Here is a 286,969-nt window from a genome sequence, read left to right as displayed (position 1 = left end):
TTAGTAATGATATTTATTTCAGCATTCTTCTTGGGTTGGTTTTTGTTTGTTTGTAGTGGCCGCTAAGCACTGGATCCGGGAAGTCTGGAAGGAAGCCTCTCCTGCCTATGAAGAAACCTGGGGCCACTGACTCTCATGACTCCAACTTTTTCAGAGAAACAGGTGTGTCCACTATCTTGAACTGAAAGATGCACTAGCCAGGTACTGCTATGTTAATGTGCTAACTTTTCTTCCAAGCCATTCTGCCTGACTGCACACAGCCAGAGCCAAGATCTCTACTGTTGTCTCCTTGACTCAGGACACAGGTGTTAACTATGGTGGTTCTGCAGTGAGAACGGGTGGTCAAGACCCTTAAATGCTGTGTGGGGCAAACGTGCTGCTGGGAATCTATGGTCTGCCCCCTTTTAATGGCTCTGAGAGGAAAATACTTCCCCTAGTACCCCAAATAAATGAGTAAAATACATCACACACTAGACCTTACCCAGACCCTTTATCCAGAGGTTTTTATTGATTTTGGAAACTTTGCATAATGCACCTTGATCACATTCACTTTCCAGCCCTCCCAGACCCACCCCTCCCCCTTATGACCTCCCACAACACAAGAAGGAAAAAAATAGAAAAGTTAATGCCAAGTCCATAATCATTGGAGCATGTTCCATTTCTTTTTTTCTTTTTTCTCGAGACAGGGTTTCTCTGTGTAGCCTTGGCTGTCCTGGACTTACTTTGTAGACCAGGCTGGTCTGGAACTCACAGCGATCCACCTGCCTCTGCCTCCCGAGTGCTGGGATTACAGGAGTGTGCCACCATGCCTGGCACTAGTGTTCCTTGTCAAGCTCTGGTTTTCCTTTGAGGCAAGGTCTTTCTCTGAACCTGCAGCTGGTCTGGGAACCAGCATTAATCTTGTCTCTGAGGTATCCCCATGGGGCTAAAATTTCAGGAACACACGAAAAAGACTGCTGGCTTTGTTACTGGGTGTTGGGATCTGAACTCAGGTTATGTACTCATGGCAGGTAAATCTTAACCACTGAGCCGTCTCTCACCGCCACCTGGCTGAGGAGATAATTTCTTTAAAGACAAAGAGATTCCTGCAAGCTGTCTTAAAAGAAAGTTCATGAGGCTGGCCAGTGGTGGTGCACACCTTTAATTCCAGCACTTGGGAGGCAGAGGCAGGTAAGCCTCTGTGAGTTTGAGTCCAGCCTGATTTTACAGGGAAAATTCCAGGAGAGCCATGGCTACGTATTTAAAAAAAATAAAAATAAAAAAACAAAAAACAAAAAACAACAACAACAACAACAAAAGAACAAAAAAATACAATTCATGAGGTGGGTTGAGAAGATACCTCACATGCCACCCAAGGTTTTCTAGGCCTAGGCCCAAATGCTGGAAATAGAAAACTGACTCCGAAAAGTCATCACTGATCTAAACTCAGACCCAATGCAATAAATTAAAATGCAATTTAAAATGTAAACTTCTTGAGACATGGGGGTTGCCATCTACATGACATGAAAGGTCTGGTCACCGTTAGGGGTTGCCATTTGCATGCCACCAAAGGTTGGGTCAGCATTGGGAGTTACCGTCTGCATGCCACCAAAGGTTGGGTCAGCATTGGGGGCTACCGTCTGCATGCCACTGAAGGTCGGGTCAGCTTTGGGAGTTGACGTCTGCATGCCACGCAAGGTTGGGTCAGTGTTGGGAGTTGCTGTCTGCATGCCACAGAAGGTCGGGTCAGCGTTGGGGGTTGACATCCGCATGCCACGGAAGGTCGGGTCAACATTGGGGGTTGACATCTGCATGCCACGCAAGGTCGGGTCAGTGTTGGGGGTTGCCATCCGCATGCCACGGAAGGTCGGGTCAGCATTGGGGGTTGACATCCGCATGCCACGAAAGGTCGGGTCAGCGTTGGGGGTTGTCATCTGCATGCCACGGAAGGTCGGGTCAGCGTTGGGGGTTGTCATCTGCATGCCACGGAAGGTCGGGTCAGCGTTGGGGGTTGCTATCTGCATGCCACGGAAGGTCGGGTCAGCGTTGGGGGTTGACATCTGCATGCCATGGAAGGTTGGGTCAGCGTTGGGGGTTGCCATCTGCATGCCATAGAAGGTCGGGTCAGCGTTGGGGGTTGCCATCTGCATGCCATGGAAGGTCGGGTCAGCGTTGGGGGTTGCCATCTGCATGCCATGGAAGGTTGGGTCAGCGTTGGGGGTTGCCATTTGCATGCCATAGAAGGTTGGGTCAGCATTGGGGGTTGCCATCTGCATGCCACACAAAGTTGGGTCAGCGTTGGGGGTTGCCATCTGCATGCCACGAAAGGTTGGGTCAGCATTGGGAGTTGTCATCTTCATGCCACAGAAGGTTGGATCACTTCTGGGGGTTGCTGTCTGGCCTTCAGAGAAGGCCATGTTACCATCTAGCATTGACATTTGACCCCCATAGAGAGTCTGGTTATGATCATAGGATGTCATCTGTTTCGCATAGTAGGTGTAGTCAACACTGTGGGCTGTCATCTGACTTCTATAGTCCACTTGGTTACCATGGCGGGGCATTGTCTGACCCTCATGGAAGGTCTGGTCATCATTGGGGTTTGTCATTTGACCACCATAGAGAGTTTGGTTGCCATAGAGGGATGCCATCTGACTCCCATAGAGAGTCTGGTTGGTGTCAGGTGGTATGGTCTGACCTGCAGATATGATCAGGTCCCCACTGAGATTTGTCATCTGACTTCCATAGAAAGGCTGGCTACCACTGGAGAATGTCATTTGACCCTTATCATAGGTCTGACCACCACTGAGAGTTTTCATCTTCTTTCTGTAGACATTCTGGTCACCATAAGTTGTCACCTGATGCCTATAGATGGTCTGGTGACTACGGGCAGTTCTCTTCTGACTTCCACTGGCTTTCTGATCACCATAGGCTGTCACCTGATGTTTATAGATGGTCTGGTCACCACCAGCACTTCTCATCTGACTCCCACTGGCTTTCTGGTCACCATAGGTTGTCACCTGATGCCTATAGATGGTCTGGTGACTACGGGCAGTTCTCTTCTGACTTCCACTGGCTTTCTGGTCACCATAGGTTGTCACCTGATGTCTATAGATGGTCTGGGCATCACTGGCAGTTCTCTTCTGACTCCCACTGGCTTTCTGGTCACCATAAGTTGTCAGTTGATGCCTATAGATGGTCTGGTGACTACCGGCAGTTCTCATCTGACTTCCACTGGCTTTCTGGTCACCGTAGGTTGTCACCTGATGTCTATAGATGGTCTGGTCACCACCAGTTGTCACCTGATCTCTACAGATGGTCTGGTCACCACCGGTTGTCACCTGATCTCTATAGATGGTCTGGTCACCACCGGTTGTCACCTGATCTCTATAGATGGTCTGGTCACCACCGGTTGTCACCTGATCTCTATAGATGGTCTGGTCACCACCGGTTGTCACCTGATCTCTATAGATGGTCTGGTCACCACCGGTTGTCACCTGATCTCTATAGATGGTCTGGTCACCACCGGTTGTCACCTGATCTCTATAGATGGTCTGGTCACCACCAGTTGTCACCTGATCTCTATAGATGGTCTGGTCACCGTAGGTTGTCACCTGATGTCTATAGATGGTCTGGTCACCACCAGTTGTCACCTGATCTCTACAGATGGTCTGGTCACTACCGGTTGTCACCTGATCTCTATAGATGGTCTGGTCACTACCAGTTGTCACCTGATCTCCATAGATGGTCTGGTCACTACCAGTTGTCACCTGATCTCCATAGATGGTCTGGTCACTACCAGTTGTCACCTGATCTCCATAGATGGTCTGGTCACTACCAGTTGTCACCTGATCTCCATAGATGGTCTGGTCACCACCGATTGTCACCTGATCACTACAGATGGTCTGTTCACCACTGGCAGTTCTCATCTGACTGCCACTGCTGTTCTGGTCACTATGGAGGTGGTAAGTATGGTCAATGCTGGAGGCCGAGTCACCCCCAGAAGTGTTTCGACTGTCCTCACTTGAGGTTTTGTCATCACTGGAGCTCATCTCCTGGCCTTCTAGAGGTGTTGCTAGCTGATTACCACAGGGGGTGTTTATCTGGCTGCCTTCATTGGAGACTATCACCTTGCTTTCCATGACTGTTGTCTTCTGGCAATCAGGGAGTAATGGCTCGGCGCTATCATTGTCACCTGTCAGCTGAGAGCTTGCTGTAGATGTCACCTGATCCGCAGGCATAGCTTCTTGGTTTATGAGAACAGCCCCAGCTGGCTCTGCAAGGGCCGTGTACTGGTCTTTTTCAGGATATGTTGTTAACTCATAAGTAAGAATTCTTCGCAGGATAGAGCGTTCAGAGGACACTTGGGGACAGCAGGAACGCCTGGCTCTGGGCTGACTTGCCATGGCTGTCCTTTACAGGGTCAGAGAGAGTTACAAAGGCTTGAGGCTAAGCTGGTGCTGGCAGCTGGTCCTTATATGGCAGGAAGATGGGGAAACTCAAGTTCTTCAGATGTTTGGGGATGGAGGAAAGCTTTTTCTTTTTTTTAAACTAGATTTTGAGTTGTGAGAACCTAAAAAGAAAAATTAGGAGGTCAATGAATTCTAGCTTAAATTCCAATCCTTTTTCTTTCTTCTTCTTTTTCTTCTCTTCTTCTTCTTGGCTTTTCAAGCCAAGGTTTCTTTGTTACACAGAGCCTTGGCTCTCCTGCACTCTCTTTGTAGACCATGCCTGCCTCTGCCCACCCAATCCTGGGATTAAAGGCGTGTGCCATCACACCTGGCTAAATCCCAATCCTTACACCATCCCCATCCCTGCTGATGGCCTGCTAATCCCTCCCACAATCTCTACCTAGTGACTCACTCACTTCTGGGCCTCCCCAGGCATTTCAGTAGAGACCCGGCTAAATGAATAAATCAACTTTTGAGGGATGTAACATTTCTACAGTGGCCCCAGGTGTCATGGATAACACTGTTTGCAAGAGAAAACAGCCACATAAAGAGCTATAAATGCATGGAGAGACTGGGAACATGACAAAACAACATGCTTCTTTAGTTACCACTTGGGGACCTATAAGGAAAGGGACTCAGAGATGGTGAAGAAGGAAACAAGATTAGAGCAGAGCTCATAGGAAAGTCAGCAGGAATAAGCATGGAATGTTTGAAAAGATCAGCAAATTTGGTGAACCTATAGATAAATGAAAATGGAGGGAGGATGATGGCAGGATGGCTCAGTGGGTAGGTGCTGTAGGTCACATCTGAGACCCGCACGGAGGAAGGAGAAAACCTATTCTTGCACGTTGTCCTATAACCCACACTTGCACTGTGGCACATGTCTGCATTCGTGAAACACACCACACCCCATGGTATGGCAAGCGCATCATTTCAGATACTTTGGGGTTTTTATTTTTGGTTTTGGTTTTTTGAGATAGGGTTTTCTCTGTGTAGCCCAGGCTGTCTTGGACTCTCTTTGTAGACCAGGCCTTGAACTCACAGAGATCCGCTGCTTCATCCCAGCTACTTGGAAGGTTAAAGCAGAAGGATTACAGGCTCACATCTGCTTGTGTACTTAATAAAAAAAGGCCAGAGAGATGGATCATCAGTTCAGAAAACCTTCCAAGGATCCAAGTTCAACTCCCAACCTCCATATGACTGCTGACTACTGTCTGTATGACTCCAGTTCGAGAGGCTCTGATGCCCTATTTGGGCCTCTGCAGGTGCTGCGTCCATTTGGCTCTCTGAAATGATGGCAGACAAAATACACAAATAAAATAGAAAGGAAAACATATTCTTTAAAAAAAAACTACCATAGGACTGGAGAGATGGGTCAACCATTAAAGGCTAGCCTGACAATCAAAAATAAAAAAGATTGTGTTCCAGCCAGGTGGTGGTGGCACACACCTTTAATCCCAGCACCGGGAGAGTGGGCAGAGGCAGGTGGATCACTGAGTTGGAGGCCAGCCTGGTCTACAAAGTCCAGGACAGTCAAGCTACACAGAGAAACCCTGTCTTAAAAAACCAAAACCAAAAACATTGTGTTCCAGCCTGGCCTGGTCTACAGAAAAACTATATAACAACAACAGCAATAATAAATTGTATTTGAAAATAGATCCCCAGTGTATGGATTCATTGCATTCCCTAGTAAGGCAGTGCTTGTTCCTGGAAACAGAAGTGGGATGTGGCTGGGTGAGAAAGCAGCTGGAACAGATGCCTGGTTTCCAGTGTTTGGCTAAAAACATGCCTGACTCAATCACAGCAAGAGAGAAAGAGAAAGAGAGAGACACACACAGAGACACAGACAGACAGACACAGAGAGAAAGAGAGAGAGAGACAGAGAGAGACATTCGGACGGGAGGGGAGACATTCGGATGGACAGAAGGGGAGACATTCGGATGGACGGAAGGGGAGAGGCGGACGGGGGTGGGGGAGATGGAGAGAGAGATGGAGAGATGGAGAAAGAAAGTGACAAGGAGAGTGGATGGACGGGGAGAGAGAGCATTTAGTTGTCCCTTGCTGGAGACAGCAGCATGATGATCAGATCATCAAAGGCCACATGTGGCTCTGGGGCCATCATGAGGTTCGCAGAGACACCTCAGGCATTGTAGTCTGTGTACACACCAAACTTGGAAAACAAGCATGCAAGTGGGAGACCCAGGCAACTGCCCTCCTCACATTGTACTGTGGCTCCACTGATGACCCCGCCCTTCCTTGGAAGAAGCAGCAGATAGGAATTCATTATCACACAGAACTAGACAGGAATCCATCAGTTAAGCTACAAAAGTGCCTGAAAAACAAACCTGTCTGAGCACTTGGACTAAGTTACCAGCACTTTCAGTTCCCACGGGACTTAAATCTTCCTGAAAAGCTCCTAATTTTAGCAGCATTTTCCCCTGATTGATAAGGACACAGAGTTTGCTCAGCCATTCTGTTGATCCAAAGAGAGTAAGTGAGAAGCAGAATCCAGAATTGACATGTGTCCCCCTAATTCCCTGCACTTCAGAGGAAGCAGGGGTCAGAAGGGCAAGGCTAGCTTGATTTGGCCCCGTCTCAGAAAGAAAACAGCAAGAAGTAGATGCAGGTCTCCTGAGTTGCATTCCAGACTATAACTCAGTAGCTTTAACATGGTGTAATCTCTTCCTGAGACTCCAGGACTTGCAAAGCCGAGGAAGGCGGGTATTAAATTTGAGGCTTTCCTAGACTAAATAGTTAGAAAACCCTGTCTAAAACAAAACAAAACAAAACAAAGAGACAAAAATTAAACAGCAATTTATTGAATGATGCCTTTTCTTTTTTGAAGTAAAATCTTACTGGGGGAAGAAAACACTATTAAAGGTCTAAAAAGTTGTCTTAGAACTCAGGGCTGGAGAGATGGCTCAGAGATTAAGAGCACTGTTTGCTCTTCCAAAGGTCCTGACTTCAATTCCCAGCAACCACATGGTGGCTCACAACCATCTATAATGTGAGCTGATGCCCTCTTCTGGTGGGCAGGCACACACGTGCCTGTATAAGTAATAAAATCTTAAAAAAAGAAAGAACTAGAACATTAGCTACTTGTTCAAGCTGGCCTCAGGGCCCTTCTGACAGGTTGAGAGAGAACATAGAAGGATGCTGAGTCAGGAATCAGCAAAGGACGGATATCTGCATAGCCTGCCATCCCTATACCAACTTAGGTAAGACTGGCAGGATTAGGTCCTGTGGGAGTGCTGCAATATAGAAGTGTGGCAAGCATTCATGCATGGCTTCTTTTAAACTGGGGATCTGTATACAATTCCTCCATGACTTGTGGTAGATGGCAGTGGCATTGTTTTTAAAAATATTTGTGCAAGGCGGTAGTGGCACACCCTTTAATCCCAACACTCAGGAATCAGAGGCAGATGGATCTCTGTGACAGCGAGGCCATCCTGGTCTACAAGAGAGTTCCAGGACAGCCAGGGCTATGCAGACAAACGACAAACAAGTGTGTAAAAGATTTGCAAATGCTACTTTACAAAGCAATCTGTCCTTTGCTATTAAGTTTTTTTTTTCTTGGATTTTCTATCTTTTTATTTTCTTTTTTTAAATAATTTTATAATTTTATTCATATTACATCTGGATTGTTAGCCCTTCCCCTGTTTCCTCCCATTCTTCCCTCCCTCCCACTTCCCTGCTATTAAGTTTTAAGTATTTTCAAAAAGAACTTTCCCACAATTCAAGTTTAGTTCTATAACGAATTCAACACCTTAAACTGGGCCTGATGGTGCACGCCTTTAATCCCAGCACTCAGGAGGCAGAGGCAGGTGGATGCCTGCGTTTGGGGCCAGCCTGGTCTACAAAGTGAGTTTAGGACAGCCAAGGCTACACAGAGAAACCCTGTCTAGAAAAAAACAAAAAACAAAAAACCAAACAAAGTCAACATTTTAATTTCTAGAGATCATTGAATCATCATCCAGGATTATTCTTATAACTCTCACTCAGGAAGCAACCACTTTTTAGAAATGAACTTTTAAAAAGATGTGTTGATTAATCTTATGTATGTGAGTGCTCTACCTGCATGTACACCCGGAAGAAGAGTCAGTGCTTTTAACGCTGAGCCATCTTTTCAACCCTTTTTTAAAAGTTTTTTTGTTTTTGTTTTTCAAGACACTTTCTCTGTGTAGCCTTGGCTGTTCTGGACTTGCTTTCTTATCAGGCTGGCCTTGAACTAACAGAGATTCTCCTGCCTCTGCCTCGTTAAGTGCTGGGATTACAGACTTGTGCCACAATGTCTGGCTTAACTTTTTTTATTAGCATATATTTGATGTACAAAAATGGTTTCATTATGACATTTTCCTCATTTTTTCCCCCAAGACAGGGTTTCTCTGTGTAGCCTTGGCTGTCCTGGACTCCCTTTGTAGACCAGGCTGGCCTTAAACTCACAGCGACCTGCCTGCCTCTGCCTCCCGAGTGCTGGGATTAAAGGCGTGCACCACCACGCCCTGGACTCCAATCAAATATTAAAAAAAAAAACTTTCAAACTGGGCGTGCTGGCACACACCTTTAATCCCAGCACACAGGAGGCAGAGGTAGGAGGATCTCTGAGTTCGAAGCCAGCCTGGTCTACAAAGCAAGTCCAGGACAGACAAGATAACACAGAGAAACCCTGTCTAGAAAAAAAAAACCAAACAAACAAAAAAGAAAGCTTTTATTTCCAGCGAAATAAATAAATAGCCAGGTGGTGGTGGAGCACCTCGTTAATTCTAGCACTCAGATGCTATCAAAGGGGATCCCTGATTTTGAGGCCAGCTGATCTCCAGAGCTAGTACAGGATAGACAGGGCCTCAGAGAAACTGTCTTGATTAAAATGCAAAACAAGACAAAAACAAATATAAATCTTAAAAGACTATGTTTAAAAAATAAATAGCTGGGGGCTGGGGATTTAGCTCAGTGGCAGAGAGCATGCCCAGCAAGCACAAGGCCCTGGGTTTGGTCCTCAGTTCTGGAAAAAAAATAGCTGGGTGGCGGTGACACATGCCTTCACTTCTAGTACTCAGGGGGCAGAGGCAGGAAGATCCATATAGGTTCAGAGGGCCAGCCTGGACTGCAAAGTGTGTTCCAGGACAGCTAGGGTGACACTGTGAACCTCTCTTGAAAAACCAAAATCACAACAACAACAATAAGAGATGTTGGGGAGAGCAGCTCAGGGTAGAGCATTGCGTACATACAGGACGGACTACACACACCAGCACTTCCAACACGCCTGGGAGGCTGCGGGTGCAGACACAGCTCATGGGCACAGCCCTTCCCTCCCTGGAAACCTGGATCCAATCTCCAGCACACACAAGAGAGGCCAAGAGCCCCAACCATTTCCCTGAAGAGATACCTAAGAATGGATAACATGCAAGCACAAAGGCTAGCCTGCTCTACATAGCGAATTCCATGACAGGCAGGGCTACCTGACAAAACCAACAAAAGCCAAATGTTTTATTAATTTACTATTGCTGCTGCTGCTACTATTGTTTTGTTTTGTTTTTTTGAGACATGTGCCACTGCTCTGGAGTGTTGAGATTAAAGGCATGTGGCACCACACCCGGCTTTATTATTTTCTTTTTTTTCTTATTGGTTTTTTGAGACAGAGTTTCTCTGTGTAGCCTTGGCTGTCCTGGATTCACTTTGTAGACCAGGGATCGAACTCACAGCGATCCACCCACCTCTGCTTCCCAAGTGCTGGGGTTAAAGGCGTGCACCACCACAGCCCGGCATTTTAAAGTGATTTATTATTTTGAGAAGGGGCCCTGGCTGCTCTGAAATTCCGTATGTAGACCTGGCTTGCCTGAAACCAGACATCAGTCTGCCTCTGTCTCAAGTGCTGGGACTTGTATTGTGCGCCCCAAACTCTAATCCTGGCATCTGACTCACTCATCAGCCCTGGCTTTCAACACACCCTGGTAGCCCGCTTGAGGGTTGAACTAGGACCGCATCTCGGAAAGGCAGCGGTGAGGAGGCATACCAAGGTCTCCTCACAGGTTGCTTGCGTTCCTCTGGTGGAAGGCACGCCCTGGTGCTCAGCAAATGTGCCCCTATGTAATAATACCTCTTCAGATACTTGTGCCTTACTGTACCCCATTAAGCTGATGCTCCCCTGTCCCTTCCCAAACTTGCTAGCAACCCTCCCCAATGAGATTCGAACCATAGACTCACCAAAGCAGATCCAGAAAGTACACTCCTGGACTGTGACCACCAGCTGAAATGATCAAGGGGGACTCCGAGAAACACACAAGGAGAACAAGCGCTGGCTTTGCATTTTATGTTGCTTTGTTGACCACGCCCGTTGGGGGAGGAGCCTCCTGTAGCGAATGTCGACCTATCAAGGGGCTGGGATCACGAGATTATTGGATTTTCTAGCAAGGCGCCTTAGAGCAGTGGTTTTGAACTTGTGGGTCACGACCTATATGAGAGTTGAATGACTTTTCATCATTTACCCTTATCTGATATACTACATATCAGATATTTACAAGTCATAAAAGTAGCAAAGAGGATAGTAATGAGGTTGCAACAAAAATAATCTTATGTATGGCGATCACCACAAGATGAGAGATTGTACTAAAGGACTGCCTCATAGTGGGCAGGTAGCACAGGGCTGTAATCCCAGCGCTGGGGGAGGCAGAAGCAGGTGGACCTCTTCAAGTTTAAGACCAGCCTGGTCTACAAAGTAAGTCCAGGACAGCCAAGGCTACACAGAGAAACCTTGTCTCATAAACCAAAACAAGAACAACAACAAAAACAAACAAGCAAACAAACAAACAAACAAACAAAAATCCTGGTATTAGGAAGACTGAGAAACACTGCCTTGGGTTCTGTTCCCACAATTTCACTGGGTGCAGCTGTGTGGGGGCCTGTCCCGTCAGTCTCTTGTGGGTTTTATTGTGGTCATCTGGCCATGTGAAAGTTGAGAACGACAGCCCCAAAGAAGGACATATTGTGACGGGCGTGGTGGTGCACGCCTTTAATCCCAGCACTTGGGAGGCAGAGGCAGGTGGATCGCTGTGAGTTCGAGGCCAGCCTGGTCTACAAATCGAGTTCAGGACAGCCAAGGCTACACAGAGAAAGCTTGTTTCGAAAAAACAAACAAACAAACAAACAAGACAAAATAAAGAATGACATATTGAGTCTGCATTTGAAGCAAACGACTGTGCTCTCATGGGTTGAATCTTTAATAAATAGCTGGATTTCTAGCTTTGTATCAGCTACCGAAATATGAAGATTTCATCTTATTGATAGTTGGAAAATATAATCAAAAGTGATTTCTGGTCAGAAACACGGAGAATTCTGTCAGGTCACTTCAGCGATAATGCAGATTCTTGGTTGTTTATGAATAGATTTGCTTTTGTTTTGTTTTTGTTTGTTTGTCTTTGTTTTTGTCCCCCACACCTTAGACCTTTTCTTTTTGGAGTCCTTACTGCCCTGGATCTGTAGAAGATGCTGGCTTTAAACTCAAGAGAAACACACCTGTCTCTGTTCCTCATCCTGCCACCATCCAGCGATAGAATTATCTAAACCTCAGTTAGTTCTAGTCTTTCTTTCTTGCTTGCTTTTTTTTTTTTTTTTTCTGAGACAGGGTCTTTCTGTGTAGCCTTGGCTGTCCTGGACTCACTTTGTAGACCAGGCTGGTCTCAAACTCACAGCAATCTGCCTGCCTCTGCCTCCTGAGTGCTGGGATTGAAGGCGTAACCACCACGCCTGGCCTTTTAAAAAATTATTTTATTTTATTTATTTATTTTATGTGTTTCTTGTGTTGGTCAACCCCTCTCTTTCCTTACCTATCTGGTTTGTTCTAGCCAGAACCAAGGGGTTTCTCCCTTCAGTTCAGCCACATTGTCTTCACATATTTAGTTGTCCGTTAGGTGCACAAATGTTTAGAAATATTTTAGCTGCTTCTTCTTCTTCTTCTTCTTCTTCTTCTTCTTCTTCTTCTTCTTCTTCTTCTTCTTCTTTTTTTTGAGACAGGGTTTCTTGGTGTAGTCTTGACTGTCCTGGACTCGCTTTGTAGACTAGGCTGGCCTCAAAGTCACTCTGCCTCTCTCCCCCCACCCCACCCTCCAGTGCTGGGTTTACAGGTGTGCCCCCACCGAGCTCTGCATCTGTTTTAGCTTCTTTCATATAATGGTTCATATCATCTTCAGGGCTGGAGAGATGGCTCCCGTAGCTAAAAGCACTGGCTTCTTGTTATGAGGACCCGGACTGGATTCCCAGAGCCACATAGTGAGTGCTTTGTCCCTCTAACTCCAATCCCAGGGTATCCAACACCCTCTTCTGCCCTCTGGCATGTTCAGACATGCTGGCAAAACACCCATAACAATGAAATTAAAATTAATAAAACTCAGGCAGGGCATGGTGGCCCTCACACTCCAGAGGCAGGAGCAGGCAGACGAATGTTAGTTCAAGGCCAGCCTGGTCTACAAAGTGAGTCTAGAACAGTCAAGGCAACACAGAGAAACCTTGTCTTGAAAAACAACAATAATGACAACAAAATTAATAAACCCATTCAATTTTAGACTAGAGAGTTTATCCCTTTTACATCTTAAAGTTACTGAAAAGAAGGAAGGTAATTCTACCATTTGGGTTGGTTTTGTTTTTGAGACAGTGTCTCTCTGGGCTGGCCTGGATTTGAGATCCCCTGGCTTCACCTCCTGAATTCTGGAATTATAGGCCCAGGACATCAGGCCCAAGGCGGTCATCTCATTAACCTTAACCTAAAATATGGCCACAATCTATTAGGCAACAGTAAACCACTTCCCTGAAGATCAACGGGCTCCAGATAGAGATAAGAAATCAGACTATCTGAAAGTGTTGCAGGCAGGAAGGGCCCCTCCCTGGAACAGAGATTTCAGAGAGCCTCTTGACAGCTGAGGGCTGTGCCTCCAGGGCAATCCATGCAGATAAGAAACAAAACAAACAAACAAAATAGCTCAGGCACATCTTTAAATGAGCAGAGAGAAACTGTACTGCAAGTTTCCCTGGCTTGGCAGAGAAACACCTGTGGCCTTTGAGTTACTTTTGGTGGGCTCAGGATCTTCCTCATCTACTAGGCTGACAGCCCTGCCAGGGATGGCCTCAGTTTCACCTCGCTCAACACCATTCCATTCTTCCGGTGCCCTGTAAACTTAGGCTTCTATGAACAAGAGGGAAGTAGAATTGCTTTAGGACCCAACAGATGAAGAGAACTTAGATTTCAGAGCTCAGCTCCGGGATCTAGCTGGAGCTCTAGCTCCGGACACTCCTGCTGGCTTTGGAAGAAGCCTGAATGAAGACTTGAGGGCCTGGCCCCCAGCGGGCTAACTCATCAGGAAGGGGTAGCTGCAGCTGTGCTGTACAAGGAATTGCTTTGTTGGCACCCCACAACCCTCCAAGAAGAGCTTTTGCACTCTGCCACTTCTCAGGGGTGTAATTGCGCCCCCCCCCCACATTTAAACCTGTTTCTTTTAAATCCCACATGGCAGCCTGTTTTAAGCTGTTTTCCATTTAACCTTGGTTTTTTGTTTTTGTTTTTTCAAGACAGGGTTTCTCTATGTAGCTTTGGCTGTCCTGGACTTGCTTTGTAGACGAGGCTGGCCTTGAACTCACAGTGATTCGCCTGCCTCTGCCTCCCGAGTTCCCATTTAACATTGTTAAGCCTCCAGTGAGTCAAACCATGAAGTCATCCACTCTACAGAGGCCTATTGATTTGATTTTACTGAACTGATACATAATTGGCTACACAAACACACACATACACACACACATATTTAGAGACAGGGTTTCTCTGTGTGTAATAATCCTGGTTGTTCTGGACTCACTTTGTAATCCAAGCTGGCCTCTGACTCACAAAGATCTGCCTGCCTCTGCCTCCAGAATGCTAGGCTTAAAGGCGTGGGCCACCACGCCCTACTTATAATTTTAAGATACAGGGCCCCATCATTGATCCAACCAAAATGATGATTAAAGGTCCAGCCAGAGCTGATAGAAGAGTAGTTAGTCAGAGGGATCTAAAGAATCGGGACTGAGGCCGGGTGTGGTGGCCCACACCTGTAATCTCAGAAACTCCGGTGGCAGAGAAAGGGGGATCTCTGAATTTGAGGCTGTAATGTTCAAGTCGTGAAACCCCCAAAGACCACCAGGAATCATCCAGAGGCAAATCACACAGGGTCTCATTTATTAGTCAAGCTCAGAGCCTGGACTGTCAGCCCCCTCATGAGGAGGGAAGATGGAAGCCCCTACTGCTAAGGGAACGAGGTTTTTAAATAAAAAAACATGTAGGGGGGCTAGGGGTCCTAAGCCATTTCTAAGCCTTCTTGTTATGTGATAGATCAGAGGGATATAGGAAAGTTGTCCTTTAAGATGATTGGCTGGGGGACCAGGGCTAAGCGAGGGGACCAGAGTCAGACCTAAGGGGGGAATTTTTCATTTGTTCTGGTCACTGTGACCTGTAGCTCTGATTGGTTGGCCCCAGGTGCAAGCTCCTAGGAACAGTTACTAGCTGTGTGTTTGTGGCTCTCCCTGGAGACTTGGAGGGGGGTGTCAAGTTCTCAGGTCTTGGAAAACACAGCATGACATTGGTTTGGTCTCTACAAGGCTGACCTGGTCTACAGAGTAAGTTTCAGGACAACCAAGGTTATATAAAGCAACCCTGTCTCAAAACAAAACAAAACAAAGCAAAACAAAAAAACAAAACAAAAAAACCTGAACCAAACCCACCAACCAACAACGAAAGCAACAACAAAAACCAAACAGAAATGAAAACCTTTAATGTATCTAGGTCCTGATCAGCTTGCCCACCTAGTTTGGGCAGCATCAGAAGAGGCCCATTTAGTCATCTCAGGGCCCAGCAGTACTTCTGCTGTCCAGAGAAATAAAGCAGCAAAGTGGAATGACGGGCACCATGATGGGAGGAAGTGCCTAAATGAATGGTTTTGGGATACTGGACATATTCCAACCCCTTAGAAGTCCTCTGATGTTAATTTGGGCTGCCCCCAGTCAGAGAGCTTGCTAGTCAGTGAGCTGAGAGTCTGACTAGTTCCTATCCCTGTGTGGGGTGGGGTGGGGAGGGGGTGTCTAAAGATAACTACCAACCCTGGCACAAGTGAATGACCTTAAGTCCAATCTTATGAAGACCATAGAGGTCTTTAAAGAGGGAATGGCTTAATCCCTTATAGAAAAACAGGGAAACACAATAAAACTGACGAAGGAAATGAATAAAACTGTTCAAGACCTGAAAATTGAAATAGAAGCAATAAGGAGAGCACAAACTGAGGAAATCCTGCAAGTGGAAAACCTAGGGAAGAGAACAGGGTCTACAGATACAAGCATCACCAACAGAAGACAAGAGATAGAAGAGAAAAATATCAGGTGTAGAAGATACTATAGAGGAAATTGATACACCAGTCAAAGAAAATGTTAAGTCTAAAAAAAATTCCTGACACCAAATATGCGGGAAATCTAGGATACTAGGAAAAAAACCAACCTAGGAATAATAGGAATGAGGTAAAGATGGTGGTAAAGTTCAACCCAAGCTTAAAAGGTTCCAAACCTGTGACCAAGACAGCAACATCTGAGAATAAGGACGAGCAGTCTAATTAGGAAGAGGCAGCAGGAGTATAAAATAGGCCGTATTGGTGTGGGCATGGTGAGCCGTGCTTGTAGTCCCAGAACTCAGTGGGTAGAGACAGAAGAATCAAAGTTTGAGGGCAGCCTGAGCTATATGTGACTCTTAAAGACTTGCAAAATGGCCTTGTGGATAAGAGTACCTAACCATGCAAGTGTGACAGCTTGAACTCAATCCCTGTGGAACCCACGGTGGAAAGAAAAAAAGTTTCAAAGGTTTCCCTCTGACCTCCTCTTGTATGTTATGGCTTGCATACACACACACACACACACACGCTCACACACACACAAACACACACAATACAATTAGTGGCTATAGCCCTAGCTGGCATGGAACTTGCTATGTAGGTTAGGCTGACCTCTAATAAGAGATCTGACTGCCTCTGCCTTCCCAAGTGCTGGGATTATAGGCTTGCACCACAGGGCCAGGCTCTGGGTTGCCTTTTTTTTTTTTGAGACAGGGTTTCTCTGGGTAGCCTTGGCTGTCCTGGACTTGCATTATAGACCAGGCTGGCCTCGAACATGAATCTACCTGCCTCTGCCTCCTAAGGGCTGAGATTGAAGGCCTGTGCCACTACTGCCCAGCTCGGTTGCCATTTTTAAAAGGCGTTTTTTTTTTTTTAGGGCCGGAGAGTATTTCAACAAGTTACTTGCTGCCAAACCTGGTGGCCTGAGTTTAATCTCTGGAGCCCAAATGGTAGAAAGACACACATAACTAAAAGTTTTATAGAATATTTAAAATAGAAATTAAAAGATCACATCAAAAAACAAAACAAAACAAAAAAAGAGGCGGGCGTGGTGGTGCACACCTTTAATCCTAGCAGTTGGGAGGCAGAGGCAGGTGGATCGATGTGAGTTCAGGGTCAACCTGGTCTACAAAGTGAGTCTAGGACAGCTAAGGCTACACAGAGAGACCCTGTCTCAAAGAAGAGGAGGAGGAGGAGGAGGAGGAGGAAGAAGAAGGTGGTGGTGAAGAGTCCCAGCTCCAAGGACCAGAAAATATTTTCAACAAAATCATAGAAGAAAACTTCCCAACCTAAAGAAACAGGTGTCTATAAGCATACAAGGATATCCAAAATAAGCGAATCATTAAATCTACAGAATAAAGAAAGAATATTAAAATCTATAAAGGAAAAAGGCCAAGTAACTTACAAAGACAGACCTATCAGAATTACACTCGACTTCTCAACAGTTTCTAAAAGCTAGGAGGGACTGGACAGATGTCTTGCAGCCTCTAAGAGGCTCTAGTGAGAGGTTTCCTCCTTTCTGCCTCATTTGGCTTCTGTGGAGGAAGAACGCTGGAGATCACACATCTTTGTCCCTCACTAAACCCTGTGACAGCAAATCCAGGGCCATTGTCCTGGGTGCCCATCTCCACCCCTGATTCCATGACACAGGGTGAAGGCATTTTATAGATGGTCATTTTTTTTATACTTACAATCCAGTGTATTATTTCATGTTTTAAATAGAATGCTAAAATAATGCCATCTTGGCTGTGGGGTGGTGGTGGCCCATGCCTTTGATCCCAGCACTTGCCGGCAGAGGCAGGTGGATCTCTGAGTTCGAGGCCAGCGTGGTCTATATAGAGTGAGTTCCAGGACAACCAGGGCTACACACACACACACACACACACACACACACACACACACACACACACAAAACCTGTAACAAAAAAAAAAAAGCCATTTTGTTCCCCAAAAGACTCAGGACACAGGTGTAACTAGGGTGGTTCTGCAGTGAGGACGGGTGGTCAAGACCCTCATATGGTACATGGCGCAGGTGTGGTGCTGGGAATCTGTGGTCTGTTCCCTTTTAATGGTTCTGACTGGAAAATACTTCCCCTAGTAGCCCAAATAAATGAGTAAAATACATAACACACTGGGCCTTACACAGACCCTTTCTCCAAATAATTTTATTGCTTTTGGAAACTTTACATAATGCACCCTGATCACATTCACTTTCCAGTCCTCCCAGACCCACCCCTCCCCCTTATAAGTCCCCACCCACCAAATAAAGAAGAAAAAAAAAAAGAAAAGCTAATACCATTTTGTGTTGTTCTTAACCTCAGTGGAGCATGGTCAAACCCTCAGGTGCCAGTCCCTGAAAGAAAACTGGGTCTTTCCCCACCATCAGCATTCATAATACAATTATTTTCTTTTTTCCTTTTTTTTTTTGTTTTTTTGTTTTTTGTTTTTTGTTTTTTCTTTTCATTGCTTTTATGTTTCATTTCATTTTATTTTATTTACTTTTTGGTTTTTTTTGAGGCAGGGTTTGTCTATGTAGTCTTGGCTGTCCTGGACTCACTTTGTAGACCAGGTTGGCCTCGAACTCACAGCGACCCGCCTGCCTCTGCCTCCCAAGCACTGGGATTAAAGGCATGCGCCACCCCAGCTGCATATTAAATGTCTTGTTGATTTTTTGCTGGTTTTGGTTTTTCCTTTTTTAAAAGATTGATTTATTATGTATATAGTGTTTTACCTGTATACCTGCACACCAGAGGATCTCACTATAGGTGGTTGTGAGCCACCATGTGGTTGCTGGGAATTGGACTCAGGTGCTTTGGAAGAGCACCTAGTGTTCTTAACCTCTAAGCCATCTCTCCAGCCCCCCCCCCCCTTTTTTTCTGTCAAGACAGGGTTTCTCTGTATAGCCTTAGCTATCTTGAACTCATTTTATAAACCAGGCTGGCCTCGAACTCACAGTGATCGCCCTGCCTCTGCCTCCAGAGTCTAGAACTACAGGTGTCCACTACCAAACCTGGCTCATATCACAATTTTTTGTTTTTTGTTTTGTGGGGTTTTGTTTGGGGGAGGCGTTGGGGTTTTGTTTGGTTGGTTGATTTTTTCTTGCTTTTGCTTAGGAGGTAATTTCTTTAAGTACAAAGAGAGATTCATACAAGCTGTCTTAAGGAAAGTTGATGGGAACTGGAGAGATGGCTCAGAGGTGAAGAGCACCAGCTGTTCTTCTAAAGGTCCTGAGTTCAATTCCCAGCAACCACCAGGTGGATCACAACCATTTATAATGAGATTGGGTGCCCTCTTCCAGTGGGCAGGTGTACATGCAGGTGAAACACTGTATACATGATGAATAAATTTTTTTTACAAAAGGAAAATTCATGAGGCTGGGCAGTGGTGATGCACACCCTGTAATCCCAACACTAGGGAAGCAGACATAGGTGAGCCTCTATGAGGTTGAGGCGTGTTTGGTCTTACAACAGAGAAAATTCCAGGAGAGTCATGGCTACATAAAAAGAATTAAAAATAAAAATAAAAAAAGAGAATTCATGAGATGGGTTGGATAGATAGCTCAGGAAGTAAAGAACACATGCCACCCAAGGTTTTCTACCTCTAGGGACAAACCCTGGAAATAGAAAACCGACTCCCAAAAGTGACCACTGACCTAAACTCAGGCCCACATGCAATAGTTTAAAATGCAATTTAAAGTGTAAACTTCTTGAGACATGTTGGTGAAGGGAACAGAGATTATTGCTAGTGTGAATCATGGTGTGTTTCCCCTTTGAGACAGGCCCTTACTATACACACCAGGCTGGCCTCACACTTAGACAGCCTCCTACTACCTCAGTGCTCAGTTTAAAGGTGTTTCACAAAGGCACCTGGTTTTCAGAGAAGTCTATAATGTCTTCACAGCAGTATGTGCTGGCAGCGTTCCTGGAGTTGAGTGTCACAGGCCTGTGACCCTAAGGATATTCAGAGAGCCTTCATATTCCTCAGGGTTAGGAGGACATGGACTCCAAGTGTCCACCATTCCTTGCAGACTGAGGATGGGTCACTGCGCAGGCTTCCTTACGGACGGACCGGCGCCAGTGCTGGGTGGAAGGGACCTGTGCACTCTCTGATGCTGCGTTAGGTGGTCTGCTCTTGCAAAGGTCTTGGAGCAGATGTCACACTCGAAGGGCCGCAGCTCAGTGTGTATTATCAGGTGCCGGTTGAGCTCATCGGAGCGGTAGAATTTCGCAGTGCAACCGGGCTCCCTGCATACATAGGGTTTCTCTCCTGGACCGGATGGAAAGAGATGCTTGTTACACTCCAGGGAAGGTGGGGCGGGATCCTGACAGCATTCAGAGACAGCATTAACCAAGATGGAGAGAGAAGAGAGTGAGGTATCAAAGGGAAGAGCTGGAGAGAGTAGAGGAACACGATGAAGGAAAGGAAGAAAGAAAGCAGCAAAAGAGGAGGGAACAAAGGGGTCAACAGGGAGGACAATGACACAATCAGAGAGGAGGAGGAGGGCCAAGAAGATGATGGTCCCCACAGAGGTAGAATGAACATTCTCTGAGCCTTACACAGGCCAACAGTCCTAGGCCCTTGGGGCTCAGGTGGGAGGACTTCTTGAAATTGAGTGTCCAAATCCAGTAGGGTCACTGGGATGAGACCTCATCTTTCTGAGGGAGGGGTGACCCAGGAATCTCCTCAAGGGACCAAATTAATCCTTCAGTTATCCCATCCTGCGGTACAAGGGACACCGCAGAACACTGTATTCCAGTCTGACGCTGGCCTAGGACCTGGGTCATCAGTGAAGCCCCTTCATCCACCTTCAAACTGGCCACCTTCCCCAGGGTCTCCTGGGGTCTCAGGGTCCAGCAATTCTCTGAAATAACCTCAAAGCTGTATAAAGGCAGACCTGCAGCCTCTTCCTGCCCACCCCGCCAACAGACAGACCTTCACTCACCAGTGTGTGTGCGAAAATGGCCGAGGAGATGGGACGATCTTGAGCAAGACCGGTCACAGCTCCTGTGAGAGCAGATGTAGCGATTCCGTTTCTTCTTCAGCTGATGGGTCGGGGTGCTGAGGTTTCCATTCTCATCTGGGGGACTACCCGGAAGCGAAGGAGAGCTTGAAGAGCATTCTGGAGGTTGTCCCTGGGGCAAACGGGAATATTGAGAGCGAAATAATATATTATGAGGGGATATCTGTTGAAACATAGGTGACCTCTTCTTGCGTGTATTATAGGTCTGGCAACCACTGGGGTTTGCCATCTGCATGCCACCGAAGGTCGTGTCAGCATTGGGGGTTGCCATCTGCATGCCACCGAAGGTCGGGTCGCCATTTGGGGTTGCCATCTCCATGCCAGCGAAGGACTGGTCACCATTGGGAATTGCCATCTGCATGTCACCGAAGGTCGGGTCACCATTGGGAATTGCCATCTGCATGTCACCGAAGGTCGGGTCACCATTGGGGGTTGCCATCTGCATGCCACCAAAGGTCACGTCAGCATTGGGGGTTGCCATCTGCATGTCACCGAAGGTCGGGTCACCATTGGGGGTTGCCATCTGCATGCCACAAAAGGTCGCGTCAGCATTGGGGGTTGCCATCTGCATGCCACCGAAGGTCGGGTCACCATTCGGGGTTGCCATCTGCATGCCACCAAAGGTTCGGTCACCATTGGGAATTGCTATCTGCATGTCACTGAAGGTCAGGTCACCATTGGGGGTTGCCATCTGCATGCCACTGAAGGTTCGGTCACCATTGGGGGTTGCCATCTGCATGCCACCGAAGGTCGGGTCGCCATTGGGGCTTGCCATCTGCATGCCACTGAAGGTTCGGTCACCATTGGGAATTGCTATCTGCATGCCACCGAAGGTCGGGTCACCATTGGGGCTTGCCACCTGCATGCTACTGAAGGTCTGGTCATCGTTGGGGTTTTTCATCTGCATGCCACCGAATGTTAGGTCAGAATTGGGGGTTGCCATCTGCATGTCACTGAGGGTCAGGTCACCATTGGGTATTGCCATCTGCCTGCTGCTAAAAGCAAGGTCATCCTTTGGTGTTTCTATCTGCGTTCCATGGAAGGTTTGTTCACCGTTTAGGGCTGCCATATGCATAGCATGGAAGGTTGCATCACCATTGGGAGTTGCCATCATCTGCCTGACAGAGAAGGCCTGGTCACCATTGGAGGTTGCCATCATTTGCATGCCACAGAAGGTTGGATCACCATTGGACATTTCCATCATCTGCGTGCCACAAAAGTTCGGGTCACCATTGGAGGTTTCCATCATCTGGGTGCCACGGATGGTCGGTTCACCATTGTTGGTTGCCATCATCTGCGTGCCAGGGAAGGTCAGGTAACCGTTGGGGCTTTCCAGAATCTGGATGCCTCCCAATCTTGGGTAACCATTGTGGGTCGCCATCATCTGTGGGTAACTGTTGGGGGTTGTTGTGTGGCCTTCAAAAAAGGCCATGTTACTATCTAGCATTGATATTTGATCCCCATAGAGAGTCTGGTTACCATTATGGGATGTCATCTGGTTCCCATAGTAGGTGTGGTCATCACTGTCGGCTGTCATCTGACTTCTATAGTCCACTTGGTTACCAAGGGGGGGCATTGTCTGACCCTCATGGAAGGTCTGGTCATCATTGGGGCTTGTCATTTGACCACCATAGAGAGTTTGGTTGCCATAGAGGGATGCCATCTGACTCCCATAGAGAGTCTGGTTGATGTCAGGTGGTATGGTCTGACCTGCAGAAATGATCAGGTCCCCATTGGGACTTGTCATCTGACTTCCATAGAAAGGCTGGCTACCACTGGAGAATGTCATTTGACCCTTATCATAGGTCTGACCACCACTGAGAGTTTTCATCTTCTCTCTGTAGACATTCTGGTCACCGTACTTTGTCACCTGATGTCTATAGATAGTCTGGTCACCACCAGCACTTCTCATCTGACTTCCACTGACATTTTGGTCACCATAGGTTGTCACCTGATGTCTATAGATGGTCTGGTCACCACCAGCACTTCTCATCTGACTTCCACTGACATTTTGGTCACCATAGGTTGTCACCTGATGTCTATAGATGGTCTGGTCACCACCAGCACTTCTCATCTGACTTCCACTGACATTTTGGTCACCATAGGTTGTCACCTGATGTCTATAGATGGTCTGGTCACCACCAGCACTTCTCATCTGACTCCCACTGACATTCTGGTCACTATGGAGGGTCATCTTCTGATGCCAGTGGTAAGTCTGGTCAACCCTGGAGGCCGAGTCACCCCAGGAAGTGTTTGGTCTGCCCTCACATGAGGTTTTGTCATCACTGGAGCTCATCTCCTGGCCTTCTAGAGGTGTTGCTAGCTGATTACCACAGGGGGTGTTTATCTGGCTGCCTTCATTGGAGACTGTCACCTTGCTTTCCATGACTGTTGTCTTCTGGCAATCAGGGAGTAATGGCTCGGCGCTATCATTGTCACCTGTCAGCTGAGAGCTTGCTGTAGATGTCACCTGATCCGCAGGCATAGCTTCTTGGTGTATGAGAACAGCCCCAGCTGGCTCTGCAAGGGATGTGTCATGGGCTCTTTCAGGATATGTTGTTAACTCATAACTAAAGATGCTGTGTTGGATAGAACATTCCGAGGTCACCTTGGGAGAGCAGGAAGCCATGGCTTTGGGATGAGTTGGGATGGCTGTCCTTTTCAGGGCCAGGGAGAGTGACAAAGGCTTGAGGCCAAGCTGGAGCTGGCCGCTGGTCCTTATATGGCAGGAGATGGGGAAGCTCAAGTTCTTCAGATGTTTGGGGATGGGGTAAAGCTCTTTTCTGAAACTAGATTTTGAGTCGTGAGAACCTAAAAAGAAAAATTAAGAAGTCATTGAATGCTAGCTTAAATCCCAATCCTTTTCTCTTTTTTTCCTTTCTTTTTTTTCTTTTTGGTTTTTCAATCAAAGTGGCTGGAACACTTAAAGAAATGTTCAACATCCTTAGTCATCAGAGAAATGCAAATCAAAACAACTCTGAGATTTCATCTTACACCCATCAGAATAGCTAAGATCAAAAATTCAAGTGGCGCCACATACTGGCAAGGATGTGGGGAAAGAGGAACACTCCTCCATTGCTGGTGAGAATGCAGCCACTTTGGAAATCTGTCTGGCGCTATCTCAGAAATCTGGGAATAAGACGTCCTCAAGATGCAGCTATTCCACTCCTTGGAATATACCCAGAAGATGCTCCAGCACACAATAGGGACATATGCTCATCCATTTTCATAGCAGCCTTATTCACAGCCATAACCTGGAAACAGCTTAAGTGTCTCTCAGTAGAAGAATGGATAAAAACAAGCAATTTCCAAAATTTGTGGACAAATGGATGGAACTAGAAATGATCATAATGAGTGAGCTAACCCAGAAGCAGAGAGACTCAAATGGTATATACTCAGTTATAACTGGACACTAGCTAAGGGGCAGGTCTCATGAAAGTCTTCACTTACTAGGAAAGTGGGATAGAGGTGACGACATCCTATTGGGACTCTAGGTGAGAAAAATATAGGAGATAGGGAAGTAGATGGATCCAGAGGGTCCTAGAAGCCTACAAGAAGAACACTATGATGGGTGGATCTGGGCCCAGGGCTTTTGCTAGCTCTAAGTCACCAAGCAAGGACAATATGTGCAGTCATCATCAAACCCCTAGCCAGACCTAGCCAAGGGACAGAACACAGTTAAGTGGAGACTGGGGACTGACTTTCACAGGAACTCTGGTGCCCCATATTTGGCCATATCTCCTTGATGGGGAGGCCCGATGACACTCGGAGGAAGGATAGCGCACTACCAAGAAGAGACTTGATACCCTAGCATCATATTCAGAGGGAGGAGGTCCCCCTCAGTCACAGTCATAGGAAAGGGGAATGGGGTGAAAGCGGGAGGGAGGGAGGAATGGGAGGAGGCATGGGATGAGATAGCAAATGAGATGCAATATGAATTATTTTATTTTTCAATTAAAATGTGTTTAAATGAAAAAGGAAAAGATCAGCAAATTTGGTGAACTTATAGATAAATGAAAATGGAGGGAGCATGCTGGAGAGATGGCTCAGAGGTTAAGAACACTGCCTGTTCTTCCAAAGGTTCTGAGTTCAATTCCCAGCAACCACATGGTGGCTCACAACCATCTATAATGAGATCTGGTACCCTCTTCTGGCCTGCGGGTATACATGGGGGCAGAGTACTGTATAAATAATAAATAAATAAAATATTAAAAAGAAATGAAAATGGAGGGAGGATGATGGCAGGTTGGCTCAATGGGTAGGTGCTATAGGCCAAACCTGAGACCCAATGGAGAAAGGACAGAACCTGTTCCTGTAGTTGTCCTGTATCCCTCACACTTGCACTGTGGCACATGCAGGCCACCCGGCATGGCAAGCCCCAATTCCAGAAACTTGGGGATTTCTTGTGTGTTTGCCTGTTTTTGTTTCTTCAAGCATAAGGTTTCTCTGTATACCCTTGCCTGTCCTGGAACTCTGTTTGTAGACCAGGCTAAACTTAAACTCACAGAGATCCACCTGCCTCTGCCTCCCAGAGTGCTGGGATCACAGGCATGTATCACAGCGTCCAGCTGAACTTTTCATATTAACATATATTCAATTTACAAAAACGGTTTTGTTATGACATTTTCACTCATGTTTATGATGCACTCCAATCAAATGTTAAAAACAAGCTGGGCGTGGTGGTGCACGCCTTTAATCCCAGCACTTGGGAGGTAGAGGCAGGTGGATTGCTGTGAGTTCGAGGCCAAGCCTGGTCTACAGAGCCAGTCCAGGAAAGCCAAGGCTACACAGAGAGACCCTGTGTCTAAAAACAAAAAACAAACAGACAAAAAATGTTTAAGTTGGGCATGGTGGCACACACCTTTAATCCCATCATTTGGGAGGCAGATACATGGGGATTTCTCTTTCTTCAAAGCCAGCCTGGTCTACAAAGCGAGTCCAGGACAGCCAAGATAATACAGAGAAACCCTGGCTAGAAAAAATAAAAACAAACAGCAATTTTTTAAAATTCCCAGCAATGTAAATACATAAATAACTAGCCAGGTCATGGTGCAGCATACCGTTAATTCCAGCACTCAGATGCAATGGAAGGATTCTCTGATTTTGAGGCCAGCCTGGTCTCCATAGCTAGGTCCAGGACAGACAAGGCCACAGAGATACCCTAACTTCATTAAATAGAAAACAAAACTGAATAGAAATAGAAAATAGAATAAAAAATTAAATAAAATACAAAAAAACTAAAAATAATTTTTTAAAAAAAGGATTGTTTTTAAAAATAAATAGCTGTGTGTTGGGGATTTAGCTCAGTGTTAGAGAGCATGCCCAGCAAGCACAAGGCACTAGGTTCTCTGAAAAAAAAAATAAGTAAATAAATAAATAAGAAATAAGTAAATAGCTGGATGGTGGTGATGCCTGCCTTTAGTCCTAGTACTCAGGGCACAGAGGCAGGGAGATCTATGTGAGTTCGAGCCCAGCCTGGACTGCAAAGTGTGTTCCAGGACAGCTCGGGTGACACTGTGAACCTCTCTTGAAAAACCAAAATCACAACAACAACAATAAGAGATGTTGGGGAGAGCAGCTCAGGGTAGAGCATTGCGTACATACAGGACGGACTACACACACCAGCACTTCCAACACGCCTGGGAGGCTGCGGGTGCAGACACAGCTCATGGGCACAGCCCTTCCCTCCCTGGAAACCTGGATCCAATCTCCAGCACACACAAGAGAGGCCAAGAGCCCCAACCATTTCCCTGAAGAGATACGTACGAATGGATAACATGCAAGCACAAAGGCCCCCTATCAATTTAGGAAAAGGAAATTCGAGGGATCACACAGTTATTGAGATGGTTGTTATTTATGTAACGAAAACAAGCCTCGTCAGCTAATAATGAGTGTTGTTGAGCTATAGAGAAAGGACTACGCAGAAAAACTCTCTTTTGAAGTAAAATAAAAAACTATCCAAAATCAAATCAAAACAAAAACAAAAAAATCCCCACCATATATATTCCAAAGCAATAGATGTTTAGGGGGCGGGGCAAGGTTGTGCACGCCTTTAATCCCAGCACTAGCAAGGAGGAGGCAAGTGGATTGCTGTGAGTTCAAGGCCAGCCTGGTCTACAAAGTGAGTCCAGGACAGCCAAAGCTACACAGAGAAACCTTGTCTCGAAAAACCAAATGAATGAATAAACAAACAAACAAACCAACCAACCTTTAGGGGACGAGAGAGATGGCTCAACTGTTAGGAGCAGAGCACTTGATTCTTTCTCTTCCAGAGGACCTGATCCTAATACTCATATTTTGCGTGTGGGATAGGGAGGGGGCTCATAAAAAAGTCAAGCTCTGATAGAAGGGCACGGTGCCACATGCCTGTAATCCCAGCGCTGCGGGACACAGAGGCAGGCAAAGCTCTGTGACTATCAGGCTAGCCTGGTCTCTACAGTGAGTTCCAGGACAGCCAGGGCTACCTCACGAAAAAACAACAAAAGCCAAATATTTTGTTTTACTTTATTCTATATTTTGAGACATGTGACCCGGCACCAGAGTGCTGGGATTAAAGGCGTGTGGCATCCCACCTGGCTTTATTATTTTAAAATTCTTTTCTTATTTTAGGACGGGCTCTGGCTAGCCTGAAACTCCCGTATATAGACCTGGCTTGCCTTGAAATTAGAGATCTGTCTGCCTCTGTCTCAAGTGCTGGGACTTGTATTGTGCGCCCCAAACTCTAATCCTGGCATCTGACTCACTCATCAGCCCTGGCTTTCAACACACCCTTGTAGCCCGCTTGAGGGTTGAACTAGGACCGCATCTCGGAAAGGCAGCGGTGAGGAGGCATACCAAGGTCTCCTCACAGGTTGCGTTCCTCTTTGTGGAAGGCATGCCCTGGCGCTCAGCAAATGGGCCCCTACATAATAGAACCTCTTCAGATACTTGGGCCTTACTGCGCCCCATTAGTCCGACGCTCCCCATCCCTTCCCAAACTTGCTAGCATTAACTTCGAGCCCAGGCTGGCGACCCTCCCCAGTAAGATTCGAACCATAGACTCACCGAAGCAGATCCAGAAAGTAGACTCCTGGACTGTGACCACCAGCTGAGATGATCAAGGTGGACTTCGAGAAACCCATAAGCAGAACAAGCGCTGGCCTTGCATTTTATGGTGCCTTGTTGACCACGCCCACTGGGGGAGGGGCCTCCAGCAGGGAATGTTCTCCTAGCCAGGGGCTGTGACCACGGGATTATTGGATTTTCTATTATTGGATTTTCTAGCAGGGGGCTGGGACCACGGGATTATTGGATTTTCTAGCAAGGCGCTTTAAGGGGGTGAACACGGAAATACTGGATTATCTATCAAGGCGCCTTAGGTTTTCAACCGGAGGGTCGCGACCTATGTGGGGGTTGAATGACCTTTCACCGTTTTCCCATACGACATATCAGATATTTAAATTACAATTCATAACATTAGCAAGGATTATAGTTATGAAGTCACAACAAAAATGATCTTATGGTTTGCGATCAGGACAACATCAGAGATTGTATTAAAGGGTTGCCTCATAGTCGGGTGGGTAGCACGTGGATATACTCCCAGCGCTGGGGGAGCCAGAAGTAGGTGGACTTTTTCAAATTCGAGACCAGTCTGGTCTACAAAGGGAGTCCAGGAAAGCCAAGGCTACACAGAGAGACCCTGTTTCGAAAAACCAAAAAGAAATACAGTAAAACGCCGGGCGTTGTTTGTGGAGGCCTTTAATCCCAGCACTCGGGAGGCAGAGGCAGGGGCAGCTGGATTGCTGTGAGTTGGAGGCCGGCCTAGTCTACAAAGCAAGTCTAGGACAGCCAAGGCTACACAGAGAGACCCTGTCCCGAAAATCAAAAACAAAAACAAACAAACAAACCCCTGGTATTAGGAAGACTGAGAACCACTCCCCTGGGTTCTGTTCCCACAATTTCACTGGGTGCAGCTGTGTGGGGGCCTGTCCTGTCAGTCTCTTGTGGGTTTTATCGTGGTCATCTGGCCATGTGAAAGTTGAGAATGACAGCCACAAAGGATGACCTATTGAGTCTGCATTTGAAGCAAAGGACTGTGCTCTCATGGGTTGAATCTTTAATAATTAGCTGGATTTGTAGCTTTGTAACAGCTACTGAAATATGGAGATGCCAACTTGTTGATAGTGGGAAAATATAATCAAAAGTGATTTCTGGTCAGAAACACTGAGAATTCTGTCAGGTCACTTCAGTGATAATGCAGATGCTTGGTTGTTTGTAAATAGATTTGCTTTTGTTTTGTTTTTGGTTGGTTTGTTTGGCTGGTTACACCCTCCCCCCCCCCCCCTCATCTCCCTCCACCTGGAGAGTTTCTTTTTTGGAGTTCTTACTGCCCTGGAATTTAGCTCTGTAGAAGAGTCTGGCCTCAAACTCAAGAGATTCACCTGCCTCTGTTCCTGGCCCCATCATCACCCTGCAATAAAATTATCTAAACGTCAGTTAGTCCTGTCTCTTGTGTAGGCCAAACTTCTCTTTCCTTACCTATCTGGTTTGTTCTAGCCAGGACTGAGGGGCAAATGTCTCCAACTACTATCTTAGACTTGTCAGCTCCTCCCTTCAGTTCGGCCAGGCTGCCCTCATATATTTAGTTATCTGTTAGGTTCATAAATATTTAGAACCACTGTTGCTTCTTCTTCTCTTCCTCCTCCTCCCCCCTCCTCCTCCTCCACCTCAGCTTGGTTTTTCAAGACAAGGTTTCTTGGTGTAGCCTTGGCTGTCCTGGACTCACTTCCTACACCAGGCTGGCCTAAAACCCCCGGAGATCTGCCTGCCTCTGCCTCCTCGAGCGCTGGGTTTACAGGCGTGTCCCTGCCGTGCTCTGCATCTGTTTTAGCTTTTTTTCCTATAACGGTTCATATCATCTTCAGGGCTGGAGAGATGGCTCCCGTAGCTAAAAGCACTGGCTTCTTGTTATGAGGACCCGGACTGGATTCCCAGAGCCACATAGTGAGTGCTTTGTCCCTCTCTAACTCCAATCCCAGGGTATCCAACACCTTCTTCTGCCCTCTGGCATGTTCAGACATGCTGGCAAAACACTCATAAATGTAGAATTTAAATTAATTAAACCCATGCACTTGACTTCTGATTTTGGAGTAGAGAGTTTAACCCTTTTACAGCTTAAAGTATTTGCTATAAAGAAGCAAGGGTATTCTACCGTTTGCTACTTTTGCTGTGTGCCTATGGCTTCTCTTTCCACGCTCCTCTTTCCATTTGTGTTCACTTGGCTTTTGTGATGAAAGAGTGTAATCCCATGTATCTCTCTGAACCACACACACACTATACACTTTCTTTGTTTATTTGTATAAATATTTTCCTTGGGCAATTACACTTGACATCTTAGTGTTGTAGCGTCTCCAGTGGCCCTCCCTATCAGTGTTTGGTTGTAGATGCTACAAAATTGCACTTTAATGCATCCTGTGTACAAAATCATGGGTTTCTCATCTTTGATGAACAAGAGACTGATTGCATGGGTCTTGGTTACAGATCAAATCTTGAACCCCCTGGCTTGCTCCATCCCCCTCTCCTCCCCCCTCCTCCTTCCTGGGTTTTGGGGGCTACACTCAGTGCTGCTCCAGCTTCCTAAGGAGCTAGCCCGCCACTGGGTTGCACCCTCAGCCCTCGGGCTGGGCTTCGTTGTTAGTGTTCATTATCTAGGATGAGCCAAAGGTTACTGTCTGCAGCTCTTGTGATTGCTTTGTTGGAATTGTTCACAGTGGCAGGGATGGAGCTCAGATTTCATCCTTGCCCAGGGTGGGTTCCTTTCCTCCAGCCTTTGCAGGTCTGCGCAGACCACCCTCCCACTTTGTAATTTCTTACTTAATTGTGTTGTGTAGCGGTCTTTCTTTATTCTGATTACTTTTGTTTCTATTTTACAAGTCATCAGTTTATTGTAAAAGCGGGGGGCGGGGAGGACATGGGAATTATGTACATGGTGAAATAGCTTTTCCACAAGTGGTTTCTCTGTGTAGCCTTGGCTGTCCTGAAACTCACTCTGTAAACCAGGCTGGCTTCACAGAGATGCATCTGTTTCCATCTCGCAAGTGCTTGGATTGAAGATGTGTGCCACCACACAGTGCTGGGCACTGAAACTAATCACTATGTGCTGCATTGAACCCAGTCCCCAAATCCTGTTCTAAGAGCCTGGTCCCCAGCATTTAAGTAAATAACTGTATTTGGAGATGAGTTCTTTACCGAAGTTACCACTTAGTTTTCTAATTTTTCATTTTTGACTGACCCCAGGCACAGCCATCACTCTGGATGCAGAGGCAGACAGATCTCTGTGAGTTCGAGGCCAGCCTGGGCTACAAAAAAGAAAGAAAGAAAAAAAGCTGGGCGTGGTGGTGCACGCCTTTAATCCCAGCACTCAGGAGGCAGAGCCAAGTGGATCACTGTAAATTCAAGGCCAGCCTGGGCTTCAAAGAAAGTCCAGGACAGCAAAGGATACACAGAGAAACCCTGTCTCGAAAAACCCACCCTGACCACCGCCGCCACCACCACCACCACCACCACCAACGAGAGAGAGAGAGAGAGAGAGAGAGAGAGAGAGAGAGAGAGAGAGAGAGAGAGAGAGAGAGAGAGAGAAAGAGAGAAAATCCAGCCTTGTTAACCCTGCCAATGACTGGACTGCTGGGGCCATCTTCTGGGACCCGTTAGTTACACTTGTAAACAAGCCACATTCTCTTGAGGCATCTCCTTAATGTGTTTGGTGGCGGTGTCTAAACAAATGGCAATATAAGCAAGCACCTTTCAGTTTCAGCTTTCTGTGGGCAACGGGGAGAGATGAGTTAAGTACCAAACACAAGTCCTCAACTTGAGCAGGAATATTCGAGATGACATGCTGTCCCGTTGAGTGTTTCTGTTGAACGTGAATGTCACCCCCCTTTCTGAGAGTAGATCTTTCCTATCCGAACCCCTCCCCGGCGGGAGGAGGGACGCTATTTAGAAAGGTAAGATTCAAACAGAAAAGAGTGAGCCAATTGTCCACAGACCTAAGGCCGGCCCTGGAAGTGGGAGTTTGGAAGGAGCGCCACCTCGTGGTCGAATTCCGGAATACAATAAATTTCTCGGTCTGAAAATCTTGGCATACCCTCAACAAAACCTAGTGGAAAATCTACTTGTGGACACTCTTGGCGTGTATTAGGGGGGCATATTAAGCGAAGGAGCCGTCTGGGTTTGATATAATGCCATTAGCAATTACTTTCATGCACACAGGCCCCAGGTCTTGAGTGTATGATGCCTGGAAACGTAGTATGCCAGTTGCTGGCTTCTCTAGATTTTTCTCTAGCTGGTATAAAGAAAGAAATAAGTTGCCCTGATGTCCAGACTGTCAAGGACCGCTTTCCCTCTTCCTTCTCTCACCGAAGCACCGGCCCTGTGGGATTTGTTTTCTGATTGGTATCAGCTGGAAAACCAACAGTTGCCCTGTTTTCATGCTAAGGCGTGAGCTTTATCTAAAACTACGCACTGGTTCTGGACTCATGGAGTTTCCTGTAAGAAAAGAGAAAGATTCAGATAGCAGGAGATGATTTAAAAAAAACAAAAAAGGAGACAGCATTTTAATAGCAGAAGTCTTTGTCTGTGATCTTTGGAAAAAACGCCCCTAGCTAGGTAGGATGCCTCGGCTACAGAAAAACGTTTTCTGGTCAAATGTATCTCAAAGTCTCCAGAAGTTCTTGGAAGTTTAGAGGAGCCGGTTTGAGCTGTGAGCTTTGGGCCCAAGGCTCAAGACCTTGAAGTTTTGCTGCAGTGTGGGTGGACAGAGCTCGGGACCTTTTGCTAGCTCCGAAGGTTTAGAGGGCTCAGTCTCTGAGTTGTAGAACATGAAATGTATGGATGTCCTCTATTAATGGATCACAAAAAAACGTTCTGTGGCTGGGAATGTAGGGCAGTTAGGGGTGCGCTTAACCTCAGAGGTGGAGGGCTTAGACAAGTTCAAGGTCATCCCGGAAACATAGCTCAAAGACAGTTTAGGCTATGTGAGACTTTGTCTCAAAAGGAGGAAAAAAAAAAAAGCTTGCTTTCTTTATTTGGAGAAAATAAATTTAAGCAACATGCATCAAGCTTTGTTGTTAGGTCTCAGGCGAGCAGAGACTATTAGGATGGTTTGAATGAGAGATGTCTCTAAGGGCGCCGGCACTGGAACTCCTGGCCCCCCGATGGTGGTGCTGTTTTGGGGTCTTGTAGCCTTACTGGAAGAAGAAGTATGTCATTTGGGACCTTGCCTACTTCCAGTTCGCTCTACCTCAGACTTCTTGTTGAAGATATGACCTCCTCTCCCTGTTTCCCTCTCAGGCCACTGTGCCTACGTGCTGCCCTACCGCCCCAGCACGAGGACACCGTAAGACCAAACAAACTCTTCCTTGGCCTTCAAGCTTGGCAGCAAACGCCCTTAATCCCCTGCAAGCCATGGCTTCCCAGGATTACGGGCTACAGTAATTGGAACAATTTTAGAGTAGTCATTCCACTAATAGTTTTCAAAAATTTGTTGGAAGGACCCTGCTGTTGGAGGTTGCAGTCCCCCCAGTCAGGACAGCCATTCTGAGCTCTGCCTTAGGTGCAGGACTCCCTCTCCCCAGCAGGGCCTCCAGCTCTCTGCCTGACTCCATTGGAGAGAGTCTTTAGACAGAGGTGCCCCTAACCACATTTGATATCTGGCCCTTGACACAGCTCCCTGCTTGCTCTCCCCTCCCTGCGCCTGTGGGATAATTAGGTGCTGTGTTCCTGTTCATGTGATAGGAACATGCTGCCAAATACAAAGCAAGCCTCCTTAAAGTGCCTGGTTTCAGTCAATTGTGTACACCTATGCTCGGAACACCCCCCCCCCCCCACTCCCCAAGGGCTATATAGCCTTTGTTCTCCCCATTAAAGTTGAACTAGTTCCTGGAGTGGCTCCCGGAGTGTTTGATCTTCGTTGAGCTTACGGCCTGCCCTGCCCTGCCCTGTGTCTCGTCTTCTGCCCCTCTTGCCTCTGCAGGCTGGTGGCCAACAGCCCCCCTCCCCCTGACCCCAGGGAAGAGGAGAATCACACAGTTTGATCTTTTGGTTTGTTCTGCTCGGAGTGGTCGGGTACAGAGCTTTTGACAGCAGAAGGTTTGAGGATCCAGGAAGGACCTGACGCTCACCTGGACTCTCTGTCAGTAGACATCTTTTAGATATTCATTTTCCTTTTCCAAGTGTGGTGGGCTTTTGATTGGTTTTTGTTTTTCTGTTCATTTGACACAAACTGGGATCATCTGGAAAGAGCTTCAGCTGAGGAATTGCTGCCATGGGAGCGGCCTGCAGGCAAGTGTGTGGAACATTTCCTTGATCAATGTGGGAGGGCCTAGCCCACCTTAGGCAGTGCCACCTCCAGGTGGGAGGGTTCCCACTTCCCACAGTGGTCAACTACAGCTGGGATGTGTAAGCCAAATAAAACCTTTTCTTTCTCAAGTTGTTTCTGGCCAGTGTCTTATCAAAGCTGTAGAAAGTGAATTAGAACACCTCGCACACCTGGGGGCTAAGGCCTGTCTCAGCTGACAGCGGTAGCATCTATCCAATCCGGTTCATTTTTGGATCCAGTCTACTCTGGAACGCAGCTCAGCCTAAAACATAGATCCCATGGGCTTGGGACCTGGAAGCCAAACTTATCCACGGCTTTAGTCATTTAGTGGGTGTCCTGCTTGGCTGTGGGCAAGAAGACCAAAGATCCACTGGAAATGGCTGCAGTTCTGCTGTGGACCCCACATCTATCAGCCACCTGCAAAGGAAAAAAAAAACATATAGACAAATTACTTTTAACACTTGAACACAGAAAAATAAGGGATTGGGCAGGGGAACCAGGGCAGACACAGAAAGACTCCTGTTGGTGATAATGGCTGGAAAACATTTGCAGATGGAAAGTCAGCATCAGTGGTGGGTATCATAGGCATGAGAAGCAGGGACAACAGTGCGTCATAAGTTTTTATAAATATATATTTATAAATATATTTATATATATTTTTTGAAACAGTGTTTCTCAAGCTAGGTGGTGGTGGCACACGCCTTTAATTCCCAGCACTCGGGAGGCAAAGGCAGGCAGATCTCTGTGAGTTTGAAGCCAGCCTGATCTACAAAGAGAGCCCAGGACAGCCAGGACGACAAGAGAAACCCTGTCTCAAAAAACAAAACAAAACAAAACAAAAACCAACCAACAAAACAAACCAACCAACTGAGCAACAACAACAACGATGATGACAACAACAACAAAACAGAAACAGGGTTTCTCTGTGTAGCATTGGCTGTCCTAGACTCACTTTGTAGACCAGGCCTGCGACCCCGCTCGCCCCCCACTTTTTTTTAAGACAGGATTTTCCTCAGTCATCCAGGATAGTTTCATTCTTTTGAGCTCAAGCAATTTTCCTATCTCAGCTTTCTGGAAGTCTGTACAGAGTGCTATCTGTTTTACAGGTTAGCATCCACGTGGGTTGCACATGACCTGGGTATCTCACAGATTTGTTTCTTTGAGGGCAAGTGCCCCCAGAAACCAGAATAAGGATCATGCCCCTTGCACCCCCAGAGTTACACGTGCTTGTGAGCTTCCTGATGTGTGTGCTAGGGAAAGAGTCCGGCCCTGTGGATAGCAGGAAGTGGTCTTAACCCCTGAGCATCTCTCTGGGCCTGTCTTTTGTACTCTCCTGGAGTCCAGGTGCAACTTCCTGAAGCACAGACAAGTCTGGGGCTCCAAAGGACACTATTGACAGGGTAAAGGAAGTCCTGCCTGGAAATTTCAAATGGCTGTTCTTGTAGCCATAGCTGTACTGAGTTAAAGTTAGTGTCAATACCAAACTGCAACATCCCAGAGCAAATGCCCTAAAGCTTCCATATGTAATTTGCCTTTGCTAGTCAAATAAGAAATGACTGGGTGTCACTGAGTGGTTAGTGGTGCACACCTTTATTCCTAGCGCTTGGGAGGCAGAGGCAGGGGGATCTCCTGAGTTCCAGGCCCACCTGGTCTACAGTGCTTGTCCTAGAACAGTCAGTACTGCACAAAGAAACCCTGTCTCAAAAAAAAAAAAAAAAAAAAAACCTGAGAGGCGAGGGGGGGGGGAGAAGAGGAGGAAGGGGAAGAAAAGAAGGTAGGAAGGAAGGAAAGAAGGAAGGAAGGAAGGAAAAAAAAAAGAAAGAACTGGGTACCAGCCAGGTGTAGTGGTGCGTGCCTCTGTGGATCTCTGTGGATCTCTGTGAGTTCGAGGCCAGCTTGGTCTACATAGTGAGTTCCAGAACAGCTAAGGCTACATAGTGAGACCCTGTCTTGAAAACAACATCAACAACACCCTTCTCCCTAAAGAGAAAGAGAAGGGGACGGCGATGGCTGGGTAGAGGACTTCCCTGCACTAGATGAAGTCCTGTGCTCAATCTCTAGCCGTGCAAAAAGGGGAAAAGGATATTACTTTATGCCTCTATGTTTTCTTCCACCTGCCTCTATTGATTTAAAAGAAGAGAAGGGCCACCTTTAATCCCGGCACTCAGGAGGCAGAGGCAGGCGGGTCTCTGAATTTGAGGCCAGCCTAGACTACAGAGTGAGTTCCAGGACAGCCAAGGCTACATAGAGAAACCGTTTCAAAAAAACAATAGATACTGGGGGGGGGGGGGGGGAGGAGAGTGATAGGGAGAGAAAGATGGCTCAGCAGTTAAGAGTGCTTCCAGCTCTTGCAAGAGAGCCAGGTTCTGTTCCCAGCCTCCACCTGAAACTCCAGCTCCCAGTGACTGTGAGCTCTCTTTCCTGCCTCTAAGATCCCCTGTACACATTCAGAACACACAAACTCATGCAGGCACATGCACAAACATATAAAAATAATACATCTTTTAAAAAAGATAACGGAGGGAGGGGCAGGAGAGGAGGCTCAGCAATTTCACAGCACGTGTTGCTTCTGCAGAGGGTCCAGGCAGGTTTGATGTTCAACACCCATAGCACAGCTTACAACACCTGTAACTCCAGTTTCAGGGCATCTGACACCCTCTTCTTTTTTCGAGACACGGTTTCTCTGTGTAGCCTTGGCTGTCCTGGACTCACCTTGTAGACCAGGCTGGCCTCGAACTCACAGCAACCTTCCTGCCTCAGCCTCCCACTACCGTCTGGCTGACACCCTCTCCTAAGTCTCCTTAAGCAACAGGCACTTAAATAGTGCACAGACATATGTGCAAACAGAACACCCCCACACACGGATAGAGTAACAGGACAGAAAGAGTGGCTTCTTAGAGGGCCTGTGGGATAGTAAGACGTGTGTGTCTGGTTTTTGTCTTGAGTTTCTTTGTCCCTAGATTCAGAACTTCTCCAAACCATTGAATCTATGAGTGATAGCATCAGAGACAAATTTCATTATTTTAAAAAAGCTTCTTAAGCTGGGTGGTGGTGTCTGTATGTCTTTAATCCTGGCACTGGGAGGCTGGGGAAGGCAGACCTCTGTAAGTTTGAGACCATCGTGGTCTATACAGCAAGTTCCATCCAGGACAACTAGGGGTATACAGAGAAACCTTGTCTCAAAATGAACAAACAGGCTTCTGTTTATCTCTCCCTTCCTTCCTTCCTTCCTTCCTTCCTTCCTTCCTTCCTTCCTTGCTCCCAGAGAGTGTCCCATATATAGCCCAGGCTGGCATTGAACTCACTATAATTCTGAAGCTGCCTTTCAACTCCTGAGCCCCCTGCCTCTGCCTCCCAAGTGCCGGGCCTACAGACCTGCTACTCCTGCCCTTTCTATCATTTATAACCACCCAATAAGCAGAGGAGAAGTGTTTCCCTGAGTTTTATGAGCCATTTAAACACGTTATTAAACCCAAGGAGGGAACTGTGGGGACCCTTGACTAGATTTGGTTGGTGGCAAGTGCAGAGGGTGCTCTGAAGTGGGCACAGTCTGGGCAGACTGAGCACTTCGCTGAGTCTGTGCTCTGCCCAGGTAGTTCATATCAGAACTGGGTTGCAGGGTACCCAGTTAGTGTTCAGAAAACTAGAGAACTGACTGTTTGAATAAAAAGCCTACACATCGGTGTCTGAGGTATTGTGAGTAAAAATGGTCTGGAGAGCCCGTTGGGGACTGTCCTGTGTTGGGGCTTGGATCCCATAAAACTGCCACATAACAATTTACCCTTCTCACGGGAAGCATACGGAATTAACAGACTGTGACAATGGGCTTTTATTTTTTTCCACAATATTTTAACTTTTATCTGTTAAGAGGCTTCCAAGACCAAAGAGAGCAAGTCCAGGAAAGTAATTTATATAAAATTTTATTTTATCTGACACTTGATCTTTAAAGTCCAATGACTTCAAACGAGAAGATATATAAGGGAAGCCATACAATTTTATTATGGAAAATCGCAAACATATCAGACCTGGAGGGAAGGGAACGCTAAGTCTCCTGACCCTGTCACAGGTTCAACAGCTGGTCAGCATTCTGTTGCTCTGACTTACATGCTTTCTCTCTACTACTACATTTTACAGTTTTACTAGAGATTTTTGCTTTGTGGGGTTTTTTTTGTTTTGTTTTGTTTTGTTGTTGTGTTTGTTTTTTTGGGTTTTTTTTTTTGTTGTTGTTGTTGTTTTTTGAGACAGGGTTTCTCTGTGAAGCCTTGACTGTCCTGGACTCTCTTTGTAGACCAGGCTGGCCTTGAACTCACAGTGATCCTCCTGCCTCTGCCTCCTGAGTGCTGGGATTAAAGGCATGTGCCACCACGCCCAGTTTTTTGTTTTGTTTTTGAGACAGGGTCTCATTGTATACCTCTGGATATCCTGAAACTTGCTATGTAGATCAAGCTGGTCTTGAATTCATAAAGATCCACCTGTCTCTGAACCTGTGATTAAAGGTGCTTTTGCTAGAGCTGGGTGTGGTGGTGCACGCCTTTAATCCCAGCACTTGGAAGGCAGAGGCAGGCGGATTACTGTGAGTTCAAGGCCAGGCTGGTCTGCAAAGGAAATCCAGGACAGCCAGGGCTGTTACACAGAGAAACTCTGTTTTGAAAAACAACAAAAGTCCAAACAAACAAACAAATAAAGGTGTGTGCTATCACATCTGGAAAAAATGTACCTATTTATGGTGTATGTGATGTCTTGTACCTGTGTACTTTGTATAATGTTTAAATTATCTTAGGCATCCATTTCCTCACATGTTTTTTCATTCCTTTTTCAGACTGACCGGTTCATCTTTGTTTTTGTTTTTTGTTTTTTCAAGACAGGGTTTCTTTTGTAGTCCTGGCTGCCCTGGATTTGCTTTGTAGACCAGGCTGGCCTCCAACTCACACAGATCCACCTGCCTCTGCCTCCCAAGTGCCAGGATTAAAGACATGCACCACCACACCTGGCAAGTTCATCTTTCTATTGAACACGCTAGCAATATAGATTTGGCAATGAAAAACAAAACCAAAGTCTATACCATCAGCGGATTCCGTGGGCTCTCTCCTTTTGCCTCTGTTTCTCAGCTGGGCAGCAGTGGGGCTAGGGCACGGCTGTCCGATTTCATGACTGCAGCCCATGGCACAGGTCCACCAGTGCCCATGCTACCAATGAGGCTTCCAATGTTGACATTGGCCAGGGCTTTGCAAACAAGCAGGCCAAAGGCTCACCGCTGACACCAGCTGCTCTAATGAGGGCACTGGCCTGTCCTCTGCGAGGGTCACCCCATCACTGCTTAGGATGAGGGTTCAGTATGTGCAGGCAAACAAGGAGTCCTCAGAAGAACTGAACACTGCGGTGGCGTTTTCCCAGGAAAAGCCATTTGTCATTCCTTTATAGAGGAAAACATGTTCAGAACCGTTATTCATTTTTGCCAGCCAGGCAGTGTGATGCACACCTTTAACTCCAGCACTGGGGAGGCAGAGTACGTGGGTCTCTGAGAGGCCAACCTGGTCTATAGAACAAGTTCCAGGACAGTCAGGGCTACACAGAGAAACCCTGTCTTGAAAAACCTAATAAAGCCAGGTGTGTTGGCACACGCCTTTAATCCCAGAACTCGGGAGGCAGAGGCAGGAGGATGGATGTGAGTTCAAGGCCAGCCTGGTCTACAAACAGAGTCCAGGACAGCCAGAGCTGTTACACAGAAAAACCCTGTCTTGGAAGGAAGGAAGGAAGGAAGGAAGGAAGAAAGAAAGAAAGAAAGAAAGACCTAATAAAATAAAATAAGAAAGAAAGCTTACCTTCAGTCTGAGGATAGGGGCAGTGTAAGCAGCATTTGGTTAGCTCTTGGTAATGGTCTTAACAAGGAAGAAGAAATAGCAAGGGGGCAGGGGATGTGGCTCAGTTGGTAGAGTGCATGAAGCTCGGGTTTTTTGCCAAGCCTTGTGTAACACCTCCTCCATGGTGGTGTCATCCTTTCCTCACAGAGTAAGTGGGGGGGCCAGTTTAGTCTACAGAAGACCCTGTCTCAGAGAAGAGAAAGACCCATGAGATCCATCTTTGGTGAGAGATCGCCATTTCCACCTCATTCTGTGGTATGAAATGGAGCAGTCTGGTTTGTGAGGGAGATGGATCTGGTCCTGGCACATGCCAGAATAGAGCTTTCCGGAGGATAGTTCGCCAGCAAATTCTTGATTGCATTTTTACATAAATAATTTTCAAGGGATAGTAACGGTTCCTGCTTCCTTTAAAGATATTTAATAGCAGTTGACTTTAATGTTTAACATGATGGGGCCAGGCATGGTGGTGCACGCCTGTAATCCCAGCTCTGGGGAGGCAGAGGCTGGCGGATCACTGTGAGTTCGAGGTCAGCCTGGTTTACAAAGTGAGTCCAGGATGGCCAAGGCTACACAGAGAAACCTTGTCTCTAAAAAAAAAAAAAAAAAAATGTTTAACATGATGCCTCCTTTGAACTTCTGAAAGAAAAAAAAATCTCTCTAGCCCACCATCATCTCAGTTCACTCAGGACTTATACCAGAAATGGTTTTTTGTGTTTTCTCTGCTGCTACATAATACGATTATGTAGCTTTCAATTTTATTTTATCAGTGTGATTAATTATATTGATGGGTTTCCTAATACTGAACTCTCCTTAAGGATCTGACATAAATTCCCTTTTTAGGTTTGTTCTTAGGCACTTAATAGTTTTTGTTGCTATTGTGAATAGAATCTTATTTCCCATTACATTTTCTAATTGGCTATTGCTGGTATATAGGAAAGTTATTGATTTTTGTGCATTGATCTTGTATGTAGTCACCTTGTTGAATTCTCTTATTAGTGGTAATAGTTTGTCGATTGATTTTTCTTAGGCTTTTCTATGCAGGGGAAAGTATCACCTGTGAGAGCTGAAAGCACAGCTTCCCTCCTGGGTGACGCCTGTGCCTCTTCCAGTCCTCTTCTCTGATGGAATGACTGGAACACCTGGCGCCATTTTGACTGTAGGGGTGGTCGGGGCCAGTCCTGCCCGGTCTCTAACTGCCGCTGCACTGCTCTTGTTTTACCAGCACTGTGGTCTTCTCACTGTCTTATGAAAAACAACAGCTGTTCCTTTTCTGGCTTTTTCGGGAGAGTTCTTTTCTATTATGTCATCACTGGGAGCTGAGTTTATCAAGACGGTCATTTTATGTTGAATTTATTCAATAAATTAAGTTGACACGTGTCTTTTATGTGTGTGTAATGTGGTACTGGGGACCCAAGGCAATGCCCATCCTAGGCGAGCGCTCTACCACTAAGCTATATACACTGAGCTATATGCACGAGGTATATCTTTTAATTTAAAAAGTATTTATTTCGTGTGTGTGTGTGTGTTTTATCATGTAGCTCAAGCATGTCTGGAACTCAGTCTCCTGAGTTCTAGGATTATTGGTGTGAGCCACTGCATCAGGCTCTGATTTGTGTGTGTTTGTGTGTGTTTGTGTGTGTGTGTGTGTGTGTGTGTGTGTGTGTGTGTATGTGTGTGTGTGTGTGTGTGTGTGTTTAACCAGGCTGGCTTCAAACTCACAGAGATCTCCCTGCCTCTGCCTCCTGAGTGCTGGGATTAAAGGCTTGCACCACCATGCCCAGGCAGTTGTTCTGTTTTTGATTTTTTAAAAAAAGATTTATTTATTTATTAGTTATATAGGATTCTGTCTGTATGTTTGCCTGTACACCAGAAGAGGGCACCAGATCTCATTGTAGATGGTTGTGGGTCAACATGTGGTTGCTGGGAATTGAACTCAGGACCTTTGGAAGAAGAACAGTGCTTGTGACCTCTGAGCCACCTCTCAAGCCCAACCAGTTCTTTTAATACACTCTTTATTATTTTTAAAATTTTATTTATTTTATGTGTATCAATGATCTATCTGCATGTACACCTGCAGGCCAGAAGAGGGCACCAGATCTCATTATAGATGGTTGTGAGCCACCATGTGGTTGCTGGGAATTGAACCCAGGACCTCTGCAAGAACAGTCAGTACTCTTGACCTCTGAGGCATCTCTCCGGCCTTATACTGCTTATTTTATTTGTTCATATTTTACTTAGGCTTTTTGCTTCATGGTTTGAATTGATTTATGGATATTTTTCCTCTTACTGTTACAGTCTGGCTTTGGTTTCAAGATATGTTGGGAGAATGTTTTGAGTGGCTTTCTATCTCTTCTTATTTTCTTAAAAACAGCTAACACAATATGAGAGCCTTATGTTCTTCCAAGGTTCTCTTCTCTTTCCTAATCTCTGATATTGACATTGTGTGTGCTACTTTCCTAGGTGGAAATGAGGGCACTTTTTTTGTGGTTTAGGATGTGAGTGTATGGTACATGTGGGCAGTGCCCTCAGAGGCCAGAAGAGGGCATCAGATCCCCTGGAATCCCAGTTAGAGGCTGTCTTGAGCTGCTTGAAGTAGATGCTAGGAACCAACCTTCAGCCCTCTGTAACAGCAGCAAGTGCTCTTAGCCAATGAGGCAGCCCCGCTTATTTATTTGTTTATTTATTTATTTGTTCCTCCCTCCCCAGTTTCTCTGTTTGTCTTTCTGTCTTCTGTCTGTCTTTCTGTTTCATTTCTTGAGATGAAGTTAAACTCTGTGGACCACTCCGGCCTGAAACTTACTGGGTAGTCCAGGATGGCTTCAACTTTATGGTGGTCCTCCTGCCTCCTGCTGTCCTGAAGTTCACTATGTAGACCAGGCTGTCCTTGAAGTTACAGAGATCCATCTGTCTCTGTCCCCAAATAGCTGGGTTTAAAGGCATTTGCCACCATGCCCAGCCCAAGTTACCGATAGTTGTAAGCCACTATATGGATGCTGGGAACAGAACCCAGGTCCTTGACCAGGAGGTGGTGGCACATACCTTTCATACCAGCATTTGAGAGGCAAAAGCAGGCAGATTTCTATGAGTTTGAGGCCAGCCTGGTCTACAGATCAAGTTCCAGGACATCAAAGATTACACAGAGAAACCCTGGTTTGAAAATTAAGGAAAGAAAGAAAACAAGACAAAATAAAATAAAAAACCAAAACCAACCAACCAACCAAACAAACAAACCCAGGACCTGGAAGAGCAGCAAGTGCTCCTAACTACCCAGTCTTCTCTCCAGTCCTTGCTTACTGTTTATATCTTTTGATGAATACTAGCCATCATCTTCATCAGGATATATTCACGAGTGTACAGGATATACGCAGGAGTAGAGTTGTCGTGACAGGAAGTCTCTGCATGTTTGAATTTAGTAGACAGGATCAAACGATGTGTCTAGGTGGCTGTACATATTTAACTCCCACCAGCGATGTGCTGGAGCTCTGCTGCTCTACATCCACCCCAAGATTTACTATTGTCTATCATTTGACTTTTAGCCACCCTTGGGGGGGGGGGCAAGGGAGGGGATACCAACTACAGCTATTGGGGTCAAGAGTAAATAGACTGCCAGACAGTGGTGGCACACAACTTTAATTGGGAGGCAGAGGCAGGCGGATCTCTGAGTTCAAGGCCAGCCTGGTCTACAAAGTGAGCTCCAGGGGTGTGCTGTTAATCACCAAAGGAAGCCAGGACAGGAACTCAGACAGAGTAGGATTTTGGAGCTGATGCAGGGGCCATGGGAGCCATGGAAGAGTGCTGCTTACTGGCTTTCTTCCCCTGGCTTGCTCAGTCAGCTTTCTTGTACTACCCAGGACCACCATCCCAGGGATGGAACCACTACAACTGGGCTGGACCCTTCTGCATTGATATTTAATTGAGACAATGCCTTACATCTGGATCTTACAGAGGCATTGTCTCAATTAAGGTTCCTTCTTTTCAGCTACCTCTCGTATGTCAGGTTGACTGCATAATGTGTGACACACACACGCATACGCGCGCGCGCGCGCGCGCGCACACACACACACACACACACACACACACACACACACACACACACACACACACTCTACTGGCCACAATTCACTTTAGGAGAGTCCTAAATTAAATAAAGAAGCTAAAAGCTTGGTCTGGTGGCTCATGCCTCTAATCCTATCACTCGAGAGGCAGGAGGGTTGCTATGAGTTAAGATGCTGCTCTGGGCTACACAGTAAAGCACAGTGGGGAAAGAAACGGACAGGGACGGGGAAGCAGATTGTCGGAGAGGCAGAGATACAACGACTCACTGTCTGACTCTCTTGACAGCTGGAGAAGCTAGTTTAGCTCCGCCCTGAAAGCTTAGCACGGTGGCGATGCACGTAATGAGCAGAGGCAATTTCCATCATTAATCCAGTTAATTAAGAAAAAAAATAATGTCCCAGACACTGTGTTAATGCTTTGCATGGGTTATTGGTATTTCATTTAAACAGGAAGCATTTTCATTTTGTAAACCAAGAAGTAGTTTTTTTGTAGTAGTTTTTGTGAAAGGGAATTTCCAATGTTACAGAGGTCTCTTTGGGCTTTCTTTTCATTGTCCGGGATACAACAGAGCGAGATAGAAGGCAAAAGTCAGAAAGAAGCAGCGCACCACCACGCGCGCATTCCCGGGAACAGCACAGCAGCGACTCCGCGAGCCCAGTGGCTTTCAAAACACTAGGTTACCAGCCGGCTCCTTTTTGGCCACCCACCGACCGGAAGTGTTTCTGACGGTCGCGTTTCTACAACGCACAGCCGGAAGTTTCTGTCCTTGGGTTTACAGAGATACATAAAAACTGATGTGCGGGTTGCACCTGCCCCACTCAGGTGTGGATCCCGGGGTCTGGTGAAGCGGGGAGGACGGTGAGATCGTAAGGGACACCAACGCGGGAAGGCGGAGAACACAAGCAGAACCCAGACCCGGTTTGGACCTTTCTCCTCACGGCCCGCCTCTTCCCCTGACCCAGCTTGGAGCTTGAGTGGCGGGGGACCCCGCCCCCGCCTGACGGTAACAGTCTCTCTGCAGGTACTGACTCTTGACCTCGGGGGTGCTCCCTCATCTCTCAGGCGTGATGGCTACGGGCGCGGATGTACGGGACATTCTGGAGCTCGGGGGTCCAGAGGGAGATGCCTCTTCAGGGACCATCAGCAAGAAGGATATTATCAACCCCGATAAGGTAGCAGGGACATTTGAGGGCGTTGAAGTAAGGGTGAAGGCGTTAGGGAATGAATGGGGAAGGTGACATCAGAAGAGAGATGGTGGAAGAGATAATTCCACCATCATAAAATGCATGGTAAAAGAGCCACAATGGAACAAAAAGTGTGCCATCCTTAATGTGGTGCAGGAGATAGGGCACTGGGAGGTGGTGGGGACCAAGAGATGAGGGAACCAAGGGGGTGTGACACTTGAAAGTTGTTGAGAAGAGAGATCAAGACATTATGGCAGCCTTGAGGCGGGAGGAGGCTTTTCTTCTCTGATGGGTCAGGGCACTATTCCGTTGAGGTGAGGGGGAGGGGGGAGCGGAACGACTTGCTGGAACAGGGTAGAGATTCTCCTGTGAGTGAGCCACTGTGACTTTATGGCAGCATTCATTTGCTCAGAGATGGTGCTGGCTAAAAAATGTTGAGGTAAGAGTAGGTCTAGGCTGTCCCTTCTTCCCTGTGGCTTTCTTTCCAGAAAAAGTCAAAGAAGTCCTCAGAGACACTGACCTTCAAGAGGCCTGAGGGCATGCACCGGGAGGTCTATGCATTGCTTTACTCTGACAAAAAGCAAGTATTGGAGTCCCAAGTCCCCTGAGTAGGACCCTAGCTTGCCCCGCATATCCCTGCCTCCCTGTTTTTCTTCCACTTCTTTTCCCAGCCTGTATCCCCAGCCAGGGCTCCTTCTGCAGGGCAGCTCAGTGTGTTGCCCCAGTACCTGACTTCCTTATTCGGGGTGGACTGAGCTTCTTGGGCCTAAGCGGTTCTTCACACACCCGAGTCTAACCTTTCACCTCCGTTACCTCCACCGACAGGGATGCACCCCCATTACTACCCAGTGACACTGGTCAGGGGTATCGCACAGTGAAGGCTAAATTGGGGTCCAAGAAGGTTCGGCCTTGGAAGTGGATGCCTTTTACCAACCCAGCCCGAAAGGATGGCGCCATGTTTTTCCACTGGCGACGAGCAGCGGAGGAGGGCAAGGACTACCCTTTTGCCAGGTTCAACAAGGTGAGCTGCCGACAGACACAAGCCACTTGTACGAAGTTGTCAGGCTCCCGGAAGTTGGCTCCAGGATGTGCTCAGTGCCAGCCGCAGCTGCCTACTCAGTTCTAGGTCAGGTGCCGTGGACCTCTTCCGTCCTTCCCTGGGTCTGCTGTTGGCCCTTCAGGTGTTGCTGCTCCTCAGAGCTGTGTCCTGCATACCTTTCTCTTCTCCTCATTTGGCCCTTTAGCCTTAGTTACTCCCTACAGGCCAGTGCCCCCATCCCAGAAGCTCTGGTTTACTAACAGCCCTTCCTGAGTCTCCCAGGGGTGGCTCACATCAGTGGTACCTTCAAGCAGAGCTCGTAATCCTTCCTCTATTCCTACTCAGTGACAGGGACCGTTCTACATGGTTGTCTGTATCTCAAACTTGGGACTTATTGGCTTAGTCCTTTCTCTTAGCTGTCAACAATAGGACGGAGAAGAGGAAGAGGATGGCACAAATGTAAAGGAATGAATCGAATTCTTTCAGATGTGTGCTGCAATATGTGATAAGGCTAGAATTTGAATGGACATGACATGAGATAAACAGTGCATTTATAGGTGTAGGAGAGACCTTTTTATTAGTTATTTAGTATGTGTACTTGCACGTGTCAGCAGATCAGAGGACAACCTGTGAGAGCTCTTTCTCTCTAACCACATGGGCCCTAGGGATCAAACTCAGGTTGTCTGCCCTTCTGAGCCGCCTTGCCAGCCCCAAGGGCTCTCTGGGAAGGTGGTATTTAAACTAGACCTTGTGATGTGTCTAATCATTGAGACTGAGTTCTGCCAATTTTATGTCTATTTACCAATCAAATCTCTGCCTGTGCTGTTCATCCTTTTTGCTAGCACCCTAAACCTAAACCAAGATCAGGTTTTTTTGTTTGTTTGTTTTGTTTTTTTTTTTTAGTCTAGATTATGGAGCCTTATTGAAAGCAAGACCTTTTCCAGTCTCCTGTAGCCATTGAAAGGAAGAGCTAGAGTAGGCTAGGCTTGGCTAGCCCACGACTAAGGCACTGTGCAGTGTGGCTCAGAACAGTGTAGAATTAGAGCTTAAAACAACCAGGGGCTCAAACTCGGGCTCTTCTCAGCCCGATGTATCTCGTTGTGCCTGGACGCCCTCTCTTGGATGGCTTACAGGCTTTCTTAGACTGAGCATAGCCAAGTATGACTCTATGACCCCATGCCAAACCAGAGTTTCCTCCATCCCACCATCATTCCTGGGACTCTCAGGCCCAGTTGATGGAGAAGCTAGAGACAAGAGGTTGATAAGGGTTAGTGAAGACGAGCGGGGAGGGCTTGGGCGAGACAGACATGCTAAGATAAAAGAACACTCACTTTGTATTTAGTAGTTACTGCTCCAGCGTGTTGAAACCTAAACATTGAGAACAAAAATAAATCAAAGTGTCTGTCCTTAAAAACAAAAGTGTCATGCTGAGAGAGGACTATGGACACAATTGCAGTGTGGTAGGAGAAAAGCTATTCAGAGGGCTGGAAGATTATGGAAGTTTCCATGATGATGTTATTAGGTGGTGCAGTGATTTTTTTTTTTTTTTCCTCTCTTCATGCACACGGAACACAGTGAAGAAAAATATAAAAAGAATTTAAGGGCCCAGCGGCTCCTGCAGCTAGGCCTATGGCCAAGTTTGATCCCTGGGTCCCAAATGGTGGAAGGAGAGAACACTCTGAAATGTTGTCCTCTGACCTCCAGATACACTCTCCCTACACACCCAAAACCAAAGCGTCATTTAAGAGTTAAAGAGAATTTGAAAGGTTCATGTGTTGGATGCTCTGGGTGTTCCCATACTGCTAAAGCCTGAAGCGCTCTGGAGGGTGATGATGGGGGAGCTGTGGCTCAGTCGGTCAACAGTGAGCATGCCAGGGTAGCCCCTGGCAACCAGGCTTTGCTCTCCTCCCTTTGAGGAACCACCTACAGATTTTAAAGTAGACTCCTGTCAGCATTAGAAGAGTTTTGGAAAGGTCTGGACGATTACAGGGTCAAGAGTGAACTTGGAGTTCAGTCGCTTCCTGTTCTTCCTCTCCAGTTTGCTCCTCTGGAGCGGGTCTCTCAGTGACTCTGGCTCTGCTCTTGCTCAGGCAGTGAGCCCAGGAGTCACCAATGGTGGCACCCTCCTTGGCCCTTCATGCCCAATCCCAGGATTCCCCGTTTCTCCAGCCTCTGGGCCTGCACCTTTGCTGCTGCTTTAGTCTGGGCTTATGGCTTCTCACCTCCACCACTGCTGCAGTGGCTGTTTAGTTCCCTACTCTTCTCACTCCAGCACCTTCTCTGCTGTCAGGCATCTTAGATCAGAAACAGGACCTTAGTTTATGTGTATGAGTGTTTTGTCTGTATGTGTCTGCACCACATGGGCACAGCGCCCAGGGAGGCCAGAAGAGGAAGTTGGACCCACTGGACCTGTTAATGGTTGTGAGCCGTCATGTGGGTGCTGGGGGATGGAACCTAAGTCTAGAAACAGGACTTTTAATCGCTTTAAAAGTAGCCATATTGGTTCTTGTCACGCTTGGGTGAATTCTAAGCTCCCAGAAGGGTGCACTCCCTGTAGCAGCTGGCTCTACTGCTTCCTTCAGGCTCCCCTCAGCTGTTCCCACCTGGTTCAGGAGCCAGGCCTACACATTAAGGTCTTTTATCTCATGTCCCACGTGTCTTGTCCCCTCTATCTTCCCTCACTATTCACTTCTATTTAACCTTAAGATGCAGCTTGGTATGGTGGTGCACACTTGTAGTCCGAGCACTTGGGAGGTGGAGGCAGGAGGATCAGGAGTTCAGGATCAACCTCAGGCATGGACTGTCAGGGCCAGTCTGGGCTACAAAAACAAAAACAGCACAGGGCTCGAGAGCTGACTCAGTGATTAAGAGTGCTTAGCGCTCTTCAGAACTGGAGCTTGGTTCTCAGGAGCCAGAGCGGCCAGCCCACGGCCACCTCAGGCTCCAGCTTCTTCTGAACACACACACACACACACACACACACACACACACACACACAAACACACACACAAACAACAGCAAAACAAAGTAAAAAATATTGGCTTGATTTACCTTTGCTCTGAGCAGCTCTGTACCCAGTGTTACTTGTTATACCCTCGTTATGTGTATCATCAAACTTACCACATAGTACCAGATTTTTTTCCAGTTGGATTGTTGGCCTTTAGAGGTGACCCATGTCAGCACTGTGTCCCCAGCATAAACTTAGCAGGCTCATGATAAGTATTTGTTGAATGAATGAATTGATTGTCTTCTTGAATTGATTTGAGAATAAGATTGGACTGAAGTTTGGAGCATTTTAAAATTAAATGAAATTATGTGCTTGTGGTGGCGCATGCCTGCAGAGGCAGGCAGATCTCTGTGAGTTGGAGTCCAGCCTGGTCTACAGAGTGAGTTCTAGTTCAGCCACAACTGTGCAGTGAGAACCTGTCTGATGCTCCCGCTCTCTCCCCACCTCCCCCCCCCCCCCCCACGTTAGTAGGAGGGACATGCAGCTAAGTGTGGGACACCAGAGAAATTCTCACCAGAGATGATGCCTAAGAGGTCAAAAGGCTGAGAATGTTCTGTTGTAGAAGAAATATAGAATTAAGAATAAAGTTGAGTGCTGGAGACATGGCTCAGTGGTGAAGAGCACTGGCTGCTCTTCCAGAGGATCCAGGTTCAATTCCCAGCGCCCATATGACAGCTTACAACTGTCTGTAACTCCAATCCCAGGGGATCCGAGGCTCTCATACAGATATACATGCAGGCAAAACACTAATGTACATAAAGTAAAAATAAGCTATTTTAAAAAAAGAATAAAGTCAAGGGAAAGAGGTTGGTGTGTTCCAGTCATTTAGGCTGGAGTTTGGGTCTTCAAGGGCTTAGTGGCTGCAGGAGGCCAGGCCACAGCTTCTTTAATGTGCAGTGGCTCTATAGTGTGCTGAGCCCTAACAGTGTGAAATGAACTGGTTAAGCCTTGCACTTGAGTTTATGAGTTATCTAGAAGGCACTTATCTTAGAGGTTGATCTAGAACAATTCTTTCCCTAGGAGCTGGCAAAATCTTTTTCTCTTTGTAGCCCAGCGGAGACTAGGATCTAGGATTTTAAGAGAACACAATGAACGTTTATATTACATTAATGTGCACACAGTTGTGACATATCAAAGTGCTTCTCTGTTTCCGTTCTTACTGTAGAGCAGTTTGTGTTGGTCTGCCCGTGACTAGCATGGTACACACCTTGTCTGCAGATGGACAGTTGATTGGAAGAGAACTGAAGGCAGGCCTGAGTGGGAAGGTGGCTTTGTTTCTCTAATGTAGGCCAGTGAGAGTGCTGTGCTCGTCTGAATGGGTTGTAGCCATGGAGCTAGATGGGGATTCTGGAGATAAAGCCACACACTCAGTAAAATGTATGAATTAGAAGACGCTTCCCAATGCCAGGTGTGGTGGTGCATGCCTGTAATCCCAGTACTTGGGAGACTGAGGCAGGAGGACTGCTGTGAGTTAGAGCCAGTCTGGCCTCCACAGAGTATTGGCTGCCTAGGCCACTTACCAAGGCTGAGTCAACAACAAAACAAAACAAACAAACAAACAAAAAAATAGACCAACCAACCAAGACTCTGACGCTGGCTGTGGTGACAGTGGCTGACGTCTGGATTGGAGATGTTTGATGAAGAGGGATGAATGCAGTATCGAGCATGGTAAGGTTGGCGATGTGTGACCTCTGGTAGGAAGTGCCCAAGAGGCAGCTGGGAAGAGCCTGCTGTGCTTTTTAATTCATGAGAAGCTTCCTGTTCTAGCCTAGCACTGACACCTTCCTGTATCTCTGACCTATTGCCCAGCTTGTGGTGATGATAAGGACTCTGAGAGAGACCTAGGGTAGGAGGAGGTATGTGGGCCAGGAGAGGAAGGGGCCTTGGCAGTAGGATTCTCTGGATGCCCCACTTTGAAGAGCTCTGACATTCGCAAGTCCCACTGTTACCACTGGGTGGCAGTAGTACTTCAGACAAGAGGTGCATGGCCTAGGGGCTCTGGGCCTTTCTCAGTCTGATGGGTTTGTGACTCCAGAATGGACCCTTGGGTGCCATAGAAGTACTTACCAGTCAGGCAGGAGCATGTGGCCCATTCCCAAAGATGGTAAGTTGTCCTGAAGTGAATCAGGCAGGTCACTGACCCAGAGCCTTATAGGGAGGGACCTCTGGCCAATCATACTGACTCTTTCCTTCCTACAAGCTGCCCCTGCAGGGGTAGAGGGGTTGGTAATTAACAGGAAGGGTTGTAATCACATGGATAGCCTGCTTGGATGTATAACAAAGGAGTGCAGTCCCCATGTCTTTGTGCTTGTAGACAGTACAGGTGCCTGTGTACTCAGAGCAGGAGTACCAGCTCTACCTTCATGATGATGCCTGGACTAAGGCGGAGACTGACCACCTCTTTGACCTCAGCCGCCGGTTTGATCTGCGCTTTGTAGTCATTCATGATCGGTACGACCACCAGCAGTTCAAGGTGAGCTGATGTGCATTTGCGTGAGTGCCCAACCCTCGAACCATCCCTTCCACGTGCTCCTTACTGTTTGCGCCCATGTGTCTTGATCCTCAGAAGCGCTCTGTGGAGGACCTAAAGGAGAGGTACTACCACATCTGTGCCAAGCTTGCCAACGTGAGGGCTGTGCCAGGCACAGATCTCAAAATACCAGTGTTTGATGCCGGGCATGAGAGACGGCGGAAGGAGCAGCTGGAGCGGCTTTACAATCGGACCCCAGAGCAGGTCGCACACCACCTCTTTCTTCCCTTTGCCTCCCCACCCTCTGTGCTCAGCTCCCTCCCCCAGGCCCCTCCACCTTCAGCCCTTTCCCTCAGTCCCCCTGTCTTCCCTCCCCTGCAGCCTCCTTCCCTCTGGTTCCCTCATAGGTAACCTAGTGTCCCTTCAGCCCCTTGGCAACCCTGTTTTGCTTTCATAGGTGGCAGAGGAGGAGTATCTGCTGCAGGAGCTGCGTAAGATCGAGGCCCGGAAAAAGGAACGGGAGAAACGCAGCCAAGACCTGCAGAAGCTGATCACAGCAGCAGACACCACTGCTGAGCAGCGGCGCACAGAACGCAAGGCCCCCAAGAAGAAGCTACCCCAGAAGAAGGAGGCTGAGAAGCCGGTATGGAGGCGGATCCAGCAAGTTCAGGGTGGGGAGGGATCCTCTGGCACAAGGTCCCCACTTCAGTGGGCATTTTGAGAGTACCCTAAGCCACTGGGTCGTTGGGCCACCCCTTGTGACACCTAAGGCTCTATAACTCGTCCCTCAGGCTGTTCCTGAGACTGCAGGCATCAAGTTTCCAGATTTTAAGTCAGCAGGTGTCACACTACGGAGCCAGCGGGTGAGTTATGGCGTTCAGGGCTTGGGCCCTTGGTTCCAAACGGCCTGCTTGTACTGCTGCTGAATCTAGAGCAATGGGAGGCCGGCTACGGAGAGTGGCCTTGTCAGGCCCTCGCGGCAAGGCCAAGCTGGGGTTGTCTTTCCTGTTTTCCACCTCTCAGCTAGTTCCATGTTCAACCCAGCTACTGCCAGAGGTTATGATGTGCCTTGTTGCCTTTAACCCCCTCCCCTCCTCCTAAGTCTCATCCCTAGGGGTGGAGAACTTAGCTGACTTTGACTTGGTCACTGCAGATGAAGCTGCCTAGCTCTGTGGGTCAGAAGAAGATCAAGGCGCTGGAGCAGATGCTGCTGGAACTTGGTGTGGGTGAGTGATGCTGAGTCCCATGGCATACCTCCCTCTCCCAGGGGCTATGCAAGGGGAAGAGTTCATGCTGCAGGCCTTCAACTAGTCTGGCTTCACCCTGTCTGCAGAGCTGAGCCCTACCCCCACAGAAGAGCTGGTGCATATGTTCAACGAGCTGCGGAGTGACCTGGTGTTACTCTACGAGCTCAAGCAGGCCTGTGCCAACTGTGAATATGAGCTCCAGATGCTGCGGCACCGGCATGAGGCCCTGGCTCGGGCAGGCGTGCTGGGCCCTGCCACACCAGCAGTGGGACCAGCCCCAGCCTCTGCTGAGCCAGCAGGGGCTGAATCTGGACTTGGTCTTGACCCCACCAAGGACACTATCATTGATGTAGTGGGTGCGCCCCTGACACCTAATTCGGTAAGAGCCTGGACAGGCTTATGGGGAGCATGCCCTGGCTCTGCAGGAGAACGCTTATGTTTACAGACCCCACTCCCTCCAGTGCCTTCAAGGGAATGAATGGTTGCTACTGGGAGGGGAGAGGCTGACGATGGCAGTGGGTTGACTATTGGGCCTCTTCTCTGAAAATGACAGACAATAAGCCTTGAGTCAGACCTCAGAGGCCACTAACCTCAACACTTTCTGTCTCTTCAGCGGAAACGACGGGAATCTGCCTCCAGCTCATCTTCTGTGAAGAAAGCCAAGAAACCATGAGGGGCTGTCAGGGTTGGTGGGATGGTGTAAATAGAGCTGTGAAGTAGGACTGGGCTGACTTTATTTCCTTAGCTCTTCATATCCTTGGCTGGGATGACAGGCTGATAGATCGATCGCTACAGTGAGTCCCTGAAGGCTTGCTTGTAACGCCCACATTCAGGCCCTTAGCCACCTTTTTGTTGCCTAGACCTTGAACATCTGTGGTTTTCTACTTAAGATGGCCTTGCACACAGCAGGGGCCTCAGATACCAGCAGCTTTGGCAGGTCCTTGTGCTCCAGCAGTCCCCCTCCCAGCCTGTGCATCTTTAGTGAAGGCATCACTGCCCACGTGCTGATGGCTTTGTATGGAGATGAAGCCTGGAGCATCAGCATAGCGACAGCCTTACACATAAGGATGGCTCTACACACACTAGGACCTTGTTTCCCCAACTTTATTCAGTGGCACGTTCACAGCAGGGATGGGGGTAGACACAAGGTGGGGCCTGATCTGTCCTGGAGCCCTGGGGGCACCACACACCATGCACTATGGATGGGAGGGAGCACAGGGGGGGCTTGGTGGCCCCAGCAGAGGCCTGTGTACCAGGGAGAAGGCAGTGAGTACCTGGGTTCCCCCTAGCCCAGGCCCATAATGGCAGGGGCTAATACTGGGCTGAGACTGAGGAGTGGGAGTGGGGTGGGGCACAAAGTGTCTGCTCCAGAGGAGCCAAGTGGCCAAGCCCTCACACAGGGCACAAGCCCATAGGGCAGCTGGGGGACACTCTGGGCGCAGAGCTGTGCCACTCTCCCTTTTCCCTCTAGCGAGGAAGAGGAGGGAGGATTCTGATTTGGGCCAAGTAGCTACCCGGTCCTGCCCCATCCCGTCCTCTGCCAATCAGAAGGGCTTTGATGTCTGCTTGAAGATGAAGCCTCGGTACGCCAGTGTCTTCATGATGTTGGCAATGTTCTTGCAGTCATCTAGAGGGAAGAGAAGAAAGACATTTAGACAGGGCCAGATTCAGGAGCCCAGGCCTGAGGAAGAGGACATCTCTGGCCTTCATGGGTTGGGCTGGGTAATTCTGGGCCTGCAGGAAGCCTGGACTCTATGCTTCTCAGTCCCATAATTCATGCTGGAAATTGGCCGCTGTGTCCCATCCCAGCCCCAGCGGTGATGTATGGGCGCCGTCGCAGTAAGAAAAAGGCAGAGTAAATGTGTAATTTCTCCCTTGACGGCCCCTGGCCGCTGGGCGATCCTTCTTGTTGCTGCGGCGTGGGGACGGCCTGTCCGCCACACTCCGTCTTCCCGCCACCCGCCTTGATGTCTCCATTTCATTACTGTGCGGCCATTTATCACACCCACGGCCAGGGTGACTTTGTCGGCACTTGTGCGTATGGGGGAACTGGGAACCAGGCCATACTCAACTGGTGACAACGTACAAGACTTGGCATGGCTGTGCCAGAACCCTAGGAAACACCTGTCCTGTATACCTGTCCCATGTCGCTTCAGACAGGCCGGGGAAGGCACTGGTTTATGTGCTATCAGCCCTACCAGACACCTGCATCCTGCCTCCATCCCAGTAGGCTGGCAGCTGGTCACCCTTTTGGGATCTTGTCTCTGCTCCAATGCCAGGTTGAATCACCTGTTTGTGTCAGACCGTATCAGTCTCTGTGGTACTGGCCCCTGAGAAACTCCATGCTATAAGCTATCGAGGTAGCCTGGAGGCTGCAGGGACTCGGGGGACTTGGCCAGGGCAGGACTTGCTCCACCACTAGATTCAAGAAGGGCAGCTGTTAGGAGCTTGTCCTACCAGAGCAGCAGTTCTCTCAGCCTTTCACCGGGGTCACATCATATCCTGTATACTCAATATTTACATTACAATTCATAAGGAGCAACTTACTAACTATGGTTGGGGCAACCACAACATGAACTGTATTGAAGGGTTGCAGTATTAGGAAGGTTGAGAGCCATTACACTAGAGGAAGCTTAGCACAGAAAGTGCCCATCTTCCTGGTTTTTTTGTTCAGCTTCCCAGAGCAGTCGCCAACTGTCTCCTACCTCCCTTCCTTGTCCGTGGGCCCTAGCTTCATTTCATGGATGCTGCGATGCAGAAGTACCACACAGTGATGGCATAATCAAGTGAGGGGTGGTGAGGTCAGGAGGCCTCAGAATCTTTTCCTTCCATCGAGCCTCCATGCTTGCCCTCATCAAGACCTTGACCTAGGAAAGGGGACCCCTGTACCCCCAGAGCTAAGACAAAGTCTCATTAGCCAAGGGTCTAGGGCAAGCCAATCATATGAGATCCTATCTTAGAAGTGTTCAGTACATATGTACCTACAATGGGCAGAGGTGTGGGGAATTGATACTGTTTCTCCAGGGACTCAGGAAACCAAGAGGGCTGCTCTGAGGCAGAATGGGGAGAAGACAGATGGGTGGGTAGTGGCGGCCATGGCAACTCCAGACATGACCCATCCCCGTGGTTTATGGGCCGGACACGCGTCCCGCTCAGCTGAGGCCCTGTCATTTGTCTCCCTTAGTGGGTATGCCAGTGCTGTGGGGGTAGAGGGAGGGTATGACAGGAGGAGCTAGGCAGTTGACAGGAATACACCTGGGGAGTTGTGGGGCCAGATGCAGTGATGGCATTGCTGGGGGAGGGGGTGACCTGGCATAGAGGGATAGTCTTCCCAAATAAACCTAGCCCTGTCAGGGCACCTCAAATCCTTCCTGTCGCCAGCACTCTGGAGACCATGGCTGTTGTGCATATTAAGAATAAGTCCCCTCGTTATCTGCAATTACCCAGCGGCCACACACCTCATTTCTTCTAGCAGAAAAGAAAATTAGTTTTCTATTGACTTCATTTGGCTCCTCCCTTACTGCTGGACAAATCACTCAATCTGCCTCCCCTAGCCTAAGTCAATGTCCTCGCCTAGACCCTAGGCCACAGTGAGCAAGTGCTGATTGACCTGTGCCAGGACGTGCCTGCACACCTCAGTCTTGCTCTCTTCCATGCCACACATGGCACAACTCCACCCAAATCATGAGCTCTGGCTGCTCCTCGAGGCTGCCCTCCCCAGTCAGGACCTTCCTCTCCAGTCCCACAACAAACTCAAATCTTCAAATAGTTCTCTCCAGATAAACAGAATCAAAACACCCCCAATACTGAATATTCCCCCCAAGTTTTGTCTTCTTCCTCATGCATTCTTGACGTCAGCATATGGCATTGTATGTAAATCACTCAAAACTCCCAAGAGGTCAACATCTCGCACTGGCCCGATCTAACCAGGTGTGAAACCTGTTTCCTCGGGCTGTAATTCAGTGGTTCTCAACCTGTGGGTCATGACCACAGGAAACCACCTATTTCTGAGGGTCTTAGGGACTGATACAGTCTTTAGTAGCAAACTTACAGTATGAGGTAGCAATGGCATAGACTTGTGGCTCTGGGGAAGGGGGAGGTCACCACAACATAAGGAACTGTATTAAAGAGCTGCAGCACTAGGAAGGCTGAGAACCACTGCTAACCAAATGCTTCCATTCCCCACAAGCCTGTGAGCCCACACCCAGTAATTCTGCTTAGATTAAAATAGTCCAGCCTGTTCCTTAGCACCACCCTCTTACAGCCAACATGATCTTTTCCCCCACAAATCTGATCATGTCCTTCCCTCTTTAATCCCTTCAGTGGTTCGTTCTACCTTCTATTTAAAGTTTTTGTGGTTGAGTCCTGGTGGTCCGGAACTCAGACATCTGTTTGTTTCTGCCTCTCAGTAAAGTCTGTACATACACACACATGCATTTTAACTGTGTGTGTATGGAGATCATAGGACAATTGTGGAGAGTGGTTCTCTCCTTCTGAGTGGGTCCCAGGCATCAAGGCAGGCACAGTTACACGCACACACTGAATCACCTTGCTCAGCCTGTATTCCCCCCCTTTCCTCTGAATGGTTCTGGGACCTAAACCTAAGGTGGCGTACATGCAAGGTAACCACTCTAGCACTATGCTGTATCCTCAGCCCCACCCCACCCCACCCCCAGACAGGGTCTCAAACTTAACTATAGATGAGGGTAACTTTAACCTTCAACTCCTGGTTCTCCTGCTTCTACCTTGAGTGCTATGGTTACAGGTTATGTGTCACCATGCAAAGCTATCAACCCCTTTTTTACTTTTTGAGACAAGGTCTCATTAAGTCAACAAGGGAGGTTTGAACTCACTGAGTTACCTAGGCAGTTCTTGCATCACAGACTTCCTGCTTCAGCTTTCGCTGTAGCTGGGACTACAGGTCAGTGTGACCAGGCTGACAGATCTTTAATGTAACTCAGTCTTGGCTAAACTCGATCTCTGCTGCTCCTGGCCTCACCCCTCTAACCTGCCCCAAATTTCTGCACTACGATCTTAAGGAGCGCTTACCATTTTCTGAAGATGTCAAAGCATGCTCTGGAGTCAAGAGAACCCATTCCAGTCGGAATTTCTGCAGATACTGTATTGTGTGAATATTTGGCAGGTGCTTCACTTCTCTAGGCCCCAGGTTCCCCACTAGGGGTGAGAAGAGCCACACCGTCACAATCAGCACTGAACAAGGTGCTACCACTTGCATCTTTGTGTAGCCAGCATGCTGGGCATCGGGATGACCCAATGGTGAGAAAGTGTGTGATAAAAGTGTGCATGGCTTAGATGACAGACTGGTTGATACACATGATGAAACTAATTGTCCTTCAGCACAGACTCATTTTTGAACCTGTTTACAGGAGATCCCCAGGTCTAATTTGTGGTGATTGGCTTACTATTATGGTGACCCAAAGGGATGATGAGCCTTTCCCCAGATCAGCTTGCAAGTTGGCAGTTACAGACTGCAAGGTTGGGGCTCTTTCCCCAACAAGAGACATTTTTGTTGTGGCTTTAATTACATTTATTTACTTGTGTATAGATAGGTGATCAGAGGACAACTTGCGGGGCGGGGGGTGTCATTTCTCTCCTTCCACCATGTGGGTTCCTGGGGTAGGGAAGGGTGAAACAGACTTGAGCTCTGAGACCATTTGGGTTAGTTGGCAGCTTTGCCATTTTAGCATCTGTTCAGAGCTAATCCGACCAGTTCAAGGGTGCTATGACATGGACAGTAGGTGCTGGGTGGTGTCCATAATGGAGGCCTCTTTGCCTTCAAGTTCTAGAAAGCTAGCCACATAAGCTTGACAACTTTTTCTTTTTGGAAGAACATTAATAGTCTTAGAAATACTTTTATATTGACAAGACTAGACTGGAAGGGTGACAGCTACATAAGCTATCCCCCAGAGGGCATGAGCAGGGCAAGCAAGGAAAGCTAAGTCTGTTAGGTATCTCCAGAGTCAACAGAGCTGCGTGGGAAAGCTGCTGCTGCTGCTGCTGGGATGGCGGCTGAGTTCTCTCGGACACAGAAAGAACCCACCCAAGCCGGCACTGCACACTTGTTAGTTATATTGGTCTGGGAACAAGAATAGAGGATAGGAAGTGAGTCCCAGGACAGGTGATTGCAACGAGCCAGGAAGACCTTCATGAGGAAGGGGTCCAAGAAACCTTGGAAAGTAAGCGCTTACTTCCTTCAGCAAGTGCAAACCTGTTCTGTGTGCCAGGTGTGCATGGGCCACACTGGGTCTGAGGTCGCCCAAGACTAGCTCCCTGTTCTTGCAGAGCTCAGAGACAGCCCCATTAGAGGTGCAGTCTATGAAAAACGGAGGCATGGAAAACTATCTGCCTCATTCTGAAGCTCAGGAACAGACTCCCAGAAGAACAAAGCTCTGCAGAGTTTGGAGGGAGCTAGCGCAGAAAGTTAAGATTACGGTGAAGAGGCACACAACGGGAAGTGATCTGTGGGGTGTCAATACTAATTTCATCAAGTGACTGAGGCCATGACAAGGTATGAATAGGTGGTCAAGACAGCAGTGACTGACTAAAGGAAACCAAGGAACCCAAATGCCAACCTAAGGAGTTCAAGATTCCGGTAGCACTGTGGAGAGACTAATACATTTAAGGAATAGAATGACAAGACCAGATCTGGGTTCCAAAATTGTCATCGTAAAATGTGAGGACAGGACTGAGGGCAGAATCATCACTGAGCAGATTAAACTATGGCTCACACCTGAAAGGCTGACCCCACAGCTCGGCTTGTGGTGGGGGTATGTTGACAGTGAAGACAAGACTAGAGGCAAGAGAGAGTTTAAGAAATTAAATTTTAAGCCAGGCATGGTGGCACACACCTTTAATCCCAGTACTTGAGAGGCACAGACAGTCGGATCTCTGTGAGTTCAAGGCCAGCCTGGTCTACAAAGTAAGTCAGGACAGCCAAGGCTACACAGAGAAACCCTGTCTCAAAAAGCCCAAAATCAAACCAAACAAAAAGCCAGGAGTGCTAGTCTATGTCTGCAATTCTAATATTAGAGAAGCAGAGATGGGAGGACCCTCAGGCTGGCTGGCCCACCAGTCTAGCTGAATTAGGAGAGTTTGGGGTTCAGTGAGAGACCCTGCCTCAAACAACAGGGTGGAGAATGATACCCAATATCAAGCTCACATGTGTATATCACCTCCTACAAAAACCCACAAAAAACTTATCCTATATTTTCAACTATATTTATTTTATCATCATTTATTATTATTACGATGCTCAATTTTTAAGATTTATTTTATGTATATGGGTGTGTTGCTTTCATGTATGTCTGTGTACCACAGATACACAGTGCCTGTTGGAGGCCAGAAGACAATGTTAGATTCCTTGAAGTTGAAGTTACAGTCAGTTTGGGGTGCTGGGAACTAAACCTGGCTTCTCTGGAAGAGCAGCTGTGCCTTTTAAGAGCTCAGCCATCTCTCCAGCCCATTATTTGGATTTTTGAGACAGGGTGTCACTATGTAGACCAAGCTGGTCTTGTACTCATAGAGATCTGCCTGCCTCTACCTTCTGAGTTCTGGGATTAAAGGTGTGCAGCACCATTCCTGCTTTAGCTGTATTTTCTACTTCGCTGTTTTATCTGAAATTAAATTTTTGTATATGGTAAGAAAGAGCTCTAGGGGCTGGAGAGATGGCTCAGAAGTTAAGAACACTGCCTGCTCTTCCGGAGCTCCTGAGTTCAATTCCCAGCAACCACATGGTGGCTCACAACCATCTACAATGTGATCTGATGCCCTCTTCTGGCCTGCAGGTGTACACACAGGCAGAGTACTGTATACATAATAATAAATACATCTTAAAAAAAAAAAAAGGAAATAGCTCTAACTTTAATATTTTCTGATGCAGAACTCACTGATCAACATGGACCAAACTGTTCTCTCTTTCTGTAATGAAATGACACCTCTATCATCATATCTGCAGTATTGTTGGAACCAGTAAAAAGAACAAACCTAGAATGACTGAGGGAGACGTAGTGATTCCAGGACAGCCAGAGGTACATACTGAGGCCTTGTCTCGGAGAAGAAAGGAAAAAGAAGCCTGTGTCAAACTTCTGACATTATTAATGAGGCTAAGAGGTAGTGTGGTTAAAGGAGCCTGCAGACGATCTCAATGCCCACCACGGCAGCCTCAGTCTCCTGTCTTCATCCTGCCTAGCAATCTCTCCGGGGACTGGGAAGGGATGGAGCCTGTGCCTATGGAGCAGAGGCCAGCAAAGCTGGGGTGGCACGGATGGGTGGGGGAAAGAAGCCGAAAGGAGTAGGATCTGTGCTTAACAAAGAGGAGACCACAAGAACTCTGAGCGCCTAAGTCTTAGAATCTCACTGACCTTGTGCACATATCTACCTGGATACCCAGCAGCAATCGTGTCCTGAGCAAAAGTGCTGTGGGTTACCTAGGCCAATCTGAAAGGACTGCCAGACTAAGTGCTGTCCCAACCCAACACGGTCCACGCACTAGAAAACACTTATCTCAAGTTCAGATTTGACTGTTCCTCTGTATTTTGAGACAGGACCTCTCTATATAGTCCTAGCTGTCCTGGAACTCTCTCTGTAGGCCAGGCTGGCCTCAGGCCCACAGAGCTCCTCCCGCCTTTGGCTCCTGAGTGCCAGGATTAAAGGCGTGCACCACCATGCCTGGCTGTTCCACATTCTTATTCATGAAGTTTGGTGACTCTATGATGGGGCCAGCAGCACAGTGTCCAACATCATAAGATAGCTCATGGGGGCTAAACAGTGATTTTGAATTTAAACAGCAGAAAACTCTATGTATTCTGAGATTCTGAGTTTGGTCCAAACTCAACTACTTATAACTGAACTTAAGCAAGTTTCTGAACTTTTCTGTGTCTTTGGTTTTTTCTCTATAATGGAAAGAATAATTATAGCAACTACTTCTTGTAAAGGATTATTTAAAAGGTGGAATGAATTATCTGTGAATATTTTAAAATGTCTGTTAGTTATCAGTTATTCCAATATTGTTATTCTAAAATTAACATTCCATACTCATCTGTATCCCTTGGATCAGCCTTGGCCCAGTCTCCTGGCCCTGGCCCCATTCGTGGCCACCTTGGCCCACATGACACTCTTTCCAGACGTACACTCCCTCTCTCCCCACTTAGTACTTACAGCTTCTAACCCTCCCCTAGACAGGGTCCTTACAGCCTCAACTCTAAAGTGACTCCTCCTTCCGGCCCCTCCCTCTATCACCCTCCACCCAACAGAGGTGCCTGGAGGTGCCACAGGGCTGATGGTGAAGGATGATGGTGGGTCTACAATAAGGGGAAAAGGCAATTTCATCTTGATTAGCAGGCGATTTCTCTCTCTGTAATAAGCGTGCTCCAAATAATTAGCGTGTTTTACGTAATAATGAAATTACAGAAATGCAGTCCACTTATTCAAACAACTCACCATTACCATATTTTTAAATATTAGACTTAATTAGAGTTTATCACTTCAGAGAAGTATGCGGACTGAAGATGTTTTTAAAAAAATCCTCATAAAGTGTTTATTAAGCGCTGGTAAAGCTAGGATAATGATGTGTTTGGAAATTAAGGCAATCAAACACTTACCGCCGCTCCTGGAGGCCGGGCATGGAAATGAGGCCATTACACGCCCATTACCCGCCAGCTCACAGCCACTTGGGGGGTGAGGGGAGGATGTGCCTGGCCGAGAGGGCATGGTGCCCGGAAATGCCTCTGCCAACCGCCCAGAGATGCCTGACCAGTAAGCACAGCATTAGCCCCTCAGTTACTTACACCACATTTGGCTGTCATGAGCCCAGCTCAGACTTGGCCAAGCCAAATGACTGGATTGATCCCAAATGCCAAAGGAGACAGCTCTGGACTGACCAACTCTGATCCAGACGCCCAGGCCTGGCAGGACACGTCAGCTCCATTCACACCCAATGCAGAATGGGGACAGAAGCCAGGTCAGGCAGCCAGAGAGGTCCAAGTGAGGAGGTAGGGCTGGATCCCACTTGCTGGCTCCAGTCTCTGCTGAGGAAGTGGCAGGCCTCATCCAAGTCTAGGCCTCACAAGAAGGGGTCACTGGAGTGGCAGGAGGACGCTGAGGAACTGAGTTTGTAGCTAAAGAGGACAACCTTTTGAAAACAGGGCCCCGGTCAGGGAAAGCAAGGGCAGAGGTGGTAGGGGAGTGGGGCTGTAGGCTTCAGCCCCCATTTGTCCCAGTGAATAACTAATTCCAGAATTTATAGTGCTGGGTTTTTGTTCTGTGGCCATTTATATCTGTGAGGGGAGGAAATGAAGAGGCAGCACGGACGCCACATCTTTCTGTGTTATTGCTTGTCTGCCATTTGCAAATCATTATTAATTGTGGGCCCTGGTGGCAGGACGGGTGGGGGCCTGGCTGGGTACATCCACATAGCTCTTCATCAAGGACCCCAGCCGCTGCCCCAGAGAGCCAATTACCCCACCCTGATTGGGATCAGATAAAGAGGGAATTTTTACAAATTAGGGAATAAATAGAATTTCCACACAGGGCGCGGGCAGGACCTGAGAGGCTATAATGAAAAACCATCCGTCACCATCAGCATGGCCTGGGCATGGAGCCCCAGCACTCCCTCCCTGTGGGTCCTCCCTGACGTTCAGGGACCTGAGCAGGCAAGTCTGAGAACACCCTAGCCCTCCTAGGGCCTGCAGGAAAGAATTCCCTGGAGGTGGGAGATACCGTATGCTGGAGGGGATACCATACACTGGAAAGGCCCAGGCCTTGGCTCAGGTACTATCACTTTCTCTCTGCTTGCCTACCCTCATGGTTTCGGGAAGGAGACCTACAGTCCCAAGAAAGACTAAAGTTGGGAACTACAGGGCCAAGAATACATCCATGCCCCCACAGCCACGGCAGCCCTAGGGCAGAGCCCCAGCCCAGCCCCCTGGACCACTCAGCCTGGGCTCCCATTAGTGCTCCTCCCCTTGGATCATTAAATATGTATATCTTATTACACGCCTTGTTAGAGTATTGAGCTCTATTGACTGATGATAAATCCTGAGCCTCGTCCTGGCCGTAAATTTATCTGGAGATGATGAAGACTCAATAATCTAGTCAGGCAGATAATATCATCGGGCCTTAAAAAAGATCATTACATTATATGTCAGAATTAAAAGTGAAATACGCTGTAGTAACAGGGCGCTGCTCCGGCCATTACCACAGATGCCCGCCTCCCCAGGTCGTTCACAGCCCAGGTGGAAGGGCTGAGCCACCAGGGACTGCTACAGCTAAAAGTGGCAGAGCACAGAGATAACCCATGGCCAAACCTGAGGTCAGAAGGAAAGAGCTGGCTGTCCAGAACAGTTGGACAGATCTAACGCACACAACGAAGGCCCTATCCCTGAGGATGGATCCGTCATTTGGGGCCTTCGGTCGCTCTTAACAAGAGAATGTCAGCATATCCTCACTTCAAGCGTAGCCTCGAAGGCCCAGGGCAGATCCTTCCCAAAACGGAGGCCCTGGGATACTGAGAAGTCAGGCTACTCACACTGCCCTAGACAGAGGGCCTGGAGTTCCAGGTCCAGCCATGTGTCAACAGCCTAGCTGGGGCCTCCTTGTGAGGAAGTACTGTCAATCCACCTCGGGCCGTTTCCTTCCTCAGTGGCCTGCTGCCCAGCTTCCATCCTGATCCAAGACAATGTGCTGTCAGTCTCTCACCTTAGAATATTTCTATTGTCCCTCTTTGCTACCCATTTCTATATTAATAAATTTGACCTTTGAAGTATCCCACTGTTCTCTCCTTTGACATAAGTCAGACCTCCCTAGACTAACCACAATGTATACATTTTCTTTCACTTAACTGGAACCATTTGCACTCCTACCCTCTCCGTGTGCATCATCTTCCTGCACCTCTGGCCTATGCATCACCGTGCCATCCTAGCAGAGTCCATTGCTCCCTAATGTGGCAGGGCCAATAGTACCCGACTAGAGCTAATTTTGGTGAACCTATGACCCTTGCCAGTCACTAGGTTTGAGATGGGCAAGTGTTCTGGCTTCTGAAACACAGAAACAAAGAGAAGCATGAAACATCTTTGCATTCTGCTAGATGTTTCCCTATCTGCACATACTGTCTGGGACTGCAGAGGCCTACAGGGGCTTTAGCTGTGGCGCCATGCTGACTATCTAACAGAAAAATGGAAACATTTCTGCATCTTTGAGGACAGTCTGGGAGGCTGGATCAGTCAGCCTGACAATCACCTCACCTCTAGGTTCCTTTCATTATATGATAAATGCCCCTTATTACTAAATATGTTTTAGAACAGATAGCCCATAGCCTATCTTTTTCTTGTAGCCGAACGCATACAGCCATAGTTAGTCTTCACTGTCAACTTGACTGGATTTGGGATGGCCTAAAAGACACACCTCTGAGCATACAGTGCTTCTTGAGAAGTTTAACTAAAAGGGAAGGCCTGCCCTGAATGTGGACGGCACCATCCCATGGGGTCCCTTACTGAGTAAGAAGGGAAAGAGAGAATGCCACTTAAGCACTAGCACCCGTTCCTCCTTCCCGGCCAAAGATGCAGCTGACCAGCTGCCTGGTGATCTTGTCACCATGTGTTCCCTGCTATGAGGATATTATCCTCAAACTGTGAACCAAAATAAATGTTTCTTTCCTGCCAGGTATGGTGGCATTTGGGAGGCTGAGGCAGGAGAGCTGCTGTGGTTTCAGGCGAGTCTGAGCTAGAGACACCCTGCCTCTCAGAACACTAAGGGAAACAACAAGCTTGACTCGGGCAGTTCTTTACCATAGCAATGAGAAAAGTAACCAATACACTAAGTGATATGAAGTATAAAGGCAGGAAGACAATGGCAGAGGCAGGGGAAAGACACTGCTACGCCAGGCTGGCAACCCTTATGTGCTCTTGAAACATCTAATCAGATTGCTTCTTACTGCATCTTAGGCTATAGGACATGCTACTAAAAGCGGCTAAAGGTGTCTAGCTTTGCATGAAACCCTTGCGGGACTACAGGGTAAGAAAGTAAAAGTAACTGAGAGACACTTCTGGTGTGCAGTGTCAGTTGACCAGAAGCTCCCTGGCTCCACAGCCTACTGAGACTCAGGCTTCCAGTGCTTTCTGCTCTACTGTCCCCAGGCTAGAGCTCTACCCCACTGTGTTCCAGACAGGAGGAGGATGGGGAAAGACAAGTACAACATGCTGCCCTGAATGGCTTCCCTTTGAGTGTCATTCTGGGAGTTCCCACAGACTCTATTTCCTTTTATTTTCTGAGCAGAGCTCAAGAGACATGGCCATGACCAACAGAATCAAAAATTAAGAGGGAAGACTTCAGCAGGCTTGGTGGCACAGGTCTTGGGAGACTGAGTGTTCAAAGTGAGATCCCGTCTCAGACAGACAGAGTCTAAAACACAGCCAAACCAAGTACATGTTGATGCACTAATTTCAGAAGGTTCTAAGTGGTTTGAGGATAAAGGGGGAATTGACACTGCATGTGTACCAGGTACTTTCGGTCCTGGCAACATAACAGACACCTACCTTTAGAATAGGTCCATCATGGTCCATTATGTAAGACTTTTTCTTGTCAATCTCCTCAGCTCTGCCTTCCCCCCCTTCTCTGGTTATCCTGGCCTGAAAGAACCTAAGCTGCTTCTCTAGGCCTGCATCTTGGGTGTGTGTGGAGAAAACCACAATCTTACGGACTAGTGTCACCATGAGCGCCTCACCAGTCCTTGGCTACATAAGCTGCCCAGTGTGAGTGCTTCCCTTTAGCCCTCAGCCCAACAAGTTCCCACCCTCCCCACAAATCTCAATCTACCAGTCTAGTACTCCAGCTCCCATTCCCAAACGGGCAGACACTTCATCCGTTTGCATTTGTCACAAGAGGGAACCAATCTGCTATCCCTTCTGAAGCTGACTTGTCTAACTCACCTAGGATCTAGAGTCTAAGCCAGCACACACACATTCCAGAGGCCTGATCTCTGTGCCTTTACCCATGGATACAGCCCTGGTGCTCCCCAGCCCTGACTCATTCATCCAGCCTCCCACCTAGGAGCCAGCCTCCACTTAATTAATGCCTCTCCCAGATGGCCGATAACATACTCTGGTCCCTTTCAGAGATAGACCTCTCAGACTCTTTTTTTTTTTTTTTTTTTTTTTTTTTTTTTTGGTTTTTCGAGACAGGGTTTCTCTGTGTAGCCTTGGCCATCCTGGACTCACTTTGTAGACCAGGCTGGCCTCGAACTCACAGCGATCCGCCTGCCTCTGCCTCCCGAGTGCTGGGATTAAAGGCGTGCGCCACCACGCCCGGCTTAACCTCTCAGACTCTTGATGCTTAAGGTCTCCTTTCCTTGTCTCCCACCTTAAAGCTTATTTTACTGGAGCTGTCTTCTTTAATAACCAGGGTCACCTCACAGGGGCGGGGCTTCTCCTCTTCCTCCTCCCTTTTTTTCCCCCCCGAGACTGGGTTTCTCTGTGTAGCTTTAGTTGTCCTGGACTCACTTTGTAGACCAGGCTGGCCTCGAACTCACAGGGATCCACCTGCCTCTGCCTCCCGAGTGCTGGGATTAAAGGCATGCGCCACCACCGCCTGGCTGGGGTTTCTTAAATTTGAGTTAAATGTTTATTTTTTTATGTGGTTTTGCCTGTATGTCTATACACCACTGTGTGCCTGGTGCCTGTGGAAGCCAGAGAGGGCACTGGATCTCATGAGCCTGGAGTTATAAGAGGTTGTGCACCATCCTGTGGATTCTAAGAATTGAACCTGGGTCCTCTGAAAGAGCAACCAGTGCTTTCACTGATGTGCTGTCTCCCCAGGCCTTTGGGTCTGACCCATGCTCACTCTCTGCTTTGGCGTTGGTGGCATTGCTACTTCTTCCCATGCCATTCTACTGGCTCCTTGAACACTTGCTCTTCTGCACACTCCTCCTTCCATGTCTCTCCTTAAGCAGAGCTGTCTACCCTGCCCACCCTTGGGGCCCGAGGTGTCTATTTCCCAGTGACCTCTAGGTCTATATTCTTACTACCAATGCCTCATCTAGGTAAAAGCAAAAGCACTGCCATCCTTTCTACAATGGTGTACTTTAAACCACGATTCTAGTCATTTTACTCCATCCCTTCAATGATCCTGGAGTAGAAAAGGGAAATAACGGAAACTGTGGTCACACTGAAATAGGTGTTTTTAGTTAACAGGGCCAATGCTAATTTTGCTACTGTTGACATCTATACTATGATGAAAGATGTTAGCAGGAGTTAAGCTAGGTAAGTGACATATAGACACTTGGCCTGCAAGGAGCCTGGGGATGTAGCTAGGTGGAGTGCTTGCCTACCATACATTGAGGATCTAGGTTCAACCTACAGCATGGAATAAACCAGGTGTGGTGGCACACATCTAAAATACCAGTCCATGTGAGGTGCAAGTAGGAAGATCCGAATTCAAGGCTTCTTTGGCTACACAGCGAGTTCCATAGCTAGCCAAGGCTACATAGTGAGATCCTGTATTTAAAAAAAAAAAAAAAAAAGCCGGGCGTAGTGGCGCACGCCTTTAATCCCAGCACTCGGGAGGCAGAGGCAGGTGGATCGCTGTGAGTTCTAGGCCAGCGTGGTCTACAAAGTGAGTCCAGGATGGCCAAGGCTACACAGAGAAACCCTGTCTCAAAAAAAAAAAAAAAAAAAAAATCAAAAGGGGCTGGAGAGATGGCTCAGCGGTTAAGAGCACTGACTGCTCTTCCAGAGGTCCTGACTTCAATTCCCAGCAACCACATGGTGGCTCCCAACCATCTATTACGTGATCTAATGTGCACTGTATACATAATAAATAAATCTTTTTCAAAAAGGGAAGAAAAGAAAAAAGAAAGTAAGTAAGTAGGAATGAAGGTCAGAGATAGGTGTGGTGGCGCAGACCTTTACTCCCAGCACTAGGGAGGCAGAGGCAGGGATCTCTGTGATTTCGAGGCCAGTAGTCTGGTCTACAGACCAAGCTCTAGGACAGCCAGGAAGGGTTCTCTAGCGAAACCCCGTCACATCCTCCTCCCCAGCGTACTCCCAGCCCCCTGCCCAGTACAAGAATAAAGGTCAGGCATGATGCTGCACAGCTCTCAGTCAGCATTTGGGACGTGGAAGGAAGTCATACATTCAAAAAATGGGCTATACGAAACCTTGACAGCAACTACCACTTCCTCGGGGTTGTTGGCTCCCCTTGCTATTCCCAGGAAAGCATCTAAACTCCTTTACAAAGTTTTGGGGGTCTAGCCCTGTTTTTTCCTCTGGCCTCATATCTCTCTTCCTTTCTCATGTGGTACAGCCCTTTTCTTTCTTTCTTTCTTTCCTTTCTTTAAGATTTCTTTCTTTCTTTATTACATATACAGTGCTCTGCCTGCATGTACACCTGCAGGCCAGAAGAGGGCACCAGATCTCATTATAGATGGCTGTGAGCGTCCATGTGGTTGCTGGGAATTGAACTCAGAACTTTGGGAAGAATATTCAGTGCTCTTAACCTCTGAGCCATCTCTCCAGCCCGGGACAGCCCTTTTCAAACGCTCTTTTTTGTCTAGACGCCATATCAGCACTCTTCTCGTGCCCTGGGACCCAGGCTGGCTCAGTTCCCTATGGGTTACCGTACCTTGCCCCATGTCTGTGTGTTCCCACAATTACCTAACTCATGACTGCTGATACCTCCTGCTAGACAATATGCCACGTGAGGGGTTATTTATACAGAGGCCCCCAGGAAAGATGTACAGAGTTCAAAGAAGTGGGGGGGGGGGGGGGAAGCACAAGCCCAAGATCACAGAAGAATGTTCTCCAGCCTGACACCTTCCACAGACAGCCTCTACACGCCAAGGCTCTGAGTATCAGTCACGGTCCTTGTGTCCAGCTTCTAAAGGGCTGGAGGTGTCTGCTTTTCCCTGCCTCCGTTCCCTCCTAGCACCTTGGTTTCCCCAAGACTACACCAAGAGACTACCTGGAAGGATCTCATTAGCAGAGTGGGAGTGTTGGTGCTGGGCTTCCCAGTCCTAGGTGGTGATGCCCTGGAGAACAGCTCAGCTGTGCCTAGGGACTCTGGGGAGGGGCGCTGGCCTCCCTAAGCCCAGTCCCACCTGGTAAATATTTTATCCTCAAGCTGCTCAGCTAATCCTTATTAATTTCAATACGCTGCCTTGCCTGGCTCAGCTCCCAATGCATTATTTATCCCCTTTGTTTGTTTGTCGCTAACAGGTGGGCCCCAGTGGAGGTGCGGACTGGGGACAAGCCCACTCCATCACAGTGTGGCTGTGAATTAATCATGAGGACTAATGGGAATCACCTCAGCTCCAGGCACTTCCCTAGCCACCTCTGCTTGTGCTGGCACCCAGGGGTGGGCCAGGGCCCTTTCAATTCCATTTACCTCAATTCAAAACAGCACATTTTATTTATTATCTGCCTACCCTTGTCAGGCACTGTGCTATGCTTTGGAGATACAAGATGAAAAGACACAAGTTCTTGCCCTCAGGGAACTTATGGTCTAGTGGGGAGAGAGATCTCAAACAACTTCTGAGCCTGCGACTTCTCATTTAATGGTGATTAAATGCTGTAAAGAGGCAGTGCAGGGCATGGTGGGAAAGTACATAGTGGAGAAGGGGGAATCTGGCCAAGGCTAGGTGCTATGGAAGGCTTCCCTTGAGGAAGTAAACCCAAACAGAGTCCCAAAGGATGACCTGAAGTCAATTAAGCAAAGGGGGTGGGATGTAGAGCTGAGGAAAATAAAGCATAACTAGGAAAAAAAAAAATCACTGAGGTGAAGTAGCCAGTGGTAGGAGAGGGTCTGGAGTGTGGAGGTGAGGAGGGTTAGCAGGTACCCCGAGCGCAGTGTGGAGGCTTTCCTGTGAGGACAATCAGCCTGCATCCTGCTGGATCACAAGAGCAATCCCAACCACAGCATTTTCACTACGAACACCCTGATATTAACACACATTCACAACTCCCGGCCTGATTTCAACAGCTTGATCCCGGACTTTGCACTAATGGCCTCTTAAAGTTGTCTGTGGTGTGAGGCCCACTCCTCCAATGGCTTTGATGCTCTGCCTGCTGCTGCTTGTGCACCCTGGAGGCAGCAGTTGGGATCACTAAACTTCAGTTGTGTTCATATCAGGGAACACAGGTGAGCACTTGCCTGGTCCTTATGTGCCCCTGTCAGCTCCTTGATGGCTGGGATTCACAGTGCTTCCTCCCCTCAGCAAGCCTGAGAGTGGGGTGTCACTGTCAAGCCCCAGGAGGAAAGCCGCAGTTCTGATGGCAAGAATGACTTGCCCAGGACTACTCAACCTGGAAAGAACAAGCCTCAACCAAAATGGGTTAACATTTCCCTAGGGATTGCCCTTGATGACCAAGGGCCCTAGTTTTGAGAACAATGCTGAAAGCCCCTGGCTTATGAAGCAAGCACAGCTCTCGGAACGCATGGGCTGCACTGTGCACACGCTCAGGGTTTGTAATTCTATTCAAAGTGGCCACTTGGAAAATCCATATGTCTCCAGGCTCCCCGTACATCATGGTGTCAAGTCATGGAGCAGAGGCATCCATCAGCGGCTCCTGAACGCCATGCATGGCCTGTGTACCACACTCCTGATCCCACCCTGTACTCCTCAAATCTCACCGCTCTGGCTTACCCCGACCTGTCCAAAGGTGGCTTGGCCCTCCTTTGCCACCTCCAGATTCAGCCTGTGGCTACCTCACCCCAGCTGCTGAGGCTTCCTTTGCTCTGCTCCACCTGTCTCTGCGCTCTCAGAGCTAGGCAGCCAGCTTGGAGGCAGCTTCGATAACTTGCTAACGTGCTGCCCATGCTGTTCTTAAAAATTTATGACTGTGCAACATGAAAACTCCGGCTGAGGAACCGTCATTAGCAGAGCTGCCTCCTCCCCCACCAGAGCTGCCCTCGTAAATTGAGATTTATGGCTGTGGCAGGCAGGGTGGGGGCTTGTACAACTGTGAGAATGCTGTGGAGGAGATGGGGGAGAGACCAACGAGGCAGCGGTGGGGCCCTGGGCTCCCCCCTGCGGCAGCTCCAGCTCACCACAGGCTGCAGGGATGACACTTCCAAGGCAGGTCTGGCCAGAGGTGTCAGCACAGTACAGATGCTGGATTCTGCTCAGCAGTGGACGGGGATGCCAATACTAGCCTCCTCTGGCAGGTGTGCAGGACCAGATCCTGAGGTTCCAGGTGCTAAGCACTGGCTCCTTAGTAGGATTAAGGAGGACAGGAAGGCCAAATCTAGTGGGGAGCACAATCCTTCCCGGGGTCACCTTGAGTCAGCGTCTCTAGCTGGGACTGTGTAGCTCAACAGAGCAGTGGTTCTCAACCATCTAATTCTGCCACTCCCTAATACAGTTCCTCATGTTGTGGTGACCTAGCCATAAAATCATTTTCATTGCTACTTCATAACTGTAATATTGCTGTTATGAATCATAATGTAAATATTTGATATGCATGATCTCTGATATCCAACCCCTGTAAAAAGGTCATTTGACCCCACCCCCACACACAGGGGGTTGCGACCCACAGGCTGAGAGCCACTGCACTAGAGACCTGGAGGGAGGCAAACTGGATATGAGGGAGCTTCCCTTTGCCCCACTTCTTGGTAAGAAGCACAGGGAGAGACTGAAGGCATGTGTGTGCACAGGGCGGGCCTCACTCACACAGCCTCCTCACCCAGGACAGACTGGGGCTGAAGAGCGATGATGCCACTGTGCCCACCCCCAACTCTAGGCCCTTTGTTGGCTCCCCTCCACTTACTCCCCTGCTCACTTAGCCCTGTCAGCCAGACCATTATGAAATTGGGGTTTCATTTACAGACTAATTAAACATTACAGCTTGTTCACAATTACAACGCGGGGATGAGGGAGTAACTAATTACGGAAGAAATGAGCTAACATTTATCTCTGCTCCCACCCTCCCTTTCTCCACTGGCCCCCACAATCTGGCTTTCTCTCTATGGTCAGTACCAGCTACATTTATTTCCTATGACTAAGGAACTGAAAAGGCCTGGTTACCTCTTCCCCTCAAATCCAACTGCTGTTCCCAATTACCCTGGGCGTGGGACTTGGCTCCTAGCACTCTGTGCAAGATAGGCCCTGTGGGTATGACTAAGGTACGCTCGGAGCTTGTGATGGCATGTGTATGGCTGTGACATCTGGGGTGAAGGAGGCTCTGCTCGGACTGCCAAGATGATTGTACTATTGGACTGTATTTGTTGTTTTCTTACACAGGAGGGTTTTGGAGTGACTGTTTAGAGATGTGTGTGACCATGTATGTGCATAGGTGAACCGTGTTCTCACCCTCAGCCCCAGGACAGGACAGAAATAACTAAGTGGCTGTAGGTGGTGATGGGCAGAAGCTGGCCCAGGACATGGCCCTAACAGTCTAGAGCCCACTTCCCACTGGGCAGCCTCATTCACTCTCCTAACTCAGAAGTGGGGGAGAGGCGGGGCCTCTCTACTCCAGGGCTCCCAGGGCCTAGGCTTGGCCTCTGGACATATTCTCCCCGTAAGGTCCAAGGAGCCTCCTGGGGGTTACAGTGCCCCCTGTGGGCAGGAGTCCTGGGGTCCTGCAGGCCTGACACAGGGTTTAATATAGTAACAGCGAGTATAAGCGTTTCCATCCTTCCTGCCTTTGGGCAGAAGAAGAAAGGAAAGAGGAGGGAGAGGAGGGAGTGAAGGGAGCCGGCTGAAGGGAGGCTTTGAGGCCTCAGAACTCACATCAAACAGCCGGATCTGGGCCTAATTGTCTGACCCCTGCCCCTGCCTTCAATCAGCTCTGCAGCTCCTGCCCGCCCCTTGCCTAACTAGCAGCCATGTTCTCCTCATTAGGACAAGTTCCCCTTGCACACATGTCCTCGGACATGTCCCCAGCACTCCCAGCTCCAACCCTGCCTGGTGGGAGGGTACAGCAGGGACCCAATTTTGGATTGCCTCTGTGACAGCTATACCCTAGCTGGCCCAAGCTGCATCGGCCCCTGTCCTTAGCTATAGGGCCTAGTACCACGTGTTATGACAGGCCTTCTGGGCTGGCTCAGCTGCTGGGTACATTCTATCCTCTGTGTGTCCTTGCACTAGTCCCACTGTCTCAGAAACACAGTCCCCATGGACAGGATCTAAATGGTGTTTATCCCCTTAGGCTGGAATGGAGAGATCAGCTTTGGCATGGGGGTCAGAGCCTAGGCCTGAGGCTACGTGCACGGCCTGCCCACTGGCCATGATGGTTCATTCAGTGGACCGAGCCGTGGTGACATATGCAGTGTTGGAGATGGGTGGTGCTCAACTTCTATCGGGGAGATCTGGGTTTAAATCTAGTGCTCTTGTTTTCTTGTTAGGCAGCCTGGGGTGAGCAACCACCTTTCTGAGATTCAGTTTCCTTACAAGTGTGCCTGCACCAGGGCGCCCAGCTAATGCAAGGCCGGAAGCACCTAGGTTGCAGCCTAAAGGTGGAGGCAGGGATGTCGCAGCTCTAAGGCGAGGGACAGAGCCCCAGCAATGCTTTATGGTCCCAAGTCAGGAGGTACGGGGTTGTCACCTAAGTACCTAAGGGCTGGAGGAGGCAGCCGCAACCCCCCTGAAGGCAGGCTGTGTAAGATGCCCTTGAGATTCATTCAGGACTTAGAGAACGGCTAGGCGGCTCTGGGCCCGACATTGTCTCTCACCTTAAACCAGTGGTAATGACTTGCAAATATTGATGAAAAAAACGCAAACTACAGAGATTGTGTTTTTCAGGAAGTGAAGGTGGGGAGAGGGGATAAGGAGGAAAATAAACTGCAATGAAGTCCAGTTATCTCCCATCTGTAGCTGTTCCTAATCCCCTAGCCCAAAGGAATCCAATGCAGCCCCTTATCTGCCCTGTCAATCACTCAATCACCGCCCAGTGCTTGGTGGGCACCACACACTCACACACACATGCTCTCGCAAATACAGGCACTCCACTGACTCTTGCTCCAACATTCCCGCCCACCCCCAGCCCATTACTCTTCTGAGTAGGAGCAGCAAGCACGCACAGGTCCTGCCAGATGGATGCAATTTGCATAATATCAGCGGTGAAGGCTGCAAGATCACCAGGGGTCAGGGCGCTGACATCCCCGCACAGTCTATCTGCAAGTGCTAATTTGGCCAGCATTGATCTGTCTTTCTGATTTCTTTGTCATTTACGTCTGCGATGGTCTGACAGGAGATACAGAGAGAGACAAGGGGAGGCCAAGCCAGCCTGGGGCTATGAAGGAAGGGAACAAAGATTGTACTGTCACTGCATCACCCACATGAACACAGACCAGAACCTTTCTCTATCCCAACTTACCCATCCATCCATCCATCCATCCATCCATCCACTTTTCTATCTGGGACTGTCACCAAAGACCATAGTCTGAAGCAGTGGTGAGAACCAGTTCCAACCACACACATCCCTAGGGGCCCCGAGGGGGTCTTGCTCACGCCCAGGGGTACCCAGGCAGGAAGTGGAGACCCTGTTGGCACCTGGCTAATTATCCCTTCAGGCCACCTACTTTCTGGATCTTCCCTTTCTCAGGGGCACACCAGAAAGGAGATGGCAGGGAAAGCATGGGGAAAGACACTCTAGTTCGGTTTCACTCTGATCAAACCCAAACAGAAATGGTGGCAGCAGTGAGACAGGCCGAGGACAAATGAGAAGAGGGGCGGCAGAATCGGCAGGGGCCTGCTACCAATACCTCATGGCCCTTAGGTCAGCTTTTGCTGATTCTAAAACCTCAGCCAGAAAGCCATGTGTCATGTCGGGTCTACATACTGCCTGCAGACTCCTCAGCCAGAGGCCTTGCATTTTTCCCTGTTTTGTGAGGGGCTCAGAATAGGGAGAAGAACATGGCTAGGCCAGACATCATGGCGGACAGGGAGGCAAAGACTGTAGCTCTGGAAAGCAAGAGTCCTCTGCAGAGAGAATATGGTCACTGCTAAGAGATGCAGAGGGATTTAAGCATTTCCAGGGGGTGCAACACCCCTCCCCCATCTTAGCCCCTCCCTCTTTCCCGTCCTACCGTGGAGGAGCAGGGTGATCAGAAGGAACTCCCTGCTGGGCAAGAGGAGGGGCTGGTGTCCCTGTGTGCTAATCCGGGGCGAGGTCTTCAGAGAGACCCGGGAAACTTCAAGGAGGGGAAGCCAAAGCTGTACTGCAGCTGAGCTCATTAGCCAGCACCCCCTTCCCCAGGAGGAGGAGGGCGGGAGGCCCAGTGAGCCTGGCAGCAGAGAAAAGGCTGTCACTGTCCTTTCTTCCTTTTGGTACAAGCGTCTCCCTGAGCCTACAATTCTCCTGCAGTGACACCTCTCACGGGCACTAATGAGATCCATGCCACAGAGCTAATGCATTGTGACTGGACTCTGATAGACACCCACTCATGTGGGGGAGACCACAGGCTAGTACTTCCTCCCACAGAGGGGGTACGTCCCCAGCTTTAGCCCACCCCACCACCACTTACCAGCCCAGCTCTTGCCAAACTGCTAGGCAGCAAGCTCCTGAGAGTCCATTTGGTCTCCATGAGCCTCAGTGGGACCCTCTCCTCAGTCTCAGAGCAGAGGGGCTAAGACCCCAGAGCAGGACCACCCAGCTGGGTATCACAGGCAGTTGCAGTTATTCTCCTTGACAGCTGAAACCTGCAGTCTGTGGGCTCTTGTCACAGTGGCAGATTTGACTGATATCTGCTGTGCAGATTTTAGAAAGGAAAGAAGGGAAGGAACCCAGGCTCTGCTGCAGGGCCCAGTGTGGAGGACTCAGGTGTAGTTTGATTTTTTTTTTTTTTAATGGTGCTAGAGACTGAACCCAGGGCTTTGCTCTTGCTGTCAAGTAAAGTCAAGCTCTACCACAGGGCTGCATCCCCAGCCTAAAGGAGATGCCCAGTTATTGCCTACAACAAATAATGTCAGGATAATCTTCTGTATATTCTGGAAGATGGGCAGGATCCCCTGGGCCAAGAGGGAGAGAGCAAACTGCATAGGAAGAACTTTCAGGGCTAGAGGAGGCCAGAGGTCAGCAGGTACAGTGCCCTGGCTTCAGGGCAAAGTGTTTTTTAACAGGGCTGATGGACAGCAGAGCCTGCCTTTCTTTTTTCAGCTGTTGCTGCCCAAGCTTTGTACAAGCCTATTAGGTTCACAGGATCTTAAGGAGAACAGGGAGAGTGAGCACAAAGGCTAGCCCGAGGAGTTGGGCCAGTGGGCCATGGTGCTTCCTCTCAAGCAAAGCAATCGCAAAGTTGGACACTACAAAGGCGCAGCACTTGCAGGGCACAGGTGGGCTGTGCACCTGGGGGTTATTTAGTTCTTGTGGCTGCAGGTCCTTAAGTCGTTCAGCTGAGCTTCAGTTCCTCCGTCTCTAAGGACGGAAAGGTGAAGCCTACCCTCCCTCACAAGACTGATAGGAAAATTAGTTTATATAAAACAATAGGAACACTCTGCTGACCCTCTGATAAAATGAAAGAAAGGCAGACAACAGTAGCTGGGAGGCTGTCCTGCCTTGAAGACAAGCTAAATGAGGTTGCTGACAGAGCCACACAGCCTTGGAAGTTGGCAGATCTGCATTTAGTAGCTCTGCCACTGAAGCCCTAACTTGTACACCAGGCTCCCAAGGCCAAACCACCCACTCCCTGCTAACACGTCTTGCTCACAAGCAACCAAAAGCCTTCCTGCCCAGTGCTCCAATATCCCTGGACCCTCCTTAGCCATTCCTCAACTGTCACCCCCTTCAGTCTCCAATGCCAAGCTCAGAATTCTACATGAAACTTCTTGGGTACCAGGTGCCACGCCATCTACACCAATTCACTGTAAGCCCTGCCATAATTCTTGACACTCAGTAGTTGCAAGGTAAGCAGCTAATGGATGAAAGGAAGTTGAGCCTGGCTCCTTGCCCCCATTTTCAGTGCTGCCCTGGCTCTCAATTACCTTTTTGTGCCTTTCTTTTGGCCTCTCTGCCCTGTAGACTCTTTATCAGACTTCTCCAAACAAACCGGCAGACCACTCTCAAAGCTCAAATCAGACCTGTTCCAAACACTGCCATGGCTCCCCTCAAACACCTCAAGATACACAACTTAAGTGGCCTTCATCCCACGGCCTATCTCCCTGTCACCCCACTCCTCCGGCAAGCTTGCCTCCTTGCACTCTGAGCACCTCCACATCATCCATGTCACACCCCCACAGCATTGTGGAAGAGCCAATCAGAGCCTGGGGATGGCTAAGTGGTGGGATCTGCACAGTTCTTGTGTAGCATCATCAATGCTGCTTCATCCCCCACCCAACAATATACACACCACTCCCTACCCCAGCCTGGCAGCTCCTCACACAGTTAATTAGCACCATGTCACTGAGGACCAGCCTGAGTGGCCAGTGACAGGAGCTGACCCCTGACCCCAGGGCTGGGAAGCAGTCCACATCAAACTCTTACAGCGCGACCCTTTTAGCACGCACAGTAACTCAGGGCACCGCCAGCTGAAGCTCATTAAAGCTGTCTCTTTGGTGCGAGGGCCATTAACCTCACTGCTCAAAACCCACGCCTCCCCTCCCTGCCTCTCCCAGCCCAATTAATGCCCTCCATCCTCCCTCCCTTCCAAGCACCCTTACCCACACCTCATAGCTAGCCAGGAGTTGGCAGGGCTGCCCTCTTCATTCAGACTGCAGGGACCAAGTGCCAAGAAGGGCCAGTGCCCTGGCAGCCTCTGCCACTGGCAAAACCATAGAGAGGGAACTCCCTGAACACCTACCTACCTTGGGAGGGGCCAAACACAAGCCTCTCCCTAGGCTACTCACTGGCCCTTCCCACTGCCCCATGAGCAGCCTGGCAGCACTGCCTGAGGTCTCAGGATTCTGCACAGTAAAGCTAGAACTATTTCTGGCTTCACTGTTACTCAGAGCCGTGAGCTGCCTCCTGGGGTCTGAAGGTGAGATGTTCTTCTTTAGAGGAGAGGGCACCTCAGGAGTCCTAACCCAGGAGAGCCGACAAGGGAGGTGTCACTGAGCCTCAAGAGGCAACAAAGATTAGCAAGAGAAAGTTGTTCTTCTCACAAATATAACCTAGTGTAGACATACAGAAGCAGGACACTTAGCTCAGGCTGTGTACCATAGGCCACCATCGGATTCCATTGCTGCTGGCCCTCTTTCTGTGAGTGGATGCAAGCCTTTCCAAAGGTCCTAGTCTCCTTAGCCTCTCCCTTTTCCATCATTCTCCCAGTGATTCGTTTACTCACCAGCTTTTCATCCATCTATCTACAAGTTGTTATTGAGCAACTACTGAGAGCTAGCTTGGTGCAGCACAGGCTGCTGCGCCGATTCTTTCATTTCCTGACATCCCCTCTGAGCCGCCTTTTAAGCAGCACCCAAGGCCCTGCTCCTCGCCATTACCTCTAGGCCAGGCCTAGGAGAGTACTTGCTGATGTCTAAACTTGTCTTCTCAATGTGCTGGGCTCTTTGAGGTATTCAGGCTTTCTTTGTACACACTTCCCCCGCTTAAATGCTACTCCTTTGTTTTTCTACCTAGAAAATTTATTTATCCTTTAAGGATCTCAACTCAAGTGTTTTCCCTAGTAAAGTTCCTGCTCAACCCTCAAGATTTATCACCTGGTTGGGTTTGTTGTCTCCTCTAGGCTGCATGGAAGCCTTCTATGGGAAAGAGCAGCAGTTATAGCAGGACACCCTGAGAGGCCAGGCATTCTCTGCCCTGGACCCCAGGAATGATAGAGGGCATCCCAGAAGTCACTGCGATGTGGCTGAAGGAGAAGCTACCCTGGCCGTTGAGAACAGGGACACTTCCCTAGCGGCAATCCAGACGTCTCTACCATAACAGTTGAGCACCTGGCTGGCAAGCACCCATTCCAGGCTCTATCCCTCCTCACCATGCTCAGCGCCCCCTGGGCACCGAGAGGTGTGGAATGGGCAAAGGAGCTAATTTTTAGCAAGTGGCTGGGACCTTGCAGCATTCTGACGACTCCCTTTACCACTTTACTGATGATACCTCGTTAAAAGTAATCAAGTTCTAATAAGGTCGTAATGCCACCAGCACCACCCTGGCTCCATCCCCTACAACAATGCCTACAGCTGGTCATTTGTGTTCCCTGGAAGCATCTGCACACATACACACACAATAAGAGACACAGAAAAAAGCCTTTCTTCTGACACACACACACACACACAGGCTGGTGGCTGTTTCCATAATCAGACACATGCCCTCAAATAAACATGGTGTATTGTTAGTCATACACCCTCTTCTAACAGGCATGCACAAAGACAGACACCTTATACTCAGACACACAGACATACGGGCAAGCTGTCACACACAGACAGACATGATACTCACACACATATTCACACTGACATTATCAGAAGCTTACAGAGCTGCCAACTCTATGGAATTACGGCCAGTCCAGTTTCTCCCAAACCGAAACCCCCGAGTGTTACCCCACCTGTTACCCCAAGTGGCCCCTCCCAACCCAGGCACACTGCTCAGTGGAGGCTGCTGCTCCTGCGGGGGAGTCAATACCCTGTGGACGAAGTCATCGGTCAGAAGGACCTAGACTAATTAAAAGCTGGTGAGGTTTAAATAATTCATCTCCTTAACTCCCATTGATCGTCCAGTTTAGTGGCCACAGACTTGAAACAATATTAAACAGCCTCCTCCAGCTCCACAGGGGGGTGGGTAGGCTGACATGTGCCCACATCCCCAAAGACACTGCCCATCAGGGATGCAAGCAATGGGGACAGGGGACAGTGCTTTGAATCTAAGGCCACCTGTGACTCACCCAGAACCTATGTTCCAGTCTCCTCTGAAATGTTTCTAATTGCCCCAATCCATCATGTCCTCACTCTGCCCTCACTCTGCCCTCCCTACCCCCCTCCCTCCAGCCAATGACCTGCCATAGGGTTGGGTACTGAGTGGGCCATGGACACCCTCGGTTTGCAGGCAGGGGACTGACCGATGCCGCTGTGGGGCCGGCCTATGTGCTGCAGGCTGAGGCCCTTGTTCATGTCTAGCAGTCCGTTCTTGGGCCAGCAGCCCATGGCGAAGCTGTAAGCCTGGAAGACAGGAGGGAAGAGCGGTTAGCAGAGGCCCTGACTGCTGAGCAAACCCCACTGACTAAGTCTCCCCCAAGTCCCTACTTCTCCCTCAGGGGCTTGTAATGCCACCTCGTCCCCTCACCACGTTCCCTTTCCACCAAGGCTCTCTCCCATCAACAAGAAAGACCTCTTCTAGCAGGGTGGTGGTGGTGCATGCCTTTAATCCCAGCACTTGGGAGGCAGAGCCAGTCTGGTCTACAAAGTGAGTCCAGGACAGTCAAGGCTACACAGAGAGACCTTGTCTGGAAAAACAAAAACAAAAAAGTAAGGCCCCTTCTTTCTTCTGGGCTTTCCCCTGCAGCACCTGCCATCCTCACGGGGTGCCCTTTGTCAGGGCACCCCTTCACCATGCACCCCTCCACAGATTCCCATCCTAGAGCACCACAGACGTGCAGTGCTCCTTCCCATGGTATTAGTGGTCACAAAGACTGGTCTCAGGTAGGACCCAGGACATCAAGGTCTCCAAATTTCACTCCACAGACAGGAAAAATGAAACAGGCACTGGCCAATGGCATGCCTATGGTCACACTGCTTTTGATCCTGCAAAGGCAAGGTTGTGAAAGGCGGTAAGTGCTCTGTGAGAGCTCAATGAAGAGGGGTAAGGTCACCAGGTCAACTCAAGCATCAGTGAGGGAAATACAGGGTGTGTGTGTGTGTGTGTGTGTGTGTGTGTGTGTGTGTGTGTGTGTGTGTGTGTGTGTGTGTGTGTGTGTGTGTGTGTGTGTGTGTGTGTGTGTGTGTGTGTGTTCTGTTGAAGGTCAAGTGCTCACTTATGCATATTCAAAGCGGCCACCCATTGATCTGTACTTAATTGTTTTCCTGGGGTTGGGGAAGGAAGTGCTGGGGGCATCGATCTGCTCAGGCCCCCAGCAGCTCCATTGCCCCCTCCACTCTCTATCACACCATCTGGCCTCCAGCGATCTCCATCTGTGGGGAACACATGGCAGGACAGGACTTGCCTTCCCTAACTGGGGACAGGACCAGCAGCTTCTCTCCTTGGCATCACAGGCCTAATGTCACAGATGAGGAAACTGAGGCCCAGAAGAAAGTGACTTTGCCCTACATGGGTTAGACCACTACAATGCGGCTAGGGAGGTGGGGTGCATTTCTTCCTCCTTAGTCTGCTACGAAAGTCCTGGGATTCTGCCAGTAAATCTAATGTCAAATTAAACAGTCACCTATCCTTTCACTTCAAAAGTCCCTAAACACCAAGCTGACCCTCTTCTGATGGCAGGAAGGTGATGGCATGTGGGACAGTGGCAATGGAGATGAAACTTGGGTGAGTTGGGGCTGATGGAACCAAATCCCTGCCAGCCATGCTTAGATAAGCATTGCAGTGCCCATCTACTTCTGGGCCCAGCACACACACACAGAGAGGAAAAGGCCCAGCAAAGGGCCAGAAACAAGGGATGTGAGGGAGGGAGCGAGGGAGGGAGGGAGGGAGGGAGTGTGTGTGTGTGTGTGTGTGTGTGTGTGTGTGTGTGTGTGTGTGTGTGTGTGTGTGTGTGTGTTGGGGGAGGGGAGAGTCTATGCAGGGCCCAGAGGCTAGGCAGGCAGAAGGACAGTTGCTTTCCTTTCCAGCTTCAGGAACCTAACCCACAGGCACCGGGAGACTAGGAGCAAAGGCAATTTAAAACTCAGTACTTTCCAAAGCCATTCTCCTTAACCATGGAGGACCAGCTTTAGCTTGACTCCAGCCAAGCCTCCTCAACCTTCTCCCAGGTCACAGATATAGCCACTAATCAGAGGCTGAGTGTGGGACTCAGGGATGGGGTTGGGAGACAGCACACTGGCAGAGCCTGGATGTGAGCAACAAGGGGCCACATGCAGCAGAGGATGCAGACAGATAGGGGACGATAGGGGACGTAGCCAGTAGGTGGGCACAGCTGGGGGACTGCTGAGTATGGCCAGCAGAGGCTGGAGCGCAGTGGGCCAGAGAGCAGTGGCGGCTGCCTTTCAAGTACTTTAAAATCACTTACAAAGGCCGGATTAAACGATCAGAAATTCCATTTAATAGGACAAATAAAGAAATAACAATCTACTCTATCAGCCTGGAGAAGGCGAGCTGGATGGGTTTTTTTCCCCCTTGAAAAAGGAAAAAGGGAAGGAAGGGGGAAAAAGAAGGATAATGTGTGTTTACTCAAGCAAAGAAAAAAATATTTAAGTGATGTCGGGGAGAAGATTGCAGTAACTAGTGAAGAATAACATCGTCTACTTTGCTGTCAAATCACACCCGAATTTCAGTAATAGATTCTCGGCTGACACTCAATTCAATTCGAAGGTGATCCTGCTTTATCCCAGCCCATCAAATATTAAACACTTGCATTAGCAGGTGCTGCCGCTTCCCGGCTTAAAGCAGCGGGCGGCAGGGCTGTGGCGGCCCCTCTGCTTGTGGCTTGGGGACAGGGCATCTCAACGTTATCTGCACGTTACCCCGAGAGCCTTATCGCAGCTAAGCGGGAAGACCACTTCAGATAACATTAGAAGCTTGCCCCATACGTCACCATGATTAGATTATTACTGTAATTATGACTCCCCAAGATCTCCACAGGCTAGGATGTGTAGAAGGGGGACGGAGGGCAGCAAAGACCAGGAGGGCCAGGCTGGACCAGGGCAAGCTGGAGCCCAGGCGGGAGAGAAGTGGCAGGCAAGGTGCAGCCTAGTGCCGCCTGACAGATGCCTTTCAGGAAGGGCAGTGTAGCTTGTCAGAGCAAGGGTGAGATGAATTGGCGTCTCCACTGTGGCTGTGGTGTCATGCTGCACAGTTTCATATTCCTAGATAAGGCATGATAACCAACTGCTGCTGAGACCCAGCCTCATCCAGCACTTCCTCAGGGGGTGTGGGCCAGGAGGAGGGGTGGCATGTGCACACGGGTCTGCCAAGCTCCTAATAAGAGGGATTTAATTTTTACAAATGCTGCTTCCAGCGGGGCCTTAACATACCAGCCAAAGTCCAAAATGATATTAAAAACGGTTAATTAAAACTGCTCTCCTTCAGCCTGGGATCCCTCCTGCTGCTGAGAACACTGGCACATCTCTCCCAAAGCTTAACCTTCTGACATAGCCACTGGCCTCACAGAAGCAGCCTAGGCCCACTACCTCAAATCCTTCTCCTCCGACCCAAACCAAACCAAACCAAACCAAGACCCTGTCATCTTGGGTAGCTATCAGGCACAGCTAGCAGTCACGGTCACAGACAACCCAGAGACACAAGGCCCTAACAGCACTGCAATTTACGTTCCCGTCACCACGTAGCCTGGAGCTCGCAGGCTGCCCCTCTGCCCCTGGGCCCACAGCATGGTACTCCCTTTGGAAGCCTCCCATCTCCAGCAATGTACATCAGGGAGTGGCTCGACTCTGTATGTGCTCACCCACACGCCTCAGTCCCTCCCTCTGGCAAGGGACTGCTATCCTGCCATCCTCCTAATGAGAACACATCCTTACCGTACACAACCTTAGAGCTCTTCCAGGAGACCTGCTTAGGGCAAGGCATACAAGTTACAGTGCGAGGACTCTGGCTGTAAAGTCAAGGCTGTCACCTGGCAATCAATCAGAGCAGGAGGCTGAGCCTGTGTGGGGCTAGAGGGGGCTAGGAAAGCCACCCGGAAGAGTGATAGTAGAAGGCCTGACCTGAGTAGAGCCAACAGGGAGCACTTCAGTCCAGGGAGAAGATGCAGCCAAGACAAAGGTCAATGGCACGAGTGAGTTGAGACTTCCTCTTCTTGCTCCCTTCCTTTCAACCTGTGGGGGAAAGGGCGGGGCCAAGTGCTGCCTAATACTGCTTAGTGTGAAACAGGAATCTGCTTCGAGAGCTCTCTCTCGGCCCTTGCACCTGAGCTGTTTCAAATTCTCTGCTTCCTCATGGCACCTCTGTCAGCCCTCAAGGCCCCTGCCAGCCTGGCTGTGCAGCTAGTGCCTGACTCCTGGGGCGGCGGTGGAGGCCACGGAAGGATGACTGCTCAAGAGAGGGAGGTGACTTCTAAGGATGGTAGCCTCTAAGATCTGTCCATGACAGGCACTCAAATGCTGAGCCAGGAGGACAGGTGGAGCTGGATTGAAAGATGCTGTATCCACTGAACCAACCCACCCTACCCTGTCAGGCAGGCACGCACACTCCCTTCCCCTGGGCCACTGTAATTTCCATGCGCAGGGAAGCAGGTGCCGAGCTGCTCCCGGCTGGCTTTCCCCTCTTGTGGCTCTGCCCGCCTTGGCTGCTGCCCCATTAGCTTAGTGGCCAGCCATCTGCGACGGGCCTGCTGCACAGCCCTGCTGTAGGCGCAGCGGGTGGCCCCCTGTGTAACAGGGAGCTTTGCCATTAGCGCCTTTAATATTCTGACACCTCAGCACAGCCTGCTATTACATGCAAACGCTGATCGCCCTGTGAAATTACATTGCTGGGCCCGCGAAATGGAATCGTGTATAATCAGCCTCCTCCATGCACTGTCAGTCCCATCACAAACACGGCGCCCGGCGGCTTACGGGGGCTTAGCAGCTGCGACAAGTGTATTGGGTTTAATAGATGAAGTAGCCCTCAACGGCAGCAGCATCAGATTCTTCAAAGAGGGAAGAAGAGGTATCAACAGCTGCTCTGGTGTCCCTGCCCACCCATACACTACCTGAGAGGGGGTGGACAGGGTAGGAAGGGGGCTGGGTAAAAGGCTAGAACCTAGCTCAGACTGCAGCAAAAGTAGACTACTTAGTAACTTCCAGCATACCATGTGCCAACATAGCCAGTCCCCTGCTGACAAGGAGAGGAGCAGGCCTTTAGACTTGTCACCCTGCATACCCAAGACAGGAAAGTCATTTCTCAAGACTGGAGACCAACACTCAGCCAGGCCACAAGTAAATGAAGACTGGGTATGCCATGTGCACGTAGGGCGTATCCAGCAGCCCATGCCTTGCAGGAAGGTAGTGCATTCAGCTCAGGTGTCAGACAAATCTGCACTGGACTCCCGGGTCTGCAAGTTAGCACTGTAACCTTGAGTGACTTAGTAAATTTTTCTGAACCACAGTTATCTGTACTATGAAAAGAGATGATGACACTTTTTCTGGATATACCTGTGGTATCAGCACCCAAGTTATGCACCACCTTTAAGAACACTACTCTCGGGCTGGAGAGATAGATGGCTCAGAGGTTAAGAGCACAACCGATTGCTCTTCCAAAGATCCTGAGTTTAATTCCCAGCAACCCCGTGGTGGCTCACAACCATCTATAATGTGACCTGATGCCCTCTTCTGGCCTGTAGGGATACATGCAGGCAGAGCACTGTATATGTAATAAGTAACTCTTTAAACAAAACAAAAACAAAACAAAACAAAAAAAGACTCTACTCTCTCCTTTCACAGGTTCAGCCTAACACCAACTGTGGGAAACTGTTTTCTGAAGGTGGCCACATCATCTCCTGTCCCGTCATCAAAAGTTTATGTCTCCTCCCGTTCCTTGGAAACAGGAAGGGTTTTTGTGACTATTTCTACAGTACTACAGAAATAGTGTCTGGGCTACTTGTCCAGGCCCCGAGATGCTATCAAGTAATGAGACAATCCCAGGACAGTTAAATCAAGTAGTAAGACTGTCCTAGGACAGCCAATAAGTGAAGATGTTCAAAATAACCCTTAGAGAGGCCACACAGAGGAGCTGGGAGATCGGCTAAGAGGGGACAGGCCAGCTAGCCCCCAGCTGCTCCAGTCTCACAGTGTGCCAGATCCTGCTAGGTTGGATCATAGCTGCACGAGAACTGTGTTTTCAAGTAACTGAACTTCCCACAATCTGCTGTTGGGATCCTCACATTTGAGGATGATCCCAAGTGGGGTATTAACTGGAAATTCAGTATCTACTCTTCTCTGGACATACACTGCAGGTATTTTCAAGACTAGTTCTAGACAATTTCTCTCCCTGTGGGACTTTATTCCAAATGAGTACCACGATGGGCAACTTCAGTATCTATAGAAAAATACAGTATAAAAAGTTTACCTCTCAACTTACTGACTCCTGCTTCTCACGAATGCCTTTCTTTAAGGAGCTATTTCTGCCCCCCACCCCCCCCCCCCATCCAGAGCCTGGGCCTCATCATCACCAAGCTGCTTCCTTTCTGAACTCTCATCTTGATGGATTCCCCCGACCTCAGACACAGATAACTTGTAATCTCTCTCTCCCCGCTCCCCCGCCCGCCCCGCCTGCTTTCGGCTCCATTCCACCCATAGTCTGTCCATTCCTTCTGGTCTCACTCTTGTTTCTAGTAGGCATGGATCCTTCAGTCTATTACTCCAATTACCCATTTCCCAGTCGTCAGCTTTCCTAACCACTGTCTGAGTCCTAACCCTCTTTGAAGGACAATAGCTCCCATCCCATAGAAGGGCTGTGAGGATTAAGCGAGTGAGGATATAGTACAGGGGTTTAAATGATAACCATCTTCTTAAAAACTATGCTTTTTTTAAGCTCCCATTTATTCCACACTCCTATTCATCTACAGCCCATCTGTTAACAACCAAACTTCTCAAAGTTGTTTCCCCTCACTTCCACTTACCTCCCCACCAACCCCAAACGCCTTGCAATTGCTTTCTATTGCTTCATGTCACTTAGCTCCTGCTAAGGTCAACAAGCCTTGACTTGCCTATGAATAGCTAGCTGTCTTCAGCATCCTGTAGCCTACTCCATCTTTGAAAGCCTTCTTTCCAAGTTTTCTTTGACATTCGGCTCTCTCAGCTTCTGTACCTCTGCCATGGTCCCCATGCTCCAGCACGGGTGTCCTCCACAGCGGCCACTAGCATGTGACACACTCTGTTCTCCAGCTTCTCTTACTTGGCACCACTCTCCTTCAGTGATTTCCTCAGCTCCTTTGTCTTCTACCTCTACCCTCCATTTGTATTTCTTATTGCCACCTAAATGCCAAGCATACACACTGCTTACATAGCCTTTCCACGTGGACTTCACATATGTACTTGATTCTCAGAAAATTTAGAACCCGGCCAACATCTATCCAAACTGCTCCTTCTCCTGGGATTGCCGGAACCCAGCGTAGGCCACTACTGCCACCCAAACTGGCAGGCTAAGCCAGAGATGTACGAGTCAGCCTGGATCCCGTCATCTTCTTCACTGCCGTCCAGCCCTGTGACTGTTGTTTCATGTCTCGTGCTTACTCAAGCAAGGGTAAGCACCAACCTGGGGTGCCCTCTGCCTTCGCCTGCTATTTCTATTTCAGCACGCAGCTCAAAAGTGCCTCCCTGTAGGTAGTCCTTCCTGACTCATACTGACCCTGAATCCACCCACAGTCTCAACACCACCTGTGACTTTCCATTTCTTTATGGCAAATCCACTGGAGCCACCTCAGAGCAGAAGGGGAGGGGGGAGGAGAAGAAAAGGGGGAGGGTACAGTCTGTGTGTGCAGGAGGCTGCAACTCTCACCTACCCAGTGTCCTTCAAGAACCATCTCTCTTAACCCAGTAGCATGGCAACCCTTCAGCCATTCATAGAACTGTGTGAAAACAACTCCTGCTTCCTCTCCTTCCCTGAGCTCTTCAGCTATGGGGAGCTCCGTTTCACTCACTAGGCCCAGCAGAAACTTGGCCAGAATGCCTACACCAGCAATAGGATGGGCTCTTGCGTCAGGCAACAGGAGTTCAACGTTCCCAGGCCCAGCTGGGATGTTCTCTCTGGCTACCAGCATCTGCCAGGGCCTTGCAGCTGCCTCCACCTCTGCCAATCAACAGAACTTAAGTAGAATAATTAGCTTCTCCATGTACTTAACCTTACACAGCCTACATCACAACAGCTGCCTCTCGTGTGCCAGGACATCATCACAGCAAAGGCAGGGGTTGTACCAAAGGTCTACATTCCACAGTACTTGGTACTGGGGTCCAAGGATGGCAAGACAGCGGCCAACTCAGTTAGATACCATTAGAGTCCTCAGTACTTTCAGGTGGAATAACTTGCTGAGTCAGAGGCGACTTGGGGACACCAAGGTTTACAGGAAGGAAACAAGATAAGATGCTCTTGAGCTGCCTGGGCCCTGCAGAGGAAGCCAGCCTGTCCAGAGCTGTCTGTGCACTGTCATTGTCTAAGGCAATAAGTCAGCAGGAGCCACCTGCCTGGAGTGAGAGCTACATTGTGAGTTTTCTTTGTTTTCATTACAATTTCCTCTCTCACTGTTTCTTTTTTAGCCAGCCCTTTCCTCCCTGGGGTGCTGGGGATTGAATGAAACACCACCCCCGGCTCCAATAAGTGTATTTCAATTACATCTGTCACTGTATAACGATATAATGATATATCATGTGATATTAAATCCATGGTAATCATATCAGGGATTTTTTTTAATCGTGCACTAATCACATTATTACATCTCTATAATTAACAACAGGAGGTATGGAAATCCAGTTAAGGCAGTAGGCTCAATGTAGTTCCCCCCCACCCCCCATCTTAGTTACCTCCAGATTAGGGCCAGATTAGGACAGGGACTGCAGGGCATTAACAAGCGGAGCCAGTCTTCACCTCCCAGTGCCCATGCCATGCGCAGAGCCTTCAGTGTCCAGTGCTGACAGTGATAATCCAGACTGAGATCAGGGTGTCCAGTTTGTAGCTGCTCAGGAAAGAGGCCACAAAGCTCAGCTAAGCTTCTAGACCCTCTACCTGAGCCTGCAGCATCAAAGCATCACTGTGGTACCTTTCCGTCAAGTCAGCAAGGCCCTCTAAGGCGCCTGTAAGGCTCAAGGCAAGTCTCTGCCTCCCACACTACAATTCCTCCTGCTACTGTTGAGCACACTCCCCTCTGACCTGGCCTCTGACAGCTCTGATATCGCTGCGTCTTTGTCTCTTGGTCACATCGCCCTGATGACAGCAGAACAAACCCAACTCTTCCCATAGCCATTCCTTCTCTGCTCTTTCTCTGAAGAATGGCCCCTCATGCTATACGACAAGTGGGGTTTTGATGACCACTGGATTGTTCTCACGTCCCCTCAACAGTCTAAGTTTTCCGTCTGCTCACCCAAGTCCAGATGGGGAGAGGAAGGGCTGGAGACTGAGCTTGAACTGTGTCAAATGACCGACTCTGTCTTTCCCACCCCCTCTCCTGATACTGAGCTGCTAAGGCTAATCCCCTCAGAGGTGTCAGAACCAGTCTGCAAAGCAGAATTCTGTGTTTCAAGTCCAAAGCTTTGAACCTCGCATGTAACTAGTCCTCAGTGAGGGGCAGGCATTTTGCTAAGTTTGACTCTCAGAAGTTGGACAAGCCTGAAGATAAAAGAGAAAAATCGTGTCCTTTTTCCTAATAAAAAGGAGACACTAATAGCAGTCAGCACTTAGGCAAAGCACTTTAAGTTTTTAAAGTGCTTTCCAAATTAAAATATAACCCTTTACTGAGCACGCGCCACCACCATCTGTCCACCCTTTACACACAACACACACACCTTCACTTCTTCTTCCCTAGAAAAACAGGGGGGCTGCAAAACATTGGTCCCAGATCCTCCTCTCTCCTGTCTGGATTGCTCATTTAGTGGTTTTTCGTTTGGTTGATTTTAGCAAATTCTGGGTACGATGCCCTGCACTGGAGATATCCAAGTCCAGCGGACCAGGCCAGTGCCCTCAAAGAGTTGTGAGCCAAAAGGCAGGACATGAACACACTTGCAAAACAGCATAGTGATGGCCAACATCCTCCAACAACTTTGGTGACGAAGTGAAGCCTGGAAAGACATCACAGAGAAGACTCCAGATGGCCTTCACTGTGATGTACTAGGGGACACCCTATGGGGGAAGAGCTTGTTCGCTCTAATGTGAGACAACAAAGTCCCAAGAAAGTGGCTGTGGTTGGTAAGACTGCTCAGGAAGAATGGACCCTGTGGAGTCAGATGAGGCTTCAGAGTTGGCACCACAAGACCCTTCTCTCCGACATGTGCATAATGGTGCACACATGTATCTCCTCAGTGATCAGAAGGGCAAGAGAACCCTCTGCTACACACTACACAAGACCTTGTGTAAAAGGTAAAGGATATGCATCAAGATGAGTCATTGCTACCAAGATGATGAAATGAATTTGATCCCCAAGACCCAAAAAGTGGAAAGGGAGAGAGGAGTCCCCAAAGCTCTGCTCTATCTCTACAGGTGTGCCACGACATGTGCCTACCCCTCTGCAATAAATAAATAACATTTTTTTTCTAAAGCTAAAGACTAAAAGCCACAGAGGAGCAGAGAGAAGAGAGAGGCTCCTGCGTCCAGCCACTCAAGAGGATGGAGAGTCTAGGCCAGTGCAGCAAGGTAGCAAGGCAGGCTCAGAAATAACAAGCAACAAGCACGAGGGCACAGAGTGGTCTGGGGAGGAGCCCACCTCAACCCTCCCAGCAGCACTTTTGCTCATCACACACCATATGCAGTGTGGTACATGTCAGACCAACCAGTCTGCCTTGTCACTTCTTGATCTCTAACTGCTATTTCAGAGGCAGGACAGAGGCTCTGTCTATAGGCCCCAGAAGCAGGTAGGCACTGCTCCAGTCTGAAGTCTAGGGTCCCCTTCCCTCTGCCCACAGTCTGAGAACTCCACAGGCCTCCACTTGAAAAGGGTGCTAAAAGCAATGATGTCTCCAAGTGCAATGGGAGATATTTGTGTCTGCTTTACCCTTGGCTTTTTGCTCCGGTTCAGGTAGGAGCGGGGTGGGCTGGCTGGCAGATCTGAGAGCGTGGCACGCCCCAGCGGGCAGGGCGCACAGCGCGGAGGAAGGCGAGAGTCAGTCTGGAGTGCTCCCCATTTATCAAGCTCACGCAGGCCGCCAGCCGAGCGAGTCTTTCTATCATTACACCTCTCAAAATCCGATTCATACCACTAATCCTGCCTTCATTCTCCCAGATTAATAACATCTCTTTCAACCTTCACAGTGTGATAAATAGACAAAGAGAGAACAAAAGGAGAGACAGAAGAGAGAGAAAGAGCTGGAGCAAGTCCCCATAATAGAGAGAGCCGAGAAAGAGGAGAGGGAAAAAAGGAGAGAGAGCGTGAGCAGGCAGCGGCTAGAGACTGCAGCTACCTCAGAGAGCCGCTCTGAGGAGAGCTGGCGGCTGCGCCCCGCTATGCTCTGCTCTATGCCCAAAGAGAAAGAAAGGCTTGTTAACAGCTCCTTCCTGCCTGCACTTTTGTTCAGATTCTTTCCTTTCCTTCCAATCCTGCTTTAGGTCAAATTCCAGTGAAAACGAGTCTCCTGGCTTCCTGGTCTCCTCCTAGCCCCCCTATCCCACCCCCCATGAGGCCTAGAGAACCAGCCTCGCCCTTCCAGAAGGCTGAGGACGGCTGCATGATGAGCCAGGAGTGGCTCTGGTAAGGGGAGAGCAAGCTTGCCCAAAGTTCCACATGGGCTGTTCCCGTAGTCCAAACCTGAGCCTTTCCCCACTATCGGCATAACGAGAAAGGGTCAAGAACGGGGAGGCCCGGCGTCTAACCCTTAGGTCACTGTCCTACACATCTGGCAGCGGCCCAGCCCCCAGTAGATGGTGAATGTAGATGGCCCTCGAGCTTGCTAAAGTCTAAGTATGGCCACACCTCCAAATCACGGCAGAGAAGTGCATCAGGGACAATGGATACACTGGGCCCCAGTCCTGTGATATAATCTATCTCTGTCCCTTCTTCTCTACCTGGAAACTTACCCACACATGTCTCCATAGCATACTCCCTCCGCTCTGCACAGAACCCGCTGGAGGGTCCTCCCCTGGATGCCACTCAAGTTCTTCAAGAATAATCCAGTCACTTCCTCTTATGGGCTCTGGAGGGCAACAACGTTTCATCACCCTATAGTGACTGTTTCTCTCACTCAGGGATGAAGTAGAAGGGAATTGTCTCAATTCCTCTATTTCCATGTCCAAGTTGCCCTAAGCACTTCCATTCTTTCCTTGCTTTGCCCAAACTAGCCCTAGTCCCCCCTGGCTTCAGCGCCCTCTGGACTGCACAGTCTTCCTAGGCTGCTAGAGCAGAGGCACAGCACAGCAGGGAGTTCCGTGGCACTGTGCACCCACTGCCTTCTTCACAGCCCATCAGGCTTGGATTAGGCTGCAGCTCCTTACATCACGGCAGCTCTCAGCACACTCATGACAAGTCAGGGGTAGAGCAGGGGTGGTGCATCAGAATGGAGGTCTGGCCCTGCTCTGCCCAACCCAACCTTGTAGAGCCTTCTAGAACACTCGAGGCATCTCTGAGTCCAGAGCGCAGGTAGTAGCCAAGAGTGCCCTGAGGCAGACTGTAGACAGCTGGTGGTTGGTGTACTTAGAAAACACCTGTTCACAGAACAACACAGGGATTTGTTGCAGACATTTCCCCAAGCCTTTCCAAAAGCAAGCTCCCTCTTCCTTCTCCCTGATCCTGTCACTCAAACAGAACTCTCCTTTAGGGCCTAGATGGCTGCTGCCCACACGCACCCCTGCACCTCTAGCGCCAATTCTCCAGTTTCCCCAGTTACACCTTCACTTGAAATAACTTGAACACTCAGAAGAAAAAAAGAAAACAAACACCCTCCCCCCCCACCCCCAGTTTTTCAGGACCCAGGAAGAAACGTTGACATGGAGATCCCTCCACAAAAACTCTAGGTGTTCCACTGGCCTTCCTGACACCTCAAAGGGCTCTCCACACTTCTTTCCTGCCAGGCCCTGGGTCAGACATTGCAATTGGAAGTGTCAAGATGACGGGGACTGATGTTCGTCCACGGGACCAAGTACCCCAGGGAGCTTGGAAGAAGGATCTGAGGAGACGCAGCAAGGAGGAAAGACTATGTGGTCCTGGTGATGGGGACGAGTCCTCTCTACAGCCAACTTAGGCTACTAGTGTCCTGGCTCTTAAGGCAGTAGGTCCAACCAGCCAGACAAGCCCATACTTTCCTCAACTCCAAGGTCTTGGCATAGTTCTAGAGACGGGGCCGCAGGCCTTTTCTCTTCTCTGAGTGACTGAACTCTGTCACCTGCCTGTGTTTAAAGTACTCATCTGAGTGCTCCATCTGTGTTTAAAGCACAAGTAACTGAGTGGCTCCTCTGAGCTTGGAACAGTGCTCTGTTCTGTGTAGGCCCATCTCTGACAGGTGGACAGGCCAAGGCTCTAAGAAAGAAAAATCACTTCAGTTCCTTTACTCTCTGGCTCTATTGCCAATCCGCCTAACACACACTCCTGCCCCCGCCCGCGAGCCCGGGTCCTCTAGGCTTCTTTGGTAAGTCATCCTTCCAAGGTAAGTCATCTAGGTCTGAAGGATGAGCCTTATCTCCCAAAGGGGAGACTCCAGGACAGGATCTGGTGTCAGCATGAGACGGGGGGCCTCTGGGAGATGAGAAACCAAGCCAAAGCAGTACTTCTTCCTTGCTCCCCAAGCCTCTCATTCTAGAGCTCACTCCCCCAGGCAGCCAGTGACACAGAGCAGGAAAGGAGAAGTTGGGTCCTAATATGTGAAAAGCTCCAGCAAAGCAAAATCATTTACTCTTTGGTGCGACTGCTCAGCACAGCTAATAAATCTTGCATGAGCAGGGCCAATTCTAATTTCCTAATATGAAAAGGCATTTGGATTGAGAGAGAGGGGGAGATAAAAGTGATTGAATCTCCAATAGTCCAGGTTACTGACAAGAAACATCCTGCTCAGCCTGAGAGAAGGACAGCAGCGCCCGCCTGCTGCACACACCCATCTGTTCTGCCCCCGCTTGGCGTGATACATCTCAGTCTCTTCTATTGACAGGACGTGGCTTTAAACACAGTTACACAAGTTATCATTTCTGCCTTCTGATCAATCTGAATTTTCAGGACAATTACCCTCTTAATCAATGATTGCTATCAGCAGCCCCGCGCCTGGACGGATTTCTCAGCAAGGTAATCATGCCGCCAGGCTGGACGGCGCGTGCATAGGCAATGAAGCTCCGGGTGGGGTCTCCTCCGTCTTTCATGAGCCCCCATATCCCGGCATCACTGGCAGCATGAGGACAAGGACGGCAAAGTGTGAAGGCCACTTCAAGGAGCGGTAGGAGTAGGAGGAAGGGGAGGGGCCCAGCCACTCAGCTTTCTAAACCATCTGATTATGGAATAAACCTATTAAAACCTTAGATTTACTGCCCACCACCCTGATACATCTCCACATGCCCTCCTGCCATCATTCATACCTCCTAATTAGCCTAATAAAGCCCCATTCTAATTATAGGCTCAAACTATTAGGGTGAGTAAGTACAGAGAGATGGGGGAGGGAATGTTGGCTTTACTAATCCGGCCTGCACTGGTACTTACTGTTTGGGATGGCCAGGGCCCCCTCTTCTCCTTGAAAACCTGAACATTTGGAGCAGTCATAAAGTAAGCTGGCCTTGAGCCAGAAGGCTACCCAACTCAACACTGTCCTTCCCGAGTTTTCCCAGAGATCCAACCCTCTGCGCATGAAACAATCCAGGGCCCCTCAGAAGAGGGAAGAAGAGGGAGAGAAGCGGCAGCCGTATCCGCCACACTGGGGACAACCCAGAGATGTTCTCACGTCACCTATTGTTGGACAAGAGACCAACAGTACAATGAAAATTCCTTTTAGTCTAAGCCACTGAGGAGTGAATCTGAGCTCCAGCCTGGGCTCATGTACCATTATACAATTTGCTATTGCACTCGGAGGGTAGAAGAGAATTAAAAAGCATTATTTTTCTTTTTCCCAAGTGATTACAGAAATATGTCACCATGCTCTGGTATGCTTGTTTTTATTCATTGACATTTACTAAGTGCTACCCATGAGAAAAGTGAAGAGGATACAGTAGAGATGATGCAGATGTGATTTCTACTCTCATGGACCTCACAACACACACACACACAGAGAGAGAGAGAGAGAGAGAGAGAGAGAGACAGACAGACAGACAGACAGACACAGAGACAGAGACAGAGAGACAGAGAGAAGAGACAGAGAGACAGAGAAAGTAACAAAGTCAACTTGTACACAAATATTCATGGCAAAATTATTTATAGCAGCCAAAAGCTAGGAAAGACCTACATGTCCAATAATGAATGAATGAAGAAAATGTAGGCTACTGTAATGGCATGGGACTGGAATCTAAGGATGCAGAAGGGTGAGGCAGGAGGATAACTACAAATTTGGTTTACATAATGGTTTCCAGGCTAGCCTGGGCTATAGATAGAGAATCTGCCTTAGAATAAGTAAATAAGGCGTGGAGAGATGGCTCAGCAGCTAAGAGCACTTGCTGTTCTTGCAGAAGACCTGAGTGTGGTTCCCAGCACCCACATCAGGTATCTTGTAACCACCAGTGACTCTAGTTGCAGGGGATATATGACACCTTCATCTGGCCTCTCTGGGCACCACACAGACATGGTGCACATACAGACAAGCAAACACATATACATAAGGAAAAAAAGGAAGGAAGGAAGAAAGGAAGGAAGAAAGGAAGGAAGGAAGGAAGGAAGGAAGGGAGGGAGGGAGGGAGGAAGGAAATAAGGCAATAAGAAGGGAGGGAGGGAGAGCAGGACGGAAAATGCAGGATATCTATACAATGGAATATATTATTTCCAGTTTAAAAAAATAAGAGGACTGATTGGTGTATTGTAAAACTTGCATGAACCTTGAAAATTATAAGTGAAAACAAGCTCATCATGCAAGGCCACATATACAAATCTTGTAGAACAAGCAAATCCACAGAGGATGGAAAGTCAACTAGGTTTGCTCAAGGATGGGATGTCTGGGCAGGGATGGTGACAGCTAGTAGAGTTTTGTTGTTGTTGTTGTTTTTAAGGAGGACAAAAATAATCTCAATTTAGGTGTATAGTAATTGGCCATACAACCCTGCAAGGACACTAAGATACAAATTATATATCTTAAATGGATGAATATAGTATATGAGTTATAGCTCAATAAAGCTACTTTTTAAAATGTATACCAGCGGTTAAGAGCATTGGCTGCTCTGCCAGAGGACCCAGGGTCTTAGTGGATAAACAAGAATTTACTGGGCAGGTGTGCAGCAAAGGCCTTTCCAGGCAAATGGAACAAGCATAAACTTAAGGCTTGGACACACATGACACAGGCACTGCTGTTATAGGTGGAAGCAAACTGGAGGGTCTTCAAGGTCAGGCAAGAGGACTTACACTGCCATCAGTAGAAGTCAAGATATCTGAAGTTAAAAAGATAGTACAAAAGTCTAGGGTACAGATGGTTCATGCATCAGAAACAGCATGTCAGAGTTGGGGGGCATTGTTTGGGGGGGGGGTCACAATACCCAGGGTTTAAATATTTAGGTTTACTTTCCCTAGGATAAACATATTTTCCCCTTTTCTGTATATGTGGCATGTGTATGTGTATATGCATGTTTGTGTGTCTAAACATGTATGTGGATATATTTCATGTTTGCATGTACGTAGAAGCTGCCCAACGTTGACACTGAGGTTTCTTATTAAGGCAGTCTTGAAGTCACATGAAGAGCTAACTAACATGAAGAGGTCTCTGGCCAGCCTCCTCTGGGAATACAGGGGAACCACCAGGCCCACACAACATCTACATGAACTCCAATCTTCAGCTTGTGCAGCAAGCGCTTTAACCATTGGCCAGTCCTCTAGAACACAGCCTTAATAACTAGCAAAGGCCTGGATGTTGTCTATTCCACTTATATTTCCTCCGTGCTTGGAGTGCCTAACCAGTAGCTGCTCAACAGTATGAATGAATGAGTGACCAACATAGACTCAACAATAGGAATGTATCAATGACTACACTCAACTCAACCTCATTGATAGACATACATACCAGACACCATCCACAGACCCTTGTACTCTAGTTCTACGGCATGAGCTCTTCAAGGCCGGTTCCCTGTTTGGGCTCTGACCTCTGGCCTCTGACCTCACATAGGTTGCTTGGCACAGGACTGATATATCTAATTACTTCCTTTTTCAGCTCTACAAGGTTTCCTTAAGCCTCAAGCCAAAAGGCATCTCTGTTGCTAGCAGAAGGAAGGCAGCTGAAGCTGTAGGGACAAAAGGCTTCAGGAGAGTAAAAGAGGCACAATCTTTGCCTTAAAGCAAGCCATGTGTTGTAGGACACAAACACACAGTCTGAGTCATTGTCCAAAGCCTCTTCTCAGCCTCTGCGGAATGCCCTGCACCAAAGGCAGCAGGCCTACACAGAGGAAGGAGACCAGCCGAGGGGAAGTAGAAACTAAGCTGCAAGACTTGCAGGTGGGTGGGGAGGGGAAGATCGGGTCTTATTTCCTGAGCAGTCTGTCCCCATTTGAGACCTGCCATTTCTGTATCTCTGTTCTGGTCAGTACAGTCCTTCAGAGCTTGGCATGTAGGGGCTCCTCAGTCTCCCAACCCCCAATTCCTATAGGGCCTCCTCCTCCCTTTCCTCATCCCTCCCTTTTCTTCCTGCAGAGCTTCCCTGGAGCCATAAAAATAAAATAAAACACAAACACCCACAGTCCAGGAGGAGGGCCTCAGACAGATAATGGGCATTTTATATCTTTTTATGACACTCCCCATAGGCAGCTCAGCAATCACAGTGCAATAAAGGCAGGCATGCAGCTTGCATAGTTAAACAACTGCCGGGTAATTAGGCACAGCAAACACACCACTGGGGAGGCCTCAGGCCTGCTCTGGGATTTGCCTGCAGCCTGCCTGCCTGCTTACAAGCAAGTAGGTGCCAAGGCCAGGGCTAACACCAAGAGTGGTCATGGTGCTAGAGACAGCCCACTAAAAGCTACTGTCTGCACACCGGGGCACTCACAGGTGCCCGTGCACACTCATAGGCATACTTGCTCATTCCCAGCAGTGCCATTCCTTTTTTCCAAATAGGGTAGCCTACGGTCTCAAGACTTTAAGGCCTTTGAAGAAATCATAGCATGCAATAGCAGGGACCAGTACAACAGGGCGGCTCTTAGGGTCTGTGAACAGGCAGACAGGCTGACAGAGACCTTCTGCCTCTTGTAAAACTGGCTCAGTGAAGAACCTCATTAAACATAAATTAGTTGTAAAAAGAAACAAAAAGGGAATAAATTGGTTGTTAAAAACACAGGCATGTGTGCATACCTTCTACCTCTGTACTCATCACTCCTCTCTCTCTCTCTCTCTCTCTCTCTCTCTCTCTCTCTCTCTCTCTCTCTCTCTCTCACACACACACACACACACACACACACACACACACACACACACCATTTGCCTAGGGCCCCATTCCTCTTTCCTTTTAGACCAAGTGCTCTGTACAGGTAAAGGCAGGTCTGATCTACCTCTGAGTCCTGATGCCTGACACACATGGATTCAGAGGTCTTAGTGGCTAATAGATGCCTACAAAAATAGATGTAGGCCACCTGTTACCCAAGGCTTAGGTCCAACCAAGTCAGAAGTCCTCGCAGAGATGGGAGTGCCAAGGTACCCAGTCACACACATAAACACCTGACCCTGTTGTAGGGACTCGGCCTATGCACCCAGAAATGACAGGGAGCTGAAGTCTAGAGAATGGGACAGAACACTTGAAGACAAGGAAAGCCAAGGTGGCACCTCCACGAGTCATTTGGGTCAGCTCATGTAAAGCCAGTCTCCCCTCAAGCTACCTGCCAGAAGGCCATGAGTGTGACCACACAGCCACCAACTTTCTAGGTCTCTACCTGGCCACCACTCAGCATCTAACAAGACAATCAACGCAAGGGACCAAAGGCCAGAGGTAGGCCTAACATCTCTGCATGGAGAGCACCGAGAGCCCTGTCTCTGTCCTTTCCATCCTTCAAAGAATCCAGGTGACAACTTGGTGACAGCTTCTTCTAGCCCATATTTTCCTGCTCATGTGCAAACGAATGGCTCTCTGCTCCACCAACAGCCACCTCCAACCCTGGCAGGTGCCACCATCTAGCCAAACCAGTACTCCACCCACGGCCACCTCCAACCCTGCCAGGTGCCGTCATCTACCCAAACTCTGCTCCACCCACGGCCACCTCCAACCCTGCCAGGCGCTGTCATCAGTTGGGCCCCAGCTCTTGCAGACATCTGGCTGCAGCCTGCCTCGCCTGAAGCAGTCCCAACATCACAAAGCAGGAGGCAGTCCAGGAGGGGAACCAGAAGGCCTTCCTTCTCTCACCTGCCTTGTGCTGGCTCATTTATATCAACACAGCATAAGCTACAGTCACTGGAGAGGAGGGATCCTCAACTGAGAAAGTGTCTTTATAGGCTCCAGCTGTAGGCAAGCCTGTGAGACCTTTTCCTAATTAGTGATTGATGGGGGAGGGCCCAGCCCAATGTGGGAGGTACCATCCCTGGGCTGGTGGTCCTGGGTTCTGTAAGGAAGCAGGCTGAGCAGCCAGTAAGCAGCACCTCTCCATGGTCCCTGCATCAGCTCCTGCCCCCAGATTCCTGCCCTATGTGAGTTCTTTCAGTGATGAATAGTGACTTGCAAGTATATGCAAAGTACACCCTTTCCTGCCCAACCTGCTTTTGGTCATGGTGTTTAGCATGTAACCCTAAGTTAGTCATTCCTGTATCTCTCTGCTGTAGCAAAAGGAGGAACTTAAGACGCCATGAAGACATACCCACACTGGCAAGGGTAGAAGACACCACCACCCACCACCCACCAGCTAAGGAAGCCAAAGCCTCCAGAGCATGTGACCAACACCAGAGATGGGCATTATTTTTCTACATCCAGGTCTCACCCAGGCTTCTTAGTATTGCACCATGCTGCCCTCTAGAGACAAGGGCCTCATCTGCCCACCTGGAGCCGGACCATAAATCCCACACATCTTTGTGGGGCATGAGCACACCTCAGAATACACACAGATGTAGATATGGGGGGGCATGCTTTTCTAAACACAGACACACACAGGTATACATGGGCACACCCTCTTACACACAAAGATTCCCATTAAACAAGCATCACTCTGCAGAGACTGGAATGCAAGGCCAATCCCTGCCCTTCCCCTAAGCACTGACTTTTACTGACTGTTTAACCAGGGGTGGCTGCTGTGTGTTTGTCTCCAGCTTAACCTAGCTCAGACAGCAGAGTTGCCTTCGGGTGGTATCTGCTGCTGGGCAAGTGGCAAGAGGGAAACTGTGAAAGGAAGGGACTCATATTTTCCTGGTCTTGTGGCCTTGGGCAGCTTCTTAACCTGAGTTTCAACTTTGGCACCACAACATAGGGACAAGCCCTTCCTTGCTAAGTAGCTGTGAGGATCGTGTATGCTGTATGTTGAGCAGCCAGCACCGAGGCTGGCACCAACTGCGGCCAGTGCATTAGTGCTCCATCGTTGCCGACACTGACAGACATGCTCAAGCCTGTCTTAGCAGGGTGACCTGCAGGAGGACAGTGTGGCAGACAGGAGGCGGGATTGTGTCTCCTGAAATTCCAGCCTTGAGTTTTGTACAACGCCTCCCAGTTTTCAGGGACCAGAGAAGCAACAAAGTAAAGGAAGGAAAAACAAAAACCAAAGCTGAGGAGAAGGCAGAGAGATTGAGTTCCTCATCAAGACGAGCAGAAGAGCAGCAATCTCAGCAGCAGGCGCCTGCAGCCATGCCCCACCTCTCCCAGACAGTCCTCCTTCCTTAGTAAGGAGGTCCAGCATGTCTCCTGAGATTCCCCACTGCCCCTCGGTCTATGAGAGTAGATCAGATTCAATCTGGCCCCTTTCTTCATGTGGCTCAGGCTCTCTCACAGTGATGGACTAGGGCACAGGAACTAACCGAGACACAAGGACTCGGGCTATGCTGGGCTCCGGTAACTGGCCCTAAAGGCTAGAATACAAAGTCTATGTCAGAAAGGCCCCCAAGTGATCAGGCAGAACTTCCCACTCTGTGCTCCAGAACAAACCCATGCTGGACTAAAGGACACAAGGAAAGAGTCCACTGTGGGACCAAGACTAGGAGCCTACCCTCAGTGGACAGGAAACAGACTAAGCGGCAGGCAGGAGATGCAGACAGGCCCAGAGGTGGGCCTGGTGTGACCTGCCACAGTTCTCTGTGGCAAGAATTCTGAGGTGAGGTCCACTGCAGAGGACACAGGAGATAGACTCCTGCCTCCCTAAGCTGACTCCCTCTCTCACTCTCCCCTTGTGACCACACCCATTGAAGATGCAGAACAAGGCAGCACTCAGCAGTTGGTATGACAAGCCGCCCACCCACACAGGTGTGGCATCCTCCTAAGAGCTTCACCCACATGCTGGAATGGACTCCGCTAACTCTAACCCCCATGTTGGAGGGGTACAGCCCTCTCCCCAGAAGTCTTGATGCCCACCACTACGTCTCAGAGCAGGGGGCCTCTTCCACACACTGCTACCCTGGCCCATGGGCCCTCTCTCCCCTTGCATGGACACAAACACGGTGGTTTCCCACAACTACTGCCCTTGCTCCATATTCTCTGCCCTTTCTTGGTGAGAAGTACACATGACAAGTCCACACGTGTAGCTTAAAATCACCGTTATAGTCCCTTGATCCAGTAGGCAGGCTTACAACCCCACAGGCCTGGAAGCCCCTCCCTCTGCCCCCTGAAAATAGACTCACCTTCAGAACTCATGCCAGGAGCCTCCTTGCTAAGACCTCCCCTGACTTAGCCTCTCACTACCTAACCCCCAATAAAAATAACTCCTCCTGCCTTTGCTCTGGGGACAGCAAAGCTGTCTAGGAGCACGGCCCGGGAGTGTACAGCCTTCACTCCAGTGCCTGCTGCACCACCCGATGCTGCTGGCTATGGAAGGAATATGAGCACTCAGTGCTTCCAGTTCCTCCTTTCCCTGCAGGGCAGCTGGGGACCCAAGGAGCTCACACTAAGTAGTCAGAGCCACATCCGGTTTTGTTAATTACTATCTCCACTCAACAAATATGGAAAGCTAGGTTCAGAAAAGGTTGAGGGTCCTGTCCTTATAAAGGCGATGGAGTTAACAAGTGCCTATGTTGCATGTAACTCTAGTCTAATGAAAGCCAGGCCTGAGACAGCAGGCTGTTCCTCCATGTAAGCTAAGGGTGGCACAGTGCAAGGGACAGTGCTGAGCCCATCTTTCCAAGGATGGACTTCCATGTGGACTCCTACTGCATACCTGTACACTTGGCTCCTCGACCTCTTTTCCTTGGAGCCAGCTCATCTCTTTTGGGTGAACCAAGTACAGAGGCAACTCAGGGAGGCTCTGCCTCATCCTCAGGTCAACTCTATGACGATACTAAATTTTTATTTTAGCATGGATACCGGACACGAGCCAGGCATTTTCTACTGGTCTGGGAAGAGATCTGCTCCGGCTCATAAGGCTGGCTGGCAGTGACATAGAGCCCTGTCTGACCCACCAGGCTCCAAAGCTCTTCCTAGCATGATTGTTTGTCTCTGGCTTGTGAGCTAAACACCTACATCCCTAAAATCCAGCATATGCAGCACATGAGGACAAGTCTCACAGAGACAGCCAGCCTGACTCAAAGCAACCCAAGTCCTCTCCATTTTGTTTGCATACTGGATTTCTTTATCAACATATTTTGTGAGTGCTGTGCCCCAAGGCCTGCTGGGAAACCAATGTCTGTGATGCTTTCAGACATCCCCGAGACACCGTGCATTCTGCCTGCCTCACAGTTCTCCACTCGGCTACAAATCATAGTAGAGAAGTGTCTTTTGCAAGTAGCAACTGTCCAAAGGTGGTCCTGTTCCCACCATGCCTCGAGTCCCACAGATGCTCAGGCCAGCGCCTAAAGCAAGGAGGACTACAGAAAGATGGAGGTGAGTGTCTGTCTGTCTTTACCACTAAGCCCTCCTTGTCCACCTGTCTAAGATACACACCTAACCCAGGAGTTACCTCCTCCTGGCTGTCTGTAGGAAGATGCTTAATTTCTCTAGGCCAGTTTGCTTGGCAAAATCAGACAGATATCTGTGTACAGCAGCCTGACTCACTGTAGAGTCAGTTAATACTTGCCAGTGCCTACTGTTAGGGACCAGGGCTGGGTATTGAAAACAGAGACCTATGGCCTCACAGGCTGGTAGGAAACACAAATGTGCAAGTATACGATACAGTTAGTGTGACAGATTCTTTCCTACTAGAGGAAGGTATATGTGTGTGGGGGGGTGGCTACATAAAAGGGTTTTGAAGGATGAACAGGAGTTTTCTAAATACACTAAAAGAGGAAAATAAAATGTAAGGGAACAGCATAAGAAACAGGTGAAAAACTGTGTATATCTGAAAAGCAGTGAGAAGTTTGCTGTTATGGGAAGGAAAGGAGTCTGGACATCAGGATGTCCTCTATGAGACATCAATGGGCTCTATCATCCAGGATCTTCTATATAGCTCAAGAGAAAGACTGGGCACAGCCTCCACAGCTACCCTCTTGGCTCCAGTGCTCTTCCTGTCAGAGAGAGCACCCTGCGACTATAGTTTCCTATGCCTTTGATTTAAGAGTTCCTCTCCTGGCCCTGACAGTAAGGCATTTCTGTCCCACAGATTATAACTCACTCTGGGCTATTATTCAGCTCCCCAGCCCTGGCCCTGCTGCAGTTAGTCCAAACATAATATCCTTCATGCATATATTATCTGTCTCCCTATTATCTGGAATCATTTCGGAATTAAATTTCAGTCCTGCAATATTGGCTTCAGGAGCGGCGCGCTTTATGGGCTAGTCAAAGGTTAGAATACCAATCAAAATAACAGTGCCGATGCAGCGAGACATTTTAATATTCCAAAACCCGGTAATTGTAAAAGGACATAATATTTTTTCCCTGATTACCCCAAAGGCAACACATGTTAACAAGGCGAGGGAAGGAGTGAAAGGAATTTCAGAGTTCAGACAGCTGTAAGACATATTTAAAGGAAAAGCCCAGGCTGGGCGCTACACCATGGGGGCAGGGAAGTGAGAAGAAAGGAGGCATTCCCCATGGCTTAGGTGCTGTCCCAGGTACACACAGTGCAGAGTGGGCTGAGAGGAAAGATCTCAGAAGCTGGAGGCCTGAGGCCTGGGTTCTAGTTTCCACCCACAGGTCAGTAACCTCCTGCTCGAAGCAGCCCAGGCATACCTGTGACAGGCCCTGGCCACCCTCCACGTCTGTGCTCTACCATGCCCTCATGCCCACCTGCATCCTGCTCTTCAAAGATGACCAGAGGTCTTGAGTCTCCAATCCAGATTATATACTGCCTGTGGGCAGCAAACCGCTTCTGGATGATGCCAAAGACCTGGGCCACAATACCCACCTGCTTCTGACCATAGTGCTCAAGAGTCTGCCATTACTGAAAGCTCCCCTCTCTGCAGGGCTCCTAGACAGTCACTTTTCTTCTCACTTGAGGTTTGGTCTTGTTTCATCCAAATGAGTTTCTTAAGAGTCCAAGCAGAAGGGCTCTGCACTGGAGCCACTCGGCCCCCTTCTACAAGGGGTCCAAATAGCAACCTGATGAGCAGACTTCTGGATCACTCCTGGCTGCTGGCTTCCCCGCTGGCTCAGCCACTTTCTGAAGCACTGTGACCTGCTGACCTGCCGATGGCCCCCAGCAAAGAACTTCATTAAGGCCGAGAATTTATTCCTCCATAAGCCCTTAATTTATTACTGCACTGATTGGGACTCTGAATGCTCCAAGGTCAGGAAAAGTCACACTTAATCGTAGATTCCAATGATCCCCTCAGCAGTTTTTCCTGCTATCCCCTCCCAGAGATTGGGGGAGACATAATGTTTCTTGGAGAGACCCCAAAAGCTTTCTCCTCTTCCTCTCCACAATCCCTCGGATGTCTGGCCCTAGGTTCACCCTTTCAGAGCACACAGAAAGCACAGCAGGGCATGGAGCACTGTGGCAGCAGGGCAGTAGAACTACAGAATATACCCTGCTTTTATCTGACTTTTCAATTCTAGGCCCCTAGCCCCCAGCTGCTGGGCAGGACTGGATAGTCAGCCTGCTTGATCAACTCAGATTTCTCCTAAGGCTGCCTCTTACTTTCCCAAAGCCTACCCAGGCAGACTGTGGCATGAGAGGGAATTCCCAACAGTTATGAGTATGTGTACACAAAGCTGCACAGCTTGGTCTGCATATACGTGAAGTGTTTATATATGTGTAGGCATGCACTTATACACCCATTTGTACCTATGCGTCATGCATATGCATTGGGAAAAGCTCATCTTCTGTATTCATGTCTATATTCACACATCTTTCTGAATGTGTCTCAACCAACCTTTCTGCTTCACAAGCCCTGGTTTATTCTGGTTTTTCAAGACAGGGTTTCTCTGTATAGCCTTCTGTCTTGGACTCACTTTGTAGACCAGGCTAGCCTCGAACTCACAGAGAGCCACCTGCCTTAGAACAACGTTTTTTCTAGTCAGCCGTAGCCACCACTTCTGTGGCTGTACTTTAGACATTGCCAATATCCCATTTTTTAAAATCATTAGTTCAAACATCCTACTTTAAAAAAAAAAAAAAAGTCAGTGTCTCATGTAGCCTAGGCTAGCCTCAAAGTTGCTATGGATTCAAGGGGTCAAGGATGACTTCCAGCTCCTGGTCCTCCTTACTCTATCTCCCCAGCACTGAAGCTGCTGACGCCCCTTGCCGGGCTTGGCTGTTTTACACTAGCGCTAGGGATCTCTGTGCTTGTGTGACACACTTACCGACTGAGCCACCTCCCCAGTCCTCGTTTATTTTTCTGAGATAGAGTCTCACTTTATAGTCCAAGATAACCTGGAACTTGCAATGATCCTCCTGCCTCACCCTCCTGAGGTTGGGACTACAGGTAGCAGCCACTTCACCTGGCTAGACATCCCACTGTTCACGCTGCCACCTGGCACACTCGGCTGTGCCTACTGCAGCTGTTTCTCATTTCAGCAGGACTCAGCTGCTTTGTCTATATCCAGCAGAGCCCTCCTCTTCTCAGTATCCATCTTAGATCGCAGCCTATTTTGTCAACTGCTGTCCTGAGAGTATCTTTTAACCCCCTGTTTTATCCTAACTACTTACATAAGTCCCCTCCTCCATACCCACACCAGGCTGCTGAGCTCTGCTAAGGGTGGTTCTGTTACTAACTAATGCCATTGATCAGACTGGACCCTCAACGCTGCTAGGACTCCTTCTGTCCTCAAGTCGGCTCCTGTAGCTACTCACAAAAAGATGGCAATCCTCTCCTGCCTTCTGTGAGCCCTTCCACCCGTCCCTATTAGTTGCCAGCAAACAGTTTACCTACTTGTGTCACGGGGAAAAACAAAAGCCATCAAGCCATCAGACAGTGCGCTGGCTGGTTTTGTTTGTCAGCTTGACACAAACCTAGACATCATGGAGAAGAGGGGCTCTGAATTGAGAACTGCCTCTGTAAGGCTGGCCTGCAGCAAGGCTGTGGGACACTGTCCTGACTAAAGATTAATATGGGAGGGCCCAGGCCCTGGGGACAGTGGTGTGTGGTCTGAGGAACAGAAGAAACCGAGCCGAGCAAGCCATTCGAACAAATGAGTAAGCAGTGTTCCTCCGTGCTCTCTGCTTCAGTTCCTGCCTTGGCGTCTCTCAGTGAGCTGTGGCTGGGATATGGAAGCCAGATAAAGACCTTCTTCCCCCAAGTTTGCTCTCATGGTCATCATCATCACAGGCACCGAAATCAAACCAGGGCAGGGACTGGCACCGGGACCATGGGGCACTGCTGTGACACACTGGACTATGTTGTCTGTGGGAAGACTGTAGAAAGGCTTTGGAACTTTGGGTCAGAAAAGCTACTGAGCGTTCACTGACCTGTTGTGTGGGGGCCTGAGAAGGATGTGAGAACAGTGCTGAGAAGGAGCCTTACCTTGTTTCACAGGGAATTCAGAAAGCTCTTCAGAGACTTTAATGGGACTGCTCATGTGATACTAAAACCATTATCTTATTTGTCTTTTCATTGTTAAATGTATTCACTATTTGTGTTTGTACACATGTGCATATGGGGCAGCACGAGAGCAATGTTCAGTCGTTGGTTCTCCCTTCCCCCTGTGGGGCCTGGGGAGCAAACTCAGGTCATTAGGCTTTGCCAAAGGTGCCTAAACCACTGGGCTATCTCACCAGCCCTGCTCATGAGATATTATGAATCGAGTGTATGTAGTTCTGGTCATCAGGGCTAAAGAGTCAGCTATGGTGAACAACAGCCAAGCATCACTGAGGCAAAGTCTTCTCAGAGAAGCCAGGTGTGGTGGCACATACTGTTAATCCTAGAACTAGGGAGGCAGAGACAGTGAGGCCAGCCTGGTCTAGAAAGGGAGTCCAGGCCAATCAGGGCTACCAAGTCCAAACCAACCAAGGCTACACAGAGAGACCCTGTCTCAAAAAACAAAACCTTCTGAGAGTATTTCCTCAGGATTAGCACACAAAAGCTGTGGTCCAGAGAGGCCAAGGCTGGCAGGCAAATTTGGCAACGTTTAAAAGTCTCCCATATTTCACTTATAGCTGGTCTTTGCTACTTTGTGGGTTCTTCTTTTTCCCACCCTTTATTTCCCCTCTATTCCTCTTCCCCTTTTCACCCCCTAACACTAGACAGGAGCAAAACAAGACAGATGGGAGAGAGGAATTAGGAAAATCCCTGAATCTAATCTCTTTCTTTTTGTTTCTTCTTTGGCCTCAGCTACTTGCAAACTGCAACCAACCTCCCTAAACGACCACCAGCCACCAGCCCTCCTTCTCTGGGCCCTCGAATTTATGTACCCTCTGAAAAGTTCCCAGAATTCCAAATGTCATATAATCGTAGTAACTATCTGCAGCTGGCAAAACCATGACTCTGCTAGAGCACCAGGCAAATCATCGTCAACTGTTGCCATATCCCCACGCCTGGGATTAAAACGAAAACACACTCTTAAAATATTTCGGTGTTTTTTAAAGAAACTAAAATTCCAAAATTGTCACTAAGCGACTGGTTTGGGAACATGGAAGCTGAAGAACTGAAGGGGTCATGAAGCACAGCTGAGGTTTGCACTGTGTGGCAGGGTTGGAGACCCCGAAAAGGTCTCTACCTGCAGTAGAGACCCCAGCATATTGAGATGCCGAAGCTGTGGGATGAACAGCAAATACAGGTGTGCAGAGGAGCCAGCCTGAGGCCACCAGAAAAGCTGTGTGTGCTATGGACGACAGAGACAGAATCATGGCACGGCAAGGCCCCCCAAGAATCCCGACATCATGAGTCCTGGATACAAACAGATACAGAATTGTTTACACTATTGGAGTTTGGTTTTGTTTTTATTGTGGCTGTGACCTGGTTCTTCCTTTTTGGAGTAAGAAAGATGTGACTTACTTTATATTTTATAGGAGCACACAGTTAAAGAGACGTTGGAGTTTTAAAGAAGCTGTGGACACTTTAAAGAGACAACTTTTAAAGCGTTGAATTTTTAAAGACTGCAACTTTGTTGTTGTTGTTTGGGTTTTTGGAGACAGAGTTTCTCTGTGTAGCCTTGGCTGTCCTGAACTCACAAGAGATCTGCCTGCCTCTGCCTCCCTGAGTGATGAATTACAGGTGGGTGCCACTGAGCCTGGCTAAGACTGGGACTTTTGAAAGTTAGAATGTGCTTTATATCATGGTATTGATATTACTATGAGATCTTGGGGATGAACAAGAAAGGAAGGGTTGTGTCTTAGTAAGTAATGTGTTTCTGTCACAAGCTGACAAGGGAACAATTATGCTGGTTAGTTTTTGTCAACTTGATATGTGAACTGAAAAACTGCCTCCATAAAGCAGGCCAGCAGGCAAGTCTGTGGGACATTTTCTTGATTAAAGATTAACATGGGAGGGCCCAGGCCACAAGGGGCAGTACCATCCTGAGCAGGTGGCTCTGGAGTGGATAAGAAAGCGATGAAGCAAGCTAAAAGGAACATGCCAATAAGCAGTGTTCCTCCATGGCCACGGCCCCAGCTCTCCACCACAGTTTCCTGTGGTGGCTTCCCTCAGCGGACTGTGACTCCGGATGTGTGAGCCAAATAAACACTTTCCTTCCCCAAGGTGCTTTTGGTCTTCTGTTTTTTGTTTGTTTTGTTTTTTGTTGTTTTTGTTTTGTTTTGTTTTGTTTGAGACAGGGTTTCTTTGTGCAGTCCTAGCTGTCTTGGAACTAGCCCTGTAGATCAGGCTGGCTTCGAACTCACAGAAATCCCCCTGCCTCTTGCCTCCCAAGTGCTGGGATTAAAAGTGTGTGCCACCACCGCCTGGCCCCAAGTTGCTTTTGATTGCTGTTCTATTGCTGTGAAGAGACATCATGAGCAAAGCAACTCCTCTAAAAGAACGTTTTTAATTGGGGGCTTGTTTACAGTTTTAGAGTACAGCATATCATCATTATGGCAGGAAGCATGGACGCAGGCCAGTGTGCCGCTGGGGAAGTAGCTGAGAGCTACATCCTGGTCTGCAGACTGAGAGAAGCTGACACGCAGCCTGGCTTCTTTGGGCTTTTGAAGCCTCAAAACCCACTCCAGGGACACACTTCCTCCAGTAAGGCCACACCTCCTAACCCTCCTCAAGCAGCGCCACTCCCCAATGACTAAGTATTCAAACACATGAGCCTATGTCGGTCATTCTTATTTGAACCGCCACAGTCATGGTCTTTATCACAGCAACACACAGCAAACTGAGCCAGATGAAAACTACTCCAGCTTGCCGTCACCAACCAGCAAGCCTGTGACATGGATCTGCACCCATCTTTTCTCTTCCTCCTGTCAGAATGAAGTAGGGAAGGGTCTTCTTTCTCCTCTCTCTTTCTCAGAGGCACCCCTAATGATTCCTTCTCTTCCCTTCACCTTCAGCCTGGCTGGCCTTCTCCAAATAACGCCTTCCACCTCAAATCCGACCTCAGCCCAGTAATGGCCATGTCACATCTCCTGCCTGTTCTCTGTTCCTCATAATGAAATCTCTGAAAATATTAAAATTTCCCTTACCTCCTTGTTTTCTTATTTATGCCCAAACCACTTGTTTCATCTCCATCCTTTCTTTGTACTCACAAGTTCCTAGTACCATCAGTAGGGTTCAAGTCTGATATATATGCTCACCTCAGGACTACATCTCTCTTTCTCTCTCTCTCTGGTGCCACCCTCAGGGCTCCTCTGTCTGTACCGTGAAGACTTGGGTGGAACTACCCTCCCTTCTAGGTTTGCCATGTACTGCTGTAAAGGCATTATCACTCTGTGTTCAAGAGGGTTGTGAGGATCAGACAATGGAGTACAGGAGCCAGAGCCAAGCATCTGGCCCATAGCTGCTCAATACAAGCACGATAAAACTTGTTGGTGCTGGAGGACGGCCCAGTGGTTATAAGCACTGGCTGCTTTTCCAGAGACCCAGGTCTGATTCTCAGCGGCCACATGGCAGCTCACAACTACCTATCTATAACACCAATTCCAGGGGATCTGAGGCCCCCTTCTGGCCTCTGTGGGAACTGCCACAGATGGTATACACATACACATGAAGGCTAAACACCCATACACATAAAAGTTCATTGTGATAAAGGTTTAAAAATTTATTTCAAGCTGGGCGGTGGTGGCACACGCCCTTAATTCCAGCACTTGGGAGGCAGAGGCAGGTGGATCTCTGTGAGTTCGAGGCCAGCCTGGTCTACAATGCGAGTCCAGGAGAGCCAAGGCTACACAGAGAGACCTTGTCTCGAAACCCCCCCCAAATTATTTCAAATAAAACATGAAATTATTTAACCAATTAATATGTCCAAATACCACTTTCAACATGATAGTATAAAAATTATGAGATATTTTGGGTTTTTTTTTTTTTAGACTAAATCTGATGGGTAAATTAATTATGTACATCACATCTAAGGTAGGAAGCAAAATGTCAGAAAAAATGTTTTAGATTTTGTAAAATTAACAGTTTAAAATGCCGCATATCTAACTTAAGTGGTTTTAAACATATTCAAAAGTTCCTCAATGAAGTTTTAATTCAAATTGATTAAAACCTGATACAAATTAAGAATCATTTCCCAATCATACTAGATATATTCCAAGTGATCTACTGCCACAGATGCCAGCGGGAACTCTAATGAGCAGCAAAGATGCTAATGGCTGAATGTCTGTCCTTCCCAAGCTCCATGTTAAGATTTAACTGCTACTGTAACAGTACTGAGAGGCGAGGCCTGTAGGAGCCTATTAGGGCATGGGAACCGCCCACATGAATGGATCCATGTCATTCTTTCAAAAGGGTCCTGGTTCAACAGCGGAGTTGGACTCCCTTGCCCTTTCCCCCTCCTGTCATGTGAATGAAGCCTTCCCATGATGCAGCAAGAAGGTCCTTACCAGATGAGGCTTCTGGAGCTCCACTGTCCCAGCCTCCACTAGAACTGTGAGCCAAATAAACTTTTATTGCTTACAACTTACCAAGTCTGTAGTACTCTGTCAAAGCAGCAGAAAATGGACTAAGACAATGGGTCTAAAACATGATATGGAATCAATAAACAGCAACACTTCTATTAGAGAACACAGCTGCTGACTTCATTTTCTACCTATGCACTGAGGTGTCTCAGTGCTCGGCTTTGTCTTTCTTTTTCTCACCCCACATACTCTTCTTCGGCAACACAACGCACTTCCACAGGTTCACTTGCAATAACATGTCCGAATCAGTATCTCTTTCCAGACCTCGGCCTTCAGCCCTAGACTTACACTCAACTACCTCTTCCACAGAGCCACAAGAATTGCTCAAAGACATCTGCATTTAACAGCCCCACATTAACTCTTTTTTTCTCTTTAAATCTTAAGTGTCTCCTTCTACCAGCACAGAGAATTCATTCTAATTTTCCTAGGTGCTCTATCATAATCTCTAGGGTCATAATGACCTCTTCTTTCACCCCTAACTCTTAACAACCAATCACCATTTCCTGTCTGTTACACGCTTATATCACCACAACACTCACTTTCAAAGAACAAATTTGTCCCAATGTATTAATAATTTAGCACAATGCCCGTTTTACATGTGTCTGTTATTTTCTCCCAAATGATATACTAGACATGCCATATGCAGTAGTATGTACCTCTAATCCCAGCACTGGAGAAGTGGAGGTAGGAGAATTCCAAGGGCTATGGCAGCCTGGGCTACACAGCAAGGTTCTGATTCACAAAGAGAGTGGGGATAAAGGAAGCTAAGCTTCGCTGAACAGAGAACTCTGTCAGATCATATGAAAAGCATGCACGCCTATCTACCACATCTAACAGCTGCTAGGATCGTCATCCGTGTCACAGTCACATCCTTGTGGGTACAGTTTCTGATTTGATTTCAGACATTTTTTTACCCCGCCACTTCACAATAATTCACCAACTATGGCCCTTCTTATATCCATTTCTACATGGAAACTTTAGATTTTTCTATCCAAAGTAAATGCTATATTTATTATAGTATTTATGTATTTCTTATCATTTAACGACGAGAGTATAGCATCAATTCAAGTAGATGTCTATCTTTCTTTGCTGTGCTATTATGGAGTTTCTGTGTGCTGCACTCCCTAGGTCATTTCTACGGCATGACTTTCCTTACTGTAAGAGATTTTGTTGTTTTGGTTTGGTTTTTTGAGACAACGTCTAACTCTGTAACCCAGATTGGTCTTTAACTCTGTTGCTTAGGCTGGCCTTGAATTAAAGGCAATTCTCCTGTCTCAGCCTTCCAGGGCCTGGATGGCCACGTGCAATTAGTATAGAGATCTAAAACTGAGCCCACCATTCAACATTCTACAACCTATCCCAGGCTCTGCTTTCCACAGCTCACCATCTAAACCAAGCAACTACCATGTTCCAATTGGACTATGGCGACAGTGCTTCCCATCCCCGCCCTCTATGGGCCTCTCAAGATCTAACTGTGTCATTAGAAGAATCATTAGAAGAGGGTCAAAACTGGCATTCAGGAAACAAAGGCCTGAGAGGCTGTGAGCTCAGCAACGCTACCCAATGATTTGTCCCACCTACAAACAGCAAATGCAACCCATTTACAAAAGCCAGTGGCTGCTCTCTTACAGTTTTTAATAAGAGGCCACAGAATCCTTTTTAAAACACAAATGAGGTGGACAGGGTGGCTCCTGTCTATAATCCAACGCTGTTGAGGCTAAGGCTAGAAGAATGTCAAAAAGTCCAAGGCCAGCTAGGCTATAACAAAAGACTCTCACAAAACAAAACAAAAATCAAATGAGATCACTGTTTCTTTTAATATCCTTTTAGTAGCTCCTCTTCATCCTAAACATAATGGCCAAAATCAAAACCTGGTCTACAAGCTCCGGCCTCGCCTTCCCATGCCACTTTACTCTTCTCATCATCCCTATGCCTTGGCAGCCATTCACTCAGGAAATGGCAAGGAAGTCCCTCTGTGCTGTGAGCCATCCAAGGTGATGGGGACCGAACAATGAACAGAGGCAAACTCTGCCTTGCTGGTTTTTATGAAGATGCCAGGCTTCTCCTCACCTCAGGGCCTCATCATGTGCTGCTTCCGAAGCTTGGCCAATTCCTCCTTCAGACTATAATTCAGATATCCTTCCTCAGACTCTACCTCAATAAATCCAGTTCTTTAATATATGGTCCACAACTCTGAGCTGCTCTGAACATGTTACTGAGTAGAAGTGAAATGATCTATAACAGTCACCTTTTCTGTTATACTCCCGGGGCTAACACAGCACCTGGCAGACAGAAGGTCCTCCAGAATGTGCGCTTACGGATGAGATGCGTATGCTATAGCAAGTATTTCTGAAGATGACTATGTTTATGTGAAAACACACACGCACGCACGCACGCGCACACACACACGCACACACGCACGCACACACACACAATCTCATGCACGCATGCATGTATATTCCCTACTCCTTAGTAACCTCTCTAACCTCCAGAGAGACCTGGGAGAAAGTTGACAGCTCAGTAAAAATGTAACATCATCCAACAACACCCTAAATGTCAGTCTTTTGCCACTCTGCTACAGGGGAAGTAGGTAGAGGGAGGCAATACCAAAACATGGCTGTTGAAAAGTTACACTTTTCTGAGGCAACCCACAGTTTCTGAAGAGGAGAGGAGAACTGAAGACAGTATTTCATTTCTTCTCACATTTGAGGCCTCAGTGTGAGGGCGCTGAGTTCCTACCTAGTCTCCCACATACTCACACCTGGAACGCAAGGTAGCTGGGGCTGGAGAGAAAGGATTCAGACCTCTTGTTTTTCCCAGGCCTGCTTGGACTGTCTCTCAAAAGAGGAAAACACAAGGTAAGCTGGGAATACAGCCCTCAGTTTCCCTTTCTACCCACTCCTTTCCATATCTTGACAGTACAGTGGAGAACTAACTGGAGAGGCTCAAGGTGGCCTGAAGCACCAAGGTGACCCTAGTGTTACCGTATGGGTCAGCTGCTCTCCTGCCCTTCTGCCTAGGAACCTAAAGGCAGAGAGCTATCACACACCAAAAAGTCTAGTGAACTTCACAGAGTAATTGTTCATGGTCAGTGCCTGCCTCGCCTGGCCGGGCCTTCACATTGCATTTGTTGAGGCCGGCAGGCGCCTCAGATGAGCTCTGACAGCTGGCACACTGTTTTCCTGGACAGCATGTCTATCTACACAGGCAGGGTAGCTCCACCCAGGAGGGTCTCTAGGAAGCTAGTTCTCAGTGAGGAGGTCAGCAAGTATACACACTGTGAATCTAGCTGACCCCAGTCTAACCCCTGAGGACACAGGCAAGAAGCAGCTCTGTCTCTGGGCTCCAGGGGAACACACCCGGAAGTAACAGCATGGACTTATTTCCAATTGAGTTAATTGATATCCCAAGTCCAGGGAGCGTCACAGCAAAGGAAGGTCAGCCACAGTGATGTCGGAACCACATCTCTAAGGACAGGGAACATACCTGATGATGGTGACAAGGAGGATGACAGCAGACCAAGGCTCAAAGGTAGGACGGAGCCCAGTCTCCTCAGTCAAAGGTGAGAAGCAGTGTTGTCAGAGTGCAAAGGATGCACACCAGGGGAAAGCAAGACAATGCATGGGCCCGAGTCCACGATCTCTCAGTGGAACGAACACTTACAGAACTAGTCCCCCACTATCTTACATGCTTAGTTCTGGCCACACACACCCCCCACCCCCGCAAAGCAGATCACGCTTTCTGCCTCCAAGGCAGTCTCCTTGCTGCATTCCCGCTTCCTTGGTTACCCAGTGTGAGAACCCAATCCTCACAGTACCTAGTGTGACCCCTCAATAGCCTCTCTTTTCTAAGCCTTAGGAGCCTCGATCCTGGCCCTGGTGTGGGTCCCTCCTTCCAGATTCCTAGGAGTCACTAAGCTGACTAGTAGCATCAAGTAGACCCTGAGGCTACTCTAGAACAATTTTTCTCTGTCAGAATGACACATGGGCATCATTCTCAAGTGGCCTAGAACAAGGAGCCAAGAAGCCACCCCTACATTATTTGTGCCAGAGAAGGCTGGTTTTCTGGGTAACTCATTCTCTGTCAGGGAACTACCCTAGCTATGCAGGGTCCTTTTGAGGCCCATGACCCCAGGCTAAATCCCTAGGTCTACAATGCTGTGTGAGTGCCCAGATCCTCCATAGTGCTTCCACTTCCAGCTTCCACTGTCCTCCCCTACACAAGTAAGGTCTGCTAGGGCCTGGGGAGACGAAAGCCATCTTAGGCAAACCCCTCTTCCTAACTAGAAGTATAGAGACCACACTCATGAGTAAGTGAGTGAGTGTAAGTGAGTGTGTGTGTGTGTGTGTCTGTGTGTATGTGTGTGTGTGTGTGTGTGTGTAAAGAATGCCTTCCCAAAGGCTTGATTAGGACCATATTTCTCCTAGTGACAACACAGCTCAGCCCAGATTCAAAAAAACAAAACAAAACAAAACAAAAAACCAAAACCCTTTACCTGGGACTTGTATATATGTTGGGAAGACACCAACAGGACTCCACCCAGTAGCCCGCCCTGCCCCCATCAAGCAGCTCCTCATTCCCAGAAATACCCATGGCTCAGTACAAGTTACCCAGAGAAGAGAAAGTAGGGAACTGAGAAAAGAAACAAAAAGAAAGATATGAGAGTTGGGGGAGTAGGTGTCTGAAGCACAGGAGAACCAAGCCCTGGGTGGAGCCCACACGGTACCTTCTTCAGATTAATCCACTGCTTGAAGTAATGTGCCACTGGCAAGCCTAGGTAATGGCACTGGCCTGGAAGCCTACAAGAAAGAGAAGAGAGAACAAGTTGGAAACACACATGTCAAGTGTGGAATCTTAAGCTACAAAGAAAAAAAAGTCTAGAGAACAGCGAGACCACAGGTCCCAACACATCAGCAGGGGTCCCCACCTAAGGAAAATACCCACCTCCAGTGCCATGGAGACGGGACTTAGAACCATTCCTCAGAACCAAATATGAGTTTCAAGAGATATCACACAGGGGGACGGCGAGATGGCTCAGAGGTTAAGAGCACTGACTATTCTTCCAGAGGACCTGGTTTCAATTCCCAGCACCCACACGGCAACTCACAACTGTCTATACCTCCAATATCTGACAGCCTCACACAGACATACATGCAGGCAAAACATCAATGCACATAAAATAAATTATTTTTTTAAGAGAAATATCACACAGAATAACATCAGCTGCTACTATTTCCTAATTTATAAATTCTGTTTTGTTTTTGTTTTTGTTTTTCTGAGACAAGATTTCTCTGTTTAACAGCCTTGGCTGTCCTGGACTCACTTTGTAGACCAGGCTGGCCTTGAACTCAGAGACCCATCTGCCTCTGCCTCCTGAGTGCACCACTGCACCTGACTCTATAAACTGTATTTTTAACATGTTAAGGTCCTTACATACATCTTCCCTCAAACTTATCCTGTGAGGTAGGTACTGTTGTTTGTGGTGGTTTCTCTGATGCCCCAGGGGTGTGTGTTTTAAATTTACTTTTTATTTTATATGTATGAGTGTTTTGGTTCCAAATATGTCTGTGCATCATCTGTGTGCCTGGCGCCCTCAGAGGTCAGAAGAGAACATCAGATCCCCTGAAAATGGAGTTACAGACAGTTGTGAGCTGCCATGTGGATGCTAGTAATTAAACCTGGGTCCTCTGCAAGAGCAGCATGTGTGCTTCACCGCCGAGACATCTCGCTACCCTCATTTGTTTGTTTGCTGGCTGCTTGTTTGAGATGGGATCTCACTCTCTGGCCCTGGCTAGCCCGGAACTCACTATGTAGCTCATAGAGCTTCAAACTCAGAGACCTGCCTGCCCCTGCTCAGAGCTGGGATTAAGGGCATATGCCACCACACCTAGCTCTTGCGGGTTTCTCTTGTTTGTTTTGTTTTCTTTTTGAGATAGGGTCCCATGTAGCCCTCCTGACTCCACCTCCCAAATACTGGAATTAGAATACACTTAGTTTCAGTGCTGGAGAACAAACCCCGAGTGCCAGGCATTGGAGGTAAGGACTATACCAACGGAACTACATGAACATAGTGAGTTCAAGGACAGCCAGGGCTAAATAATGAAGGGACCATGTCTCAAACAAACAAAGAAAGAACAGAAATTACAGAGAACCAGACTTCCACCTTGTTCTTGCAGAACCTTGCTAAGATCCAAAAGCTCAGGAAGTTTCCCGCCTGCTACCCTTCTCCAGGCCACAGGTCCTTGTAGCTCCATGGTTCCGAAGAAGACAATCCTCCACGACTCAAGACTCTCAACTCACCACCCACCCCTCTGCATGAGATGCAGCACCTGAGGTCGCACGTGCCCTTTGATCCCTCCTCCTATTACTTGTGGTCAGCTAACTTCTGGAAGCACGTGTCCCTCTTCGGTAACACAGAGAGCTTGTTTTTAAGCTTAAAAGCAAGTTTATTAGTGTCGAATGTCACAGAGTGGCCAATTAAGATGAGAGGTAAGAAAACGCAATGGACGTCATATACGAGGTCCCAAGTAATCTTGGTGAGTGGGGTGCTAACGTTGGTAGGCCAGGTAAGGCCAGGCAGAGGGACGGCCACTGAGACAGTGCAGTGGAGAGCCCAAGTACCAACTGCTTCTCTTAGAAACTCTGGCTGTGAGAATTCAGTTGAATGACACCTCAGGACAACCTCAGGAAGCTGAAGGGAAACACAGCCTTCCTTCATCACCCTTCAAACACTTGACAGGACATTGACTTGTGAGTCTCAGAGAGTAAACTAAGCACTCACTTTTACAGGTGCATGTCTTTCTCTTTTCTTTTCTCTTGAAACAGGGCCGCTCTACACAGCCTTGGCTGTCCTGGAACTCACTCTGTAGACCAGGCTGGCCTCTGCATCCTGAGTGCTGGGATTAAAGGTGTGTGCCATCACCCCAGCTATGATGTTTTTGAGTGGCAGGTTCCTTTCAAACAGATGGCGCAGCCACATTACCGATAACTAGGCAGCTTCCTGGAAGAGAATTCTGGCTTTGATATCAAGAGAATGAAGGAGTATTCAGAGATGGTATGCCCACACAGGCCAAGAACCAAAACCATGAAGCCATCAAACAAGGCTTCGAAGGGAAAGAGGTGGCCTGAGCAGCTAGGATGGAGTCACCTGAGAAGCAAACTGTAATTGGGCTATTTGAGTCATATTATTTCCTTCTTTTTCTTTGATGTTCCTTAACCTTTGTGTCTTAGAAAATGATTACTAAGATCACTATTTCAGAAAAATCATGCTGAGGTCTGGGTGTGAAGAATTAAGAAGAATACAGGGGGCCTGGCCAGGAAGGGGCAGACAGCCCTTGTCTTATTTTGCTGTGGCCAACCTCAGCCACCTCCTGATGACCTCAGTTGATACAGGCCAGGAGTCTTGTGGACTCTAGCTAGCTCTGGAGAAAAAGGGATCCCCTTTTCTATGCAATCTCAGTAGTACATGACAACCTTAGACATCACCCCCAGTTAGGAAGAGTCTAGCTCGGGGGGAATCTTGCCTGCTCCTCTCAAAGGATTATCTATAGCACAGGAGCCACAGTGACAGCGGCCAGGAAGAAAGATGTCTAGCCAGGCACTCATACTTGAACATGGCCCAGAAGCCATCCTGATTGCCTCTCTGTATTCAATAGCTGACTAAGGATGGAGGGAGAGACACTGATCTTATGCAGGAGCTCTATGTATGAAACTTGCAGATCCAAGGAGAGGAACAGGGTTGCTAAATGCTCCTCTGAATGGTCCAGCCCCGCGACTCCAAGCATTTGCAGCACAAATACAACATGGCCCAAGCTCATCTTCATGTGAGACAGAGCCAAGTGTTACAACTTGAACTCCCAGGCATCTCATGGGAAGATAGCCATCACATAATCCTACCTCAGCCTAGAGAGCACATGGTGGGTTAGAGTGGTCACCATCCCCTACACAAAGGAGAAGACAGAGTCAGTGAAGAAAAAGGATTTGCTCAATCATGCAACAAGCCAAGAATATAACTAGAAATGGACTCTGGGGCTTCTCAAAACCCAGTGCCAATTGTACATATTCAACTAGAGACCCTGACCCATCCCTGAGAAGGCAAAGCTAGGATGCTGCTAGTGGTGGGTAGGATGGAGGTCACTGCTCAAGGTCACATCTTTACTCAATATTCTTAGGAGTCTAAGGCCTGTGGGTACCAGTAGATACATGGTTCTGCTAATTTGGCAAAGAAAAGGGCAAAAGTTCCTGGCACAAAGGGTCCAAATGCTAAACTGATCCTACAGAAAAGAGCCACTGGCAGTGGGCCCTGAACTAGCCTGCGGGCATAAACGTGCAGGCAAGTTTATAGTGCCCAGGTCTCCATGCAGCTGGATTCACTGGGCACAAAACTCTCCAACTGCCCAAACATCATCTGGTCATGCTTATTACTGTTGCCCAATGAAATTTTATGCACCAAGTCCACAGGTGTGATTTCCCCTTCTTTATGAGGGGTCTGAATGACATCACTGATGGCCAATAGAAAAGACCCAATTATGTCCAGGCCATAAAAAGGAATGGGATCTCTCCTCCACCACCACCACCACCAAATCAAAACTTCCTTCAGTTTCATGAATACAAGGGGCCCCTTTTAAGGACACCCTCACCCCCACACATGCACACCAGCCCTGCCTGTGGGCTCTCAGGCAAGGTACATGACCACTCTTCAAATGCTTTGGGCCTAGAGCCAGAAGGGCCCTACCTTGGCATTTATCATTGTCTTACTCTTGTCACACTGGCCCTTCAAGTCACCAGAACAGAACTCCACCCTATCCTCAGAGTTTGCCAGGCTCCGTGCTTCTGATCAGGGCAACTTAGACAACATGGGGCGCCTTTTAAGTTTCCTGCTGGTCCTTAAATAACTGAATGAGAGCTTCTTCTTGGAAAGAAGAGAACAATACGGGATAGGGCTGTAAGAAAATGTCTCTCCCCACCAACAGACAACAAAGCAAAGGGAGCCCCACTTTCCCCACCCCAGCCCTCATTCAGGCCTACCACCTGCAACTGAGCTGCTCTGGCTTGGCCCAGACAGCCTTGATAGCAAACAGGTGTGGCTAGCTTGGCGCCAGCCAAAGCAGGGGAGTAGCTCATTAAGGGAGCCCCCACACCCCACCCCTCACTAATGGGCATGGCCAAGGTGGAACCATTGTAGGAGCTCAGCTTTGAAGATTAGGTGAACAGAGCATGGGGGACCACTGCTAGGTTTGAGTCGAGGAGACCACAGAGGTTCGACAGACTGGCAGGCAGATATCAAAAGGCAGGTCCAGCAAGAGAGCAGGCACCTGAGCTGGAAAAGGTTGTGGACACTATTTCTTAAAGGCTTTCCTCTCTTCAAATTTTAACCAATAAATCCACCTTGGGAGTGTGATTAAAGAGGAGGGGGGCAGCAGGCTGAAGTCAGCATCTACTCCTTTCTGCCTCACAGGAAAGGCCATGGCACCTGGATCTTAGATGACTTGGACTGTCAGTCGTAGTGGCCAAGAGCACTGACATGTGTACTCACCACTCAGCTGCAGAAACCATTGCATTCCAGTGACATGTACACAAGGAATGTCTCAAAGTCATCAGCCAACCATGAAGGCACAGAGGCCCAGCTATGGAAAGGAGTGGAACAGGAGAAGCCAGAGAAAAGACCCTGCAAAGGGAGGCCTTTGAGGTACATGCAGCTTGTTTCCATGAAGCTTCCTCATTTGCCCATCCCAACACACACACTCTCAGAGTGTTATCACCAGTGGTCCTACATACAGAACTGCGACAATGCCCTATGCTTCTGTTAGTGAAGAGGCTGAGCCTCAGGAAGAACACCACACCCCTGGAGCCCAGTCCAGTGTGCCACCTAGTCAGAATGCCACAGTCTGTCTGCATCTAGCATATGTCAGCCACACCAACCTGGGCAGCACTTAGATGAGGACATGGCTCTTTGTCTCCCCTGCTTCCATTCCCCACCCAGAGGAGATAAACAGAGCTCGAGTGATGAACAGCCCGCCTTTCACGATCACTTTTCCTCAAGTTGAGGAGAGTGGCTAGTGATGGATGGGCTGGAATTTGGTTATCAGGAAGGGCTGTCAGCCAGAGGTGCCTATCTCCTCCCCCACTACGCAGGGCATCATTACACTGTGGCATAGAGGTAAAATATGACCAAGGGGAGGGAAGGAAGAGAAAGGGAAGGCTGGGCTTACACACGGAGCAAATTGAGCAACAATGAGAGCAGGCACAAGGCTGGAACGTTAGTTATCTGCCTGTGACACCTTTTATCTCTGCACAAATTGGTCCTTCCTCCCCCACTGCATCCTCTTATACAAACAGAGGCAGACACAATGTGTCACCACTGCAATAGCAGAGCAATTTAACCCGAATTAGTAAGGGGGTCAAGCTAGGAAATAGGGGTTTCTCATTTCAACAGGTTCCTTGTCTCAACTCTGAACCACCACATCATAGGGAGGAGGGCGGAGGAAAAGCAGACTCATAATTGAATTCACTCACTTGGCCGCTGCTGATGTATAAAAAATTAACGTCCAAGCCTCGGGCTTCTCAAACCTAGTTGTCCTCCTCCTCCCTTGTGTGATACGCCAAGTCAGAAGACAACAAGGGCCTGCCCCACCAGCTTAGCACTCAGGGCTCAGACTCAGCAAGAACAGGGGACAAGGAAACGGCATCCTAGAAGCCGGAAAGACAGGCTGCAAAGAGTGCTGGATATAGGACTACACATGCTGGTGATATCACAAGTGGTCCTCACAGCTCAAGAAGAAACTTAAAGAGCCAGGCATGGAGATTAAAGGCACACACCTTTAATCTCTGCACAGAACTCAGGTGTATCTCTGAGTTCAAGATCAATCTGATCTACAGAGTTCCAGGACAACCAAAAGCTACACAGGGCTATGCTGTTTGTTGAAAAACAAACAAACAAAATATCAAACAACAACAAAAGAATACACTTATGTCTATAGACTTCCCACCACCCTCCGACAGAAGGTATATAGTGTATTTTATGAGTAATCCCTCTTTGACAGATAGACCAGTGTATTGTGTCTGGGATGGCTGCACTGTTGACATGACAAGACTTGATGAGGCAAGAGAGGAGCCTGGACTGTTCCCCGATGGCCTCCACCATGGTGGGACCTGGGGCTAGGAAGGCCTTAAATGAGTAGGTTCTGCAGCATGCTTGTACCCACCCGATCCTGCTCTATGGCTGTACAGCACTAGTCTGCAACTTGATCAAGTGGCCATAGTCCTTGAGCAAGCAACATCACCTCTCTCACCTCCTACTCTGACAATTAAAGGAGCCAGTCAAAGAAAACAAACTTTGAACCAGGGGATCAGAGGAGAATTTTGGCTAGAAGACGAGCAGACATTGAACCTGCAACGGTCTTTGTAGATGCTTCTGGCCCAGATAAGGTTAGTAAGGAAAGATATGAGAAAAGTGAGCTGAGGGGAAACAGCAAAAGGGAACCTTGGACTGAGGGGAGGAGCTATGGGTAGAGGAGGAACTGAGGGACATCCCCCCCCCCCCCCCCCCAGACACACAGCTTCATGAGCACTGTTGAGACCCAACATGCTCACATTAGAAGCTACTCAGACTCGGCCGCTACATTCACAGGCTCCCAGGTTCATCTGGAAGATAACCATAGCACTATCACAGGAGTCTAGAAGCAAATCCTGAGGAAGGGCCTCCTTGTTCCTGGTAATGAAGAGCCACAATGCTGTAGCACTTACAGAGACTCGGCTTCAATTCCCTGTTCAACAAGCAAGTGCACTGTCCCTCGGCTGCTCTCTGCCTGCCCACAGCCCCTGGAGAAGAAACTGCCGACTTACTGGCCCACTTTGCCCCACACTTGCTCCCACCCTCTGGGACATCTGCAGGTTACAATTCCAACCACAAGCTTCAGAAAGATGATACACTTGCTAGAGCCTGCAAAGGGTCAGGAGAGAGCTCTGTTTGAAACACCAGCACGACAGCTGGCTCCTTGTCTGTCTCCTCCTCCCCAACCCCCTCCCCAAACTTGTCATGGTACAACAAGTCTATAAGCAGCCCATCAGATTTAAATATCAGTGTGCGGGAAGCGGCAGCACGAGACGGTGAGGAGCGGAAGCAGACAGTGAGCAGCTCTGCCGCCACTGCTGTCAGAGAACACTAATGAATCTCACCAGCAGCAGCCGTGCTCCAGCTGAGTGGTGGGCTAAGGTGAAGGCGGGGGGGGGGGGGGGGGGGGGGGCGGGTTCTTGGGAGAACTCTGTCAATACTAAAACATCTCTTCCCAAAGCCTTGGTGATAGATGTTACTGAGGAACTTCAAGGGGAAGGGAGCCGGTGCAGATCCTGATGCCCTCTAAAGCAGGGGCATGCATGTGTGAGGCTGGAGGGAGCCAGCTGGGCCCTACTAGATGGGTGACCTCTGGCATTCCTCACACCTTGCTTTACCACCAGCACCCAGGCTTATCTCAGAGGCCCTGGGCTGCTCAACTGGGAGGAAGGGAAAGGAAGAGCCCAGGCACCAAAAGGCAGCTTGCTGAGTCTTCCTGCCCAAGTCACTGCCCATCCCACTCCACAGCCACCATAGCTAACTTCACAGGGAGGCCCCAAGGCAACATGTTACAGACCAGGAAAAGATGGGGTGACGAAGGCCTTGTACCTGTTCGACAGGAAGTACTTCCCACAGATGTCAAGGGACACAGATGATGTTTACCGTTTCCAGAGGAGGTTGTGAATGAGACTTTGCCAAGATCCTCAGCAACAGATCCACAAATTGAACCCAGGTCTCTTCACTGCCTCCGGTGTATCCTCCACAGCCAGACCCTGCCCTTCTCACTCTTCCCCACTGGCATACATGCTTCTCTGGCATGACACAGTCCACAGCTGCCACACAGCACTAGGCTGGGCTCCAGGCCAGGGTGAACCCAGCCAGGAAGAGAAAGCTGTAGGACTGAGCCAGGCCATCACCTGGGAGTCGCCACAGCTCAGAGGACATGGAAGCAACAGAAGCCGTCCCTCGGGTGCCCTCTGCACAACTCTGATCAAAAGTGTCTGATCTGGCAGCGACCTGCTGTGTAGGGGGCAGATGACATTTAATTTCCTCTCGGTTTCCCTACAGTACAGACGAAAGTCACCTGCGTCTGGGTCTGGCAGCACAGCTGGAACTGTTCCCAGACATGCTGCACGGGAGAGTTCCCAAACAGAACCAGAATGCAGGCAGTGCACTGGGAAGCCCTGAGGCCAGGCCACTAGTCCTCCCAAAGAAAGCCAACCTCAGCTCCCTAGAGCCAAACCATTACGTAAAGACTAAAGGAGCTGTGTGTAGAGTATTTCCCATTCCTGGCTTTTTAAAAAAGACGAATTTATTATTTTATGTGTATGAGTGTTTGGCCTGCTTCTATGTATATGCACCACATGAATGTAGCACCTAGTGCCTGAGGAAGCCAGAAGGGAGCACTGGATGCCCTGGAACTGGACTTACAGATGGCATTGAGCCACCATGTGGGGGCTAGGAATTGAACTGAACCCAGGTCCTCCAGAAGAGCAGACAGTGCTCTTAACCAGTAAGACATCTCTCCAGCCTCAGTAATTTATATTTTTTAATGGGTATGGGTGCTCTGCTTGCATGTATGTGTCAGATACACTAGGACTGGAGTTACAGAAGGCTGTAAGCCACCATGTGGGTTCTGGGAATCAAAACTGAATCTACTGGGGGGAATAGCAGTGCTCTTAGCTGCTGAGCCAGCTCTGCAGCTCTTTCAGCTCCCAGCTTTCACAGCCCATCAACTGACATCTCTACTCCCATTTCTTCCCCCTCGGAACCCATAAGAAGCATATACGTGCCACGAACACCCTGTGGAAATGTGTAGCAAGCACATCTCTAGTGCTATGAATGTCCTGACGTCCTATCACTTGTACCTCCTGGTTCCTGTCTAAGCAAACAGTAAGATAAGTACCTCTCCAGTGTCTGTCTCATGGCACAGTGCTCACCTAGGGGCAAGTGCTGGAACTGCTACCAAGACCTGCACAGAGCTCCTCGCCACATAGACTATTAGGAAGCAGGGTAGAGGAAGGAGGCTGAGCACCAGATAAGCAGCTTACAGGGTACTTTGGCCAATGGTTTGGCTAATGGCCTATTTTATTTTTGGATAAAGAAACCGAAAGCTAACAGTTTAAGCTGTTTCCAAGATACTGGACACATCCTAGCAGTTTCCACCTGGCCTGTGGCCATCTTGACCCTGTGCCGGGACTGTGTTTGTATGCCCTACAATGCCCCCTGGAGGCTCTGCAGAGAGGCATCCTCCAGGTCCTCCGGATCTGGGATACAGTCCAGCCTCTGCTCCCACCTAAGTGCACAAGGACACAGCTGCTGCCTTTAACCTCTGGCTGGTCCCTCCGCCCTGCTTACAGGTCTCCTGATGCTTTCAAGATGTGCAAGCACTCAGCTGGTACAGAGCACTAGAAGAAGGCTAACGGGCTTTAAGCTGGTTCTAGGAAGTTCGAGGTCTAGGGGTTTCAGGAGAGAGATCAGGCTACTTCATGGACTAGGGAAGAATAGGGCTGTGCCCCCCAGCTGCAACCAGTACATCTCAACTTAATATTCTGGTTTGTTAAAAAAAAAAAGTTTTCCATTAAAAGTTTCTGCCCATTCTGGCCACCTACAGTGCTTCTCACTGTGCTTGTCTGTCTGCTTTACTGTGTCTTCATTCTACCTTGCCCTGTGATTAGTTCTGATCGCCTGGTGCTCCCCACATGCCCCAGCACACTACTTACTTGGCCCAGAGTAGGTCTCAATAGGCTGGTTCCAGGCCTCGCTGACTGCCTGTGTCTTCACTTAACACCTTCCATGGCAGTTTCCTGCAGAATTCCTTAGTGGAAGAAACTGACATTTATAGGAAAGTCCTGGTGGACCTGGCTGACACGTGCCACTCTTACGTCAACAAATGGGGCACATCTGCTACTATGATCAATCATCTAAAATTGACACCCAAAGAATCCAACAGACTAAATGCAGCATATTACCAGAGGAAATGCCACCCCCTAGATATTTCCAAATCCCATACGTGAGTATGTGGGGACACAGAATAGTGTCCCTGTCAAGAGTCTGTCCCCTGGCCAGGCAGCCTCGAAAGGAGTCATGAGTCTTGTGGTTCTGGTTACAGAACTGAAAATGGGTGAAGGTTCTTGGTGCCAACCACCAAGCACACTACCTGAAAGCCCTCCAGCCAGGGTGGCAAGGGGTAGAGGGGGAAGCCAGGGATGGTGGCCTTCTGGCTAAAGCCACTTGTTAACAGGCCCTGGATTCCTTTATCTCTAGGGAAAAGAAGGTAGCACCGAGCACTGCCCCCTCCCATGCCTCCCAGCAGGGCCAGGGAGGACAGCCATTAGTGTGTACCTCAGCAGACAATGGGGAGGAGAAGTCTCCAGAGCAAAGGACAACTGCAGCAATTAGAATGCAGGGAGGTTCAGAAGCTATTTAACTGGGTGACCCCTGAGGTCGCTGCATCTGACTCCCATCCCTGGATAAATATTGTATGAGAGGGAGGGGGCGAGCAAGAGAGCCAAGGAGGAGGGGGAGGAAGGGGGGAAGAGGAGGAGGGAAGGAGGAGGAGGAGGAGGCGAGCAGCTCTTCCTTCCCCTCCTCTCCCACCCGTGTGCTGCCTCCAGCCACACACAACAGGAACATTATTTACAGCCCTGACAGTCAGAGCAATCACTCTGCTAACCAAGAGGGAATGAACAAAGTCGACTTACCAAAAATTGACTATGGCAATTGAAGAAGAAACCAGAGCTGGTGGGGGGAAGGGAGGTGAGCTAACACAGACACAAGGCTGCCCTCGCCCTCCGAGTCCTGCGGAAGTAGGTACTGCCACCCTTAGAGCCCAAAGCATGGCAGTGAAGCAGGTCTTGACCAGCAGAGTGAGTCAGAGAAACGAGGCGTCCTTTCACCACTTACCACTACACAGGCGCCCTTGGCAAAGACAGAGGCCTGGCTACCTGCCCAGAGGATTCCAGATCAGCCACACGCCACCTGCGGACCCAGCTGGCCCTTAGCTGACCTAACAGGCAAAGGCCAAGAACATGGAAGTAAGATACAGGAGACAGCGGCCAGGGTGGGGGAGGACGGGGAGCCTTGCGAGCAGGCTGCTCTCGGCCCCTTTGCTGTTCCTGCAGTCCTGCTCTAATGCACCCTGACATGCCTCTGAAGACAGAGAGCTGTTTGCAGTCAGCAGCGTGATTTGTTAGTAATTATTTCCATGGTGTCACATTGCTGTCACTCTGTTAACAAAGAGACAGGCTGCCTCAGGCTGCCTGCAAGAAAGCATCGCAGAGAAAAAGGCCTGCCAGGCTCCCGAGATTCTCTGGCAGGCTGGCTTTCTTCCCCAAACCAACATTCTCACAGGCTTTGGAAGAACCAGTTTTACAGAACTATCAAGTCTGAGCTGTATCACCCTTTAGCCAGGGACCCTGAGAACTTATCCTACCCACTCACAGCCGTCCTTTCCAAACCTCTACAAAGCTAAGCCCCAGAGTCCACAAATCATTCAGGCACAGGCCACCATGCCAACTGAAACATGAGGCTCCCTGGCCTTCAACTCCCAAACTCCCAGGCTCCTGGCCTCTCCTGCCTCATAGCTGTGTCTGCAGGTGCTCTTAGAAGCCTGACAAAAGAAACCTCACTCAGACCAACTCAGATACAGCCAGCCTTTCAGCACGGTGAGGTAGGGAAGAACAGAATGGCTGAGAATCTTCCCTTTACAAATTCACCAATTACATTCAGGAGCAAAGCTGCTCAGGAGCCACACCCTTTTAGCCTCCATGAACCAGAGCCTCTGACCTGCCTTTCCTAGGGCCTGGGTCAGCACCTGCGGGGGAGAACTGGCACCTTGCTTCAGTACAGAGTGTTGTCTCCATTACCCTGGCTGAGAATTAGAGGAACAGACTGACAAGCACTGACAAAACAGAGGTCACTCACCTGTGCAGGCAAGGGAAGGGGAAGGGGAATTCTTTCCTCTCACAGAGGGGAATCAAGCTTCAGGATAGTGGAAGGGAAACACCAATACTGAGAAACGCAATGCTGCAGAGTAGTAGCAGAGGTGGTGGCAGCAGCTAATGTCACCTCTCGCCTCATAAACAGGAAAGGAAGAGGGCCACAAGACCCAGAGAAGCCCTGTCAAAGCCATGGTCACCATGCTCAGAAGAACCTGGACAGGACCCAGAGTTCTTTGGCATGAGAGTCTAAATGGCAGAGGGTGCGTGCAAACTCGGTGAAGGCAGGCTGCCTGAGAAGGCCTTATCTTTGGTTTACTACAGTGACCGCGAGTCCTCCACCAGCGCTGGGCACAGCGGGTACCGAACTCCTGTGCTGAAAGAAGACATCAATAAGCCATAATGCCTCAAAATCTTCTTCCATTTGCTACCTGGACCTCAGAAAGAAGGGAGACCAGTGTGGGTTCCAGAATAGAGAAGGCAGGCTGCCAGGCTAAGGAATTGAAATGGGCGTGAAAGGATGAGAGGAGCTGAGACAAGTTGATAGGCTTGTTGCTATTTCTATGTCAACATAAACATGCATGCACTCATTCAGCAAACTACGCTGAATACCTAAAGAAAGTTGATGTTCCAACAAAAAGAACATAAGAGGGAGGTACATCAAAACAATGAAATACTAAACGACAACAAAAAGGACAAACTGACCTATACAACCACCCGAATTAATCTGTCATTACATGGTGCAAAATATATCAAACACAGAAGAATGCATTTTGGCCAGGCAGTGGTGGCACATGCCTTTAATCCCAAGAGGCAAAGGTAGGTGGCTCTCTCAGTACAAGGTCAGCCTGGTCTACAGAACAAGTTCCAGGACAGCCAGGGCTACACAGAGAATCCCTGTCTTGAAAAAAAAAAAAATAGAAACAAAAACAAAACATACAAACCAGAGGAGTACATTCTGTGTGACTTAAATTTCTATGAGGGTCAAGAATAGGTGAGCCGGGCGGTGGTGGCACACGCCTTTAATCCCAGCAGAGGCAGGCGGATTGCTGTGAGTTCGAGGCCAGCCTGGTCTACAAAGTGAGTCTAGGACAGCCAAGGCTACACAGAGAAACCCTGTCTCAAAAAAGAAAAACAAAAATGAAAAAAAGAATAGGTGAAACTAACCACAAGTAATGAAGTCAAAACAACGGTCAACTGACAGGAGGAGGCACGGCTGACCAGGCCCTGCTGAGGTGATGGAAGAGAGCCTTGATTGGGGCAATGGTGACACAGGTGTATACTTCTATACAAACGTATCATGTTTTAAATGGCGCGTTTATATTTACATACTTTACAATACCTGTTTTATGGCTTGATTTGGTGGTAGGGGTATACCAGGCATTGAACCCAGGTTTTCAGGCATGCTAAGCAAGCAATCTTTTTTAGCTCTTTATTTTGACTCGAAGGTTCACTAAGTTGCTCAGGTAGGTCTTGAACTGCTCTGCAGCCCACCCAGGTAAGCCTTGACCTTCTGATTTCCCTACCTTAATCCTCTGTAGCTGGGACCACAGGCCTCGGCTGCAGAGCCGGTGAGCTCATATCATGTTTGTCTATTTAAGACCAGAAACAAAACTTGGCATTCAAGAGTCACAAAAATAATAGTCAAGGCCTTAGAAAAGAAGAGTGTCAGCTTTAAAATACTGCACACAAATAAAGTAAGTATTAACGTTGGTTTCCAGGAGCACTGGTAGCTCTACTCAGGAGACAAGCTCCCCCAGCCTTCACTCTGACAGAAAACATATAGGCTTTCGGAAATGTCAAGACTCAAGAAGATTAAAATGTTCCACACACTGAGGACCAGGGCACATATCTTGGCCTAGGGGTGGTAGCTGGGAGGGAGGTTGCAATCCATGTCAGGTGAGCTCAAGGGGGACAGACAGGGAAACTACACGGTTCAGCTACGCCCCAGACAGTTTGAAGCGCTCTGCCACTGAGAAGCCAGACTTCCAGAGTCTGCTCTGGAGCTACAGACACAGGACCCAATTTGCCTTCCTGACAATCCAGGCACACAGACTGGCTGGGCTAGCCCAACTCTGCACTAAGAGGAAGGTCTCAGGGGACCCAAGCCTGCTGCCAGCAAAGACAAGGTGCTGAGACATACACAGATGGTCATGGGGAGCTTTTGGGCTAGAATCTGCTTCTAGACCACTTTTAAATAGTAAACAACTCTTCAATCACCAGTTCTGCAGCAGGCCAATGGCATTGCTACTGCTTTCAATATCTTTATCTTTATTCAGTTTAACTGGGTAAAACTTCAATTGGGGGTTGCTGCTGTCACTACTGTGAATTAAAGGCCCCACGCCTTCCCAGGGGTGAGAAGATGAGGCTGCCAATGGAGCTTCACTGTCTCTCCACGCAGAAGGACCCAGAAAGGAGCAGCAGAGGCTCTGACACAGGACACAGCTTCTCCTCCAGGGCCCCTCCACTCATGAAGTCCTTCCAAGACAGACTACTACCACAGTGAACGCTCCAAGGAAGGCAGCAGGGTAAGAGGCCTGCTAACCTGCAGCTGTAGGACCTCATGAAGAGCAAAAGGAGCAAAGGCTAGCAACCAGGAGCTGCTCTGGCTGCATTTCAGAAATGGACAATCCCTTTAATGCTGGTTCTAGGCCCAGACCCACAGGAGGGGCCTTCAGATGTTTCTGAGTAGGCCAGCTCCAAAGGCATCTGTGCTTACAGGCGCACAGGGGCGGGCAGGCGGGGGTTGGGGGGGCAGCAGCAGGAAAGCACCCCTCACTCCTCCATGCCCAAGAACTCTCAGCCCAAGGAGCTGTCAGGCTAACGAGGCTACCCCACCACCACTCCATCTGAGCGTGGCAGGCTGCAGCGCACGACTGGCTTCAGGTGGCTCTTCTTTAATTAATGGCATCCCAGACTCTGCAGGGAGCTTCACCCCACAATGAATGGCCCTCTCTCATTAGAGGCGAGCCTGCCATGATGTATTCAGGGTGAGGGCCAGGATTCATTTCCCTGTCTGTGGGTTGGGGATGGGAGGGAGGAAGAGGCAGCAGGGAGATTTATATCGAGTGACTTGGATTAGCTGCAGCTGAAACATGACCCCATCAACTCAAGCTGCCTTCTTGGGGCTAACCCAATGCACCTCTGATGCCGAGAGTGCTCTAGGGAAACGGAAGGGAGGGCAGAAGGTCTGGTTGCCATTCTCTCTGAGCTCAGACTCCAACTCAAAGGTCCAGAATTCCTATACAACCCCGGGAACATCCTCTCCCCTACCCCCACACATCTCATGTGCCCGGGACTTGGGACAACTGTTCCCATCAAGAGCCCTGTCGTGACTGGGAGGCTGACCCACTACCCCCCTATGTAAAGGGTGGAGGCTCTATTCTATGGCTTTCAGATAGCTCTTCTGACTTCTGTGGTAAGCAACACACAGATCCCTTACCGCAGAAAAACGGTCTACAACATGGCTTGCCGCTTAACTGTTGTCTGGATAGGACCCAGGTGTATTGTACCACAAGGCATCTCAGACATCAGACCAACTGGCACTAGAAAAAGACAGACATGACTCTGTCACAAAAACATGCCAATAGCTGTCATCTCACTATGGTGATCCACTGGGCTGAATCCCATTTCCAGTGTGGGAAGAGCCTGGAAAACTCAGTTCTCAGCAAGCATCTTTCGTTACCTGCTGAGCCAACTTACTGGCCCAGCAATTCTATTCTCCCACCTTCCACCTCTCCCTGGTACCATCTTAGAGGACCACAGAAGACTAAGTGATGAAACTGGGCCCTCTGGCAAAAGGGAAAAACTTGGACTCTGAGATGTTCCTGTGTACAGATTTGCCGTACACTTAACAAGAAGGCCACATTGAATTCCACTTGCTACTTTCTACCTGGTAGGATCTAGAAGTAAGGTGACTGAGGCCGCACAACACCCAGCCCTGTCCACTGCTTACAAAGATCCCAACACAGTGTTCAGTCCTGCTTGTGCAGAGAAACAGCACACTTCCAAACTCATGTTCATTTCCCTGTAAGCCCTCAGAGTGCCAGTTCACTAAGTGTGCTAGAAGATGGGCCTTCACATGCCCCCGTGAGCTAGTCCAGCAGCTGCTTCTGCAGGCCTGCTGTAACCCTAGGAGAGCCAGGGCAGGTGTCTGTCCATCATCTGCGCATGTATGTACTCAGGGCCCGTCAGCCGTGCTTCTCCCTGGTCCATGAAGGGAGTATTCATATACCCTTGCTCCCTACTCAGAAAGAGATGTAACTCAGTTCCGCTTTGCTAAGCCCTATTTGGCAATGTGTCTAAACACATGCAAACTTAATTAGTTCAGGAGGGGAGCCCAAGCGCTTGCAGTGACAGATAAAAGTAACAGGGAATGAGACAAGTCAGGACTGGCAGGGAGTTCTTACTCCGGCCCGTTCCCCCAGCAGGCTGCTAATCAAAGGTGATGCAGCTCGGAGCTGGGGACTAACTGGCGCTCTCTTGGACAAGGAGTAAGGCTCATAAGCTCAGGGGCACAATGAGATGCCCTGTGTGCTCCCAAACATAAATGTAAGACTGAGGTGTCCAAAATGGTACTGGCTATAGGCTCCTTATAACAAACACAAGAAGCCAGGTGGCATGACAAGGTAACAGCTCAGGCTCTGGCCCTCAGAACAAACAACAGACAAGGAAGATGGGTGTTCCCACCAGATCACACAGTGTAGATCATAAAAATGAGGACTGAAACAGATGGTCAATGGCCACGGTCCAACATATGGTGCTAGAGGCAGAAGCCAAAGGTTCAAATCCCTGTTCCACCAACAATAGGCTGTATGTTCTTGACAGATTCCTTATCTCTCTGAGCCTTAGCTTCTCAACTTATTTTTTTAATTTTTAAGTGTTACAAAAAGAACTATATCAGGACCATAAGATGGCTGAGCAAGTAAAGGCTCTTGTTGTCTTGCCTTACTAAGTTCAATTTTCAAGATCCTCATCACATAAAGGAAAGAACCAACTCCCAAGTTTTCTCGAAACTCTGATCTCCTAGCTTCATGGCACCACACACACACACACACCCCATATACACACCTCAAATTTAACTTTTTAAAAAAATACCTTAATTGGTAGGACAGGACTGTAGTAAGATTTAAATGACTGTGTAAGCAGCACAAGAGGTTGTGGTATGTAGTAAGAGCTTCATAAGCAATGGCTATGTTTCCTCTCTGCTTTTAAGTCTTTCAGGAGCCCCAGCCTCAGTCCCAGAGGCACAAATTTCTCAGGCAGAAAACTTCTCATGTGCCCAGGAACAAGCTCCTTCTCCCTGGCCCAGACCCACCCAACACTCAGCACTCTTCTGGAACAGGAATTCTGTAGGGCCACTCAACTGTTCTACATTTAGCAAACTATTGTGCCTAGTTGGTGTAGTTCAGTAACCAACTGTGTGCTTAGCATATGTGAGGTCTTAGTCCCCAGCACCCCCCAGTTCTAAGTATTTACCAAACAACCACTACACATCAAGCTTTGTCTGAGGATTACAATAGTGATCACAAGCTAGGGAAAGAAATAGCAGCTGCAGTAAAATTCCATGAAGGAGTAACTAAAAAAGCTCCAGGGACATGACAGTGGGAGGGCACAGTGCTGACGGAAAGAAGAGCCTTGGCAGTGCCTACAGAATACACTTGACCTTGAGGGTAAGGGTGCCTTGACAGGATGAAGCAGGAGTCAGAGCCTAGCAGAGCAGATCACCCAGAAAACTCCTGGGAAGTGTGGCCACCAGGATTTGGAGATTAACTCGTGTGGGGAGGAAAGCAAGGGCAGAGCTCTCCCAGGCCTGTGGAGGTACAGGAGGCATCTGAGTACAAGGCTGGGCATTCAAGCAGCTGATGGAGCAGACGTCTTGCCTCCAGCAGGATCATGTTGGTTGTAATTTCTCTTAGAAAAAAGACAGAGACCTCTGCACACAAAGAGGTGAAGCTCTAGCAAAAGACAAGATCACTCTGTTGAGAGCAAGACTGAAGGAAAATGAAAGATAGAACAGGGATCAAGGCAACACCAGTATTTTAGATACACCGACACTGTGGAGCACACCTCTAACCGCAGCACTTGGGAGGCAAAGGCAGGCAAATAGATCTCTGTAAGTTTAAGACCAGCCTAGTCGTCATAGTAATTTCTAGAACAGCCAGAGCTATGTAGACAAACCCTATCTCAAAAACAAAAACACCAACATTTAGGAAAAACTAAGGAAAGAGTAAATTGCGAAAGTGACTAAGATGGAGGAGTGAAGATTCAGAAGACACCAAGTTACAGATTGTTTCAAGATGATGATGTCATTAGCTTACTGATGAGCCTAGAGGAGCCAGCCTGACCCACAGCCAGCACCCCTCACCCACAGTGCTCTCCAGGTGCTGGTCTGTCGCTGTATCACTTCTCTCCAGGTACCAGCAGTCTTACTCTTCAACTTGACCACAGCCCAGTGCACACTCCCCACACCAGCAGTGAGCAGAGTCCCTCTGATCTTCAGACTTTCTTAATGCTCCAGAGCTTCAGGTCCACTCCTGCAGAGCTCAGGAACGGAGCACAGGACTGACACCCACCCCAAAAGTCATGGAAAGAACTGAAGACCAATGCCAGCCCTACCCTTAATGGGGCGGGAAAGCTTCCATGAGAGTCCCCTAAGCCAACTCTGCATAGGCTCCAGCCCCTCTTGCACCCATGACAGTGCTTATCCAAAAGGGCCTCTTTGCCAATTGTACTGAGGGTCTGTGCCTCCCTCCCACCAGTGTCACCCCTAGTCTTGCCTCCCTCGTTTGCTCCCTCCTTAGACCAAAAGCCCACCCAGGCAGCGTCTAGTGTACTTCTCAGATACACACTGTTCAGTGGGTAGGCCTGGAGCTCCAGACCGAAGTCTAGAAATCAAGTTCTTCAAATGGTCACCTGTGCAGGTCTCGTTCCTCACCATCCACAACCCTACCTGCCCAACATCTCAAGGATGAACACTCCCCAACAAGCTGAGCAGAGAAACAAGAAACCCCTAGGGAGCTTCAACAAACAATGGAAAAGAAGAGGAAAGGCCTGCTGAGGAGGAGCGGGGAGCTCACCAAACCCTATTAAGTATCTTTTCTATAAAAGTATAGAACAAAGCTGGAGAGATGGCTCAGTGGTTAAGAACTATCTGTTCTTTGAGAGGTCCAATTCCCAGCAACCACATGGTGGCTCACAACCATCCATTCTGGGATCTGATGCCCTCTTCTGGCCTGCAGGTGTACATGCAGGCAGAGCACTGTATATGTAATAATAAATAAATCTTTAAAAAAAAAAAAAGTACAGAAGACTATTAAAACCGGGTGGTGGTGGCGCATGCCTTTAATCCCAGCCCTTGGGAGGCTGTATTCAAGGCCACCCCGGTCTACAGAGTGAGTTCCAAGACACCCAGGGCTACACAGAGAAAACTTAACCCAAAAAACAAAACAAACAAAAACAAAAAACCAAACAATGAAGAAGAAGAAGAAGAGGAGGAGGAGGAAAAGGAGGAAGATGATAAAATCCATAACCACTAAACTAAAACTCACTGTAATAACACCTGTGGCTATAGCCTCAAGCCCTACAAACCCAGAACATCAGCTCATCTACTTCTGAAGAAAGATGGACACAGAACGATTTTGTCAGAACAGGAGCAGATTTCTGTGCCTCGCTGGGATTTGTGCTGCCACTTCAGGTCCCATTTTTCAGTGCTGCACTAATCAGGGCTTCTCCAACAACAGTGATGTGAGGCAGCTTTGGGGCTGGAGTAACAACAGCAAGGAGCAGCCGTGGCTCCCGAAACCAGAGTGCGAAATGAAAACATTTGCTGAATTCCTTAGACTTAGTTAAATCTGGAATTGGATGTCAAGATACGAAGTCAGCCACATACTAACAAGTTATGAGTGTCAACTTAACACCCCCTTGTCAGGCTCGGCAGCAGCCTCTGCCAGGCACAAAGTACGAGGTGGCTCTACTGAGAGCCTCTGACAGCCACTAGCTACCAAGGATCCAGAACACCAGTAAGCAGTGCAGTCACGCCACACTACTTACCTTTTCTCTCTGGCTGCTTTTATTTTGTTACACATCTAATTAAGAGCTTTCCCAGCAGTTCTGTGGAGTATTGCTTCTCAAAGGCAGTCACAAGCCCTCCTCCCCCACTGCTACGCAGCAGCAGCTGTCTCTGGCACACCCTTCTCCAGAGCCCCCTGACTTCCTCACCAAACTCTCATCAGCTCAAACTGTTAAGTGTCAGGATTCCTTTCTGTTTGGTTGAGTCTTTACCTCTGTGAGCCCCAAAGTATTCTGCTGTGTTTGATTTGTTTGCTGTTTATAAAAGGGATACATCGCCTCCTACCAGAGACAGTGGTTAGAATCAAATGACATATACACTTGGATTCTGCAACCCAATCCAGGCGCTGTTGCTTGTGAAGACACTGAATGGCAGCACCAGCACAGGCCAGAAGAGGCTTGACCAGTGAGTACAGGACCCTCTAAAAGCACCTCTCCATCTCATGAGGCAACTTCAAACTGAGGGGGCTCAGCAACATGGTCTCTGGTCCCACGCACATCAAGTTCTCTGATGAATGCATGTGCACACAATTCATCAGGGACAACAGAAGGTTCAGGAGCACTGAGAGGATGAAGACACCTGCAAGGAAAACACTGGAAGAGCAGGAGCCCTGGAGAGGCTTCCTGGAGGAACTGGGCCCCTGGGCCAAGTCAAAGCATCTTCCATTCGGGCTATGTGAGCCCCAGAATCTGTTATCAGCCAGAAACTACTGAATGGTTTCTCCTGGGCTGTAAAGCCCCTACACAAGACTCTCTAGGCTTCAAAGCTACAACACAGGATACACAAATGAAACAGCCTTCCTGGGCTAGGATGTAGCTCAGACGGTAGCATGCTTACCTAGCATGCACAAAGTTAAGTCGCCAGCACCACATATACCAGCGGTGGTGAAACACACCTGTAATCCCAGTACTTGATCGTACTAGGATTATGGTGGAGGCAAGAGGATCGGTAGTCATCATATACAGTGAGTTCAAGGCCAGCCCGAGTTAGTAATATATACATGGCCCTGTCTCAAGAAACAAAAAAACAAAAAAAGGAGTATCCTTACCCTCTCACCTTCTCTACTGAAACTTGTGATTCCTGTCTGCTTCCAGACTTCCAGACCCAGCCCATAAAGTTCTCCTGCCCTGTGGGATGACAGAGACCCCCTGGAGCTAGTGTGTGCACACAGCTTAAAGGGTAGAGCATGTGAGCACTGTGTGTCTGAGTGCTCTGGAGATCATTCTTCCTAACTCCCCCACAGAGCTGAAGTCCAAGAGCAGGCCTAACACCTGACTAGGGTATAAAATACATACAAGGAACCCTGGTGAGACGCTGTTACCTGATCTGATAGAAATAGCCACTGCAGTCACTACAACTCATCCTCACCAACACACACACACACACACACACACACACACACACACACACACACACACACACACACGGGGGGGGGGGGCGTGAAGAGGAAGAGGGGGGAGAGAGAGAAGGGGGGATGCTTGCTGCTGCTTCAGTCACAAAGAACACAGTGGTATCGATTCTATCACTTTCTCAGCAAACAGCGCTCCCACCCCTTTAGTCCCCGGGGGCTGTCTGAAGCCAGGTATCCATGAGGACAGAAAAGAAGCACAAGTGTCAACCCAGCAAAGGAACCTGTTCTGTCTTCCATAACCAGACAGGATCGGAAGACAAAGGAGAAGAAGTAGAGAGGTACAGAGGAGGGTGACTTGGGCAGCTTCCCAGAAGTAGCCCCCTCTCATCAGACACCGGGCTCTCAGCTGATTACCAGGGTCTTGCATACCAGAGAAAGGACCCTGGAACCAATTGCTGAGTCTGAATCCTGGCTGTGTAGCCGCGGGAAAGTTATTTAACTTCTCTGTACAATAATTTCTTTAGTTATAAAATAGAAATAAGAACAGTACCTACTTCAAAGGATCAGTGAATGAGCGCTTGCTTCAGAGCACTTCAAATAGTAAATACGATGTATTCTGTTTAAAACATTTTTTTTTCCTTCAAGACCTTTTTTTAACGCCTTCCTTCTGGGTCAGTAACACTCAGGGCAGCAGGGAGAAGAGCCGCTGTGAGCAGCAGGACGTGTCAAAGGCAAGAAGGTTCAACAACAACAGTTGGGGCTCCTAGTTTGTCCCTGCCCTGTTCCAGAGACACCTGGAAGCCACTGCTCCCAGCCTTTCTCTAACCCTGGTGGCCTCAAAGACCCAGGGACCCCTGCTGCCCAGCAGGCTTGAACATTTAAGCCCTAAAAGGCAAAGCCTGTTCCCTTAGATACCAAGCCCTGCAGCAAAGACGCCCTCCATATACTCACATGACTTTCAAGTCCCAATCTCCGCAGGTGACAAAAATTGACTTGACGTTTGGATCTAAGAGGCCTTCCTTCGCCATCCACTCATCGACCCTCTGTAAAGTACACAAGAACAGATGAGATTGTCCTTTTCCCTGAGCCTATGAACAGCCTAACAGTGACACAATTGTAACCAGAGCAGGAGGACTCTCATCCAGCATGCTCCGCTGTGCTCTGCACGCCCAGCCTTGGCTCCAGACTACAGAGGTTCTTGAAGGATGATCCCTTTGGGAAGACACCACAGCTCCTCTACCTGTTGCTGTGTGTGCCCGTGATCCCTTTTCTGACTTGACTGACTCGTCCCTTGGCTGTCACACAAAGACATAGCCCAACACAGACACAGGCGACCCCAGGCCCTAAGAACAGGGCAGCAGGAAGCCATGAGCAGGACCTTACCTGTAGCCTTGTTCATACCTGTGCTTTTTCACACTTAGAGTAAGTACTTCCTAACTGTGTTTATGAACTTAGTTACTAATTGAGTGACAATGAAGCCCATTTCCCTTGAGAGGAGACCCTCCCAGCAGTGAGGCAATGCTGCCTGCTCTAGTTGCTGAAAGCTTAGGAACAGGCTCCATGCTGCGTTCCTCCTTTTCCAGCAGAGTATTTGGAGGATGAGCCAAGTGCTCCTCGGGGAAGAGCCCATTCCCAAGCATCCCTAGTTCTTCCCACCCTGCCTCCAGCTGGCTTTACTGTTTGCACTTACACTGGAGTACAAACACGAGCATCGGCATATAACAGGAGAATTATCATAAAGAATTCATGAAGCGCTGCCTATTTTCCAGAAGATCTCGGGCACAGAGAGGGAGTGCAGCCAATCATACCATGGCTTCCACTTGCAGGGAGGATTATTTTTTAAGTCTCTATCATACAGTAGTTAGAAACATGGAATTGAAAGTAAGACACATCCAGGTTCCAACCCTTGGATCTTCCTTATCCCGGCTACACTGTTCGCTGGAAGTCATTTAAAAGTCATTTAACACCACAGAACCTCAGTTTTCTTCATGAAATGGCTCAGCTACAATGGAGGAGAGAAAGGGGGATGAAGAAGTGACTGGACTGCTGCAGGACCAACGGGAAAGAACACTCATGGCAACAGCAGGCATGATGTAATGACTGTGTTAACGTGGCTGTCAATTCAAGTCTGTCTTCCTAGCAGACTGTAAGAATGCAGGGCTTCTGCTTCATTCACCATCCTGAGCCAGTGTTCTAGTCAGTACAATGTGTTGCCAGGCATGATGGCACACACCTGTAGTCCCAGAAGTTGGGAAAGCTGGGAGTTGAGGATCACAAGTTTGAGGCCAATCTGAGCTACACAGACAGTTCAAAACCAGCCTGCCCTGAAGCAATAAATACCTGATGACCAAAAACATTAACAGATGCAAGTTTGCTGAGAACAAAGTATACAGTGTAGAAAAGACTGGAGGTCCAGTTAGAGCAGACTGCAGAAGGGCCATGTGCTTAGCAATGCTGGAGGGCACATGTGGGCTCCAGGGAAGAATATCCCAGCTAGTAGGTGTAGCTATCTTCCTGGCACTTCTGAGATGCTAGGTGTATCTACCAATATGACCAAGGACGCCTTCTATCTAGTTTCACAGGAGGCCAGTAACTAGAATGTGAGCGTTGTTCCCTTGGTACACACTGTGTAGACCACCCAGTCTGTATCTATGCCTTAGGATCTTCCCTAGCCCAGGACCCTCCTAAGCAGTGAGGTTGGGTACCCCACTGCTGAATGCTGTCTCTATCAGCTCTCTGGCTTAATCCCTCATGCACATGTACACACACACACACACACACACACACACACCATCACATCTTTACCCAAGATCACCTAAAGAAAAGACAGGCTTCATTCAAGAGACAAGAGAAGACCAACCCAGCGCTTCTTAAATCCATGAAGACTTGCTTTAGCTGACTGGCTCTGTATATTCAAGTAAGTGTCCCACGTGGTGGGATTCCCAACACCCCAACTCACAATGGGAAAGAGAGCAGGACAGAATAGGCCTGTCAGAAGGACTCCGCCAACATGACCCAAGAGACATATAACACTCCATGTGTGGCAGTAACTTAGTGAGCATCTTTCACTGTGAGCCTGCCCAGACACTCAGGCCTGACTTCCCCTGTCCTGCCTACATGAAGAAGGGCAATAGGACAACTCCACAGACAACTCCAATCTGTCAGGCAGCCCTTCCCATCACTGGCAGTGTAGCGAGCCCAGCCTGAGCTCTACTCAGAATATACGGGGCAAGCAAGCACCTTGCTGGCTGCCTTGGTTAGAAGAAGATTTTAGTTCTGTAGCTGCTCAGGACTAAGAGGATTGGTATGGTATCCTTGTCCTCCAGAAACTACTCAGACTGATGCTGGGGACCTCCCCCTCACTGGCAAAGTACCAAAAGTGGACAACATTCAGAACATTCTAAGCACCCAACTCCAGGGCTGTCCTGGGCTTGCCGGGAAGGTGTCTTGAGAATCCCTTCAACTCTGACCATTATTCTAATGACCCTGGTTTGGAGCTGACCCAGAACAAGCATTCTGTCAGGTCCCTAGCAACAGATGTTCCTGGGAAATGCTGTCAGTCCTCTATCCTCCTGTAGAGCAAGGCTGCTGGAGGCTGCTGCTGGCAAGGAGCAACCATCCTGAGGGGCTCCCTCAGTCCTCGTCGCATTGAACTACCTCTCAAAAGGGCAGTAGGACATGGAAGCAAACAGAACTTACCTTACCACATGTAGTCTACTGCAAGTGCCCTCACCAAGGCCACAACTGAGCGGACATGCCGGTACCTCTACACTCCAGGGACAGAGCACTCACTGCCACCGAGGTGAGCAAAGCCTACCTCTCAGACCTGTTCTATCCTGATGGGTTCAGGATGGCCATTCAGGCCATGACTTCCCCCCAGGGGGCAGGATTCACGAGTCAAGGGAGATGTCTCCCTTTTGATACCACAACTCCACTTCTTTGCTGTCCACCTCCTGAACACTGATAAGGTCCAAGCTTCGGATTTATGAGGCTTAAAAACAAATAAAGCACCTAATGAAATCTGCAGGCTTGTTCTTGTCTGCCCTCCTCCACAGAGCAGCACTGGCAAGGAACCATTTTCCTCAGAAAACCCTGAGGCTGGAGGGTGGAGGGGGGGGAAGGGAGGGTGGAGGGAGGGAGGGTGAGGGGGGGAGGGGGGGGGTGGAGAGGGGTGGAGGGCTAGAGGGGTGGGAGGTGGGGGGGATGGAGGAAGGGTGGAGGGGTGGGGGTAGAGGGGTGGAGAGGTAGAGGGGTGGTGGAGGAAGGGTGGAGGGGTGGAGGGTGGAGGGGTGAAGGGGTGGGAGGTGGGGGGACGGAGGGGTGGAGGGGGCAGAGGGGTGGAGGGGGATAGGCTGAGACCAAGCACAGCCTCTTCCTCATTCCCTCTAGCCAGAGCACAGGAAGCAGCGTCTTAACCTTTCCCAGTTCCCTGAGGAGAATATCCAAGAAGTGTGGTCTCTGCCAAGAGTTCTACAGTCTTTAATTTGATTCCCTCACATAGGCAATTGTTGTAATTATTCTGATTAGGAGTCATTACCCAGTGCAGCCTCTGCACCCGACAGGCACATCGCATCCAGCGGCAAGCTGCAGTGGGGCAGCAGCCTGACTGCAGCTCCTGGAGGAGCTGAGAGCAAACAAAAGCCATCGATGGGGAGTTCTGGGTGAGTTAATGAAGTGCTCACATGCCACAAGGAGCCAACACCAAAGCTAAACAAAAACACCTCAAGTCCCTGGGGCTGACCTCAAAAGGTTGCAGAGCACCTCCCCTGCCCCAACCCAGCCAGCACAGGGCCACAAGCCAGGTAAGGAGGGGTGAGGGGCTCTGCCTGACTCCTGGCAGCACTTGGACATCTTGTCAGTAACCCTGACGGGAACAGCTGGAGATGACAGATCAATGGTTCAATACTCTCAACAGCATGTCACTGATGTGACAGCAAATGTTATTCTAATCAAGCCATAATCATAGTCAAATTATACGGCTACATTCTCAGGAGGGGAGGGAAAGAAAGGCAGCAGGAAGAGGTCAGGGGTCAGGAATTAAAGGTCATTCAACCTACCTCCAGCACTTGCTGCAGGCTTGGTTGGCCGTCCACCATGGCTTGAATGATCCCCGTGAGCTGTAAGGAAAGAAAAACAGCCTTTGGACAGAAAGCCAAGGTGCAAAGGACTCATGTTGGACAGTCCATTCCGTTTCCTCAAGTCCTCCTTCCAGTGTGAGGGCTCGGGCCTCACTGCTTCAAGCTCAGAACCCAGTCAGGAGCTTGGGAACCATGTCCTAGGACCCTGTACGAACAACCCCAGCAGCCACCTTGCCTGAACTGGACCTGCACACACATGCTGGCAACACAGCAGGCTCCATGCTTGTTTAAACTTTGATGCAGGAAATATTTTTCTTTTAATCTTTACATGTCTTTTTGTATTCGACAGGCTCAGTTAGTTGCCACAAATTATTCTTGAGGCATATTAGACTCCAGCTTTCCAGAAGTTCCTGCAGAGCCTGTTGAGTGCGTGCTCCAGCTGGGCACACTTGGTTTTGACGAGCCACTATCCCTCTAGCACTTCCCCACTTACACTGTGAAGGAGATGTATGGACACAGCCACTCGATTTTCTAGTACAGAATGTTTTTATATTAATCTGTGTTTTAATTGGGTGACACAGGGAAACTCCTCAGAAATCTGCACACCTCAGTCCTCCACACAGCCTAGCCAAGCCAGAAGGCCACCTATGAGCAAAGGGGAGACAGAGACCAAACAAAAGGCCTATGTATAGACTCTGGCCTAAAGACTGGCTCACAGGCATAGGCTCTGCCCAGGTCAGGCCTACTTTTAAGCAAACTTGCTGCTTTGCTTTTTTTTTATTTTTAAAGTAAAAAATATGTCTCAAGCACAGAGTAGGCAGAGACTTCCTACCAGTAGCTGCATCCTGAGGTCCTGCCCTGGACACCAGCTAGAAATCGCAACGCTGTCCTGTCGCTGGCTAGTCTCACAAAGTGTAGTATGTTGGCTGGCTTGGAAACCACTTTTTGTTGAAGTGGGGGAAGGAGTCTAAAACTCCAATTAAACTATAATTACATTTAATGAATAACAAACACCCAACTCACAGAGAGTGCCGGCCCTGAGAGAGAAGGCTATTCTCTTATGGTGGCTTACATGGAATGGTAATACACACCTTTTAGGGAAGAAATTTTCATTTTAAGAATGCTGAGTTCCTCTAGGTGGGTTTCTGTAGTTCATCAAGTCATTATTAGGTGGTATTTTAAGGAAGTGTAAGGACACAGCCACTCTATTTTATATTCCAGAAACTGTTTTTATATTAATCTGTATTTTAATTGGGTAACAGCTGCTGCCTACAGACTTCCCATGGTCTAAAAGGAAAATAAATTAGAAAGATTAACTACACTGTTGTTTTTGCGAAGCTTTAACCCACAGCATGCCCACCCGGCTGGCACCTCCACACCCTTTCCTTGCTTGGAAGACCAAAGAACTGCCCAGCAGAGGGAGGGCCTGAGTCAAGGAGAAACACAACCCTGGTCCCCTGCTACAGCATGAGGGAGGGTGAGGCTCGCTGCATGGAGGGAAGCTGTAATCTGAGAACAGAGTGCTCCTCCTGTACTTGCACCTAGCACCTACTGTGCGCCAGAAGCAGGGCCTGCACAGGAACATTAAAGCCCTGCCTTCTTGGAATTCAACCTCTTCACCACAGTGCCCTCCTACGCCCAGCGCAGCTAGCACCCAGAGCTACCCAAGCTCAGAGCTGCACCCAGAGTAGCAGGTGTAAGGCCCACAGGGACCGGGAGTCAGGGTAGACTCTCACTCTCAACTCTGGACCCACCTTCTAGAAGTCAGACCGATAGACAGGCACTACAGCTGCTCACCTCGGCTTCCTTCCTCCCTGGCACATTCTTCCAAGGCGAGGGGTAGGTAAGGTCAGGCTGTGGTAGGAAAGGCCCACAGGCACTCCCACTTCTTGGAAAGCTCCAGGGTCCAAGTATCAGTCTGCATCTAGTATGAGTCCTAGGGCAAGGCCAGGCCCACTTCTTTGGCTCCCATCCCCAGGTAATTTAGTTAAAGCTAACACTGAATGAAAGGTTTCAGAAAGCTACATGTGCAGACAAGGGCACAGAGCAAGCCTCTCCCCTTCTCTCACCAGGACTCAGCTCAGCACCCATGAACCCATCGGCCCCGGGAAAAATCACAAGTAGGTAAAAAACATGACACCTGTAGTTTAGCAGCACAGCACTTGCTTAGCACACTCAAGGCCCTCAGTTCAATCTTTAGAGACACACACACACACAACACACACACACACACACACACACACACACACACACACACACACACACACACACGACACGCCTAGCATGGAAGTAACTGTGCTCGATGAGCTTCCTAGATGCAAGCACTCCACTGGTGGTCAGCCAGTGTGGCTCAGCACTGAGCTCCCGGTGGATTAAAGTCAGCCTCAGACAAAGGCTTCGACAATAGTTCAACTAGACATGGCCTTCTCTGCCGTTGAGGGCGTTCTTGTGGGGACGGATTTATCACCTCTCACCAGTACTGCCAGTGTGCACTGGCTGAAGAGGGCCAAGACTGAGAAAGTCATTCCCTGTACTTGATACACTACCAGGCTGTAAGTGGTGAGGGAGACACAACTGTATAAAACTAACTGGGAAGTTCTGTCTTAGGCCTAACTTACATCCTTCTTGCTGTAGTTTTAAGCCCATCCCACTTAATGTTTGCAAAAGGCTTTCATATCCTCACAATGGAGGTACTAGAGCAAAGCCAAGTGTTTGTTAAGCTGAGAACCAGGGCTCACAGGCTAACTGGGGCTCAGAAGCCTTAACTACTTATGGCAGGAGGAAGAATTAATGTGTGCTCTCTGGCTTCTTTCACTGAGGGATTACAGATTAACTCCCACTTCTCCAGACTCAGAAACCACAGGAGGGGACTTCTGACCTGACTGATAACACTGCTGCTTCCCAATGCCCCCTACCTACACAAGGGCTTTGTTCAGGGATGAGCTGGCTTCATCAGAAACAGCAGCAACTCCAGGAAGCAGCCAGAAAACTCAGTGCCAACAGCATGTCAGTGGCCGGGCGGTCTTCTTTCACAGTTTATCTCCAACACAATCGTATTCTGACACCAAGACGGTTTGTTGATTACATAAGCACTTGTCTCTGGTGTACAATCTGATAATCAGGCCCACTCTTTCTCCTCACACAAAGAGGCCAATAAATCTCACCCTTTATAAGTACAGGTGCAAGACAAAGCCCTTTACTGGCGTTTAGCAAAACGGGTATTTCTGTTTTTTTTTTCTTCTTCTTCTTCTTCACAGACAACAACAAAAGACTGTATATGGCCATGGACCGCAGGAGCCCAGTTGCTGGCGCACAAGCTCACAGGCTGGGGCAGACGCTAGAAGACACAGGAGAGGAGCATCCATGCCCTGTCAGGATGAGTGGCAGTGAACTCAGGCATGCCTCACAAGTCAGCATGAGCGTCTGTGGGACTGCAGACCTGCTCAGGCCGCGCCTTCTCTCTGTGGGCCAGCACTGTACAAGCATGCGCTCACACACACATGCACATCTACAGGTTAAAGGTTTCATTTGGGTGTTTTTTGACTTATGTTTTTTGAGACAAGGTCTCATTACATAGTCCCAGGCCTTGGTATTACAGCCTTGGACTCAGTAGGTTAATCCAGGCTGGCCTCCAATTCCCAGCCTCTGGTCTCAGTATCTCAGGATTTCAGGCAGGAGTCATCATGCTGAGTTGTGTGCTTGTTTCAGGCAGCCTCATGTGGTGCAGGCTGGTACAGAACTCCACATCCTCCTGTTTCTGACTCAAGAGTGCTAAAGTTATAGGCACCTGCCACTGCACCTGAGCATACTTAGGCTCTTAAGAAACTGCTCTGCTAGAGGAGCTCCTTGGTCTAATCTAGAGGTGTGAGACCACTGCTCACACATTTACTAATGAGTGAGTCTATGAGTAGGTCAGTTCCACTGCTATCCCTTTAAAAGTGGCTCCTGCCAGGGCAGGTGGAGCCTCTCCCTGTGCCTACACTTCTTTTCAAGACCTAGTTACAGCTGGTGTGGAGCCAGGGCAACACTGAGGTAATGTGATGTTTTCCAAAGAGACTTTACTCACTCAAAAGGACAAGTGTGAGGCCAGCAAGATGGCTCATGCAATAAGGGCACTTACCACCAAGCCTAAGGACCTGAGTTCAGTCTCTGGGAAGTACTGATTCCCATAAGCTGTCCTCTGTCCAACATGCATCACAGCAAACAGATTTTTTTTTCCCCTTAAAGGCCAAGTCAACAGTATAGTAGCTTTGGAGGAGACACAGATACCTCCTTGGCAATAGCCCCTTGTTTTATGGAGTGCACATGGTACTAGACCCTCATAGAAGGGAGTCAGAAATGGACCAGGTCTAGTTTCAGCACTCTGAGAACAGAGTAGCAAAACAGATAAACCACCAAAGTGTAAACTACCAATGGCTGTGATCTGGGGTAAGCACAACCCAGGCTGTGCACCACGGATGGCTGCAGCCCTATGCAAACTCAGAGCACAAGCAAGCCTGGGCACACTGCAGCAGGTGGGGCCGCGGAGTCGGGAGTTTGAAGGGTACAGAGTTCTCACAACCTGATCTTTGTCTTCGGAACAGCTGTGCCCCATGATCCCAACATAGGCTCCCACTCACACCGCCCTCCAATTATGGATGGTCTTGGGTGAAACTGCCAAGCAGAAAATACACGGTATCCCTGTAGTCTCACAGAGCTGCATCAGCCACTCTGTGCTGGAGGGTGCTGCGGGGTGCCTCCCAACCCCACTCTGTGCTGGAGGGTGCTGCGGGGTGCCTCCCAACCCCACTCTGTGCTGGAGGGTGCTGGAGGGGTGCCTCCCAACCCCACTCTGTGCTGGAGGGTGCTGGAGGGGTACCTCCCAATCCCACTCTGTGCTGGAGGGTGCTGCGGGTGCCTCCCACATCATTTGTTCCCCAAAGCTAAGCTAACCAGGCTGGCCAGGTTAGTACCTAGATGGGAAGAGAATAAGGCATGGCTTCCAGGCCACTGGGATCTTAGGTGGTGGCTAGTGTAAGCTTCCACTGGTAACTTTCCAAGAGGGGGCAAAGGGTAAACTGGCCACTTACTCTGGTAGGAGAGGCAGTTTCCAGGGGAAAGAGGGGAAATGAAAGACAGCTTCCACATCGTGAGTTTGAACGAAAGGCTTAGGAGAGTGCACACCTGGGCAGATGGGTATCTGCCATAAAGGTCCAACTGGGCCAGATGGCAAACACTGGCTATGAGTTCAGGAACAGCTCTGGAGCCCCCATCTGGGCTCATCAGCCTCAGTGCTGGCTGAACCACCCACTGCACATAGCAGGCCCTTCCCCAGCCTGTTCCACAACAACAACAAAAATGTTTGGGGTTCTTCAAGTACTTCTTTCCCTTACACGTCACTTATGTGTAGAAAGTAGGTCCACATGTGTGGGCAAAGGCTCAAGATATCTCAGCTCCATGTTAATGTTTTCTGTCATCTCTGCTGCCCTGCATGCCTTACCAGTGATTCTACCACAAATGCATGGCAGGGGCAGCTACAGGAAAGCAGACAAAGAAGGGTTCTCTACACTACTCTGAGAGTCGGCACTCTCAAGACCTCCCCGCCTGCCCCAGTAGCTCTTCTAAACCTCAGGCAATCACAAGTATTCCAGATCTGTTTTCACAGTCTGTACAATGGGGTCAGTGCTAATCTGTAGACAAGGGAGCCAAGTGCAATATGAGCCTAGATAAGGACACTGCAGCCTTGACAGCCTGTCTTCTCTGTCCTTGGTGGGAGAGTCATGCTTTACTTTGCAGGGAAAAGCATCAGCAACATTTTAGGAAGCTAAGAAATCATGAGCATAACAATTCCTTCTAAGTGCCTGAAATCCTCACCGCCTGCCAACAGGCCCGATTGAAAACGGAGCTGGAAAGATCCTGAGTCCCAGAAGCTCCATATACTTCTAGATTAACTCCAAGTGTCCAGTTGCCAGGAATGTTGGGGACAAGAAGGAAAAGGAAAAGAAAAGGGAAATGTTGGGAAATCTGGGACAAATTGTACTACTGCTGTCCCTGGGGACAAGTACTAAAGCAGACACAGATTAAAGTCAAATGAAAAGCCATTGCTGGGCTCCTAACTTAACCACTCTCGGGCCCAGCGTTCCCTGAGTGGCCTGCACGATCCAACAATGCCACCGCCGTCTCCCAAGAGCCTTACCTCTGTACAGAAGGGGGTGAGCTGTGGGTGGACTACAGGCTGGACATACATGTGAAAGGTAGACTCGATCTCCATGGTCCGGCCATTCAGCTTCAGGATGGGGAACTCAATGATTTCCTGGAATGCCAAAGAAACAGTGAGTGGCCGTGGCTCGCTCTCTGTGCCAGCCCAAACCCAAGGCTAGAAGAAGTGATGTCAGCATTTATAACCCTGCTGCTCACACTGCTGAAGGCCCCATTGTTTTGGGAGAGGAAGGCAGTGGTGCACTCTGTCTGCCTGTTTCCCTCACAGAGAGGCCCAGTGACTTGAGCCTCCAAGAGAAAGAAAGGCCTTCCCTCTCTTGCCCAGGCTACTCTGTCCTGGAATGTCTGGATCTCCAGGTAAGCAAGCAGCCATCAGCTGCTTCCTTGTATGAAACTTAAACACTGACAGAGGAGGGAAGCAGTCTCCACTAGTTTTTGTGAGAAAAAAAAAAAAAAACATAACAAACAAACCCCCAAAATAAAGCCAAAGGGGATACCAGAGAGAAGAAGAAAACAGAACACAAGTTAATAGAGGCCAGTGCCTCCCACCTCTCCTCCAAGCACTGCACACTCCCCTTTGCCTGTCCCTACCCGCCCAACCGCTTAGCAAGCCCTTCCCAGTCTGCTGGAAGGTAATGGAAGAGGAAGAGGAGGAGTGACAATTTGTTTGGTGTCTCTAAGATTAATTTGTCTCCGTTATTTAATAGAGATGCACAGCACCAAGGTCCTGGTGTGCAAACAGGCTTGCAGGATGCTGGCTGTGCAGCACGCCTCATACATCGTTCTTGGAAAGGGAGGGATGCACCAGAGGGGGGAGAGGGCAAGAGAGAGCACGCGCACCAGAGAGAAGAGGGAAACCAAGGGGAGAGAATAAAAAAATATATTGCTTTTTAATATTCAAAAACAGTTTGCAAAATTTAATCAAAGCAGAGGAAAAGCTAACATTTTTACCACTTTGACATTTTTATTAGCGCTTTCATAAATTTTTAAAACATGAATGGAATTAGTTTACAACACCCACACACACACAAAAAAACTGCCCTGAAAACATCTGGAAGAGACAAATAGGAAATAATAAAAAAATAAATAAAAGCAAAATCTTCCAAGTAAAATTAGCATGTGAAAAAAACCTCCACTGCAGAGACAAAAAGGGAGCTTAGCCCACACAAGGGCCCCAACAGTCAGCTCCAGGAGTATGCCAACCCTCATTTTAGAGAACATTCTCCTAGCTTCATCAAAACCAAAGCAGAGACAGGCTAGAGAAGCAATGCAGAAACCATTACTGCTGACTACTCCTGACCCCACTCAGGGGAATCAGTGGGTGGAAAAACACAAAGTTCTCATGTCCCAAGGGTGACAACTGCCATCCTTGTCAAATATATCCACTAATATTATGGACTTTTTTTTTTTTTTTAAGTATTTCAATCCAAAGCATGACAGTATGGCTGAAAAACAAACCAAGGCAGTTAGACTTCTTATCAGAGAAATGTAAATGCTCGGCTGCCTGGTACCCTGGGGCCAGTGGTTCTCAACCTTCCTAATGTGCGACTCTTTAACACAGTTCCTCATTTTGACCCCCAACCATGAAATTATTTTCATTGCTGCTTCACAGCTGTAATTTTGCTACTGTACGAGTCGCAGTATGAATATCTGATATGCAGGGTGTCTGATACTCGACCCCTGTGAAAGGGTTGTTCAATCAGACCCATGAGCCCTAGACTGATGCCCAAAGAAGATGGAAAAGATGATGGGAGCTTACCTGGTCCCCCCGGGCTGATCCCAGAGCTGAAGAAGCTGAAGGGACTTATTACCAGACACAGGAGGGGCAAAACAGCTGCAAGGCAAGGACAAGAAGGCCTAGACTGCTGCCTAGGCCAACTGACAGACACCCCTCCAACTGGCTAGGCCTTTGTTCCCACAGAGGACTGCAAAGCAGGCCAAGCAGAGGGAGCCTTGCTACAGAAAACTACGTTGAGCACCCTCACATATACCACACACACACTGCTTTTCCTAAACAGCCACATACCCATAGTTCTCAAGAGTCAGCTCTGAGCAGCTCATGAGTCAGATCCCCGTAGGACCCCTAAATTTGTAGTAAAGCCTTCTTCTCTTACTAAGTAGAAGAAATACTTCCCCCGACAGAAAGAGCCACAGCCTGGTCAGTTTGGCTGCCCTGGTGTCCAAGGAAACAAATAAAGCTCGCTCCTCTCTAACAATGTTAGCTAGACCCGCAATGAGATTTAACCTGTGACACAACTGTACTTTTCATTTAAACTTTCATTTGGAAAGAAGCAGTGTTTGGAGACCTGCAGTTTGTCCTGCTAATAAAGACAAGTGTTAGGACCTTTAAGGATGCCATTCATCTTTGGCTTTTATTAAATTCAATTTTCTTAAGCCTGTGATACATTATGAAATTAGGAGTTGACATTCCTCTGGAAACAAAAATATCTATCAAACATAAATAGGGGGGAAACCTCTATTACCAAGAATGTATGGCTTAAAGTTGAGCTCTTTCCACTTTTTTTTAAAGCACACGGTTTGTTTTAGATATCTGAAATGCTATTACAGATCTGGAATTTCATTAGTATTATAAAACAGTATGTGCTTTGGCTCTTGCTCTCATCAGAACTGAGTCCGCTTTCTCAGCAGGCTCTGAGAACTCAGCCTTGGGCCTCCCACTGAAGCTCAGCAGTCGCCCTCCTGCTGCTGGGCCTTCACTCACAGGGACACCCTCCCAAGACCTGACTCAGCTCCATCGAAAAAGAAAGCAAGCAACCCCCTGATATGCCTAAACCCAAGGCTCAGCACATATGAGGTCAGCCTGTCAGCCAGGCCTACTCCTCAAAAGTTAAGAGCCAGATACACAGTATGGCTCATCTTGGACTCTGTCCTTAGCAGCATCAAGAGCTGTGGCAACGTGACTGCATGTGACCTATTCTTCTGAACCACTGAGATGCAAAGAGGAACCTGTGACAACAGACTCTTTTCATGAATCTTCAAAACAAAAAACAAAAAATTGTTTAAAGTGGAGCTGGAGATACGAGTCAGCTGCTAGAAGCATGCACTGCTTTCGCAGAAACCTGAGTTCACCAGTTCACCGATGGATCTTTCTTTCATTCCCGTACTGTCCAGCAAACCCTGCATGCAGTCCTGGCCCCACAGCCGAGCCCTGGAGAGGAGCGCTACGCTGCCCCAAACAGCAGGTGTGCCTGAGCCATGACAAACGTCTTTACTGATAATGGTCAAAGACACTAGCCCATGCTACAGGTAGATGGTATCAATTCCAACCCAAAGATGTGTGAAGATGTACCTAAGTGCTAGCTTCTAGCTCTAGTCGCTCCTGGATCATGACAGCATCATCCCTGCCCCTCTTCCTTTTCCTTTGCCCCATTTTATTATTCCCCCCAAAAGAAGAGGGTTGTTCAGTCTTTCTTTCAGGGTCAGATGAGTGCTCTTGTTCCAGAGGAAGAACACCAGTCTCTATTTCTAAGCCCCCTTTCAGGCTCCAAGGAATTGCTCCATAATTCCTTTATCTTCCTATGCCACTCACATGCAATTAAACTACTAAGGGGGCTACTGTGCTAGAGAGAGTGGGATTTAAGAGATAAGTCACTTGGGCCTTGGAGAAACTCTTGAACTAGTCAGGAAGTAGAAATGACAACTCAGGCTATTGTCCTTTCCCATTTATGCTCTTATTTTATGTTTACTAATCCTGGGGGGAGGGGGGAGTCACATGGTCAGCACCATCATCTGATCATAAACCAACACTGCTAAGCAGGCAGTTCAAGCACAGGCACAGCAGTGAGACCTGGCCCTTTTTTCCAGCATGCTCAAGAGTCTGGGGAAAGGAGCGACAAGAGATGGTCTCGGGCACTCTCTGCCACGTGCAGAATGAATCATCCTACTCCCCTCCAATTCGTGTTTCCTGTGTGGTAGATACTCTGCTAAGTACTAACAAAAAATGACTGCAGTCCTCTAAACAATGTATTAGGTGGGGATCATTACTGCTGCTATTTTGCAATAAATTAAGTTCCAAAGATGCTATGGTCACTATCAACAATGCTGCTACTAAAGGATGGAGCTTGGGTCTAAAAGGGGAGGGAAAAAAGAGACAAGTTGGACTGGCTATTCTGTAGGGAACTCAGAACACCACTCAAACCGCAATGCAGCATGCGTGGACGGCCCAGGCAGGAAGTCCTGGAGGAATGTTCCTAAAGAGCTTCCTCCATGCTGTATCAAGTAGATGGCACCAGGCTGAGGTCAGGAAGGGAGGAACCGGAGCCTTCAGTCTGCATCTCTGCCATCCGGTCCTCTTTTTTTCAACTTCTGTTGTGAGCAGATAGGAAGGAGCTGACAAGTTGAAGAGACAGAGCCAGTATCTGTCAACCAGAAAACACTGTGTTTTCTGGATTTTTCACAGGATTGGGAGGTACCTAGATGACAAGGCAGGTGGGGGTGCCAGATTCAAGGCCAGACACAGAGCACTCCAAAGCAAAGTCTACTGGATTCATCCATTCTTGTATCTCTAAATGGTTTCCTTCCTTAACTGCTACCAAACACTTAACCCCAGATTTGCCCAAACTGTCTAGTTTGCCTGGAACCAGAGATCTCTAGAACACAGTACTGTCAGCGCCAAAACTGGAACAGGTAGTTACCCAACACCACTCAGTTGTCCAAGGACAGATAAAATATTACCGATAGTCTGAGGATGGTGGTTAGGAATTGGCCATAATTGACAACTAAGGACAAAAACCTCATATTTTGGATTTTCAAAGTATACAAGACTCTAAACCTGCTGCATTTATTTACTATCTATTTCTTTGTTTCTTTCTTTCTTTCTATCTGTCCCTCTCTGTCTGTCTCTGTCTCTTTCTCTTCCCTAAAGACAGGGTCTCTCTGTGTTAGCCTTGGCTGTCTTGGACTCGCTTTGTAGACCAAGCTGGTCTCACACAGCGATCCACCTGCCTTTGCCTCCAACAAGTGCTGGGATTAAAGGCGTGCACCACCCCCACCCCCCAGCCTGCTATATCTCGGTAAAATGCCAGCTGCAATTTTTCCCCTGAAGGAAAACAAGAAAAAAGCACCAAGCAAATATTCACTTGTTTTTACCTACTAAAGTGAGGTGGAACACAGGTTTTAAGACCATCTGATTTAAAACTGATCAACTAAAGGCCCCAATGGGTTCCTTGATGAACTTAGCACAAAACTGCAATGGCGGTTCAAATGGAAGTTCATACCCACTATCAAAGATTACAAGATTTGTTTTTAGGGTATGAAAACTTCTTCAGCTAAATTATCTGTAGAGATCAGGTTACACAGTGGCAAGGGCTCAGCTAAGCACTGGCACTGGTGGCAACGGTTAACACAGCAGTAGTCTAGCCCATCTTCCCAACGCACAGCCTTCTCTGTCTCAGCTGATGTTTCTGTGGTCCTAGCTGAAATAAGGGACGAAGATCATTTTCATGCCTTGGCCAAGTTAATCTGAGGACAAACAGGCATTCCCTCCACTTAGAGATAGTAACAAGGAATCCCTTCCTTCTTATCCCTCTACTGAGGGGTTTGCTAAAAATCGAGAGGCAACCTAACCACAAATGACAAACATGTGAGATTTATCCAAATGCCTAGATCTGGATTCAGTCTGATACAGAGGTAACCCGTTCTCAGAGGGGAGAAAAGAAGCCTCCTGGTCATCCGCGAGAGGGCTGGGAGGAGTGAGGCCACACCGGGCATCATTTGCTGAACAGTTTCTTTGGGGGGGCATTTTATGCACAAGGAGCTTATTTCTTAAACAAACACTCGTGGTTTTGATTTACACCACAGCCTGCTCCTAAATAATTTATGGCGGGTTAAATTTATTGCCGAGCCCTGGCTGGCTGCAAATTCGAATTGCCAAATAATTAGATTTTAGGGCAAAGCTTATAAATTACCCGTCGATTTGTCCGGACTTGTTTGTCAGTTGCTTTGTGCTTCGGGTCATCTTTGGCATTTGGCTGTTTGGGTTTTAATTGCTGATTTACACTTTGACAGATGAGAGCTGATGCACGAAGTTTCAGGACAAGGAAGGGTAAAAAAACAAAACAAAACAAAAACCCCAGAGCTTTAAAAGGCTGATTTTTCACCTTCATGTTCCCCTCCACTCATCTCCACACACGCCCCCCAAGCCATTAAAATGTAGAAACAAGGCTCAATGTAGAAATTGCTATTCTTTAAGAAGTAGGGATACAGTTATAATTTACCTTTACTAAAATCTGAAATTAAAAAAAAAAAAGAACCCACATATCAGTAAGCGAAAGAGATCAAGTGTTAAAAAACTCTATCCTCACCCTGGAGTACACACACCTATGCCTCTCTACATGTGTGCACAACTCAGTTTGAATATTTTTACATACTCCACATAACTTCAAGTATCAGTGCTTTGTGAAGCTAACCGTTAGTGCAGCAAAGAACTCAGTCATTTCTTTGTGTGTGTGTGTGTGTGTGTGTGTGTGTGTGTGTGTGTGTGTGTGTGTGTATGTGTGTGTGTTGTAATAATCATGTGATTAATAAAAACAAGTCTTGGGCTATGTAAAAGAGGAGTTCCTCAGAGGTAGTTTTAAATTTGTCACAGCAGTAGACCAGGGTGACAATCACCATCTACCACTCTGGTGGAGGGGGTAGGCGGGGGCAGCAAATCTCTCCAGGTAGCCCCCTGCCTCTATCTACTACTGGGACAAGAAGACTGCACAAAACCAGAGCAGTAAGGCTGGCCTGCATCACCTGCTGGAGTCCAACAGCTTCTACACAGGCCCGGGGCAGAGGAACCTGGGACTAACTCTGCTAAGTGCTGACATGCACAGCTGTTACATGAGAGGCACTGTCCAGAGCATTGGTGTGGACTGTTAGCTCAGTGGAGCCTCCCACAAGTCCTATACAGCAGAACTGTGCTTTGCCAATAGGCCCTGAAGCACAAGGGATGTTACGTCACTGAGCCAAGGTCACCCTGTTCATAGGTGGTAGAGACAGAACTCCACTCCAGACAGTCCAGCTCTGCAGCTATGCTCTCTTGCCCCTGGTCAGAACGGCCTCTGTCCCCGTTCCCTTCACTCTGGAGGCCCAGGGTCCTTTAGGGCTTAGACACATGCAGCCAAATCCTGTTCAGTTAGTCTCCTGACAAACTGGGGGAAAGTAGTGTAACTTACTCAAATTTACAAGATATATCAGAGTTTTGTTACACTAAGACTCATTTTTCCCCCAATCAATTACAGGCTGCCCTGAAGACGTACTAGCTGGGGATTTAGAAATGAAGGGTAACGGGTGAGCCGGGCAGAGCCAAGACCACTCAGGCAATTAGGTAGGAGCCCAGAGAAGCTGGCTGGGCTTCCGGACGCTGTGCTAAGTAATCCCATCTACAGCCCCAGGCACCACTGGTATCTGCCTAGAAGCTTCATCTCTAAGGTGTAGCCTATGGGCTCCCTGCTCTCCAGCCACAGGTGACAGTGTGGCAGCTGTGCTAGCACGACAGACGCAAAAGCTTAGACAACTAGCAAGCAGCATGCAGACACCCTGCCCACCATGCCCGAAGTCCTTTCTCCCTGATGCCGGAGGTGATGCTGCAATCCCCCTAAGCTGGCAGAAATCACTCCCTGTCTTATGGATGAAAAAGCAGACAGCATTCCCATTGCTTGAGAACTTGTTATAAGTGCAAATTCCTGGGCTAGTAATGTAGCTTAGTGGTGGAGCACTCACTCACCTAGCCGAGCCTCTGCATTCAAACTCTAGCACTACAAACAAGCAAAAATCACCAAGAGCACTTCACTGTGCCTTGTAGAGTCAGTTTCCTAACCAACAACAGAATGCTTTCCTCCGTCTTGCTTTGTTAAGAGTTGTGGGCTTTTTCTGTTATTTCTTTATGGGGAACAAAATTATTTAGATTAGTGATTTTTGACCCCAACCATAAAATTATTTTCATTGCTACTTCATAACTGTAATTTTGCTACCATTGTGAATTGTAATGTAAATATCTGTGTTTTCTAATGGTCTTTAGGTGACCCCTGTGAAAGGGTCTTTCGACCCCCAAAGGGATCATGACCCACAGGTTGAGAACTGCTGATTTAGAGAAACATAGCAAATTTCTAGCTTTTACCACAGATGCTGTGAGCCCACAGCCCTGGTGTTGGGGCCAGCCACCCTGGCTTTAAGCAGCCACCCAGCTGATTCTGACACACACTGCAGTTTGAAACCCTCTGGTCCAAACTGTAGAGATGCTCCTCAGAGTCAAGTATCTGAGGTCTTGTCAAACCTCCAAGCTGCTTAGCGCTGTGTGGGCTGACACTCCATTTCTAACAAGCCCACAGATGGCGTGGATGCTGTGGGTCTCAGGTCACTAGTCACGCAACTTTCCCAGTGAAAGACCTCGCCCAAACGGCACATGTGCTTGCCTCTACCCTATCCATCCCTCTCAGCTCACCAGTCGGCTTTCCAATGCTGCTGGCACTCGGGAGAAATACCTGAACTACAGAGGGACAAGATCAACTCAGAGCTCTAGGTCTTATAATGACTTGGGGGAGTAGAAGTCCCACTTTGTCACCAGTTATCACTACTAGCTACCTCCTTTAGATTAATGTCAAACAGTGCCTCAAATATATGTCAGGGACAGCCACCTACCTTACCTGTAGCTGTTGTCCTTGTTTGTTCTTGATGTGGATCTTTAACTCAGCGTCCCCATTTATGACACCTAAGATTGTATACTCTGTTCCGTACCAAATCACTTAGCACGACAACTCCCAGGGAGCTAGAATCCAATGGAGTTGGGAGCTATGAAAGAGCACAGTTCTCAGGCTTGTGTCTTACCCAGCACACATGAGGGCTCTAGCACCTAAGCTCTCTCCATGTCTACCATCAACAAGCTAACCCAGCCTACTAACACCTACCTTAGGTAATGTACTTTCAGAACCATGGAACATCTTTCTTTCATTCCCATGGACTGTAGCTGCCCATTCTGTTCGCCCTTTCATTCAATAATACATTGTTAACTTCCACCTCTGATTTACTGACTTCACTTTCAATCTCCCCATGCACACTACATTATGGACTTTTTTGGTTTTTATTTTTGTGTTGTTTTTGTTATTTCTGAGATAGGGTCCACTATATAGTCCTTGCTGTTCTGAGATACTAAGTAGACCAGGCTGGCCTTAAACTCACAGAGATCCGCCTGCCTCTGCCTCCTGAGTACTGGAATTAAAGGTGTGTGCCACTATGTCCAGCTTGCACTATGGACTCTTTACCTGTAGTTTTCCAAACAAGCACTCCTGCCACAGTTTAGCCCTCAGGTAAGCTCGGCTGGGATGGGCTCCCCAGGACTAGACAGTGGCCACAGCCCCCAGAGGAAAAGCAGAGGCACTCATGTTCTGCTAACCAAAGCCTGGCTTCCGTCCCGCTGCCCAACTGTGTCATCTGGGATAGCAGACCATGCAAGGCTGCTCTACTTCACTACCAAAGATCCCAGGATGTTTGTCTCTCCCTGCAGAGGCTCCTTTCTGACTCTCTCATGGCCTGCTCGCCACTCTGCTGGAGGCTGCCAGCCTTGGGGGAAGGGAGCCACTAATGTCAATCTAGGAGCTCTCATCATGGGCTTTTAGGCTATGGCCCAATTTTTACAGCTAGAGCTCAGAACTCATCACATAAATGTAACACTGCGGGGGCAGGCTTTTTAGTATTGTGAACACCCAGGATAAGAGGATAAAAAATAATCATCTCAATGGCATCTTAATCAAAATGATGCAGAATCCTTTTCCCCAACAAGACACGGGGAAGAGAGAATTTCCTAATTTCAGTTTCCTCATGTCAAATGACTGAGATGAGTCTGAAGAAGAAATGTAATCGATACAGGGGAGAGGAAAAACATGACAGGATGGAGCAGGGAAACAAAAACCCTGTACACTCCCCCTGAGCACCCCCAGCTGACACCCTGACCCGACCCTTTCCCTTGTGCTTGCCAGTCTTCTAATTCCCCCAGCTCCTCTTCGTGAACCCTTTCACACTCCTCTCAATGCTAACCAGCCAGGCAGCCATATTTCTACCTGAGGGGTCTAGCCCTCCCTGCCTGTTTAAGGTGTGCTCTAGCAGATCCAAATCCAAAGTCCTAGTCCTTGAAGTGATGTACTCTAAGGTGGCCTGCTGCTCCCTTGAGATCCAGCATTCCACCCAACTGCCACCTTCAGTGACAGCTGACGTGCCAGCACGGCCTCCCTGACAGTGCCGCAGGGCCTCAGCTCTTGAGCTCTGACCCTCTCACCATCAGTCCTTTGCTGACTTAGTCCATTTTGTCACATCCAACAAAAACTCTTAATTTTTCCCACTTTGACCTTCCTGGTTCAAATTCCTAAGCCTCTTTCAGACTTTGTACTCTTACGCACGAGCATGTAGCAGGAACCTTCTAACGCGAATGTGAGAAATATGTAAGTGATAGAAATAACCCAACTAACTCACTGTGAACTATCCATCACCTGCTCTCACTCATTTTCAACATTCTGAAAAATTAGCCTAAGATCTAGGCTTTCCCCTCTCCCAGAACTAAGCCTATTTCCTCTGTTAAAACCCTTTGGGTTTTGTTTTTTGCTTTTTTGGGGGTGGGGGGTGGGGTTGGTCTGTTTGGTGTTTTGTTTTGTTTTGTTTTGTTTTTTAAGTCCCTGTTGTAACAGTAATGAGGCCTCAGGCCTATGTGGCCCTTTGGGTCTTCTAAATTTCTCATAGTAAAAAGCCTGTTTGCCCCTCCTGCACACTGGGGAGCATGCAGCCGGCCCATCGGCTATCCCCACTGCACCATGCTCTCCTGCAGTGATGGGGTACTGCCTGCTGGTGGCCATACACACCCGTTCTCCTGGACTCAGCTCCTTGAGGGTAAGGACTAGTTCTTACTGGCTTTTATTCCAGCAGTTGCTAGGCAAAGATCAAAAGAGGCTTGCTGTTGCCTCCAAGGTGGTTCCTCCCCATTCCTTTGCTGACTTAGCTGGTTTTGTCCCGTCCAACAAAAACCCTAAAAGGCGGCTCAGTGTCACTGTGACTTTATAGACCCTGGTTTCTTTCCCTATGTTGTCAATGCTCCTATTCTTTGGAGCTCTTCCCTACCACCTAACTTAGCCCAGTGCCTAACAAATCTGCATTCCAACAGCTGTCTCAGCCCTGGGGAGACCACCAGGATAATAAGAGGCTAGGGGGGATGCTTCCTGATTCGCACTAAATTATGTGGTGATTTTGTTACCAATGACCCAGCACTCCCCAAGGAAAATTCCTGGTTCCACCCCCAGGCAACTTCACAGCTTAACTACACATCATGGCAGCTTAAAGGTATAAACCCTGGGGAAGGTGGAGAAGCAATCTGAATAGAGCAAATAAACCCACGTCCATCTTGTCTCTGCTATGCTAACCACACAAGGCAGCACCCCCATGCATCAGTGCTTCATTCCTGAAATGTATATTTTACTTCTACATCGCTATGTCTGCTCTAAAGAAAAAGGGGCCCTTGGCTTTCCCATGGAGTTACAGCACAGCCAAGACACAGTGCAGCTTGTCCCCTTCAGGGAGCACGCGTGAGGAGCCACAAGGAGTCAGGATGAGGCACGTCTCTATAGGGGACCACAAGGAAACAACAGCCTGATTGGGGTGAGGGGAGGGCAAGCAGTGATAAAAGGACAAAAGGGTCTAGTGGGCCACACCATTCCCCCTACAATTACTGGCCACCAATAGTGGAATTCATCTATAGTGACCCTGGAAAAGGAGATGCGTTAAAGCAGAAATATAACTGAAAAGAAAGGCAATAATTGGTCTGATGGGCAGAGAAGAAAATTATTCTAGGAGTCAGGAGCCGATGCAAGAACACTTACAGCTCACAGAGTCGTCCTAACTCAGCCCCCTCAAGCATTTTGTGCTCTGCTTATGGTGTTAACTTTAATGTCTTAACATATAACACCATCCACACTAACACAAAATACTACACATGCCAGATGAGGCTGAGTTACAGTTGCTGGGGGAAGTATAACTTTGAATTTCCTGATTTTGGTGCATTTAATCTCAACCATAATGTTACATTAACGCCGGTTTTGCATTTCATTTCCCAGTTTAGAATAGCATCAGCGTCTTCGCCTGTTTATACAGAAAAAAAAAGTACAGGCTGACTGCGGCTGAAGACAGAGGGAACATAATCCTAACAACTGAGTCCTGCTAAAAAAGTGGGGCCTAGTCCCTCCCACTTGGAGAAGCAGCAAACTAATAGGAAGGGAGGGGAAAGATGGTTCTTTCCTACAGGGTACTTTCATTTCAACCACTTAGAGACTGCAGGAGCCAAAAAACAGAAAACAAGAAAGCAATGATGAAGCAAAGAGCAATACTTGGGGGGTGGGGGGCTGTCTTTTAGCCTTCAAGGGACAAGAAAGGTAATCAATAGTTTGATTTATTTTGATTTATAGTGATCTTTACCAATTTCTATAAACTTTTCCAAAACATCTCTTTCACAAAAGACCATGGTGCCAGTTTTAGGTCATACTGAAACCCTTCAAATGCCTTTCTTCTGTATTAATCATAGTCCTCAGTCACCATCAACCCTGTCCCCACCCTGCCCTCCAAAATTAACCCAACATCTGTACACTTTTCTACAGAAGAGAAACTCCTTTAGTCACAATTTTAACTTAAATGCAGATGGAATCTCTCCAAGGTGCGTGGGGGGGGGGGGGGGGGGAGGCCAGACAACTGGGCAAAGGCCAAACACTAGAAAACCTCAACAAGCCCAAGGTCACTGTCCCCAACAGTATGGGAGACAATAAATACGGACAAGGGACAGTAGGCAGGACTGCTTTGAAGCAGAGAGAGAAAGACTGCCCAGAGACCACTGATGAGGCAGCAGCCCGGACTTCAGCCTCCCAGACAGAGCGGAAGCACCCCTCCTGCCCAAGCCTCCCAGACAGCTGAGGTTACTTCCTCCTCCCCACAGCTGTGGCCTGTACCTCATTCTCCTCACTTACATTGGCTTTGGTCTCCTCTGAACACTGAGGTGGTGAGAGAACTTGCCCCGAGGTTAAAGATGCACAATTAAAGAGCCACCAAAGCTTTCAGGCTGCTCTCTGGGCCCCAGGGTCACAACAACCATCACATGCACATCCACACCAAATGAGCAAAGCAAACTCCTGCTACTGAGGACAAAGGAGCCACCGTTCCCTTAAACCAGATGAAAATCTACTTCTGTCTCAAAACACAATTCCTAAGACGAGAAAGGAACCACCATTCTGAAACTCAGAGCCTCTAAAATACTTTAAATCACCTAAATTAACATTTAAGAGAAAAAAATGTTTTCAATGGAAAAAAAGTCTCATGTTTAATAAATACTTATCATGTTAATCTGAATAGAAACACGTTAAATAAAATGAGTACAGAAAACCTAATACTGGCAAACCAACCACTCCAGCTTTACTTAGCTGAACAAAATACTAAAATAAACAGCAAAAAAATGATGACAAACGGGGAATGCCAGATGCTTTACTGTGTTTATAACCAATATTGTTACACACCAAAGTACAACAGAGCATACACCTGTTAGTTCCTCATAGAGGCATTCCTTTAAGATAGTCTCAACAAGCTGACTCAGAGACTTTCGAAAATGAGAGACAGATGAGAGAAACAAACTGCACACCAAGCCTCCAAACAACAGGCCTTTCCTGGACCAAAACCTGTTCCTGCCTCACACACCTACAAGGTATGGCATGCTCTAAATTTCAGAGTCTAAAAGAGCCCGAAGTGAGCTATGCAGAGACATTGGGTGCTGAAAGCAAAAGAGCCCATGGGGCGGTGCTGGCTCTTCGCCCAGCCCCAGCCCCAGGCCCAGGCCCAGGCCCAGGCCCAGCCCCGGGACACACAGGCTTCCATCTAAGGCTTGTCACGCAGCAGCCACCTCCCGCTCTAAGGCATGTTACAGGGTCATGATTCTGCCGCTCCTCCTGAAGGTCCTTCTCCTACTATCTCATCTTCCCTGCTTCCACCTCAGTCTGTGCAGTGATTGGCCACTGTTAAGACAGAGAGCAAGATACTACCACATTTAAGACGAACAAGAAACTAGTGGCCAAAATTATCTTTCATTTCTTTTCTTTCTTATTAGGTTTGCTTTGTGCCTGGTGTCACTTTTGTTCCACCACCACAAGCTTTTCCAGGTTCCTCACTTCCCCTGCTAACTGGAGTTCCTGGCAGCGGGGGCTCGGATGCGAACCTGACCTACGACCATCACACACCTGGGTCTGAAAACTTCTCTCATCCATTCTCCACGTTCCCTCTGAATTCTATCAGGATCTTGGTACTCAGGAGCCTTTAAGATTCTCCTTCCCCCGTAAGGGGTGGTGCTTTACTGACAGGTCTTGGGGTGGTCTAGGGATAGTCCTGTTGATGGGAGCCTCGCAGAGGCTAAATGAAGTTGAGATGCATTACATTTGTCATTTTCCCTAGATCCACTCAAATCCACCACTGTGTCACAGGGAGAAGCTGGGTTGATCTGACAGGATTTGCTCTTCTTTACAAACCCATGTAAGTTATTACTCAGGGTCCCACACTCTTCTAGCTGTTTGCTGATTGATTATGTGATGACCGGGTCAAGTATCTTGTCTGGAATCACAGTGAACTAACAGGTCTGTAATTTCCAAGATCATTTGTACTCTCCTCTTAAAGACAAGCAAGACAGCAAATGCCTCTCTCCAAGTTCTCCAAAGTAACAGCTACTGCTTAGCTGGCGACCCACCCTAAGAGCCCCGGGAACCCCACCACCAGGGTCCACTGATCCTCGTAAACAGCATCAGTTCTAACTCAGTGTGGGTCATGAGAAACCTTGGTGCCTACCTAAGTCTGGGAAACAAGTCAGTAATATAGATGATTTAAATCCCTGCTGTGTAATATCTGTGTAACAATAGACAGACAGACAGACAGACAGACAGACCCTTGAAAGAGCAGCAAACTGAGCTATAAGTCAGGTCCCACCTTCAAGAAGTCTGGCAAGATCTTCCTCAGGACAGGCGGACAGAGCTATGTAAGCAGGGACCGTGCAATCCAAGTGGAAAGCTAAGGAGTGCACACATGTAAGCATGTCCCAGGGAGCAGTGCGGGCTAGGAGGGACTGTCAGGCAATTATGGAGCGTCAGGGAGACAAAGGTGGGGCATGCACAACAGAGGGTCTTAGATTTAGAGTCATGCCCCATGAGGGCTTACTCAGGCACTGAAACTTAATCTGTCAGGGAAATAATACGGAGACTTAGGATGTGGATCCTGGTTCTCAACTCAGAGATTCCACAACTGGAATTCCCATCCAATCACTCATCTCCCCGCACTGGCAGGTGCAGAAGGCAGAAAGCAAGTATAACTTGGACAGCTCCCAAGAAACACTCCCTTCTATCTAAAGTGTCTTCCCTTGGGGCTCTGTCCTTGTCTAGCAGGTCTGATTCCAACACCCCAGAGGCAAGCCTCTACTTTACCAGAGAACAAGAAAGAGGAAATGAAAAGCAGGGTGGTACTGGACAGGTAAAAACAGCCCGCATTCTATAGATACAGCCCTCTAGGAAAAGCTGACCATAAGAAATGAAGACAATGTATATTTTCGTGGTCCCCAGTGGTCCCCTGCCTCCTAACTCCCAATGGTGAGGTCTTCTCCCCTCTGGCCTCCTAATCAAAGCTACTCTCACCAAAGCAATAGGTCTGCATATTCCACTGGGCGTGGTGGCACATGCCTTTAATCCCAGCACTTGGGAGGCAGAGGCAGGCGGATCACTGTGAGTTCGAGGCCAGCCTAGTCTACAAAGTGAGTCCAGGACAGCCAAGGCTACACAGAGAAACCCTGTCTCAAAAAAAAAAAAATAATAATAATAATAGGTCTGCATATTCCAAAACTACTCACTAACCTACACCTTGCAGGAGTTGCCATCCCAGAGCCACATACACCTGAGTCTCCACACTACAGTGAACTACCACGCTGGCTTCCAACCACTCCCTCACACATCCAGCACAGGCACTTCTCTGCTCCTAACCCAAGATTGCTAGAAACACTGCTGTAGGCTCAATTATTTTTTTATCAGTTATATTTTATTATTAAAACATAAAGAGTCTTTGTATAGTGGTAACTAAGGAAGAAAAGCAAAGAAAGCCTCCTTTCCAACAGACTAGCAGGGGCATCTGTAGATTACCTAATGCTACGGAACAAGCTATACTCAGCCAATTATAGGCACATACCTGTAATCCTACACTCTGTAGGCTGAGACACAAGGGTGACAAGTTTGTAGCCAGCTGGGCTACTAAGTGAGTTCAAGGGCACCCTGGCCAATACAATGAGATACTTTATAAAGGAAAAACAAAAAGTATCCCAAAATATGTGACTTGAAGCATTAAGAATCAACTGTTCTCTGTCACAGTTTGTGAGTCAGGAAGGTAGGGGTACTGGCTGTCCTAGGGTCTCTCCTGGGCTGAAGGCAGATATCTACTAGGGCTATGGTCAGCAGAAGGCCTGGCTAAGGATAGCAAGGTCACTTCAAGACAGCTCCCTAGCATGACTGGTAAACGAATGTCAGCTGGTGGATTCCAGGCTCAGTTTCTATACATGTGTGTCTCTGTGCAGTTTGTCCTCGCAGTGTGGTAGCTGGCTTCTGCCAGAGCAAAGAGGCCAGAGGAGCCAAGTGGACTGTAGTGCTTCTTCTACTATAGCCTGTGACCTTAGTCACACACTGTCTCCTCTACTACACTCTACAGATGAGACACGGTTATCTATCAGTCAGTGTGGAAGTGGTAACACCAGGAGGTTAAGGTCACCCTGGGAGCTGACCACCACAGCACTTCTTCAAAACACACATAACAACGTCAGGAGAAAGGACAACAGAACCCAAAGGAAAGGGAAAGGCTGGGCAAGAAATATTTTGATTCCCAAAAGCTAAGACTAAGGAGAATATCCAGTTTGCAGTTCTGCCTTGCCCTAGCACACTTGTAACCAACCTGCCTTGGAAGGAAGCTTTTCAAACAGTTACTAAAAGCCAGAAGATATGAGAAAACTCCAGGTCCCAAGAAGCAAGACTCTCCTCCCTCCCTCTTGCCCACCCAAACGTTTCTGAAGCAATGATACAACAGTTACCTGAGGATGAATCTGTGGCTTGTCGCATGTGGCCTCAAAGTCCAGCACTAAAAAGTAGTGATACCTCTGGGGAGGAAAGGGCACCATTGCCGCCATTGACGCGCCAAAGCCGTGGGCCGCCAGCTTTCTGGTAGATATGGAGCAGAACTCCGGAACACCACAGGGAGAGAACAAGTGGGAGCCCAGCACTTTCCTTGCTCTTGAAAGTAAATACGAAGAAAATCGAGCTGCTCCAGTCTGTAAAGGTGCTAGCATTGAGCATCCAGAGGCATCTAAAACTTAGGGGAGGAAAGTTAAAAGAAAAAGAAAACAACACAACAACAAAACAAAAACAGAGAGCCTGGGTTACTTCCCTCCCACTGTTGCCTGGTTCTATCCAGTCTTCAGGAACATCCATGGAACCTGAGCCACTCCCCACAGTTTCCAGGCCTTTTTTCTAAATCATGGTTTTCGTTGCTAAAGTTTAAGACCCCAACACCAGCACCTACAGGGTTATTACTACAGCTCTGTCTTCCAGAAAGCAACACACAAAACTAGCCCCATTTGAAAATGGAGCACTAGCTCAAAAGCAGCAGAGAGGACTTCCAGTCACCTCTCAGGTGGCAATAGTTCATTCTGAAGCAAAGGATTCCCAAAGCAATTTGAGGTGACCAACTAACTGCAGTATCGGGCAGGTCCAAGTGACTCACTTGCCTGGCCGCTCTTCAGCTCTTACGCGTCACTGGCAATGGCTCACCTGCCTGTGACCTGACAGCTCCACATACCCGCTGCCTTCTCTCAGCAAGAAGGCATGAAAACCAACAAAATCAATCCCAGGGAATTTTGTTCCTCGCTTTCTGATGGTTCCCAATCCACCCTGGTAAGCAGCGCCCTGGGGAGCGAGGGAGCACAGCTGGCAACAGCCTCAGGCCTCCTTGATTGCTGCCGTGGGCCTCACTCTCTCCTGAGGCTCTGGACGACTTTAAATAGGAAGGAGAAAGAGAAAACCCAGATGTGGCAGTAATGGGAGTATTTCTAAAAGTCTAGTAAAGTTTTCTAAGGGAACATGTGCAAAGAAAAAAAAAAAAACTGAATCATTTTTCCTTTACATTTTCCCTTTAAATTCACACAATATCTGCTCTCCTCTGAGGGCTAACTAAATATAAAAAATCAAAGCCTAAGTTTTACTCACAAATAACCCAATCTGAGAGAAAGGGAAACAAGGCAGAGATGTAGAAACGTGTCCTTCCTCACGTTAGACCCAACACTCAAATTTCATTCAACTTTACTTCTCAAACAAGAAATCTTAGCATTTAATACACAAATTGCCATCAGTTTATTCTTTCTAATGTCACATTCTAACAGAGCCAAAGGCTTGACTCTGACACAAGTAGACACTGCCTCCCCATGCAGGGTAGAAGGACAGTGCCCTCTGAAATGTGGCACACACTCAGGAAAATGAGGTCACTATCACCTGAACAGAAGAGCACAACACCAAGTGTGACTTCCTCCCCTTCCTTCTCTCGTGACACACAGTAAAGCGACAATCACTTGCCTGCATGTCTATTAGGATACGTACTAGTGTGGAGCCTACATTTCTTTATTGAAACATGAAATATCATGGAGATTTCGTGAAGGCTGAAATGGATCCTACACAAGCACAGCACTTGTTTTTATCATTGCTTTGCAGCCTCTCCCATAACTCCCAGCCCAGGAAAACAGAGGCAAGCTTGAGTTTCACTATGTAATCTCTTGGAAAGGAAAAAGGACCAATGTCCCTTTGAAAGCCAGAATCCCAAAATAAGCCCATTCTATCACCCATTCCTCAACAGTACCAGGAAAACTTCAGCAGCAGGATGATAATGGCTCCATTACCCATTCTAGTTTAGATGCAAAGTCTTCTGGACCCTCTTCTGACCAACTGACCCAGGTAAAAAGACTTCTGAAACACTTGATGTGTCCACATTATACATAATATATAAATCAACTAGACTCTGTCTGCCAAATACTACAGGCAACTGCCTTGCCTAACAAGGACTTCCAGTCTGTGTTCTAACTTCAGCACTTACTGGCCATGGCACCATGGGCGTGCTCTGTTCTTCAATTCCCTGCCTACACAGTGACAATAACAATATCATCTACTTCTAAAGTGAGGATGGAATAGGAAGTGCAAGAGCAGTGTCTAGCACATAATGGCTCAGAAAGAATGAGCTTACTATCAGTACCACAACTATGAAACTGGCTCTTCACTCAGTTAACAACACTTACAAAGTTGTCTCCTGCATCCCTCTGATTCTCTAGGCCTCCCAAAGGGCACAGTATACTTTGCCTATCTCGTCCGCTGGACAACACACTGATAGCGACAGGGCCTCCTTGCTTACAGGCTGTTCTCTCACCTGATTCCATACAAATCAAGAAGAACCACTTGAAACAAATCTTAAGAATAGAATCAGGGACTGGAGAGACAGCTCAGCATCTGAGTACAGGCACCTGAGTTTGATTCCCAGCATCTATATGGTAGCTCACAACCATCTGTAGCTCCAGTCCCAGGGGACTGGATGCCCTCTTCTGGCTTCTGTGGACACTGCATGCACATCGTGCACAGATATACATGCAGGCAAGCAAAACACTCATCTATGTAAAAATAATAAAATAGAATTAGGAGGTCAGGCCTCCACATGTCAACACTAACTGGGTTCCATACTGCCCTCCTAACAACCAAATTCAGATCAAGTCAAAGGACAGTGGTTAATGCTTCATCTTCCCTTTGTAAAAACTTCAAGGCTAAATCCATTAAATACAGTTAAAAAAAAAAACAAAAGAAAATTTCTCTATCACTTGGAGTCGAGTAAAACAGAGGCCTCTCGATGAAAGCTGAGAGCCCAGGCAGGTGAGAAGGGTACCCATGCAGAGGTGGCAGGATATACTGTATCATGTCAGAGCCTAGGGCAGGCACAGAGGACATTCATGCCAAAAGGAACTCAATAAAATTCATGGACAAGATAAAAAAAGGTATTCCTGAGGGAGGGGTAAAGAGCCAGTAACAACAGAATAGTTACATATAAAAAGGATGAGCAATGTGTATATATTAAGGATAACAGCTCACTACTAAAAAAAATAAAATTAAAATAAAACCTGTGTTGTTGTTCTTAGGAGTTGGCAGTAAGAATCATGATTTCTGGTAAAGATGTGGTGGATATAGATACATAAATATAGATATGAATAAAAGTATGATTACACCGAGAGAGAAAGAGAGAAAGAGAGAGAGAGAGAGAGACTCTAGCACTGACCACACCTAGCACACAACGCTCCCAAATACCACTATTCTCCTTGGAGAAATGGCAAGAAAATTACAAGATGGGCCTAAGATGTCCTGCAAGAAAGGAAGGGAATGCTCAAAGAATAATAGAAACAAATCAAAGGGACTCAAAAGCCACCTTGAAGGGACTCCTGCTGGTCAAAAAAGATGATGGTGGGTTATGATGCAATGAATAAGCTTGGAACCATGAATCCATAAAGATTTAATAAATACACTAAAACCTATGGAGGGATAAAACACGGTTTCAATGTATTTCTTCACAGAACTCTTATTAGTTACTACAAGAAGTAATTTTATGATAGAAAAGATGAGCAGACATCATCTTACACAACTGGTTAAGAATAAACACCATTAAGGCAGGCAGTGGTGGCGCACGCCTTTAATCCCAGCACTTGGGAGGCAGAGGCAGGCGGATCTCTGAGAGTTCAAGGCCAGCCTGGTCTAAAAAGTAAGTCCAAGACAGCCAAGGCTACACAGAGAAACCATGTCTAAAATAAACAAACAAACAAACAAACACCATTGCTAAAAGTGGTGGCACGTGTCTTTAATCCCAGCACTCTGGGAAGCTGAGACAGTAATATAAGCCCAACCTGGTGTACAGAGTGAGCTCCAGGTCAGCCAGAGCTACATGGTGAGACCTTGCTCCTCTCCTCCAAAAAAACAAAACAAACAAACAAAAAAGCATCAATAATGGGATAAATCAAAAGCACATGCCACTTGACAGGCTGTAATGAGAACAGAGGCTTATTTGTGACATTACTGCGGAGGAGGCATGGTGTGAGGCTACCTGTAAGGAAGTGTCAGACAAACCCTAACAGAGGAGCAATCTACACAATAACCAGCCTACCATCTCCAAAAGTATCTAAGTCATCAGCGTCAAGGAAAATTTACTGAGGAAAGTCTAAAGGAGACTACAGACTTGATAAGTAAATGCAAGCACAGTTACCAACCATCTCCTTTTGCTAGGAAGAACATTCCTCAGACAATTAACAAAACTTGAATGGGATTTGTGGACTAGATAGAGGTTAACATATCCATGTTAATTATCTCATTTTGATAGTTATAGCATAGTTAGGTAAGAAAGGTCCTGCTTATAGAAAATACACATCAAGTACCCTTAATAATGGAACATTAGTTCAGGACCTTAATCCTCAAATGGTTCAGAAAAGAAATTTTTGTACTAAACTTCTGATTTTTATGTAAATTTGGGTTGTTTCAAATTTTTAATAATACTCTTAAAAATCCAGGTGTAAGGCTGAGAGTATAGCTCTGCGATAGGGTACTTGCCTACCATGCAGGAGGCCCTGAGTTCAATCCCCAGCACTGTAAGTTAAATAAATAAAATCCATGTGTAATGTAGTTTTAAAACCAAAACAGAGCATTGGAAAGAGATCTTCTCACAGTGCCTACAGAAGGCAGGCCGCATGACCTCCTCTAGCAGCAAGGCCGAAGGGGCGGAGGACAGCCCTCACTGCATCACATCTCAGCCCTTAATGCCACTGAGTCCCCACTGGAAAAGGCACCACTCGGTGCCCTTTAACTGCCTCGCCGGCCTTACACAGCCCTCTCAGAAACACCCCCATATTTCCTGGAATGGCACCCCGCCTGCTCTTGCATCTGCTAGCAGCGTGGGGATTTCTTTTCCACTGATATCTTTATACTTTAGTCACAGTGTGCAGAATTTAAGTCTACAGCTCCAACATCAACTCGGACTTGGGCATCTGGTTGAGGGAAAGGACTCAATTTATGATTCTCTTTATTTCTGAATAACATTTTTTCTTATCAGAGGCCAAGATTCAGTCACATTTATTCTCAAACATCTTTTCCCTATAGCAAATTAAAAACAAGTAAGCCCGCTATAGCAAAAGAAAAAATTAATGACTTTCATCTCAAAATGAAGGGATCAGCTCCCCAATGGGGACAGGGAGGGGTAAATAGGGACTGCCCTGAGGCCAGCCCGATGTGGAGAAACAGGCCTGTGCCTCGGCCCCTGGAGGATGGCCTCTGTGCAGAGTGTTTACACAACAGACACCGATGGTTCCTCTGCAGCCATTACTGTCTATCAGGTAAATAACACATGTGCCAAGACACACATTTAATGAGGGAAATAATATGCCTTTATAAAAAGACTCAATCTGTATTTACCTGAGAGACCAAAGAAGCACCAAATCACCAGATTAGTGGAACCACAGAGGAGTCGTTCTGGTGTCTTGGGTAAATAGACATTTTATAGCCTCCATTACTGCAAAGGGAAGGGAGGGAGGGAGGGGTCATCCTTCAACATGCACATACACTGGCTGGGGGAGCTTCAGAGACAGGACAAGCTGAGGAGCCCACCAGGAAACATGTGCTCTCCTGACACTCCACCTCCCCAGCCACACAGACTTGAGAGCTCTGGGGGCAAACAGGTCAATGCCATCTCTGGACCCAATGCACACCATTAAAAACCAGACTGGGAGGCAGGACTATGTTCCAAAGAAACTCAAAGGTACTGGAGGCAGGAACTGAGTCTAACTGACTCCAGAACCTGGACTACCAAGGTTTAGCTTCCCAGTCCCGGGAACAGACCCTTGTCCTAGGATGATTTAGCAATTATACTCAAATACCTAAGACACCTGTCTGGAACTTATTTGGTCTCAGGTTTTCACTTAGGCAGCTAAAAATAGTCCGAGAAAAATGTAAGTAAACTGTATGCCTTCAAAAGTCTTCCTATTCAACTGAATGACACATCTTTACTGCAAGGGCACTTCTGTGAAAAATCACAGTCAAGAAGGAAGAAAACTTAAGTGGCAAACTCAGGCCAGCTAGCCAGGGAGAAACCCAGGAAGAGGAAAGGAATACTCAAGAGTCACTAGACAAGAAAGAGAAACAGCCAGGCATGATGGTACAGACCTTTCATCTCAGCACACAGGAGGTAGAGGCAGGCTGATCTCTGTGAGCGGGAGGTCAGCCAGGGCTACATGGTGAGACTCTGTCTCACACAAAGAAAAGAACGGAGGAAGGGAGGGAAGACAAGAGAGGAAAAGAAATAACAGAACCCAAGGCTCCAGCTCCAGCACCACTGCTCACTCCAGTGCAAGAAGCAGGCCTCACACTCAGCTCCAAGCTTCTCTGCACCACAGAAGAGACAAGAGCCCAAGCACTCTGGCTAGGTTGCTAAAGGCTACACATGACAAGCCTGAAGTTCCTGGCAACCTCAACACGTGCCCAGAGTGGGAAGGAAGCAGCAGGAAGTCTGCTGAGGGGCCTGGTCTCAATGGAACACTCTCTTCTCCACACCCATCTCTGCCTCGGCCTATGGCCACAGCTGTTGCTGCCTCCAGACAGGGCTAGCAGAGCTCTCTGACATCAGAAATAGCTGTTGACCTCAAACCACAGTGCTGAAGTCACCAAAAGCTATCAGGAACACAAATTCTGATGATATCAATTAGGCCATCTCCAAGGCAACACAAGAGGCGAGTCTTTAGGATCTGCCTGCTGTTTACTAAACTATGCCCACTCGCAAACTCCTTCTAGAGGCCAAAGCTGAGTGATGTCTCTTCACAAAGCCCTGCAGACAGATGCCCAGCGACGGCCAAGCTTCTTTCCTATACAACATGCGTCAAGCTAGAGATGAGGAAGTTTGGCCATCCTCAAAGTACTCCCTACCCCTGCAGAGACATATCCACAACAGTGGCATCCAACTTCCATTCTAGATCGTAAGCTAGGGCTGAAGTGGAGTCAGGACAGCACAGTTATAAAAATACTGGTATAAGAGCCGGCCATGGTGGCGCACGCCTTTAATCCCAGCACTTGGGAGGCAGAGGCAGGGGGATCTCTGTGACTTTGAGGCTAGCCTGGTCTACAAAAGGAGTCCAGGACTGCCAACGCTACACAAAGAACCCTATCTCAAAAAAACCAACCAAACAAAAAACAACTGGTATTAGACAAACCTACATTCAAGCCCTAACTCTATTACACATTCTTGGTACTAATACTGTATCTTTGGAAGTTCAAGTCAACCACCCAGTGTATATAGTAGTGTTTTACACAGTAGTACATGCTCGATAAAGGGCAGTTACTATTGTCAACACATAAGAAAGAAGGAAAAATGCCATTTTCAAAAACCTATTGTAGGCCAGGCACTGTGCTGGTAAATTACATATGTTGCCTCATTTAATCCTCTAACAATCAAGCAAAATAACAACCATACTCTTTGTCTTACACATGAGAAAACTGAGGCTGCTGACACTCAGTTCTTTGTGGGTTCTACGTCTCTCTTCCATGTTCAATCGCTCTTACCTCCCTATTTGACTAATTTCACTATTTTACAGGACTAATAATTCATATTAACTTCAATTCTTCTTTTGAGGTATGGTGTGACTTTTAACCAAAAATAACAACCTTAAGCAATAATGAAATCTAAGCCATTCAAATGTGATATATATACATATACATAGAGACAGACAGACAGAGACAGAGAGACACAGAGAGAGAGACAGAGAAAGAGAGACAGACAGAGAGACAGAGAGATCTTAGGTTGTTTTGTTTGTTTGTTTTTCTGAGACAGGGTTTCTCTGTGTAGCCTTGGCTGTCCTGGTCTGGCTTTGTAGACCAGGCTGGCCTTGAACTCACAGCGATCCACGTGCCTCTGCCTCCCGAGTGCTGGGATTACAGGCATTTGCCACCTCACCTGGCTGAGATGTTTGTTTTTAAAAACACACCTTAAGCTTAAGCACAAAGCAGCAAGCGAGCACCATGGGTTAAAAGAACTGTAGTATGGTACGCAGACCTCAAAGCCTCTTCTCAAACACTTGGGAGGCAGAGGCAGGGGGATCTCTGTGACTTTGAGGCTAGCCTGGTCTACAAAAGGAGTCCAGGACTGCCAACACTACACAGAGAATCCTATCTCAAAAAACCAACCAAACAAACAAAAAACAACTGCCAAATGTGTGACTCTTCCTACCTTACAGAGTGAGAGACTCCAAGGAGGTAGAGGCACAGTCTGCTCTTGCTCAAAGCCCCAACTGTGCCACTTCCTTATACACATCTGGGCCTTGGCAAATGCTGCTCCCTCTATGTTGGAAAAGCACTGCCATTTTTCACCAGCAAATTAACACTTTCTCTAAAACCTGGCTAGATCTCACCCTTTTTGTAGATTTCTCTGATACTCCATGATAAAGTTTTATGGCTTCCATGTGGCACAGTTTATTCTAACTTCATGGCTTTTCTCTTCTCACACTACAGTGACACATTAAATATCTGTCTCTTCTGCTACTAACAATTTTCAAAGACTTAGTGAGGATGGATGGAGGGCAGCAACAGAGGCATCCATATGCAGGGAAAAAGAGGCATCCATGTGTGCATAAAAAGTCTATCTTGTAACTATTTTCTTGACAGACACTTTCTTGCAATTTTAAATTTCACACAGCTCAAAAGAGGAGCATAGAGTTTTAATCTAAATGGCACATGAGTTTTAGAAACCTGAGAAACACAGAGTTGGTTTCTTAAAAGCAACAACTATATTTTATTCATTTCTTTACTCCCAGCACAGAACCAGGCACAATTAAGAAGGTAGACTTGCTAAATAAATTAATGTGCACAAAGCCATGACGGCAGCTACTCTAGAAGTAGAATGTGCTAGAACAGAGAAGCCAAGCACACCAAACAAAGCTAGCTAGCTTCTTTCTATCCCTTTCTGCCCTTCCAATAGTCAAGCATTCTGAGAGACAGACAGACAGACAGACACAGACACAGACAGAGAGGGAGAAAGAGAGAGTGTGTGAGTGGATATTGCCTTGGTGCAGGAATACTATTAAAAGGATTAATTTAGGGACCAGTGTTTGGACTGTCACATCCAATCACTGCACACAGATCTACAGCTTCCCAACTCAGGCTCATGCAAAAAGGAATCAATGGCAAGGACACAGAGGGTCTGAACAGGCATACTAATGGCCCCCTAAGGTGCCAGCGGCCAGCTTTGACACTCCCATAAATTATCTGCCTTTTGATTTTACCTGTAGCTGTGGGGCACAAGGCACAATTTTGAACATATCAAAGCAATCCCTCCTAACCCACGGTCCCCCAAGGAATGTCCCCCAAAGGAGGAAGAAGCTAAAAACAACAACCCAAAGGGAATCTGCTTCCCAATAGGTCTGGTCCTCAAAATCATCAATTAAAATCCAACAGAACCAAACAGACAAGGCAAGATCCAAACGAAGTCAAGCAAACATGGACAGGGCATGCATCACACTGTACAATGACTGCAGCTCTCACTCAAGGGAAGAGAAGCCACAACAGTCAACTAGCACAATTCCGTCTGGAGGCAAGTCTAGCTTTAACAGTACCTTACACTATGACTGTTGGGCAATTCAACCTTCCGCAGGCCCAGTTTCCTCACTGGTAACCAAAGTGGACCATATGTCCCACTTCCCAGAGTGGGAGGAAAAAGTGGAAGCACTTTACAGAAATGGAGGGCCAAGAATGTGACAACACTAATAAATGACCCCCAAGGAATCAGGGTAGCAACTTGGGTCTTCTGTACTAGGAAGCTGCTTACTCCACTCACTTTGCTGACAGTGTGGGAACTATGGGACACTTATTATGTGCACATTTTCCACAGTGAAAAACTGTGCCTTGGTTTAGTTGTAACTGCCTCCTATAGGCCAGCTAAGCTTTGACCGTGGGGACACAATGAAAACTGCGGACTCAAAGCTTATGAAGCCAAAATTGATATCACCCAACTACTTCCTGCTTTTGTGCAGAATATTAGTAGTGGCACCCATCTTTAATCCTGGCACTTGGAAGGCAAAGGCAGACCTCTAGGAGTTTTGAGGCTAGACTGGTCGACATAGAATTCCAGACCAGCCACAGTGAGAACCTGTCTAAAAATTAAACAACTACAACAAAACACACGGCTAAGAGCTTTATCTACATGATTAAAGCCTTCAAACAATGCTATTAAATCTCGCTATCTCCATTTTAGACAGCAAAGTGAAGCCCGGAGAAGTCAGTCACTTGTCCAAGGTCACAGAAACACCACTCAGGGTCAGAAATCTCTAGGCTTCCCTCTATCACAATAAGTACCCTGGGGCTCATAGGAGAGGAAGAGGAAAAGGGCAGTGCAGGATTCTGAGTGCTAAACTTTTCACACTCAGCAAACAACTTTACTGGGCCCTCTGCCTGAGGCACACCATCACACCTGACCTGGCCCACTTTCTAAAATCAGCCGTGGGTTATCAGTCTGCTACAAGCAACGAAAGAAGAGAACAAGTAGGACACAGAGAATGAGGACCACTGCCTAGAAAGCTTAGGACAAGGGCCAGAGCCCTTCAAGGGCTCCAGTTGGTCCATACTTCAGTCAGCAGTTGCCAAAACATTTTTTTTTTCAAGACAGGATCTCTCTGTGTTAGCCTTGGCTGTCCTAGAGTCGTTTTGTAGACCAGGCTGGCCTCAAATTCACAGCGATCCGCCTGCCTCCCGAGTGCTGGGATTAAAGGTGTATGCTGCCATGCCCGGCTCCCAACACATTTTAATTTGTTGCATCCTGACTCTCTCTTCCCGTATCTTTTGCTCCTTAATCTGCTTTCCACACTGATATCAAAACAAGCTTTCTACAACACAAACCTCCTAATTATAATCTTCATTTTTTTCCTTTTCCTTTCTGTTTTGCTATGTAGCACAGGCTGGCCCTGAATTAGTGATTCGCCTGCCCTAGCCTCCCAGTTACAGGATATGCCGCCTCCCTGAACTGCTTACAATCTTTTAATGTCTTCTTACTGTTCTGCTCGAGAAACGGGCAAACTATGGTCCATGAGCCAACTCCAGAGGCCACCTGCTTTTACAAATACATTTTTTTTTTCCAGAGCTGAGGACCGAACCCAGGGCCTTGCGCTTCCTAGGCAAGCACTCTACCACTGAGATAATCCCCAACCCCTGCAAATACATGTTTACTTGGACACAGTCATGTTCACCTTCACACCATCCACAGCTGCTTCGATGCTCACTGCAGGCTGTACAGTTGTAAAGGAGTCACAAAGCCGAAGTATCTACTCTTGTCCTTCCTAGAAAAGCTTGCTAGCCTTCAGTCTGCTCACTCTCCACCCATCTACTCCCACCCCGCATGTGGCCAGAGTTTCTATTTACCTTTCCTGTTTCAAGGAGCCGGGCGTGGTGGTGCACACGCCTGTAATCCCAGCCCTCAGGAGGCAGAGGCAGGCAGATAGTTCTAAGTTCAAGGCCAGCCTGGTCTACAAAGTGAGTCCAGGATAGCCAAGGCTAACACAGAGAACCCTGTCTCGGGGAAAAAAAAAAAGAAAGAAAGAAAACCTTTTCTGCTTCCTTTCCCATCTGCCATTTAAGCATACTGAACTTCCTCAAACTCAACAAGGTGCCGATACTTGGTCCCTCATGCTTATTTAATTCTAGGTAAGGGGGTTGATACCCCTGAGAAGCCACCTCAGAGTCTACAAGTTCACGTTAAGGACACCTCTATTACTACTGGGTGAATCATAATTGTTGCATTCCTGTTGGTCCCTCCTGTGGATCTTAAAGCTCTGGATATCATGAGCAATGCTGTTTTCCACTATAATCCCAGCAACTAGCAAAGTGTCTGGGCCTTAGTGATTCAACGAGCCACTCCCAAATCCCCGAATGTCAATCAGCAAAAGTCCACGTTTGTAGTTAGTCCAGGTGGAAGTCGGTGGAGACTAACCATTCACTCAAAGGTGACACACAACTCAAATTAAGCCCAAATCCCAAAGGTTTTGGTCAAATGTATCACAAGAGTCACATGAGAGATGGTCTTACAGTTGAATTAAGAGGAATATTTCTCAGACTAGAGCACTTTTCCAGCTCGACTCAATTATCCTAAAGGTAAGGTACTAACTTGTGAGGTGTCCATTAACAAAATCATGGCTTGGCATGGTAGCCCATGCTTACAATCCCTGTTACGAGGAAAGCCGGGTGTAGGAGGAATGCAAGTCAGAGGCCAGTCTGGTCAATTTAGTTAAGATCAAATATAAGTCAAAGAAAGAAAGAAAGACCGACCAAAAGGGAATACTGTTCTGTGGCAGTGTGCTTGCCTACCATGTTGCAAAGTCCTGCGTTCATTCCCCAGCACTGATGAGGACAAAAGCAAGTCATCACAGAACTGGAAGAGTCTCTATCACTCACCTCCAAGTCTGATGCTAGAGCTTTTGGTCAATTTCGGTTTCGCTAAGTTTGAGCACATGGTACCTTACCAGAAGCTATGGGAAAACGCATTCTGTACCAGCCCCCAACCCATACCCACCAAACCCAAACAGCCAGACACCAAGTGTGATCAAGCCCCCAACCCATACCCACCAAACCCAAACAGCCAGACACCAAGTGTGATCATTCAGCAGGATTCTCACCTCTTCGCACTTCGAAGATGCCAAGACTGGCAGCTGGAGCTGCTGAAGGGTCTGTGAGAGCTGGAAAGCCCCAGTGCTGTGGACAAATACACATCTCTGCAACAGGCATGTTTCAATTCAAAGGTTTAAATCCCCAATAAGGGCTACCCTTAAACTCATAAATTTAAACTCTGGAATATAGCTATCTCTGTGGAAAGACAATGGCCTACAGACCTTTCAGATGCTATTAACTGATATATGCGTGTGTGAATTATGGATTTCATGTTCTCCAGTATGTCATTCTCCCTAAGGAAGTTTATCTTCTAGAAATAACAAATATTTATATCTGAACATCATCTAAGAAAGATGATCATGCCAGGCGTGGTGGCGCACGCCTTTAGTCCCAGCAGTTGGGAGGCGGAGGCAGGTGGATTGCTGTGGGTTCGAGCCAGCCTGGTTTACAAATCAAGTCTAGGACAGCCAAGGCTACTGAGAAACCCTGTCTCAAAAAGAAAAAGGAAAAGAAAAGAAAAGAAAAAAAGAAAGAAAGAAAAGAAAAGAAAGAAAGATGATCATGAGGCAGTGGCTCACTGGATAATTTCAGAATCCTATCAGAAAAGGCCACAAGGCTTGCAATATTCAAAACTTAGGAACTGGGCTGAGCCAAGACTGAAGAGAAAGGTTCCCTGCCACAAACCTACAGGCAGTAACTGGAATGTAAACACAGACCAGGAAAGACTTTTACAATACAATACTTCCAAGTCTGTCTCAAATTCTAAGAAAGTCAAGCTGGCCAAACCTCAAGTCAACGCATCAAGGCAGCTAGGCAAGGGCAGCATGTGCAGAAGAGGCCAGCCAGGGCCACACACCAAGACCATCTAAAACTAAAAATTCTTAAAAATAAATAAAATAATCTTAAAAAGCATCAAGGAACTATCTATCATATTTATCACCTAATTCAGATAGTCTAAAGGACCAGAAATCACAGACATGATCTTGTAAGCTAGTGAAGCCTTGTGCACAAACATCTACAATTAGAACCAACATAATCCTGTCTGCCTTTCCACTCATTTAAAACTTTATTCTATCCTGATCCCTCTGGGAACAGGCCACTTCCCAATGTATCCCACCACGAAGTAAACTTTTCAAAATAAGATGGAATAAAACACTTTTATTTGAAAATTTCAAGCTGAAGGGAGCGCTCTCAGGCAAGCTCTATGACCTAGCTGATTATTTACAGGATCTTTGGGCAGGAATTGTTAATGAGCTTTCAATTTGGAGTGCTTAAGTTGCCAAAGTGCTCTGAGCTCCAGTGAAGCACCACAGAATCCATAAAGGAAACCTTATCAATCATTTCCCGGCAGCTCCCTTCCCCCACTCAGCACCTGCCGACAGGCAGCCAAGTAGGTTTCTAACCAAGATCACAGGCGCGCACATTAGTGGAGTCACACTCCGACTCACTGTTTATAAATTGGCTTTTAAGTGGTAGGGGATTCAAGTATAATATACTTAAGACCCAAGAATGAGCCCACTAAAACAAGGTATGCTGTGTATGATAGAGTCGCAATAAAGCTGAATTTGATGAAGCCAGTTTCTGGTACAAACTGTACAGTCAAAAATCATTCAGCCAATCACAACCTACTATCGTTAAATAGATTATAGTCTTTAGCCAATGGGATTCATGTTTTTGCTGCCCTTACACTGGGAAACTGATGAAAAGCACTAGCAAATGCATGCCGTAGAAAAGAGGGACCCCATACCCAACATCTTCTGGGTCAACAGCAAGCAGGTGACATTTTGTAAGAATTAAACCTAAGTCATGCTTTCTTTGGTTTAAGAAAACACCTGTTGCTGGGCCACTTACAATAAAGGCATACAACAAGCTAAGGCTAAGACCCTTTCTCCACTCTGTCTGCCATCATTATTACCCACAGCTTGTGACTTACAAGAAGGTAAAGTGCTAGTGTGTGTGTGTGTGTGTGTGTGTGTGTGCGCGTGCGCGCGCGCTGGAATGTGGAGGGAGTCATCTATATATCTAATTCCTTAAACTCTTTCTATTTCCTCTGGTCAAAGCCCTCTTCTCTTCTCCAGCAATCTCAAATCAGGCCCTTTCATCAACTCACCCAAATCTTGTCTTGCAAAGCACAGCTCCCCCACTGCCCCCCAGAACCCCCCCAACCCAGAGTTAGAACATGCATCCAGGGTGAACACACAGACCAGTATCCCAGCCTGCCTAAAGTGTGCGCGCCACGACCCACACCCTGCATGCATTAACCAGGGCCCAAGCTGGGGGGCCCTCTCAATCTCACCCACCCCAGGGTGTTGCCCCCAGCTCGGGCCCATCCAGGTCCAGGGAAGAGTAAGGGGAGGGGCAGGGGGCCAGGAGACCAGCCCTCCTTCCCAGGGCCGCCCCCGCCCCCCGTCAGCTGCCGGAGAGGCTGTCGCCATGGCAACGCCCCCTCCTCCGGGCCAGCGCGGCAGGCTCTCTCCAGGTGCAGGCCCCGACGTCTCCCTCGGCCTCAGCAGGCTCTCAGGGCAGTGGACGGCAGCGGGCACAGCCCGCGCCGCCTGCGGCGCTGGCCAGGCAAAAGCAGGGCCAGCTCCGCCCGCTGCCCACAGCCCGTTCCAGGCCGCCTCAACAGCGGCAGCCAGCACCACGAGTCCACAACACACCGACTCACCTCCGCGCACTCTGACCCCGACCGACGCGGTGGACGGGCGGGAGCAGTAGCCAACCGCCGAGCCCGCTGCAGCCCCCTTTGGCCAATGAGCTGAAATGAGGCGGGGCTTCTTCTCCCCAAATGCTCTCTCTCCCGCCGACATGCGCGCTAAGGTGTGTCAAGATGGTGACCATTGGCGCTGGGCCTTGTGGGACTTGTAGTTTGGAGGAGACACGTATTCAGAAGAGAAGGGGAGGGTCACTTCTAAACAGTGAAAGGGATTTTCTTAAAAATAAATAAATGATAATAATAATAATAATAAAATAAATCGAAAGCTTCGCCAGGCCTACAATGACTCAGGTGCTCTTTTTCCCACCTTCACTGTAGGCACCCGGTGAGTATGGGCTTAGGAGACGTTCTCTCTAGGGGACACCTGTGATTCATTCAAATAATCATTTGCTTTCTGACGCGGGCCTGAAGGAGATCTGGAAAAAAGGGAGGCGAATTTGGCTAAGAAGAAAATGCTTAGATTTCTGAAAGGCCTCTCTAAGGAAGAAGCTAATGGCTTGTTGAGGCCCTTAGAGGAAATGTCAGGGTTAAAAAGGATTCTGTCACAGCTGTAAGGGGGCCTTCCAAGGTCTCTCCAGACAGCTGGGGAGAACCCACACCTAAAGCGGTGGATGAGTGCCTCCATCTTAGCCATGCTTCTCTGAGAAGTCATGGATACCACGTTATGAAACGAGAAGCCTCAGTCTTAAGCCATTGATGATTTTGACAGCCTCTCAAGTCAGTCAGCTCCGTCTCAGGAGCCATGGTCAGTTACCAAGCTCCTCTGTCTGCCACCTGCTCTTTTCGCTTAAGACAGCTGATGACAGTTCTGGACCCTGCCACCTCTGAAATCTTAACATAATGGTTCCTGCCTGCACTGGAAATGCCTGTAATCCCGATATCACAGAATGTCTTCTTTAATCTCATTCACATAATGGGTTAGGTGGTTCCACTGTGAACCTACAGAACTGATCGTAGATAGCGCTTTACAATTGTCTTGACTCCTTGCCATCTCTCTCCCGGGAATTTAAACCCGTTTAAGATAGGTATTACTTCCATATTGTTCATGCTGCCCTGGCTATACCCACAGTGCTGTGTCTGGCATGGAGCAGCTTTGCAATAAAATGTTAGTGACAAATGAAGGAATAAACAGCAGCAGAGACCGATACCACTCACCCCAAAGTCAGGAAAAGTGGCTACCCCAATTCTTGGAGCTGAGACTGGGCCTTCTTCCTCCTGCTGTTACATAAACATTCTCCTAGGGTTGGCCCATTAGGCAACACGTACCTATAATTCAGTACTGGGCATTGTCTGTTGCTGATGATTAAATGGTAACACATACAAAACCTGTATCCCCAAGGAGCTTTTCTATTGGAGAGGAAATGGGGAAAGATGGACAATGAAAAATTAATATAAAAATTAAGTACAACAAATGAGAGGCCATAAGATGGTGTCTTCTTTTGCATTTCAATTGCTGTGACAAAAACACCATGACCAGAAAGCAACTTGGGGTCGAAAGAGTTTATTTTGCTTATGCTTACATATCACAGCCCACCACTGAAGGAAGTCAAGGCAGAAACTCAAGGAAGGAACCTGGAAACAGGAACTGAGGCAGAGGCTACTGGCTTGCTCTTTTAAAGCTTGCTCAGCCTGCTTTTTATTTTGTTTTGCTTTGTTTTGATTTTTCAAGATAGGGTTTCTCTGCAAAGCCTTGACTACCCTGAACTCTCTTTGTAGACCAGGCTGGCCTCGAACTCATAGCAATCCACCTGCCTCTGCCTCCCAAGTACTAGGATTAAAGGCATGTGCCACCATGCCTGGCTCTCAGCCTGCTTTTTTTTTTTTTTTTTCCAGCCTGCTTTTTAATAGCACCCAGGCCCACTAGTCCACAGGTGGTACCACTCACAGTGAGTTAGGCACTCCTATGCCAATCAAGAAAATGCCCCACAGGCCTTTCCTGTGGCCTTGCCTGTCTCTGGCCTGTGCCCAAAACAAAGAAAACTTTCCTTGGCTATAAGAATAAAGCAAGGAGAGAGTTCAGTGGGTTTCTGGGTATCTTGTGGCACTTGTCACCACCAAACCTGACAACCTGAGTTCAATCCATCAAGATCCACATGACTGTAGGAGAGCAGAGTTCATAAGGTGTCTTCCGACTTCCACAGGCACACCCACATGCATCACTCACACACACACACACACACACACATACACACACACACACACAGATGTAAGTAAATTAAAAAATTTTTTTTCAAGAAGAATGACATAAACAAGGCCAGGTGTGGTGGTAGTTCAAGCATTAATCTCAGCACATAAGAGACTGAGGCAGAGGAATCTTGAATTCAAGGCCAGCCTGGACTCCATGGTAAGTTCCAAGCCACCTAGGGAACAGACTGAGACACTATATCAAAAGAAAGGTTAGAGCCTCTTCAGATGTGGTGGCCCACACCTTTACTCTTAGCACTTAGGAGGCAGAGGCAGCCTGATCTCTGTGAGCTTGAGGCCAGCCCAGGCTAAATAGAAAGTTCCAGGCTAGTCAAAGCTACATAGTGAGACCCCATCTTTTAAAAAAAAAAAAAAAAAAAAAAAGGCACTCACCAGTTTAGCAGACAAAAATGTAAGAAGGAAAACTAAGTCTCAAAATTTAAAAAAAAAATCAAAAAGAGAAATGAGACATATGAAGGTAGAGAAATGGGAGGAGGGAGAGAGAGATTGTTTTAAGATCCAGCAGAAACACCGCCCTCAGTAAAGGCTTCCATGTGTCCTTCGATTTCCACCCAGAGTGCACTCTTTGCTTTGTGGTCCTCCAGGACTCAAATGTACAGCTTCCCAGACAGCTATGAGCTCTTTGAACAACGACCATAAAAACATATTTAAATAACAGAGCACAGTAAGAACTCCATATATAGTTAGTGTTTTGCAAAGCTGCTCAGGCCAGCCGTTGGCTCTCTCAAGCCTTGGTTCTTTGGTACGGCTCTAGAGCAGGACTTCTTAACCCTTTTCCACTCATGACCCCTTTCCACTGGAGAAATTTTTATATCACCTTGGGTATCTAGGTATACAGCCATGCCTGGTGGTGCAAACTTGGAATTCCAGTTCTGTGGAAGTCAGGAGAATTGAAAGTACAAGGCTTGTCTAGGCTACAGAGCTAGTTCAAGGCCAGCCTGGACTTTGTCTCAAAATAAAAAAGTAATAAGAGGGCTCAATGATAAATCACTTGCCTAGGTTGTGTGAGGCCTGAAATTCAACCTCTAATGCTGAAAAACTAAAATAAAAATAAATGTACAAATCAACATTTGTTGATAATAAAACCATACAAAATTTATTTTTAAAATAAGTTTTAGGTATACATATAATTTTGCCATTTGTTAAGAACAAAAACTACTTTCTAGGCTGGGCGCGGTGGCACACATCTTTAATCCCAGCACTTGAGAAGCAGAGGCAGGCAGATCTCTGTGAATTCTAGGCCTAGTCTACATAGTGAGTTCCAGGATAGCCAGGACTCTTTATAGAGTCCCTGTCTCAAGAAACAAACAAACAAACAAACAAACAAACAAACAAAAAACTCAAAAAACAAAGACAAACAAAACAAAAACGCAACTTGTTACGCAAAGAATTAAATATTAGCTGAAGAATTGATAGTTACAAAACAGAGCATCTTCAGTAGTTTTCGGTTGATCAACATGCTGATTTTATAATTGTCAATACCGTGAAATCCTTTTTGCATAAATACGTAGCACAAAATGGCAGAGAGATGTTGTTCTAGCTAGTTCTCTATCGCTGTGATAAACACCATCACCGAAAGGAACTTGGGGAGGAAAGAGTTTATTTGGTTTACATGTCCCAATCACAGTCCATCCTAAAGGGAACTCAGTGCAGAAACCTGGAAGCAGGGGCCATGGGGCCAAGGGGCCGTGGGGCTGTGGGGGCCGTGGGGCCGTGGGGGCCGTGGGGCTGTGGGGGCCGTGGGGCCGTGGGGGCCATGGGGCTGTGGGGCTGTGGGGGCCGTGGGGGCCGTGGGGCCGTGGGACCATGGGGGCCGTGGGGCCGTGGGACCGTGGGGGCCGTGGGGCCGTGAGACCGTGGGGGCCGTGGGGCCGTGGGGGCCATGGAGGAGCACTGCTTACTGACCTGTTTCCCATGGCTTACTCAGCCACTTTCTCATTAATCTAGGACCTGACCTGGGTAGCACTGCTAACACTGGGCTGGGCCCTCCCATGTCAATCATAATCAAGGAAGTGCCCAAAGATTTTCCCACAGGCCATCTGCCGGAGGTATCTTCTCAATGGCAGTTCCTCAGTTGAGAATGATGCTAGCTTGTGTCAAGTCAACAGAAACACCAAGCAGGACATGTATCTCGCACCATTTCAGAGATCACTGAAAATTCATTTAGTGATTTTAAAATATACATATAAAACTCAAGTCAGCCACGCCTAATCCAAAGACAGAACTTATAGGGTAGAGAATGATGGTAGGAAAATAGTAAAAGTTTTTTGTTTTTTGTTTTTTGAGACAGGGTTTCTCTGTGTTGCCCTTCTGTCCTGAAACTCACTATGTAGACCAGGCTAGCCTGGAACTCACTGAGGTCCTCCTGCCTCTGCCTCCCGAGTGCTGGGATTAAAGGCGTGCACCACCACTGCCCAGCAGATGTTTTCCCATAATTAAAGCATTATGTCTCTCTAAGAGCAGCGTGCTCTGCATGTACAGTAAGAACACTGCAGTTCATAACATTTGACAGTCTTGAATCTGAGCTGGGCTGTTTTGCACACCATTCGTTGGTGTTTCATGGTGTGAGTGCAAGCACAGTGTAACACTGTACATTGTGTGTTTAAGGCCAAGGCTGTAGTGAAGTCCTATGACACAACATGGGTGAGCACGTCCAGAAACACCTCAGACTCTTTACAGACTTGGTTTGGAATTAATTTTCTGGACATTTTACATTCAGTAATGCTTTGGTCTTGCCATTTTGAGTGTGTACCCCCCACACCCAGCAATCTGTTATATTACCCCCATTTGGGTTCATAACTCACAGTTTAAGAATCTGGGTGCTGCCGGGTGCGGTGGCGCACGCCTTTAATCCCAGCACTCGGGAGGCAGAGGCAGACAGATCCCTGTGAGTTCGAAGCCAGCCTGGTCTACAAAATGAGTTCAGGATAGCCAAGGCTACACAGAGAAACCCTGTCTCAAAAAACAAAAAAGAAAAAGAAAAAAAAAAAAAAAAAAAGAATCTGGGCCCTAGGGCTGAAGAAATGGCTTGGTAGATAAGAGTATTGGTTGTTATTTTAGAGGACTCAGGTTTGATTCCCAGCACCCATATGGCAGCTCACAGCAATCTATAGCTTTGGTTCCAGGAAAACTGCTCCCTTCAGGCCTCCTCAGACACTGCATACAAATGGTGTGCAGACATGCAGACAGGCAAAACACCCATGTGCATTTAAAAGAAGAAGAGGGGCTGGAGAGATGGCTCAGTGGTTGAGAGCACTGGCTGCTCTTCCAGAGGTCCTGAGTTCAATTCCCGGCAACCATGTGGTGAGTCACAACCACCTATACTGGAATCTGATGCTCTTTCTGGTGTGCAGGTGTGCATGCAGATAGAGCACTCGTACACAATAAATAAATAAAATATTAAAAAGAAGAAGAGGAGGAGGGAGAGGAGGAGAAGGAGGCAGCAGCAGTGGCGGCAGCAGCTGGGCCCCAGAAAATAGAGCAGATCCTGTGAGTAAGCTTATATGCTTAAACTTAACTGGGACATCTAAGTCCAGGGAAGAAAGAGTAAAGGAGAAACAAGTGAGGCAGGAAAGGAGAGGATGAAAATACAAACCAAGTTGGCCAGGGTAGCAAATAAAAGTTTCTCTTGGCAGATTCGATCCCAGATGGGCTACATAGAGTGATCACATTAGAAACAGAGAGAAAAGGCTGGGTGTGGTGGCACACACGCCTTAAATCCTAACACCTGGGAGGCAGAGGCAGGCAGATCTCTGAGTTCGAGGCCAGCCTGGTCTACAGAGCAAGGTGCAGGACAGCCAAGGCTATACAGAGAAACCCTGTTGAAGGAAGCAAGGAAGAAGGAAGGAAGGGAGGACAGAAAGAAGGAAGGAAAAAGAAAGATCTCACGCCACAGAAAGCAGCTGCTCAGAGATGAATATCTGTTTTAAAGCCTCTGTTTACATAATCCCTGGGTTCACTGCAACCGCAACACAGTGGACACAGTCAAACCCTAAGTCTCACTCCCGAAGGAGGGTAAAGCAGACAGATGAGGTGACAAAAGTGGCATGTGGATTATCTAATAACAAGTGGCCCAATCCCTGGGTTGAGGTTTAGATGGGGTGGCAGAGGAACTGAGTCATGCACCTCCTGCACAGTCTCCTGGCTTCTGAGTTAACGGACTAAAGTGACCAGTGAAAACAAGATCCTGTTTCCGGGTGTGGGAGTCTGGCGGTGACGTTCAGAAATGGCACCTCGCAAGGGGAAGGAAAAGAAGGAAGAACAAGTCATCAGCCTTGGACCCCAAATGGCTGAAGGAGAGAACATATTTGGTGTCTGTCACATCTTTGCATCCTTCAACGATACCTTTGTCCATGTTACCGATCTTTCTGGCAAGGAAACCATCTGCCAAGCGACTAGTGGAATGAAGGTAAGGGCTGACAGAGATGAGTCCTCTCCATATGCAGCCGTGTTGGCTGCCCAGGATGTGGCCCAGAGGTGCAAGGAGCTGGGCATCACTGCCCTACACATCAAACTCCAGGCCACAGGACCAAGACTCCTGGACCTGGAGCCCAGTCAGCCCTCAGAGCTCTTGCTCGCTCAGGGATGAAGATTGGGTGGGTTGAGGATGTCACTCCCATCCCCTCTGACAGCACTCGAAGGAAGGGAGGTCGTTGTGGTCGGCGTCTGTGAACAGGACTTCTCAAGTTATTTTCTGTTAATAAATGGCTTTGTATAAGCTAAAAAAGAAAAAGAAAAAAGAAAGAAAGAAAGAAAAGAAAAGAAAACAAGATCCCAAGACAGGACCAGGCAGCCACCAAGGGGAAAAAACAACAAAGTGACTACTGTCAAAGCTGGGGCCTTGTGTGGCTGTTGCCTCCAGGCTGGCTGTGATGGGTGACTTCTTGAGTCAGAGCTGCTGGGATCACCTGGCCAATGCACTCCCAAGACTTTGTTCCTTAGTATTCCTACTCGGAGGGTTGAGGAGGCTTCCCAGGGCTGTGTGAGCAGTTAGCAATTGCTGAAAAGAGGCCAGTCTGGCTGTGTGGCAGCCCATAAGTTGCCCAAGGGGTACTAGAAGTGATATGGTTGTTACCCAAGTTGGGGTGGGGTATTTGGTGAGGCAGCTGCCCAAAGCGTCCATATTACTCCAAGTTAGCCTCTCGTTCATGCTCTTGTGTATAACCCCAATAAGCTCACAGGTGCATCAAGCAGGACTTGGAGTTGTTTCCTTGATGTGTCATTCCCCTCTGTGTATAGGATGAACCGAAATAGACTCTCCAGGAAAAGTCACACAATAGACTTTAACCAATCATTAAAAGGGCAGAGAATGCTGGACACCCCCCCCCCCGCCCCCAGCTTCGCATAGCTAGGAGAACCCAGGCCAGAGGCTGGAAAAACCACCACCATCCAGTCCCTATAATCTGCACAGGACAGCATGGTACACTTATAAGGACTGTGGGTTCCAGAGAGCCAGAGTTTGAGCCCGGGCTGTGGCTATGACCTTATACAAATCAAATACCTCTCCAGGTTTCCGTAGTTTCCTCTCCAGAGTGGAGCTAGCACCAATGACTGTTGTCAGAATTAAATCCAAGACGCCCAGAGCATGGGCCAAAGTGTCCAGTAAATGGTGGCTGTTGTTACTTCTCCTGCTCTGCCACCACTTTCCCAACTCCTTTCCCCCCTCTGACTGCAGCACCCCTACCTCTTCCTCACCACTCCCCATCTTCTACAGGATCGTCACTGGGGCCTGAACCTGGCTGTTCCCTCTTCTTCCTGCTCGCCCCAGGCTTGCTCCCCATGAGCCTGTGCCATTCATCTCCCTGGTGACCTGAGTATGAACTGAGAGATGGATGTGGGGCTGGTGCAGGCCAGGGTGGTAATGCGCTCCCTTATCTCTGTGCCCCTCACCAGGGCCCAGTTAATTTTCTCTTTGATTTTAATATAGATTTATTGAAAGTTTCAGTTATCAAAACAAACTGTAGCAGCAAATTGGTGTTCTTTGCCGGCCTACAAGTGCCTATAAAGCTGCCATGCTTGGGGACGAATGGCGCTCTCCAGGAGGTCAGTCATGGCAACAGGATGTCCCTGGGGGCGCACACACGGCAGTTTAATATTTTTCTTATTAGCCTTTTTCTTCTTGGCTGTCGAAGCCTCCCCCTTTTAAATGGGAACCCAAATGGAACCAGCCACCTGCCCGGGGAGACGCTCTTCCCTGAACTGCCCCACTCTCCGTGTTCCCTCTGCCTCAGCCTCCTCCTCGGGACTCCTCTCTTATCCCTCCCCTTCCCCACTGACTGGGGAAAGTCATGATGCCATACTCCACAGATGCGGCTCACAGACGTCATGCCTCACAGTCCTGCCCCGCCTATCCTTTGCCAATAGTCAGAAGCAGGGGACCCAAACACCCTCCAGATCTAGTACTCTAGGGGGGTGGTGGAAGGGAAAGAGCAAAGTTCAAAAGCAAACGAGACACTTTCGGAAAGGACTCCTGCCCTGCCAACATCTACCGGACTAAACAGAAACAAAAAGGAAACGAAGGAGCTGGAGAAACGGTTCAGCCAATAAAATGCTCAGTGTGTAAGCGTGAGGACCCATGCGCCAATTGCCAGCACCCACTCAAGAAGCCGGGTTTGGTGGTACACTGTAAGCCTAGAGCCGAGGAGGCAGAGGCAGGAGGGTTGCTGGGGCTCGCTGGTCAGCTAATCCAGTCAAGTTGATGAGCTCCAGGTTCTATGAGAGATCCAGTCTCTAAAAATACAGTGGAGATGCAATTGAGGAAGACACCAGCGTTGACCTTCACATGAACGTGTCTGCACAGCCACACATAACCGCTGACACGCACACACAGGGTGATAGATTCTCAGAAGGGAAGTGGGCAGGTTCTGATGTCAGCACAACGATCACGTGATTTCATTCTAACTTACGCACTGCCCGTTCAACATGACCTCTCCTCTCCATCCCAGTTTGATTTTTGATTCTCGATCCATCTCTAAGGAGCAACTTGACTTTTCCTACCTCCACTGACTTACACCATAGCTCAAACCACTAGGCTATGGAATCAGTTCTGTTCCAGAGCTGGGTCTTCATGGCCCCTTCTCGGTTTGTGACACTAAGTTCCATACCACATTGCAATTCCCAGTGTTCCTTCCTTCCTTCCTTCCCTCCTTCCCTCCTTCCTTCCTTCCCTTTCTTGTTTTGTTTTGTTGTGACAGGGTTTCTCTGTGTAGCCTTGACAGTCCTGGACTCACTTTGTAGACCAGGCTGTCCTCGAACTCACAGCAATCCACCTGCCTCTCCCTCCCCAAGTGCTGAGATTACAGGCGTGCGCCACCACAACCAGCTCTTCCCTCATCCTTAAACAGCATCTGGCAGCAGCCAGGGCCACTGCCCTTCCTCAGAACCATGACTGTGACTGAGGATCCTGGGCACTACATCTCTGCAGGCTTGAATCCTGGCTCCAGTGCTTATCAGTTCTGGGCCTTGGAGAACCTCTTTATGGGTTCATGGTACCTTGTGTTCCTATGTCCTCTTGTCTAAGTGTCTCTCTGAAATAAATGACTTGCCTGGGTGACTTGCTCCTGCATATTCTGTGACCCTCAAGGAGACCGACTGTGTGGTAGTCTGTGAGTATACAGTTGATGTCTAGGTAAGGACAGGCTCTTTGAGCCTGCTTCCTCAGCCATAAGCTGGATACAATGCCTGCATCTCCAATAGAGTGAAGAAGCACCTCTCACAGCGCCAACCAGCACAGACTAGGGACTCAGTGACTGAAACAGCCATCGTCTGCTTTGCCTTGACCTTGGTCATCAGCCACCTACACTTCTGCTTTTCCTTCATTCTGTCTCAGCTTCAAGTTCAACTCTCTTCAGCTGCCTACTGGGGCACTGATCACTGATCACACACTGCTGTTCACTCTGACCTCTTTAGTGTGGCCCTAACGTCCCCCCTCCTCCAAGCCACCCTCCCTTGTCTTTTCAAACTCATTCATGAATGGCTGGCTGCCTCCTAGTGCCTCTGCCCAGTTCCTTGGCCTGCCTCGTAGTTTGCCTTCAGTGAAGATGTTCCCAGGCCTGCCATCCATGCTACCTGGCTGTGCAGTGGGTTAGGTTAATTCTGGGCTTCCAGCTTCCTGGAGAAATACCAATCCCTGACGAGGTCCTCCCACCTCAAAACCTCCATTGTGCCCATCAGCCAGAGTTACTGATACCAATGATATCTGTCACCTGGAGTGCCACTGATACCTATCCCCCGGGGTGCCACCGATATCTGTCACCTAGGGTGACACTGATATCTGTCACCAAGGGTGACATTGACATCTATCACCTAGGGTGCCACTGATGTCTGTCACCTAGCCTTGAACTCTTGTGCTTGGTGTGCTCAGTCTCTGTGCGGCCACGAGGCCATGGCACTATCCTGGAGAGTGGAAGAACGGCTCCCTCCACTTTCCACCCAGCCAGGGCGACACGATACCCACAGCAATGTTGTTGGAGCTTCTTCTACCTATTTCAGTGCTTTTTCTTCTCAGTGTGCACGTCTGCTACCCACAGCCTAGCCAGAATAGGATGACTTTACTCAAGAGTCATCTACTGAACCCGAGGCATGATCCTCCTTCCACCCACACGCCCCATTCCAGAACCAGCTCACTCTGCCCAGCTCCTCTGTTGTCTGTCTTCTTTCTGTCTTTCAAGCTGCGCTGGCCCTTCGGTAACACAGTGTCCCTCGGGCTGTCACCCACCCTATGGCAGCCATGATGGAATACATCTGATCCAGTTACAGGTGTGCTCCACATTGTCACATTTGATCTTCACAAGGCAAGCCTCAAGAGACAGAGCAAATTATAGACCCCATGTAAATAGATTCAAATAGACATTTGGGCCGGGAGACGTTGCCCAGCCCTCCCCGCTGGATACAGCTCGGCAAGTATGAACTCCAAGCTCACTGAGCCCCTCGCTGCATCATGCAGCCCTTCGGAGGGCAGTGAATACATCCTCCTGCTGCTACCCACCCCCCACCCCCACCCCTGCCCTCCCAGACTAGTGGGGCGTCATCCTCGCCCTGGGCCCTCTGTGATTTCAAAGCTCCTCCTGTTCAGTCCTCTATAGTCGGATTTACCTGAGCTTCCAGCCTGCTTTCTTTTCGGGTCTCCCTTCAGTGCTAGGAATTAAATCCTGGCTGTCGCTCATGCCAGCCGGGCACTGGGCCACTGAACTGTGGCCCTCTTGTTACTTTTTCTGCATTTTGAGACAGGGCCTGACTAAGCTACCTAAACTAGCCTTGAACTCTGTCTGTCTGTCTATAACTAGAGAGGCACTGAGCTTGTGATGCTCCTGCCTCAGCATTTTGAGTAGGGGATTATAGTCCCATGCGACCATGCTGGTTCCTCATTATTTCTTTTGATGTCTCCTCTAGCTGAAGGACTAGCTATTGTTTGTTTATGAAGGCACTTTGCGTGCTGGGCCTCCAAGCCTTCGGCGGCAGTGGTCCCTCCGCTAGGGGTGCTTTTCCCATCCAGGGAGCCTGCCAGTCCCACTCTGCAGCGCCCACCACTCCACAGGCCAGGAGCTTTCTCAGCAGCAGTGAGATCACAGGAAGGACTTTAGGAGGACACCCTAAGGCGCTTCCTCTAGGGACTCCAGCAATTTTTCAAGCTCCAACAATATTTTTTTAAAAATCTACTTTGTGTGAGGCTCTTTGAAAGCAGGACAAGGACATGCGCAGTAGACACAGCTCCTGCCTCCACAAAGCTCAACTGTAGCGAGGGAAACATAAGTCACTGTCACAGCGAGGGTTCACAGACGAGGCCCCTAATGCAGCCTGGAGAGGCTTTTCAGGGAAGATAGAGTCTAAGCCAGTCCTAAGAGTTGAGTAGAAACTTCCCAGAGCAATGAGAGGGAAGATAAGAGGGAAGAGGCTGAGGCCTTCTAAGCAAAGAAAAGAACGCAAGCTACAAGTGTAGCCGAGCATACCTGGAATCCCAGCACTTGGGAGGCTGAGGCAGAAGGATCACAAGTTCAAGGCCAGCCTGGGCAACACAGCAAGTCCAAGGACAGTCTCTACAACTTAATGGGACCCTAACTCAAACTGAAAAATTTAAAGGTCTGGTGATGCCAGTCAGTTAATCTGGAACAGCAAGCCAGAGCATTTGATCCACACAGTCGACGCCCCAGCTTCAATGCCCAGGGCTGCAAAACATCATGACTTAAAAGCCAGGCTTGGAGCCCGGCAGTGGTGGCGCATGCCTTTAATCCCAGCACTCAGGAGGCAGAGGCAGGCGGGTTGCTGTGAGTTCTAGGCCAGCCTGGCCTACAAAGCGAGTCCAGGACAGCCAAGGCTACCTGTCTCAAACAACAACAACAAAAATAATAATAATAATAAAGCCAGGCTTGGTGGTACACACTGCTAAGCCCAGTATGTGTGAGGCCAGCTTAAGCTCCAAACATAGTGAGTTCTGGCCAGCTTGGACTACAGAGTGAGGCCAAAAAACTAACAAATAAAACAGCATAAGCAAAGGCATTAGACAAAAATATGGCCAATGTGGAGTAGAATGTGGCAGAGCAAGTGGTGACAGAGGACTCGAACTCCGTAGGCAAGAGTTAGACACCGTAGAGTCTTATAAAGCCTTCTTTGTAAGTTTGGGTTTTTTTAGTTTTTTGTTTGGTTGGCTGGTTGGTTGATTGGTTGGTTTTGGTTTTTTGAGACAGGGTTTCTCTGTGTAGCCATGGCTGTCCTGGACTCACCTTGTAAACCAGGCTGGCCTCAAACTCACAGCGATCCGCCTGCCTCTGCCTCCCAAGTTCTGGGATTAAAGGCGTGCACCACCACGTCTGGCTTCTTTGTAAGTTTTTAAACCTTGAGTTAGAGCTTTACAATATGAGCCAAGCTGGTCTTTAGCTCCTGACTCCTACAGTCAGCCTCCCTGGATCTGGGACATAAACTGCTCTTAAAGTTTTTGGGTTTGCTCTTAAGGGTGATTGCCCTGGAGGGCCAAAAGCCAGGTGATAATGAGGTTGGTTGGTCATTCACTCCAACTGCCTTCTTTAGATGCAAATTTTGGATCAGTCTCAAGTTGATGCTGGTGCTCCTCAGCCCACACCTGGAGGAGCAGGCAGCGGCTCTCACCCTGCCTAATGCTAGGACCCTTTAATACAATTCCTCAAGATATGGTGAGCCCCAACCATATATATATATATATATATATATATATATATATATATATATATATATATATATATATATATTTTGTTGCTACTTCATAACTGTAATTTTGCTACTGTTATGAATCGTGATGTAAATATTTGATGTGCAGGATATCAGTTATGCAACCCCTGTGGGTCAGTTTGACACCCCAAGGGGTTGCGACCCACAGGCTGAGAGCCGCTACACTAGAGACCTGGAGGGAGGCAAAGTGGTATGAGGGAGCTTCCCTGTGCTCCCCACTCCGTGGTGAGGAGCACAGGGAGAGACTGAAGGCATGTGTGTGCACAGGGCGGGCCTCACTCACACAGCCTCCTCACACATGCTTTGCATGGTGCTGTGTTTCTGGTCCATTTTTCCTGCCTGTGTCCGCTCACGGCAGCAGGCATGGCACCTTTTCCTGTCTGTATTAGTCTGGTTGGAGGCTGCTGTGGCGCTTCGGTTTTATTCAGCATCTCGATCTTATAAGCCATTTATTAAATTCTGACCTCCAGGAAAGTGCCAGGTGAGGGCCCCTGCCTAAGAATGTTCGGTGTCATCTCACAAGGTGCAGCTTCTCCTGGGCTGCCCTCTGCCAGGCCTGTCATAAACATGCTAAATGAGGCCTGTCTCAGCCAGGCTCCCTGGGGCTCAAAGGCCTCTGCAGTCCTATCTAGAGATGAGCCTGCTTATCCCTAACTGTTGTCTCTAACCTCTAAATCAATCCCTGACACAAAGCCTCAGTCTTCCCCTACCCTCCTCCCAACGCCAGGCTAGGCAGTGAGCTGTGACAGCATCATGAGCACAGGTTCTGAAATCACACCACCTAGGTTCAGAGCCCACCTCCATGACTTACTAGTGGGGTCACCTTGGGCAAGTGGCTTCACTTCTCTGACCTTCAGTTTTCTCATCTGGAACTTGGCCATTGTCTTGGGCCTAATTTTGTTCTGGTTTGGTTCGGTTTCCATTTTTTGAGACAGGGTTTCTCTGTGTAGTCTTGGCTGCCTTGGACTCACTTTGTAGACCAGCCTGGCCTTGAACTCACAGAGATCTACCTGCCTCTGCCTCCCTGAGTGCTGGGATTATGGACATGTGCCACCACGCCCAGCTTGTCTTGGGCCTGTTTTGAGGACTGAATATGACCATGCATACATTACTTTTGTCTTATTTTAATTTGATTTAACTTAGTTATTTCTTGAGATTGGCTGAGACCATATGTTCTACCAAACCCTACTTGCTGACAGTATTAAACACTCTTTGGGACATCTGAACACTTGATTATTATTATTATCTGTTGTTGTTTGTCTGTTTGTTTGTGACAGAGTCTCACTCTATAATCCCGAATGGCCTGAAACTTGCTATGTAGACAAGGTTGGCCTCCAATTTACCGAGATCTGCCTGGCTCTGCCTCCTGAGTGCTGGGATTAAAGGCGTGCACCACCACTCTTGGCTATACATTGGTTTTATGAATAGGAAAATCTGTGAATACCAAAACCCTTGGAAACCATACTTAAGCCAAATGTACTGTCATCCCTTATGCAACCTCTATATATCTTACTTGATTTGTCCCTTCCCTGACACCTGGGAGGCAACACGAAGCTGGAGACGCTCAATAGAGGAACCTGCTGGAAGAGGCAACAGTCAGGGAATGGGTAGGGAGCAATCTTCCAGGGCTGAGACTCAGTGGGGGAGGGTGATGTTTTCCCCCACCCCCACCTTAACCTCACCCCAGTGTGTCCCCTCTGCCCAGGGTCACCCAGGCTGCCCCTCCTTCCGGCTGCCGTAAGAGGCAACTTCAATCATTCATCTTAATGTCTCTATTAAGCAGGGTTATGACCAGGACGAGACAAGAAACAAGGTCTTTTAGTGTAAAAACACGGCTCCGAGGGCTCAGCCCCAAGGGACTCCTCCCTAGCTTGCTGCTTACACCAGGGCTACTGCTCACAGGAGGGGACCGGGGCGGGGAGCAGATTGGGCAGGATGGTTCTGCCCTGTGTTCCCTCTCTTCTCTTTTCCTCCAAACCTTATAAGGTTCATTAGCATTCATTTCTGGTGAGAAGAGCGGAGGCTTTGCATCTTGTAATGGCTGTGGGGTCCTTGAAGCCGTCTCTGTGTTAGGCTGGCAACCAGACTGAGCGTCCCTGAGCTCATCACACTGGCAACGTGTACGCAGGTACAACCATGTCATCTTGTGCCCGCACTCCATGGGGCTTCATCGAGCAAGCATCTACTCAGAACAGCAGCGGTAAGAAGAGTCCCTCTGCTGAGCCTCACCTTCCAGGCTTGGTGTAATCCAAGCATAAGCAAAGCCAGACCTGGCCTCTAAGGCAGTAACCGCTGGTGCAGAGGCCTGAGCTGATACTCACCTGTATCCCTACAGGATGCAGTCTGTGGGTGGCAACAGGGAAAGTCCCCTCACCTGGAGACCCAGACTCAAATGCAACAACTCAGAACACATCAGGAAGGCAGCAAAGTGAGTCATGGACACAGGCTTGCTCTTCAGAGGCACAGAAAGGGTGCCAAGATAACTGCCCTTACAGGTCAGTAATGCCACCACTACATAGACCTTTAACTAGTGGTTTACAAGAATAGGACATGGGACCCCAGGGGACTAATACTGAAGGTCACTCAACAGTGTGGGGCTCATGGTTACTAATCCCTAGGTCACTTCTATTCCCACTGTGTAGCTGCTTTCTTAAGGGTCCTGGCTTTTCCCCTGTTTCAAGAGTCATCCTAGTGGCCGGGCGAGATGGTCCATGCCAGAAGTTCCTAACACTTGGCAAGAAGCTAAGGCCATAGGATCGTGAGAACAAGGCTAGCAGGACCACACAGCAAAACCCTGTCTCAAAACCAAACCCAGAGCTTTTCCTCATCATAACACCTGGGGACAGCTGGCATGGAAGCCAGGGAAAATGGGGTTCACACCCTGGGGGTCCTCCTTCTAGGTAAAATGACCTTAGGCAAATCATTGCTGTTTCCCCCAGGCCTCGGTTTCCCTGAGGTTTTAAAGGACACGTCAGCTCAGTGTTAAGACTGCAAACACACTGGGAGGAGGAGAGAACTTGGGCAGGAAGTGTCTAGGCCAAGACTGTATGTGACATTCTCTGCTACTGTCTCTGCAGGCTGTGAATGGAGCCTGAGAGCAGGGGGACGTGGGACAGGGTGAGGGAGGTAGGTGGGGTCCAGAACTGCTGAGGGCAGCACAAAGTCAGAGTGAGTTAGCACTGGTCCCAGGGGCTGTGTGAGCAAAGCAGGCTTTTACATAGATAGCCAGGGACAAAAAAAAAAAAAAAAAAAAAAAGCAAGGAAGTTGCCCCATTAATAAATAAGAAGGCAGAAAATTAATGACATTTTGAAAATGGCTGAGCTACTGAACTTGTTTCTTTAAATCTGTCTTTAACAAGAATAATAAAAAGAAGAGATTTGGCCAATTAAGAGGTAATGGAGACATTGTAGAAATAGTACCTGACAAAAACACACAGGGGGGCTGGTTGCTGAATGACCCTCCCATGGCCTTGACCTCCTCACGATGGAAGAAGGGTGCTTGCCAAAGGGAAGAGGCTCCCAGTCCGAGGCAGCACAGGATCATCCTGGCCCTGGGAATGGGTAGGGATGAAATAAGGGGGAAGAGCAAATTCCAAACAGTGCCTGGTGCCTAACTAGTGTGTGTGTGAAGTCAGAGAACAGCCTGCTTCTCTCCTTCCATCATGTGGATCATAAGGATTAAACTCAGGTCATCAAATTGGGTGGTGGTGGCACATGCCATTAATCCCAGCACTTGGGAGGAGACAAGAGGCGAACAGATCCCCGAGTTCCAGGACAGCCAAGGCTACACAGAGAAACCCTGTCTAAACAAACAAACAACAACAACAACAACAAAAACTCAGGTCATCAAGGTTGCTAGCAGATAAAGCAAACCCCTTACCTGCTGAGCCATCTTGCTGGCCCATGGCAGATGCTTTTCAGAGTGTTTTTGTGAACCAGATAGTGTTCTGTTGCCGACCTTGTCTCTGATGAAGGCTGAGTATAAAGGTGAAGAATAGGAGTATAAAAGCAGTAGAAACCGGGCGTGGTGGTGCACACCTGTAATCCCAGTATTCGGGGGTGTTGGGGGGTGAGAGGGTACATAGGCAGGTGGATCTCTGTGAGTTCGAGGCCAGCCTGGTCTAGCAAGCAAGTCCAGGACAGGCAAGGCTACACAGAGAAACCCTGTCTTGAAAAACAAAAAGCACTAAAACATGAGCAAAGGTGACAGACAGGGGCCACAAGATGATAGGGAAACAGCAAGAAACCTGCTTGGAACGTCAAAAAGATTCAACCTCAAAAAAAAAAAAAAAAAAAAAGATTCAACCTCTATTTGATGTTGTCCCTTCTAGAGACTTACGCTTGGGGTGGGGTAAGAAGAGAACAGGCAAGGAGACAGGACTGAGAAAGAGAAAGAAGAGGACCAATCTTGGGTTTAGGGAAGAGGAAAATAAGGAAGAAAAAAAAATGCAAAGAAAAGACAACGAGGCGATCTTCAGGTAGGAGTTAGAAATGATCAGGAGCGGAAGATGGGAGGGAGAGGGCCATGTGCAAAGCCCCATGAAAACCCGCACTGCTGACCACCCTGGCCTAGCTCTGACACACTATGGAGGCCCAGGAGACCCAAAAGCCTTGGGGAGGTTGTGAAGAACACAAGGGAGCAAGAATATGGATCCAGTTGAGGCCTAGCCCTGTACCCACTTACACACACCCGCTGACCTGCTGGCCAGCTAGGAAGGAACTCTGTACTCTGTTAGCCTTTCTCACTCTTTCCCAGACCTAGTGCTGTCTCTGGGCTAGCCCACTGTGAGGGAAAGCCAAGGCCCACAGCCTGCCAGGGTCAAAGGGGACTGGCTCAGGCAGCTTATCAGCTCTAGGCAGTGTCATCCAATCTGGTTCCAGTATTCAATCCAAAGTGGTTGAGCCATGTTAACACTGATGGTCTAGGGGTGGGGGGTGGGGGTTGAGGTTGAGGGGCAGGGATTGGGGGGGGGGGCGGGGCAGGAGAGGGAAAGGGCAGCCAATGATGAACAGGGGCAGCCAGAGTCTTAGTTAGAGGGGATATGGAGAGGAGAGCTGCTGCAGGGACTAGCCTGGGCTCTGATTTATCATCTTCAGAGCTGATCTGAGTGAGAGGGGTTAAGTAGAGAGTTAATGAAATCTGCAGATGCTGCTAAATGGGAAAGAGCTGGGAGCTCCGAGACTGGAGGGAATACCAGACAGGTGGCAGGTGGCAGGTGGCAAGTGGCAGGTGGCAGGTGGCAAGTGGCAGGTGGCAGGTGGCAGGTGACAGGTGACAGGTGGCAGGTGACAGGTGGCAGGTGGCAGGTGACAGGTGGCAGGTGACAGGTGGCAAGTGGCAGGTGACAGGTGACAGGTGGCAGGTGGCAGGTGGCACACTGAAGAAGCAGAGCTCATACCCATGCATGGAGCTCCTGTACTCCAGGAGAGGGGAAATCCAGTTTGGGCAAGCAGGGAAAAGACTGAGTTTCTAGCTCACAGAGGACATCCCTGGTCACACCTCCCAGTCCCTTACTCTAGTCTCCAGGGGCTCCCTCAACCTCTAGGCAGCCCCTGAACGCCAAAGACAAGGAGAAAAGGAGACCAGTCCCTCTTCTGGACTCTTCTCTCCCAGACTGAGGGGCCAAAGAAGTAACTACAGTTCCCTGGGATAAGTGCTGCGGAGCAACACAAAGGCAGGAGCAATTAGTTCTGACAGGGAAGGGCAGGGGAGGTCAGCGTGACATTAAAGCGAGGCTTGAAAAATAAGGATGTTTGCAGGCAGAAGAGGAGAAGCGGGGACTCTGGATAGAAGGAGGAGCATGTGCCAAGGCTAGGGAAGGCTCAAAGGAAGAGGAGGGAGGCGGAGCAAACCTGGGCAGCAGGAGACACAGAAGGGCAGACGGATGGATGGACAGACAGACGGACGGAAGGATGGATGGATGATGGATGGATGGATGAGCAGACTGACAGATATTTGTTCCAGGGAGAGAGTGGGTAAATAGAAACCAGGCAAAAGCCAGAGGCCAGCAGAGGCAGTGGGCACAGGTCCACAGAGCATGGGAGGCGCAGGGTGGGGGAGGGAGGCTCCAAATCCTGACCAAGGGCTGCCTCTGCTTACCCACTGTGTCCTCTGCCTCCAGCATCACTAGCTCAGGGCTCAATGAGAGGGCTGCCGTAAGAGTGAAGGAACATTCCTGGACTGGGCTGTATCTGACACTTGGTCTGGCACACAGTAGGTGCTTCCAAGTTGCAAATGATTGATCTTTCCAGGACGAGCTGAAAGCTGTAGGCCAGTGCTAGAGAAATGGTTCAGTGGGTTGTGGCGCCTGCCTCAGAATCTTGAAGACCTGACGAGAGCTCACAGTGGAAGGAGAGAACTCACTCCTTGAAAGGTGTCATCTGACCTCCACAGGTGCGCTGTGGCACAGGCAGTGCCACACAACAACAACAATAAATGTAATTTAATCTAAAAAATAATAATAAATCCCAAGCCATAGCCAACTTACTCATGACTGGAGTGGGCATAGACCCTAGATGAAAACCTGCAACTGTCACTGTTTTAAACCAATATAATTTCTAATCTAGTCTAAATATGAGTCCTCATACCCACAGACAGATGTAGCTCTCACTTTTCACCATAGCAGCTTCTTTTTGTAGCACCACCACAGAGATCCACAAGGTATTAAAAGGCAAAGGCCACGGGGCACCCAACCCTAACTGCTACAGCTATGTGACACCTAGGTTAAGACTCAGGGGGCCCCGAGGAAGAACAAGCAAAAACATCGTAGGAGCCAGAGGACCAGGATGCCTGCTGCTAAATAGTGTCTTCTAGACTGGGAAGGTGCACCCACGAAATCTCAACAGCATGGCTGCTTAAATAGGACCCGGTTAAGGACGACACCAGGTGACATGCCACAGCTGAGAGGTGCAATTTCCAAAGCCAGCTCTTGGAGGAAAGGCTACAGGCACTCAATGGTTGCTGAGGGAGGGAGACACTCCCCCCCCCCCACACACACACACAGTTTACTCAGTCCCAAGTGGTCAGTCCTGAGTATACATAGGTGTGACACTAAATGAGTTCAGTTACACGTATACACACATATGGATACATACATCCTGCATAGCAGCAATAATCATTATAGAAGAGGTCATGAATGTGAGAGGATGAACATGGACGGAGCTCATCGGGGAAAGGAAGGGGTGGAAATGATGCGAATATATGTATGAATTCTCCAAACTTTTTTTTTTTTAATCCAAAAGAATCCTAAGACCAAGGACCTGATGACCACAGCTCCACATGTAGCTAGGGACTGACCAGCAAGAGGTCAATGTGTGAGCGCCACTTAGTAAGTATAAACTTGGGCTCATGAGGTGGAAAGCGATCAGGGTGCCACTGAGACGGCAGGGACCGGAGACCTCTGAGAAGGGAAAGCTGACACACGGCCTGATATCGCAGGACCAGACAATCCATACCTCCACCCAGACCCCATGAGGGGCAGCTCTTGAAAGCCAAGAAGGAAGGAAGCTGTTTGCGGCTTAGAGTCCAACGGCCGCCATAGCACCTTAGCCTTCTTCCGGGTCTCAAAGCTGTTCTGGGCTAGACATACACACACGTCTCTATGAAAGGCAAGTTCCCTCTTACAGGGAAAGCCTCCCTACGGTAAGATGTAAGGGTAAAATGTGTCTCTGTCAACTTCATATTTAGCGAATGCTATATTGATTGAAGAATGCCCTGACACACCTTAGCTTAGGACAACATTCCACAGCCAAGAAAGTCTCCTCTACTCCCTGACCAGACAGAACTGTCTCCTCACTCCAAGTCCTGGAAAGCCCTGGCGTGAAGAAAATACATAACGGTGTGGTTCTTCAAGGCAGACCGTCCCAGGATTCAGTCTTGTGTGTCATACTTAACCAGCTCCGCACTCCTCGGGCTGTCAGCTCCCCTCCCTCTGTACTGTCTCCTTCTGTAAGATGGGTACAGTAGTAATTCCTACTTAATAGCTCAGTGGATTAAATCAATAACACGTGTAAAAAGATTACAGCAGTGCCTGGTACACAGTAACTGCTATGCAGATTGAAACGGATTTAATAAAATTAGCATAGAAAGCATATTAAGTCTCTTGTCTCCGCTGTGTTCCTTCAAACCTGTGCCTTCCCTGCTCCTGCAGTTTTTAAATATTTATTTACTTTACCTGTATGAGTGTTTGGCTCATTCATATGCACGTCTGGTGCCTGAGGAGGTCAGAAGAAGGCATAAGATCACCTGGACTGGGAGGTATGCATGCTTGTGAGATGCCATGTTGGAGCTGGAAAGCAAACCCAGGACCTCTCTGCAAGAACGTGTGCTCTTAACCATGGAGTCATCTTCCCAGGCCACTACACAACTTTTGGGTTTTGGGTTGTTTGTTGTTGTTGTTTTGGTTTTGTTTGTTGCTTGGTTGGTTGGTTGGTTTGGTTTTTTGTTTTTGTTTTTGTTTTGGTGGGTTTTTGTTTTATTTTGGTTTGGAGTTTTGAGATAGGGTTTCTTTGTGTAGCCTTGGCTGTCCTGGACTTGCTTTGTAGACCAGGCTGGCCTCGAACTCACAGCGATCTGCCTGCCTCTGCCTCCCGAGTGCTGGGATTAAAGGCGTGCGCCACCACGCCCGGCTCACCTCAGGATTTTTTAAAGCCAGATTCTCTACTTATTTACACACACACACACACACACACACACACACATGTATGTGTTCGGTGAGAGCTTGAGGGCACCATGTTGCACATGTGGAGGTCAGTCAGTTTATGTCTTCTACCATGTGGGTCCCAGGGATTGAACTCAGGTCAGCAGGCTTCAAGGCAGAACACCTTTACCTGCGGAGCCATGTCACCAGCCTTTAAGGTAGATTCTTTTTTTTTTTTTTTTTTTTTTTTAGATTTATTTATTTATTTATACAGTATTCTGCCTGAATGTGTGCCTACACACCAGACAAGGGCACCAGATCACGTTATAGATGGTTGTGAGCCACCATGTGGTTGCTGGGAATTGAATCCAGGACCTTTGAAAGAACTGATAGTCCTTTTAACCTCTGAGCCAACTCTCCAGCCCCAAGGTAAAGTCATTAAATTTGCTCTTTAATGAAAAATGGAGCTCTTTGACCATGTCAGAACACAGTAGGAGTGGGCAGGCCCAGTAACATCCGTCTTGAGATGGGGGAGATGCTGAAGAGATGAGCAGGCCGAATTAGAGCGCGAAGCAAGCTGTAGGGAAGGCATGCCAAGTCCCTGTGTTATCTGCAATGGTGGGACCGGCGCCCCTTCTCTGCTCACACATAGGATATGTGGAGACATTCCTTATGGTCAGGAGAAAGGGCAAAAGCCCTCCTTCGGCTCTTGGCTGGGCTGACTGTGGATAGCACGTAGAGGGAGGGTCTAAGCAGATCACTCACCCTCTGCTTCGTGTGCTTAGAATATACACAGACCAAGAGCAGTGGTTGGCAACTGCGCTAACAAGGCCTTCAGGGTAGTGACAGGTGAATGGATCGATGAACATGAGCACAAAATATGAAGGTCTCCATAAACCATGTTAACACCCATGAGACAGCAGTCAGTATGGAAGAGGCACTAGAGCGCCAGGCAGACAAAACAAGTCATCCAGTCAACACTAACTATGAACACATAGGCGAAGCAACCACAATGGTAGGGACTGGCTGGATGGAAGGAAGTTACTCAGGGGGGCATATCTGCACAGGTTTCATTGCTCAGGGTTGATTGCACTTCTGCAAGATGTTGTGTCGGTCAGTAACACAGGCCAGGGTAGCATCGTGCTCTTGGAAGGCAGGTAGATTGTTTAGGGCTCTACCAATTCTGGAAGGAATAGAAACTTACACTGATAGGAACAGACGTGTCCTAGTAATGGGGTCGCCCTTCCCTCCTAAGGAGTTAGCACCATTGATTGGAGGCTCACACAGAGTATTTGATCCACCAATGGGCCTGGTCAGCAAAGGAGAAGCAAGAGTGAGGCCACGTCATGGGACTCATTGATTAGATCACACACTCTCACACCAGGAACTGCCAGCCTAAGAGAACAATAGATGGCCCGGGCAGGCACAACTGAGACACTAGAGAGGAGGTGACATTTTATGAGAATGGGCCGCCACGTTCTTGGCTATGAGTTCTTAACTGAAAGCTGTTTTTTCCCTTAGGTTATATGCAGCATTGTCCAGGGGGTGAGGTGTCAAAGATGCCTCAGTGAGAAGATGACATGTGAGAAAAGTCTTGGTGAGAGAGTCAAACAACCGAATGTCTGGAGATATTACAGGAGAGGGGCGTAAGAAGAACACAGATCGAAGGCAGGAGCCAGTCAGTGTGTTCCAACATCCAGCCAGGAGAAACAAGACAGGGAAGACACAGACAAGAACTGAAACCAGAGAGTGAAGGGTCAGGTTACAGAGGACACTGAGGCCCATTTGAAGGATCTCAGCTTTTGCTTTGAGTAAAGTAATAATGTAATTTGGGTCTGAAATGCGCCCCCCCCAAACCACAGCACTAGAATTATTACGTGTTTGAACACGTGGTCTTCAGCTGGTAGTACTGTTTTGGAAAGTGGCAGAACCTTTAGAGGGGGGCCCTAGCTGGAATAAGTGGGTCACTGTGGGACATGGCATTGAAAGGTAGAGCCAGACTCGGCTTCAGGCCTGGTCTTCTCACTTCTTGGTCTGCTGAGATGGAATAAACTATGCCCCAAGTCTCTTCCACCATGGACAGAGCCAGCCACCATGCCTTCTTGGTCTCTTTAAACTGTAGGCCCAAATAAATCTTGCCCTGCTTAATTTGTTTTCTGTTAGGTATTTTGTTAAAGTGACGAAGAAAGAAATGAATACAAATAATGACTTTTCTCACCTCTTGACTCTCTGGTGCTTCCTCTCGCCCTAGAATACTGTCCCCTGTGATTGCTGTAGCTCTGTCTTTGTTCCCCACCTTATTGTTAGCACTCTGTGGATACACTGTGATACTTTTGACACTAGGAGATCATTGCAAAGAGTCAGATGAAAAATAAGGAAGTCAGGGCATTTGGCCAGACTTCACGCAGACCACAACAAACGTTTAAGACTGAACGTTGCTGAGGATACAGTTCAGTTGGTGCTATTGTTGTTGGTGTTCTTCCTCCTCCTCCTCCTCTTCCTCCTCCTCTTCCTCCTCCTCTTCCTCTTCCTCTTCCTCCTCCTTTTTTCCAAGACAGGGTTTCTCTGTGTAGCTATGGTTATCCTGAACCTCACTCTGTAGACCAAGCTGGCCTTGACCTCAGAGATCCACCTGCCTCTATTTCCTGAGTACTAAGGTGTGTGCTACCATGCCTGGCTATAGTCCAGTTCTTTAAAGTAGGTGCTTTCCTGGCTGCCTTTCCTGTGTTTCTGCATTATAACATAATAACAGCATTCTGTCCTTTTTCTTTCTTTCTTTCTTTCTTTCTTTCTTTCTTTCTTTCTTTCTTTCTTTCTTTCTTTTCTTTCTTTCTTTTTCTTTCTTTCTTTCTTTCTTTCTTTTTCTTTTCTTTTTTCTTGTTTTTCTTTCGTTTTTGTTTTGTTTTTGTTTTTGTTTTTGTTTTTAGTTTTTTGAGACAGGGTTTCTCTGTGCAGCCTTGACTGTCCTGAACTTGTTTTGTAGACCAGGCTGGACTCGAACTTACAGTGATCTGCCTGCCGCTGCCTCCCAAGTGTTGTCCTTGTTTCTTAAAGTTTTGTTTATATTTATATAATGTGTGTGTTTGCCCTGCCTGCATGTATGTACACCATGTATGTCTGGTGCCTGCAGAGACCAAAGGTCTGGAAGTGGAGTTATAGATCGTTGTGGGCCATCATGCAGGTGCTGGAAACTGAACCCAGGTCCTCTGCCAAAGCAAGAAGTGCTCTTACTCACAAAGCCATCTCTCCAGTCTCTGTCCTTGCCATAGAATATGCCATCGAACACTTTCATGGACCCTTGGGTGAGCCAAAAGATCAGCTGACTTTGGATCAAGTCAGGTGCCCATCCTTGATCCAGTACCCAGGGTGGTAGAGTCACTGGATACTACACCCAGTTATCTATGCATACGAAAGCACTCAGGCCCCTTCTCTCAGCAGGGAGCTGTAGTCATTGCAATTACTCAGGGCCTAATAGATTCCTCTTTAGTACAGTTTAGTACAGTGATTGGCAAATGGGAAATATCAATAAATCAATCAATCTTGTCTAAAGCACGGAGCCTGGCCCAGGGTGGACATGGTGGTTATTTTGGGAGAGGAAGCCATTGCACTCAGCAGCACAGCGCAGAAGGAAGCAGGGTGCAGCAGTGGCTGGGCATGCTGATCCGTGCATTTGGCTGCCCAAGTTCAAGTCCCAGCTCTGCTACGTAGCGACCATATGACCCCGAGGCAAGCTATTTACCTACAGGACTTAGTTCCAACATACATAAAATGAGGCCCTGAGTAACCCAGTGCCTGAAGGATGGCAGGGATATTAAACAGGGTAACAGACATAAAGGGCTTTCCATCCACAGTGATGCCCCAACAGATAAGCAATGCTGTTGCTGTCACTCTGTGACACTCAATGATGAGTAGAAAGCTGACATTGCTCTGGGAGACACAAGCCATGTGTTACCTCAACTGAGTGAAGCATGGTCCCACTGGGCAGTAAACTTCTTAACTGTACACTAATTCAGAGCCTAGTGGAATCATGGTCAGCCAGCTTGATCTGCTGTCAAAAGATTGGCGGCTTTGGGTCTCAGGTCAGGAGCCCTTCCCTGTGATCCAGCTGGCTGTGGCCAGGGTGATCCCACCAGATGACAAGAAGCCTGGAGTTTATGGTTCATCCAGGCAACTACTGCTGGCTTCAGTAGGAAAAAAAAAAAAAAAACCCAAGGAGGACAATATATTGAAAACCTCTCTGAACGAGCGATAAACATGTTAGTTATTGGACAATCTGGATGCTATTCCTTCCATCTCCTGAGGTGAAGGGCTGTCCAGACAGAGTGAGAAAGAGATAGACAGGCAGGCAGACAGACAGAAGGACACACACACAGTGTAAGAGAAGGAGGGAGGGAGGGAGAAAGGAAGGGATGGAGAACATCAATCATAACCAAGGGTTCTGTAAGGTACATTCCTCAGTGTGTACCGCAGCCAATCAATTTATCCGGCACAGAGAAGCCATCTGGTCACCACCTCTAAGCACCCAAGAGCTAGAAGTGGAGATGGAGACAGATGTCCACGCGTTTGTGTGGCTGCAGACAGGTAAAAAGTTGAGGGACTCAGTCAGGGCAGAGCCTAACCCTGCCTCCTTGAGCCTCCCTCTAGGCCAGTGGACAGCCCGTGACCACGGGCGCGTGGAAGGTGATGCTTTCCTCCGACACCTGCTTAAAAGGAAGAGTTCCCAGCGAAGAAGATGACGGAACAGTTTGGAGAGGTTACGTTGGCTTTGGGGGTGCCTTGAGGAGGCAAGGGGATGACAGGCAAGGAGAAGGAACAGAGAGGACAGAGGGACCCTCGGCGGACAGGACAAAGAGCAAGGACAGCGCCATGGTATTCTGTGCTGTGGGCAGGAGCCTGGACAGCTTTCCCTTGATGCTTTCTGGGATGTGATGGCTCAGCTTCTGAGTCGGGTCCTTCCCTCCACTCCCAAGGTGCTCTCTTCTCCAAAGCCTTCCAGCTGGCTTGGTGATCTCAGGAAAGCACGTGGCAGCACCCAGCTCCCTTGCTTTACCCTCTTGGTATAGTTGGAAACACTCTTGCCGAAGGAAATACTTGGATCCCCGAGACCAGTTCTCTCTTGGCTACTCACAGGACTGTGAATTTCCTTGGAGGAAAACGGTAGTGTCTCAGGCACCACCAGGGGGCACCAGGACCTGTAGGCACCAGGGGCCAAGGAGGAGGAAACCCTTCCAGCCTCTGGTCTAGGTGGAGGTCTAGGGCTGAGCCTCCAGCAGCAGCTCTCTCAAGCAAAGCCTTGGTGCCACAGAGAGGGAGACCATATTGCTGGCTTATCTAATGAGAAATGAGATGCCTGGGCCAAAGAGCCCTATTTCTGTCCAGCCCTACACTACCTGCCATAAAATTAAATGATCACAATGAGCACATTAATTACCTGACACGAATGCTTTAACATAACAAAATTATTAGCCATTCTAGATTTAGTGTTTGTACAGCACTCTATATTTGTAAGGGCATTGCAATAACTTACCCTGCTGAGGGCGCATTTCGGGCCCTGAATGACATCCAGAAGGGTTTCTTCTGGCCAGCCAGCTGTCTGGCCCCTGCCACAGCTGGCTCTCCCCAACCCCCACCTCTTCTCGCACGCACTGACTGCTTTTCTTCTGCTCCAGCTGCCGCCTAGAATCCCCCTCATAGAAGACTTTCATCTGCTCGTGAATCCCTTATCTCTCAGAGAGCCACGGGTCCAGGTCATCTACCTGCAAGGATTCAAGGATGCTGGGGGCGGGGTTGAGGGTTGATCTTGGGGCTCATCAAGTCCCTGTCCACTCCTGCCATCTGCGGCTCCAGGTACGAATGTATTATGGGCAGAACCATAACAGACATCCTATGTCTGGGACCCAGTGCTGCTCAGAAAGATGCTGTGTTCTGCAGAAGGTTTGCTGTTCCCACAGCGGAGCGAGGGCCGGGGCCCTTGACGAGCATGGCATTGATGAGTCTCGCCACTGTGCAGATTCCATTCCAGACTGGATGGGGTAGGATAGGCGACCTCACTAGTAAAACATGTTGCAGTTGGCTTGGATGTGAAATCTGCTTCCCGGGCAGAGAGATCAAAAGCTCAAGTTGATGGATGTCTGTGTACCCAGCTCTCCTTGCTTGCTTTCATCTTCCTTCCACGAAGAGGAGTAAACATCCAGCTGGTGAGCACTGCAGGTGTTCCCTTGAGGAGTACGAAGAAATATCATTGAAAGCAGACAGGACCACCAAGGAAGGTGTCCACGGGGATCCCAAGGGTCTTGAGGAGGATCAAAATGAAGGGCATTTGAAGCAACAAGTTCAGCGTTTCTGTGTAAGGAAGGTCTTTAGGGGAGAAGCAATTTGGCTGAAAGGCAGCTGGGGAGAAGACAGTATTTGTATAGCCTGTAGGACACAGATCAGTAAGGTTCCCTAACGCGCTCGCAGACAAGCTGTACCACAAGCGAGCAAGTGTCACTTGTCTGTGTCAAGTTGATTACCATGCCTAATGTGGTGGTGGCGAAGAGCAGAGCTCTGGGGGAGGACTGCCTGGCTTCAAATTCTACTTCACCGTCAACCAGGTGGCCTTCCACAGGTGCCTCAGACTGTCTTCAGACAAAGATGAACATCTCATGGCTCAGTTTCCCCACTTATATATATAAGATATGAAAATGATAGTATCTGCCTCTCTGGCTTGCTATTTTAAATTAATTGGGGAGGGAGGTGGTCTGAAAGTAGGGGTTACATTTTTGTGCCCACCTTGGGGATTTGGGAGTAAATTTCCAAAGTATTGAAAGAGAGGAAGGCAGAGAGATGGAATCAAGCTTTATTTGGGCTAAGAGTGGAGTATTTAGTTTGGCGTTGAGATTTCTGGACAAGTTCAAACAATTCTATCTCAGAAGGGGTCACGGAAGGAAAAGGTTGACTTCAAAGTCTTCAAAGACCCTGAATCTTTTTTGTTTCGTTTTGTTTTTTGAGACGGAGTCTCTCTGTGGAGCCTTGGATGTCCTGGACTCACTTTGTAGACCAGGCTGGCCTCGAACTCACAGCTATCCGCCTGCCTCTGCCTCCCCAGTGCTGGGATTAAAGGCGTGCACCGCCATTGCCTGGCTAAGACCCTGAGTCTTAACTAGATGTGGTAGAACACACCAGGGAGGCAGATGCAGGAGACTCAGGAGTTCAAGGCCGTCAGCTACATTAGTGAGTTCTGTGCCAGCATGGGCTACAGGACACCTCATCTTAAGGCACATGGCAGAATGACCCTCAGCCATTTGGCTTGCCGGGACACAGAGATGGGGGCTACACTCCTTGGAGTCCTTAGTTAAATCATCAGCCCTTTAGGGTGGTGGGGCCTGCCTCCTCTCACCCTCCTGCCTGACATCTCCTAGATGCTCTGTGTGATAGCCATACCAGTGAAGGAGACAACCAGGTTCTTGGCCCTGACCTGATGGGCAATAGTGTGGCCATGTGTGAGGCATGTGAGGAAATCTAGTCCTACTTGGGTCTGTGTTGGACCTAGGACCACAGGCTTCCACTTCAGTGACTTTTCTGAAACAAGAACAAGCCCATTTGAGATTCTCTTTCTCTCTTTTTGGCTGCCAACAGGAAAAAAAAAAAAAAAAAAAAAAAAAAGGAATGAGCAGGCTTGAGTTCCAGGGCCTAAAAACAGACAGATGGTACTGTGCCACCACACTCAGAGCGGGTTCATTGACCACGCCATGGGTGGTGCTTCATATTGCTGTGATAAATACCACGGACAAAAACATCCTGGGGAGAAGAGGAGTTTATTTGCCTTATATGCTCTGATCATAATCCACTAGAGGGAAGCTAAGGCAGGAACTCAAGCAGGGTAGGAACCTGGAGGCAGGACCTGATGCAGAGGCCATGGAGGGGAGCTGCTGACCAGCTTGTCCCCCATTTCCCCATGGCTTGCTCAGCCCACTTGCTTGCTTTCTTTTTCTTTTCTTTTCTTTATTTTATTTTATTATTTTATTATTTTATTTTTTGGTTTTTCGAGACAGGCTTTCTCTGTGTAGCCTTGGCTGTCCTGGACTCGCTTTGTAGACCCAGCTAGCTTCGAACTTACAGTGATCTGCCTGCCTCTGCCTCCCGAGGACTGGGATTAAAGGTATGCATCACCACGCCTGGCTCAGCCAACTTTCTTTTCTTTTCTTCTTTTGTTTTTTTTTGTTTTGTTTTGTTTTGTTTTTTTGAGACAGGGTTTCTCAGCCATAACAGCTCTGGCTGTCCTGGACTCACTTTGTAGACCAGGCTGGTCTCGAACTCACAGAGCTCCACCCACCTGTGCCTCCCAGGTGCTGGGATTAATTAAGCTGGGCCACCACGCCCAGCTTCAGCCCGCTTTCTTTTATACTACCCAGGTCCACCAGGCCAAGGATGGCACTACTGCAGTGGGCTAGGCCTTCCCCGGTGCATTCTTAATCAAGGATATACCCCGCACACATACTTGTCTATATTGCTGGTGGAGACATTTTGTTAATTGAGGCCCCTCTTCCCAGATAACTCCAGCTTGTGTCAATTTAAAAAAAAAGGAAAAAAGAAAAGAAACACAAACAATAACAGAAACCAACTAGGATAACTTGTCCAGGCAGGGATGAACGTGCTTCTCCCTCAGAACAGCGCCTTAGGAAGACCCTGAATTAAGAAGACTGACACCATCTGAAGCAATCCTGCAGGCCAGGTGTCCTCCAAAGAGGATTCTTTAGGCAAGAAAAGGAAGTCTTAGCTAGAACTACAATTTACAAGCATTCCTAATGTAAAAGAAGACGAAGTCGGGTTTTGCCAGCTAATATACACGTTGACACAAGCACCCTCGCTTAGCGAGTCATTCAGTTGCCTGTCACGGTAGAGATAATGTACTCTCAAGGGAGCCGGAGATGCAGAGAAATGCAGGTTTTCCCAATCAAGTTTCCTTATCTGTTAAAATAAATAGACAAGAGGCAGACTGACAGGAGGAAACACATGTCTGCATAGGTAACGCAAGAAACTTAAAGAGGGTCAGATGTTTGCAGCTTTATTTACTTATTTATAGTATTTTTTTAATTAAACATTTTTTTATTTTTTACGTATATATTTATATCATTACTTATATATACAATAAACTACCTATAGCAAGACATAAGCATGACATAATCAGGAATTATATAAATGTTATGTTATTAGTGTTTTGGCTATTTGTATTTGACAGCCTTGAAGAAAATACTTTTCCTATCTTGGTGCGCCTAAAATTCCGAATAAAAATCAATATCTATGATATCTCATCATTATCAATGTAAAACATCTATCTAGACCTGAAAACATCTTAACCCACTAAACAACTAAGCTTAATTGTAAAACTAAGTAGTTTCTGCTTCACAGATATGTCTGTCAGATATATTGGGCCAGAAGGCTGAATGAAGATGATGCTCCAACATTACAGAGAGTTTTGAGTGACTGTTTCAGGCAGCAAACTGTCTCCGTCATCTTCTCATTTGGGAAGCTGCTCACCTGCACTCTTGGTACACTCAGGCAATCACTTGTATTCCTTCTCAAGCCTCTGATGGGGTTGAAGGCCAGATAGTTTAGTGTTTGCAGCTTTAAATACACTCTTCACAGTGGAGAGGCAAGGAAGAAGCCGAAAGGAGAGAGCAGGTGAGAGAGTGAGTCCAGAAATCAGATGATGCTGTGGGATGAAGCTCCTTCGGGCTTTGGTTTCCAGGCTCTTCCCCTGCGATGTAAGTGACAGGGCCATTACGCTATGCTCAGTTGGTGGAGCTGGTCTTTAGGAAGGTAAGGGGACTTCTGAGACAGCTGCTTCCTGATGATGCTCAAGTCCTTTCCACTAGGGGTCTAAGGGAGCATATTTTGGAGGATTTTTCTTTCAGAGCTCTCAAAGGCCTCAACGCCATAGGGGTTAATGACATTGCTGTCCACCTGTGCCCGGGGGTGTGGTTTACTGATGGCTAAATGCTGCAGCTAAATAAATAAAGATAAATAAATAAATAGTATCAAAGTGAACAAACAAACAAATGTAATAGTTATCTCAACTCCTAGGAGCCCTTGGTAGATAAGCAGACCCAAACAACTACAGGGCCATCAGATCTAATAGAAGCCAGCAACCTTTCTGAATTATTTTTATTTATTTATTTATTTATTTTTAAGCAGGGTTTCTCTGTGTGGCCTTGGCTGTCCTAGAATTTGCTCTGAAGACCAGGGAGGCCTCAAACTCACAGAGATTGGCCTCTCAAGTGCTGGGATTAAATGCATGCACCACCACCACCTGGCTTCTTTCTGAAATTATTTGGATCCTTTTCCCCTAGCTGGGCTGCCTTATCAGGCCTCAGTGGGAGAGGATGCACTTAGTCCTGCTGCAACTTGAGGTGCCAGGGTGAGTAGATACCCCTTTGGGAGCCTCCCCGTCTCTGAGAAGGGGAAAATGAGAAAAAGGGGTGTGAGGGTGGGATTGGGAGGAGAGAAGGGAGGGGGCTAGAATCAGGCTGTAAAGACATTAAATAAACAAACAAACAAACAAATAAATGAGAAAAAAAGAGTATTGGCCAATGGACATCTCATGCAAGAAATAACTTACGTGCTTTCTGTAAAAAGTGGGGAGGGGCTTGGTGGCACAAGCCTTTAATCCTAGCACTTAAGGCAGAGGTGGGCGAATCTCTGTAAGTTTGAAGCTAGCCTAAGTTATAGCAAGTTTTAGGCCAGCCAGCCATGGCTGTGAGATCTGGTCTCAAAAAATAAGTCAATAAATAAAATATTAAAATATTGATTTAGACACATTATAATGACTCTTCCCATGAATATATTGTACCTTAAGTTATTAACTGATTATGGCAATGTATAAATACAGCTGCATGTATAGGAATTATGTGTATTATTTTAACTAGTAGGCGTGTGTGGTGAAGAAATTTGAAGACCATTATTGGACCTTATCTGTGGCTCAAGCTTTGTCATCATGAAAATAAAAATAACTACTATTGTTCAGAAAAATGATATAACCAGTTTTATTTCTCTCTCTTTACTTCTACCTTTGAGACAAAGTCTCACATAGCCCAGGCTGGCCTCCAACGCGATATGTAGCTGAGGACAGCTTTGAACTCCAGAGTACTGAGATTACAGGCATGTGACACTGTGCCTGGATCATGTCTCAGAAACTGTGTTATGCTCTTCGATGTCTGGGCTGTCACTTTCTGCCCCTGAAAACTTTCTGAGCCTTGCTTTGCTTGCCTGTGGATCAGCATGGAGTCGTCATCAGGATTATAGTACAGCATGGACTCTCAATAAGGATATTGTTGCCAAGGAAAATACTGCTAAGCCAAGTGAAGAACGTTGGTAAATCAACGTTTTGTCTCCCCAAATTTAAGTCCCTGAAAGTACCAATCCGCTTGAAAAGCATTATGCGGACTCAAATAGACCACTTAGCGTTCACCTGACACATGCCCGCCCTGGGTGATGATGCACACTGCAGACCGAGAGATCAGTTACAGATCCAGAGCGCAGAGTTGGCCTTGCCGAGATGACGGTGGCTGCTCCCTGCCTCGTCTCTCTGTCTGTCTCCTCGCTGTCCATTCCTGGGCTCCGGCTCCCCTGGCATGTGATAGACAATGGTTCCTCCTCATCCCCTTTATCACTCAGTCCTAAAAGCCTTCAGTGGATCCCTTGTGCCATCCGTTTTCCCTGCGCTATGCACCGTCACATATGATTCAGTTCTGTGTTATTTTCCCAGATGAAACTACTGTAATTGTTGGGCATCACTCAGCAATCCAGACGTCCTTGAGAGATTTTGCCTTCCTCAGCAGGTGATGAGAGGAGCTCCAAGTTTCCTGAGCCCTTGGGAGTTGCCCTTTGGTTTGAGGTAATGACGTAGCTAAGGAAAGGACGCTGCCGCAAGATCTATAGTGCAACAAGGTAGCGAGATCTATAGTGCAACTTGGAATAGCGAGTAGGTGAGACATAACCCTGAGCCGGCTGCATCCTGCCCGGGGGAGAAAGGCACTAGAAATGAAGACCATGATGTTTCCGTCACTGTTGCTTTTTTGTTGTTGTTGTTGTTGTTGTTTTGTTTTGTTTTTTAAGACAGGGTTTCTCTGTGTAGCCCTGAGTGTCCTGGACTCACTTTGTAGACCAAGCTGGCCTCGAACTCACAGCGATCCACCTGCCTCTGCCTCCCGAGTGCTGGGATTTAAAGGCGTGCGCCACCACGCCTGGCCCCACGCCCGGCCCCAGTCACTAGTCTTAAGGACACTTACTTCCTCTGGACAATGAGATGTCCTATCACATGTAGGTTACGTGTATCTAGTTTACACACCAGCTGTCTTCTCATTTTAGATAAGAAATGGTCTCCTTTTTAAAATTGCTAATATTGGAAACTCTATGTGTGAGAGTACTGGTTTGCTCATCTCTTATTTTTCATTTGGGTTTTTCTTCTTCTTTTAAAGATTTATTTTATTTAGTGCATATGACTTCTTTATCTGCAGAAGAGGGCATCAGATCTCATTATAAATGGTTGGGAGCCACCATGTGGTTGCTGGGAATTGAACTCAGGACCTCTGGAAGAGGAGGTGGTGCTCCTAACCACTGAGCCATCTCTCCAGCTAATCTCTTATTTTTCATTTTTAAAGATCTAGCTATTTTATGTGCATGAGTGCTTTGCCTGCATATATGTGTGTGCACCGCCTCCATGTCTGGTGTCTATGGAGGCCAGATCTCCTGCAGTTACAGATGGTTGTGAGCTATCGACTGGGTGCTGGGACTCAAACCTGGGCCCTCTGCAAGAGCAATAGTTGCTTTTTGTTTCTCAAGATTTATTTATTTATTTTATGTATATGGGCACACTGTCTTCACACACACGAGAAGAGGGCACCAGATGTCATTATACATGGTTGTGAGCCATGGTTGCTGGGAATTGAACTCAGGTCCTCTGGAAGAACAGCCAGTCCTTTTAACCACTGAGCCATCTCTCCAGCCCCTGCAACAGGTGCTCTTAACTGCTCAGCCAACTCTCCAGTGCCTGACCAGTTTGCTAATCTTATTTTATAGGTATCTGTATCCTGAGGGTGTCTTTGATAAGGTCTCAAATATTCTGGTCAACAACAACAAAAAAACTGTCTGCATTATGACTTGCATCTTCATTTTATATCCTCTGGTGTTCTGTTTTGCACTTTGTTGTCTGAGAGTCTGATCATCTGATTGTGTTTAATTTTTATTTATGTGTATGTGTGTACCTGGGTGTGCAGGTATTGGTGGAAGACAGAAGAAGGTATCAGATTGCTTGGCACTGAAGGTACAGGTGACTGTGGCCTGCTCAACACAGGTACTCCTAACTGTTGAGCCATCTCTCCAGCCCCTACCCCAGCCCCATCATCTAAATTTTATAATCTTGGTTTATAGGATTCTGGTCATGAAAAAGGTAGTGAAAAGATAGAGTCGTGCAGTAAAAGGAAATATGGAATAGTATGATTTAAATCTCGTGGTTGAAATGGTGTTTTTTGTTTGTTTGTTTGTTTGGAGTTTTTTTGGTTTTTGTTTTTTGAGACAGGGTTTCTCTGTGTAGCCTTGGCTGTCCTAGACTCCCTCTGTAGACCAGGCTGGCCCTGAACTCAGGGCAATCCACCTGCCACTGCCTCCCAAGTACTGGCATTAAAGCCATGTGCCACCACGCCCAGCCAAATGCTCCTCTTTGAAAGTACGATCTAAAATCTAAAACTTTAGCAAAACAAATTTAAAATTAAAGTATAGTTAAAACAAAACAAAACAAAAAATAAACAAAAATTGAAGGACATGACAGAATGAAGTGACAGACTTGCAATGTCTGTACCGATTAAAGGATTAATACTTACAAATATCAGAATAACTCAATAGTGTATAAGGAAGTAATAACCATCATATCATGATCAAAGCATAGGAAATAGGAAAGTCACAGACAGCATGCCCAGTATTAACATTGCCAACAAGCATTTGAAAGTGTACCTGTGTTCACCTTTAACTAAGGAAATGAAGTTACACTTTCCTTAGGGCTAAGACAGGTATGTATGTATGTATGAATGTATGTATGTGAATGTCCAGATTTGGGCTGGTAATCCTAGTACTCCAGGAGCTAAATCAGAAGGAGCAGGAATTCAAATCCAGCCTAAGGTACATGGCAATCCAGACTTACCTGGGAGCTGGGGTACTCGATAGGACCTTGCCTCACCAAACAACCACCCCCTCCCCGCCTCACCACCCACCCCCTCACCACAGAAATGAAGCGCCAGCAGCTGAGTGACTTATAAAAGACAAAACTTCTTCCTCCCAGCCTGGGAGGCTGAGCTCAGGGTGTGAAGTTGGTGGGGTTTGGTGAGGATCTGTGTACAGAGAGCAGAGTGGCTGCCACCTGTGCTGCAGACATGGGGTCTCGTTCTGTGCTTGCTTGGTGGAGAGCTAAGGTCTCTTTTCTAAGTGGCTTAATTAGCTCCCAAAGGTCACTGTTGAACCTCCTAATGATAACCAGTTGAGAGTTTGATTTCAACATGCGATGGGTGGCAGAGGAGGAGCCAGGGACATCTGATCTGTAACATGAAGCTACGCCACAGCTAGTTAGCCACAGAACGCTAATGCAGTTGATACGGAGCACCCGCCAGCTCAGCTTCCTTTGGAGAACATTTACAAGCATTTACCCAAATGTGGCCCTTGCTACTGGACTTGGAGGACAATTGGGCCGAGAATAAGATTCTTCCCTGCAGAACCTTGAAGTCACTGCGCTATTGCATTTCTGATGTTGAATGCCCCCGTAGGTCCTTGGCCCCACTCCTCTCTAAACTGGTTTGATTTTTTCTGAAGTACCCCTCCAGGGGAGGGATCATACACCCCCCCCCCATTGAGACAGAGTTTCTCTATGTAGCCTTGGCTGTCCTGGACTCACTTTGTAGCCCAGGCTGGCCTCTAATTCACAGAGATTACATGCCTCTGCCTTCCTGAATGCTGGGATTAATAGAGTGCACCACCACACCCGGCTGATCATATACTTTTGAATTTTTAAACTCTTGCTTACATATTTGGGAATGTCTTCTTTGGCTTGTATGTATGTGCAGTTGACATCTTTTTTTTTTTTTTAAGTTTTTTTTATTTTCATGAGCATCAATGTTCTGCCTGTATATATGTCTGTGAGGGGACCAGATCCCTTGGAACTGGAGTTACAGGCAGTTGTGAGCTGCCATGTGGGTGCTGGGAATTGAACCAGGGTCCTCTGGAAGAGCAGCCAGTGCTTCTTACCACTGAGCTTCTCTGAGGCTCTGTGGTTGACATCTTAATCAGATATAGTGTTCTTGACTTAGTATTGTCAGAAGACTGTTTTTGTTTTCCTGTGTTAACAGGGTTAGTAGCTATATAAATACAAATTACCAAAACAACCCTGGTGGGGGTTTTAAAAAAAGTGATCTGATGCTTAAAAAAAAAAAGAGATTAAGTTTTAATATTTGTAATTATGTGTGTGTTGTTATGTGCACATAAATACAGGTGCTCGCAGATGGAGGCGTGGGATCCTCCTGGAGCCAACTTTTACCTTTACCATATATATATTCAGGCTACTAGTATGTTAAAGGTTTCTAGTCTACTTTCAAACTGCAGCTTTTAGGTGGACACATGCCCCCCAGCCCTTGTGTGTACCTTAGCAAGGGCACCCTGCTCTGGTGACTATGTCACAGCATCTCACTGGAGGCCTCCTCTAAAGGGGTACTTTGCATCTTCAGAGCACCTGCCGCCAGAGTATTTTATTTCTTCATTTACTTGTTTAGTAGCTTTCTGATTCTTAGAACGGAGGCTGTATAAGAGAAGGGACCACATCTTGGGCTCCTTCATTTTCTTTTATTTCTGGCATCAATAACAGGCTTGTGGGGCTAGAGACGGCCCACGGTTAGAACTGTCTGCTGCTCTTGCTGAGGACGTGAGCTTGGGTCCCAGTGCCTACAAGAGGCAGCTCACAGCCATCTGTGACTCCAGCTCCAGGGCAGTCTGACACCTCCATCTGTGAGCAGCTGTACTCTTGTGCTCATAACAACACACACATAATTAAAAATATTAAAAACTTGGGGCTGGGCAGATGGCTCAGCGATTAAAAGCACTGGCTGCTCTTCCAGAGGACCTGGGTTCAATTCCCAGCACCTACATGGCAGCTCACAACTGCCTGTAACTCCAGTTCCAGGGAATCTGACACCCTCATACAGATGTATGCAGGCCAAACACCAATGCATACAATTAATTAATTACTTTAAAAATATTAAAACATAATTTTTTCCACCTACCACCCCTTAAAACGTAATTTTTAAAAGCATCAGATCACTTAAAGAAGCACCAGGGTTGTTTTGGTAAATTCTGTTTGTCTGCTTGTCTTTTTTATTTATATTTTTTGAGACAGCGTCTCATGTAACTTATGAGGCCTGCAAGACACTATATAGGATGACCTTGAATTCTTAGTTCTTCTGCCTCCACCTCCAAAGTTGTGGGTTACAGGCACGAGCTGTGTTTTGGTAAGTATTTGTTTCTAATCTTATTATAAATTATGCAGTGAACATTCTTGGTACACGTCTATCTTGAATTATTTAAGTGTTCAAATGTCTGAGAGTGAGATTACTATAGAAAGAGGCACACACATTTTATATTGTGCTGGCATATTGCTAAACTATTTCCAAATTTGTGCTATTATTCAAAGTATCCATTTTCCTTACCTATAATGAGCAGAGTCAGTTTTTCCTAATTTTGCCAGTGTATAAATACCTCATTGTTTTTTTTCATATTTTTCCTTCTGTGGTTTGTGATTTTTCTATGGTCACTTGTAGTTCACATGTTATAAATTGTCTCCTTGTGCAATTTATACTTTCCCTAGAGTTTAGTGGTGGTATCTCTACTGCTTATTAGCACTTCTCAATAAAACATTAAAGATCTCCACTTGTTGTCTTTTGATAACATTTATGGCCCTTTTAGTAAACAAGATATTTACATCTGTTTGTACCTAATATTTTATGTCTTCTGTCTTTGGAGGCATGTCTTGAAAGCCTTATTTCACCTCCAAGATTATATAGTATTTTCACACATTTTCTCCAAATGTTTTTGTGGTTTTCTTTTTCCCGTTGAGTCTAAAGAATGAGGTAGTGTAGATCTTTTTTTCTTTCTGGTTTTCTTTCTTTCTTTCTTTTTTTCTTTCTGTCTTTCGTTCTTTCTTTCATTCTTTCTTTCTTTCTTCTATAACTGGCCAGTCATTCCAAAAACCACTTTAGTGGCTATTGTGTACAGAGTTACATTTTACCATACAGAGGAAGGAGAGGGAGGGAGGGAGGGAGGGATGGAGGGAAAGGAAAAGAGAAGGAGTAGAGAGATTCTCCCATGTGGAAAGTAGATTGGCAGGGCATATTAAATTCCTCGGTGAAATAGAACCAGTAAATATAACTCTGTGTGTGTGTGTGTGTGTGTGTGTGTGTGTGTGTGTGTGTGTACACATGTATATATAAGAGGGAAAATTATTGTGGGAACTGATTTACATAATTATAGAGGTTGAGAAGTTCCCTGTTTATCCTCTGCAAGCTTTGAAAACCAGGATAACAGTGGCATTTCCATCTGAGAACTGGTAGGCCAGTGGTGTGTGCTCTGGAAGGCTACTCATGAGGACCTGGAATTCTTATGTCTGAAGGCAAGAGAAGATAGATGGCTCACATCAAGAAAAGAGGCAGAAAGTTTACACTTCTTCCAGCTTTTTTTGTTCCATCCAGACTGTTTATAGATTTTCTGATGTGCCCCCCCCCACACACACACACACTGGTGTGTTAGCCAGTTTTCCATTACTGTAACAGATACCTGAGATAAATTTAAAAATAAATAAAGGTTTATTTTGGATTACAATTTCTACAACACTTCAGTACATTGTTGATGCCTGGCGGTTTTTTGTTTTTTTTTGTTTTTTTTTTTTTAATTTTATTTACGTGCATTGATGTGAGGGTGTCAAAGCCATTGGAACTGGAATTACAGACAGTTGTGAGCTGCCATGTGGTGGCTGAGAATTGAACCCGGGTCCTTTGGAAGAGCAGACAGTGCTCTTAACCACTAGGCCATCTCTCCAGCCCTGATGCCTGATGTTTTTAAACCAGCATCCAAAGACACATCCTAGTGAGAGAGCATGGCAGACAGAACTAATCACCTCATGGCAGGAGAAGCAAGAAACAGACGGGGCTGAGATCCCAATACCATCTTCATAGGCTTCATACTCCCACACTTCCTCCCACTAGATGCTCCTCTTTGTTTGTTTGTTTGTTTTTGTGTTTTTTTGAGACAGGGTTTCTCTGTGTAGCCTTGACTGTCCTGGACTCTCTTTGTAGACCAGGCTGGCTTTGAACTCACAGTGATCTGCCTGCCTCTGCCTCCCGAGTGCTGGGATTAAAGGTGTGCACCACCACGCCTGGCTTAGATGCCCCTCTTAAACGGTCTACAACCTTCAATAGCACTAAACTGAAGACACAACCTTTAACACATGAACCAAAGCTGTGGGAGACAGTCAAGTCTGTATAAAACTATAACATACCATGTGCTCATTCTAACATTAGTCTCTTCCAGAAACAGCCTCACGAATACTTCCAGCTCTCTGAGCATCCTTGAGGCCAGTCAGGCTGATGAGTAAAATTATCAGTCACAACAGGAGAATGATTTAAGAAGACTGTTTATCTAGCTGTCTAGCTATCTATCTATCTACCTATCATCTTTTGTCATGTAGTCCAGGCTGGGCTTGAACTTGCTCTGTAGCCAAAAATGACCCTTAACTCCTGAGTCTCCCGCCTTCACCTCCTAAGTGCTGGAATTAAACAAGCTGCTCTTTGCTGGCTCCAGCTGGAAGATGCCGGATTATCCAAGGCTGCCCTTTGCTAGCTCCAGGTGGAAGATGCTGCACTTTTGACTACGACATTCAACTCCATGGTACACTGAGAAGAAGAAGAACTATTTATAGAGTTCTCAGAACTCATTCCAGATGGGTGTGATCCACTGTGTTGTTGCTGGAAATTGAACTCGGGACCTTTGGAAGAACAGCCAATGTTCTTGACCTCTGAGCCATCTCTCCAGCCTAAGTAGTTCTCCATGGGTTTGAACCCCAGACCTCCAGACTTAAAGTCTGATGCTTTACCAACTGAGCCACCTGAGGCTCCTAAAGGAAGAACTCTTACGGCATTCCCAAGCAGAACGAGCTGAAAAGAAAGGTTAAACAGCTTGGTCTATAAAGCGAGTCCAGGACAGGCAAAGCTATGCGGAGAAAGCCTGTCTCAGGAAGAAGAGGAAGAAGAGGAGGAGGAGGAGGAGAAGAAGAAACTAGGAAAGAGCTAGAGGCACTCATCCAAGAGGGAGTTACAAAAGTGTAGAGGGGCGGTGGACTTGAAGTACTACCAAGGTGTATCCTCAGGTCCCGACTCCACGGAGCTATAAAACATGAGCAACTTCTTTGGAGCCAGCTAAGGGACAGCGGTGGAAGCAGGCAGGTTTAGACAAGCCCAGCGTGCAATGAACATTTAGGGACCTGTTTGAAAACATGGGGAAGAGTAAATATCTAAAGAGCGAATGGAAGCTTTGGGGTGAGAGAGAAAATGGGAATTGGCTGGGCTTGAGGAAATCTTTAGAGATCTTAGAAAGGAAGTTCTGTGGAAAGCAGACATGGAGAGAGAGGGAGGGAGGAAGAGGGAGGGAGGAAGATGGAGAGAGAGAGAGAGAGAGAGAGAGAGAGAGAGGGGGGAGGGGGGAGGGAGGGGGGGAGGGAGGGGACGGGGAGGAGGGGAGGGAGGGAGGGGAGGGAGGGGGGGAGAGGGAGGGAGGAGAGGAGGGGAGGGGGAAGAGGAAGAGGGAGGGAGGAAGATGGAGAGAGAGAGAGAGAGAGAGAGAGGGAGGGAGGGAGGGAGGGAGAGGGAGGGAGGGAAGAGGAAGAGGGAGGGAGGAAGATGGAGAGAGAGAGAGAGAGAGAGAGGGAGAGAGAGAGAGAGCTCGCCTCTGTTATAACATCAGACCTGCCTGGTTTAGTTAGCACTGAGCCCAGAAGACTGGCGGACAAAACAGCTTAGGAAAGTTGGCTGTGGTCTGGAAAGTCTTGCAAACATTTCTTTCCATACAGGCTTTGGTCAAGTTGTAGTAGCTGCCTCAGGTCTAGGGGAGCAGTAGGCTTGAGGTTCAAGGCTTTTCAAGGAGAGAGATGAATAGCAGTCTAAAGCAGACCAGATAGGGTCCAGATCCACTGCTATACTTTTTAATGAAGGGAGAGGTTGAAAGCCTTGATGTTTGTAGTACGGAATGGGTTGTATGTGAAAGGAGGAAATTAAATGGCCCGGGAGGCTCCTTGGCTGGCCAGCCCACTGATGGGCAAGAACTAGGGCTTGGTGACTCTGTCTCAAAAAAAAAAAAAAAGGAGGTGATGCCTGAGGAGCCATTAAACCCAAAGCTGTCTTCTAGGACACACACACACACACACACACACACACACACACACACACGCACACACACACCACTGGCCCAGGAATCTTGAGCCCAGATCTACAGATGCAGAATCGTTTAGAATTTCTTGTTTCCACTGTGGCACAGTTTTTACTTTTTCCAAGTATAGAAATAGTACCTAACTACCCATTTTAAAGATATTTTACTAGGTTAGATTTTTAAACAACTTGGCCACTTCCTCCAGATTTTATTTTTATTTTGGCACATTATGTATTTGCTTAATTATTAAATCAGCTAGTTAAACACGTGGACACGCGCGCGCGCGTGCGCACACACCATAGCAAAACCGAAAGCTATTGGGCCTAAGAAGGACAAGTATAAAGCATAGTTGTGAATTTGTTTCCTGCGAACGCCTTGTAGAATCAATAGAAAATGCATTAGCGGGACTGGGTCAGCATCACACGCTGCAGCCTTCCTTTGCCACAGCTGCTCCTTGTAACTTCTTGCTCCACTGAGTTTCCGAGAACCTTTTCATCTCAAATATCCGCTTGGTACTGTTCAGGGATATGTCCCATTATGTTTTCACCGTGAAAGCTATTCTTCTCACCCTCCACGTAATCTATTGTAAAGCATATATATTTCCCCACATTTTAGTAGCTCTAAAATTGTGAAGCTTTTTATAATCTGAATTGCCTTTGATTTGATAAAAATACTTTGTTTTGTCCCCTCACACAGCCTAGTTTAATCCTGATAGGGCAAACCAGGAACGAGCATTTGTTTATTGTTTGACTAATAAGCAAATTAAGAAGAGGCCTTATAATTATGACTTAAATACTATTTTTGCTTTAAATTGTAGTGTGTGTGTGTGTGTGTGTGTGTGTGTGTGTGTGTGTGTGTGTGATACATCACAGTTATCAGAGGACAACCTATGGGAGTCAATTTTCTCCTTCTTCTGTGTAGGCTGGGGGAGGGCATTGAACTCAGCTTGGCAGCAAAAGCTTTCATCAGCCATTTGCAACTCATTAGGTAGCTGAAGGCACCTTAAACTTTTCATCCCTTGCCCCCACTGTGCAAGTGTTGGGGTTACAGGTGTGCACCGCCATGTTTAGCTTCAAACTTTATTCTGATAGTACTTCTTCAACCTCTTATATTTTCTTCGATGAAACACTAGGGCATTCTCTTTCCACAAAGGGAAAGGAGCTGCGAATGGCAGCACCTGCGTGTATTTTCATCACTCTGGAGGCCAAAGCAGGAGCTTTTGAGTTCAAAGCCAGGAAGACCCTCTTGCAAACAAAACAAGATTTTAAAAGGGGAAATGAATAAAGAAATTTTACTTAGTTACCTATTTTATGGCTCAGAAATCAATTTAAGGCTAGGAATGCTGCTCAGCGGTTGCACACAGCCTAGCACTTGCTGGTCCTCAGGACTGCAAAAAGAAAAAAAAAAAATGATATTCAAAAGGCCCTTCTCGTTAATACCTATCTTACTTTACTTTTATGTAGAATGTGTCATCTCCCCCCAAAAACCTCAACATCTAGCAAACAAAAACCAAACAAATCCTTAAAATATAAGTGAGAAACTTAAAAGTATATGATTTCTCCAGGTCTCACATAGTCAATGTTTTCCTTCCTTCCTTCCTTCCTTCCTTCCTTCCTTCCTTCTACTTTTTTTTTTTTTTTTTTAAGACAGGGTTTTTCAGCCGGGCGTGGTGGCGCACACCTATAATCCCAGCACTCGGGAGGCAGAGGCGGGCGGATCGCTGTGAGTTCGAGGCCAGCCTGGTCTAGAAAGTGAGTCCAGGACAGCCAAGGCTAACACAGAGAAACCCTGTCTCGAAAAACCAAAAAAAAAAAAAGACAGGTTTTTTCCAGGCTCTCATGGAACTAGCTCTGTAGGCCAGGCTGGCCTTGAACTCACAGAGATCCTCCTGCCTCTGCCTCCCAAGTGCTGTGATCAAAGGCCTGCCTACGCCACCAACACCCAGCCAGTGTCTTCATTTCTTGATCATAGACTTTGTTCTTTCAACTGGACTACGTTGGTCAAACATAAATGTGACAAAGCCGTCCTTTATATGTGGCCCAGTGTTGCAAAGCACTTCTGAAACCCGATCGCCACAAAGGGAGAATGCACGTGTAACCCGGCATCCGTCTCTTACTAGTCTTCACGAGAAAAGGAGGGAGTGATGCAGCCACGCCAAAGGCTAACTGCTTATCAGGCCTCGCTCGGTGAGGGAGGCAGTGAAAAGTGAGATGACTGTTATTGCGGAATAAAGAGTCTTTAATTTAGCTCTTGGGAAAGATTGAAGTGTATTTGCTGCTCAAATGCAATTTTCACTCATTTTGAAGGAATCATGACAAGCGTCTACCGTTTTCCAGCTCTCAACATTTAAGTCACTCCTTCAAAACATTCATGTCCCTGCCTTGTGGGGGCTCCTTCTACGCACCCCCATGCCGGCTTCAACTTTTGGAACGATTTTTACTTCCACACACACACATCTACACGCTTAGTTAGCCTTTCCCACTCCTCTTTTATGGCACTCACACCTCATCTCACATTCACTACAACCAAGGTTAACTTCCTTCGGTCCTGAGTATTTTCTCTTTCTCTGTTGTAAGCTTGTTTTGAAACCCAGCATCCTAGCCTGGAGGTCTGTGTTTTCCATCTCACTGAAGTTGCTTCTCTCTTAGAAAGAGAAAAGGTGGTTCACAAGGAAGCTCAGTGGTCCAGGAAGTCATGAGCACTTCTGTCACAAGTCACAGTGAAGGATCCAGATGACGAGGTCTGCTCTGCACCTTGGGAAGGGTGTCAGGGCACTCTCGGTCACTTGAGTTTCACTTTCTACAAAGTTGCTTTGCGAGTATCAGAGAAAGGGTCTCGTGGGGATATCCAGGTGCCCCTCCCCTGGGAGGTTTCTTTTTCAATTGTTTATTTATGTAGATAATTGGTTTCACCTTTTTTTTCCCTTTCTGTTATTTATTTCTTTTAGGCTGTCTTGGCTTTTTCAGAAGCACTTGGTGTGAGCAATTCTTACTTTATCTGTAAAAGGTGGGTGACAATGCACGCCAGAGCTGTGCTTCTTGTGAGTTCCCTTCTTTCTTTGCCTAAAGAAAGGGGCTAGGGGCTAGCACGATGCATTTTCACTTCCCAGCCGTCTCTCCATAAACTACCTTTCAGTCCAGCATTTCCCCTCAGCCGGAGTCACTCCAGTCCTTGCCACATCCTTGTCCTCATTTTTTCCCCTTAAACCACTCAACATTTCCAAATTCCTGTCATCTTTTGGCAGGCTGGCCGGATAACTTACTTTGGATACTTTTTTTTTTTTTTTTTTTTTTTTTTTTTTGAAACAGAGTTTCTCTGTGTAGTCTTGGCTGTCCTGAATTCACTTTGTAGACCAGGCTAGCCTCGAACTCAACAGCAATCCACCTGCCTCTGCCTCCCAAGTGCTGAGATTAAAGGCGTGAGCCACCATGCCCAACTACTTTGGATACTTTTAAGAGCATAGGGAGGAAGAACACTCAGTTATTAAGTTAGAATTTACAGATGTGGCCAGGCAGTGGTGGCACACGCCTTTAACCCCAGCACTCAGGAGGCAGAGGCAGGCGGATTTCTGAGTTAAGAGTCAGCCTGGTGCAGGCAGATCGCTGTGAGTTCGAGGCCAGCCTGGTCTACAAAGTGAGTCTAGGACAGCCAAGGCTAACATAGAGAGACCCTGTCTCAAAAAACCGAAGAACAAAAAAACAACCTCCCCAAAAAACAACAAAAATAAACAAAACCAAAACCAAAACAATAGAGTCAGCCTAGCCTACAAAGTGAATCCCAGGACAGCCAGGGCTACACAGAGAAACCCTGTTTTGAAAACAAAACAAAAAACAGCCAACTAAACAAACAAACAAAAAACCAATTTACAGATGTTAACAGGGAGCAGCAATGCATGCCGGTCATCATCTCCTGGCTACAGCAGACTCCTCCTACCCTGGGACTTACTGTCATGGTATTCTTTTCGGGACTCCACTCTCCCCTATGTTGCCACTGTCAACCCCTCTTACCTTGTATATTTGCTTTCTAGATCACCTCTTTTATGAACTTCCCATTGCTGTGCGAGGCTAGACTTTCCAGGTTCCTTCAGATTAGTTGGTCAGTTGGCAGACTGACTACTCTGTCTTCTCATTCTTTCTTTCTTTCTTTTTTCTTTTCTTTTCTTTTCTTTTTTTTTCTTTTTTTTTTTTTTTTTTTTTTTTTTGGTTTTTCAAGACAGGGTTTCTCTGTGTAGCCTTGGCCATCCTGGACTCACTTTGTAGCCCAGGCTGGCCTCGAACTCACAGCGATCCGCCTGCCTCTGCCTCCCGAGTGCTGGGATTAAAGGCGTGCGCCACCACGCCCGGCTTTCTCAGCCTTTCTTGAGCATCAGCATCATGCCAGACCACAGGTGAAGTGACAAGGACAAGAAATAGGGAGGGGAGGCATGGCCTGACAGACAAGAAGACCATACTTTAGAAGGGGATTTAGCTCTGTTAAGCCCATCACCACAGCACAGTGCACTAGGCACAAACACACGGAGGCGGCGGGGTCTTTGGTACAGCGGTGATGTGAACAAGGACTTGTCACCTCTGTTCGGGTAGTCTTAGGAAGCTTTAGAGAAAGAAGGATGACGCCAACTTGCTGCTGAATTAATTAAAAAATACTTTATCGCCTACTATTTCCCCAGATACTAAGCTATGTGCCAGGTATGGGCCGATGATCAAGGCAGGGGTGGCCATGTCCTCTTGGAGTTTGCAGACTCCTGGAGAAGGGAGACGGTTTAAAGGCAGGGAGGGTTCTGAAGGAGAATTATATGCAACACACACACACACACACACACACACACACACACACACATGCACGCACGCACGCACGAACCTAACTCTACCTCTACTCCAGAACAGTTAAGCCGAAGCTCAAGATGATAAGTTAGCGTAGCTAGCTGATGGGTAGAGATTGACAGGAGAGGGAAAAACAGGAAGATCCTGAGGGGAGAGGTAAAGCGATACATAGCAAGAGACTAAGAGGAGAAAAAACGTGACTGCGGAGGGGAGAGGAGCGTGCAAAGGACAAGGAACAAAGTGGAAATGTAGGTACAGGTGACAGCACGCAAGGCCTCGGAGGCCATGTTAAAGACTCAGGACTTTATCCCAAATCAACAGACAGCCATAATTTAACCTCTGAGGTTGATGCAAACATCTGCTCTTTCTATTATTATTATTATTATTATTATTATTATTATTATTATTATTATTATTATTATTATTTTGGTTTTTTGAGACAGGGTTTCTCTGTGTAGCCTTGGCTGTCCTGGACCTGCTTTGTAGACCAGGCTGGCCTCGAACTCACAGCGATCCACCCGCCTCTGCCTCCCGAGTGCTGGGATTATAGGTGTGCGCCACCATGCCCGGCTTCTATTATTTTTAATTATTGAAAAAAAAAATCTTTTGGCACGCCGACCCGGCCACCAGTACTGTAGCCGCTGCAGCCGGGGGGAAGCGTGTGCGACGAAATGAAGCTCATCATCCTGGAACACTATTCACAGGCCAGAGAGTGGGCAGCCAAGGACATTAGGAACCGCAACATCCAATTTAACCCAGGGCCTGACAAGTACTTCACCCTGGGGCTCCCCACCGGGAGCACCCCACTTGGCTGCTACCAGAAGCTGATCGAATACTATAAGAATGGGGACCTGTCCTTTAAATACGTGAAAACCTTCAACATGGACGAGTACGTGGGCCTTCCTCGAGAACATCCAGAGAGCTACCATTCCTTCATGCGGAACAATTTCTTCAAGCACATTGACATCCGCCCTGAAAACACCCACATTCTGGATGGGAATGCGGCTGACCTGCAGGCTGAGTGCGACGCCTTTGAGGAGAAGATCCAGGCTGCGGGCGGGATTGAACTCTTTGTTGGAGGCATTGGCCCCGATGGACACATTGCCTTCAATGAGCCGGGCTCCAGTCTGGTGTCCAGGACCCGGGTGAAGACTCTGGCCATGGACACCATCCTGGCCAACGCTAGGTTCTTTGATGGAGATCTCGCCAAGGTGCCCGCCATGGCCCTAACCGTGGGTGTAGGCACTGTCATGGACGCTAAAGAGGTGATGATCCCCATCACAGGTGCTCACAAGGCTTTCGCTCTGTACAAAGCCATCGAGGAAGGCGTGAACCATATGTGGACTGTGTCGGCCTTCCAGCAGCATCCCCGAACCGTGTTTGTATGTGACGAGGATGGTACCCTGGAGCTCAAAGTGAAGACAGTCAAGTATTTCAAAGGTTTAATGCTCGTTCACAACAAGTTGGTGGACCGCCCTGTACAGTATCAAGGAGAAGGAAATTCAGAAGAGCCAGTCTGCTAAGAAGCCATACAGTGACTAGCCTGTGCTGGGCGTGGCACTGAGTACCTCAGAGGGACAGGCAGGTCTTTCTGGAAACTGTAGGAGAGTAGAATTACTTTTCAGTCCACTGTGGTTGCTGCAGATCCTGGGCTGGGCACATCTGTCTGGGGACTTTAGCTATGGGGAGTACTGTAACTTTGCCCCTCCTCCTTCAGTGCTGGGGGTTGAACATGGAGCCTTGTACATGCCAGGCAAGTGCTTGACTAACTGAGCTATGTTCCCAACCTTCTGCCCCTTTTTCATGATTTTTTTGGTAACTATCAAGAGAAGATCTCTGTCATTGCCTGTCATTATACCCAAGTGAGGACTTTCCTTTCTGCCCCCACGCACATGGGCAGCACACTCCCGTCAGGAAGTCCTACCTGAAAGTGCATTCTCAGGTGGCCTGTGCACTTCGGACATAGCCTTTTTGGAGCCTTGAGAGGCCCTCTTGTGCAGGGCTGCCCGTGAGAATCTTTGTGAAAGAACGCACATCCGGAACCTGAATAAAGCACAAGGAAGCAGCCCTACCTGCTTGAACCAAGCAGGGGGGAAGCCTGTCCCTTTCCCGCTGAATGGATACTCTTGCGCTGCTGTCAACAGCTAGCCATCCTGTAAGCAGGCTTTCTGGGTAGGATTTGACATGGTGGCTAAGGTGACTTTCCAAAGGCCAACCGTGTCTTGTTTTCTCTCAAGATTCCAACAAGAGAAAAGAGGAAGCCCTATTCCCATCAAAGCAGTTTTTCTCACTGCATTCTTTGTTGTTTTGGTTTTTTTTTCTGGGACAGGGTTTCTTTGTAGACCAGGCTGGCCTCGAACTCACAGAGATCTGCCTGCCTCTGCCTCCCAGGTGCTGGGACTGAAAGCATGAGCCACCACTGCCTGGCCTTTCACCACATTCTTACACACTCCCTAGTGAGGAGGTCCACTCAGACAAGGCCATGGTTTCAGTGTTTTTTACCTAAGGTGGAGACCTGGCATCTGCACACACATGCTGTGCTCTCCTACTTCCTCAGAGTGCCAAGACTATACACACGCCCGTACCATCTCCTTGCTTAAGCCACCTTATCATTCCCACCTCTGATGTTCTCAGAGCACCAGAAATACAAATCTTCAGCCACTGTCCTTCAAGCCCCCTTCCCAGGCTCCTTTGCTCAGCCTGTCTTTATATTCTCACTCTATGGAGTAGTTGCTGCCTCCTCTTCTGTCTTTGTGCCTGTCTGAAGCTACAGGTGCCTATTTCCAGGAGAAGTTTTTCAGATCATGGCCCAGGCCCCTCTAGAAGTACTGTCTGGTACCAGCATTTTGTTTGTAGTTTTTATATGTGATTGTGATGTTATTCTGTGTTAAGCTAATGGATCAATTGACTTGTTTATGATGTGATATTTTCTATTAAATCTAGTATTTTCAAATAAAATGTATCATTTGCGGAAAAAAAAGAAAAGAAAAAAATCTTTTGGGTGTTGTTGTCATTTTTGAAACAGCGTCCGCTATTTTTTTTTTTTTTAAAGAGGTCTTGTTGCGTCTGGCATAAATGTGCATGCCCTTGCTCCTGCACAGTTGAAGGCGACACGTGCAAGTGAGTGGGACTCGGAGTACTTTTAGGAATAGAGAGGAATGGATCTCTGTGAGTTCAAGGCCAGCCAGGGATACATAGTGTGACCTCGTCTCTAAATAAACAAACAGCAAAAAGCACAGAGATCAGTAGGGAGATCTGCTTAGCCCACCGGTTAGAGTGGAAGCGGGAAGGCTGTCTGTTCTGCAGACAGGACTGTTCCATTTTGCACTTTGAAGATAACTGTTCTTTTCCGCTCTCTAAATGTTTCAAGTCGCAGAGCTGCTCTTGGAAGGGAGAGAGAGTGTAGAGCCATCACTGTTGCAAGTATTCGGCAAGAGGCACAGTGAACATCATTTCTGATGCTCCCCGTCGCCTTTATGGAGCAGGTGTGCTGACAGTGTAGTGTGTCTGCTTTGAGACTGTGGACACTGAGCTTCAGGGAAGGTAAACATGTCCAGGTCACCTAAACCATAAGCAACAGGGATGAGACTCACACCCAGACCCACGTTCGGGTACTGTTGACTGCCCTACTGTGATCCACCTCAAACTTTAGCAGCTCTCTTCATGATGCCTTCCCTGAGTCAGCTGCTTTTTGCAAATACTTTACATCTTTTAATATTAAAATCATATCTTCGCTAATGACTTAAGTCTCACTTTGTTCCAAAGCAACTGAAGGGCCTCAAACCGTGAAGCTCTCTCTGCTTCCAAAGCCTTCACAGCAGTTTGTCCGCGTTGCTCCCTGGATGCATTTCATCTGCATTATAGTTGAGATGGGCAAGAGGCTAGAGAGATGCCTCGGCTCTCAAGAACTCTAGCTGCTTTTGCAGAGGACCCAGGTTCAGTTCTCAGCACCTGCATGGGTGGCTTGCAGCTTCTGTAACTCCAGTTTGAGACGATCCAATGCTCTCTTCTGACCTCTGAAGGCACAAGGCACACTTGAAGTACATGTGTGTACGTACGTACATGCAGGCAAATACTCATAAAAAAAAAAAAAGAGATAAATAAACAAACAAGTCAACTATTATTTAAGGCATGGTGACCATGAGCTGCCATCACAGACCCATATGCTCCTCCGAGCGCAGGGAGCTCATCTTGTTTCTGTTAGGGGCGGTGGGGCAGGCATTGCTCATAGCTTCTTCTTGGTGCCGCTCGTATGAAGTCGGCAGACACTTGTTGGACTCCCTGGATCACCAATGAAAGCAGTCATGATAGCAGAATGTCTTGATAGCTGTCTGCCGCTGCTTAAGACCATTTCTTACTGATGCCAAACTACAAATTTATAGCATTTCTCATTTGTGCTGTGATTTGTTGTTGTTGAAATCTAAAAATACAGGGGTGGGGGTGGCCAGGGACACATGGGTTTCTGTGTGGAGGGGATTCGTTTTGAAAGACAATGAAAGCAGACTTTTTTATCTTGTTAAAAAGCCTTCTTCTTCCCCCCCCCCCCCCCCCTTAAAGCTTACAAATTCTCATAAAAAGAAAAAAGTCCAAATTGGCTGAACTTGAAGTTCCCTGCTGCCTTCCTCCTCCTTCGGTGTCTTTTTCTAAGCCTACTTCCCTTAAAATGACTTTTATTGATTTTCACTCAATGAGAGTTATTCTTCAGAATGAGGATGGAGGGTCAGGGAGAGAAATTTACCCGGTGTTACCCAAGGAATAGCTGTGCCTCCGGATCCAGGCTTGCTTTATTTGTTCTGTTTCCTGTATCCAGAAACCTGTACCCTGGGGATCGTGAGGGTCCTCTGTGTCTTGGTCAGAGCTCGAGTACAGTATACTAATAGATCAATTTATGTGTTCATTCATTCAGCAAACATTTATTGAGCAGGCATGTCCTAGGCATTGGAGATACTAAGATGAATAAGACGTAGCTGCTGCCCTCGGTGACCTCCAGATGTACAGGAAGGCACCAGTCTGGTGGGGGTTCAGGACGGTGAAGACTTCCAGAATGAGGTGGCTGCCTCTCCTCCATTTAGGGACTCCTTAGAGACTAAGGCTAGCCCTGAAAAATAAACACAAACATCTGGTCGTGTTGGCCAGGAAAAGGTGCCCTTTACTTACATGTCTCATTTTGTTGAATAATTTCCCCTCTGTTATTTCCCGCCTCCACTCTTTGGTCTATATGTAACATTTTTCTTTTCTTTTAAAGATTTATTTATTAATTATTATGTACACAGTGCTCTGCCTACATGTACATCTATAGGCCAGAAGAGGGCGTCAGATCACATTACAGATGGTTATGAACCACCATGTGGTAGCTGGGAATTGAACTCAGGACCTCTGGAAGAGCAGGTGATGCTCTTAACCTCTGAGCCATCTCTCCAGCCCCCACGTAACATTTTTCTAAATCCCAATCTGATCATGTCATTTCCGTCTCGAGGATTTTTTTTTTCTTCTTTCTTCATAGCTGTTCATTCATTCATGGTACCTCTTTCTCAATCACCCAAGGGGGCGTTTCAGGTGAGTGTTAAGCATTTGGGATGCTGTGATAAGCAAGCAGCCCCTCCCTTCAAGAACCTTAGCTTCTGGACCTGGGAGAGCTTCTTGAAGCCTGAACTCCTATTTAAATGAATCCATCGCATACCAGTCTCTGTAACACTAAGTGCGCGTCACACAAATTAACCAAGACAGACGTCTTCTTGAAGAAGATCAAGTCTACTAGTGGGGTTGGAAAGTTTAATTCACTGTTCCAGTACCACACGGTAAGGGGATAGATAAGCGGGCTGGATGCAAGGACAGTGGGACTTGAGTAGAAAGGGCTGCTGGGTAGGATGGCTTTCTGAAAGAGCCCATGCCTAAAGCAAAGTCCTGGAGTACCAAGAGGGGTGAGCTGGATGCTGGGACACGTGACAGACGAGACATGTATTAGTGAGAATTCTCTTGATGCGCAAAATAAACAGAGATAGCATATAGTGCAAAGTGGATTTATTACAGCATCTTCCACCATATAGTTTTGAGTAGCCTAGTGACTGCTCTCTTTGAACTAGAGAGATGGAGGCCTGGGTGGCCGTTTAACTTACCTGACTGGAAACCCCAGCAGTGCTGAAGGCCTGGAGGGCTCCTGGAGAGATAGCCAGTCCATCTTCGAAACCTGAAGAGGCTAGGCTCTGCTATCTCGGAAAGAAAGCAGAAGCGCAGCCAGGCAGCGGCAGCGAGGTAAATGAACTCACCACCAAGACGTGAAGTCGACAGAACAAAAAGAAACTTTCACCTTGGACCTACTCTCATCTGGCTGCCACCCAAAGGTGAGGCTCACATTTAGGGTTGGTCTTCCCACTCATTAAATCCTTCACGGGTGTGGCCTGCAGCTTTGTGATACCAGTTCCTGCTAAGCTGTCCCAAGATTAGCCTTCCTTCGCACGGCTCTCCACTACCCAGTCTACCTTGGCCCTAGTCCTTTGACTTTCAAATTAAGAACAAGTTTCCCTGAATTATTGACAATTACACTTGAGAAATTAGAAAGCGCTTGTTTAGCCGGAAGTGGTGACCCACGCCTGTAATCCCAGCACTTGGGAGGCAGAGGCAGGCGGATCGCTGTGAGTTCCAGGTCAGCCTGGCCTACAAAGCGAGTCCAGGACAGCTGAGGCTACACAGAGAAACCTTATCTTGAGAAAGAAAGAAAGAAAGAAAGAAAAAGAGAAGAAAGAAAGAAAGAAAGAAAGAAAGAAAGAAAGAAAGAAAGCAAAAAAGAGAGTTAGAAAGCGCTGACTTGATGTGCCTCATTTGGGGGGATATACTTAAGAGTAACTATATATTTTTAAGATTAAAAAAAAAGAAGAAAGAAAAGGAAAGGAATGGAAAGAAAAGAAAAGGAAAGAAAAGAAAAGAAAAAAAGGCACTCCTGTGTTCAAGCTACATTCAGTGTGGTACACAGTCTCCTTTTGCTGGCTGCGGATCCAGATGCAGAACTGTCAGCTCCCTCTCCAGCACCATGTCTGCCTGCACACTGCCATGCTTCCCGCCATGATGATAATGGACTGAACCTCCGAAACTAAGCCAGCCCCAATCAAATGTTTCCCTTTAAAAGAAGAAAAAACAAAAACAAACAAACAAAAAACCCAAAACAAACAAACAAACAAACAAGGCTATGTGATTTCCAAGTATGGATGGGCTTAGATACCTACCACCTCACACACCAATAATTCATCATTACCTTTCTTTACCAGAAAAGTTTCAGATGTACTATCTAAACGCACTAAGAAATGTTATATCTCTATGATTTTGCACACACTGCTTCTTGTCTTGAAGTGTACTTCTCATTGAAAGTCTATTTAAAGTGCCATCCCATAAGCAGTCATTTTTGGCTTCCTTTTAGAAAAAAAAGTTTCTCTCTCTCTCTCTCTCTCTCTCTCTCTCTCTCTCTCTCTCTCTCTCTCTCTCTCTCTCTCTCTCCCATTTAAAATTATGTAGGATTTAGCTCTATGTGTAGGTTTGTGTACATGCATGTGGTACCCACAAAGGCCAGAAGAGGGCATCAGATCCTTTGGAGTTAGAGCTACAGGTAGTTGTCAGCCATCAGACGTGGGTGCTGGGAACCAAATACAAGCCTTCTGTACGCACGTTTAACCTCTGAACCATCTCTCCAAACCTACACTGGTTATGTTTAGTCAAGTATAAATATCATCCCATACAGTAGTTACTTTTTGAAAACTCATGGTTGTTGATTCCTCCTTACTTAAGGGCTCCAGGCTGGGTTAGCGTTTTCTTGTTGTCTGTTTCCTCCGAGCTTTATTGAGAATTTCATGATGCCTCTGCTTACACTGTACCCTGTGTACACATTTTCATATCCATCCCCACTACTGGAGCCCGTCTAGCAGGGACGATCTTTATTTTACTTCTGTATTCTCTGGGACCGGCAATTGCTAGATACTCAATAGGTATTTATTTAATGTTGGGTTTGAGGACCATCGCGTATTCTGTATTACTTCTGCTCTTATACAAGGCAGACTCTTTGCTGGGAGTGATGGTACACACTTGTAATCCCAGTCTTCAGGAGGCTGAGGCAGGAGGATCACAAATGTAGGGCCAACAGGTACCACGGATGCACGTAGTACACATACATGCATGTAGGCAGAACATTCATACACATAAAAGAAAATAAAAAGAAGCTAGGCATGGTGGGTAACACACAATTTTAATCCCAGCACTTGGGGAGAGGAGGGGTGGGTCTCTGTGTGTTTGAGGCCAGCCTAGCCTACTTAGTGAGTTCCAGCATAGCCAGTAGAAAAACCCTGTCTCAGAAACAAAATCTAAAAAAATTAAGGTAAATGGTGCCTGAAAGAACTCTGAAGTTGTCCTCTGGCCTTTACAGGCCTGCACATGTACATAAACTCTTATATACCCAAACATATATATTTGTACAAACACATATATGCACTCAAATTCACACACACACACACACACACACACACACACACACACACACACGCAGAGCCAAGGTCTTCTCTTTCTTCTTGTGCGTATGCCCCCCCCCCCTCCCCGTATCCACTTTCCTACTGCTGACACAGCTACTGTTTGCAGCTTAGTGCATTTCACCTCAGGCCTTTGTCCATGGAGGAGTGTGCACACGTGTGTACAAAGAAGTATGCCATCATGCTAAGCACACTGTTCTTTCACCTACATGACTTCTCACTTGACAGTCTATCAGAGACTTCCTTCCACGTCAGTCCATCCAAGTCTATCTCATTCTCCTTAATGGCTGCCCCCTTTTTAATTTGACAATCTTAATCGGCTTTAAATGGGAAAGCCAAATAATCAAGCTTATTAGAATTGTACCTAAGAAAGAGTAAATCAGCTCCGAGCGAAGGCTTGTGGAATTCTCCTAGGAGTGAAATGTGTTAACTTTAGTGCACACACTTGGCAATGTTTATTTTGGCTATTCTGGGACTCTTCTTGCTTATTTCCTGTCTCATTGTGTTTTGGATAGCCGACGTTGCCAAGCATGTGACCTATGAATTAGCATGGTATTATATGTTCAGTTTAGCATTGTACTTTTTTGCTATTGTTTCGCATTGAAAGTTTTTCATTATATTGTCCTTACAGACAGTGACTAGTCTATTTTTTAAATATTTGCATCTCAGTGCAGAACACTGCTGACGACAGTCGCTAAAATGTCCAGCTTTATGACTGGGCTGATGCAGAACTTCTTATGGGTTGTCTGCTCATAAGATTGTGACCTGGGTCTTAGGGGAACCAATTGTACAAGTTGATCTGAAGGAGCCTTTTACTGTGTCCAAATGGTAAAAATACAAAGAACAGCCTGCTGGTGTTTGGCACGTGCCTTTAATCCCAGCACTCTGGAGGCAGAGGCAGGCGGATCTCTGCAAGTTCAGGGCCAGCCTGGTCTACAGTGTGAGTTCCAGGACAGCCAGGGCTACACAATGAACGAAGCTGGTTGTGGTGGTGTGTGCCAACAACCCCACAATCTGAGAGGCTGAAGCTGGCAGATTGTGAGTTGGATTCAGGCCAGCCTAGGCTACAGTGTGAAATACTGCCTCAATAAGTGAAAAAACAAAAACACCCCCCCCCCAATAACCAGGAGGAACAAGCATCTTGAGATATAAGTGCTAGAACCCATATAAGGATTTCTGCTGACATCTTCTGAAATAAATGGCTCTATCTGGCTGAGTCGGCCTTTAGAATCCTCTGTGGTTGTGTTCTGTCTCTCCAATGCTACTGCCCCAATGTCTTGCTCCAGGGCCTCCCCCCCCCCCGAAAAAGATTTATTTATTTATTATGCATACAGTGCTCTACCTGCTTGTACCTCTATAGGCGGGAAGAGTGCATTAGATCACATTATAGATGGTTGTGAGCCACCATGTGGTTGCTGGGAATTGAACTCAGAACCTCTCGCTGGAAGAGCAGTCAGTGCTCTTAACCGCTGAGCCATCTCTCCAGGCCTGGACAGGGCCTTATCAACTGTCACCTGCCACAGAGTTTTCAGTTAGCTTCCTGCCTCTTGTCTACCCCCATGCTGCCCACCTTTTGATTACTGCTTGTGTTGAAATAGAAAGCCTACCATGTCATACACTTCAGGATTTCTCATGGCCTCTGGGATAACGCCCACTTTCCTCGGTGGAATGCACAAAGCCCGTTGTGAAGTGACCCACTTCTGTTCACCTCTCGAGGCTGAACGCCTCATATTTCAACTTCCTGGGAATACAAGTGGCTCATGCTCCCTTCAACACACTGCACGGGTAGGGCTCAATAAATAAGGGTTAAATTAATGAATGAAATATTTTGTGTTCCTGGAGTGGCCATTCAACATGCTGAGCCCAGAAATTGTGGCCCCCTTTTTTATTACATTTTTCTCAGACCAACAAATATGTGATTATCCTAATTACAGCATCAGTCACAATGATTTCCAATTCGTTTTTTGGGTCTTCTACTAGATGGTGAGTTCTATGGGTTGTGTTTTTATTTTTATTTTATTAATATTACTTTTTAATCTAACCCATGGCCTTGCACATGCTAGGCATATTTTTTTCATTTTTAATACTTTTTTATACTGACATTGTTAGGTATTAAAGGAATAATCTTGAATAAAACAAACATAGTCCTTGCCCACGTGACGTTTATAACCCACAGGAAGAACAGTCTAGTAAAATTAATATTGCCAGTGCATGACTGACACGGCTAAAGACTTAGAAGTTCCTAAGCAGACTGAATCCTGCGAATGGAGGTCCTCACACTCACAGAATTCTAGGTGCACCTATTAGCTGCTCATTTAAAGAGTTGCTAATTAAACATCTTAAAAGTAATCACCACAGAGAAACTTACTGCCCTTTGCCCGGAGACAGGGTCACATTTCCAGTCAGGGCTGTCCTTTGAACTCCCTATGTAGAGCAGGCTGTCTGGGAACTTGCAGCAATTCTTCTGCATCTGCCTCCTTGGTGCTGGGATTACAGGCGTCAACCATGGAGCCCAGCTCTACACAGACTTGAGCACGGACTATTTAGATACATGAGAAAGAAGGATGATAAAGCCGTATCAGAACGGAACATTGGTCTCATCCTGTTTTCGACTGCTCACAATCCTGTGCGCTTCTTTGCAGGATGGATTATCCTTATGTATCCTAGGGGAAGAGATTATTTTTTTTTCCAGATGAGAAATCTGACTTTTTAGAAGTCAAGCCACGAAACAAAAGAATTACTTCTAAAACCAGGCTTAGCTTTTGGCTTGGCTTTGCCTTCTGAGCTGGGCTACTTTCTCTTCCAGTGTTGTCAGCTGTGCACATCACACAACCCTCTTGGCCTCTTTCTTTCTTTCTTTTTTAAAAATAAAACTAGTAATAATATCTCCAGAATTAAAGGGTTAAATGAGATTTTTGTAAAGGCATTTACTCTCATAGCCTGGCTCCTAGAAGGTTCTTAAGAACGTTCATTCTTTGTCCATTTCTCTGATATATCTTTTTGTACTCAGTGAATTAAACAATTTGAAGAGAAAGAACTATATTATAAGCATTAGTGACACCAGTGTAACTTTTTAATACACAAATCTGGGTTTAAACTAGGTCCCTTCTTCTAAATGTCATTTTAATTCATATTTACTTATAATTTTATTTTTACTGGTGAAGATCCAAAGTAATATTTGAAGCACTAAACAGCAGGTAGGATCTTACGGGGTAGAGTTTCATAATGGAGCCAAGGTTTGGTGGTCAGTGAGCAGCCCTGACGTCAGTCTTAAAAGATTTAGCCATTTCCTCTTGGTCACTTTGGTTCAAGAAAGAATCTCGGGCCAACCCAATCACTCAGAAATCTCCCGAGGGTAAGGAGGAGAGATGTAAACAAAGGCAAAAGAGCTCTGTAGTTTCCACTGGGGCGGGCCACCTAAGACCATCCAGCCCTCTAGTGAGGGCAGATAGGTCTGTTCTCCCGGAGTGCCCGGGGTCTGGACTCCATTTCCCAGAGTCCCTTAGTACCCTAATGTATTCAGTGCTCAGAGTGCCTGTATGTGTGTGAGTGTGAGAGAATGTGTGCGTGCATGTGTGTGTGAGTGTATGCGCGCGCGCGCGTGTGTGTGCGCCTCCGAGTCCCTGGGAGAGTGGAGGCTCATTCACTGATTAGAGCCAGCGCTGAGAGGCAGCACTGCTCTTCTCTCACGCCAACCGAGTCTCTTGATCTGTACATGCAATCCCAGGCAGCTCGCGAGCACAAACCCGGGGCCAGCCGCCTGCTGCTGCTGCTGCTGCCGCTGCCGCCGCCACCGCCGCCGCTGCCTCCGCCGGCTCTGCGCACCCGGGACTTTTCATGCACCACACTCTCCGTCTTCTTACCTCGGTGTCCTGAAAAGTGCGATCTTTCTCCCTAGGAATTTCCACGGCAAGTATGGAGCTCAGAAAGGGGTGTGGATGCGTGTGCGTACAGAAGAGGGGTGGGCGCGAGGGCGGCCGGGTTGCTGAGGAACCTGGCTAACTTTCCGGGTTGGTCTCTCAGGGATTCGGGCGGCTCCCCTGCGAAAGGGGCAGGGACTGGGACCTGCACTGCCGCGTCTTAGATCTTGGCGACCGAGCCTCCTGGCTGTCGGTGCCGGGCGCGCTCCGTGCGCTGCCTCACTGAAACTTTCCGTCTTGAGTTTTCCTTAATGTGTTTTATTTGGGGGGTGTAAGGGGGAGGGACCAGACGCTGGAATTGGACAAGGGGGGGGGGCGATGGGCCAGGGGAAGCAAGCTGGACTTCTCCATCTTTTTATAAGCCCCAATTCCACTTTGTTTGGGTCGACCGCGAGTAAGCCCTTTTGCCTAGCTTCCTGGTGCACCCCGCTGTGATTTCCAGCGGGCCGGGTCTGAGTGCTACTCAGTGGGGAATCTGAGGTGACCGGCGGGATAGGAAAGGGGGAGATGCGTTAAGATCCCAGCCGCACAACACATTGCCGACCCGGTGGGGGTACCCGGGAGACTCCGGAGCCTGGAGACCTCTGGAGGCTCGGCTTACTTTTTCCTGGCGGGGGCGGGTGTTGAAGGATGTGGAAGGAGAGCCTTGAGGGTGGGATGGGGGAATCCTCCGCCCGCAGGAAGAAGGCAGGTGCTGCCAGTGAGGTGAACCGTGCCATTTGTAAGCGCTAACTCCCAGCGCCTCTGGGCTGGACTGGCCAGGCCTTAGAGGAGCGCAATTCATGCTGGTCTCCTGGGATTTGGGGGACTGGGATCCCCTCTTCGAGCGAGGAACGAGGCGGGAGAACGATCTTGTAAAATCACGCGCCTTGCTTTTTTTTTTTTAGTGTTGTTATTATTATTTTAATCTTCCACCTGCCTTAAACTAAGTAACAATTTCTCTTCTTCCGACTTGAGAGCAAAACTTTTCAGCGAGCACGCCGGTTGCTGCAGTCCTGTGGCCACCGCCGCCGCGCTCGTCACCCCGGGCCGAGCGACCTCCTCCGCCCGGAGCCCGGCCCCGCCACCGCGCGCTGGAGCCTCCGGCCGACCCCCCCCCCCCCAACCCGGAGCTTTTCAGGGCTCTGCCTGGGCGTTTCGCCTTTGTGTTTTGTAAGAGAAAGGCTTTTCTTCCAGGGCACAACAAACTTGGGCGGAGAGCTTCCGTATGGCCCCCCGGGCGAGGCCGCCCACGGTGGTGAGGCCATCTAGGGATGCAAGGTTCGTCCTGCGCTACAGTATCCCCTCTGCGAGAGCTCGAGGCCCGGGTGAGCGCGGCCCGCGAGGGCCTGCTGGAGCCCCTAGGTGAAAGGGTGGAAAGCAGAGGACACATTCTCCCTATTAAGAACGCATTGCTTTCTCTGGTCCGGGTGACCTCTCCAGTCAAGGCTCGGGGCCTGGGCCGGTAGCGGGACGCACATCGGCTGACTGGAGTGCTTAGGGCCAGGGCCACCCGGATGGGGCGCGGCCCCGTCTGGGTGGCCAGAGTCCTCTCAGGTCTCCCTCTCGCGCCCCTTCGCTGCTCTAGAAGCAGCTGAAAGGGAAAGCACCGACGCTCTCAGCTAGCGATGTCCTGCAGCCACTACCTCTCTCCCGCCCCGGCTGTGGCCTGGGCTTGAGAGGCAATTGGGGGGGGGGGGGCTGAGGGAGGACAGAAAGAGAAGGGGGCGAGCAGGGAGGAAGCAGTGCGTAGGGCCGGGAGGGGGCACAGACGGGCTGGCTGGGACCCTGCACCTCCCAGCTTTTCTAGCATAGGGAAAATGAGCAAAGGGGTAAAGGCAGAAAAGAGCGTCGAGAAAAAGCGCGGCGGGCGTTTCCCGTTCGGATCCTTCCGGGCCGGCGGAGCCCGGGGCTAAGTGGCGTGAGTTCTCTCGCTGCATTCCGGGGCGTGGAGGGGGGGAAGGCCGAGGACTTGGTGGCGGCGCTCACTGAGGCTGGGCGCGGAGCGAGCGGGGGACACACCTGTTCTCTAGCCGCCGCCGGCTGAGGGAACCGCAGAGCCCCTACCTGCTGCACCCCACGCCCGCAGTCCGGGAACCGCGAGGGCCCTGCGGCTCCGCACTCGCCTTCATTGGCAGCGGAGTGGAGGAGTCGGTGGGTGCCGGCTGAGGGGCGCGCGGCCACCGCGCGGGTGACCCTTGGGGCGGGGCAGCTTAGGGGCTCCGGGTCCTTGGACTTTGGTCGAAGACAGGCTGCTTCCAGCCCCTGCTCCCAGGCCATGTACACCTTTAGACCCTGGCCCCCGTGCTTGTGTTTTTTCCGTGATTGGCGCCTTGTTCTCCCAAAGTTAAATTGTTTCGAGCGGAGGTTGTTGGGATCTTTGTACAAAGGCAGCCAGAGGCGATAGGGGACAGGCCACCGAGTGGTAGGTTTGGCTCAGCGTTGACCCCAAGTTTTTATAGGTTTCTCCTTCTCCTCTTGCTCCCTCGTTTTCCCTAAAAGAGTTATTTCCCCCCCCCCCCTCGGATTGAGACTCTACATGGCTGAAATCTGCACCCGCACTCCCAGCATCTCCGCTTCCGCAAGCTCTCGGAACGGGCAGGCTGCTGCGGATTCGCATCCGATGGTCAAACAGGACCTGGGTCTAGGTCCGAATGTGCCACTGGTTATCCGGGCCAGGTCTGAGTCGCAGGCGTCGGCCCTAGCCTGGGAGCCGTATTAGCCTTATGCTATCTGAGCCCTCGCATATGGTGGTAAAATTTCTGTGAAGGCGGTGTTTCCACTTACCCGCTGGGCATTTGGTGCGCGGGGTAGGGGGTGGGGTGGGGGCAAATTCTCTTCAAGCGAAGTCTGTGAACTTTAAAAAAAAAATTCTTTCCCCTGTTCTTCGAAACCCCCTGCTATTCTGGCCTCATTTCCCATTGTTCTTTGCTTTTTAAGTTGCCTGTTAATTTTTTAAAAGTTTATTTATGCAAAGGAAAAATATCGTTTAATTTGTTCTATTATTTTAAGTCATGGCTTTTGGAAACGGTTCAGAGACCACAAAAATGTCACCTGTTGTAATAAGCAGAGGAGCGTTGCGTGTGCATTTTAATTGCCAGCAGAGTCCTAGTTTGGTGGGCGCCCTGAATGAGCTCCGCTCTGGGAAAGAGCTTGCTTTGTGGCAGTCATTTCCAAATGGGTTTGGCTCTCCACAGCAGCAACAGCGGCGACACCGCTTCCTTGTCTTACCATCCCCGGAGCGGGTGAAGAGGCCCCGACCCTAGGCAGGGGGTGGGAGACAGCTCACTCGCTGGGACTTTTTATCTGGCTTTCGGTTTTTCTACACGAGAGTGGCTAGTTTGCACGGAAGAGCGCGGACCGATACGCACCAGCTCAGTATCACATAATTGCACATTCTAAAAGCTGGGTTCTTCATTTGTCTTGGTCCTGGCATGTTTAACCACGCAATTAGTAATCTCACTAATTATTCAGTTAGCCGACGATTTGCAACCACTTTAAACCGAGATCGGGTGTATGATTTAAGAGACAAACAAACTCCCACACATGCATAACTAAGCCAAACCCATCTCGTCAAGGATTTGAAATTTTAAAAACTCGATATTTGTTGGTCTCTCTGTCCAACCTCACTGCCTGCGGGACAATTTATTCAGCTTCGTGGATTGATCCCTCCTCCTTGTTTAGTTAATTCAACAAAGACTTTTTGCAATCTGTTTGGAGTTTGTCTGATGCCGTGGAAAAGTAGCTGATGATTTATTTGGTTGCTTTTCGATTTCTGTCTTCAGCCCTTCTTTCTCCTCCTTTCAGCGGGGATGTCAGCTGTTATTACTTCCTATTGATTCCTTTGCAAAGTGAGAAGTGAACTAAAATTAATGTCAATTCCACTGCTTGGATCAATAGCTGGAGTTATTTTAATCTGGATTTGCACGAAGTGCTAAATTAAAAAAAATCAGCATAGAGGCAGAGGAGTCCCAGTTACTTACTTTCTCCCTGCCCAGTTCTCCACAGTCACCCAAATGCACCATCAAGCTGATTATCTTACAATCCATATTTTTTTAATTAAGAGGGTCAGTTAGTTTTCTTATTTTGGGTTCTGTGTTTAAACCCATGACACTTTGACATTGGGAGTGTATTAACTATAGATTTTCATAATGACTGTGGTTTGCTGAAGCCTCATCTATACTGTTAATGTTAGGAAGGGGAAAGAAAGAAAAGGGAAAAGGAAAGAAAAAAAAAAAAGCCCCTCCTCCCTTGCAGAGACCAACGCCCACACACTGGATTAAAAGAGACGTGGCCTGGAAAAATATTGTTGATTTATTTTCAGTATAATGAAGTTTTCAAATGAATACGCAGGTTTGAGTGATTTCACCACATTCTGTTGGAGCGTCCGGCGCTGTCGCCAGATCACTAATTTATGAAACTCATTTAACATAATGAGGTGATCTAGGAAGTAAAAATGGAAAGTGAATCCTGAGGGGAGTTATTTTGGGAAAGAAACATTCCTGCCTTCTCCCCTGGGGTGTTACGTCTGTCCTTTCCTCCAGCCAGCCTGCTGCATTGGGGCTTGACAGACACACAGTTTGTTCATCCCCGTTATGAAGAGCTGCTTAGGTCCCTTGGAACAGCCCTTAGACCCACTTTCAGAGCATCCATGTTGTGGGACCATTAATCTGACTTGAAAACAGCCAAGAACAGAATTCCCAGACTTGTCAGGCTAACTGGCTGTCCTTGGCAGAACATTCCCTGCCCTGCTATAACTTGACAGGAAAGTTATTTAAAATTTGGAAGAGAGAAAAATCCGTTAATGTGAGATACATAATCTGGTGATTTAGCAATGATGTCTGTAAGGAGAGATGCCAAATGAGGAAGCCGGCTGATGGTGTCCACTCATCTTTCCAATTAATAACAGCCATTGACATGTCTGCTACAGGATGGGAGAAGGAAATACTCCCCTTGTACTGCATAAAGCAGGGAGGACTCGCCTGCAGTTTAGCTTAGGGTTTTCCACTTGAGGGGAAACCATAGATGTTCTACAGCCAAGGTGGGCTTTCTAAAGGGAGGGGAATTGGTTTTACTTTTGACATGGCTCAATTTATAATTGGTAACAGATGGTAGTTTGGGTTATACTTTTAAGTTCTGTTCAGTTTCTAATGAGGATGTCGATTTGCAGCTATTAAGTCCTGGTATTCATCTTATATTATCCTGCCTTTTGATATACTGTTCTCCTCCTCCCCCGCCCAAAACCCCACTCGATATACTAGAGCCTGAATCAGTGGCTATGAAAATGTACAAGCTAATTTTATAAGGGAAGCTGGAAGAAGTCGCTCTGAAGTCCAGTTTGTTCTGGGGCCCTTTATTGGACACCAGCTCTGCCTGGGCCCATAAATCGAACAAAATAAGTCAGAAATTTTGTTACCATTTTGCTCTAAATGTTAATGGTAAATCCGAGGCAGTTTACAAATTTCCTTAGGAGTGGCTGTATTAGTAACTTAAAATTATCAGTCCGTTCTTTGCTGCTCCTGGAAGAGAGAATTTGCCAAAGCTGCCAGTTACGTTTTTCAAAATCGTCAGAAGTGCCAGGCATTTTGTTGACAAAGGTTTCTGTTTCTTTTTTGGAAGAGAGAAATAGAAAGCCTGTGTAATTAGAGGGGCGTGTGCATCAAAAATAGCATATCTGCTGTTTGTTCACATGACATTTATTTCTAGGCACACAGCCTGAGGTCATACATGAAGATATATGTGCACGTATCGGCCAATGTGTGTGTGTGATTTAGCCACACGTATACTTTGTGACAACTAATATGTACGGATGTCCGCGGTCTAGATGTATGTGCCATGGGCATCTGTCAGCTTAGGGATGAAGAAAGATATTAATATGGGGCCTCAGATAAGTAGAGGCTGGTCTCTGTACCTCAAGCCAGCCACGAGTGGTGTTTGCAGGTGGAAGCCCTTTAAAAATAGACACCCCACCCCCACCTAATCTACTGGGTGACTTGGCCTTCCAAAGCTCATTTGCTCAGGGAATATTGTATTTGGAGGTTTTATGATTTTTTTTTTCTTTGCTGGGCTCAGGCGCATTTCACCCGGAACGTGTAGGGACCAAAGTCAGCTACGCGTACATCACAGTAAGTTGTCTATTGATTTTCCTGAATGAAAACGGTCTGCTGCTGCTGCCCACTGGCTCCTAAAGCCTGTGGTGTCTCTTGCCCGAGCATCTGTAAGCCAGGAAGATGGTGTTTCAATCACTTGGGGTTTCCCTCTTTTACCTCCCCCTGACTTTCCTCCCCCTTCGTCTTCCCCCCTTTGCTGTTTCTGCAGGTCTTCGAAAGGGCATGATTCCCCAGTGATAATCCTCGCCCTGATCTAAGGTGCAGGTTGGCCTCCCTCCCAGGGAAGACTGCTTCTTGTGTGACACAGGTCATCGAAAGAGACTCCGATGGACTTACACCGGGCAGCCTTCAAGATGGAGAACTCATCCTATCTTCCCAACCCTCTGGCATCCCCAGCACTGATGGTCTTGGCATCCACGGCCGAGGCCAGCCGGGATGCGTCCATCCCTTGTCAGCAGCCACGGCCCTTTGGTGTACCTGTCTCAGTAGACAAGGACGCTCACATCCCCTTCACTAACGGCTCCTACACCTTTGCCTCTATGTACCACCGGCAAGGTGGGGTGCCAGGCACTTTTGCCAATCGTGATTTCCCCCCTTCCTTACTGCACCTCCACCCTCAGTTTGCTCCCCCAAATCTAGATTGCACCCCAATCAGTATGCTAAATCACAGTGGTGTGGGGGCGTTCCGTCCCTTTGCTTCCACGGAGGACCGAGAGAGCTATCAGTCAGCCTTTACGCCAGCCAAGAGACTCAAGAACTGCCATGACACAGAGTCTCCCCACCTGCGCTTCTCAGACGCAGACGGCAAGGAATATGACTTTGGGACCCAGCTGCCCTCCAGCTCCCCTGGAGCCCTTAAGGTCGATGACACTGGGAAAAAGATCTTTGCTGTGTCTGGCCTCATCTCTGACCGGGAAACCTCCTCAAGTCCAGAGGATCGGAATGACAGATGTAAGTACTTTGGTTGAAGCCCCCACCCCCTCCCCACCCCCAGTAAGCCCCGCCTTGCGGAAGTGTTCAACAGGTTGGCAGCACTGCACATGCTCCTAGTGACGGCAAAGGCCAACTGTGTCCCTTGGGATAGCTGGGGATGGTTAATGCTTACGTATCTATCTTCAATGATCAACCATACAGTTCTTTCAGGTTTTCTGATGGTAGCCAGAGGCAAACTGGTGTCATCACCAGGCCTGGTTGGCTTCTCTGGAGACAGAAGAGGGAAGCGGGTGCCATAGATACACTGGGGAAGGGTATTTCATTAGAAAGCATAGGTTCCCAGGAACTGAGGGCCTAAGGAAACTTGTCCATCCTGTCTCTCTTTGCTGTCTTCATGTGGTTTCTGATAATAGTGTTTTGTTTTGTTTTGTTTTTTTCATTTTTTGTTTTCCCACTGTATCATAGCCAGCAGACTTCACATGATTTTTATTTTCTCAACTCTCAGTTCTTGTCCGCATCAGGTTATTTTTCACAGAAGGACAAAGGTGTCATCAGTCACCATAAAGCATTTCAAACCAGCTGTGTTTTCCTTGTGATCACAAGGCTGGGAAGTTGACTTCTCTTGGGATTTGGCAGGTTTGCTGGATGCTTATCCTGGGGCTAGCTTTTAGGACTAGACGTAGCTGACCCGGGTGACTGCCCCGTGGTTGATGCTCACAACTGTTATTAATTTCTGCTTATGAAATGGCTTTTCCCATGTTCTCCAGCGCCTTGGTAGGTTCTGGCTACATTGGCTAATCGTTGCAACTTAAGCTTTCTTGGGAGCTTGTAGACTAAGAAGGGCAGAGCCCTGCAATCTTCTACTTTGATATAATCAAAAAATAATTGTGTTTGGAAGCTTTGGGGGGCTGTGGGTAGACAGAACAGCTTTCTTCAAGCCTGGTGAGAATTTATGAACTGAGGGTGGTTTTCCCTCCAACCTTTTGTTCTAAGACTTGTTTCATTTTATTTTCTTAAGAAAACTACATCTGAGGTTTGCTTTCCCCTTCCCTCTGTGTTTTGGTGCTCTCGTCCTCTCTCCAGCCACCAACACGAACACCATCTTTTTTTTCCCCCCTCTTCTTTTTATGATGCCGAGGAGAGTAATAGAGACATAGCTGCTCTCTCCCCTGTCGGCCTTGCTTCCTCAGGCTGTCTCCTTGAATTAGGCATTGTGTTAACTTTCCTGTGCTAAAAGGCATCTGCCTACACCCAGCGTACCTTTTCAATAAAAGTCACCATAAAATCAACCTGCCTTGTAAATCCATCGCTCTTTGGTTTTGAAATATGTTGAGAGTGTGTCTTTTATGTCAGTGTCTGTAAGCCAGAGACCTCCGCACTTCAGGGAGAAGGCTGCGGCTCCGTGGCAGCAGAACTGCCAGGAAGCCCTAGCACTCTGCCTGTTACCTTCTCACTTTCTCTTGACAACTGCATGTTACGGTCTTGCTTCTTGGGTGCACCTGCTGCCCAGGTGTCTGGCCTCGTGTTGGCCCTGATCTGCTATTTTGCCTCAGCTTTCATCTGTTGAGGGATGAGGGCTCCTGGAAACTGGGCGCCTGTTAAAGCTCTGCTGAGCCTAGGGTGTGGACCAGCTCTTTCCCACTTTTCCCTCCAAGTACAAGTTGAAAATGTAACCCTCTCAAAACCAGTGTGTGGTAAAGTAACATCTGGAGATCAAGGCTCCTTTCTTCTCCCCCAATGCGCCCAGCTCGTCTCTGTTTTGTTATCATTTTAGCCCAAACCGGTGTCAGACTGCCAGAGCAGGAGCAAGCTTGTTAGTCAAGTCAGAACCCATAGACATGGCTATCCATTCCCCTCGGAGTGTCAAAGCCATAACTCTTCTGTTTGCCTGGTTTGCATTGTATGGGGGGTGCCATCCCCCGTGGAGATGGATCCCTCACCCAGGATTACGCCTGGGTGGAGAAAAATTAAATGAGTCTGTCTCCCAAAGTGAAATGGAATTCTGACCTTGAAATTAATGGGACTCTGATCAAAAGGGTGGGGAAACTTCTTTATTTCAAATTGTCATATGAATCGGAATCCTCTTTTCTTTTGTTCAAAAATATTCTTCTCTTACAGAGTACTTTGTGTTTTTGTTTTGTTTTTGTTTTTGTTTTTGTTTTTTCTTGTGGGCAGACAGCGAGCTCGTAGGAAGGCCTGGGAGTACAGGGTACTTGTACACACTCAGGTTATTAGGGTTGTATTTATGACTGATCTTTATCTGCAAACAAAGGCACCAAGTGAAGTGGAGACTGTCCCCCAGTGGTGGCCCTGGATTTGTGCTCCCTTGCTCTTCCTTGCCTTAGGTGATCCAGCTGCTGCCTTTGCAGGAACTGGACTGGGGGACACCTATGCTTTTGATTCTGAGCTTTTGGAAGGAAGGAGAGCCGTTCCCTTCAAGGAAGGCCAGCAGGGCACCCTGACAAAGTCGGTGACAGCTTTCTTGGCTCCTGTCACACCCCCGACGTTGTGTGAGAGTATTTATGGTCTGTTTTATGTAAATACATATTTAAGGGCCGTTAGGAGGCCTGATTATCTCCACTAGATGCCTCTCGGGTCCTCCCTACAGAACCGTTTTGAAATAAGTAATATTTCTCAGATAATCGAGTGACAGTATACAAGACTGCTTCCAAAAGGAGAGAAAGCTCAGGGGCAGATGGGGCAGCGGTGGGGGTGGGGAGGCCAGAAGAGAGCAGAGAGCAACTGTTCAGAAGAGCATAGATGCAGGATGCCACGTGTGTGCCCACACTGCCAAATTGAGCCATGTATATTTTAGGCTTGTCAATTATTAAAATTTAGAATTAATTTCTGATGTGGTTGACTGTTTTGGTTTTTTTTTTTTTTTTTTTTTTTTTTTTTTTTTCAGTTCTCATCAGACAAATTTTTTTCATAGAATTAAAAAAAAAAGTTTTAATTAAATATAATAGTAAAAGTCCTAAATGAAAACTTAGCCTCACAAAGTTTATAGTTCTGTTGGTAGGTGGGGGTCGAGGTGAGCATGGGTGTGCATGTCCCTGACTGGGGGGTGAGCATGGGTGTGCATGGCCTGACTGGCTGTAGAAGTTTTCTGACTGCATGGTAGGTTGTTGGAAGTCTGTTTTACAATGGAAACGCTGACGGTTTTTACTGTAGCAGCCACCCCTGATCACGCTTTGCATCCGTATGCAGATATGTCCACATGCCTTTCAAAAAGACGGCCTGCAGACGTGGCGTGATACACACGTGTTCAGCCCATAACTGCAGTGCTGACAGGCAGGGTTCCTATTGTGATTAAATGTGCTTAGGGGAAAAGGAAAAAAAAAAGACACAAGTCTGTTCACTGTTTGGGTGAAGTGTCCTCTCTTTTCTAGCGGGTGATTCCAATTTGCTTGCCTGTCTGCTCACCTGGTTTTACAGGTGACCCCAAGGTAGGTGTTGGGCCCCGTGGAACAAGGAGGCCTTTGTGCTGCGGGACCGACTTACTTGCCCTGGAAAATGGGAGAAGTGTTTTTATGAGAAGCTGTTCGTTCGTTCATGAAGGATGCGTAGCTCCCCAGGAAGGGGACTGAGGTAACTCCTGTTTATTGGCATTCCCTGAACCAGTCCCCAAGGCTCCTTGTCCGGGGGGGGAAATGACGCTAAAATTTATGGACCAATTACAAATAGCCTGTGTGGTGTCTTACATACGAAGTGTCTATAGATGGGTTTCCCAGGGCCTTTAAAATAAGCATTCCTCATTAAGGAAACTTTACAGCAAAAGGGAAGGTAAGTCCTGCGTGCTGCGTGCCGCTCCCACTGTCATGTGCGTCTCCTGATGACTTTCTTCGAGCCATCCCTTTGGCCAGATTCCTGCCTGACCCTTCACAGTCTTTGACGAGCCTTCTTAACCTAACCCCAGGTTAGAGTTGGTTAGCATGCATGCTTACCCTTGGCCTGAGAGAACTCAGAACTGCCTGTGTGAAGGTGTGGCTGGCCCTGCCTCTGCTTCATCCCAGGTACTTTCACAGATAGGCAGGCAACTTGACATCTCCCAGAAGCCCCTGTCCGGCTTGATGCTCTTTTTGATCTTTGAAAAGTCAGCCTCAGGTCCTAAACGCCCTGATTGGAGATGGTATTCTGCAATCCAGATGTGTCTTTATAAAGGCATGCGTCGTGGAAGACCTTAAAGACCTACAAATCGGTCTAGCCCACCTAGGCCAAAGGCAGCTTGGAAAGCTAGCTGACGTCATAGGGGTGAGAGAAAGCGGATACTTTTCCGAGGGCTGTGGGATTGGAGTGGGCTGGGAACGTTAGTTCCCAGGCTCCACCTCTGGACTACAGCTGGACTGCAGCTGGAGCAGATGACCAGTGTGAAGGGTCAGCCACTGACCAGAAAGTGGGGTCAGAGGGCTGCCTAGATCTTGACTGCCCGGTCCTGACTGCCTAGATCTAGCCCTATGATGCGCTCAGCTGCTTTGGGTTCCCCCCCACCCCTTGCTCTCGCGGGGCAAGAACTCCTGTGATGTGTGTGCTTGTTGCCGTTTGTTCACTCCCAACACAGTCACGGATACTCCCTTTCATGCTGCTGGGTTTAATTGTCTTGTTGGGATAAAGAAATGTTTGCACAGCTAAAGTGGGGCCCGGGCTGAACGGGAGCGGTCCCCGATGGCTGCAGAGCCATCTGGCCTGGCTTGGCTCTGCTCTGCGCGCTGCTTGCCCGGCGCCTGGGCTGGCCCTGACGGCTGTTCTCCTCGGCCCTCGCCACTCCTACCCCCCCCCGGCGCCGCCCCCTCCGGTCGCTTCTTAAGGCGGGAATGCCTCATCACCATGGTGAGACGCGGACCCCGGGGCCGTCCTCCCTCCTCGCCGAGCGCCCTCCCTCGCGTCAATTGTCATGCAGAAGCGATCCGGGCTGCCGCTTCCTTGCGGCCGCCAGCCAGCGCCTAGCCGCCCGCACCGGGGTGGCTGGTAATTGACCGTGGGGGAGGGCGCCGGGACGCGCAGGGACGCGCCCACAGGCCTGGCCACCTAGTGGGCAGCACCCGTCGCCTAGGCGGCTCCGCAAGCGCTTTCTAGGACACGGGAGAAGTCCGCGCGCGATCCCCAGGGTTCGGGGAAGGTCGGCCCGACACCCCACCCCCGCCCTCCACGTCCCCACACGCTCCTGTCGCTCTACGAATCCAATTCCTTGGCAATGACAGCAACCGGGCGGGAGGTACAGGCGGATATCCCGGAGTGATTGGGACTCCACGCGGGTCTGCGGGTTGGCCGTGGGGCGGGCGGGGCAGTAGAGATTCGGGTTTAGGAGGCGCACTGAGCCAGGAGAGGGCTGAGGGCCTGGGGACCTGAGATGATGGGCTTATGCACAAGCATGTGGACCCAGCTTCCCCTTGGGCAGCAGGACTCTGAGGCTTCTCCCTTCAGTTTCAAAAAGAATTTCCTCCTTCGTGTTGCTTTTTCAAATCTGTAAAATATTCCGGGGAGTGTTTCCCAAGTCTAGGCTTGGTGAATCGCGGGATTGCTGGTATTCGGGCGAGGCAGCCGCGATCGCCTCTGACGCTTGGAAGCTTGCAGCCAGCACAGCGGGACTCGTTAAAGTCAGGGCAATTTCTGGAACTCTTCCCACGGGAAGTTGTCCGGAACTGCCTTCCGGTTAGCGGCCCCAGGTTGATTATTTGGTAGACCTTTTTTTGTTGTTTGAAAACAAAACCAAACCGCACAAACAAAACAAAACCTCACACTGAATCCAAAGTTGCTCTCCTTCCCCATCCTCTGTCCTCTTAGGCAGGAAGAGAACCGAAAAATAATATTATATATTTATATTGGATTGTTCTTATTTTTAACCCTTACTCACTACCTCCATCTGGTTAATAAATATTAGCACAAGATAAAATGTAACATTTGTAGATACTCCAGATTTGAAGCGGCAATGCATTTAATAGTTAAATTAAAAATTTTTTTCTTGGCTTTAACCCATAATCCACATGCATCTGTGTTAATAAATCACAGACCACACATTGACATTACTCTTTATAAATACTTGAGATTTGGGGTGATGATACATGTCATAAAATCCACAGGATTTTAGCACCAAAATAACCATAAGTTTTGGAGTTGACTGTTCCCATGTTAGCAAATCTTTCTCGGCACCATTTTTATTCCTCTTAAAGATCAGCCGCAAACTTCAGGATAATGTATTGCTATTCAGCCACCAGCGTGCCTTACAAATTTTAAAAGCGTCACTTCAATTGTGCATTTGTGACTGAACAGAATGTGTTTTTATCTTCAAAATGTGTGCTCCGGGTGGGGGATTGCTGAATAATAGCTCTTTCTCTGGAGGAAAGTGAAAATTTTTCTGCAAAAAGAACTTTATGGCAGGCAAGGTGGTGTATGCCGTTAATCCCAGCCCTCCGGAGGCAGGTGATCTGTGAGTTCAAGGTCAGTCTGGTCTACATAGAGAGACCTTGTCTCAAAACAAAACAAAACAAAACAAGCCAGGCGTGATGGCACTTGCTTTTAATCCCAGCACTTGGGAGGCAGAGGCAGGGGGATCTCTGTGAGTCCAGGACAGTCAAGGCTACACAGAGAAACCCTTTCTGGAAAAAAACCAACCAGCCAACCAACCGACCAACAACAACAAAAACCCAAATAAATAGAACTTTCTTATGACAGTTCCAGGTTAGGGACATGGAATGGATAAGCCTGGTAGATAAACGACAGAATTTTAAGGTGTGTGTGTGTGTGTATTTCTTGCATTGGTGACAAACATATCAAAGGACTTAGTAAGTTTCAGACGAGGTCACATGTATGAATGGTGCTAGGTATGATCCAGATGTTGGGGTTCCCATGCACATGCTAGGCATGGGCTGTGGAACCATGCTAACTCCAAAGGCATGGAGGCTCAGGCCAAGTCAGGAGGCCTCGCTTAGGCCTTGAGTTTGATGACTACAGAGGTGGGGAGTTTTCCAGGAAATATGTGAAATCTTTTTCCTCAAATACAGACTTATTTTACTGATGACTTGGGGTAGTAAAACACCCGCGTAACCTAAAAATAATTGAAACTTACATTTTTTTTCTTCTAAACTTCTAGGAACTCAAGAATGGAATCTCTTCCCCCCCTTGCCATGTGATTCCCACACTATCACCACACCCGCAACCCCGTGGTGGAGCTCAGAAACCCAAGTTCTAAACCTGCTTTGGGTGTGTGTTTAGAATAAAGTTTCTGTCTAGATCCTGGTTGAAGCTAGAAGTAGCCGATCAATATGGGAGCTATGCAGACACACAGAACCCCGTGTGGCAAATTCAGATATTCCATGGTCACTCTGGAATTGGGTGTGGGTGACAGGAGCCTGTAACAGGGTGTCAAGAGACAGCAAGCTCAGTATGCCTCACAGGGCTCACCTCATGAGAACTGTCTTTCCCCTCTGAGATTCATTTGTGGCTGAGACTTAAGGGCTTTGCATCTTTCTCAGAGCAGCAGGGACTGAGCTCTGGAGGGAGGGCAGGAGCAGCCAGGGAAAGGCCTTCGCTTTCTTTTCAGGTATATGACTCCCATTTAGGCGCCAGCTAATCCCATATTACTCTCATTCGACCTTGCTTTTTTGGAGTTTGATTTAAATCAACTCAGAGCAGCCTAGCATAATAAATACCCTGTTAGAGGAATAAAAGCTGTGTGGGGCCCTTTGAGCTTCCACGTAAACCTGTTTCACATCAAAGGTGAAGAGGCAATGATGGGACATGGCAGTGAGTGCGTGCGGCCTCCAGAGCTCAGTTACCGCCCTTTCAGCTTATGTGCTAGGCAAATTGCTTAACCCGTCTGGGCCTTAGTATTCCCACCTGCAAACTGGGAATTCCACAACCTAACCAAATGACCATTAATACATAGATAACCATTAAGTGTCAATATGTAATGATCGTCGTCATCCCCAGGACAATGCGGTGGATTGTTTTTCTTTGCTAGAAACCCTGAAGAAGCCTAACACAGGGTCATTAGCGTCCGGCATGTGCGGAGGACCCTCTCACCCACTCAAGCCTTATGGCAGTCCACAAGGGGTGGGGGGGAGGCTGCTGAGCCCTTTTCTGTGCCGGCCAGCTGCTCCACTGCCTTATATTATCATCCGGCCACCAAGATTAACCCCGGGGCTTATTCGCAGGGTTCATATTAAGGGTTAGAGAAATTGGGTGTCCGGGTCCAGAAGGGACTTGACTAGGTAAGTAAGAGGTGCAGGCAGTGGCCCAAGTCAAAGAACCTCAATCTCATGGTGTTTTCTCATTCTAGAAGTTTGGATTATCAGATAGTATTGGAAATAAATATCAAATTAGAATCTGTGAGTGATGTGCCATTTGGACCGTGCCTATTGAAATTTGCTATGGTAGTATCTGAACCAGTATTAGAATGCAAAGTTCCAGAGTTTTAGCATTGTCCTTAGATTGCTAAGTTGCAGATACACAGACACTTTTACCCTGTCGCCTATGCGAGACGAGTCTCTGAACCTTCCCCCCCATCTGTGTGTCACAGCCCTACAGCATGATGGATTGTTTGTGCTTGGGGAAGGCTTAGGATGGGGCTTGGAGGGGCCTTGCAGGTCAGGAGAGAAATACAGCCCCAGCTCTGCGGTAGGGGGGCTGCCTGGGAGGGATTAGCTGGGGGAGGGAGGCCAGGGCTAGGCGGGGACAGGCCTCCTATGCATGTAGTGCCTGCATTCATTCTCCTGGGAGTAGAAGAGGCCTGGCTGGCCATTACTCAGGGCCACAAATAAAGTCAATGCTTTTCCCTTTGTCAAAAGCAAGCCCCATGGGGCCAGGGAATGATACACACGCACGCACGCACGCGCACACACATCTGTGGGGAAAGGACAAGACCGGCCCTCTACCTGAGGACCTTGTGTTTAAGGCTCAAGACAGTAGCTCATATTTGGAAGGTCTCATGTTCACATAGGTGTCTATTGGTGACAGCCATCAGCGGTCAGCTGTCTCCGTCAGCTTCTTTGTGGCTCCCTTTAAGGAAGCAGCAGTTCAGTTCCCTGTTGGGGCACAGTATCTCCATAGATAAAGGAACACCAAATTCTGCTGCCTCCCTGTCACCAGTTTCTCTCTTGACGTAGACATAGAGGTGTGTGGCTGGTAGGAAGGAAATACTGAATACTCTTGATTTCAATTATTTGGTTTTGGAGACAGGGATTCACTTTGGTAGCCCAGGCTACTTTGAAACTCACTATACTGCACAGACTAGTCTGGAACTTACTGTGTCGCCAAGGCTGCCCTGCAACTTGTAATGATCCTCCTGCCTCAGCCTCTTCTGTGCTGGAATTATAGCACATGGCTGTATTCCCCTCATTTTCAGTTTTGAAGAAGGGGGCCAAATTCTGAGACTGAAGCCCAAGTGCCAGGATGTTTTCTGGGAAGGAAAAGTGGGAGGGGAGAAAGGGGGTTGTAGGTGGCTTCAGAGGTGAAGGCAGTGGCAGGTGAGGGCAGTGGTTCACACCGGTTGGGGACAGAGGAATCAGCAGGGCTGCAGTTAGGGCCTAGGCTCTGGCTTCCTTCCTGAGCAGTTAAAAAAAAAAAATCCTTAGAACAACAGAAGTCTGGATGCATGTGTTTCCTTCCTGACAGGCCGACCTGGGGGTTGGAGGTTGCGGGGTGGGGGTGGGTGGGGGAGGTGGGGGGGTGGGTGGAAGGGGGCCTTCAGTCACCCCAGCAGCAGTTAAGGCTGATTTATAGGGTGGGGTAGGGGTGGGAACCTAGACAAGTGGGGTTAACCCTTTCCTGACCACAGGCTTGCTAACACCACCTCTTCCTAACTTCCCACTGTGGTATGGACAGGTTTTGGGGGGTTTTTTATTTTTGTTTTATTTTGTTTTTTGTTTTTCCATTGTCATCCCTTCCCATGAGAAGCCTTGCTGCCAAAGCACTCTCTTCGCGAGAGAGTTCAGGCCAGGAGCAGCTGAGTCACTTGAAGGAGACCTTTAAGACTGTGTGACAGCTGGCATTGTGGCTCATGGCTGGCAAACACTCTCAGGCTTTGGGTGACATTCTATTGACTTTTGGAACATCATGATCTCTGCATTGGGGTGGTCCCTAGGAAGCTCAGGTTTTTGTTTTGTTTTGTTGTTGTTTTTCAAGACAGGGTTTCTCTGCATAGCCCTACCCATCGTGGAACTCGCTCTGTAGATCAGGCTGGCCTCAAACTCAGAGATCTGCCTGCCTCTGCCTCTGCCTCTCTGCCTCTCTGCCTCTCTGCCTCTCTGCCTCTGCCGTGCCACCAAGGCCAGTGGAAGGCCAGGTTTGTTACTATGGGATATTGGGGCTGCGGAGACAATGCTTCTTCCTCTTGGCTGTTTGGTGTTGGTGGTGGAAAAGTGATGGCAGAGCCTGTCACCAGTAGAGTGGGATACATCCGTTGATCGAGTTCCATCACTCCGCCATATTTTCTCAGGCATCTACCTTGTTCCTAGCGCCGGGCTCCGTGCTGGGGAGGGAACGGTGAGCAGGAAGATCATAGCTCCTGCTATCCTGGAGCTTAAAGTCCAGTTAGCATCTGAAGGGCGTTGTGAGAAGGGTTCTTGCGGCGAAATCTAAGCAAGCAGGGGATTGGAAGCAGGAGCATCTTATCTGAGATTCAGGCATCTATGAAGCAGGCAGCCTTTAAGCTGATATCAGAAATCAGGCTGTTTTTTTTTTTTTTTTTTTTTTTCCCCCGAGACAGGGTTTCTCTGTGTAACAGTCCTGGCTGTCCTGGCCTCACTTTTGTAGACCAGGCTGGCCTTGAACTCACAGCAATCCAGCTGTCTCTGCCTCCCCAGTGCTGGGATTATAGGTGTGCACCACCACGCCCGGCTCAGGCTGTTATTTTGCCAGAGCAGCTCAGTACAACACTTTGCTCTTTTTGGAAGGAATATTGCGTCATCTGAGAATGGAAGAAAGAACTCTAGAGCTGGCCTGTATTGCCTGCGGTAAGTTGAGAATACTATTTCTCCATGCTAGGATCTGAGATGTGACCTCTGATAGCGACAGTACCTTTATTCAGGCTTTCTTTTCTTTTCTCTTTCTTTTGTTTTTTCTTTTCTTCTTTCTCTGTGTAGCCTTGACTGTCCTGGACTTGCTTTGTAGAACAAGCTGGCTTCGAACTCACAGTGATTCACCTGCCTTTGCCTCCAGAGTGCTGGGATTCAAGGCATGCGCCACCATGCCTGGCATTCAGGCTTTCCTGACAGTGTCCATTTGGTGCTTAGATGAAACTGAAGCCCAACATCAGCGAGGGCTCCCCTTTTAAAGTTACCTTTCTAAGCCAGGCATTGTGATGCCCACCTCAGATGCCAATAGTCTGGAGGCAGAGGCAGGTAGATCTTTATGAGTTGGAGACCAGCCTGGTTCTACATAGTGAGCCCCAGACCAGCCAAGGCTATATAGTGAGACTTGGAGAACTTAGATTCCTGGCGCCGTCTCCTGGCAAAGTTTCCAGTGGGAGGGACATCGCTCAGACATGACATTCACAGGGTGGGTTAGTGCCGAGAGTATTGGAAGAAGTGAAAAAGGAAGCAAAGGCAACCGTTGTCCCTGCCTGGCACACCCCCGGCAGCACACAGTTCCCTGCCTGCGGGTCCTCCAGCAGCCTGGCTGCGGTTTTCCCGGCCCCTTATCTTCATCATCTCTACATCCACAGCATTTCCTGCGCTTCTGTGTGCAGAGTGTTTTGCCCGCTGCTGTCTGCTGGGGAATCAGAGAATGAGATCACACTTCCTCTTCTCGAGGGTCTCGTGGATGAGGTGAATAGTGAGGATGTGCACGTGGGGCAAAGCGACCCTTCAGCAGGTGGTCGTGGAGCTTATGCATGAGAGGGAGGCAGCCGCATGGCTGTGGTTCACAGCGAGCTGTCAAGAGACTGCTTCAGCTGGCCTATGGTGGGGCAGGAAGAAGGAAGCCAGTCAGGCCGAGTAATGACTGTCCCTCATAGTGCAGGTTCCCAGTTGCTCCTCTGAGGCTTTAAAGCACTGCAAGTTCAGAGGGAGCCTCCTGAGTGATTTCTGTGGACAGTTGGAGGGAAGGTTTTGTGAAGGAGTTTGTTCTTAAAAGAAAGTGACCTAGGACCAGACAGGACAGGCTCTAGGGCACGGATGGAGATGTGGGCCCAGGGGATCGACAGTACCTTCTTCATTCAGCCTCCTGCCATGGGGACTATTGTGCAGCTGCCTCTGGTCCTGCCATCCCCAGCTCTGCCTTGGCCCCTCTTCCAGTCGTTTCCCCTTTGCCTCTCTTATTACCGATGGGCTGACTGCACATGCCCAGACCTCCCCTTCTTGATGCAGTATTGTCATTATGAGGCGACCCAGCAGAGGGGCATGAGGTGCTTAGCCAGATGTGCAGGAGTCCAGCATGTGCCTTGGGTTGCAGCCAACAGCTGTCTGCTGCTTGCTGCAGCGCACCAGAAGGGGCTGCAGAGGGCTTTCCTGTGCTCAGGACTGCCGTTCTGCTTTTGTTTGGGTTGTTTTGTTTTTTTTTTTTGGTCAGCCTCCTTCCCTCTTCTTCAGCCCTGGAACTTTCAGATGCTTATTTGTACAGAAATAAGGCTCGGAGGCTGAGAGGAATTAGTCACCACTGTCTGGCTTTGTGCTGGAACCCCTTGGGTGAGACTGCAGGAGGGCGAAAGGTTAAGTGAACATGAACAGGGGTAGGGCAGGGGGCCGGTCAGTCTAAGGGCAGGGACTTCAGATACCTGTGGGTGAAAAGTACCCTTGTTATCTGTGCTTCTAGATTTGGGGGTGGTTGGTGTTTCTCTTCAGAATAGTGTCCCCCCCCCTTTTTTTCCCCCAAGGCAGGGTCTCTCTGTGTAGCCCTGGCTGTCCTGGACTTGCTTTGTAGACCAGGCTGGCCTTGAACTCATAGTGATCCGCCTGCCTCTGCCTCCCAAGGGCTGGGATTAAAGGTGTGCACCACCACTGCCCAGCTTAGTCTCCTCTTTTAAACAGCACACTATAGTTCCCAACTGTGCCTCTGTTACGAGGTCACTCATGTCTGTGTTCTGGTATCATTCCATCCAGGGTGTCCTTCATGTAGCAAGCACCTGGCTCCACAGACAGTCAGTGAATTGGTGCAGAAACCCTGCAGAGCTCGGGTGAGGCTGACACTGCAGCTGTCCCACCTCAGGCAGGCGGAAGGACCTCACAGGGGCCAGCATAGGGCTGGGCACCCCTTGGTACATTTGCAGATAGGACTTGGTGGCTAGAAAGTGAGGGCAAATCCGGCAATCTGTGCGGCTCTGGGTGAATTACTTTTTGTCTCTCTAAATGCTGAAATAGATAACGTGGTGCCTTCTCTAGTCCAAAACCAGTCATACACACACACACACACACACACACACACACACACACACACACACACACACACACTCAAGAGTCCGGCCTTCAAGCTGGGCTGCAGTGGGGAGTTCATTCCCTGAAATGTATGTGTGATTTTCCTCTGTGGTTTGGGACAAAAGTTCTCTGTCTTCTGTAGACTTTCCCCAAAGGCAGATTTGCAGGCCACTGTCTAACTGCATGAAAGTGTGACGTTGCCGCTAAAACTGCATCTTGGCAAATCTCCTTTGAAAGGAATTCACCCTTTGCCTTACTTCTCAGCAAAGTTTTTGGGGGAGCCTTTCCTTTCCAGGGCTTTCTTCCTATTCCGTGGGGGCAGGTTTGGTACAGCAGCGTGGTGCCTTGGCTGGAGGGCTGACGGCAGACCGGAGATGACAGAGGCTTTCTGCCCTTGCTCAGGCTGTCAAAGCCTTGATACACTGGCCAGCGTGATCACACGGAGAGGGTTGTATCGACTTGGGAAAGGCTGGAAAGGGCCTGACTCAGTCAGAGCTGGACAGGGAGGGTGGAGAAGAGCGAGCATTTGAAAGAGACTTGACTCCTGAGGTAAACTTCATTGTGCGATTATTTAATAGACCATTAACAAGCAGATTCATTAACAAGATCTTAATTAACAAGTTCCAGGGTTATTCCTCCTGCTTCCCAGGGGAACTGTTCTCCTTCTATTTAGTCCCAGAGACTTCCTACCCCTTAAACTAACCGCAGCAGATGCGTTTAAATCCAGTATTTTTATTGCAAGCGAAACGACTGTGGGCAGAACGGCAGGGGCATGGTACTCTTCCTAACAAGGCTTACTCTTTTTGAGCATGTTTTGCATGTCAGGCATTATTTGGAGTGTTTTTCCCAGTAATAACATTTATAGATTCATCATTTCCCAGTAATAACATTTATAAAAATTCCTGTGAAATGGTCATTGTTGATACCCACTTATAGCTGGGGAAGTTGAGGCACAGAGTGCTTAAGGAACATTTTCTTTGACACACACAGAAATGAGAAGTAGCAAAAATGAGGTTTGAACCCAGGCCACCTGACTTCAGAGTCACCGGGGAGGAAGAAGCCCTGGGGGAGGGAGGCCTGTAGGTCGGGGCTAAAAGGTGACAGAATAAGAAAGCCGAGGGGACAGTTCAGAGGTAAAGTGCTCGCTTAACATGCATGAGACCCTGGGATCAATCCGCAGGATCCTACGTAAATAAAAGTAAACAAATATGATAAAATGGCAAAGCTGCTCACTGCCTGCTTGCCCAGGCAGCAGTGCTTTGATGTGTCCGCCTTTGTCCTGCAAGAGAGTCTAAGGGTCTCTGATAGGGTGGTATTGCTTACGTTCAGCCCGTTCTGACCCACCTGTACCCCTTGTCACCTTCACTGTGCGCTGAGGTCCTCACAGTAGCTGCCACGTCTTATTTGTGTCTATTTCCAGTACTACTGCGTGGCCTGAAGATTATTAGTTATGATCTAAAAAGAAAAAGCTTGTCAAATGTACCTCGGGATGGGGTTGAGGGCGGCGGTTTGGAGTCTGCTAACTCCTGGTGCCCTTAGCACTGTGATGTCTGCCTCTGAGCTGCCGAAAGCCCTTTGTGCGTCTGCGGCTATAAGAGCCAGTTCTGAACTGTGGGAGACGCACCTGCCTTTCCTGGATATCCAGTCCTCAGGGTGAGGGCACCAGCAGTCTCTCAGGGCTGTTATAAGGGTTAAATAAATGAGTTAATATAAAATAAATACAAGCCCAGAGGAGCAAGATTTAGCATAAAGTCAACCTGCAATAAATGTTAGCTCTAGTTACCATTCCAAATGCTTGGTGGGGTTTGAAGCATCTTGAACTGTGGTCCCCACCCACCACCTCTACTGTTCATCATATTGCAAGGCTAGGGATTCTGGCAAGCCCTGGCAGGTGGTGACAGACAGCCTTGTGTGCAGGAGTGGTGATGGCAGTGCAGAGACAGGTTCTCCTGTAGCCCAGGCTGGCCTCATATTTTCTGTGTAGCCAAGGGTGACCTTGAATTCCCAATCACTTTCCCACTCCCTTCCAAGTACTGTTTTTAAGGTATGCACCACACCACACTGGCTAATGACATTTGTTTTTAGGTAGCTGGGGAAAGTCCCAGGAGATGCTCAGGAGCTGACGTCCACAGTGCTGCCTGTCCTTCCTGCCTCCAGTCATATGAGGCCTGGGGCAAAGCTGACTTCAGAGTTCACCAAAGACTCTCTCATTGAACTTCTTAAAAGACATCAAGCAGAAATAGCTAGCATTCTACACTCAGCTCCTGTAGGGCTTTTTAATTAGCCTAGTTGTCTGCCTTTGCCTGACCAGGCTCTCTGAGAACAAGCAACTGGGAGACAGTTTGGGACAAGACAAGCAAGTGTCAAATACCTAGACTTGTTAGGGGTGGAGCTAGGACTGAGCTGTCAAAGGCTGGTTTATTTTTACTCAGTTTTAATTCCTGCACTCACACAAAGCTTGAGGCTGTGTTCCGCCCCCCTTTCCCGCCTCCTCGATATTCTAAGAGATGCACTGCTTTTATTCTACCCAGATGTCATCCCATTGTACATTCTACAAATAGTCTGCCAAATCTTTTTTTTTTTTTTTTAATTTCTTTATTTATTATGTCTACAGTGCTCTGTCTGCAGGCCAGAAGATGACATTAGTTCTCATTATAGATGGTTGTGAGCCACCGTACGGTTGCTGGGAATTGAACTCAGGACCTCTGGAAGAGCAGTCAGTGCTCTTAACCTCTGAGCCATCGCTCCAGCCCCCAGTCTCCCAAATCTTGATGACGGGAAGACTCAGTAGGCGCACTCATCCCCGCAGCTGGCTCTCCCTCCAGCATCTACCCCACACCGTCCCCTTCAGTTACCCAGAGATGCTCCCAAGTCCCCCAACTGGCCTCCCAGGCTCTGATAACTGTGTCCTTTCTAAGTAGCCCGGCCATAGTATCACTTTCTTTAGCAGCATTCTAACTTCTAAGAGGCTTACTAGGCAAGGAGATTGCAGGGCCTTTGACTCTCCCTGAGCCTTAGCCCTAAGTGGTTTATTCTATTAAGCTGATTCTTGGAGGTGGATGGAGCTTTGCTGGTTAAGTTGGGGTTAGGGGGAAAGTGGCAGTTAGACTGGGAAGCGGCCACTCCCTTTTCCTGCTACACCCCACCCTCCAGCCCAACCCTGCCCCAGTAGGTCTGTTTTCAAAGCTATGGGATGGAGGGCACACGGTACTGAAACTAAGCCCAAGCTCTAGACCCTTTAAGACATTGGCCCAGTCCCACCCACCCGACCCCTCCCACCACATTGCCTTCCTCTTCCCCACCTCTACCTTTCCGAGTCCTCAGTCTTACCAGTGCTGGGTATTTTCCTTCCACCCCTCCTTCTTTCTGCCTCCACCGGCAACTCAAAAGTTGGAGCCATGCATGAAGGAATAAGGCATAAAAATCACAAGCCGTTGCTTCAAAGAGACGGAACCTTATCCAGTCATGGAAAGTCGGAAAAAATTAAGAGTCCGCTCAGCAAGAAGAATGCAGTTTCCTCCTGTTACACGCAGGTGAGCCTGCCCCTTCCGACAACCTGACCCACATTAAGGATTTTCAGGCTCTCCATTTACTATCTTGGTGCTTCCAGGGGGCAGCGGGTTGGGAGAGCAGGAACCTGTGCTTGGTTTCCATCCCGCGTGCCGAGCTGCCGAGACGCGGGGAGAGGGTTTTGTGAGCAGGAACACAGAAGCTGTGGGAGAAGTGAGGGGAGGAATCAGGACTGTGAGCACAGGAACAAGACAGGACTGAGGAGAGGAGACCCAAAGGGACCAGGGGGCCACACAGAAAGAGAGAGAACCCAAGGCTGGAGATGGAAAGAAGAGAGTTGGGCACATTCCTGGGGATCCCGAGTGGCTCTTTTGATCGCCTGCCCCTTTCCATGAAGGTCTGGGGGAGCAGAACTTCTTCACACGGTGAGAGTATAAAGAAGGGAGGTTTCAGCCGGGCGGTGCTGGCGCACACCTGTAATCCCAGCACTCGGGAGGCAGAGGCAGGCGCATCTCTGTGGGTTCTAGGCCAGCCTGGTCTACAAAGCGAGTCCAGGACAGCCAAGGCTACCCAGAGAAACCCTGTCTCGAAAAACAAAACAAAACAAAAGTGGGGTTTCTTTGGAGGGTAATTTAGAAATGTCTAGTTACAAAAACTTAAATACAGATATTTTTTGATGGGATCCAAACCATAGGAATGTATTGTACATTCATCTAGTCAAGTACTCGAAGGGGAATGCTCTTTATAGTGTTGCTTATGGTGTGAAATTTTTAATTAATTATGATACATACATATAAAAAAGACTGAGGGAAGACCCTAAACACCTCTATGTAAAACTTGGGGGTGGGGGGAGCGGTCCCTTTGTGAACTGGAGAGCTGGCTCAGTGAATAAAGCTGCTGGCCACTAACCCTGAGGACCTGCGTCTGATCCCCTGAGACCCATATGGTAGGAGAGAACCGTTTCCCACAAACTGTTATATGACCTCTATGTGCTGTGTTACACACATACCCTCCACCCCACAATAAACCAAGAATCTAATAGAGACTGGAGAGATGGCTCAGCAGCTGTGAGGACTTGCTGCTCTTCTAGAGGACCTGAGTTTGGTTCCCTGCACCCTCGTGGCAGCTCACAACCGCCTGTAACTCCAGTCCCAGGGGATCCGATGCTCTCTTCTGACCTCTGTGGGGCATCAGGCACACATGTGGCACACACATACACACACACACACACACACACACACACACACACACACACACACACATTTGCAGGTAAAAACATCCCAAAGATTACATAAGTCTTTCAAAAAGAAATGTAATTAAAATTTTCAGGATTGTGTGTATAGAAAATGCCTGTTTACCTGACTATATGCACAGAACGCATTCATAAGGATATAGAAGAGGACAGTTGACAGCGGTTTCCTCTGGGAAATCGGAAACACTAGGGTGGGAAGAGGGACTGGTACTTCACCCTTTATGCACCTGTGACTATAGCGTCTGAAGAGATGGGATGGGCATGTGTTGTTTGTACAGTGAAAGAATTTAGCTTATGGTTTTAGGAAGATAGTTGGGGATTCTGGCAAAGCAGGAACATCAGGTAAACCCCGAGGGAAATCTGGACAAAGTATGGATTTTAATTCCTAAAACTGTTACCAATATTGACTCATTGGTTTTTGGCAAATATGCCACAGTAATATTGGGTGTTAAGAGTAAGGGAAATGTTGGGGGTGGGGGAATAGGAATTCTGTACTAATGTGATGGTTTTATTTATGTCTAAGGCTATTCTGAATTACATTAAAAAAATTATAATAGGGAAGGCTATAGAATGAGACAGCCTCATTCTAGGAGGTGGAAACAATATGGAAAATAATTAAAGATTAAACCTTAAAGATCTGAGTTGATAAAATGAGTGATTCCTTTGCTTCTAAGCTAATTATTGTCTCTGTCCCTTTTGTGGCCTGGTGGATGGGATTGCAGTCATACGTACTGGGAAACGTCTGGCTTCTTTGTTGGTTTTATTGAAAATTAGCTTTCTTTTCTGAATTAGATTATTAAAACAAGCAAAAAAAAAAAAAAAAAAAAAAAAAAAAAAAAAGAGTTAACTGATGGCTCTTTCCATTTTACCATACCAAACAAACAAACAAACCAGACAGTCCTGGAATCTACACTACAAAGGGAGTTTTTGAAAAGAATGAAGGAACTTTGCTAGCGGCCACTGCTTACTGCTCTCTTCAAGCGAGCAAGGTGACAGGTGTGAGACGTAACTGGCCATTGTTTCTGACACGGTCCCTGTAAGTTAGCACAGCGGCCAAGGAGAATGGGCCTAGAAGACCGCATCCATAGCTGTGGCCTCTGTGGTGTCTCTTGCCCTCACGCGCCGTTGAGGCCTGTATTCTTTGCAGACACAGGGTATGGGGCCCACACTCTTGTCATCGGCTCCGTAGGATTCATCTTTCAGCCTCAGACACTAAGGCGTAGTTAAGACCACATAGGAGAAAATTTCCCTTAAGCTGGCTGATTTCTCCGAGAGAGGAAAATGCATCAGCCTTACCATTCTGTGAAGTGGAGGGGGTCTCCGTAGCCTGTTGCCAGGTGGCCCCAGTCTGAGAGGGAAGGTCTTCCGCAGGTGCTCACAGCCCCTGCATCATCTTTGCTTTCACCGGCTCCTACTCATCTGACCTGTGTTTGTTTCCCCACATCGCAGCAGTTAATGGTTGCTGTACCCCCCCTCCCCCAATCGTGATAGGCATGTGCGTGGGAGAGAGAACAGAGCACTGTTTATATAGGAGTTTTAGAACAAGCAATAGCTCGGCCTGGCGTGGTGGCGCACGCCTTTGATCCCAGCACTCCGGAGAAAGAGGCAGGTGGATCGCTTTGAGTTCGAGGCCAGCCTGGTCTACCTAGCGAGTCCAGGACATTCAAGGCTACACAGAGAAACCCTGTCTCAAACAAACAAACAAGCAATAGCTCAACATGGTGGCACACGCCCTTAATCCCAGCATTCGGGAAGCAGAGGCTGTCTGAATTCTTTGAGTTCAAGATCAGCCTGGTCTGCAAAGTGAGATTCTGTCTTGAAACAAGAACAAGCTATTAAAAAGCTGGTCTATTATTCAGTCACACTAGCCATTTTGAACAATGTCGGCTGTAAAATATTTCTCTTTGTAGAAATTTTTTTTCTTGGTCTATGTTGAAATTTTTTTCTATGGTTACTTTTAGTCTTTGATTTATAACTTTTTTTGTTGTTTTTGTTTTGTTTTTCAAGACAGGGTTTCTCTGTGTAGCCTTGGCTGTCCAGGACTCTCTTTGTAGATCAGGCTGGCCTTGAACTCACAGAGATCCATCCACCTGCCTCTGCCTCCCAAGTGCTGGAATTAAAGGTGTGTGCCACCACCCCTGGCTGATTTGTAATTTTTTAATTAGCACCTTTTTAAATGGCTCAGTCATTAGACAGTTTGCACAGTGTGCTCAGCGCTGTGTAAACTGGGCAAGGGTACACACACACACCTGTAATCCCGAACTGGAGGCAGAACCAGGAGGACCGGGAGTTCGAGGCCACCCTCAGCTGCATAGAAAGATCAAGGTCAGCCTGAGCTACATGAGACACAGTCTCTACAATAACAAAAAGAAAAGAAGGGCTAAATGCCTAAGGTCATCCTTAGGGATACAGGGAGATCAAGGCCAGCCTGAGCTAAACACCCTGTTCCTCTCACCACTCAAGATAGGGGGCCAGGCACTTTAATAAGCGTTGTCATCTAAGGGAAGAACGGAAGGATCTTCTTCAGGTCAGCACTCACCAGTTCGGGACCCGGTTACACACTTCCCCAACCACCCAGTAGGCTCAGACTAACCAATGAGAGTGCTTTGTAAAATTGTCTTATCTTGGCTCTGCTGGTCTGTGTGACTCTGTGTGCACGCCCATGGGGGAGGCCGGAAGCCAGCAAAGTGTCATTCTTCAGAAGCTCTTGTTTTATTATTTTTGTTGTTGTTGTTTTGTTTGTTTGTTTGTTTGTTTGTTTAGCCATCAGGGCCAGGCCTCACCTTGTTTTTTGTTTTTGTTGTTGTTTTGAGATAAGGTCTTTCACTGAGGAGGCTGGCCGGCCATCCAGCCCCAGAGATCATTCTGTCTCTGTCATCCCAGTACTGGGATTACAAATAAAAGGGACCTGCCTGCCTTCCCACACGGGTGCTCGGGATTGAACTCAGGTTTCCAGGCTTGTGTTGCAAACACTATACTGATTTGACTTTCTCCCCAGATCCCCAAAGATAATGATTTCCTACCCCACCTCCACCCCCCAGTGCTGGAAGGTGAACTCAGGGCTTTGTGCATGCTCTGTAAGTGAGTCACACCCCCTGGAATTTTTATTTGTACTTATGTTTTAAAACAGTGACATAAGGGCTCAGTGGTTAAGAGCGCTGGCTATTTTTTCCCTGGCTGGGCTCAATTCCCACCACCCACATGGCTGTCTACAGTTCCAGTTCCAGGGCATCCAGTATCCTCACAGAGATGGGCATGCAGGCAAAACACCAGTGCACATAAAAGAAAAATAAATTAATTTTTAAAAACAATGAGGTAAGCTGTAAGCTCTAGGGTAGACTGCTTTTGTTTGATATTTGCCTAATAGTTTGCCCCATTTGAATAATTTTTTAAATAAATCATTCTTTTTAAACTATTATTATTTGTTGTTGTTTTGGTTTTACTGAGGCAGGGTTTCTCCATGTAGCCTTGGCTGGCTGGCCTCGAACTCACATCAATCAGCCTGCCTCACCGAGTACTGCGATTAAAGGCATGCACCACCACACCCAGCTTAAATTTATTACTTGCTTATATTAAGACTAATGGATTACTCAAGAAAGAAGTTGTAACTGCTTATTACATGATAATTTGTCATTAAAACACATGTCCCACTCAAGCCAGGCATGGTGGCGCATGCTTTAATCCCAGCACTCGGGAGGCAGAGGCAGGTGGATTTCTGTGAGTTTGAGGCCAGCCTGGTCTACAAAGTGAGTTACAAGACAGACAGGACTATGTAGAGAGACAAGACCCTGTTTCAACAAAACAAAAAAATGCCCACTGATTTGTCCTTAGAAATGGCGTTTGACTTGTAATATGAACAAGGAGCAAGGGGCAGCTGTACTAGGGTTTGGGGAGAGGGACCTGGTTCATTTAGGGGCAGAGAAAGGCCTGGAGCTGGCACTGTTTAGGGGACTGTGGTACTATGGTAGCAGATGAGCCAGGAAGGGCTCAGTGTTTCCGGTCATGAGAGATCTGGATTTTATTCCAGGTGCACAGGAAGCCACAAGTGTGTTAAACAGGGAAGAGTGCCGCGTTGTGGCTAATAATGGGTCGAAGCATTAGAGAGCTGGTGACAGAAACCTGTAAAATCACCATTGCTGAAATCACAGTAATGGGACAACATCCTGCACTTGTTAAAATAACTGCGGTGCCTTTCCCACAGTTGGTACTCAGTAAATAAGTAAATCAATCAGAAACAAAGTGCAAAAACTATCCCCAAACAAACAACCCAATAATAGCAGCAAACTTGCATAGACCAAGTGACGGGCAGCCCAGGTGATGCTGCTGAGCAGGCCAATGATGCTGTTGAGCAGCCCAGGTGGTGCTGCTGAGCAGCCCAGGTGATACTGGTGACCTTCTGGAGCTCCTGGGGCATGTGCTGCCTTAGTGGCCGTCTTGGCACTTCTGAGCTGCGTTAGCTGCTGTGGGGCCAGCTATTTAAAGTCTTCAAGTTTTTCAAAATGGCATTTATTTTATTTTATTTATTTTTGCCTCTGTGTGTGTGTAGTGTATGTGTTTATATGTGCGTGTGCTGGTGTGTGCATTTCCATGAGGAAGCCAGAGATCAGCATTGGGTGTTGCCCTCTGTAGCCCTCCGCCTTCGTTCTCTCGCCGTAGCCTGGAGCTTGGTGATGGACTAGAGTAGCCATCTAACAAGTCCCAAAGATCCTCCTGTCTCTGCCTCCCTGGCGCTGGGGTTCTTGGTAGGTGCCGTGGAGTCATGCTGAGGTCCTCGGTGCCTGTGCAGCAAGCAGCTTGCCGGTGGATCTAGCTCTCCCAGCCCCATGACTTAAGCACACGGAAGCCCACTCTGCTTGTCTGCATAATGGAGGTGAGATAACACATCTCTTTGTCTCAGTGGACAGACTTAAGTCAGGGGATGTGTTTGCCGTATGGCAGGAGGATACCGTGAGACAGTGGTCACTGAACTTCAGTGTGCTCTCAGCCTCCAGGCAGCTGCTGGAGTCTTCCACAGTAGGCACACTTCAGACCCTTTTGTTCTTGGGAGTCTGCCTCTAGAATCTCAACTTTTGTTGACATTTTAGGAACTGAATTTTCAAAGATGAAGGAGAAAAAAAACCCTGTAAGAAGAAAGCTTTGGCGCTAGAGAGTTCAGGCAAGAGTCCTCGACCGGAGCTCAGCCAGTCCACCTGATTTTGGGAGTTAGGCTTCCTGCCCTTCATTCTCGGGCTCAGGGCGTGCATCCTGAGGGCAGCGCTCCTCCCACAGCGTCCGCTTTGCTCTGAAAATGCTCCTTGCAGCCCAGGAAGCTCCCATCTTGTACCTAGTTAAATGCCTCCATTAAAGATATGATCATAGCTGCTTGGCCCTGTAAATCACTTGACTCTCTCCTAGCGTAGCCCAGCCAGGGCCTCTGGGGCTGCAGCAGTGACCACTCTGATTCTGTGACAAGACAGTGAAGACATAGCTCCTTACTGGGGCTGATATGTCTTCTTTTTCCTAGGTTTCCCCTCTCTCTGTCTCTGTCTGTCTCTCTGTCTCTGTCTCCCTCTCTTTCTCTCTCTCTGTCCCTCCCTCCTTCTTCCCCCTCCCCTCTTCCCCCCCCCTCTGTATTTGTATAAAAGAAAACAGGTCCAACAGTATACAGAGACTGTCAGCACAAAAGCCAGGGGAGGGACTTGCAGGCCAATGAGGAAGTAATTTTACCAAGTTTAAGTCCCACTTGAACCTCGTGGTTTCTGAGTCCTGAACCTTTTGGGGTTCAAGCTGAGAGCACTCTTGACAAAAACATGATTTTTCTGGCTCACATCAAAAAGGCTTTAAGAAGACTTCGAAGTCTTTTCCTTGGGACATCAAACAGTCCTTAACAAAGCAGGATGCTGATGAGATGTGTGCACATGAACAGATTAGACTCTTCTTAAGAAGCCACGGAGTAGGGAACGCAAGAGGCTGGTGCAGCACACACTCACTCAGAGGGCCCTCAGAACTCCCCCGGGCCTGCGGCATGACCTTATTTGTCAGTGGGGTCACCTAGAAGTATCCCGGGAATTAGACACTCAAAACAAACTTCTCTGTGTTCTCTGTCTTGCCCGAGGCAATGCTTATGTTCCCCCCCAATGAAAGGTGTAAATTAACTTAGAAAAGATAGGTTGCCCCTTTGAAAAATTGTCAGTTGTTTGGGTGGCTTACAGCTCAGTTTTGCTTATTGAACTAGTCTTGGTCTTTGCTCAGGTATTGGTATTGGTATGGTGGGCTGGACAAGGCAGCAGAACCTCCATTTCTAAGCCAGTGGCTAAAACTCCCATAGACTGTGTGCACAGCGCTGCAGCTGGCTAGCTACATAAGCATGGTTTTGGAGCCATGCAGCTAAAATATTAGCGATCAGCTTGAAGGAGGAACAACTCTGAGGGAACCTCCCTCCCCTATTAGAAGCCGTAATTAGCAATTAAAATATATTTAACACTGTTCCAACCAGCAGCCTCTAAATAAATAATTGCCCCTGCTGATTGAACATCTTTTATTTCTGTGGGTTTTTTTTTTTCCCTTCTTATCTTTTTTCTCCTGCATAACTTACAGCCCTGTAAATGCTCAGTAGCTGTTAATATGATTCTGTCAATACGTTTACCATGGTGACTTGGGCTGTATTTGGCGAACATTTGAAGAAATCAGTCACTGGTTGGAGGGAGGAAAGACAAGCTGTCGATATCCAGGGAGAAATGCTAATAACCCTGGTGACAAATTGTCCTCTGGATTCTCCAAGGGTTAAGAAAAAGCACCTCGCAGACCTAGGAGCTCAGGGCCAAGGGACAGTGACTTGTTAGGAAGGCCAGACAGCTGTCACCGCTCTGCCGTGTCCTTTTATGCATTGTCTTGCTTTGAACCTCTCAATGCTGCCCTTGAGTTTTGGAGACAAACAGGCCTGGATTGGAATCCTGATTCCCTTTCCATGTCAAGTGTGTGAACCCGAGTGGCTCGGAGCCTTGCTCTTCTCATTTGTGAGTGGCAGGTTGGGATAGCTAGCCCCCAGAGGAGCGAGGAAGGCCATACACAAAAGCACTGTTCACCTCTGCTCACGCTTTCCTGGGAACCCACATAACTTCCCCATTGCAGTAGCGGGTAGAATACTTACAAGTCTTACAGTAGCTGTCGGATAAAAAGATAGGCATATTCAAATTTTTGTACTAATTGCTAGGATACCTGTTTCTTTATGTTCTTGGCAGCACATTATGACAAATCCTTAAGTACATTGTTTAATCTGCGTTTCTTAGGTGAGGAGTACAAGTAAGCTCCCCCCCCTCCACCCCCCAGTTTTCCGAGACAAGATTTCTCTTGTAGTCCTGACTGTCCTGGGCTCGCTTTGTAGACCAGGCTGTGATCACAGTGACCCACCTGCCTCAGTCTTCCAAGTGTTGGGATTAAAGGTGTGTGCCACCACGCCTGGCATACAAGTAAGCTTTATTAAATGTTTGTTTGAGCATTTTAAAAGTGCTGCCTGGCAGTGGTGGTGCACTCCTTTAATCCCAGCACTTGGGAGGCAGAGGCAGGCGGATCCCTGAGTTCAAGTTGCTCCACACACTTCTCTAAGCCAGTGAAAATAATACCTGACGGTATATACGTGTGTGTGTGTGTGTGTGTGTGTGTGTGTGTGTGTGTGTGTACGGATATCCATCAGAATGTAAATTCTGGATTAGTCACTTTCTTTAACTCCAAGACCTAGTATTTTCTAAGGTGAATAAATGCCTTCACATTTCCTGAGGCTGGCACGAAAGAATGAGAGACAGAGTGGGAAGGTAAGATGAGAGGCCTCATAGAACAGGACCAGTAAAGGATGCGTCTGTTGGCAGTTTTCCATGTCTATAACAAAATACCTGAGACAATTTAAACAGAGGAAAGATTTCAGTCTATAGTTGCTTGGCCCTGTTACTCCTGGGTCTGTAGAGAGGTATCATGGGACGAGAGAGTAACAGAGGAAACTGCTGACCCATGATAGTTTGGAGTAAAAGGGAAAGAAATGGCCAAAATCTTAACTGCCCCTCCCACCCCCAAAGGTATGCCTTAATAACAAGGCTTCCACTAGAACTGACCTCCAATTGACACCATAGGCTGGTGGGCAGCCTTTAGCACACAGCCTTTCGAGGGGCTTTTAAGGCCCAAACCAAAACAATACACATCTGAAGAAGTAAAAGAAATGCAGTCAAGATGATGCATATGAGGATTAGCCGCGGCGATAGCAGGGAGTCTCAGAAGACCGACAGCAGCTTGTACTTCTTGGGGAGAATACAAGTATGTAAACAGCGGAAACATAACACAGAGGTACATGAGGGAGCACCCTGTAGTTTGCACAAGGAATAGTCAACCCGGGATTAGATCCAGAAGTTTAAATACTGTTGTTACAATAGTGGAACTCCACTAGATGTGGTGGCACAAATCTGTAATCCCAACACTTGGGAAGCAGAGATAGGTAGATCTCTGTGAGTTCAAGACCAGCCTGGTCTACTTGGCAAGTTTCAGGCCAGCCAGGAATACGTAATGAGAGCCTGTCTCAAAAAAACAAAACAAAACAAAAACAAAACAAACAAACAAAAAAACATAGCCAAACAAACAAACTAAACAAAAATCCTCAAAAGTGATTTTGCTTTTTGTGCTGGTTTGAATAAGAGTGGCCCCATAGGCTCATATATTTGAACACTTGGTCCCCAGTTGGTGGAACTGTCTGGGAAGGATTAGGAGGTGTGGCCTTGTTGGAGGAGATGTGTTGTTCCATTGAGGGTTAGCTTTCAGGCTCCAAAGATTCCACCATTCCCAGTTAGCTCCCGTCTCTGCCTCGGAAACTGCAGATCAAGGTGCAAGCTCTTAGCTGCTCCACCATCATGACTCTACGCCTCTGAAACCATAAGCCCCAAGTTAAGTGCTTCCTTTCATAAACTACCTTGGTCACAATGTTTTTATCACAGCAACTATCATAGAACGTGACTAAGATACTGGTTCTTTCGTCCCAGATAATGGCAACACCACTTACCTAGGTATTTTGTCCGAAAAGTTAGGACTCGGGCCTGTTTCCTTTCTTACCAGAGTACCCTCTTCATCTCTCCTCTCACCTGACATAAGTGAGGCTTCTCAGACTGGTGGGGGCCCAAACTACATTGAACCACTTTTGAGACCCAAAGTTTGAGCCCAGGTTCCACACCGGGTATCTCTGCAGCTGAGTTTCCCACAAGTGTGCACAGCACCTCTAGACGCTGACTGTGTGATGCCCTCACGAAGCACGAAGCGTTTATATATCTTCTCCTGCTGACCCTGCTTATGCCCTGTGTGCCTTGCTCTCGCTTACGCTGCTGCTGTGGCTTGACTGGGAAATATCCTGGATGGGCACGTGTGTTTGCACACTCACTTCCCAGGTGGCGCTGTCTTGGAAGGCCGTGGATCACCTCGGCTTTTATGATTATTTTCTTGTTTTTCTTTCTCCATTTTCATACCCATGTTTGCACGCCTACATAATATAACTTAGTTGAATATTTTTAGACATTTATAGAGGGAAGTTATGGGTTTTGTATTACTTGTGTTTAATTTCTTCTGTTCATCGTTAGGCCTGGAGAACCTGTTCAGGGTATTGTGTGTAGCCAGAGTTGTTTCATTTTTGTTGCTGTGTATGAATGAATATTCACTGATTCATAGACCCACCCTTACAAGGGTGTGTGTGTGTGTGTGTGTGTGCGTGTGTGCGTGTGCGTTGTTGTTGTGTGTGTGTGTTGTTGTTGTTTGAGATTGTGTTTCACTATATATCCTCGGCTGGGCTGGAGTTCAGAGAGATTCTCCAGGCTCTGCCTCCCAAGTGCTGGGATTAAAGGCGTGCACAAGCATGCTTGGCAACATTTTTAGTATTTTCAGATTTTGGTTCCTATGGGAAATGATGTTGTTAACGTCTTAAATCTATCCTGATACATAAAACCTTTCTTTATGGCCGGATCGGGGATTAGGGTTTCATCAGCTTTCCTAGTTAATGTTCACTTGCATTCAAAAGAAGCCCTATTAAATTTCCTTTTATTTATTTAGTTTTACTTTATGTAATAGTTAATACAGGATGGAGAATACAGATTTCAAAGCTGTTTATTGCTCTTCCTCTAACACTTAACCTCGTTCATTTTATTAGTAATATTAATTGTATGAAATCATGGATTTCTTCATGACATTCTCATACAAGTATATGATGTAATGTGATCATAATCATACCCCCTTCATGCCCCACCCATTGCCCCTCTTGTCTGCTCCTCTCCCTTCCCCTTCTCAAATAGTCCTTTTCATGTCTGTCTGTCTGTCTTTAAAATGTGTCTTTCTAGGATCAGTTTACTGCACTTGACATGATGATCTCCAGTCCCACTCATCTTCCTGTAAATGTATTGTTCTTCCGCATAGTTGAATAGAGCTCCCTCGTGAATTTGCATATTTTCTTTAGCCACTCATTTGTTGACGGGCAGCTAGGTTGATTCCATAACTTAGCTGCTTGGCTATGGTGGGTGTTACCTTCTAATCTTTTTTCCAGGTTTGTGACTATAGAATTCCTTCGTTTAGTTCTTCTCTACGTGTTCCTGGTTACATTTATTGGCCGTTTGAATTTTCTCTTTTGAGAAGGACTCATTCAGGGTTTCACTTGGTTTCCCACTAGGTTTTCTCTTTCCTAACGTCTTCGTGCGCTCTTAGTGTTTCCCCTCTAGTTAACTTTGTGTCTGATGAATATCAGACGTCGATATCTCAGATATTCTGTGTATCTTGACTCCGTCACTCTCGTTGTAAGCTCTTCTATCTACCCTTTACACAGCTCCCTGAGTCTGCTTCTCAGACAAGCCCTATTCTTGTAGACCTCTTTCAATTACTTCCCAAACAACACGGGCGCAAGAGCATCCATTCACTGGCTCTCGCCCCGTGTTCCTCATTTCTTACTGGACACCCCCAGCCCTTTCCTTTACCCTCCCCTCTTTCCCATTTTCACTTCCGTCTGCCCCCCTTGTTCCCAAAGACACTCCCACTTCATATCACACCCCACACATGCAGTTTCATGTGTCTGTACAAAATCGAGGAGCTACGAGTGAGAGAAGACATGCATTTGTCTATTGAGACTGACTAATTAAAGATTGTCTCTGGTTGCATCTGTTTTCCCTGAAAATGACAATTAATTTCGTTTGTGAACAAAATAAAATTCCATTGTGTGTATACACTGCCTTTTCTTCATCCACTCCTATGCACTGGCACCATAGCTGAGCTCCCATGAATAAGGCTGCAACAGTGATGTCAAGTATCTCTGTCTTATGTTGCCTTGGCGATCTGCAGATGTTTACTGGAAGGGGAGAGGCTGGGTCCTGAGGTGGATCTCTTTAGTTTTCTGAGGAATCTCCATACTGACTTCCTCACAGTGGCTGCACTGTTCCGTTCCCACCAGCACTGCACAGATTCCTTTCTGTCCGAATCCTGGGCAGCACTTGTTGTTACTTGTCTTCTTAATGGCTTGGGCCAGACAGGCTCTTAATGTCATCTTAATTTGCTTTTCTCTGATGGCCAGTGAGGCTGGACAAGTTTCTTTCTTTCTTTCTTTCTTTCTTTCTTTCTTTCTTTCTTTCTTTCTTTCTTTCTTTCTAACCACTTGTAATTCATCTTTCGAGATTTCACAAGCACATTCCTCAGTTGAATTGTTCGATTTCTTGTTTAGATTTTTGAGCTCTTTGTATATGCTGGATACTAATCCTCCATGAGATGAGTGGCTGGCAGGGATTTTCTCTCACCCTGGGCACTGTCTCTTCACTCTGTGAGCTGTTTCCTGTGCTGTACAGAAGCTTTGTGATTTCACAAGGTCCCGTTTGCTAGTTGTCAGCATTGTGCCCTGAGCAATGGTGTCCTATTCAGAAAATCCTTGCCTTGCTCTTATATTTTCATTGTCTTCCCTATTTTTTCCTCTGGCGGTTTCCAAACTTTGGGTCTAGAATTAAGTTTTTTTTTTTTTTTTAATCTGTTTCTGGTTGATTTTTTTGTGAAAAAAACAAGAGAGATGATGATATGGTTCTATTCTTCCACATATGGATATCCAGTTTCCCAGCAGTCTTTTCTTACATGTATTTCACCTCTGTCCAAAATCAGGTGGCTGCGGCTTCATGGGTTTATATATCTTTTATCCCAATGGTATGATCTGTTTTTGTGCTGCTGCCACGCTGCTTCTGTTACCATGCCTCTATAACATAACCCGAAATCAGGTTGGTGTTGCTTGGGATCGCTTGGCTATCAGGAGCGGTGGAGTTTTTCCCAGCCTGAGACCTTGTTACTCTAGGGAAAGTGCTGTCAGAGTGCCTTATTTCCAGAGTAAGTCACTTTTAGATTGGTTCTTCTGTCTCTAAGAATAGCATTGGAGTTCTGGTGGGCTGCAGCGAATCGGTTGACAGTTGTTGGTAACTGTGGCCATTTTCACAATTTTAGTTCTTCCGATCCATAAGCGTAAATTGTCATTTCATTACGTCCTCTAGTGTCTTCTGTTTCTTCCTCTGGTGTTTCAGAGTTTTTATTATAGAAGATTTTCACTTCCTTGGTTAGGTTTATCCAAGGTTGGTTTGTTTGTTTTGCCTACTCATTTTTATTCCCGAGTTGTTTTTTATTGGCTAAATTTGCCCTTTACAATTGCATACATGTATAGAACACATATTCTGATTGCTCTCGTCCCATTCTCTGACCTTACCCATCTTTTTAACTATACAAAATGTTGCATCTTTTATAACATCTTTTCTAAAATGCTCTTCTCATTCCTCACTAACTCTGCATTGTTTGTCCTTCCACTAAACAGCAGGTAGCCTCGAGTCAGAGATCTGCCTGCTTCTGTCTCTAGAGTCTTGGGATTAAAGGCCATGCCTGGCTATGGTATTAAATTTTATATTCACTCTCTCTTGCTCTTTCTTTCTCTCTGTCTCTCTGTCTCTGTCTGTCTGTCTGTCTGTCTCTCCCTCCCTCCCTCTCCTCCCCTCCCACCTCTGTCCCTCTGACTGTCTGTCTTCCTGCTCTATGCTCTAAGTGCTGGGATTACAGGCGTGAACCTCCATACCCAACTCCAAGCATTAAATTTGAAGAGAAATAAAACTGATTACATTTTTCTCATGAGGGTGAACTTGTACAATCAAACCAATTCAAAGCAAAAGTTAAAAAAAACAAAAACAAACGTGGGACTGGAGAAATGGTTCAGTGGTTAAGAGCACTTACTGCTCTTACAGAGGACCTGAGTTTGGTTGCAGCACCCACATGGCAGCTCACAGCCACCTGCAATTCTAATCCCAATGGTTCCATTGCTGTCTTCTGGCCTCCTCGTCACTCCCCACACATGATGCACACACTTAGAACTACAAAGCAGCCACACATATAAAGTAAAAAATAAATAAAATGAATCTAAGTAAGTCATCATTTAGAAAGACATGAACAAATGTCAAGTTTTCTGTTTGTGTTGAGCAGTAAGACGCAGTGGTAAAGGCAGCAAGGCCTAACTTGTCAGTTCATACGGGAAGTAAGGCCAGTAAGCAATAAGGAAATAAGATATCACCTCTTATCTGATACCATTCTTTATCTGAGACACTATGTTTCTGTAGGGGATTGCTTGAATGAGAATGTGGCCAGGAAAATCTAAGGAACACAGTGATGCTGGCCCGATGGCTGACGAGCTGTCACTGTCCCTGCAGCCCTGTAGAGGCCTGTTCAGTGTCTGTTCGCTTAAGTGCTTTCCGATGAAACTCTTCAGGTGAAAGTCATGGGTTTAGGGAGTGTGGTGGCTCACACTACAATCCCAGCATTTGGAGACCGAGGCAGGAGGATTGCCACAAGGTCAAAGCCATACTGGGCTACCAGAAAAGGATGTTTGATGTGCTCCTTACAGCGGTTTGGAATCTCTGAGCTCTCCCCCCCCATGAGCTCCCCCACTTAAGACAAGGCATCGCCTAGAAGTGGGAAACAGGCTGGAAAGATGGCTGCTCTTCCAGAGGTCCTGAGTTCAGCTCCGAGCAACCACATGGTGGCTCACAACCATCTGTAATGGAATCTGATTCCCTCTTCTGGTGTGCATGAAAGCCGAGCACTCATACATAAAAAATAATTAATAAATCTTAAAAGGAGAAGAAGAAGAAAGGAGGAGGAGGAGGAGGAGGAGGAGGAAGCGGTGGTGCAGTTTATTAAAATGATAACCTTGGTCTGCTCCGGGTTCTATTACCTGAAAGCAAATTCTCTTTCTAAATTTCAGTGCTTTATTAGTGGTAATAAATATCTGTGAGCCTTACAGTTGACATCTTGGTTAAGAACCAACATGGGCACCGTGGTAGAATCTCACAGAAAGAAGAAAGACTTTGGAGTCCTCCCAATGGTGACTCACACTACAGCTCCATCGTTGCCCCGTCATCCTGTTCTAGTTAGTCACTAAGGTGTGTGACTTTCATCCGAAAGACGGTTCTCTACTTTACAAGTTGCCATTGGTGGTGCTTGGTGTAGCTCAGTGATCAAGCATTTGCCTGAAGAGTCCAAGGCCTTGGATCAGATCCCCATGACCAAACACACACACAAGCGCATGCGCATATGCATACACTTGCACTTTGGAGATTTGAAATAGGTCTGAAAACACTCAGTGCACTACATTCCTCCTAAGTAGCCTCCAGTTCAGCATGAGTTCAGTCCTGTTTCCTTACTATAGCCCAAGTTTTTAGGGCCCAGCATCTATGTTCTGTATCACTTAGCCACCTTCTTGCTAGTTTTCTGCCTTCAATCTTTTTGCTGTATTGCTCAGAGCAAAGGATAGCCTCAAAGGCCAGCTTCAGCCCTTAACAGGTGTGACAGATGTGTCCCTGGTATGGAGATGGACATGGAACTGCAATTTACCCAGTGGCTCATGTGACAGGGACAGGCTTGTCTTTTTCTTTCTTTCTTTTGGTTTTTTGAGACAGGGTTTCTCTGTGTAGCCTTGGCTGTCCTGGACTCACTTTGTAGTCCAGGCTGGTCTTGAACTCTCAGAGATCCACCTGCCTCTGCCTCCGAAGTGTTGGGATTAAAGGTGTGCGCCACCACACCAGGCATGACTTGGCATTTTTAGGTGTTCTCTTGTTTAGTTCTCACAGTAAGCCTGGGAGGTATCACCATCCTATGATGGTTCTATTAATAGTTTGGGTGTTTTGTTTTATTTTGTTTTAGACAGAGTCTCATGTAGCTTGGGCTTGTCTCAGATTTTATATGTAACAAGATGACTTTGAACATTCACTTCTCTTGCCTCTCTGTCTTTCACCTCTTGCCTCTCTATCTTTCAGTGTTAAGATTATAAGTAAATACCACATCTGGTTTGTAATGCTGTGCTGGGATGAAACCCAGGGCACCGTGAATGCTGGGTAAGCACTTCCAACAAAGCTATATCCCCAGTCCCACTCTAGAAACATCAAGTAGTTTGCCAATAGCCACTCTGCTAGGGCACCAAGAGTGTGCATCTGGTTCGGTAGCCACTGCTCTGCTCCTACCTCACGTTGTCTGTGCACTAAGAGCCTGGTGTTACTCAACATCATAAACCTCTAGTCCGCTGCCTGGGTGCTGCTGATGCTGGGCGCTGCTGATGCTGGGCAGCCTCCCACTGATGTGGCTTTACACATTGCTTAGCTGCCAGGAAGTGAGAGTGGATGGGACTATCTGATCTACCTTTTGTGTGTATCAATAGACTGACACTCTAGCCGCCTAGTCCTGTTTTATCATTGTGTGAGTATGGCTGATCCCCTTGGGCTCAAGTCTGAGTGGATTGAGTTTCCGCACCAGCAAGGCTGAGGGCCAACTCTGGGTGTTGATCAGTGTGTTCAGGAAGATGCCACTTGGAATGAGCTTTTGACAGCCAGTTTGTTGTACCCAACTACAACTTTATGATGCCAGAAATCAACCTTGATGACAGTGATGAGAGTTCTGTCGTTGACGTGAAAACCTGGCTAATTTCAGAGACTTTTAGATCAAAACCAAACAGAGCCTTGGTTTCCTGAGGACCTGGGTTTGTCTTTGTTTATGGCTGTTCCTTTCTTGTGTTCTTGAGCATTCAGTCAACAGACACATTCTGAACCCTCCAACAAGAGGAATACAAAACAACTTAGTGTTTTGGCCTTGCTTTAAAGGTGCTTTACATGTAACTGGAAATGTTAGATATTTTTAAAAGACCAACAGTTAAAACTACCAGCTCAATCCCCTATTCTGATCTAGCCAATGGACAACACAGTCTCCACAGTTGTGTGGAGAGCAGGGACTGACTCTGACATGAACTCTGGTGCCCCCTATTTAACCGCTACCCCTTGGAGGAGAGGGCTGGTGGCACTTAGAGGAAGGGGAAGTAGGCTACCTGGATGAGACCTGATAGGCTGTGGTCATATGGTGGGGGAGGAGGTCCCCTTCTATCACAGGCCTAGGGGAGGGGAATAGGGTGAAAGAGGGAGGGGAGGAAGGGGGGATGGGAGATACAAGTGAGGAGATAGCAACTGAGATGTAATCTGAATAAATTATGTAAATAAAAAATACCAACTCATAGCCCTTCACATGAGCAGTCTATGGGTCTCAGGAAGTGAACAGTCAACATCACATGTGTGGGGACTCAATAAATATCTGATGGCTGATCTTAGTTACTTCTCTGTTGCCATGATAAAATACCATGGGCAAAGGAAGAAAGAGTTTCTTGGGGAATGGCTTTCATTTTCAAAGGGTTAGAATCCATAATCGAACACAAATATACACACATGCTGTAGGTACGTATGAACATGTGTGCTTATGGAAGCCCAAGGTTGATATTGGAAGTCTTCCTCGATGGCTTTTCCATTTTATTCTTTTTCAAGATTTATTTATTTATTATGTATGTATTTATTTATTATGTATACAGTGCTTGCCTGCATGACAGAAAAGGGCATTAGATCACATTATAGATGGTTGTGAGCCACCATATGGTTGCTGGGAATTGAACTCAGAACCTCTGGATGAGCAGCCAGTGCTCTTAACCTCTGAGCCATCTCTCCAGCCCCCTTCCATTTTATTCTTTGAGATGGGGTTTCTCAATCAAGCCCAGAGCTCTTCCCAGTGGCTGGTCTCACTAGCCAGCTTGTTCCAGAGAAGCTTCGCTTTCCAAGGCCAGAATCACAGCTAGGCCACTGTAGGGCACCATGCCTATCCAGAATCTGCCTCTGGAATCGCAACCCAACTGAGCCCAGCTCTCTGCTCTGACTTTGAAGTCATACTCCTTTTCCAAAGAAGGAGAGCTCATTGGATGCACATGGATATGTTGAGTTTAAGGTTCTCGTGAGACAAGCATTGGGGTGGGGCTTTCCAGAGGTTGGCTGGATGCCATGAGTCTAAATGAAGGATGACACGTCGTATTCCTTGATGATACTGATCGTCACAGTTTCTTGATGTAGCAGTCTTAGGCTCACTCCTAGATTAGTCAGATATTGTCCATTATGGTGGGAATTTTGTCTGTAGCTGGACAGTAGGAAAAGAACTAATTTTTGTTGTTGATCTTTTATACTGAAGCTTTTAATAAAATACAGAATAAAAATAAAATAAAATACAGAATAGTTTTAAATTTTTACTTAATTAACTTTGTTACTTGTGTAAGTTGAAAATTAAATTACTTGCTTAACCCCAGTGCTCAGGAGGCAGAGAGCTCTCTGAGTTCGAGGCCAGTCTGGTCTACAGAGCATGTTCCAAGATAGCCAGGGCTACATAGAAAGATCCTGTCTCAAAAAACAAACAAAACAAAAACAAAAAAGGAAGGAAGGGAGGGAGGGAGGGAGGGAGGGAGGAAGGAAGGTTAAATCACTTACAAGTAGTAATGGTTGAATGCCTTTTGGTTTTTGTTTGTTTTGTTTTATTGTTGTTGCTCATGTGTAAGTTCCTGCTTTGTGCTCAGGTGCTGGAAGAGGGCATCAGATCCCTGGAGCTGGAGTTACAGTGGTTGGGAGCCTCCATGTGGGTGCGGGGAATAGAGCTCAGGCCCTCTGCAATAGCAACAAATGCTCCTAACTGCTGAGCCGTCTCCCAGTGCCATGTCTTCTTTTGTAATGGTTCTGCTTTTTTTTTTTTTTTTTTTTTTTTTTTTTTGTCTTATTGCAGTAGCTGTGGCCTTTAGTATCATGTCTAGTTGATGCCGTAATAGCAAGGAAAATTTGCATTTTCTCATGTTTTCGACTTTAATAGAAATAGTTACAACTCTTCCTGAAATTAAGAAACTTCTTTTTTCAGGTTTGCTAAAATACTTAAAAAATTTTGTCTGAATTCTTTTCATTTGTTTTCTTATGTACTAGGAATGGGTACTAAGTTTGTCGCTTTTTAAATTGTCTTTCTGTGGTATTCAAGAAGTTTTTCTCCCATGCTAAATGACAGTAATAAAGGTAGGTGTGTGTGTGTGTGTGTGTGTGTGTGTGTGTGTCTGTGTGTGTGTGTGTGTGTGTGTGTGGTGTGTGTGTACGTACGTACGTACACAGGTGCATGTAGAAGCCAGAGGTCAACTTTGGGTGTCATCCCTTAGAAGCCACTCTCCCTGAGGGTTTGTTGGTTGAATATTTTGGAGACAGGGTATCTCATAGGTCTGAGGCTGGCCGGCCAGCAAGTCCCCTTCTATTCATGTCTCTCTCCCCAGAGCTAGAGTTACAAGCACATGTCACCACACCTAGGTTTTTTTGTTTGTTTGTTTTTAAACTTGGGTGCTGGAAATCAGGTCCCCATGCCTGCATGGTATCACTTTGCTGACTGACGTATCTGCCCAGCCCCTGAAAAGGTTTGCTTTAAATCACGTATCTGAAAACAGTACTTCCTTGCTTGAAGTCTCACCAGGGCTTCTCTGCCTTTCCAATAAGGATGAAGGCTTTATTCTCATGGCCTGGGAAGCTATGAAGGCTCTGGCCTACTTTCTTCCTTGGCCCCATCCTATATCAACCTTCTCCACACTGGAAAGGAGGCTCTGCCGTCCTTCATTGGTCTTTGGGTTTCTCACGTCTCTTCCCTCCCTTGGCCTCAGCATCTTGGTTCTTGCTAATTTCCCTTTCTCTTTCCACCCCAACTCTTCCCCACTAGTTCCTGCCTCTACCTGCTTAGTTCCAAGTAAGCTCACGTCTCCCACAGACTAGATGCACAGAATTCTTCAATGCCCCTGACTTTTTGCCTTTCCCAGCAAGGGGCGGACACCCTCATAAGACCCTGAGAGGAGCGAGGCTCCCCTCTGCTCCTCCTCTCACCACCAATGCTAAAGCAACAAGCATGACGTGAAATAGTAAAATGCTATAAAAGCTGTGAAAGAATATCTAATCATAAGATTTCAGTAAGGATATTGTGCATGTGTGTGCTTATGTGCATGAGTGCAAGTGTGTGTGTGTGTGTGTGTGTGTGTGCATCCATCAGCCACACAAATAGGTGCCTAGAATCATTTCCTAGTGAATGAAGGAGGAAAATCATGAGTAAGAATCCTCTAGTTTGAGGAAGAAATAAAGAATAACTCATGCAAAGAAAATGACACGTGCAGAAATGCAGAGTACCAGGCTGGGGTTG

General features: G+C 47.8%; 6 protein-coding genes and 1 pseudogene across 10 annotated transcripts in view; 4 read left to right on the top strand and 3 right to left on the bottom strand.

The window, feature by feature from the left end:
* Positions 1-1,493: 1,493 nt before the first annotated feature.
* On the bottom strand, positions 1,494-4,382 carry LOC127211948 (Kruppel-like factor 18). The gene has a single exon (XM_051172038.1). It carries the CDS (start codon positions 4,380-4,382, stop codon positions 1,494-1,496), a length of 2,889 nt encoding a protein of 962 aa, XP_051027995.1.
* Positions 4,383-19,856: 15,474 nt separating this feature from the next.
* Klf18 (KLF transcription factor 18) lies at positions 19,857-25,207 on the bottom strand. Its single transcript, XM_051172037.1, has 3 exons — positions 25,174-25,207; positions 20,760-23,648; positions 19,857-20,083 (listed from the first exon to the last, which is right to left on the bottom strand). The coding sequence occupies exons 1-3, from the start codon at positions 25,205-25,207 to the stop codon at positions 19,857-19,859; spliced, it is 3,150 nt and encodes a 1,049-aa protein (XP_051027994.1).
* Positions 25,208-44,841: 19,634 nt separating this feature from the next.
* Dmap1 (DNA methyltransferase 1 associated protein 1) lies at positions 44,842-53,743 on the top strand. The gene is made up of 11 exons (XM_051171673.1): positions 44,842-45,026; positions 45,130-45,280; positions 45,781-45,872; positions 46,118-46,313; positions 51,653-51,811; positions 51,905-52,072; positions 52,266-52,451; positions 52,600-52,671; positions 52,962-53,034; positions 53,142-53,434; positions 53,669-53,743. Exons 2-11 carry the CDS (start codon positions 45,176-45,178, stop codon positions 53,726-53,728), a joined length of 1,404 nt encoding a protein of 467 aa, XP_051027630.1. The 5' UTR covers positions 44,842-45,026; positions 45,130-45,175; the 3' UTR covers positions 53,729-53,743.
* Positions 53,744-54,124: 381 nt separating this feature from the next.
* Eri3 (ERI1 exoribonuclease family member 3) lies at positions 54,125-182,482 on the bottom strand. Of its 5 annotated transcripts, none has more exons than XM_051171670.1 (9): positions 182,464-182,482; positions 179,804-179,879; positions 167,132-167,409; positions 149,990-150,106; positions 143,794-143,853; positions 139,688-139,779; positions 117,049-117,121; positions 81,004-81,103; positions 54,125-54,682 (listed from the first exon to the last, which is right to left on the bottom strand). In XM_051171670.1, exons 3-9 carry the CDS (start codon positions 167,384-167,386, stop codon positions 54,600-54,602), a joined length of 780 nt encoding a protein of 259 aa, XP_051027627.1. In that variant the 5' UTR covers positions 167,387-167,409; positions 179,804-179,879; positions 182,464-182,482; the 3' UTR covers positions 54,125-54,599. The 5 variants fall into 5 exon arrangements, with proteins under 5 accessions (XP_051027627.1, XP_051027625.1, XP_051027626.1 ...); XM_051171668.1 differs by lacking the exon at positions 182,464-182,482 and adding an exon at positions 182,096-182,457; XM_051171669.1 differs by lacking the exon at positions 182,464-182,482 and adding an exon at positions 182,096-182,457 and having other exon boundaries at positions 167,132-167,403.
* Positions 182,483-188,923: 6,441 nt separating this feature from the next.
* Positions 188,924-189,434, top strand: LOC127211571 (40S ribosomal protein S14-like; annotated as a pseudogene).
* Positions 189,435-230,476: 41,042 nt separating this feature from the next.
* On the top strand, positions 230,477-231,455 carry LOC127211371 (glucosamine-6-phosphate isomerase 1-like). The gene has a single exon (XM_051171212.1). The coding sequence runs from the start codon at positions 230,533-230,535 to the stop codon at positions 231,382-231,384; it is 852 nt and encodes a 283-aa protein (XP_051027169.1). The 5' UTR covers positions 230,477-230,532; the 3' UTR covers positions 231,385-231,455.
* A 10,692-nt stretch (positions 231,456-242,147) lies between these two features.
* The window catches only part of Rnf220 (ring finger protein 220), a 224,940-nt gene continuing 180,118 nt past the window's right edge, over positions 242,148-286,969 (top strand). Inside the window, exons 1-2 of the mRNA XM_051170930.1 lie at positions 242,148-242,277; positions 248,586-249,328. Of these exons, the coding sequence (XP_051026887.1) occupies positions 248,704-249,328 (625 nt within the window). The 5' untranslated portion in view covers positions 242,148-242,277; positions 248,586-248,703. The remainder of the gene's footprint in view (positions 242,278-248,585; positions 249,329-286,969) is intronic.

Source organism: Acomys russatus, chromosome 29, assembly GCF_903995435.1.
Source record: "Acomys russatus chromosome 29, mAcoRus1.1, whole genome shotgun sequence".
Taxonomy (NCBI): Eukaryota; Metazoa; Chordata; class Mammalia; order Rodentia; family Muridae; genus Acomys; species Acomys russatus.
Note: the sequence above shows the minus strand (reverse complement) of the source record. Positions and strands in the feature narration are given on the sequence as shown.

Bases quoted from the DNA above. Each gene is read 5' to 3' on its own strand.
- LOC127211948 (XM_051172038.1), bottom strand. From the start codon at position 4,382: ATGGCAAGTCAGCCCAGAGCCAGGCGTTCCTGCTGTCCCCAAGTGTCC.
- Klf18 (XM_051172037.1), bottom strand. From the start codon at position 25,207: ATGCCGGGTGGCCTGCATGTGCCACAGTGCAAGT. The intron at 23,649-25,173 runs GTGAGGGATACA...TTTTCTTTTTAG, and splicing joins GCATGTGCCACAGTGCAAGT to GTTCTCACGACTCAAAATCT. The intron at 20,084-20,759 runs GTGAGTGAAGGT...CATCCGGTCCAG, and splicing joins CCATTTTCGCACACACACTG to GAGAGAAACCCTATGTATGC.
- Dmap1 (XM_051171673.1), top strand. From the start codon at position 45,176: ATGGCTACGGGCGCGGATGTACGGGACATTCTGGAGCTCGGGGGTCCA. The intron at 52,073-52,265 runs GTCGCACACCAC...TTGCTTTCATAG, and splicing joins ACAATCGGACCCCAGAGCAG to GTGGCAGAGGAGGAGTATCT. The intron at 53,035-53,141 runs GTGAGTGATGCT...CCCTGTCTGCAG, and splicing joins GCTGCTGGAACTTGGTGTGG to AGCTGAGCCCTACCCCCACA.
- Eri3 (XM_051171668.1), bottom strand. From the start codon at position 182,230: ATGGCGACAGCCTCTCCGGCAGCTGACGGGGGGCGGGGGCGGCCCTGG. The intron at 143,854-149,989 runs GTAAGGCTCTTG...CTTTCCTTACAG, and splicing joins TCACCCCCTTCTGTACAGAG to CTCACGGGGATCATTCAAGC. The intron at 139,780-143,793 runs GTAGGTTGAATG...TGTACTTTACAG, and splicing joins GCCTGCAGCAAGTGCTGGAG to AGGGTCGATGAGTGGATGGC.
- LOC127211371 (XM_051171212.1), top strand. From the start codon at position 230,533: ATGAAGCTCATCATCCTGGAACACTATTCACAGGCCAGAGAGTGGGCA.